Source organism: Sinohyriopsis cumingii, chromosome 19 (genome assembly GCF_028554795.1).
Source record: "Sinohyriopsis cumingii isolate HCF-2022 chromosome 19, ASM2855479v2, whole genome shotgun sequence".
In the NCBI taxonomy this organism is placed as follows: Eukaryota; Metazoa; Mollusca; class Bivalvia; order Unionida; family Unionidae; genus Sinohyriopsis; species Sinohyriopsis cumingii.
In genome coordinates, this window is record NC_142979.1 from 2536790 (window position 1) to 2825147 (window position 288358).

The 288358-nt window shown below is 36.0% G+C and overlaps 3 protein-coding genes and 1 long non-coding RNA gene across 6 annotated transcripts; 1 reads left to right on the forward strand and 3 right to left on the reverse strand.

The window, feature by feature from the left end:
- Positions 1–13841: 13841 nt before the first annotated feature.
- LOC149775060 (uncharacterized) lies at positions 13842–44807 on the reverse strand. Of its 3 annotated transcripts, none has more exons than XM_089943053.1 (5): positions 44716–44807; positions 39399–40019; positions 27226–27340; positions 20187–20332; positions 13842–16706 (listed from the first exon to the last, which is right to left on the reverse strand). In XM_089943053.1, the coding sequence occupies exons 2-5, from the start codon at positions 39980–39982 to the stop codon at positions 16589–16591; spliced, it is 963 nt and encodes a 320-aa protein (XP_089799179.1). In that variant the 5' UTR covers positions 39983–40019; positions 44716–44807; the 3' UTR covers positions 13842–16588. The 3 variants fall into 3 exon arrangements, with proteins under 3 accessions (XP_089799179.1, XP_089799181.1, XP_089799180.1); XM_089943055.1 differs by having other exon boundaries at positions 44660–44777; XM_089943054.1 differs by lacking the exon at positions 44716–44807 and adding an exon at positions 44544–44681.
- A 24835-nt stretch (positions 44808–69642) lies between these two features.
- LOC149775061 (uncharacterized) lies at positions 69643–83041 on the reverse strand. The gene is made up of 2 exons (XR_016416441.1): positions 80231–83041; positions 69643–78946 (listed from the first exon to the last, which is right to left on the reverse strand). It is a non-coding gene; the product is annotated as an uncharacterized LOC149775061 (long non-coding RNA).
- Positions 83042–83282: 241 nt separating this feature from the next.
- Positions 83283–169909, forward strand: LOC149775062 (uncharacterized). Its single transcript, XM_089944474.1, has 25 exons — positions 83283–83437; positions 88111–88571; positions 91582–91782; positions 95664–95782; positions 96455–96715; positions 98676–98957; positions 101430–101481; positions 102463–102518; positions 104144–104542; positions 109481–109756; positions 116533–116664; positions 119228–119313; positions 119678–120615; positions 123822–123937; positions 130412–130567; positions 131761–131864; positions 135228–135321; positions 140886–141056; positions 144061–144223; positions 146195–146555; positions 148412–148553; positions 150572–150712; positions 156570–156643; positions 164295–164490; positions 168491–169909. Exons 2-25 carry the CDS (start codon positions 88271–88273, stop codon positions 168617–168619), a joined length of 4950 nt encoding a protein of 1649 aa, XP_089800600.1. The 5' UTR covers positions 83283–83437; positions 88111–88270; the 3' UTR covers positions 168620–169909.
- An 11605-nt stretch (positions 169910–181514) lies between these two features.
- LOC149775063 (uncharacterized) lies at positions 181515–185946 on the reverse strand. The gene has a single exon (XM_089943176.1). The coding sequence runs from the start codon at positions 185869–185871 to the stop codon at positions 183955–183957; it is 1917 nt and encodes a 638-aa protein (XP_089799302.1). The 5' UTR covers positions 185872–185946; the 3' UTR covers positions 181515–183954.
- Positions 185947–288358: the final 102412 nt, after the last annotated feature.

Genomic DNA, 288358 nt, shown 5'->3' on the forward strand with positions numbered 1-288358 from the left:
CGTCACGGTATCCTGTTAAATATTGTTAAAGCTACGTTAAAAATCCAACTCACACATACACACACTGCAACGCTTTAGCAGCAGGGGGGGGGGGGGCGAATCCGACATTTTGTCCAATCGTCATTTTGCTTAATTATTACTTTCTGCACTCAGCGGATCCGGTGTAGTCAGCGCCTGGTAAAAAAAAAACGACGACGGTCCATCCTACACGACGGTGACGTCATTTGGTTCTGCGAGCCGATCCCAGCGTCGTCAGCGTCCGGTAAACACAGCGACGACCGCGTCGATGTCATTGCTCCCCCTGCTGCTAAGAAGTTATTTACAATGAAAATTATTTACAACTAACCGAATATTTGGTCAAGTCCGATACGATATCGTGTCCGAGGATCATGTAAATTTATCGTTACAAATCCATGTGGGGTCGACTGAGCATGACTAAAAAAGTTTCGAAAACCATTAAAGTCCATGTCACCGCCGCACCATGTCTGCCAAATATTTCGTAGCGTGTGTGTATCAACGCCGTTGAATACAGCAAGAATATTACAGTTGTCTCTGATTACTTTTGGAATCTGAGTGTATCGTTGAGTGACATATATCACGTCGGTGTTTTTATGCCTGCCTCTGGAAAATATCCTAGCTGGGTTTTTTTGATTGTCTAACATAACATCATCGTACACGACTAGATTGTTAACGTCGCCATCAATATCATCAATGCCCGGTGCATCACTGATATCTGTAATAAACTCAATAACATTTTTTTCAGCGATCGCTGATGCATTCTCGTTAAAATCTTTCAACACCTCGTAGCATCGTTGATCATCTACGCTAGGGGCGATTAAATACAACTTATCCCACTTCATCCATCTCATTATTAAATTAAGTAATAATTGCGTCTTGCCGGATCCAGATGGTCCGATGATAATCATCCGGATCGAGTTTGGTAACGCTGCAACATGCTTAACTGGTTCTCTCGTTTTAGTCGCCGAAAAATCAATTATATTCATATCTCTATACATAAATTATGGATCTATATTGTGTGAAGTGTAGAGTGAGTACTGGCGCAAATGATATGACAACCGTTACAACGAGAAATAACAGATCGGCGCTTACTGGTAAGTGTGTACAATGCGGTATAAAGAAATTTAGATTTATTTCTGCTAGACCCGGGGATGCTTTAAAAAAAAGCGAGGAGGTGATATTGCAGCCAAGTTATCAAAACTCCCCGGAACCCCGTGGGCAAAGTATCCAGGAGAAAAGCACCTCCCAGGATATAGCTACGGTGGCCCCGGAACACGATTAGATATCAGACTCGATGATCAAAATCAACCGCGACCCGGTGAGTATCCAATAAACGCTATCGACGAAGCATGTCGGATACATGATATAGCTTATCGTAGCGGTGATCTGCAACAGCGTCATATCGCGGATGTAAAATTAATTCACGCGTTAAATGCTATTCCTGATAAATCATTCAAAGAAAAATTGGCTTCATGGTTGGTAAAATCGGCTATGAAAGGTAAATTAATGATTGGAAGCGGAGCTTCTCGCGCTGGTAATTGAAAACGATAGCGTTTATAATAACAACATGGAATCCATCTATTATTCTACGATTGGATAATGGAATGGGAAGGCCGCAATTGGTAAGCTTGCAAGCGCTGCAAAAGTGAAAAAGGCCGTTGCGGCTAATTGGTTATCCAAACAGGCTATATGGCAAATTTATCTACCACCGCCTAAACAAATCAACTTTTCGCGCTTTGATGTCAGCGTACCTAATGAAGTTCATCAGGCTGACATATTATTTCTGCCGCATGACAACGGTTACAAATACGCGCTAACCGTAGTTGATGTTGCGAGTCGATACAAACAAGCGGAGCCCTTGAAAACAAAGTCAGCAACTGAAGTAGCCGATGCGTTTGAGCGGATTTACCGAAGGGGTCCTCTGCGCTGGCCAAATCTATTACAAGTTGATCCTGGCAATGAATTTCGCGGCGCTGTTTTATCAACGCTGAAACATCATAGCGTCGCGATACGACGAGGTCATACTGCGCTACATCGTGATCAGGCAATTGTTGAACGATTCAATCGGACTCTTGCTGAACGGTTATTTGGATATCAATACGCGAAAGAATTCATCCAGGAAAAACGATCTCGTGAATGGGTTAAAAGATTACCAGGCGTAATTGCAGCGTTAAATAACGAGATTACCCGAGCAATCAACATGAAGCCCAGCGACGCGATTAAAAAAAAGTATATACCCGGAAGATCAAAAATAGATAGCGTTTCCAAGCCGATTCTCGGCGATGTCACTGTTAGATATCTGTATGAACCAGGAGAGCTTGAAGGCGGTAAAAAAAAGAGCTACTGATCCTATTTGGAGTGTTACCACACATAACATATCAACGATAACACGATCAACTGGTAGATCACCGATCTATAGACTGGATTCAACTGCTCCTCAGCGCGGATTTACTCGCGAGCAACTACAAGTGATACCTGATGATACTCAATTACCCCCACGTGGCCTTAACTAGCGCCGTTGCGTCTATTGCACTCAAGACAAGTTAACCTCACATTGTTTTTGACATGACCGAGACTGTTATCGATCCTGTCCACGGTAAATTGGCGAGCGTCTTTATCCGAATAACGCCAGCGCATTACACAATTGCAACTCGCGCAGTGATTATTCTGTTGTTGTCGTAACGCAATTATTAATTCGGCATCAATATCAAAACGCCGCTGTTTTTTTTTTTATCCTGTTGGCGGTAACCCGAGAGTTTTCTATCAATGACGCTTGCATCGATGATGTCATCGTTGTCACTGGCTTCGTCAATAACAATTCTTCGAAGCTGATTTATCCTCCGTACTCTGGACACTGCAAGATAGACTAGATTTGACCATTCGATGCGATTATCAACCATCCAAACAATTGTATCCGTGATGGTTAATCCCTGCGAGGAATGTATTGTCGTTGCGTATCCTAGCGTCCACGGGGATTTATCAGCACGTAGCGCGTCCTCGACGACGCTGATATCAACGAGCACAATATCATTCAGCACAAGAATTTGTTTTTTTGTCCCTGACGCTGTCGGACCCGGGATTTCAACTTCAATGTTCTGCCGCCGTGTGTCCGCGGGTCTATAACATAACGGCACTGGGCGCGTTGGAAACTTTTCCTTATGCAACGTAAACAACTTCCGCTGAAGTGTGTCTCTGACTATCTTTCTACTCGCTACAATCAAATCGTTTGGTCTCCATGTTTCCCAGAATTCATTTAACGGTGTTTCCGGAATCACCTCGCGGATTATTTCACATTGAACTCTATCCGGCTGTAATCTGATTAATTTTTTAACCTCGCGCAGTTGTTCATCAAGTGCTCGGTAATCAGTATCGGTTTCTTCATAATAGTCCACAAAACCCTTTAACCAATCATGTGGACCCTCGCCGACAAATGGTGCTGGTTGGCCATGGTCGCCACACATGATTACCGCTGTATTCGTGCGCAACAACCACTCAAGAAACATTTGTAAAACATCTAACGAAACAGTACATATCTCATCCCAGATGATAACCTCAGGAATAAATTTTTCCCCCATTCGATCAGGAGTCCACTCACCGCCGCTGTATCGAAAAAAGCTGTGATAAGTAACGGCGTCAACATTTCGTTGTTTTATCTCTCGCGCTAGTCTATGGGTCGGTGTAAGCACGATTATACTTGCCCGCGTTCGAAATAATTCAATTGCCCGAGTCGTCTTTCCTGACCCGCAACAGCCGCTTAAATAAACTGTTTTGTGTCTACAAATTGGATCAGAACACGGTGGTGCATTAGACCATTCTGACAATTTATCACCGCGTAAGTAATTATTTTCAACGGTGACATCTGCTGACGGGGAATAATCGCGTCGTATTTCATTTTTAATTCTCCATATACCCCAACTCTCGTCCGGACTAGTAAACTCGGCTAAGTTTCCCTTGTACTTTACGTCTATATAAAATGAATCAACGGCTACTCTAACCGCGGTGTCGGGGAATCTATTTATCATCGAGAATAAATTGATAGCGGCGTAACCCAGCATAGACGCCCTCAAATGTGGATACGCGGGGCTGTCTCCATCGCTGTAGGAAACAACTGTACCCAACTTTGTTCCATTGGACAAGAAAGCTGTTTTGCAGTTCACGTATCTATTTTTTGCCACTGCGTCCTTGATTACGAAATCATATTCTGCGTCATCTATAATCAGCCGTGAGCAATATCGTTTGTAGTCGCAGTTTTTTCCACCTTGTGTGAACTTACCAATTATTCTTCTACCGAGATCTTTTGCCTCGCAGTTTCGTTGGTTGAATATCTTTTTGGACCATTCGATGATATATTCCTCGTCGGCATCAATGTGTTTTCTGGATTCGTCAATTATGCTATCTAGACGCTCTGGTTCTGGTAACCAGACTTCAGTCTGCGCCCGATATGATATAATCGCGTCACTGACAATCAACGATACAAGCATGCTATAATCAATCATATACCGTAGCAGCGCTATTGGCAACCACTTCTTTTCAGACATGTGTCTACCGATCCAAATATAACAACAGCGATGAAGTCCTGCCGCGAATTCAAATGATACTATGCGAGCGAATCCGGTTAAATCAAAATCAGGCAGTGGTCCATTAATAGCAACACGAGTCATTTCATGTCTGGGGTGTCCAAATCGTTTGAAATACTCAGCGGCGGATCCATACCCGAGAAAACTCGCTGGATAACAGGCAACCATATCAACGGAAATCATAGCGTCGCGGTTGTATTCAGTGTTCCATAGTCCACCGTGATAATATTCCAAACAACTGGATTGTACATCCGGTAGAAATTCCTTGCACGTTGGTCTCCACGCATTTTTCCTTGCTGCAACATGAGCCGCAACCGATGGAATCGTAAAACAATTTGTTAGCAGTTGTTCATCATGCTCTTCAAATTCCATGGCGGTTTTTTTCATCTTGTTGTGAAACGCTTCAGTGCGATATAATTCACCGTTTGGTCTTACAAACTGATCAAAGGTATCCACATCGTTTTCAGCGCTGCGAAGTAACCACACTGATACAGGGTCGTTTTTACACAAGCAGGCAATAGCATCAAATAGTTTCCTCTCCGCGAGAAAACTATCCTCTCCCAGGAATTCCCCCGGGATATACTTTACTGTTCTATCCCGTGGAAATATTGTGACCGCGGGCGTCCACGCGTGTTCGTTATGATCAATAATTTTGATTGAGGCTCCATTTGATTTATACTTTGATTCGTATAATACTTCACCGGTTATTGTTGTAACGGTTATTGGAAATCTCAACGACGTTTCTAATTTCGCTATGTCGCTGATGGTTGCTCCTCGCTCACGCACTGTCTCCTCCCATTGGTTTATTTTGCTACGTCGTAAATCGGTCAGTTTATTTCCTCGACACGCATTTGTAAAATGCTCTATTACTCGTTCTGCTACACAATTTATCCCCGTTGACTGTTTCATCGGCGCTAGTTTTCCGATATCAGGTTTCTTATTTAACGGGTATATTCCATAGACAACTGCTATTTCAGGATACGCTCGTTCATAGTATGGTCTGTCAATTCCGGTTAACAACCCTGGCTTGGAGTCGCGGCTAACAATGACTGTTTTCTTGTCGCTGAGAACCGGTTCAAATTTATCACGTATGATCCAATTGCCTGATTCCACCCGGACAATGAATTTTACTCTGAAGAAATACTTGCTGGAGCCAAGTTGTGATATTATCGTTGCCGCGCGTTTGTCGTTCATGGTAGCATCAACAACACCATCAATTCGAAATGTTGACCAACTATGAGATGCACCATCGCGCTTGAATTCATTGATACAGTCGCGTATTTTATTCAACAGGGTTCTATCGTTTTTTGACGCTTTTGGTGCGTCCTTGAGGGCTCTATCGAGATTGAACTTAATATTTTTCCAGGGCTTAATTGCTGCTAATCTCTCGAACTCCTCCATATAATTAAAACAAGTATTTAAATAAAAGAATATAGTATAATGAATCACTGCAAATGGTTGATGATTGGGTCGATAACCCCGTGCAATAAATCATGTAGAGGTGAATTCTGCGGGTATCATTTACAAAGCGTTCGTAATGGTTCTCTTGGCCCCCTACCGTGCTTGGTTTGCCACGTTGGTGTAAGAGGAAAATCACAATTATGTATCAATTGTGGCGGAAAACGATACAGAGAGTTAAAACGCTATTATGACAAGCGAATAAAAAACGCCGTCATTGACCCCACCGCTGACTCAGTCATCAAAACTCCTCAGGACTACATTGCAAGGTTTATAATTAAACCAAATAATGAATTAGACAAGTAGTATTATTATACAAATGAACCAAGAATTTCAGCCGCATCCCGTGCTCGTTAATTACGAGGCATCTCGCGACGGCGTTGTTAGAAATTGTAGACTGAAGAAGCCGGTTGGTACCGTAAATAATCGCGGGTATTTGATGTTTACTGCGGGAGGAAAAAGCTATTATGTTCACAGGATTGTATTTGAAGTATTTAACGGATTAATCGAGAATGGGGTTGTGATTGATCATATTGATAATAATAAGACTGATAATTCTCTTATAAACTTGCAAGCTATCTCGCAAAGTCAGAATACCAAAAAAGGCGGAACCGGTAAATACTCAAAAAAAGCAAAACCCGTAAAGTCATTTGATACAATAACGCACGAAGAAAAAACTTTTCAGTCGATGAATGAAGCCAGTAGATATTTTGATATTTGTGTGCCCGCAGTACAATTTGTTGCAGAAGGAATACAAAATTCAGCGATCTCAAAAAAGACCGGGCGCAGAATTCGATTTTCATATGTAACATCAAAGGGGAATAACTCGTGATGGTATATCACCGAGTGACAAAGTTACCGACAGTGTGAACGCTACAGTCTATTACAATTAATAAATTGTTTCTTCCGGAAGAAAACTGATGGAATAAATTGTCTTTACAAACAACTGTAATATTCTGTTTTATGTTTCATCGAATGTTAACACACCTCGGGATTGATACGCGGGGTTCATTTTGTAAAATAATTTTTTTTTTGATATTAGAAATAAGATGTTTTATAAGAATATGAATATCGAAGACATCAATAATATATTAACCGAGATTTTAAAATTAAAAAATCAAGGAATTGAATTATCTGATAAGCTTGATAACCAAAAAATATTGTCTGATTATGAAATTATTAACGAGCAATCAAAGAAAGGTCGATATACCTTGCCACGCGAGTATTCTTTTATAAAGCGATTACAATATACGATCAATGAAAACTTGTATGGCAATGACGTAAATGCATTTATTGGACTATTTACTGCCGTTGAGACAGTACGAAAAAAACTCGGACAGGCTTTTGAACGACGTCGAGAAATCTCTAATAAAATTAAAAACTTTAGAAGGATTATAGACGAAAACTCCCTGGAGCCCCTGGGACATATCCCCCCCCCGCCACACTCGGCGGGAAATTAGAAACTACGGAGCAATTGCAATAATGGTAGGCGAATCACTTACTACTCGGCTAGCCAGAGAGCGGCTAGTAGCGCTTAAAAAGTTCATACCGTTACGAGACAGGGTTCGAAAACAACTTCAAACGCGGCAACAACTACAAACTGATTTTGCTGTTGGAAGCGAACAGCTCTTTGCTCCGGTAACTAAAGCGACCAAAGATGTTACGGCGGCAACTGTGCCCGTCCTCGGTGCGCTTGAAAAGATAGCGGCTCAGACCGAGCAAACAAAAAAGTCTCTGGAAACACTCCCTGCGAAAATAGCGGTTGCTACAACACGGAGGCCGCCACCACTCGCTATAACGGACCCACAAGAACCTTATGTTACAATAGCCGATGAAGAAGAACTAGGCGCCACCGCAAGAGAACCAGAAGAAGAAATACCGGAAGAAATACCGGAAGAAATAGAGAAAGAGGGGAATATACCCCGTAATGTGCTTAAAAAGAGCACAATAGACACAATTAGAAATCTCGGCTACGAAGAATTAGTTGATTTTACTGTTACAAATTTTGCTAAGGACACACGAGATGAGCATATCAATAGCGGCTACGAGAAAAATATAAGGTCGTTAAAGGACTGGACAAGAATAGTGTATTTGGCAAATAAATATAAAAATGAATTACCACCGCGTGATAATAATTATATAATATTCCACAATAAAGTAAAAAGTGAAAGACCAAAGCACGGAAAAGGATACTCTGTTGGTAAAGACGTTACTTGTCCTGGTAATGTTCTCAGTGATATATCACGGCTAGAAATACTAATCGGAGGAAAACGAGCCGGAAATAACTCTCCGGAAATAATTAATGAGGCCGCTGATATTTGCAGGCGGTTATTTGCCGGTGGTATCATGGACATAAATGCATATCGAACGCTCATTGACGAGTTAGTGGATGATTAAAAAAATTATAAAATTATAAAATTGTCGTTTTGGTTGGTTTTTGGTCGTTTTTTGGTCGTTTTTGGTCGTTTTTTTTGTCGGTTTTTACGGGTGAAAACCCCAGGAAATCATTTAGAGAAAATCGATGTTTTTTACCAAAAACCGGCAAAAACCAACCAAAAACGACAAAAAATTGACAAAAAACGACAAAAGTTGACAAAAATTGACAAAAACCGCGGATTTTTACCGCCGATGAAAACCCCAGGAAATCATTTAGAGAAAATCGATGTTTTTGACAAAATTTATGATTCGGTGGTGGGGAGGGAGGTGATCAATCACTAATTGGAAAACACTGGTGTTTTTTATAATAAAGATGATTATACACTACAACCATGATAAACCAGTCAGCGTCTACGTGGTAAACTCACGATTGCCCGTATACCGCGCGTGGTACGGAGACGGTCTCGGTAGCACCATTGCGGGGTTATTTACAAGAATGGCTCCAAAAGTGGCGCCGTTAGCCAAACAATTAGGAATGAAGGCTATTAATGTTATTCGTGATAAGGGAATCAGCGCTATTGGAGATGTCGCCGGAAGGGCGTTTTCTGCAGCAAAGGACAAACTAATGTCGTTGGTGAGAAAAAGAAAACAGAAACCACCGGTGATGCCATCAACGACAGTGATGCCTGCAAATATCAGTAAAGTAATAAATAACGCCGTGGAAGAAAAACTAGCGTCGTTGGTAAACAATAATCAAGATGACATCGCAAACATAATAGCGGGAAGTGGTTTAAAACCACGACAAAATTCGAAGAATTTAAAACGACGACGATGATTTTAGATGCATCAGCGTATTATTAAATAAAATGTTTAAACGAACAGCTGACCCGGCGTTTGATATGGACGCACCAGTGCACAAGGATGATTCTGTCCGTAATTATCAATTTTATTCCTATCATGCAGTACAACCCAACATACGATCGCGAATTGAACTTCAAGTCCATGATACCAGTAAATATTTTTTACCGTGTGAAGCGTTTATTGAAATCGAAGGAGAACTTGTAACAGAGGTCTTTGGTAGAGATTGGTGCCCAACAGTTTCTCCTCAAAGAGCAAGAGAACAAGTCGGCTAGTTGAGGGATTGAGGTACGCAGAGGGACGATGTTGTTGATATGCACCAGTCCATGAAAACACGCCACTTTCTCTCACAAGTCTTTAGAGTGGCCGGTCTTCTTGCTATCAAGATTTTCTCCACAATCGAAGGTTTTAATTGTTTTTCTCGCAAGGCTGTTCTGGCAAGCGCCGAGAATGTAGAAGAAGAGGAAGTTCCAGGAAGGGAGGAACCACCCATGACCATGGATGCTGAAGAAGATTTGGGTTGGCCGGAATCCTCCTAAGCATATATATCGTTAGAATGAGTAGGTCGGTGACCAAGGACTTTCTCCATCTGAGTGGTGCTAGAAGAATCATCTTGCCATTGTGACCCCGTAACTTCTGGATTAATTTCGGACCCAGTACCGTGGGAGCGGAGGCAAATGACCACAACCCTTCCCAAATGATCGACAGTGCATCCACGGCCCAAGATTTTGGGTCTGAAATCGGAGAGACGAAGGTGCGTAGCTTGTGATTTCACTTTTTCCGAGTGAAAACCAATTGATTAAGAGACCATTTTGTGTAAAGCACTTGATCACTACTGCACCGAGTCTCGGCGAAGACAATGAGTCTGCCATACGTCTGATTTGTATGATGACACGGAAATTATTGCATCGACGTAGAAATTGCCAAATCAAAACACACAGGTCGGGTGATTTGGTGAGTCCATGTTTGAGGAGATAGATCACCGCCACATAGTTGTCAGATCTAATAAGAAACGTTTTTGCCTGACAGTTGATCTTTTCAGAAATGAAAGGCATTGATGACAGCCTTAATTTCTGAGTTGTTCATTTGTAAAGGCCGTTCCCCTGTTTCTCACGTGTCGCTGATGGTAGTGAAGGTAGGCAACATGTGGGCTCCCCACAGTGCGCACTGGCATCGGTTCCTACCATTTATTCCGCTTGGGGCTTCTGCAGCGGGACTCCAATGGTCAGCCGACCTGTGTTACCCAACAGACACAGGAATGAACAAATCTCAGGCGTGATCATGACTGTTTGATCAAGGGTTCTTGAAAGATGTGCCATTGAGCTGCTAAGGTCCACATAAAAAAGACAGCCATACGGGATCAAGTCCGCTGTCCCACTGAATAAACAGAGGAGTTGTAAGAACTCTCTCGCTGAAAACCAAGTCTTATTGGAAACGGACTAGACTAGTTCAATGATTCTTGTAACACGAACACAAAGAAGCCTCACCAGATTCCGCATGGTTAAGAACTCTATACCCAGATGAACAATGTTCTGGGATGGATGGAGGTCTGATTTTCTCAGTTCAGTAAAAAGCTTAGATGATCTAGAAGAGAAAAAAGATCATTCCTGCCTTGGAGAAGGATAGAACTTACCATTTGTTTCCGTTGGATATCCTCCAGGTACTCTGTCGTCGTTGTAGATGACGTCGACTAGAACAGGGAGCCGACGCAATCCATAACCCAAGTAAAAAAATGGGATGATGTTAAAGCCAAAGGGAAGAACGGTGAACTGATATACTATGTAAGCAAAAACCGGAGTAATGTTCATGATACGTGGTGAATAGGGATGTGAAAAATATGCGTCGGTCAGATCGGAACTAATGGCATACTTGCCCCATCGAAAAGAAAGACTTACTGAACTCGCGGTCTCCATCTTGAATTAGTTGAGGAGACTCCATTCGATGGTGGGTCTCAACTTGTTTGCTTTTCGGAAACGCAACATCATTGAGCAAATCTCTGGGGATTGTGGCCTTTGCACAAGCTTCACCGCTTTATTTTGATTAGCAACCATATCTCCTGTTGCAGAAAGGCACCTTGCTCCCGATTGGACGATGTATTCGTGAAGAGTGGAGAGTAGGCGGGGAGAACGGATCGTTAATGATCGAAGCCCCTCTGAGTTTCCTGAATCACCCTGTCCTGAGGCTGCTTAACATCCCTTCACATTGACGAAGACTTGGTGGTTCCAAACGCCCGTTGGGGTTAAATGGCGAAGTGGAGGGGCAGTTCCTGAGATGCCTGCCTTCGAACTTGCTCTTTTCTGCCTGTGCATGGAGAGACACGTGGATCGCTGACATGCAACACGTCATACCAAAAGCAGATTTGCCGAACCCATTAAAGTATTGGCCATAGTATGGTGAGCAGCCCTGGTCATTGATCCTGGCCTTCGCCTCTCAAGCGTGGCTATTGCCGGGTGTCTGCATTGACATCCCTAACCAGCTTTAACAGGCATGGATCAGATGTGTCTGCCCTATAAAACAGACAAGCGTACATATACACATTCTTGTCTTGTGACGGGAGATCAGCTCTGAAGGCTCTGTCACCGTAAGTCTGTCTCTTCCTTCTAATCGAGATCTACTGATTCTGTAGAGCATCGGTAAGGATGGAGGGCATTCTGAAGAAGTCAACACTCGAAAAATTTCCTTGATGGCAGCTTGAAAGTTAAATGGTCGGATCTGAGTAAGATGTGAAGGGTGGTGAATTTGAAGGAGTTCTGTCGTATTCACTATGTGTTGGGGCCCAACTGGGTCTACTTGCAGTGCTAGAGAACACATACCAGGTGTATGAAGACTCAATTACATCCCTATGAAAACGTCATTAGTTCTCTATTGTGGACAAGCAGTGAACATATGGAAGTATGGTTGTGTCCAGTGACTGGTAGGCCTGGAAGATGGCCATATAAAAGATGGTTCGGCTATCACCAGTACCAGCTGCTCCAAAGGCCTGGCTGAAATCTGTCACAGAAAGGGCATGTCACTGACAGTACAGTTGGATGGACGGATCTGTCACAATTATCCCCATATATCATAGCTGACTGGATCAATCTGACAAAAAGGTCCCAATGTTGGAATGGCTGAAAGGCCTGAGATGGTGCAGTTTTAATATGCAGGAGATCCAATGGATCCATGTGAATGGCGTGTGGTCGGCCCAGAAGCTCGTGGTATATAAGATGGTATATAAGATGGTCCGGCAATCACCAATACTGGCAATGCCAAAGGCCTGGCTAAACAAACAGGCGGCATGGCTAGATGGACGGATCTATTGCTAAGATCCCCATATAAACTATTTGGCTGGATTGCTGGTGTTGGCTGGACTGTCAGTGATGGCTGGATGGTTGCTGATGTTGGGATGGCCGGTAATGGTATGGCAGTATTTGGATCCAGCATGAACCCCATGTGCCTTGACTTACAGGCTCAAAGGCCTTGCCTGCCTCCTTGTGGGCTACCTAAAATTGGGGAATACTCCCCAATGCATCAGTGTCTCCAACAACGAACCATAGGTTGTCTTCGTTGATTTATTCTGACTTTCCTTCCCTTCAATGCCGACAGGACAATTGCTTTGACCATGTATTTCATGTGTATTGTAAACATTTCTACTGAAATGACACAAGAGAAAACAAAGCAAAGATTAGCAAATTTGTATGCGACTATCTATTAGCATAAAATGCCAATCAGTATATGACTAGTTAGCAAAAACAGAAGCCCAGACTTCCACTAACTATATATTATAGACGCTGCATATCATAAACGGTGTATACATAGAATAAACAAAAACAAGTGCCATGGTAGGCTTCCATGCTCTGAAGTTGCATATAAATCATTTAAACTGACATTCTGCTGAAGCGATACAAATAAACAAAGCAGAAAGTAGTAATGCATTGAAATTACTATGTTGTTAAAACACTCTCGTAACTAACAGAGCAGTAAAAGTGTTGTATCAGAAACTATGGCCCTCTCATGAACTTACGCATAATGCTTAGTTAAACCATAGTTCTATCAAAACAGTGTGAAATACTAATAAACTAAATGTAAATATCAAGCAGCATTTCAGAATTTTGCTAACTAGCACTCCATTTTTTAATGAGATACCCTTAGCCCACTCATATATCCTCATCATGCCCCTTGGTTATACAAATGGTCAATAAAGTCTTCACCCCTATAAGTACATATATTCCTACCAAAGATGAAATCAGATGTGATACAGGCATAGACCTTTAGATCTATCCCTTCACACAAACACACACACATGCACGCACAAAGCTTCATAAAATATTGCCAAAAGATTATATTTTGAATTAAATATATGTAGATGTAGAGGTTAATCACCTCTGTGGTTTGAATAGATGAACACTATGGTGTGAAGCAATCTGCTTAAAATCAGATGACACAGTTCTACATGGAGATCTGATAGATATGTTTTGGTGACATTTGGAATTTCTTCAAATAGTCTAGGTTTTTGTTATTTATTGGTTTGTTTTCGTGATGTAAGTTGTTTCTTCCCCTGACGAAGGCTTGAACACCTCAAAAAGTTTGGAAACTTTTTTGTATTTGCAACATTAACATGCTGAATATGTTTATAACATGTAGCTAGATATATTAATTGTATGTCTATGCCAGTATTTTAATGCAAACAAAGACGACATTGGAAAGGCATTAGAATTAAAAGATGCACAGAATTATCCTAAACTTACACTGTAAAGTTAAACTATGGTGGTGGTTAAACAATAAAACAACTGACTCATTGTTACATACAACCAGAAACATACTTGTCTCTGATAAAATTAATTTATTATGAAACTATCCTCTGTTTGAAACATCATATGTTGTATAATATGCTATAATAAATACATAATTAGTATGCATACACAGTAGTTAAACAACAAAAGTTAAACAATGAATACTTCATAAAGGAATTTTCTTTAAATTATCTATAATGAGCAAGTATCTAAATAACTATTTTCTTACAACACCAAACTCCATTAAGTAAAGCAGAATGCAAAGCACCTTAGTCAAAACAATCTCAGTTCATGAACCTGATCAGTCAGTCTGCATGTCTCAGTGATGCAGAGTGCAAAGCACCTTAGAAAAACAATCTTAATTGATACCACTGACCAGTCAGTCTGCATGTCTCAGTAATGCAGAGTGCAAAGCACCTTAGGAAAACAATCTTAATTGATACCACTGACCAGTCAGTCTGCATGACTCAGTAATGCAGAGTGCAAAGCACCTTAGGAAAACAATCTTATTTGATACCCCTGATCAGCCAGTCTGCATGGATCAGAGGCGCAAAACTTCTTTTGTGCTATTCTGTAAATGTTATCAAATGAGAACACAAAATTCACGATAACCCTTTCAACAGACTAGCTTTATCATTAGAAATAACACAGCAGTAATGCCCACCTTGAAGCTAATGTTTAATGGCTAAAACAATCCTATAATGAGCATCTACTTTAGATTATGACTACTTAGAAAAATATTAATCTGAAACATGCAGTGAAATTTAATGAAACATGCAAAATGTGAGCATGGGTTGATTGTTCTTTTTTGGGGTTTCTCGGGTTCTTCCTCCATCATTAATATTGGCCGCCATGTATAGCCTACTGTGTGCTCAAAAATGGCATTAAACCCTACAACAACAGTTTCATAAATCTGGCTGATGTACAAGCCAAGCAAAAATCCTGTTTATCCAGTTTTTGTCTTCTGATTACAAAATTACCATGTCTAGTTACTGGAATAAAATGTACTAAATTCTGAACATTGCAAACAACAGTATTAATTATGAGAATCTCTCCTATTATGGCAATCATGAAGATTGGACATATTATAAAAAAAAAGAGAATTTCATGAAGTAACTGATAACTGCATGTACTTCTGTTTAAGTCCTAAAATACCTGATAGTGATAGAATATGCCCCTCCATTTGGTACCAATATGCACATTTTTATATGGGCTTTAGGTCTATTTTTATATGGGCTTTAGGTCTATTTTTATTTGGGCTTTAGGTCTATTTTTATTTGGGCTTTAGGTCTATTTTTATATGGGCTTTAGGTCTATTTTTATTTGGGCTTTAGGTCTATTTTTATATGGGTTTAGGTCTATTTTTATATGGGCTTTAGGTCTATTTTTATATGGGCTTTAGGTCTATTTTTATTTGGGCTTTAGGTCTATTTTTATATGGGCTTTAGGTCTATTTTTATTTGGGCTTTAGGTCTATTTTTATATGGGCTTTAGGTCTATTTTTATTTGGGCTTTAGGTCTATTTTTATATGGGTTTAGGTCTATTTTGAGGAAAGAATTATGCAGAGAATAAATGGATGTAATTTCCTTGTAAATAAAAAAGATAACCTTAGGTTGAAGCCACACTAAAATACTTGTGAAATCAAGTCAGTTTCACTAAACATCTAAAAAATAATTTAATATAGAATGGTTTGGTTTGGTGTTTTATGGCACAAGAACACAAGCAAGTTAATAAGTGCCATGGCAACTGGAGTCAAGTATTTTGGTTGAGACTGGCATGCTAATTATTGAGTCAGCCCCACTTCCATTATCAGCTTCTAACGATATGCAGGCAAGTATATCAGGCCCATTGTACACCCTGAAACCTACAGGGGATCCTAAAATATAGATTTTAAAAATATCTTTCCTATTGCTTGGTTGAGCACATGGATTATTTTACAGAACCCTTAACAAACAACAGGGATTAAAATACAGTCATAAAATCTTGAATTTTGCCTTGAATATTTTTGATGATATTTTGAGGATTTCCTCAACTCTTTCTTAAAAAAAAGTTTACATCTGTTAAATTTGATCAATAACAGGGTACTCTGCATCCTTTCCTTTGTCTTTGATAAAAATGTTAATATTGTCTTACGAAACATATGCAAGATAGTGTAAAATCTCAATATGAAGAGAAATGTGGATAAATTTCTAGAACCTTGGGCTTCAAGAATTGCAGAGAAGTTCCTCTTTTGAATTCTTACTATAGCCCAAGCTATAATAAAGTTTATTTCTTCTTTTTATTAAATAATTTTATTTAAATATTTAAATTCATATTTTTATTAAATAATTTTGTTTATATTTAAAGCCAATCACAGAAGATTAAAATACAAGCATATATGTCACACAAAAAAGAAAACCAACAAAAGCTTTTCAAACAAATAAACTACATATACAAAATCTGATTGTTAATAATACTAGTGGTTTCTTCACAATATGTTATCCTGAGTTCTTGTTTATACTGGCACATGATGCAATAGATATCTGTCATCAGCTGTTCTTCTTCCTGCATGTATACAAATACCGCAGTTTACTCCATAAAGCTTGACAAATTCTGACCACTTGCTGATCACTGTTGTTATGCTGTCTGGCAAACCTGTTCTCTGACCTGCAAAACGAAATCAAAAGACAGAATCCATCACAAATATCAGTGCTTTTGTTCCTGAATTCTGACCAGCAACCAGACTCTAATGTCATCCCAGAGGATTCCTGCAGGATATTAAATCTATAATCTACACACTCTTGAATAGCAACTGACCAAATATAATTACTGACTGTTGATTTCTTTTGGATATCGTCACTCAACAAAGAGAACCGCTTGAACACCATGATGATTAAATTATATTTACAGATGTGTGAAAATAAGGTTTCGGTTCATAGATTATGATGTACAGTAATATTTGCTTATACAGTGACACATGCTTATACAATGATAGCTACCCAATACTGTGACACCTGGGTATACAGTGACACCTGCTTATAGAGCGACACCTGCATATACAATGATACCTTCCCTATGCAGTGACACTTGCTTTTACAGTGATACCTGCCAATGTAGTGACATCTGTTTACACAGCAATACCTTGATATACTAGACACCTGCTTATACAATGATAGCTACCCAATACCATGAGACCTGGGTACACAGTGACACCTGCCAATGTAGTGACACCTGTTTACACAGCAATACCTTGCTATACTAGACACCTGCCTATACAATGATAACTACCCAATACCATGAGACCTGGGTACACAGTGACACCTGCTTATACAGTGACACCTGCATATACAATGATACCTTCCCTATGCAGTGATACTTGCTTTTACAGTGATACCTGCCAATGCAGTGACACCTGTTTACACAGCAATACCTTGCTATACTAGACACCTGCCTATACAATGATAGCTACCCAATACCATGAGACCTGGGTATACAGTGACACCTGCTTATAGAGCGACACCTGCATATACAATGATACCTTCCCTATGCAGTGATACTTGCTTTTACAGTGATACCTGCCAATGCAGTGACACCTGTTTACACAGCAATACCTTGCTATACAGTGACACCTGTTTACACAGCAATACCTTGCTATACTAGACACCTGTTTACACAGCAATACCTTGCTATACTAGACACCTGCCTACAAAAGAACTGATGAGGCATAAGACAATTTTGTCTTTTTGATAAGTGTCCTGAATAAAAAGAAATCTCATGGAGGTTCCCTCTGTCTGAATTTACATAAATATATGAACAGCAAACTTGTACATTTTGTGGGATCAAGACAATGTAATGAATTGATTCAATTAGAATCTCAAAATTTATCTTTAGGAAATAAGAATTTTGTGACCATTTAGAATGTCTTTTCCAAACAGCAAAATGGAACAAAAATGGGGGTCCTTTGTCCATACTGGAAAGTAGGAGATTTTCATTTGTGAAGGTAACTTATACAACGATTTTTACTGCAAATTCTTTGAAGTGTAAATTACATGCATGAGTTGTTCAAGACAAGTTTAAAAATAAATTCAATTTATAGCAGGTGCCTACATGGCTGAGTGGTCTAAAGCACTCACCTTTACCTTTCACTGCAATCTCACCTCTGTCCCTGCAGGTTCGAGTCTTGGGTTTTGCCAATGTGGGTATGTGAGAAAGCTTTTCAGTAGCTTCCTGTGGGATCAGTGGTTCTTTCTGGATTCTTCCTTCACCAGTTATACTGGCCTTAATATTATCTTACTTTACTTGCATGACACAATCTAACAACCCCAAAAATGTGCTTTCTTTCTTTGAGAAAAATATTTAAAGGGAGACAACTGCAAAACTGGCGAAACTAAATCAATCATCTCCAGTCACACCTGCATAACTGGCTTTTTTACTCTTAAAGCCCTGAGAGAAATCATTCTACTTTTAAATTTTTTTATTCCTCAGGCAAAATTCTTCAAACATGATTGGTACCTACAAACTGATGTAAACAAGAATAAAGTAACGGTGGCAAGGAAAATCACAAACAGTACAGCTCATATGATTTTTTTAAAAAACTCTCCACTTTTTTAAATGGTGGGGGTGGAAAGAGTGGAGTGGATCATGAAAAAACCCTCCACCATCCCTTTGCATGTTCTGATAGATTTGCCATATTGAATAACTCTGCACACTATGTTTTCTCATGGAGTCATATCCGATGACCACCATGGAGTGAACATGGTCTCAATAATATATGCATGGTTAGGTTCAAAGAGAGATAGAGAGAAAGAAAGGCACAAATTTACTTTATAATTATCATATGAAAGTCAGTGATATTGTACACCCTGCAGTGAAAAGAATAATAAACACTGAACAAATTAATAACAAAATCATATTCATACCTGACTGAAGTGAAACATAATCACAAAAGTTCTGAAAGTTACCCATGCACAAGTTAACTGTAACATAATGTACAGTTTCTTCTGATATCCAATCCCAGCATTAGAGAGGTAACCAAAACTTGAAAATGCATAGTTTTGATGTTTGTTGCATGATCTTGTAAAACCAAATATTACTGCCAATAAAAGCATTACAATTATGTGTCTTTGTTTTAAATGATACTGTGATATTTTATATTATGTATGAAAGTATCATGGATTTTTTCTTATTGCTAACAGTAAAAAAAGTCCTCCTTGATACATATAGACTGACACGTAAACGTTTTGAAGAGAAATGCTCATGTGCAAACAAATAACCCAGCACAACATAAGCCATCAATGTGGTTTAGTTTCATAACACCTGACATGTTAATTTCATGTACAAAATGATAACCTAAAAGTTCAAAAGCAGCTCTTCTAAAGATTTACTTTCTTTGCCATTTAGTTGACAATAAAGAATGTACTCATGGAAAGGTGAACCATTTATAACCAGAAGCTATTCCATTGTTTGATTCTCATAAAAGAAAAATCAGTTGAGTGAAAGAAAAATTTATGAACTAATCGGTATTAAAATGGAGGGGATTAAATCCCCACCTTTCATGCTGGGTTTCAAAAAATCATGTGAGCAGTACTCTATGATAAACAGTAAATGAGTAATGGAGTTAGGAAAACAAAGCTAGAGTTACTATTTCACACAAGAGCTATTAACAATGGGTGCATCATCAAGGGCCCTGGTCACTAACTGCAGAAACTAAACTCCGAAGAATGGGAAATAAGGAGGCACAAGTCTAGTAAATGAGACAAAATTCATACAAGGTACATCTAGGTGTATGACAAAAGGTATTCATCAAATAGCATCAGAATATGTTCGACAGTTCCAATGCTACGATGTTACAATGATCTGCTGGGTGGGGATTTCAACTTGATGGAAAAGGGGCAATATTGGACCTGAGAAAATAAAATCTTTAAAAGGCATATCTACATGTAATATGCAATTCACGTACCTAATGGCATTCAATTATGTGCAGAACTACTGTGGTTATAGGAAATTGTGAATGGATGGACATATAGAAGGATGGATGGAATGGTTGATTGCTACAGTTAGGACTTTTGCATTCTGATCTGGGACTCTTAATAAGGCCAACAAGTCTTTTTTAATTTTAGGACTCAGTGCTCAGAAAAAGATGTGTACCTAATAATGATCTTGCTTTGCCTGAGTTTCCCTCTCTGCATCAGACTCTGCGCATAGAACAGACGACATCTGGAGGCCACCATGGGGTTGCCCATTTCTATAGCAACCTTCAACTGCCTCATGGAGATCTTCCCTGCCATTTCAGCCTGAAACAGCAGTGAACAGCATCTGACAAAGTTGAAAATTTACCTGACCAACTCTAAATGGCAATGGTGACTGACTACGTGAGTACTGATGTAGGAGTGGATCAGTGTTTCTATGTATTCAAAAAGATGTTATGTCTGTAATAATGCTGACTTTGTTCAACTGGAAGTCCATACTTTCTTCCAGAAGTTTGTTTTCCATTTGTATTGATCAAGTTCATACTTGCTTTCAATCTTCAATACTAACAAATGCTGACCTAATGGAGAACACATTGGTTTCAATGAAAAATTACTGACAATTGATATGACTATATAGTTATAAAACTGAATATACAATGATCCAATTAAAAATGTATCTTTGATGAACATAAACCAACATGACTTGAGAAGATACAGAATGTTCCAAAACCACTTCAAATTTAAAGAAATATTTTGTTCTCAGAATTATGTTTTCTTTAATTCACCAAGGCAGGATAGATCAATCACAGCAAACTTTAGGAGTGTGTTTTACGTCTTAGGAGGGCAGAAATAATCAGAATAGTAGATGAAAGAGCAGAGGAAAGAATCATTAAGTTTTGTGGTGCTGAAAAAATTTAAGATGAAATTCATTTCTCTGAATTCTAGCATGTATAGAAGCATATGTAGAATTATTTTATATGATAACTTCTCAGCACATTAAATTTTCAAACTTGTCATTCATTTAAAGTTTATAAATATGCTTAAGATTTTACCCAAGAAAAACCACACAATATCTTCTGAAATCTTTCTTAATCTACATAAAAATCTCTACAAAAGATAACTGATAGAGATGGGTGGAAAATATCTCATATTATATTATTCATTGTATTCAGAATACATTAACCGTATCACAATGTATTGTAAATATATTAACCATATCACATCATATTCTGAATATATTAACCCCATCAGATTTTATTCTGAACATATTAACCATATCACATCATATTCTGAATATATTAACCATATCACATCATATTCTGAATATATTAACCATATCACATCATATTCTGAATATATTAACCATATCACAGTATATTATGAATATATTAACCATATCACATCATATTCTGAATATATTAACCATATCACAGTATATTATGAATATATTAACCATATCACATCATATTATGAATATATTAACCATATCACATCATATTCTGAATATATTAACCATATCACATCATATTCTGAATATATTAACCATATCACATCATATTCTGAATATATTAACCATATCACAGTATATTATGAATATATTAACCATATCACATCATATTATGAATATATTAACCATATCACATCATATTCTGAATATATTAACCATATCACATCATATTCTGAATATATTAACCATATCACATCATATTCTGAATATATTAACCATATCACAGTATATTATGAATATATTAACCATATCACATCATATTATGAATATATTAACCATATCACAGTATATTATGAATATATTAACCATATCACATCATATTCTGAATATATTAACCATATCACAGTATATTATGAATATATTAACCATATCACAGTATATTATGAATATATTAACCATATCACATCATATTCTGAATATATTAACCATATCACATCATATTATGAATATATTAACCATATCACATCATATTCTGAATATATTAACCAAATCACATTTTATTTTGAATATATTAAACCCATCAGATTTTATTCTGAATATATTAACCACATCATACTGTATTCATAATATATTAACCATAACACACTATATTCAGAATATATTAACCACATCACATGTCTCAAGAGTATTAGTTTAGTTAGACCTTAAAGTAAATGTCAACATCATTTATAAAGGACTGATAATGTTTTATGCAAAGAACAGGCCTGAAGTCAATATCAACAAATGGAGCCACAGTGGCTCACTGGTTAGTGTGCAGGACCTGTGAAAATGACATGTTAAAAAATTGGATCAGCTAGGATTGACTGCTCCCTAGGCAATGCACTTCACTCCAATTGCCTCAGCACTAAGTAACCCACTTGTGTTGCAGTAAAATAAAATGCAAAACAAAACAAAACCAACAAAGCCTCCCAAGTCAAAGAAACTCATCATAAGCCTGAAGCTTATCTCCCTTTTCATTGTAGCAAGAGGGCGTGAGTCATGACAGCCTTGGATGATGTACCTGTCCATATAAGCTTTTAGCAAATACATTTGTTTGGACTGACTGAAACTGTCCAGGTTCTGCAGTTCAATGTCATCATGACAAATTAAAAAGAAGGAAACAAATAGCTGCTGTAGTGGGATCCAAAAGTCAATATACATGTATTCTGATCCTGAGTTAGCAGTGTTAACCACAAAGCCATCCTGCAAATTTAATTTGTTCCACCACCCACCCATGACCACCATCACACATCAGGGTGATTTTCACAATTCGAAAAACATCTGTTGTCATCTACTTACTGTAATTTAAGAAAAAACAATACATTTTTGTTTTAAACTAAAAAAACAAAAACAACTGTGTAACCAATAAACCAGTCTCAAGCTGCATGCTCTGGGAAGTAAGAAAATTGGCATTTGAATGTTGGTGTTTGTGTAATGGAGAAAATTGGCATTTGAATGTTGATGTGTGTGTAATAATGGAGAAAATTGGCATTTGAATGTTGGTGTTTGTGTAATGGAGAAAATTGGCATTTGAATGTTGATGTGTGTGTAATAATGGAGAAAATTGGCATTTGAATGTTGGTGTTTGTGTAATGGAGAAAATTGGCATTTGAATGTTGGTGTTTGTGTAATGGAGAAAATTGGCATTTGAATGTTGGTGTTTGTGTAATGGAGAAAATTGGCATTTGAATGTTGGTGTTTGTGTAATGGAGAAAATTGGCATCTGAATGTTGGTGTTTGTGTAATGGAGAAAACGCATTTGAATGTTGGTGTGTCCATAATAGAGGCTCATTTCTTCAATTAAAAAACTGGCTGCTCAAGATAGGTGACTTCTTATTACAACCAACCTTTGAAGGAGGTCTGAATGTATGATCTTCATCGTTCAACACTGTTCCACACAGAAAAAAACACTGTTCCACACAGAAAAAGCACTGTTCCACACAGAAATAAACACTGTTCCACACAGAAAAAACACTGTTCCACACAGAAAAACACTGTTCCACACAGTAAAAACACTGTTCCACACAGAAAAAAACAGTTCCACACAGAAAACACTGTTCCACACAGAAAAAAACACTGTTCCACACAGAAAAATACACTGTTCCACACAAAAAACAATGTTCCACACAGAAGAAAACAATGTTCCACACAGAAAAAATACTGTTCCACACAGAAAAACACACTCTTTCACACAGAAAATCACTGTTTCAAACAGACAAAATCACTGTACCACACATACAAATGTACTGTTCTACATAGAAAAATACACTGTTCCACACAAAAAACACTATTCAACACAGAAAAAACACTGTTCCACACAGAAAAAACACTGTTCTACATAGAAAAATACACTGTTCCACACAAAAAGCACTGTTCAACACAGAAAAAACACTGTTCCATACAGAAAAAAACACTGTTCCACACAGAAAAAACACTGTTCTACATAGAAAAATACACTGTTCCACAGAAAAAACACTGTTCCACACAGAAAAAACACTGTTCCACACAGAAAAAACACTGTTCCACACAGAAAAACACTGTTCCACACAGAAAAACACACTCTTTCACGCAGAAAATCACCGTTTCAAACAGACAAAATCACTGTACCACACATACAAATGCACTGTTCTACATAGAAAAATACACTGTTCCTCATCAAAAACACACTATTTCACACAGAAAATCACATTTCACAGCACACAAAAAACTGAAGGACAGATGCATGGTGACGACCAATCACAATCTATCACAAAAGTGAAAATATCAATAATCCAAGTGTTTGTAAATCACAGATCCCTGCACTCCCCTGCTTTGCTCCACCCACCCCAAAAATATGTACCTCATGGTCAAGTCCCAGGGGGTAAGAACTGATGCAAGAGCAAACATTGGCTGTATATCTGACTGTAAGTATATGTATGGTTATAGGGTAGGAATCAAAATAGTGTCCAAGTTATCACCCAGGGCTTAAGTCCCTGGGGGTATGGATGGTCCAGAGGGACAATGTTAGTTGCCTTTCATGCTCATTTATACGATTAATGGATGGGGATCTAAATATTTTCTTGGTCATGACCCAGAGGCAAAACCCTGATGCCCCAGTAGTATAACTGTAATCCACCACCTGTTCTTAGAAATATTGGTCTCTTCATTTGGGAGGAATATTAAAAATAAGTAAAACCACCTACCAACTTTACTAGCTCCCCAATCCACACACCCTGTTACTCTTTTGAGATTATAAACCATTCTGAATTTCTATAGACTACCATTCCCCTAATTATATCTTACGGATTGAAATCTTTATTCACAGACTATCATTCCCCTAATTATATCTTATGGATTAAAGTTTTTATTTTACAGACTACCATTCCCCTAATTATATCTTATGGATTAAAGTCTTTATTTACAGACTACCATTCCCTTAATTATATCTTATGGATTAAAGTCTTTATTTACAGACTACAATTCCCCTAATTATATCTTACGGATTGAAATCTTTATTCACAGACTACCATTCCCCTAATTATATCTTATGGATTAAAGTTTTTATTTTACAGACTACCATTCCCCTAATTATATCTTACGGATTAAAGTCTTTATTTACAGACTACCATTCCTTTAATTATATCTTATGGATTAAAGTCTTTATTTACAGACTACAATTCCCCTAATTATATCTTATGGATTAAAGTCTTTATTTACAGACTACCATTCCCCTAATTATATCTTACGGATTAAAGTCTTTATTCACAGACTACCATTCCCCTAATTATATCTTACGGATTAAAGTCTTTATTTACAGACTACCATTCCCCTAATTATATCTTGCGGATTAAAGTCTTTATTCACAGACTACCATTCCCCTAATCATATATTACAAATTAAAGTCTTTATTTAAAGACTACCATTCCCCTAATTATATCTTACGGATTAAAGTCTTTATTTACAGACTACCATTCCCCTAATTATATCTTACGGATTAAAGACTTTATTTACAGACTACCATTCCCTTAATTATATCTTATGTATTAAAGTCTTTATTCACAGACTACCATTCCCCTAATTATATATTACGGATTAAAGTCTTTATTTATAGACTACCATTCCCCTAATTATATCTTACGGATTAAAGTCTTTATTTACAGACTACAATTCCCCTAATTATATCTTATGGATTAAAGTCTTCATTTACAGACTACCATTCCCCTAATTATATCTTATGGATTAAAGTCTTTATTTATAGACTACCATTCCCCTAATTATATCTTATCCCCTAATTATATCTTACCGATTGAAGTCTTTATTTACAGACTACCATTCCCCTAATTATGTCTTACCGATTAAAGTCTTTATTTATAGACTACCATTCCCCTAATTATATCTTACCGATTAAAGTCTTTATTTACAGACTACCATTCCCCTAATTATATCTTATGGATTAAAGTCTTTATTTACAGACTACAATTCCCCTAATTATATCTTATGGATTAAAGTCTTCATTTACAGACTACCATTCCCCTAATTATATCTTATGGATTAAAGTCTTTATTTATAGACTACCATTCCCCTAATTATATCTTATCCCCTAATTATATCTTACCGATTGAAGTCTTTATTTACAGACTACCATTCCCCTAATTATGTCTTACCGATTAAAGTCTTTATTTACAGACTACCATTCCCCTAAGACTACAATTCCCCTAATTATATCTTATGGATTAAAGTCTTTATTCACAGACTACCATTCCCCTAATTATATCTTATGGATTAAAGTCTTTATTCACAGACTACAATTCCCCTAATTATATCTTACCGATTAAAGTCTTTATTTATAGACTACCATTCCCCTAATTATATCTTATGGATTAAAGTCTTTATTTACAGACTACCATTCCCCTAATTATATCTTATGGATTAAAGTCTTTATTTACAGACTACCATTCCCCTAATTATATATTACGGATTAAAGTCTTTATTTACAGACTACCACTACCATTCCCCTAATTATATATTACGGATTAAAGTCTTTATTTACAGAATACCATTCCCCTAATTATATCTTATGGATTAAAGTCTTTATTTACAGACTACCATTCCCCTAATTATATCTTACCGATTAAAGTCTTTATTCACAGACTACCATTCCCCTAATTATATCTTACCGATTAAAGTCTTTATTCACAGACTACCATTCCCCTAATTATATCTTACGGATTAAAGTCTTTATTCACAGACTACCATTCCCCTAATTATATCTTATGGATTAAAGTCTTTATTTATAGACTACCATTCCCCTAATTATATCTTACGGATTAAAGTCTTTATTTACAGACTACCATTCCCCTAATTATATCTTATGGATTAAAGTCTTTATTTATAGACTACCATTCCCCTAATTATATCTTACGGATTAAAGTCTTTATTTGCAGGCTACCATTCCCTTAATTATATAATACCGATTAAAGTCTTTATTTAAAACCAAGAAGGAAGAGTTACACAATATTATAAAGGAATATACAGATTGCAGGAATTAAATTATTCCCACCATTTCTTCACAAAAACACAAGGTGATAAAAAGGATAAAATATTATTTCTATAATTACATAAGGTAGTATATCTCATACATGTAACTAATGTCATGATAATTCAGCATTCCAACTCATGCGGATGCTTTTTGGGGATCAACTGACAGCCTTTGCAAACAGAATTAATTTGATTTCATCACATGTGTACTTACGAAATGGTCAAAGTAATCCCCCATGGAGGAGAATGCTCCCCCAAGTGTTGACAACCAAGCCATTAACTCCTCCATATAAACCCTCTTCTGAACTAGGCATTCGATTTTTTCACACCTAGATAGTAATAAAAAGAGCACAGGTAGATTGGTTTGTGGAAAACACATGCCTCACTCATCCAGGACTGGATAAATCCAAAATAGAATAGCCAACAGACAAAAATTAATATTATTTCATGAAAATGCATCAATAACCAGAGTTTTCTTGCACATTCATGAAAAAATAATCTGGGCAAGTACTGGAAAATTTAACTTGCTCCAAATAAGAAACCAGTAGCCAGGCTTAACTTTATTTGATTGCTTAGAATAAATCTTCACTTTGCCTGTGGAATGTCCATAGGTGTCATGGTTACAAAGGATTAAATAAAAATCAGTGATATTTATATGTTTTTATGACATGGTTATTCAGAGCAGCATCAAAACACATATTTTGCTAAAATATTGTTTCATTTATCGAGTTCAGCAGCTGGTTGCTCACATCAGCATGTATATAAAATAAAATCAATTAAGGTCATAAATGACAGGTAGTTAATTAAAGCAGAGTCAGCATGTATACATAATAAAATCAATGTATGCAAGATGTTTTAGGTCATAGACGACAGGTAGTTGTTGTTGTTGTAGGGTTTTCAGCACATGATAGACTATACATGGCGGCCAGTATTAATGGTGGAGGAAGAACCTGGGAAATCCCGGAAAGAACCACCGACCCTCGAGAAGCTACTGGCAAGCTTTCTCACATAACCACATTGTTCGATTCTGAGACTCGAACCCATGCAGACAGAGGTAAGATGGCAGTGAACCATTACGGAAAGCACTTTAGACCACTCGGCCACTCGGGGCCCTGATGACAGGTAGTTGATTAAAGCAGAGTCAGCATGTATATATAATAAAATCAATCTATGCAAGATGATTAAGGTCATAAATGACAGGTAGTTGATTACAGCAGTCAGCATGTATATATAATAAAATCAATCTATGCAACATGATTAAGGTCATAAATGACAGGTAGTTGATTAAAGCAGTCAGCATGTATATTTAATAAAATCAATCTATGCAACATGATTAAGGTCATGAATGACAGGCAGTTAATTAAAGCAGAGTCAGCATGTATATATAATAAAATCAATCTATGCAACATGATTAAGGTCATGAATGACAGGCAGTAATTAAAGCAGAGTCAGCATGTATATATAATAAAATCAATCTATGCACGATGATTAAGGTCATAAATGACAGGTAGTTGATTAAAGCAGAGTCAGCATGAATATATAATAAAATCAATCTATGATAAAGGTCATAAATGACAAGTAGTTGATTAAAGCAGACATTATAGTGATGTCTATATAAAATAAAATCAATCTATGCACGATGATTAAGGTCATAAATGACAAGTAGTTGATTAAAGCAGACATTATAGTGATGTCTATATAAAATAAAATCAATCTATGCAACATGATTAAGGTCATAAATGACACGTAGTTGATTAAAGCAGAGACAGCATGTATATATAATAAAATCAATCTATGCACGATGATTAAGGTCATAAATGACAGGTAGTTGATTAAAGCAGAGTCAGCATGAATATATAATAAAATCAATCTATGATAAAGGTCATAAATGACAAGTAGTTGATTAAAGCAGACATTATAGTGATGTCTATATAAAATAAAATCAATCTATGCAACATGATTAAGGTCATAAATGACACGTAGTTGATTAAAGCAGAGACAGCATGTATATATAATAAAATCAATCTATGCAAGATGATTAAGGTCATAGATGACAGGTAGTTGATTAAAGCAGTCAGCATGTATATATAATAAAATCAATCTATGCAAGATGATTAAGGTCATAAATGACAGGTAGTTGATTAAAGCAGTCAGCATGTATATATAATAAAATCAATATATGCAAGATGATTAAGGTCATAAATGACAGGTAGTTGATTAAAGCAGTCAGCATGTATATATAATAAAATCAATATATGCAAGATGATTAAGGTCATAAATGACAAGTAGTTGATTAAAGCAGTCAGCATGTATATATCATAAAATCAATATATGCAAGATGATTAAGGTCATAAATGACAGGTAGTTGATTAAAGCAGTCAGCATGTATATATAATAAAATCAATATATGCAAGATAATTAAGGTCATAAATGACAGGTAGTTAAAGCAGAGTCATCATGTATATATAATAAAATCAATATATGCAAGATGATTAAGATCATAGATGACAGGTGGTTGATTAAAGCAGAGTCAGCAGAAAAGGGACTTTACTGGACTGAGAAATATGTTCAAACAAGACTATGTTTGTGTGATTTATATTTTTAATGTAGCTTTAACAATTCTATTCATATTGATAAAATGTCAGCAGTTTGGCAGTTTATAGTGATGTCTAGCATCATGCCACAGACAAGCAACATGATGTCCTACACAGTTACATTACCCTAACACCAGGCCAACCAGACATAACACTAACATCCTAATGCCAAAAGCCAAGCGAGGCAATTGTGAGTACCATTTTTATAAATTGTCGGTATGACTGGGCCAGGGTTCAAACCTGTGACCTCCGATATCCTCTAGCAAGACTGTCACAACAAGTATAGTAATACAAAATAAGGTATGAAATGTCATGAAACGACATTATTTTTCATTCTCATTAGCCACAAACTAAAACAAACTAGAAACAATACTAGTAGCAATGAAACAACAAAATTCAACAATTTAATTGATTCATGACCATACCTGGATTGGATGGGCAACAATATACTATAGGACTGTATGGTGATGGAAAACTCTAGGATCACCAAGTTTCTACTGAATGCAGCCACTGACAAAGATATGTGACTTTCAAACATTTTAAAACTTTACAATTTTAAAAATTTACAGTTTTAAAACTTTAAATTGAAGCTGTCACCACCACTGCTCTCACCATGCTTATGCAGGCGAGACAACACCAAAATACAAAATATTTAGCAAGCATTCTCATACACCCAGCATTTTTCCTACCTTTCCTCAAATAGCATACATTCACCCCCCAGTTTTACAAAACAATAGTCACTATTTTGTGGCTCCTATTGTTTCAGTGCAGCTCTGTGACAATTATTGTATTGCACCATATATACTGCTTATAAGTCAAGTAACAAAGCACACAACAAAGATCCCGATCTGCTGTAGCGTAATGTGCCTGCAGATCAGGATCTAAGTTGTTTGTTCTACTGATTACTTGGAACAAACTGCACAGACCCAGATCTGCTGGAACATTATGTGACAGCAGATCTGGGTCTGTGCAGTTTACAACTGGATTCAGCTTATAAGTGAGTATGTATGGTATTACAGTACTCATCCATGTCAGGAGGATGTCATTCACTTCCTCTTATATCATTCAAGATATGGACATTATTCATTAGAAAATATATGGGGCAGGGCAGACTGTAGATATGCACAACAGATGCAGAATTTTGACTCATTCACCTGAGGCACAACTGGGTGGGAGTGGTTATGGGGGGAAGGTTTGAAATGCTTTTGCTGGGAGACAAGCTAAGCATTAACAGAGAAAGTCACATGAACATCAGGAGTAGAAAAATCTACTTCACCTAAAACTTGATGCTGTTTAACCATTTTTAACCAATTTATATTTTATTAAAAAATGATTGTTAGAAATTAAAATGGAATTTTATATATTTTCCAATGACAAATATTTGTCCCTCTTGAGACCTACACCCAAATTATATCCATAAAATTTCTTACTTGAGTGTTGGGTGCATGCTGTCATTAAGAGGTCATATCAATCCATGTGTGTCAACTATTCATTATCTGCTTAAGTAATCACAGTCCATACTACCAGTCCCTCACGGAGAACCCTTCAAGAAACAAGACTTATGAGTGTTCGTCTTTGGTCAAAACATAACTGCATGGTTAAAGTTTCTCTCATCTTTGGCTTGACACACTGATGGACTATGATCTAGTACATGTATTACATGTGGTACAATTATTCTGCACTGTATTAGTATATGCATTACGCATATTTCTTTTCAAGAAATGGACATCTGCTGATTAACTTTACCTAAATGAAAATGGCAAGTAAAAATAATCAAGTCAGTCACAATTTCTTTTGCAAAGTACACTGGCTTATGGGGTATAGACTAAACAAAACTTCCATGTGGAAAGTTAACTGCTTTCAGACACATGATTAACAGTAACACAAACTCTAATGATATAATCTCAGATAAACATAAAATATAGATATCCTTCAATTAATTACCATTAAAATCAAATAAATATAATTTCAAAATGTATCTGACACTTTTGTTCATCTACTGGGGAAAAAAAACAATGCAATAAATTTAATATTTATTCAAGAAAAGGGAATATGACTTGCCTTCTCTGTTCCAAGTTGTGCAGAAACCTTGACAAAAGATTTTATAAAGGAGAGTGCATACAGGACTCCCGCATTATAATGCCATAATGGACATCACAAAATATTCCATCTTCTAGTGAGACTGCTTTATAATGAAGTACAGTATACATATAATTTTACTACCACATTATAAATCCATGACTATGTCCACCTGATAACAGGACTGGTATTATAACTGGAGCTCTTATAATGAGGTAGTGTTCTCACCCTGGGGCATTTATCATCATGATCCTGATAAGCTATCATTTTATTCCATGATGCTTTTTAATTATGGATTATTCCTTCATTTATTTTTTAAATATTTATGCAATAATTAGTTGTTGTTGTTGTGTATAAAAGCGGCCAGTATTATTGGTGGAGGAAGAACCCGGGAAAACCCCAGAAAGAACCATCGATCCATGAGAAACTACTGGCAAGCTTTCTCACATACCCACATTGGCTGAATCCGAGACTCGAACCAGCGCAGACAGAGATGGCAGTGATCCGTAACGGAGAGCGCTTTAGACCACTCGGCCACTTGGGGCCCCCAATAATTAGTAGTTAGTGTTAAGTGGGTACAGGTAAATAATACACTTGAATACTTTTAACAATTCTTTAGTTCTCTGACACTGAAGGACTTAAACCAAAATAAATATATAGATATTTTCTTCTTAATGGAAGGGAATAGGTGTTAAAGTAGTTATTCTGTCATCAAATATGTTACTCACTGTTATGACTCTTGATGAATTCACTTTATTAGGAATCAGTCAGTTTTATTTTCTTACTTCCTTAAATAAACTTTGTTTCATTACTTCAGACTGTGAAAAATCCTTTTCAATTAGGTTCAACAGTGTGTTGAGGAAGAGGCTCTCACAGAGGACATTACCTTGCAACCATCGGTACAGCTGGACTTGGCCTTAAGGACTTTCACTTAAATGTGGCAGTGACAAAAATATGTGATTAAAAGAATGATCCATATTTTTCAAAGACTGTCATGAGATCTGGCATGCAAACACAATATAAGTAAAGGAAATTAAGTATATTATGTAAATTTGTATACTTTCTTTGTTATTTCAGTATTTTCAGTCTCACTATTATGATGATAATGCACATTTTTAAAAACATTTTGTGATACTATCTTGCACTTACCCAAATACTATTTTTCTAAATTCATGGGAAGATGACTGGTGAGGAAGAGATGATGAACAGATGAATGATCTTCAAAAAAATATTAAACATTATGCATTGTACTTGCATTTTATTACATGGATATAAATTCTGATGATTTCGAAAATAAGTAACTTCAGTATTTACTTATATTTGTGCCCCAGCTACCAAGTGCAGAGTTTCAATTCAAAAGTGTTCTCCATGGTATAGCAGTGTTAGGGACCAGCTTCACACTGCTAAAAGAGACCACTGTAAAGCTGAAAGGCTTTGGCTTTCAACCAGACTGACTATTCATAAGCAAATCTATGAAGCTGCTAAGAAGAATGTCACAAATATAGTCCATGCAGCGAAATCAGCCCACTACACTACTAAGATCATGGAAAGTTCCAGCTGCAAAGAGCTCTTCAAGATTACTAACAAGCTAATGTCAAGGAACAAATCTACACCACTTCCAACTACCTTCTCTCCAGTCGATCTTCCGGACATGTTTGCAAATTTCTTCCGTGACACCACAATTTCAATTGACTCATCGTCACCATACAGTTGGGATACAGAATTTGAGCGGCAACCATTAGCAGCATTTGAACCTGTCTCTATGGATTTCGTACATACAATCCTGATGAAGAGTGCACCAAATTCATGTGAACTTGATCCAATTCCATCACTGCTGCTTGAGTGCTTAGATCCAGTATTGCCTTCACTAACTGATGTTATTAATACCTCTCTCTCATCAGGGGAATTCCCATCATTTTTCAAAACTGCCATTGTAAAGCCTCTGCTGAAGAAACCAACACTAGACCATAACGATTTAAAGAACTACTGCCCAGTTTCTAATCTCCCATTCATATAAAAAAAATCATAGAAAAGATTGTTCTATCCCAGCTTGTATCTCATCTGAATTCAAACAGTTTTTTTAGCAATGTACAATCTGCATATCGCCCTTGCCACAGTACTGAAACTACTCTTCTAAAAGTAGTTAATGACATTCTCTCTGCGTTGGATAGTGGAAAGATTACAGTCCTCACCCTCTTTGATTTGTCTGCAGCATTTGACACAATAGACAATGATATATTACTTCACCATCTCCAGTATGTATTTGGCATTCATGATACAGCCTTAATGTGGTTCAAATCCTACTTGGTCAACAGGACACAAATTGTGTCTATAAATGGAATACACTCCAGCCCAGTTCGTATATGTTGTGGTGTTCCACATGGGTCTGTTCTTGGACCTGTTCTCTTCATTCTATACACTCAGCCGCTCTCAAGTGTCATAGATCATCATCCAGTGTCTCACCAATTGTATGCTGATGACACCTAAATATACAAATCTAGCCACCCAACTGAAGTTGATGCTAACATCCAAGGTGTAGAGAGGTGCATTTCTGATGTGAAATCATGGATGACATGTAACAAGCTGCAGATGAATGATGATAAAACTGAGGCCATTCTAATTACAACACAAAGACTTTCTCATTCACATCCTTTACCTCAAACAATAAATATCAGCAACACCAACATTAAATTCACACAATCGGTATGAAACCTAGATGTTACTCTGGACAGTACTCTCACATCGCACCAACATGTCATGAACATATGCAAGGCTGCATATCTTGAGCTGAGATGCATCAGCTCCATTCGCAAATATCTTTCAGTTCAATGCCACTAAAACACTTGTGTGTTCATTAGTACTTTCAAGACTGGACTGTTGTAACTCAATTCTGTCTGGTTCATCTCAATATCTACTCCAAAAACTTCAGAAAGTTCAAAACACAACTGCTCGGATCATACTTAGAGTCCCACAATCAGAGCACACCTCCCTGCTGCTCTGTGTCCTACATTGGCTATCCATTCGATCCAGAATCAAACACAAAATTTGTTCTCTGTGCTACATTTCACTGATGGACTCTAGTCCAACATACCTATCCGACCTCACTGTTGTGTACACACCAGCAAGATACTTACACTCCTCTTCTGACAATCATATACAGTCGATTCCATTTAACTGCACATCGGTTAACTGCACACTCCGGATAACTGCACGTAATCACGCTGGTCCCGTTTTCTCCCAATGCTTTTCAATAGGAACAAACTTCGGATAACTGCACTTCGCTTAAATGCACACTCCGGATAATAGCACGATAAATATTCTGCCCGTGGCACATTATTCATTACAATTTTACTCCGGTTAACTGCACAATGTATAGTCAGGATCAGTTATCGCCAGTCCACTGCTGTAGCGCTTCAAATAAGCTGACAATTAAGCCGGTAAATGCAACTTTGTAAATGATTGACATGTAAAGGATGCCATAGGTGGTAGATACATGTATATTCCTGCCCACCAGGGAGCAATATCGTGGGAACAGTCATATGTTGCAATAGATGACAGTCTTCAGACAGAAGGGGAAATCGACGACTCAGTAGAAAATGACGAAAGAAGTGATGACGACGCAGTAGATAACCAGGTTTCATCTAAAGTCGCTATTCAGTCACTCCAGAATTTACGCAGATTCATGAAACAGAGAGAATGTGAGCTGTTTGAACGTTTTACAAAATAGAGTCGGCAATTCACCAACTTATTAGTAAAACTTGTGCGCAGACATCAGTTGCCGATCTCTTTCGGAAATCGTCAATTTCATTGTGTTTGATTTAACAATATTATGTTAGTGCTGTTCATTGTAGACTCTTGTTTCATTTAAGTAAACTTTGAAAGAGTGGATTCTAATCATCTTTATACATTATGCTTCACATATATTCGTGCCGTGCTGATTTAAAGCTGTACTGTACCGTACTTTGGTTAACTGCACACTCTGTTTAACTGCACAGTCTCGTGACGGGCCCGAGGCTGTGCAGTTAACCGGAGTCGACTGTACTCATTATTCCAACTATGAAAACAAAGTCATATGGACAGCGTTCTTTTGCATACCAGGGCCCAGCAATTTGGAATGAATTGCCCACTGAACTTAGACACAAAGACACAGTGCTCACATTCAAGAGTGCTCTCAAAACTCACTTATTTTGACTGCAAGAACAAACTTAAAGACCTAATAATGTTTCCTACCTTAAATATTCTCAGCATGTTTTTTTTATGTTTTCTAATTTCATGGTGTTTGTTTTCGTAATCATATCATTATATATGTTTTTTATCTTATAGGTGTTGTCTAATGTTGTAAAGAGCTTAGAGCTTCTAAAGATTAGGCGCTATACAAAGTCCTCATTATTATTATTATTATTATTTGGGTAGGAAGTAATCTTTTTTTCCACAGGATGATCAAAATTCATTGATATTTTACAATTTGTGGTTTATTGCAACCATAAAATCCACAAAAATTAGAACCAATCAAAATTCATAGCATCTGAGAAAATATATCTGCATATATAAAAGTTTCAAACAAAAAGGTGATACTTAATACTAACCATCCCTTTACTCTAACGGAATATAAGGTACTGTACTACAATATCACACTATACTTACCATCCGACACTCAGGTGTAGTTTGGGTCTCTTTACTCTAATGGAATATAAGGCACTGTACATACAATATCACACTATACTTACTATCCAACACTCAGGTGTAGTTTGGGTCCCTTTACTCTAACGGAATATAAGGCACTGTACATACAATATCACACTATACTTACCATCCGACACTCAGGTGTAGTTTGGGTCCCTTTACTCTAACGGAATATAAGGCACTGTACATACAGTATCACACTATACTTACCATCCGACACTCAGGTGTAGTTTGGGTCCCTTTACTCTAACGGAATATAAGGCACTGTACATACAGTATCACACTATACTTACCATCCAACACTCAGGTGTAGTTTGGGTCCCTTTACTCTAATGGAATATAAGGCACTGTACATACAATATCACACTATACTTACCATCCAACACTCAGGTGTAGTTTGGGTCCCTTTATTCTAATGGAATATAAGGTACTGTACATACAATATCACACTATACTTACTATCCAACACTCAGGTGTAGTTTGGGTCTCTTTACTCTAATGGAATATAAGGTACTGTACATACAATATCACACTATACTTACCATCCGACACTCAGGTGTAGTTTGGGTCCCTTTACTCTAATGGAATATAAGGTACTGTACATACAATATCACATTATACTTACCATCCAACACTCAGGTGTAGTTTGGGTCTCTTTACTCCAATGGAATATAAGGTACTGTACATACAATATTACACTATACTTACTATCCAACACTCAGGTGTAGTTTGGGTCCCTTTACTCTAATGGAATATAAGGCACTGTACATACAATATCACACTATACTTACCATCCAACACTCAGGTGTAGTTTGGGTCCCTTTATTCTAATGGAATATAAGGTACTGTACATACAATATCACACTATACTTACTATCCAACACTCAGGTGTAGTTTGGGTCTCTTTACTCTAATGGAATATAAGGTACTGTACATACAATATCACACTATACTTACCATCCGACACTCAGGTGTAGTTTGGGTCCCTTTACTCTAATGGAATATAAGGCACTGTACATACAATATCACATTATACTTACCATCCAACACTCAGGTGTAGTTTGGGTCTCTTTACTCCAATGGAATATAAGGTACTGTACATACAATATTACACTATACTTACTATCCAACACTCAGGTGTAGTTTGGGTCCCTTTACTCTAATGGAATATAAGGCACTGTACATACAATATCACACTATACTTACCATCTGACACTCAGGTGTAGTTTGGGTCCCTTTACTCTAATGGAATATAAGGCACTGTACATACAATATCACATTATACTTACCATCCAACACTCAGGTGTAGTTTGGGTCCCTTTATTCTAATGGAATATAAGGTACTGTACATACAATATCTCACTATACTTACTATCCAACACTCAGGTGTAGTTTGGGTCTCTTTACTCTAATGGAATATAAGGTACTGTACATACAATATCACACTATACTTACCATCCGACACTCAGGTGTAGTTTGGGTCCCTTTACTCTAATGGAATATAAGGTACTGTACATACAATATTACACTATACTTACTATCCAACACTCAGGTGTAGTTTGGGTCCCTTTATTCTAATGGAATATAAGGCACTGTACATACAATATCACACTATACTTACCATCCGACACTCAGGTGTAGTTTGGGTCCCTTTACTCTAATGGAATATAAGGCACTGTACATACAATATCACATTATACTTACCATCCAACACTCAGGTGTAGTTTGGGTCCCTTTATTCTAATGGAATATAAGGTACTGTACATACAATATCACACTATACTTACTATCCAACACTCAGGTGTAGTTTGGGTCTCTTTACTCTAATGGAATATAAGGTACTGTACATACAATATCACACTATACTTACCATCCGACACTCAGGTGTAGTTTGGGTCCCTTTACTCTAATGGAATATAAGGCACTGTACATACAATATTACACTATACTTACTATCCAACACTCAGGTGTAGTTTGGGTCCCTTTATTCTAATGGAATATAAGGTACTGTACATACAATATCACACTATACTTACCATCCAACACTCAGGTGTAGTTTGGGTCCCTTTATTCTAATGGAATATAAGGTACTGTACATACAATATCACACTATACTTACTATCCAACACTCAGGTGTAGTTTGGGTCTCTTTACTCTAATGGAATATAAGGTACTGTACATACAATATCACACTATACTTACCATCCGACACTCAGGTGTAGTTTGGGTCCCTTTACTCTAATGGAATATAAGGCACTGTACATACAATATCACATTATACTTACCATCCAACACTCAGGTGTAGTTTGAGTCCCTTTACTCTAATGGAATATAAGGTACTGTACATACAATATCACACTATACTTACCATCCAACACTCAGGTGTAGTTTGAGTCTCTTTACTCTAATGGAATATAAGGTACTGTACATACAATATCACACTAAACCTATCATCCAACACTCAGGTGTAGTTTGAGTCTCTTTACTCTAATGGAATATAAGGCACTGTACATACAATATCACAATATACTTACCATCCAACACTCAGGTGTAGTTTGAGTCCCTTTACTCCAATGGAATATAAGGTACTGTACATACAATATCACACTATACTTACCATCCAACACTCAGGTGTAGTTTGAGTCTCTTTACTCTAATGGAATATAAGGTACTGTACATACAATATCACACTAAACCTATCATCCAACACTCAGGTGTAGTTTGAGTCTCTTTACTCTAATGGAATATAAGGCACTGTACATACAATATCACAATATACTTACCATCCAACACTCAGGTGTAGTTTGAGTCCCTTTACTCCAATGGAATATAAGGTACTGTACATACAATATCACACTATACCTATCATCCAACACTCATGTGTAGTTTGGATCCCTTTACTCCAATGAAGTATAAGGTACTGTAATACAATATCACACTATACCTATCATCCAACACTCAGGTGTAGTTTGGATCCCTTTACTCCAATGAAATATAAGGTATGGCATATACACTATCACTCCATACTTACCATGCAACACTCAGGTGTAGTTTGGGTCCCTTTACTCTAATGTCAATAAGGTATGGCACATAAAATATCACACTATAAATATTCTTAATTTTAGTCACTAGGTCCATATCCAGGGCAGTTTCAAACTGAAGCCATTGTTTTATGAGCTTTATAAATCTATGTTGGAAGACTGCTGAAGTCATAAAATGCTTAAATATCAGAGCTGCCAAATGACCATCTATATCCACTATACACCGAAGAGATGGAAGAACAGGAATAAGGGACACCCTGAATAAAATGTCAAACACCTTTCTCTGACAGCATTCCAGTGCAGCTTCATCAAAAATGTCGATAGATGATCGCCGTACATACAAGACATTCTTTTTGTTACTGTTTGGTTGTTGTATTGTCTGATTATTGTAGATTATGCTAACAGGTTCATGTTGGACAAAGAAGAACATGTCCTGTTGTACATCATGATCATAAATTCGGGCCAAAACATCTGTGTATTCTATACAGGTAGGAGCCAGACCATGACCGAAGATATGAAAATCAAGAATTGTATCCTCCACTCTGGTGCAAAGCAACAGATGAGCCATCACCATACTGAACTCATGCTAATAGTTATGCCTCCAAGATAACCTGCCAAAAAAAAAAGATTATTAAATGTACAACTAAGTTGTAAATGTGTTAATTAAACATGAATGCCCCACCACGATCGCTGACATACTACAGTGTCCCTTTACTCATTGCAAGCTGTCTCAGTCTAATGCAGTTTAGGTAGATCCCTGCTTTTGAGAATGTATTACAGGTATATTGATAAATCCCAGCGTTTGATCATATAAAGCATGTAAATTCATTGATCACATCATTTGGTCATATAATACAAATGTATTCATAAATCCCATGTTTAATCATATAATGCAGGTATGTTCAAAGATCTCATCTTTTTATGATATAACACTGTTATATTCATAAATCCCATCTTTCGATCACATAACACAGCATCTTTTGATCATATAACACAGGTATATTCATAGATCTCATCTTATGATCATATGACATGGGTATATTCATAAATCACATCGTTTGATCATATAACACAGGTATATTCATGAATCCCATTGTTTAATCATATAACACAGGTATATTCATAAAATATTTTGCATACTAATTTAACTTTAATATTGAATCTATCTCAGTCAAAGATGACTTATAAGGCAGCACAGTTTTATGGCTCCCTGTACATCATTATACAGTAGAGTTGTATGGTTCCCCTGTACATCATTATACAGTACAGATTAATAGCTCTCCTGTTCAGCATTATACACTACAGTTTTATGGCTTCCCTGTACAGCATTATAGTGACAGAACACTGTACCAATATAAATGCCCAATTTAACTAGACAGACATGAATGGATGGGAGGATGGACAAAGGTATTATGTCTATGATCCTACAACAATCACGAACAGTCATATTATATTCTATCTCAGGAAAAAAGTATGTGTAAAACCTGAAGACTTTATCCTGTTTTACAGCTAATCAGATCACTAATTCATTACCTACAACATCTGTTGTGTTTAGGCTCTTACAAAACATAACAAGAAAAAAGTGAAGACAAAAAGTTTTGTAAAATTTAACAAATAATTTATTTCCCTAGAAAAACAAGGTAAAAATAAGAAAAAGAACTTACGGTTTTGTGAATCAAATCCAAAATTAATCCAAGAATTAAAAAATAGAAGTCCTAGTAATAAAAAGTCCTAATGAAGCAGAGTCTGAATCCCGATGAAATGCAAAATGGAAGATGTATGCTGTGGTCAGCGTCATACTGATGTGTCAACAGTTATTTGTTGAATCACAGAAAATAATATTCAAATTTTTGAATTCCATGTAAATTTCGAGTAATGTCTATGTCCAAGAATTAATTTAGAGCACTAATATTTCCAGGGAAAACAATCTTGAAATCCAAATAATTTGAAGAAAATAAAATAATTAGCCCCAAAACTGGTCACAACATAATACACTTTAACTTCTCAAGTGTTATGGCAAGAATAAGAATAACTTCTCAAAACATCAGTAATAAGTCTAGCTACAATGCAAAACAGATGCCCCATGTGGGTCAATCCTCTGGAAAAACCTAACTGATACATCTTATTTGTCACATACTCCAAGTATGACCTCGATTCCACTTGATAAACCTTACTCTGAGAAAGAATTAAAATAATAAAAAAATTGTTTACCACAAACTATCACTGATTCTGAATCAAGGTCAGAAACTAGGTCATCATTAGATACAATATCTATAAAGTTGTTTACGTCAAAAATATTTTTAAAAATCAGTCAGAACTGAACTCTATTCCAGTAAAGAAAGCAATAGCATCTAATAGAATTTTAAAAAATAAATAAAACTAACAAATAATTAAATTAAATCAAATATACATAACAAATCCCACTAGTCTACTCAATAGTAATTCAATCTGGCATTATCTCCAACATCCCACTAACCCATGCCATAGTAATTTAGTCTGGCATTACCTCCAATATTCCATCAGTCTACTCAATAGTAATTCAATCTGGCATTACCTCCAACATCCCACTAGTCTGCTCCACAGTAATTCAGTCTGGGCATTACCTCCAACATCCCAGTAGTCTACTCCATAATAATTCAATCTGGCATTACCTCCAAGATCCCACTAGTCTACTCAATAGTAATTAAATCTGGCATTACCTCCAACATCCCACTAGTCTACTCCATAGTAATAGTGATCATAAAATATCAATGAATTTAGAGTAGATAACAAGTTTTACTTAAATTGTGCTCACAATAAAAATTTTAATAAAAACATTCATATATGTAACATATGGGAATACTGTATAAATGCCAAGTTCAAAACAGACAGATGGTTCAGGAACTTTATAAGCAGGGTTAAATTTAGCAGCTGCCATTTCATGACTCCCATGTTACACTGAGGATGTCAAATAAGTGAGGACATGAATGCCATGTTACACTGAGGATGTCAAATGAGTGAGGACATGAATGCCATGTTACAGTGAGAATGTCAAATGAGTGAGGACATGAATGCCATGTTACAGTGAGAATGTCAAGTGAGTGAGGACATGAATGCCATGTTACAGTGAGAATGTCAAGTGAGTGAGGACATGAATGCCATGTTACACTGAGGATGTCAAATAAGTGAGGACATGAATGCCATGTTACACTGAGGATGTCAAATGAGTGAGGACATGAATGCCATGTTACACTGAGGATGTCAAATGAGTGAGGACATGAATGCCATGTTACAGTGAGAATGTCAAATGAGTGAGGACATGAATGCCATGTTACAGTGAGAATGTCAAGTGAGTGAGGACATGAATGCCATGTTTCAGTGAGAATGTCAAGTGAGTGAGGACATGAATGCCATGTTACACTGAGGATGTCAAATGAGTGAGGACATGGATCTGTGATTATCATGTAACATCCAGTACTGAAGACAACTTTGCACTACATGCCTAAAATGGCTTTTTTGTAATTAGAATGCATTAATAACTCTCTTCAATATCTTTACTCAATCTGTTTGCATAAAATACAGTACTATGACTAATGTATTTAATTTTTTTAGCTTTAAGCATTCAGTTTAACAAGGTTTAGCAGATTTCTAAGTGCATATGTGACAAAAGAGAGACAGAGACAAAAGGTTACTTTGTTTTGAGAGTACACAAAATTAAGAAAGCTGCTGTTTTTAATTTGTTTTTAATGCTGTAAAACTGACAAAAATCAGATTGAACATCCTTAATGAGCAATGTCATATGAGCCAGTATAACAATGTTTTGCAAAAAAAAACTGATGAATGCAAATAAGGTTATTTTTGTGAGTTCTTTTTTATTTTCCACTTTGAAATGCAATGAGAAAAAAGATTAAATTTTTCAAACTTATCTGAATCTTCACACAAGCTACTCTTACTTTTGAATATACATGTAAAAATTGGGAAAATGTACATATTTTTAGGATTGGGAATGGGGTAGTCCTACAATGTATGATGTATCCCATATTATTTATGTTTTGGTAGCACCAAAAAAAAATATCATGCGATATGTCTTATGTTGTAACCGCTCCGGTGGCCTAGTGGTTAGGGCGTCCGCCTCGGATGCGGAGGTCGTGGGTTCAATCCCCGACCGAGTCATACCAAAGACTTACAAAAATGGTACTAACAGCTGCCTTGCTTGGCGCTCAGCATTAAGAGGTTAGTGTTAGGACTGGTCGGCCTGGTGTCAGAATAATGTGACTGGGTGGGACATCATGCTACATGTCGGCCGCATGATGCCTCATTGCTAGACATCACTATAAACTGCCACACTGCAGACATCATAGCAATATGACTGAAAAATTGTTAAAGTTACGTTAAAAATCCAAATCACAACACATCACATCTTATGTTGTAGGACTAGGAATGGGGCTGAAATACAGCCCCAAAAAAGACCATTAAAAAATCCTTGATTAATTTTGTGTTCCTAATGCTTCACAAAAAATTGTCAAATTTTAAAGCTATTTTGAAATAATGTGATATGTCAAAGGAATGGGATAGCTAAATGGGTAGAGTGTCTGGGTCAAAAGTCTGAACCTGTGTCGATGGGCTGTGTTCAGTACACTGAGCAAAGTACCTTGCCTCAGCCCAGCTTATTATCAGCAAAAATATGTGATAAGAGATAGTGTTACTTGTTCAAAGTTTTTAAAATGCCACGCTAAATAAAGATTCATATTACTTTTTACCTACATAAATGTAATTGAAGGCGAATGCACAAATATCTTCATTCCATCAAACGTAGTGAAGGGTCCAAACAGTTGTTTTCTGCTTGTCATGTGACTCTGAACTTTTATTTGTCCTGCACTACATTTTATCATCCTACTAATAAATGAATCTGCATGAAATGACAATCGGACGAGCAAATTCTTCAGCCACCACTCGTAAATGCGAATCGACGAAGGTAACTTTCAAACCCTGATAGTGGTAATGTATTTACTTATCGTAATAACCACAATTCATTGTAGATGCCAATATCAGGTAGAATTTAATACAGTTATAGCTTCTGTTGTGCTCATCTTGAGCCCTATTAACAAAATACAAACGTGTAATGGCCAAAGAATTAACAACAAGTGGAACCTTACGATTTATCCCGAAATTAGGTGACCCTGTTTTTCTGAGCTCTTTACTGTAGATTTTCTACGGAACTTTTCAACACTGTGAAGGAAACATAATATTTTATTATTGGTATAATGCTCACCTACACATTATCATTGTAAGGTAACTTATTTGTACATTCTACGCCAAAGTTCCTACCTATCTAAATGAAATATCTTTCAACAGGGACGAAATGTCAACGAAATATGTGACGGTGGCTGGTCAATTGTAACTTAGGCACCAATTCCGAACCGGATTCACGGGTAATATGACATCACCCTCGGACCACAGGAGTCGGACGTTTTATCAATCAAGTACGATGAATTATCTGACAAAACGAATCACGTTATCCGTACAGTACCGTTAAGGTGATTTCGTGTTGTCAGAGATTTCATCGTACTTTATTGATACATTTTAAAACATCAGACACCTATGCAGGTCCGACCCGGGGGGGGGGGGGTCCGGGGATATATCCCCCGGGGCCCGGGCCGAACAGCGCTATTTAATTTGATAAAAGAAAAAGTTTGTTTGAACAAGAACTAGGAGAGGCCTGGATGTTTTTTACCCCAGGGCCTATGGTCGCTCTCTATGGCCCTGCTCGTATGCAATGACTCGCGATACAAATTCAGGTCCCATAGTAAACATATGGCTTCATCATCATATTTTGTACTTTAATTAATTATGCCTATTTTAATTAATTAATTATGCCAACTTTACTTAAGTTATAAATTATGTGTTCTGGAGGAATTTGATGCAATTTCTGTCATCTAAATTTCCTTTTCTGAAGTAATACAAGACTGATAAATGAGGCCCACACCAGTGATATCGTCCACCAGTAAATATAATGGCCGATTTGGGGTGTTGATTTTTCGGACTAAAGAAATACAGGCACATTGGCCTTTTATTCGTTTATTGCTGATAATATATTTGAATCTTAACTTAAAGGGAGATAAATGGTGATTTCGTTTTATTTGGTGTTTTACGACACAGCAGCACAAGTTGGCCATTCAGTGTGGTGGCTAATGAAGTCAAGTGCATTGCCCAATGACACGCCATGGTAGCTGACCCATGCTGGAACGAGGGTAAGATTAAAACCCGCAACCATTCGGTCCTTAGTTTGACGTGTGATATTTTATCGAACAATATCAAAAATTGTACAGCACCTCACTTTCTCATTTAAGATATAAGTTTTATGTAGTACTATTAGTATATAGCAAATATACAGTATAAATAAATTCTACATAAATCTAGCAAAGGCATAAACCTACCCAGACCTGTATGTGTGGACACAAATAATGTAAACTCAGATCAATATGTATGAATAAATGTTGCTGCATGGACACTGTTTTAGCGAGTTTTGTCCCCAACAATCTGCATACAATTTAATGATCGATTCCTTAAATGCAATTTAATGATCGATTCCTTAAATGCATATTTGAACTGCTTAACGTACCTGGGAAATAATGAGAAATATCGTGTCTTAAACAAATGTAAATGTCACATTGAAATCTCAGACGAAAGTTATTGATATTTCACATGGTCCGAATCAGCCAAAAATCTGGTCCGAATCAGCCATAAATCTGATCCGAATCAGCCCGTAATTTGGACCGAATAAGCCTGGTCCGAATCAGCCGTGGTCCCAATCAGTCTGTTACCAAGCTAAGATGGTAGCATACTGATTGGGACAAGGCTTATTTGGTCTAGAGTATGGGCTGATTCGGACCAAATGCCAGAAGTTACATAAATGATTTAGTTTCTCTTTTTTTGGGTGTGTGTGTGTGTGTGTGTGAATTTACATATCTGACAAGACATATCTGCTAACAAATAATCGGATATAGATTTGAAATTAGATTAGAACAATATTAACAAGCCACATTTCATAATCAAAGAGTTAATTAGCTGTAAATTATTCCGAAAGAAATTAATTTCACAAAATACATACTGATACATATAAAATAAAAGATCACACTAACCTGCTAGGCGGATTCTAGTAGCTGCGACTGCAGAAACCTTTTTCAAGAATTGGGCCTATAGTTATAAAGGCATGGACTTTCATAAGGGAGTTACTACTTAATCACTCTATGTACTGATTGGGTCTATAGTTATAAAGGCACGGAAGAAGTGAAAGGGGTGAGATTAGCGTCAACGGGAATTAGCATTAAAAACACCCCCTGGGCGAGATTAGCGTCAATGGAAATTTAACATTAACCACCCTGGGCGAGATTAGCGTCAATGGAAATTTAACATGGGCAAAAAACCCTGGGTAAGATTAGCGTCAATGGAATTTAACATTGGAGAAAGGAAAAAAAAGGAAATCTTGAGATTAGCGTCAAAGGCATTCGAACAATGGAAAAAAAAATCGATTCTAGGGACAAAGGCAATTGAACATGGGGAATAGAGTTTGGGTCTGTCTAGGGACAAGGGGAATTGAACATGGGAATAGAGTTTGGGTTTGTCTAGGGACAAAGGGGAATTGAACATGTTAGAAAAAAAAAACTACTTTAGGAACAAGGGGAATTGAACATGGGATTTTAAAAAAAAAAAAAAAAATTATAAAGGGGTAGGCAATCAAAAGGCTATCTCTTTTCGAGAAATGTGGGTGGCCCTGAAAAGGGCCTTTGGGTTTATGTTAATATTAATATTAACATAGACGGCATCTGTCACATCTTCTTCTTCTTCTTAAACTCCTTCTAACTGCAGGTCCATACACAAGTACCCTCTTGAGGCATCCTTGTCTTTCTATGTAAACTCTTCTCATCCATAGACTAGTATCTGTCCTATCAACAACAGTCCACTTGGACCGGACATACATGAGCATGTCCGTCCTAAACATCATGGAAGACACAAGGGTGGATGATTCAACTGTGGTCCACATCGTGAGGCGACGAGAACAGGTGAATCAATGCAGTGAACTGCGCTTATTTATAGATAGAGGAAGGATTGAAACGGATTGAGTTCATTCACCAATCCGAACACGCGTTACAAAATTCAGTCAGTCCGCATCCAATCCGAAGAGAGCAGTCTGTGACGTCATGTGGTCTATATAGATTCGCTAGCGCCTGTGTGCTGTCAATCTATGCGACAGTGATTCAACGTGACGGAAACTCAGAAAACGATCCATTGGGGTGCACCAGCACTGGAGACCGCCCAAGGGAACCCGGACTTACTTTCAGAAGAGGTACATTGGGATTTTGTGGATTTTCTTACCTCGCAAGAATTTGTTCCGGAACCTTCGTCTCATTCTTCATTACCGCAAGTGGAGAATTTTAGACAGAGACAGAAAGAAGAATTGGAGAAATTTATGCAACGACAAAAGGAAGCGGAACAAGCTTTTCTCCTGCAGCAACAGCAACAGCAACAAGAAGAGGTAAGAAAAAAACAACAACAAGAAGAAGTAGCAGCAAAGAAACAAGAGGGTGAAAATCAAACGGCTACGGTACTGTTGGACATTTTAGCGGAGTTAAGAAGTCTGAAACAAATGTATCAGACTTCTTTATCACGACCGAAGAGAATACGACCTTCCCGAGCTAAACACGCCAACCCTGTGACTAAGCCTATCGTACCACCCTTAGTGATTTCAACCCAATCATCAGAATTAGGCCTCGGCCGTGGCAAAGGCTTAAGGCAGTTAAAGTTGATTGCTTAAACTCACCCCTACACCAAAAAAGGCCCTTTTCAGGGCCACCCACTTCTCTTGAAAAGAGATAGCCTTTCAATTTGCCAATAACTCAAAAATCAACAAAAAAAACCCCATTTTACCCTTATAGTACATGTCTGTGTATGAGTGCGTGAGTGTAGCTTCTTATTTTAAAATCAAAACTCAAAGACACTTACCTTATATAAATAATGTATTCTTTTCTCCATAGTTACAATCCAATTCACAATTCACAACAAAACACTTTATAAATTACATTCACTTCTTCTGTTTCTTTTTTTTACTCTCTTTTTTTTCAATTTCTTCACCGTCACAGTCTTTTCCTCCTCTTCCTCCTCACTTTCTTCCCTTCCTCTTTTCTTCTCCTGTTTCTTTTTAATCACCTGACTGCTTTCTTCCTCTGAAGAATCTCTCTCTTCTTCTGAAGAATCCCTCTTTTCTTCCGACTCCTCTTGTTTCTTTTTTGGGCAATCTGGAGACCAATGTCCTTTTTCTTGACAATAATAACAGATATCTTGACTTTTGTCTTTTCTAGCCCCGGTTTTTGTTCTTTTTTGACGGTCTGGACACTCTGAAGACCAATGCCCTTTCTTCTGACAGATATAGCAAGTATCTTGACTTTTATCTCGAAAGAAAGGAGAGAATAGTCCGTCGGCTGGTCTGAAGAGAATTTTCTAATGACCCCTCGCAAAGCTCTGATGAAACGTTCCATCTGGGTAGTCTCTTCCATCGTTGTGCTCGGCTTGAGAGTGAAATGAATAGTGAAAGGACAAGACACACACCCTTTTTATATACGCTGGTTTGTCATGACTATAAATTAGTCTATGGTGTTTAAACTTGAGTCATTTGACGTTTTGCACTCAAGATGAAACGATCCTATTCATTCGAGAAGAAAGAAGAAGAAGAAAGTAAGAGGCAGAAACGTGATCTATCGCCTCGTACCAGAGCTGAAGTCTTGGCACAAATTCATGCCAGTGATTTTGAAGAGGACATGAGTGAACCAGAATCCGAACCCTCTAAACAAAGTTCACCACCCTTAGTTAACCCTGAAAAGTACTATTCCAGTCGAGAGACGGAAAAGCGCTCCTCTAGATAATTTAGAACCACGGCTTACACCTACACAGTGAAGTTTAAAGATTTCAAGTCCGACGTACCATTGGAGAAAGCAGAAGGGTTTATTACCGTGATGTGGGATTCTTTGCTCACCGCACTCAAGCGACAATGTCAACCCAAAGAAGACGATCGCTTGACACTATCCATACAACACGACAGCTTGAAATCCCCTGTTTGGATCGAGTTTAGCAGACCCGCAGAACTAACCCCTTCCAAAGTCATGGACAAGATTCAACACGTACAACAATCTAATGACCAGTTTGACATCACCGATGGTAAAGCCACACTGAAAATGGCCCACGTCTCTCTTCCTCAAGGGACCGGACAACGCAATAAGGTGTTATTGGTGAACGACCTTCGCAGCACCAAAAAGAGTCTCGTCCAAATTAACAACCCTCAAGACCAGATGTGCTTAGCCCGAGCCATCGTGGTGGGACGAACCTATGCCAACAAGAACGACACGGCAGAATGGAAAAGAACCTGGAAAACTATTCAACAATCGGACCGAGCCAAACAACGAAACGAAGCAGAACTCCTGTTGAAACAAGCTGGCCTGTCCAAAGACACACCCTGTGGCATTCCTGAAATGCAAAAATTGCAAGATGTCCTAGCTCCACGCTACACCTTGAAAGTGCACCCTCAAGAAGTGCGTGGGCCTCTGTTGTTTCGAGGGAAAGACTTTAAGGACGGAAAATACATTCATGTCTATTATCACGATGACCATTTCGATACCATTACCACTATCACTGGATTCCTGGGATACAGTTATTACTGTGAGAAATGTGACTATGGCTATAACAATCGAGAGCAACACAAACATTGCGGATGGAAATGCCCAGGATGTTTGGCCTCTCCACCCTGTCTGAGCGAAGGACAAGAAAGAGTACATTGTCCTGCTTGTCTGCGCACGTTTGTCAGCCCTGCCTGTTACCAACAACATCTGAAGACGCAAGGTTCACAGCAGAAATGTGCTTGTCAACTGCTGAGACTGTGCCCTACGTGTCGACAAGGCCTACGTACCAATAATGCCAAGGCACACGTATGTTCAGGAAAGAAAAAATGTCACATTTGTCACCACATCGTGCAAAAATACCAACCCCACCAGACAAAGAGGACGGTCACAAGAAGAAAGGCAATTTCATCTTTTTCGATTTTGAATGCATGCAAGAGACTGGCATTCACATTCCTAATTTCTGCGTGGCTCATCGAGCGTGCGAGAAGTGCGTTCAAGAACCTATCTTCAGTCATTGCCCTCACTGCAGCAAGATTCCCGGAGGGCGTGAAAAAATCTTTCGAGGACCGAACACGTTAGCCGATTTTGCCCAATGGGTCTTAGATCTCATCGACAAGACGTGGAGCCAAGAGGACATCGAACGTTACGGAGATTGTCATCGTCATGCCACAGTGATGGCTCACAATTTCTCCGGATACGATGGACAGTTTCTTCTCAGATACTATACGGAACAAGGCACCGAACGTCCTAAAGTCACTTTGAACGGAGCCAAAATCATTTTCATGCAAGTGGGACAAGTGCAGTTTAAAGATTCGATGAGCTATTTGGCCATGCCTTTGAGTCGAATGCCTAAAACGTTTGGAATGACAGAAATGGCTAAAGGGTACTTTCCACACTTTTTCAATACGGAAGCCAATCAACACGCTGTTCTACCCCATTTGCCTGAGGCTCACTATTACGACCCCGACAACATGCATACCGAACAACGAGAAGCTTTCTACGCTTGGTACCAGACTCACGCCTCCGACCCTTTCGACTTTCAGGAAGAAATGCTAAAGTATTGTCGTTCCGACGTGGACATTTTACGGCGTTGCTGTGGAAAACTTCGAGAACTGTTCATGGAACACGGAGGGGTCGATCCTTTGAAAGAAGCTTGCACCATTGCCAAAGCGTGTTCCTTAGTGTATCGACAACGATTCATGCCTGAAAACACCGTGGCTGTCATCAGTCCTCAAACGACCCACTATGTCAAACGTCAATACTCGGTCAAAGCCCTACGTTGGTTACATTACTTGTGCGACAAGGAAGACAAATGGATTCAGCATGCCCGCAACGGAGGGGGCGAAAAGACCATCGGAACGTATTCGGTCGATGGCTGGGACTTAGAAAACCCCAAGATCGTGTACGAGTTTAACGGTTGCTTTTTTCACGGATGTCCCGTCTGTTACCCTGATCGTAGCACTAAAAATCAGTTTTTACAACGATCCATGGAAGACTTGTACCAGGACACTTGTCAGCGACGCCTAAAGTTAGAACAGCAAGGATACCAAGTGGTGGAAATGTGGGAACACGAGTACGATCACCGTATGAAAACCGATCCCGAGTTTAAACGTGCCGTGGACAGTTTCAAGCTGATCGACCCCCTAAACCCGAGGGATAGTTTGTACGGAGGAAGGACTAATGCCACCTGTTTGCTGTACCAAGCCGACGAAGAGAAAGGAGAAGAAATCAAATACTTGGACGTGTGTTCGCTGTATCCATACGTGTGCAAATATTGTCCCTTTCCTGCAGGGCACCCACAATTGTTCACGGAACACATCGACCTGAAAAACATTCGACAATGCGAAGGCTTGATCAAGTGTAAAGTTTTGCCTCCCACGAACCTATACCATCCCGTCTTACCTCACCATTGTCAAGGCAAACTGATGTTTCCATTGTGCCGTACTTGTGCCGAAACGTGCAACCAAGACCAACCTTGTCAGCACAGCCAGGAAGAACGTGCCTTGACGGGAACCTGGGTCAGCGTAGAATTGTTCAAAGCTCTGGACATGGGATACCAACTGTTAGAAGTGTACGAAATTTGCCACTTTCCCAAGACACAACAATACCACAAGGGTGACCCCAGTCAGAAAGGCATTTTCGCCGACTACGTGGATGCCTTTTTGAAACTGAAGCAAGAAGCCAGCGGCTATCCTTCCTGGTGTCACACTTCCGAAGACGAAAAGACATTCAAAGAGAAATACTATGAACAGGAAGGCATCTCTTTAGACCACATCGAGAAAAACGAAGGCAGGCGGTCGTTTGCCAAAGTGATGTTAAATTGCTTGTGGGGTAAAATGGCACAACGACCGTGTTTACCCAAGACGGAATATTTGACAGAACCTTCCCGCTACTTTCAGATGATTCACGACAAAACCAAATACATGAAACACGTGGACGTCCTTCGAGAGGATTTGATCTTGGTCAATTACGAAGAAGATCTGGACTTTGTACAAGATGACCCCTTTGGAAATGTCATCATTGCGGCTTACGTGACAGCTCATGCTCGCTTAAAATTGTACGAAGCTTTAGAACTGTTAGGGGAACGTGTCCTGTACTTTGACACGGACAGTTGCATTTACATCCATCACCCGAGTCAACAGCACCCTGACATCGAAGGAGACCGTTTAGGAGCCTGGACAGACGAACATCCCGACGACAAGATTCTAAGTTTCGTCAGTGGTGGTCCCAAAAATTACGGCTACGAATACCGGGACCCACAAGGAGAATTGCACACGACGTGTAAAGTGAAAGGATTGACTCTGAATTATCGTACCAGTCGTGTGGTGAACTTTGGGGTATTGAAAGAAGCCTTGGAATCGGGAGAGGATGCAAACTTTAAAGTGACCACCTATCAACCGAACAAAATTGTACGTTTACCCACTCACCACATCGTCAGTCGACCCTTGGAAAAAGTCTATCAAATCGTGTACCAGAAGCGAGTGCGACTTCCCAATCATTTCACCTTACCGTATGGACACGTCGGTATTGGTCTGTATATAAAAAGGAACCCTAGGCAAGATCGATAGTTCATTGTGACTACCAAGACCGAGCGAACAAGATGAATACTTTCAGAGAAACACAAAACAAGTTTAGACAGGCACAATTCAAGTGTGGGGCTTCTGAAGTGGAATGCGATTGTGAGCCTTGCGACCTTTCAACCTGTGTTAGTGACGGTGCCAGAAGAACCCGTCACCCAGGACGGGACTGTCGTGGACAGGCCTGAAAGACCCTTTCGGGAGGACACTTGTGTGACCTTACCCCCTACTATAGAACTGGTTAGAACATTACCCAAAACATGTTGTACAGACACTTGTGTTTATTCCACGTTGATGGTTATCATGTGCCTCTTATCCTTATACTTAAGCCTTTGGCTTTTATGTATTTTTGTCTTTCGTATTCATGTTTGAAACATTCAATAAACGTGTTCTGAAAAAAAGTATATAAACTCTTGTCTTGTTTGTTTTCGTGTCACAAGTGACATTTCTCACACTATGGCTACCTCTGCTGTCTCTGCTCCCTCTTCCTCTACTGTCAAAGTCATCGACGAACACTTAGATCGTGCCAGTTGGGAGGCTTTGTATCTTCGCCATCCCTTTAACATGCTCATTGCTGGACCTAGCGGTTCAGGCAAAACCGAATTCGTCAAACGTTTGATCGAACATAAACATCATTTGATCGATCGGCCACCTCAACGGATCGTGTGGTGTTACAAAGAGTGGCAATCGGCGTACAGCCTCTTGCGAGAAAGTCAAGGTGATTCCATCGTGTTTGTGGAAGGCATTCCTAAAGAAGACGACGGCATCGTCTCTGACTCCCGTCTAACCCATTTGGTCATTTTTGACGACATGTTAGGAGAAGACGAAGAAGAAATTAAAATGTGGTTCACGCGCAAAGGGCATCACCGTAATGCCAGTGTCGTTTACATCACCCAAAATTTGTTTCAACAAAGTAAAGCCCATCGCACCATCAGTCTCAATGCGCATTACGTGGTCTTGTTTAAAAGCCCTCGAGATAAATCGCAAGTGCAAGTCTTAGCCAAACAGTTAGGAACGCCTTGGCTGACTCAGGCGTACGACGATGCCACTCAAACTCCACACGCCTATTTACTCGTCGATTTGAAACCTACGACCCCCGAGGATTTGCGATTTCGTACCCACTTGTTTCACCACTGGTGCCAAGACGGAGGGCCTGTCCTGTACACGTCTCCGTCCTCGACTTAATTTCACTCCACAAAAAAATTCTATAAAAACATCAGACCCTTTTCGTCTGTCTCACACACATTTTGAACATGACGTCCCTTCAATCGCATCTTCCCGTCAAATTGATTCGTGCCTTGTATGGCATCAGTCGAGAAAAAAATCCACAAACACGATCTCGTGTCTTAGAAGCTAGTCTCAAAGAAGTCTTACGATGGTTCACGGTGACGGCATGTCAATTACTCCAAGGAATCATTCAGATTCCTCATCAAGCCAAACGCTTTTTTGATCGAAACAAAGTCGCTTTGACCCAACTGGCCGATCCCCGCATCGACACTCAAACCAAAAAACAAATCATTTTGAAACCTGGAGGAAGCGGTACTCTAGGAGGGGTCATCATTCGCTCTCTCTTAAGATGGGATCCTAATGCCCCCAAACTTCTCCCTAAGAAAAAAGTCAAACGAAGCTCCAAGAAGAAGACAAAGACCAGGTCCCCAAGGAGAACTTCTCCAGTGGCGGGACCCTCCTCTTACCAGACGCCACCCCGGAAAAAGAAAAGAAGCCCCCAGAAAAAGAAAAGTCCACAGAAGAAAACTAGTCGCAAGAGAGGCACTTCGGCCAGGACGCAACTTTACACTCGCAAACCACGACCTGCCACGGCGGCGACTGTGTCTTCGGCATCCTCAAGTTCATCCACTTCTCCGTTGATGAGATCAAGAACTGAAGAGTACTTGGAGACGTTGATCACACCAAGAACATCTCCGTTGATGACCCCAAGAAGAACTTCCCCAGTGGTAGGACCCTCCAATTTAGTGGCAGTGGCAGCTGCTCACAAAGAACCTTCTCCCAAAATCAAAGTCCAAGAAAGATCGGGCATGTTACAAAGTTTACTGGATTTGTCCAAGCAAGAACTGGCTCGATTTAGTCCGTTACGTACCCCTGCACGACGTGTCATGCCTGTCCTCAAACTGATACGACGTAAAGACAACCAGTGGCGACGCGTTCTAGTAGAAAAAAGGTGTGTGACCAAGTAGGGGTATCAGTGTTTTTGGTGCTGAAGACTCAAAGATGTCACCCTCCAGAAAACATCCCTCTGCTAAACAGCCCCAAGGAAAGAAAAGAAAAGGTCTGCCTCCTCGTTTAGTTAAACATGGGGACATGTTATCTGTCCTGTCCAAAGCTTCTCCACCCCTACGAAGAAAACTCATTCAATCAGCTTCCAAAGAGGTCATCGATACCGTGTGCGAATGCTGTTTGAACGTCTTGAAAGGCACGATCCCTTTGTCCAAACACCAGAAACAATGCTTAGGTAAACATCGTCACGTTCTTCGCCAAATGGTGCAAAAGAAAATTCCCATTCGTCAAAAGAAGAAGATATTGCTCCAACGTGGAGGCAGTTTACCCCTCTTGCTAGGTCCCTTACTGAAAGGAGTCTTGGGAACCATGTTGGGAGGACTGGTGGGAGCAAGATAAAAAGGCCCTCGGAAGTCCCAAGATCTCAGAATTGACCCCTGACAACCCCATGGAAGGACGAAAACTAGCTTTAGTGCCTTACAAACGATGGATGGAATACCATCGTTATCAAGAACAACGCACCCCGCATTTTCCTCCCAATCCCCATTTGAGCGAGATGTCCCAGTTGCAACACGAATTGCAGTCTTTGATGGATCGCCAAGATTTGTCCGAAACAGAAAAATCGCAAAAGTACGGTCAACTCTTGCAACGACTGCAACTCTTTCACCAGAAAGCTTTAGACGAAACAGCTCTACCCACTCTGAAAGATTTTAAGACCTTGATGAAAAGTCCAGCACCATCACCAGTACCAGTACCAGTACCACCACTACCAGTGACCAAGACAGAAAAAGGAGAAGAAGAAGAAGAAGGGTTTCAAACTCCACCAGAAAAAGTACGCAAGTTAACAACACCACCTACCTCCAGAATTGGATGGATTAAAAAGATGATGGCCACCCCTTCTTCATCACAAGAGAAAAATAAAGTGAAGACAGAAGTGAAGACAGAAGTGAAACAAGAACCGATATCCCCCGCTCAGACATCCTCCTCTTCAACACCTATTGCCGGTCGCACACGCAAAGCAGTGCAATCCAAGAAAGTACCCCAAGAGAAAAAGAGTAGCATCCTCCAAGAGTGGGTGTCTTATTAACACACAAACACAAAAAAATGGAAAAAGTCTTAGCTAGCATTTACTACGATCCCTCTCATCCTGCAGGTTACGCAGGAGTTCAAAAATTGTATCGTGCTGCCAAAACTCGATTGAAAAGTCTCCGTTTACCTCAAGTGCAACGATGGTTACAAGAACAAGTTACCTACACTTTACACAAACCCATTCGACGCAAGTTTGCCAGAAGTCGCACCCGAGTGGAAGGCATCGATCATCAATGGCAAGCCGATTTAGCCGATGTCTCTCATTTGGCCAGCTACAATCGTGGCTACAAATATTTGTTTTGTGTCATCGACGTCTTTTCCAAATTTGCCTGGGTCGTGCCCTTGACTTCCAAATCGAGCAGCGAGTTAGTGCGAGCCCTGCAACGAGTGTTGAAACAAAATGGTCGTCACCCTCTTCGATGGCAAACGGACAAAGGTACCGAATTTCTGAACCAAGCTTTCCAAAAAGAATTAAAGAAACGTGACATTCATTTTTTTACCACCGAGAATCCCGAAACCAAAGCCAGCATCGTGGAACGTTTTCAACGCACTTTGAAAGAACGCATGTGGAAATATTTTACGCATCACCACACTCTGAAGTACATCGACATCTTACCGCACCTGGTGCAAGCGTACAACCAATCTTACCATCGAAGCATCGGACGTGCCCCGCAAGAAGTGACTCCCGACAACGAAGTGCTGGTGTTTGAGCGCCTGTTTGGTACGTCCCCGACGAGGGCTGTCCCCAAGAAAAGTGGAGAGTTGACCGTAGGAGATTGGGTGCGCACTGGCAAAACCAAACGCACTTTCGAGAAAGGTTACTTACCTAACTGGACGACCGAATTGTTTCGTGTCACTGGACGAGTGCATGGCCGTCATCCTGCCGTCTATAAATTGGAAGACATGAACGGAGAAGTGCTCAAAGGAACGTTTTATTTGCCCGAGTTACAACGTGTCACCAAAAAAGAAGACGACGTGTACGACATCGAACGCATTCTCGAACGCAGAACCCGTAAAGTGGGCAAACGACGTGTCAAAGAAGTCAAAGTACGTTGGAAAGGATATCCACCCAGTTTTGATTCTTGGATCGACGCTTCGCAAGTCATGGACTATAAAAAGAAGTGACCATCATGCCCTTTCACACAGACGCAGCTACGTCGACCACTCCTTCACCCAGTTCTTCTCTGCAAGATTTGCAAAAACAATCCTTGTGGGTGTGGTGCGGAGTGCCTAAAACGCAAATCGTCTTTTTCTGCCAAATCTTCGTGGTGTATTGTGTCATCGGGGCAGCCATTGCCAATTTGAGTTTGCAACAAGGAGACAAACAATTGTGGACCATTTTATTGAGCAGTTGCATTGGTTACCTGCTTCCTAATCCCTGCCTGAAATTCTCTTCGAACGGGAACCACGGGAACCTTGTGTCCAGTGCCAGTGCCAGTCACCACTCAAACAACAACCACAACCAGAACCCCATTTTGGTCGGAGACACGCCTCTGACGTCCAGTAACCCCTCGGACAGCCACAGAACTCTGGAATTATGAGTCACCAAAACCAATTTTACTTAACCTTACCCAGTGACAGTTCCATGGAGGTGTTTCCCAAGAACACGTTGTGCTGTTACACGGCCAAATTACCTCAGACCATCCCCTTAGATCACGAAGCCCATTGGGAAGTGGCTTTAGTAGAAATCATTCACCCGACCCAAGTCCTCAATGTCCTTCCCAATCAAAATTTTTTTGATGTAGAAGTTCATGACGAACAATTGCAACAGTACTTGGATACCTATGGCAAATATGACAAGAAAACCCCTGGCACAAAAAATCAAAAGTACACCACCTATCACTTGTTCATTCCTCCAGGCTATTATTTTAGTGGTCAACATTTGGTGAGCACCATAACCTCCAGATTTAATGTCGTGTTTCTGAAAGCTTTGGAGAGTGTCCAAAAAAGTGTCACCATGGAATACCACAAAGCAGCTCGTCGCTTCTTGATGAAATTTGACGGGAGTAAAATCCTGTCCATTTTATTTTGTCCTGAATTGTTTGACATGTTGGGCGGAGACATGGACATGAGAATGGCCATGCTCAAGAAAAACGAATTACCAATCGTTTACGACAACGAGTCTTTTAGCAAGTTATTTCGTGCCCCGGTAGAACTGAACCAAGGACTGAATTTGATGTTTGTGTACTCCGATGTGGTGGAGTACAACGTGGTGGGACACACCTCCGCACCGTTACTGCGTGTCATTCCTTTCAAAGTGGATTCTGCCACGGTCACTGACGAGGAAGGTGGAAACACTTATCAAGTTCACCGCGAATTTGTCCATCCTCACTATTTGCCTGTCAGCAAGTCGTATTTGGACACGGTCAACATTGCTATAAAAGGAGATTTGGACAAAATATTTCATTCACCAAAGGAAAAGTCACGGTGAAACTCCATTTTCGAAAACGGTTCTCTCACGACTCGTAAGTCATGTATCCAGTGTACCGAGGGGTTGCTCGACAGCGAGGACACGGTTTAGGAGATATGTTAAAATTGGCCTTTCGTTCGGTGGCCCCGGTGTTGAATCCGATGGTGACACGCGGATTGCACGCCTTGAAAGATGCGGCACTGACGCAAGGCAAAGAATTTCTCCAAAATGTCATCATCGACAAACAAAACCCTAAAGAAGCCTTCATGAGGGCAGGCAAAAATGTCTTGCTGCAAACGGGCAAAGACCTTTTGGACCGACGCGAAACACCTATAAATGCCCTGCACGCTACCGAGTCAAGCATTCAGCAAGGACAAGGCAGAAAGAGACGACGAAGAAAACACCCTTTCACCAGACTTCACACGTCTAAAGCGAGAAAGACAAAGAAAAGAAGAACCGTTCGAGACTTAGACGTTTTCGATTATTGAGACACAGAACAAAATGTTGCACCGAGAGTCTTGTGCTTGTTCCAAGTCGGAACTGGATCTCTTTGCCATGCCCCCTACCATGATGACGATGCAAGAATCCCAATGGGTGGAATTTCATCCCGTCTCCTCTTTGACGGATTCCGCTCCCGTCGATCAAAGTGATCAAAACGGACAACACCAATCCAGGAGGCGATGCTAGAGTAGCTCCTGTCAACAATTTCATGCATTCCATGTTCAGCGAAGTGGACTTGTACTTGAATAACAAACTGGTCAGCAGCAGCATGGATACTTACCCATATCGTGCTTACTTGGAAAATCTCTTGACGTACGGAAAAGAAGCCAAGAATACTCATCTGGATGCTTGCGTGGTATGGAAACCTGACACGGCAGGTGTAGGCACGTTTAGCGACACAGTCCTGACAGAAGATGACAATCCTCACAATGTGGGGTTTAACGACCGTCGTAAGAAAATTCTGCAAGGGCGAAGTTTAGAACTGATGGATCGTTTGCATTTGGACATGTGGTTACAAGAAAAGTATTTGCTGAACGGGGTGGATATCCGTCTGAGACTGAATCGTAGCAGTGCCGCTTTCCATTTGATGGCTCATGCCAACGAATACAAAACTATCATTCAAGAAGCCCGACTTTACGTGCGTCGTGTGGAAGTGTTACCTAAAGTGGGAAACGACGTCAGTCAGACGTTGAGCAGAACGACCACCAAGTATCCGATACGACGCGTAGAAGTGAAAACGTTCACCATTCCCGCTGGACAGCGATCTATGATCGAAGATCATCTGTTCCAAGGACAGTTACCCAAGCGTTCGATTATTGGTATCGTCAGGAATTCAGCCTTCAACGGAACCCACGATCAAAATCCTTTTGAGTTTCAACATTACAATGTGTCCAAGATCGAAGTCAGTCGCGACGGCAAGACCTTGTGTACCCGACCCTTTGAGCCCAACTTTGGTGTCGCAAAGAATTGTTTGAGATCGTACTTGTCCCTGTACGAAGCCACGGGACAGTTAGGAACCAACACCAGTCACGGTTTTTCGTACGACGATTATGCAGGAGGCTATGCTTTGTGGGGTTATGATTTCACTCCAGACCAAGGCAGCGACGAGGGACATTTCCACCCTATAAAATCGGGCCAGATTCGTGTGGAACTTCAGTTTGCAAATCCACCTCCAGATCACACAGTGAACGTCCTCCTGTATGCAGAATTCGACAATACCATAGAAATCAACAGTTTGAGAGAAGTCATTCTAGACTATTAGAAGCCATGGAAGACTGTTATCCCTCTTTGCCTAGTGGAGAAACTTTAGACATGAAATGTGAGGAGACCGTGGAAGGAGAATCCCAAGACACAGACGAAAAGGACATCATGATCATGTCGAGATGTCCAGAACAAGAACAGCAATTGGTCTCCGACTGTGCTACATACCTGGCAGACACAGTTACGATATGGATGAAGCATGATTACTATGAATGTCAAAACATCAGTCAAGAAGAAAAATTCAAAGAATATTTGGACGAAGCTTGGAGTCTGTTTAAAAAAGACGTGTTACGTTGGTGGTATAAAGACTTGCGTGAACATTTCTGTCCTCCATTAACGACTCAAGAAATCCATTACATCAAAGCCCTCTTTGACAAATTCAAAGAGAAAGTCGAGATCGAAATTGATCACTTATTATCAGCAAAAGAACATTTAGTGACTTATTTTGATCATGGTTTTTCTAGAAACGATGAGAAAGTAAATCGTTGATTTTGTGACTAGTATGCTTATTTTGTTGTCTTCAGCTAGGAAACGTAGTGTCCATCCATAACTCAATGACTTGCAACAGTGGAAATCACAATTTCATTCACAACGTTGCCAACCCTGTTTAAAGTAGAGTGTAAATTGAAAAAAATGCTTGTCATTTGAAAAAATGTTTGATGTTATATTGTTGGATTATTGTTAAAAATGTTAGAGTTGTTGGTTAATGTTAAGTGATTTTGAATAAAAAATGTTGTGTTTTGAAAAAAAATGCCTTTGTGGTTTGTTTGGCTATAAGAATGTTGATTTATGCTCTTTGACTTCTTACTATCCCTCTCATGACACTCATTGAACGTTGCGGCTCGAAAACCGTGTGGGGGATGTTTTCCTTCACGTCCGCGCCTTGACTTTAAGAACCGGGTTGTTTCCAGTCTAACCATCCATTGTCGACTCATCCTCCTACGAAGATGTGCTCCAAACTAGCTAAGCTAAACGAAGCCTACGTGAATTTGCATAGGGTCAGACACAGTCTGATACCGAAGTCAGAAGAGATAGAGAATGTGAGAATGCTAAAAGTCACTGAAGACTTGATAGAAGAACTCTTCAGAGAAGAAGTGAACAGGGAGAAAGAAGAATGGACAGAGAAGTACAGACTTCAGAGACAGCAGCAACAACAACAACAACAGCAGCAGCAACAGCAGCAGGAACCTGAACCTGAGAGAGGCTTTGTCGATTGTCGTATCGACACCAAAGAGTTCTTCTTCTCTTTCCGAAGAAGCAGACCTATCGCCAGAAAGTCTATCCTCAGAGGACATCGCATTCTTAGAAACTAAAAGATTGCCATAGCAAACAAAAAAAAAAAACAAAAAAAAAAAAACAAAAAAAAAAACAGCCCTTTTCAGGGCTACCCAATACTCTAGAAAAGAAATAACCATCAATTTGCCAATGTGTGTAGGTAGAGTAGTGTGAATATAAACACTAACTCTTTTTTATAGTGGGAGGGTATGTGTTTGTGTGTTTGTGTTTGTAACACCTCACGTACGTTGGTGTGGATAGTAGATTAAGATCATGTTGTTTTTGGCTGTTTGAGGTGTGGGGAGAGTAGATTGGGGGGGGGGTTGATTGGATTGCTTTGCGTATGTGAATAGTATATTGGAGTGATTAATGAAAAAAATTTTTAGAATAGGAATGGGCAGTATAAAAAAGTGAGTGAGTGTTTCTTTTAGGTCCGCGCGTTGTTTTTTGGTCATGATCTAGGTAAGATCAATTTTATGTTTTTTAGGGGGATGTTTTCCTTCACGTCCGCAGTTTTAGTATAAATTGAAACTCGTTCGGCAGTCCAGCTACCCTTGTTGATTGATCAACACCAGAATGAACACGAGACTGGCGAAACTGTTGGAACTTCATGTGCATCTGGAATATGCCAGGCGCCTGTTGAACGAACTGGCCGCGGAGGCCATTGTGGAAGAAGGAAGGATGAGAGAGGAGGAGGAAAGAAGAAATAAAGAAGAGGAGGAGAGAAGATACAAAGAAGAGGAGGAAAGAAGATACAAAGAAGAGGAGAGAAGATATAAAGAAGAGGAGGAGAGAAGATACAAAGAAGAGGAGGAGGAAAAGGAGAAAAGAAGAAGAAATTTCAGAATCCCAGAAACCGAAAATTGGGATTCTGAAGCCACATATCCTGCCTCTGCTCTCTCCCCCAAAAAAGTAAAAAGCAACTGGGGAACAAGATGTGTATGTGGCGCCAGGCCTCAAAGGTGCCACCATTAACCAGGTGTCCATGAAGTTCCAAAAAACAGCCCTTTTCAGGGCTACCCAATACTCTAGAAAAGAAATAACCATCCATTTGCCAATGTGTGTGTGTGTGTGTGTGTGTGTGTGTGTGTGTGTGTGTGTGTGTGTGTGTAGGTAGAGTAGTGTGAATATAAACACTAACTCTTTTTTCATAGTGCGAGTGTATGTGTTTGTGTGTTTGTGTTTGTAACTGCTCACGTAAGTTTGTGTGAATGGTAGATTATGGGTTTCTTTATTGTTTCTTAGCGTATGTGGAGAGTATAGTTTGGGTTTTGTAACCGCTCACGTACGATTGTGTGGATAGTAGATTATGGATTTTGTTTATTGTTTCTTAGCGTATGTGGAAAGTATAGTTTGGGTTTTGTAACCGCTCACGTAGGATTGTGTGGATAGTAGATTATGGATTTTGTTTATTGTTTCTTAGCGTATGTGGAGAGTATAGTTTGGGTTTTGTAACAGCTCACGTACGATTGTGTGGATAGTAGATTTTGGTTTGTTTTAATGATTTGCGTGTGTAAATACTAGATTTGGGGTTAGTGTATTGTTGCTTCACTTATGTGGATAGTATATTACATAGTTAGTTAGTTAGTTAGTTGGATTATAGTGGTTTTCGTTCTTTTGAACATGTACCACTTTTTTATTCACGCACTGCGTGATTTTTAATTACTCCTGGGGGAAGGAAAAGGAGCCTCATCCCCCAGGCTTTTATGTACTCAAAGAGTACTTTTTAATTTAGCCACTCAGGTGTAGGACTAACTAGTCCTTAACAACCTGACTGAAAGGCTAATAGACATGAGTGGGAATAGTCACACCACACACTCGTGTTTCTTAGTTGGATTGAAATGCCCCAGGTGTCAAACCAAGCAGTATGTGACTCCCGCCACGATTGGTCGGCAGCGATGAGGTCACATTAGGACACCCGGTCTTGTGGCATTGACGAAGTGGCCCGCTTTTTTGATATCATCAATTGCCTTTCCCAGTCCGATATTCCGGTAGACAGAGCCTTCCTTTTTTCCACTCTGTTTAGGTGGTGCAGGTTCATCAGCTTCATCGCCGCTGGATGATGATACTTCCAGGGCCGCTGCCAGCGTGGAAGTTTCAAATTCTTCAGTGTCGTCTGCCAACATTGCCTGGATTTGGCTGAGTATGTTAGTAGAAATAGCTGTGGAAGCTTGATTTAAAAGTTCAGCCAGATGTTGTTTAAGAGACAAGGAGACAGTTATTTTTTTTTTTTTTTTTTATTCATCAATTCCTTATTTATTTTGATTCCCTATCTTATTGGTTTGGAATGAAAACTTGTTTTTATGGTTGTTTGTATGTTATTATGGAGTCCTGTTTTAATTAATTCCTATTTTCCTATTTTAATTTTTTGTGGCCTTAATTGGTTTTTATTATTCGGGGTTGTTGTTGTTGTGGGGTTTAACGCCATTTTTCAGCACGATAGGCTATACATGGCGGCCAGTATTAATGGTGGAGGAAGAACCCGGAAAACCCCGGAAAGAACCACCGACCCACGAGAAGCTACTGGCAGGCTTTCTAACATGCCCACATTGGCTGAATCTTAGACTCGAACCGCCGCAGACAGAGGTGAGATGGCAGTGATCCGTAACGAAGAGCGCTTTAGACCACTCGGCCACTCGGGGCCCCATTATTCGGGGTATGAACGGCTGTGTCAGTTTGTGAACCTACGAGACCTAGCAGGCCGTCATAATTCCCAAACAGTGATTTTGTAATATTCGTCCTTAACTGGTTTTTATTATTCGGGCTATGAACGGCTGTGTCAGTCTGTGAACCCACGAGACCGAGCCGGCCGTCATAATTCCCAAACAGTGATTTGTTATATTTTTAACTGGTCTTTGATTTACTTTCTTAGATTTTTTTGAGTAGATTGGATTCGTGTATAAAACTTATGATATTTTTGAATGTTAGATTAATATTGGGGTTTGTGTTCATCAAGAATTCTGGGTATGTTGTAGGGGATCCAATTTTATGCTGTTTAACTTTAAACTTAGCCCTTTCTTTTTCAAGTGTATGGCAGTTGTTAAAAATATGCTCTATGTCTTCTGGGACCCTGCAGTGGTAGCAGTTAGGGTTATGTGGTTGTGGTCCTATGTACTGTCCGAAGCTGTTAGCCAGCTTGGTTTTGCCCGTGAGTATTCTATTTATGAATTTTTGTTCACTGCCTTTTGTTTTGGGTGGTTTCCTATTTCTACATACTTCTTTAATGATGGTTTTTAGTTTCCTGCCTTGAGTGCTTGTGTTCCATAATTCCTGCCATTTATTATCAATGAGGGTTTTAGATATGCTATTGAGTTCGCATATGCTATAATCTAGGTTGATGTGAGTGGTTTCGTTTAGTTTTTGTTTAGCTGTTATATCTGCCATATCGTTACCTGGTATGTTAATATGGGATGGTATCCACATAAATTCTACTTGTAAGTTATTATTGTTCAGTATTTTTAACAATAAATTGGTTTGCCTAAGATAGTTTTCTCTTGATTTGGTGTTGTTATTAAGTATTGAGTTTATGACGCTTAGCGAGTCACTTATTATTACCGCTTGGGGTATTTTGTTCTCTTTGATCCATTTGAGTGCTTCAAGTATGGCCCAGAATTCAGCTGTGTATATAGAACAGAGGTTAAGTAGTCTTCTTCCTACTTTAATGTTAAGTTCGGGGATTACGTAAGCTGCTGCTGTTCTGGGTGGTTCTGTAATTTTGGATCCATCAGTGTAAATCTTAATGTAGTTGCAATATTTTGAGTTGATTTCTTCTGTACAGATTGTGTTTAGTTTGAGTTCCTGTTCGTTTTTATTGCCATATTTCGTAATGAGGGTGTTAACTGTGGGGTTGATATTTATCCATGGTTCTTTGTCATAGTGATTTGCAATTTCTGCTTGGAGTTTGTCTATAGGAAGTTGTTCAACTAATTGATGGACAAATTTCCCTGCTGGTATGTTTTGTGATAATTTAGTTCTAAAAGGTATGTTGCATTTATTTATAGCTAGCCGGGTGGGGTGTGTGTCGGGGTGTGTTGTTAGCCTGGCTGCATATCTGAGGGTGAGTTCTTGTCTTCTAAGGTGGAGCGGCAGTTCTCCAGTTAAGATTTGAAGTTCCACTAGTGATGTGGATGGTAGTGCACCAGTGCAAATAATTAGGGCCTTTCTTTGTATGCTATCTAGTTTTTTGAGGTTATTTTGCGGTGCCGAGTTGTAAATTTGGCATCCGTAATCTAGTTTAGATCTAATTAACGATTTATATAAAGCTAGTAAGGTTTCTTGATTGGATCCCCAGGTGGTTCCTTTAAGGGTTGTAAGGAGGTTAAGGTCTTTATTACACCTTTTGACTAGTTCGTTTATGTGGTGTCCCCAGTTTAGCTTGGAGTCATAATGCATTCCTAAAAATCGTGCTACATTTACGAATTTAATTTCTTGATTTTGGATGGTGAGTTTGGGAAACTGATTTTGTAATTTACGTTTGGTGGTGAATAATACTGCTATGGTTTTTTCATGGGATATTTTGAAACCCCATTTATCAGCCCATTTCCCTATTTTGTTTAAACTTGTTTGAATATCGCTGATTACTTTGTGGTTGGAAGGGTTTCCTGCTCTCCATAATCCACTATCATCAGCAAATTGTGAGAGTTCAATTAGTTTTGATGTTAAGTTGGTGTCCAAGTCATTAATCATGATGTTGAAAAGGGTTGGGCTGAGTACGCTCCCTTGTGGTGTACCGTTTTCAAGTGTGTGTGGTTCAGAGTAGGTGTCGCCGACTCTGGTTGATATTTTACGGTCAGCGAGGAAGTTTTCAATGAATTTAAACATTCGACCTGTGATGGCGTAGTGGTTGAGTTTGGCTAATAAGCCTTTGGTCCATACAAGGTCGAATGCCTTTTCGAGGTCAATAAATACTGCAATTAAATTTCTATCAGCTTTGCGTTTGGAGTTGAACGCCAATTTAATTGCGGTTTCTAATCGTATTAGTTGATCCGTGGTGGATCTTTTGTTTCTAAATCCGCATTGATTATCGGAGATTAAATTATTGCTCTCTAGGTGGTGTTTGAGTCGGTTGGTGACTATGGTTTCCATGATCTTACAAATGTTGTTTGTTAGGGAAATGGGTCTGTAGGAGCTAATATCGTTAGGGTATTTTCCTTGCTTGGGTATTGGAATGAAATGAGAAAAGTAGGGGATGGTTTCTTTCACGTCCGCACGATGTTAGGTCATGATCTAGGTAATATCAATTTTATGTTTTGGGGGATGTTTTCCTTCACGTCCACGCTTTTCGTATAAGAACCCACAGTATTCGTCGTTCAAACCATTCTACAGAGAAGATGGCTTCGAACCACCTCGATAAATTTCAAACATTGCAAGACGTCCTTGACAATTTGGGCATGATAGAACAAATGCTAGTACGACTCAATGAAGACCACTATTCTTATAGTGCGCATAGAGTAAAAATGGAGATTAACAACTTAAGAAAAGCAAAGGACATGATAAGTGGTGTGATGAAGGAAATAAACGAGGAGAAGGAGGATGAAGAGGAAAGGATAAGAATAAGAAAATGGAATGAAAAAATTGAAAAAGAAGAAGAAAATGAGAAGAGGAAGAAAGAAGAGGAGGAGGAAGAGAAGAAAGAAGAGGAGGAGAAAAAAAAGAAGAAAAAGAGTGTAGGTGAGAAAATAAGAAGTTGGTGGAGAAAAAGAAGAAATTAGAAGCAGAAGAAGAAGAAGAAACCAAAGGCCCTTTTCAGGGCCAGCCATATTTCTCGAAAAGAGAATGACTTTTCAATTGCCTACCCCTTTATAAAAATTTTAAAAAAAAAAATCCCATGTTCAATTCCCCTTGTCCCTAAAGTAGTTTTTTTTCTAACATGTTCAATTCACCTTTGTCCCTAGACAAACCCACACTTTATTCCCATGTTCAATTCCCCTTGTCCCTAGACAGACCCAAACTCTATTCCCCATGTTCAATTGCCTTTGTCCCTAGAATCGATATTTTTTTTTCCATTGTTCGAATGCCTTTGACGCTAATCTCAATATTTCCTTTTTTTTTCCTTTCTCCAATGTTAAATTCCATTGACGCTAATCTTACCCAGGGTTTTTTGCCCATGTTAAATTTCCATTGACGCTAATCTCGCCCAGGGTGGTTAATGTTAAATTTCCATTGACGCTAATCTCGCCCAGGGGGTGTTTTTAATGCTAATTCCCATTGACGCTAATCTCACCCCTTTCACTACTCACGGACTTTCATAAGGGAGTTACTACTTAATCACTCTATGTACTGATTGCACACAAGTGCAAAAAATGAGCAACCATGCATATGGTCCAGCTAGAGATTTACCGTATGTATCCGAAAAGAGTCAAACCATATTTTGATATATGATATGTGGTATACATACACATACGAGTGACAGTGAGAATTGGTTTTATTTAGAACTATTAATATATGTGACAATGTTAATACCTTTTTAAAACAAAAAAGATTTATGCAGAAATTATCTTTATGCTAAATGAACTTTATTTACAATACCAACAATAAGTTATTTTAATTAGCGTATTAGTTAAATTTACGTTTTATTTAATTGTATATACATTATTATTATTAAAAATGTTTACTAAACAAGTGCAAAGATAAAACGAAGCATATTATTTTTTTAAAAAGAAGTGTAATTGCAAACAATAATACTGAGAGTATCTGCCAAATCTGTATGATTAATGCCGTTATAATGAAACATCATGTCATCACCATTTCCTTTCGTAATTTGCTTGATCAGTGCTCCCTTAATTAATTTGATTGCAAACGTTAATAAAGGAATCGTCTGACCATGAACTGGCAGAACCTGTTTTATCGATACCATTATAATTAAAGCATTTTGGATGTCATTTACCAATTTACGGACATGATAAAACATATATGTACTACATTCAATATTGGAACCGTATTTCAACCACTTTTCAATATATTAAATATTGGAACATTATTTCAACCTCTTTTCCAGCAGGCAAAAAAATAATTCCGGTACAGGTATATTAATACTCAAACTGTATAACCTTTTAGCTCATACATATTCCGGGTTTCTTAGCAACGAAATATTAAATATCCATAATGTTTTTCTTTTAATTTGTTTTTGGGAAAACTATTTTTTTTTACAGGAGATTTATCTGGTTCAACATTTACATTTCCAAAAATTGTAAAAAAGTAAGATTAACGAGATCCGAGATCTAATAATCCTCAATCAACAAAAAATTGCGACACAAGAAAAGTCGAGTCTGGTTTGTTTTATGCGAGTACTTTCTACCAAGTAATTCCGTGGATCCCGTAGTATGTTCTCTCAGTACATGTACAGCTACTAAATTATGTTCCATAAATACAGTTAAGACAACTTCTTTTGTTCTTGTATTATTTACATTATTCTAGTTAAAAATATCCATCACAAGATTGAATTCTCCTCTGTAACATGATAATTTTTAAAATGCAGTAGATCTGTTTTAATCTCAAAGTGAAAATTTGGGCTGTTTTAGCTTTGATCCGTAAATATTAATAAGTGTAGATATATGGTTTCCACGTTTATTGCGCAGGGTTATCCTTCCTTATTTCATTGAAATCTAACTGAAATTCTTGTTCAATAATATAGCTACTACTCTTGTATTGCCAGAGTAAAAACTAAACAAACCCGCATTCATATCCCCAGGTAGTGTGTGTAATTTAAAATAAAAAAAAAAAATTGTATATCTTGAAGAAAGTGTATTTAATATGTTTTATTCTTAACAAATTTAAATACATCTCGACATTTCTTGTGATCATCCAACCCCTGATGATTCAAGTCTGCACCATTTATTGACTCATACATAAAAATATTAAATTATGTTTTGTGTGCAGAAACCATACAGAAAATTATATGTGGCTGATAACATGCAACAATAATGGCGTATATTGTATAATACAAGCATACTGCTGTTAAAGTTGGTATCATAACAGTTACTCAAAGACTAGACCAATAAAGGACATCATTAAATTAAAAAATGCAACAGAGAAATAAAAAAAAAGTGAAAGAAAAACGAAAAACAAACTAAACAAAACACAATTGGAATTGTAGTTATTCTGACAGTCTAACTACAGCCAATGTAAATGGCAGGCATAAGTCTACAAGCATATATATGATAATATTACGAAGTACGTGTCTAATGTGCTTCCAAATGCAAAATGTCACACATTGTATCAAGCCAAGATGTATAAAAAGAGAGTCTTTATTATATGATCAACATGACGCTTCTCCTTTGTGGTAAATAATTCATATTTCTTATAATATTTTGCCACATTAAGAAGAAAAAGAAAAGAATAAATGAACATGAAGATAAGGAAGAGAATGAGATAATAAAGAAAGTGGGTGAAGAAAAGATGTTGAACAGAAGGAGAGAAAAATAAATTAGTGTTCCTTACATTGGTTATCACAATATTCGAGAGACAAGACAATCTGCTGTGTTTTTTTCTTCTTCTAGTACCTAACAAATGTTATATAAAAATAAACGAATTTAAACTTGTTCGTCTTTTCATCTTTTCGTTTATTCTTCTGACGCTTTCTTTCATGCCTCATCTTTTGTTTGATAACGCGTGTGCTCATCTGTAAAAAAAAAAAGTAAGACTAAGGGGATCCGAGATCTAATAATCCTCAATCGACAACTGTTTTAAATATCCAGTTTTAAAACAGCGTAATATTTATTCAGTAACTTGGAGCTGGTGCACTTACAATGCTAAAATTTGTAAAACTCGCCTTATGCTTGAGAAGGACCCAGTAGCTTTCAGAGAGGAGCCATACCATTTTAATGAGTTTGAATATCGGGTGATAATGCCTATTTATTTACATATCTGGACGGGATAAAATCGTACTCAAAGCTAGTTCTGTTGAAGAAAAACATTCAAGAGAATACACGTGTTCATTTATTATAGTAAACATAAAACAGATATACTGGAAAAGATACGGATTGAAATGATAACTTGAAAATAAGTAGTATATATTCTGATAGCAAGAGGGTTATAAGAGCGCTGTAAGGGGAAGGAATATATTACGTATGTAGTGTTAGTAAATACATACAATTGTCACAGGATAAATTCACCGTGCAATTCAGTAGGTCTCGTAAACTTTAAGTTTGAAAGAATTAAACAAACTTCGCAAATTGATGAAATAAACAAAAAAGTAGGTTTGTTAATACAAGCATAAAGCATCCACTGGATATTTTTAAAACCGTTTTGAAGAAACGCGTTGAGGACGTCATAACCTCACCAAATGTACTTTTTGCAAAGTAAAGACCAGTATTTAGCACCAGTTTACTGCGATCATCAATGTCTAGTTGCGTATACAAATATTAATCAGTTGCAGGGAAAAAGTTAAATCTGAAAAAAAGATGTTAAAAATATTAGCTGAATGTAATGGTTAACTGAACAGTTCATCTAAACATTACACAAGCAAGACAGAGAATATTATCGAGACAAAGAATTTAAGCAAATCACTTGACTGACTAGTGGCAAGCAGACGTTATTAAACATGCAAGCACATTAAAAGTAAGATAAGATTTAACTACAATTTGACAGTTATATGTATATTCTTAAACTACGCATGGGCTAAAAATCCAAAGCGAAAAAGAAAGATAGCATATACGATTCCTTTAGGAAAATCATAAAAGTGCGCAAACTTGAAAAGATACAATTTGAAGAGTGAAACGAATTTGACAACAGTTAAGATAAGGATCTGCTGGTAAAGAAACCATAAAATTTGTTTAGCTATTCAGAGAAATTAGTTGTGAATAATTTAAAAATTAACAGAGCACTAAATATAAGAATTGGGAAATACTTCACTCAAAATAAGACAGAAAATTGGCTAATGTTTCACGAAAAACTGTTTGAAAGATACAGCAGTAAAACTTATCATAGATCAATCTGATTGAAGCAGGCAAGGAAGAAAACAGATCAAACGTTTGTAACAAACTTTCGCTTCTTTGGCAACTGATATATTTGGAACGTATGCCTGTAAAATCGGCAAGACAGTCAGAATTTTGAAATAAAAAACAATCTTTGAAAAGTACTACATTTCTAACTTACCGTATAAGTGTTTAAAATAACCAAGCAATTTTCGGGGATGATATTTTTTTTTTCAAAAATGGAACACACGAAAGAAGTTGGATATTTAGTACAGATTTTAAATACGAGAGTTATCTCTGTACAACAAGCACGGTGACACACATAAAGTTCACAAGATTTATAACATTAACTGTATGAGCAGTAAAACTGCATATTTGTGAAATATAAAGTATATGAACCGGGTTTAAAATATATAATTAAAACAAGGACACCCCTACCCCTTCCGGAGATCACTGAAAATAGTATGCAAATGGAGGTATCATGGTGAATGATAATGTGTAAATTAGAATGTGACAGGCTTAAATAAAGTACCGCATTTGAATATGAGCTAGCAAGAGCATTTGTGTTCATCAGGATACCAGCAAAAAATGCTATCACGAGTAAATAACAAAATCCTAGACAGCGTAACAAGAAGGCTACTACCTAGATAATGCTATTGCATGGTCAGTTAAGGAAGAAGTAAAAAGAGGCAACATTATAAAATGAGGTTGGTTCAACCAACGTCTCAAACAGTTTAAAAACTACAGTGTTAAAACTTTCAACACTTATTCCTCATCCACTTGCTAGACCTATTACAAAATTTGCAACAGACAAAGGAACAATTGGTGGAGTCGTAAATATTGCAGTGACTGTTACACTGTTTTCTTTAAGCACCTGCTTCAATCTATTTTGCTTCAACCTTTCAATAGATTGCTTAAGTGTTTTTCCTCCTGAAATCTCTATCCAGCTGTGTTAGATGCCAACATAATTGCACTTTGTGGTTTCATCTAGCTGTACTTGCGATGCAGGTTGTTTTATTATTTGGGGTGTGTTTTAACTTACTGTATCTGCTTATGATACACTTTAACATTATACATCAAGGATTAGATATCCGACATGACAGCTTCTAAATGTTTGAGTTTTGTTACTTTCAAGTTTTCAGTGGAAGTCCTCAATTGTTGTCGTGGTCTATCTTGTCTCATTACTGTCTATTATTAGTATCTCCTTGAGCAGCTTTATTTGTTAACTTTCTAAACAAGGTATTATCTAACGGATAATTAGGGTCTATCACATTGCCATTCTTGCTGTGTTCTGATGGAACATTCTCAATAGGTAACACCCATTTATCGGCTTGTTTTTTTTTTCTTCTTCTCTAAACTAATTTAATCAACTATTCCTTTCAGGCCCGACTGATATATTGCCGCTAGCAATAATGTTATGTCACAAACCTCGAAATTGGAATATGTTTCATTATAGAGTACTTTTTTTATTGAAAAAAGTATTTCTTTCCAATTCATATTCTAATTCTTTTTTTTTTCTAGGGCCTTTATCTATGTCTTTCTTGTATAAATAGTGAATTTGGGGTGAAACACTAACATATTTACAAAGAGTAAGATTTTCAAAGAGCCTTGGACATTATTCAGAAACAAATGTCTAGCAAGATTTACAACACCTTCAACATAAAATCAGTTTTGTGCATATATTAAATTATCATTACACAAATGGGTTTCAACTAATTTATCTCTACAAACACGTAAAGCTGTAAACATGAGCTGAATATAGCAAATATAACATACAAAGAGATAGGTTACTGCATTTTTATGGGAAAATATGAACAAGTTTTTCGGAAAATACTGCAAGATCCTGCGTAGTACATTATTGTTCAGAAAAAAAGAATTCATATTTTCCTATTCGAATGCAGTAACCTTTTTAGGATATGCTCATTTTATTTAACTACCTAAGGCTTAATAATAAAAACATTACAAGAAATAACATAATTGAATTTATACTTTATTCCAAAATAAATTCACAACCGTAGATTCATCAATACACAGTAACAGTATTCATGCGCTCTACATCAGCTTAAAAAAGAAATGACGTTTTGGTCTACTTAAAATTGATATTTATAGTCATATTCTGAATGAATGCTCATGGATTTTGTTTCTGTGTTGATAAATATGTGTATAAATGTAAGTATATGTATTACCATTCTTGTTATCAGCTAAAGAAAACATGCCTATACCCTGTCACTTGTATCTCGCTGTTGAAGGACCCCAACTAGTCCTGTATCATAGAGTGTGTCTTCTATCGCTAGTCTAACATTGTATCAAAATAGTTACTAGGAGAAAATCGAAAAGCAGCTATTGCACGACACTCCATTTACCCAGCGGAAATAATATTTTTAGTCGTCTTGGCATATTGGCTCTGAGGCTTTGAGTTTCCTACCAAAACCTTCAGTTTCATTTTCTTCTTCTAGAATATGGTATTTTGACAGACTTCTAAAACGGTACATCTCTGATAGATATGCAATATGCCTTGGCCTCAATATGCTTTTCTATACTGTTTTATTTTAGACCCTAGAGAGCACTCGTCATAGCCTTAACCATTCTATTTGCGAAAAGATATGAATATTCTCCTGATAACTGTTTCAGTGATCAGAACGGTATTTTAAATTACTGTGTCTCTCACGTTTGTTGTTGACATTGCGAATATCACGTTGCGAATATCACATTCGTTCGTTTGTTTGTTTGAAAGTTTCGTTTCTTACTCAGTGAACTCATCCACATCGTTAACTTTATCATCTATACTTTCAAATGGACCAAACAGCTGCTTTATTTCATTCACCAACAAATTTAATCAACCAAAACTTAAAGTGTCTACTACAAAAGTGTACATTATTTGTTTACAAAGTAGTTCCTACTTTACTATATTATATTTAGGAACACGTGTCGCGAACGTGCGTGCAATATAAAGCTGTTCAGTATAATTCTGAGAATGTAAACTTAATGGAAACAAAAATGAGCATATACTATATGGTAATTATTTAACGGAAAAATAGTTGGAAAAGTTGGACGCAAAATCAATAAGATCTATTAAACATTTGCTAGATGCTATACTTTACACTGTGAATTCACTGGTCAGCATGATTCCTTCCAAATGACAACATAGTCAGTTTACAGATGGAAGTTAAAGATGACCGCTTGATGTTTAATGGTAACAGGCACTTCGTTGAATATTTGCCATTGTGATTATCTGTGATTGCAAAGGGTGCAAGTTTCATAACTTTGAAACATATTAATTTTGAAATTAAGGAAATATGAAAAAGGTTTGATAAATAAGATGTGTGTTGGGGCTTTGTAGTTGATGCACTTCCACAATGAAACACAATTATTACAGTAGTTGTCATTTCAAATGTTTCCGCTTATCGCATGTTATCTTACAGGGCACATAGATTAAGCAATGCTAATTAAGACCAAGTCTTTTCAGTAACGATGTTAGCAATCAAATTGTAGGATTCAAATTGCAGGATTAATATTTGTTGATATGGTTTGTTACTTCGTTTTTGGAAGACACTTTTCACCGATCTTTTTATGTTTTCATTGGTTTTCATATGTACACTCTGTGGCCGGTGGGAATGTTTATCTGTTGAATTGGATCAAAAAGGTTGATCTAGATATATTGTTATGACATGGTTTATATCATAACAAGGGTGTCACTAATAATAGTGAAGATACGACTACATGTTTGGGGAATGAGGTACGGACCCGCTGTAAGGAAAAGACAGAGCTGTTCTGACTGGAACAACGAATTCTTATATATATATATATATATATATATATATATATATATATATATATATATATATATATATATATATATAAAATACTAAATTCTGAAGATACATTTATAAAGCCTTTATATTTAAAATACAAGAAATACATATAAACTTACACTTTCCCATCGTGCTTACCAACTTCACTGTATATATTGATTGGTAACGTTTAGAATGTAATATAGATAGTTAAATCTCACAAAAATGATGGAAAATATGAACTTTACCGTTAAAGTCTCAAATATTAAAAAGTACATATTCTTTAAAGAAGTTTGCGAATGCAGACGATTCTTACCTGTAAGGAAAACACAGAGCTGTTCTGACTGGAGCAACGAATTAATTCTTCGTAAGCCTGATTCGCTATTTATACAGTTTTTCGTTTGCTCAATGGTAGTGAGAACATGCCCTTTGAACTTTTCCATGGCGATCGTGTGTACCATCTGCGCAACGCATTCAATATTGATATATTAATAATTTGCATGTTCTGCAGCTTCCCTCCAAATCTAAACTGATGACATTTAGATACGAGCGAAATGTATTTTGTGTTGACAATTGTTGATTTTTAGTTACGAGCAAAATGTACTTTGTGCTGATAAATGTTGACATTTAGTTACGAGCGAAATGTATTGTATATTTTGTGCTGACAATTTGTTGATATTTAGTTACGAGCGAAATGTATTGTATTATTGTATGGGTTTATGCACCTGCTTGTGAAGTGCGATCTTTATAAAATAGCATACAGTTATATTTCACAGATATATAAATTTTATTTCCATATATTTTAGTGAAATATTAATTAATGAAAAATTACTTTTAATACAATTTAGAATAAATTTCAATCCTAATACTTTTACTTAAAGTTCTGTCCTAATAATACCCTCCGGGTCATTTGAGCCGAGTCCTCGAGGCTCGACAGAGGAAAAAATAAATTACATTCAAAAAGGTGAAAGATCAAAAATACAATAATATTTGAAACAGTCGGTAAAATTCACAATATACAATGAAAAAAAAACATTGCCAGACATTTAGTGAAGTTCAAAAATACAATGAGAAAACTGCAAAATACTCAGTAAAATGCAACCAAAAAAAGAAGAAAAAAAAGATACATTGAAAATTACATTGCAAAGTATTTAGTAAAATTCAAATAAAAATAGAATGAAAAGGACACTTCACGACATTCGATAAAAGTCAAAATTACAAGCAAAAAATCATGGCACGACACCAAATAACAACTGAAAAGGTAAACTGACAAAAAAAGTTTTAAAATATTACAATAAAATTCTACGTTATTTACATTTACGACTAGTCTTTTTAAATAATTATAGCACTAATATTAGTATGCAGTTCTTGTTTTCTTTATTTTTCTTTTTTTTATATTAGTTTGCTCCTTTTTTTTGTTATTATCCTTTTTTTACTTGTGTAACATCAGCAGAACATATTTATGGGTGACTGATGTAATTAATTTTGCTTCAGCCACGTGTGGTGAAATGAATTCTCATTCTTCTGGATATTACAAGTGAAACGATATTGAATTTATCTTCCTAATGCATACATACTATCAGCAGTGAGATACCAGCGACATTGAAGTAAAAATGTTTGCGAAGAGAATGGCGTAATAATTTGTTATTAACCAAGAGTAATGAAAGTGAAAATTTGAGTGCTGTGTTAGTCCTACCCTAATAACAATGACCTCTGTTCACTTGCAATCAAACCTGGACCTGCGCGTGTATGGAATAGAAATCGCATTTAAACCAACCGAAGAGTAATAAGTGACAATATCATTATAATCGTAACACTGGTTCGGTGAGTTCCAGTGCAACTTTGAAATGGGGCTGTATTACCGACGTTACCTGTAACGCATGAAAGAGAATGTATCGCCGTTTTCGTTTCAAACAAATTTGACTTAGAAGTTGGCCGTATGTAGGCCAATAGCTCCTCGTGTCTTATGAGAGCTATGCAACGCGGAAAACTGGTTTCGAGAAATCGCTTCGACACTTTGACTAATTTAGCATTTTAGCACACATATAAACATATATAATGAACAACACGACAACATCATTTGATGTTGCCAAGCCAGGGCAGGAAGCTCCTCTTCCGACTGGTTTGAAGGCATTCGAACCGTTTCAATGGCGTTATCGCCAAGACACAATACCATAAGGTACACATTCATACGAGTCGTATGAAAACATGAGAGAGAAACCTCAATAACATTATCGAACCCCATTGGGCCGACAAGATAAACATCTGCATCAATATGTTTGAGACGGCTAGACGGAAATTACAATTCTCCATAAGATAGGCAATTACGGTAAGACCTTGTCATGTGTTTATGCAGCGAAATATGTATACACTGGTTTTAAATTTAAGTACGAACAGATTTGATGTAAAAACTTAGTCCATGGAATGCATGTTAAAACAGTAGGTTCATATACACTCTCTGTAGTAGAAACCTTAGCAAACGCGATAAATGTTACTGAAGAAGGTATATAAAAAGTTATTGTTACTATATAAGAAATCAAATACAGCATATATTAGATACGCTTTTGGAAATATTTTGAAATTAACGCACTAACCTTGTAATTTTGCATTTTAAGAAACAAAATATGGTAATACAAAAACATATCTATGTGGGAATTACCACAGTCCAGAAATATTCTTTTTAAGCAACTAATTATATGTTAATGAATAGTAAACAATACACGTATTTTCTGTAATACAGAAAGAGTACAATTGGTAAAAGTTAAAGTCACTATCACTGGAGAGAAAATTGTCAATGCGGCCGTCGTTGACGTGGGGCCTGGCGTAGATGTCGCTGTTGGACCCATGGAAATCTCTGTTTATGGCATGGATATATGTATTTCAGCCTGGGTTGTAGGTAGCTCGTCGAATTCGTGGTTGGACTAGGAATGCATTCGATATGTCGGGAATTTCAGGTGTTACCGCAAGAAGAAATATCACCGGCGATGTATATATTTTATGCTGGAAATCGTCTAAGTAATTGTGATATACCTGCAGCTGATGTTTCAGAACAGACCCTTCTTGTGGCAAACAGTACGCAAATCACAGAAGAATCGTCCAGTCGTTCCGGAGTTGATATATCACAGCTGTGTGGCGTGAAGTCTGATGGTTGCAACAGTTTCGGTGCGAGTCTGTTCCGTAGATAATAATTATGCAGAGTGACACCCTTATTCGTGATATTCTCCACTAATCCATTATTCTCCATCAGCTGTTATGACATGCTTTTTCTTCATAACAAGGGTGTCACTAATAATAGTGAAGATACGACTACATCTTTGGGAAATGAGGTACAGAACCGCTGTAAGGAAAAGACAGAGCCGTTCTGACTGGAGCAACGAATATATATATATATATATATATATATATATATATATATATATATATATATATATATATATATATATAGCTAAATTCTAAAGATACATTTATAAAGCCTTTATATTTAAAATACAAGAAATACATATAAACTTACACTTTCCCATCGTGCTTACCAACTTCATTGTATATATTGATTGGTAACTTTTAGAATGTAATATAGATAGTTAAATCTAAATTAACTTTATGATATCCAACGAGTATAAAATTCAATAGTTGCGAATAATGCAACGATCACTTTGAAGAAACGTATCGTGCTAAAATAGGATACTAATTTGGAATAGGTTACTAAGCATTACTCAAGTGTACTTAAATAATCTATTATTTGCAAATTGAATCTAAACATGAAGTTGGTAGCGAATTCTTCTATTCCAATAATACATACCACAAATACAATTAAACATTCCATTATATTATAATATAAAATATAAGAACTCACAAAAATGTTGGAAAATATGAACTTTACCGTTAAAGTCTCAAATATTAAAAAGTACATATTCTTTAAAGAAGTTTGCGAACGCAGACGATTCTTACCTGTAAGGAAAAGACAGAGCTGTTCTGACTGGAGCAACGAATTAATTCTTCGTAAGCCTGATTCGCTATTTATACAGTTTTTCGTTTGCTCAATGTTAGTGAGAACATGCCCTTTGAACTTTTCCATGCGATCGTGTGTACCATCTGCGCAACGCATACAATATTGATATATTAATAATTTGCATGTTCTGCAGCTTCCCTCTGATGAAATATAGATACGAGCGAAATGTATTTTGTGCTGACAATTGTTGATTTTTAGTTATGAGCAAAATGTACTTTGTACTGATAAATGTTGACATTTAGTTACGAGCGAAATGTATTGTATATTTTGTGCTGACAATTTGTTGATATTTAGTTACGAGCGAAATGTATTGTATTATTGTATGGGTTTCTGCACCTGCTTGTAAAGTGCGATCTTTATAAAACAGCATACAGTTATATTTCACAGATATATAAATTTTATCTCCATATATTTTAGTGGAAAAGTATTTTCAATATTATTTAATGAAAAATTACTTTTAATACAATTTAGAATAAATTTCAATCCTAATACTTTTACTTAAAGTTCTGTCCTAATAATATTAATGAAATGATCAGCATTAAGTTCGTTTTGATTAATGATGTCAGAAAAATGCAGGCATATTCGGTATAAATAAAATAATAGAACAATTACCAGTTTTGACTTCGCATGCAATTCATCTTTCTGCTTTACTGAAAAGGAAATTATATTTCCTGTATTTTCAATGAATCTGAAAGTTCATATTTTGGTATTTTTGTTTAATACTTTTATTCATTTATTTGTGTTCTTGTTATTTCATATTCTGCATTATTTTCTGAAGTATGCTTTTGACAAGGCTTATATAAGCGCTGCTTCTGTAACACTCATTTATATCTTTCTTTCGTTTTCATTTGGGTCATGCCTTGAAATCCGTTGTTTCATTAATGTAACTGCTTTTTAAATTATTTTTTTTAACTCCACGTAAATAATGTTGTATCATGTAACTAAAATCTGTACCGCATTTAAACAATGTTCATTTACGTTTATGACTTTTAATTTTCAATAAAATGGAGATAGGACAAGACAAAAATAAATAAGAAACAAAGGTAGCAAAGATCATTCTTCAAATTCCAAAGATACAGGAAGAGTTGAATTTGGTTCTAGGACAAATTGAAAGTTATATTACAATATATCTTTTGACAACTACAACGGTAAAGCATGCATTTAATCAAAGATAATAGAGTTGGTTGCTGGTTACTATGACGTTTCTGAGATATTTTCAAGAAATTCGTATAACCCAAACAACCCCCACCCACATTAGGTTAAGTATATATAAACGACAAGAACGAAACACGGAATGTTTAAATTTCTGTTGAATTTTGCACATTTGAGGTGTGCACGAACCAAGTGAAAGATCAAATGATTGCAAATGATGAAGAAAGTTTTGATTCAGAACATTGCATCACTCCAGGTAACAGTTACAGGATCACAAACTACGCGCCTAGGTTGCCAGAAATCAGTAGTCAAAGACGTATACAGACATCTATGGAATCTGAAATCTAAGTATACATTAATACAAAATCTATAAAACAAATTACAAAGCTGTTTTAATGATACCTATTCTACGTTTGTAGAGTATTTGCCCTTCAATAATGTTTGTTTCATGCAAGGTTAATAACCATTGCAAGCAATTGCAGATGGGCTCAGAAATAAAGACTGGAGATCAGTGAAGAAGCGTATGTGTCATTGAATATTCTAAGTTCCAAATTACACTTCAAACACGAACAATTATGGGTTTAATTATGCTTCAACATGTTACACACAAAATATTATGTACAGAATTATGTCATTGAAATAGCTTATATGCATCTTATTCATCTTCTGTGACACAAATAGCAATGTTGGAAAATATTGAAAGAAAGAATAAATGATTATGTATATATTATGTTTGCATGCACATGATGTGTGCATGGTGCTAACACAAACTAAGGCATTTATCTCAAGAAACTAGAGTTTTCGTTACAGATATCAAATACATAACTACATACTTGATGAAGTCATCATTAATTAGCATAACAATCAGTTCATTTCTTGCGAAATCAGTCATATTTTTTCAGAACTCTTTCCTATTTTGTCTGAAAAGTTCTGCACCCACGTCTGAGTACATTAGCTTGTTGTAATATTGACAAAGAGTGCTTAATTTAAATTAAAAACAAATAGGTATCTGACATATCATATATAACAAAATGTTTAACATCAGCATACCGTCCATTTTCATTGACAGCAATCAGCTTTCCCATCTGCTCACCAAAATAATATGTCCAGCGAATGGTATTAGATCTGAGTTGTTTATGTTCCTTGTCAATTAATATTTTGCTTTCAATAAAATTATGTTTTCTCTGTCTTTGATTTTATATATCCCCATTGGACAAATGTTAGTCTTTTGCCATTTTTCTTTATTTAGTCATCCTCTTCCTTACCATTAGTCATATACCTTTGAAGTATTTGTTTTAGATTTCCACATAAATGTCAAAAGTCAATTGATATTCCTTTGGTAGCCTTATTGCCCAATCAGTATCAACACTCTTGTATGTAAAATGTATGTGCGTCTGTAATTATTTTAAAAAGGCCTCATAAAACTAAAACATATATACATTGTAGTCATCCTGTGAATATCATTATTTAAACAATATCATAGCTTGGATTACTCAAATACACATGTGAGCGAACATGACAAACCTAATCCCTTATGCCGTCTTTTTCAACATACCCTAGGAATTTAATGTATATCAACAATTACTTCCTTGTGCTCATGTTATATTCAAAATGAAAAGTCTGTGGTTACTTCAAAAATGGGATATTTGTCAGAAAAATGGAATATACATTTCCTTGGTTACGATATCATTACACCGATAAAATAAAGAGTTATCTCTCCATTAAGACACATATTTTAGCAGGCTATACAACTTACCTTCACCGCTTAGTACTTGGATCTATCATTAAGTATGTGCTATCTCTGTTTTGACACAGATGGTAATAGGCCATACGACTTACCTTCGCTACTAAGTACTTGGACCTATTGGTCCAGTGACAAAATTGTTAGACCACAAAAATACTGGATAAAGTTCACCCCACCTCTTCTTTTCAAAAATGAAGTCAAATAAAAAGTAACCAAACAATGAAATCAACAAATCTGAAACAATCTGTTTTCCTCCTCCAATACCCCATCGCCCCCGCCACAAAAAATAAAGAAAAGAAACCAGTACGAGCTTTTTTTAAGAACCAAACTTTGCGAGTACTCATACCACCCTAGTCTCGATTGTAATAAACCGCGCACCACGCCATGCTGTAGTATCTCGTGTATCTACGAAAGTGCATATAATAGGTAGAATTGCAAGAAAACTATCATATACAAGGTATAAAAAAAACTTATTTGTTATTCTTCACAGTCATTTATCAGTGTCAGAAGAGGTAAACTTGCTTAAACTATCCGTAACGGATGTTAGTCCTAATGTTAATATCTATATATATTAAAAAAAATTGTTGGTATCTGACTGGTTTTCAAGCATTTTTTCATTCTAAGATAATCCCTATGTATATTAATTATATTATTAAATAGTTTGGTGAAAGAGGTAAAGATAAATTTATTAATAATTCCATACAATTTAGAATGTTCTTTCGAAAGAAGTTTGTGTTCATTTCGTATGAAGTCTCGCACGAGCGAGTGAAATAAACGAGAATAACAACAAAAATGGCGGATTTTTGTAAACATTCCACTGGAAACCAGTATTGTGTGAAATAATTATGCGAAAAACATGATATTTTGAGATTGCTGGAAATAGTTGTGAATTTGTTCACACACTATAAATCATATAAATAAGGGTGCGTAATCTTTATTTGTGAATTTAGCTTGTTATCGATCGCATATTTCACAGGAAGTAACATGTCCAGTCCCATGGCGCTGAATACGATTATCGTTCCAATGAATCATAAACACAGGCAAGGGAATAACCATCGTTAGAGTTTGTATTGATAGCCACTACTGTTAAATGTATCATTAAGAAGAACAGTGGGTCCGTGTAATGTGCCAATAGTTGTTAGTTCAACACAGTTTACAAAATCATATGTAAAAAAAAAATAACAAGAAAAAGACCACTTATAAATCATACACTTTATGAAAGTTTACGTCTTGAGGAGTCAAAATCAGAAATCCTTTTTAAAATATCAGAATGTTTCAATTATTAGTAAATTGTTAAAAGTTTGATCACGATGAAAAGTAGTCCTACAAGTAAGACCTCGACGATGATACTTATGTTTTGGGTGTCTGTGTCTTACTGCCTAATTAACGGCGCTGTGTAGCGTGTTTTGATGTGGAATAACGTAGTAACGAAAGTAAAATTTTCAGGAATATCTCACACAACTGGCAACCAATAACGATGCTTTTCTACAAAGTAAAGTCATAATGTTTTAGTCAGACTTCACTTACTCTGATATCTTTTCTCTAATAAATTCAGATTCTCGCAAAAGAAATGGACCTGTTTTAAGTTGGCCTACATTTCATTGGCAGGAAAGCGATGAAAGCCAGGAATGTTGAAACTGGGTTAAGTTGAAATACTATTCTTTAACGAAATGAATAAAAATATATTATGCCTATTGGAACTTTAAGCAACGTTTCATTTTGTTAAAGAAACACATCCTCTACTTCAACATAATTTGGCATACCTCAGCTACCATTGTATTTCAGCAAATTCAATTGTATGTCAACAGAACATGAAAATACATCAATTTGCTAGTGTCAGATTTTGATTCCACCAGGATAAAAGCAGCACAGTAAGTATATTAATTACATATCAATTTGTGGAAGGATGTCAATATATGTGAGATATTCTTAAAACTTTGACTACTCGTTCCGATGTCAACAGACAATGGAACACGCTATATTAGGCCATTATTTTGGGTAGTAATACTTAGCAAGTAAACGTATATAACTTGTTATATTCCTTACATTGTAGGACTTGATGAAAAGTGGCTGCCAAAATGTAGACTCAGTGGTGCATTGGATATAAATTTAATTTCTGTGCATGAAAATTTCAAAGGAAACCAATGCAACTGCAAATAAACTTCGAAACTAATATATCTATATATATATATATATATATATGAAAAACCCCATGTCAGTTAGATCACAGTTGAGTGATAAATGAGATTCATACATATCAATCATGGGATTAGCTAAGCTTGTCATTCTAGCAACTACATTTCTGATTCATGAAACTTCTGAAATATATTACCAAGGTGTTTTAATTATGAGTAAGATCTGTGCATATTAATGAGGTGATCTTGTATTTAATGGCTGAGCTTGTTTATCACTCTGGAGAATGGATAACCTTGGTAAATAAATTGATATCATTGTCTTAGATCAGGCACATGCAATTTCCTCCAAGGCATGTGCCAAGTAAGCGATTTTTAAAGCAACACCATTGATGTAAATAAGAGATAAAACTAGGTTGCTGACTGAATTCAGCCTGTGGGATGCAGGTTGCACATGCTGTATATAATAACGAGATTATCTTGCATCTCATTTCCTCTTTGTAGCTTTGGACTATTTCTTTCTAATCATATTTTGATAAAACTTCATAAATTGTGAAGTTTTTGGATTACTTCAGTTTTGAGCAAGAGAATCTAATCGCAGTACATATTAATTTTGCCATTGTCTTTGAAAAGTATTTGTTTGACACTGTTGTAAAACAAGTACATTTTTTGTGTTCTTACAGTATTATATGAAGCCGCTTAATAAATGATCAGCCGTTAAATTAGCCAGATGAGTGACATTGGACCTATTGTTGACAAGAGTCACCTGTTTTCAGAATCAAAGAATATTGACAATTTGCTGTATAATTTCTTACACAAAATACATGCTGCTTGCCTAGGAGGGCTTCTAGACCTTGTAATTGCAAGATATTATGCCATTTTTATAGATAATTCATCAAAATTAAAACTTTATAACAAAAATAATTTTTGTTGGAAACTTAGTTACCTCTTTTGGGGCTTGCACATATAATGCAGATTCCCAAAATAGCAACCTGGAATGTAGGCATGGAGGAAATAAAATGAAACATATTGTTTACTATGTAACTTTCACATTGGATACTTTATTGCAACAAAAGTTGTATTTATTAAAAGGTTGACAAATATGTATTATCATATCACATCAAAACATCAAAATGTTACTCAGATTTTTTTCGCTTATATTGAATTGAATAATACTGTAATGTGTTGCAAGTTGAATGAAAAAGTGTACATAAAGGATGGATTGAGACAAGTCATCAGCTATACAACATAGTGTTTGCATTTATTACTGGTATTACCATTGTAATTAGATAAATTAACTCACTTATGGCAAACATTCAGTTTGCTCTTGGCTCACGGCTGTAGATGAGGTCCAATTAAGGGCATTTATTTGGGAGCCATGATGGCTGAGTGATTAGTATACCTGACTTGCGAATGAAAGTTTGCAGGTTTGAATCCTGTGATTGGATCAGCTTGGGTTGACTACTATGGCGTGTTCTTAAGCAATGCGCTTTAATCCTATTGCATCAGCAACTCAATTGCAGTACAGCTGAATAAGAGTGTATATATTGATAGCTTTAGTAGTATGAGTTTTATAGCTGGGATGCCAACTATTTCCAGGTTGGAAGACCTGGACTCCAACTTCTGAAATTCTACTGCATTTAGAATTGGAATTGTAATAAAACTTTGAAACATTAGCTGTTATTTGTTTTGTAGAATCCTGTATTTTTATCCATGCTGTTTTTTGTTCATAGCAACTTTCAGTTTATGTTACTGTCATGCAGAATTGAAATTATCCAGTAGTTCTTGCATTTAGTTAGAAATTAGTTACTTCCAGAATTATAAATATTGAAATAGAATATTTCTCCCTTGATAAGATCAGGGAGTCAAAAAGTATTGTGCAAGCGTGTTATCAGAGATATCCCTAGTGCATTATGCTGTCAGTTCTGGGTCTGTGTAGTTAGCATTTGGGCTTGACTCATACATGAGGATATATGTAAACATGGGGAGTGGGCCTATCATCAGATAAATATGTTAAGTTGATTATTGAATCTTAGTACATAAGTCCAAGAGTAAAAAGTGTTGGTGGACCGTCAAACTAATTTTTACAGTATAAGCACTACTGTAATATTGTTAGGGAGTTCCACAGCTGGGCTAGCCCAGGCAACCAAAAAATAATTTGTTGGGAAAATACAATTTGATGAGATTGTTCCATTTTATGTATTTAAAAATAGTACAATGAGACAAATTCAAGTTCATGATACCCATTTCCCAGTAATTGCCTTTTTGCCTGGCTAGTGGGTCAATATCAGATTCATCACCCTCTGTATTTATGTCACTGTGCTTGATATGGTGATAAACCTGCAGCAACCATTTCTTACAGATTTTGATTTAATGTATTATACAAAAAATAACAGGATCACCCAAAATTAGACTGAAATATATTTTACAAGGTCTGACTAATTCAAGAATCATATAGTACCATTGTAAACTACCAATATCAAAACCTGGAAGCCCAGTATAAGTGAAGTAGCCCATAAATGCAAGAAGGCACCTGAATTTGAAGCATTAGCTTCAAGCCTATTCTTTTGTATTCTTATTTTGTCATTAACAGCACATTATCCTTAAAAAAGTTTCCTCTGGGGATAGGTTTTGAAAAACACAGAACAGTTTATGCTATCATAAAGTAGTCAGCATATTGGGAGTCATTTGGGCTTCATAACTTGAACAGATGGAAGCCCAGTTATAGCATACTGCCAGTCATTTGGGCTTCGTAACTTGAACAGATGGAAGCCCAGTTGCAGCATACTGGCAGTCATTTGGGCTTCCTGGCTTGAACAGATGGAAGCCCAGTTGTAGCATACTGGGAGTCAGTTGGGCTTCCTGACTTGAACAGATGGAAGTCCAGTTGCAGCATACTGGCAGTCATTTGAGCTTCCTGACTTGAATAGATGGTAGCCCAGTTGCAGCATACTGATAGTTCCCTTGGTCTCGCTCAAGACTTGTCAGATTCATTTAATTTGCCTGACAAGTATTTAATTTGGAAAGTATTTATCCTCTATGATTCATTTTATTGATGTCATTAAACATGATGTAAACTGGTAATCTAGTCATGAATATCCTTTTCAAATAAGAAATTGGTAAAATAGTAAAGTGAATAAATAAAAGGAATTTAAGGATGAAAATTCAACACACATCTGTAATCACAAGGATTTATTTTGCATGACTAAATTGCTCTTGTCCATACATTAAGATCGGTGGCAATTTAGCAAAATATTTATGACAGTTATATTTATTACCTTATATTTGTCTTTATCGTATTATTGTATAAAGCCATCATTTTGTAAAATTAAATATATATATATTGCAAGTCTTATTTTTTGCACAAGATCAGGTCATGTCATTTATTTTACTGGTTTGGTAATTTATTGGCTTTGAGCTGTTAGTTAATGGAAAGAGTAACCAACTTGTTTGTGTTATTTCAGATCAGTATCCAATTCACTGAAGAAGAGCTAATCAAACTAATGAGTTTGTTAAAAGAAAAAAAAACTTCTCAGCACAAGTTTCCATTATGTAACAGAAAACTCATTGGTTCTTGGCTGACTTAGCCATCTGGAATACATTTTGCCAGGCATCTCAGCCAAGATGGAGAAGGTTGATTCACCAGTTTCCCAGGGCAACAGTCTGGTATCCAGTCCAAACTCCAGTAGTTTTGTTGGTGGCCCAGTAATGGATGCTGACATACCCAGTCAAATGTTCATGCACACCATCAACTTTGAGAGGATGAAAAGACAATTTGGGAGTGATGAGGGTTCCGCTGCAGGAGATCTGTGTAATTCTGAGGCTGGGTCAATCACAGGGGAGCTTAGTCAGAGGCAGTCAATTCTCAGTCAGCAGAATTCCATGCTCAGTCAGAGAGAGTCACAGCATAACAAAAGTCAGCTTGGTAAGACTGTTTTGAAAATATTCTTTCTAGTTTTAAATGTTGGGTAAGATTATACTTGGAACTGTGACATATTTCCATCTGTCTTATTCCATCTGTAATAACAGTTGAACAGTCTGTTTTCATGCTTTACGGACATATATTGCATTTAGTGAATTATTGCTTTAACATGAAAAAAATGATTAAAAATAGAGGGAAACATTTGTCTGTAGTACAGTTTTTAAACAGTTGATGTTTTCAAAGAAAATGTTTATTTCTCTTCATGGCTGATCAAATATATTTTTGACCACTTGTCTATGGCAAGTGCAGGGTTGGCACTGGCTTTCAAAAAGATTTTGGCAAAAAAAATTGCCAACCTCAATATTTTATCGCCACTTCAAAAAAAAAATGTTGCCATTTTCATAATACAGTTGTATCCATTTATCTCAGCATCCTCAGTACCAAGGTAATATTGTCGATGTAAGTGGATGTTTAGATAAGGAAGTGTGGGGATACTGAATATTAATTGAATTAAGCAGTCGAGTGAAACTTTTAAGAAGTGATCTGTTGTCACTGACTAGGATTTGCATAGAAAGAGAGGAAAGAAAAAACAATAGAAATTAAAAGAAGACAAGTGTTAAATAATGTATGTGTATATTAAAAAAATACATGAATTCGAGTATTAGATCATATGTTAGAAAATTCATGTATCAGTCAAATCCTGTTAGGAAACACAACAAAAAAAAATAGTGTTCCTTTTTTGATCTATATCCCATTATCAACAAACTAACAATTCATTTTGATATTCATTATCCTAGTAGCACATGGCCGTATAGTTGCTTATATGCTACATGTACATGTGCTTAAAGTGGCCCAGATTTTGGTCAGCCAGTGACAGCTACCATGATGTCGAGGCTACCGAGGGGATGAGGTTATTCATAGGAAATGAAAATGTGAAAAAATGAAAAAGTTTAACAAAAACTTTTGTGAGATGTCCACCTTCATTTAACTTGATGGCCAGATATCTATTGTTTTACAATATTGGAACTATAATTTTTCTTTTTTTTTTACAACTCCATTGGTAGTGATTGTAAAGCATGAACTGTTTTGTTGCAAACAGGAAAGTTACACGGCATAATAAATATGTTCCAATCACTATTAAAGATGAAACAATGCTTTCATTTAAGTTTGATGGTGACTTCCTTTGATCAAAGGTCTATGGCATGCTTTGATGGTGACTTCCTTTGATCAAAGGTCTATGGCATGCTTTGATGGTGACTTCCTTTGATCAAAGGTCTATGGCATGCTTTGATGGTGACTTCCTTTGATCAAAGGTCTATGGCTTGCTTTGATGGTGACTTCCTTTGATCAAAGGTCTATGGCATGCTTTGACGGTGACTTCCTTTGATCAAAGGTCTATGGCTTGCTTTGATGAAGGTACATGTGTTATTGAATGCATCGCTATAGGTCCTCTTTGAAGGACCAAACAAAATGTCCGTTTATTATGCTGCGGCAACATCAGATAATTGTAGAACCTTGACTGAGACATAATTTTTGTTTCATTTGCTTAGTATATATACAGATCGATCGGTGCAGTAAAGGTGATCGGTTTTCTTTCAAGTTTCAGCAAACTATTTTTTCTGGTACATTTTTCAAAAAGATAAAAATATTGCCATCATTTGGTCAATTGTAGTTGTTCAGAGGTGGTGGATTATAGGTAGTCAGGTAGCATGACTATTTTGGTTACAATACGGTAAACAGTAGTACAAAGGCCAGACACCAGCATAAGCAGATTATGATATAACAATGCCATGTAAGGGGGGTTTGTCACTATGAACTAAGGATTTGTTTATATAACAATAGTTCCACTGCAAATTTATATCCAAGTTTGCAGCTTCCTGTCATGGTGCCTTTGAATTTCTCCACTCAGAATGCAAGACTGTATATAAAAATTTTAACAGACAAAAATGTTGTTGCCAAATGGTAGTCAGATGGTATATTTTGTCGCCAATAAGGGAAAAAATAGCAGTTTGCAACATTGGTGAAGCCCAACGCAATCTCTGCAAGTGGTTTCTGAAAATTCACTTGCCCCACCTTCATTTTCAGTTTTTCCGAAATGTCAGTCTCATGACTATGTTCAACAACATGTACACATTTTAATCCATGTTAAAAACAAATGAAACAATATACAATATATTCATTTCTTCAAAGGGTGTAAATTTTGTAGTGGTATCTTGTATAATCTATTCTTGCTCCAATAATTATGCTAGCATAAGTACTTCCATAAGAGGAATTGACTGGAATTCAGACTTTTCCTAACATTCTCTCTCAAGATTTGATCAATATCATTAGCACAAAGTTTAAGACTGTATTTATCATGGAGCATTCACAGCATATTAGAAAATGGTTTTCCATGTATGTTCAAGTATGAACATTGGCAGTAGCCTGTCTTGCTTTAAAATAGTATAGCACTTTGGAAAATTGTACTTGTTCAACTTCAAAGTACATAGTCTGGCTTCATCGAGCCATGGGAGTTGATCAGCCCTGCTCTTTAGTGTCAGAGGTGTAAGAAGCTTTTGCATTTGAAGGTTCTCACTGTTCATCTTTACCTCATTAAGCTTTGCTCTAGTTTGCTTACAGCATATTCTATTTAATTGCAGAATGCTAGATTTTCAGTTCATCAAGATTGTTATTGACTGTGAGGTAAGAAAGAACACCCAATGTCCTGATTTCACATAACAGGTAGGGAAAGTAAATACTACTGTCCCTACCTGTTATGTGAAATCGTTTGTAACATACCCACTCCCAATTTGTAGCACAGAATACATGTGAATTTCGTTGAAAAAATTTGAGTGCATGATTAAAAAATATCAGTAACATTGCTTGCATAGGTGGATTGTTTACAGAAATTTCATGCAATTTCATAGAATGACATTGAATCGAAGAGTTCAGAAATAAGTAATATAGTTTAAAAGGTCAAAGGTTAATATTATTCTGTAAGTTTAGACAGTGTATTTCTTGCTTTTTGTTCCAGAGAGCAGCATGGACCTTTTAGAACAGCATCAGTCCATTGAGCAAGCTCGATTGCTACAGAGATTCAAGGAACTGCGACAGTGGCAGCTTCAGCAACAGGAAGTTCTGATGAGGCAGCAGCAGCAACAGCTGGAGATGCTGAAACTGGAACAGCAGAGGGTTCAGAGCCTCATTTCACATCAGAGAAAAGATCATTGGGGAGGTAAAGTCTTTTTCAGAGACATTTTGTGCTAGGACTGATTTACTTTTATTTAATTATCCCCTTGCCAACAAAGTTTGTAGGGGATATACAGTTCACACATGGATTACAGATTGCCCACTGGTGGATGTGGACACATGGGGTAAGGATTAAGTGTCCACTACCAGTAGTAGATGACCAGTCACTCTGGTGGATTTCTGCTTCTAACACATTACATCAGGATAACTTTCTTTGCTACTCCCAGATCCAGCCCTCATGGAAAGGCTGAAAAATGTCTTTCTGTCTATATATATTGTATATAGAAAGGGAAGAATCTGAAGGCTAATCTTTCTAGCCACTAATTGGTTACTGTTAATACCTGCCATGTGTTTTAGAACTTGAATTTACCTGTTTACATTTTTTCTCTCATTGGAACAGTAAGTCAAAATGTTTTAAATGGTGCTTACATTATTTATGTAAAAATCGGTTGAATTTATATATATATATATATATATATATATATATATATATATATATATATATATATATATATATATATATTTGTGAAATTATTGTTCTGTTTGTTTGCATTACAATTGACTAACTTGAGTGTCTGCGTGTGTATATCTCTCTCTCTCTGTCTGTCTCTCACTGTTTATGTATATATTTGTTGTATGCACTTGTTTGTTTATTCTTATCTTCATTATATAGATTATGACATAATGCAACAAATGCAGGAATACCCATCAAAAACACACAACTGGAAATAACAATTAGTACAGATAGGGAGTACACTTGATACTGGACTTTACGACATAAGTCCCATCATTCCGGGAAGCCATTGGAGTGTGGCATAAGTCCCATCATTTCAGGAAGCCATTGGAGTGTGGCATAAGTCCCATCATTCTGGGAAGCCATTGGAGTGTGGCATAAGTCCTATCATTTCGGGAAGCCATTGGAGTGTGGCATAAGTCCCATCATTCCAGGAAGCCACTCGAGTGTGGCATAAGTCCCATCATTTCAGGAAGCCATTGGAGTATGGTATAAGTCCCATCATTTCAGGAAGCCATTGGAGTGTGGCAAAAGTCCCATTATTCCAGGAAGCCACTCGAGTGTGGCATGAGTCCCATCATTCCAGGAAGCCATTCGAGTGTGGCATAAGTCCTATCATTTCAGGAAGCCATTGGAGTGTGGCAAAGTCCCATCATTTCAGGAAGCCATTGGAGTGTTGCATAAGTCCCATCATTCCAGGAAGCCATTGGAGTGTGGCATAAGTCCCATCATTTCAGGAAGCCATTGGAGTGTGGCATAAGTCCCATCATTCCAGGAAGCCATTGGAGTGTGGCATAAGTCCCGTCATTTCAGGAAGCCATTGGAGTGTGGCATAAGTCCCATCATTCCAGGAAGCCTTTTGGAGTGTGGTCTCTCAGGATCATCATTTACATAACAATATACTTGAGATGAAACCGATTTCATGAGCTGTTAATTTGTGAAATTGAAGGGAATTCTCATTCTGTGCAACAACTTCAATGTGGTGACTTACCTCAAATGGAAAGGTAAAACCAAGTCCACAGACTTTTGTGTTCTTGTTTGGAAAATCCTTATGTGGCATCTTCAACAACTAATGCATGTTCAAAGTTCATCATATTCCAGGCAGACTAAATGTATTAGTGGACTCATTGTACTGGAAGAATAAAGTTATATAAAGGGAATGGTCTTTTCAACCCTCACTTTTTACTCAAATATGTGTTCGATGGGACTGACCAATGGTTGACCTATTAGTGACAAGTTGGAATGTTAGACTTTAACATTTGTCTCACCAGTTCCTGATTCAAAAGGCATGCTGAATTGATCCTTTTTCTGTAGATTGGAAGTGTACATTTACCACTCAAATGGGAAAACTTGCACATCAATGACTTCATCAATCTTGTAACAGAAATCTGCAGTAAAATGGAGATATTGATTCCCTCATCTGCTCAAGCCGGCAAGATAACAGGTGTTTTATCACAACCCAGATCATATGAAACAATTCCTCAAACAGTTATCATGACCAGTGGTGGAGAAATCAGTCCAGGGAGATAGCCCTCCACTTTAAAAGCTTATATAGGGGTGTGCCCAATTAAACATTATACCAATACATGCATCACAGCTAACTTCCTACTATGGTTCTTTGACAAGAAACAGTTAACACCAATTACAATCAAAGTCTACTTTTCATGATCACTGACCTCCTGTTTAATCATGGAATAGAGGATATGAGACAAAACGACTTATACAGTCACCTGTCCAATTTTGATTAGACATGTCCAAAGACATTGGGTCTTTGTCCAAAGTAGAATCCATCATGGGTACTAACCTGGCAGAACAAGACACCATTTGAACCGCTCTCAAGAGCCTCACTGGTTAACCTTTCATATAAGACCTGCATTCTCACTGCATTATTGAATGGCAGGCAGACTCAGTGAAATACATGCTTTATCAATGGGCGTGAACTTAATGCAGTTCCAACAAGATGGGTAAGTATCACTCACTGCCAAGAACAAAGTCCTGTTAATTTTAGAATCAAACTTTTGTAATGAAATTCCTGTTTGCTCTGGAAGTCCATCTCAGTGCAAACTCCTAATTGGTACTTTAAAGCAGTGCATTAAGGGAGATTACCCCTCACAGTGGGAAAGAATGATATAGCAGCACAGACATGTTCATCCTTAATAAAACAGGTTATTAGTTTCACATTTTGGAAAATAATCCTAAATCAAATGAATTTGCTACACATTTTGGCTCACAAAGTTTGGGCAGTTGCCAGAAGCATTGCATTTGAGCAAAACTGTTACCTAACTGAAATCTGAAAATTACTTCTTGTTCAGAATTATGGGTTAATTTCACAACATTTTACTTGGCCAGTAAAATGTTCAGTCCACCCAGGGCCACTAGACAGTTGGTTTGTCTTGCCCTATATGTGAATGCTTAGAGGCACGTAGTCATTGTTAAACAAGAAAGTCTTTGGGTATATTTGAAACTTGATAAGCCAGAACCTGAGGAAAGGTGGAGAGTTAGGGTTAGGGTTAGAGAAGACCCCAGAACACTGTTAAGATGGTTCATTTGACCTTGTAAAATCCTGGAAAGTTGGTTTTATTCTTGAAAAGTCTTTGAATTTGTTGAAAAGCTTGTTGAATTCTGTCAAAACCTCTTTGGATTTACCCAAGGGATATAACACTATTAAAACTGAATGCAATATATCACTTGTTAAATTTAGAATTTTGTTTATGTACATATTGTTCAACAATAATGCATAAATAAATAAAGATAAAATTTGTTGGATCAAATGACACACAACACCAAGAAAGTAACAAATGGAGAAGGATTAGTTTCCATAAGACAAAATAGTCCTGAAAACTTTTTCAAGTCCTTGAAAATTCCTTGAAGAAACCCTATCCAGTTCTCTATGAACCATGTGTGAAGTAATTCAGTATTCATTGCATGTTATATTTTCTAAGGTTGATAAAGTGGATGTTAGCTTCCCATTAGATTAATTGAGACTGCATTTGCATACTGACTTCCTCCTTCAGGAATTCTTTACCATATATAGTTGCTGATAAGAGGAGTCCGACTGCAAACTGCACAAACCCATATCTGCCAGTGCATTATATCCAAATTTGCATTGTAGTGGGGCACGTTATAGCGGGGTTGCACTGTATGACAAGTAACATAGACCGTGATCTGCAGGCACATTATGCTACAGCAGATCATGATCTTTGTTGTTTGCAGTTTGACTTGACTTATAAGTGTGCATATATGGTATGTATCATCTGACATGGTGCATTTTTTTGTTTGATGTGAATCCCTTTTTGATAGATGTTTTATTCTATGTATACTGTGACTGTGCATGAAATGTACCGCTGTTACAGGTGGAAAGCAGACATTGGCGAACCCAGACCCTGCCATGTCTACGCCTCCACGTCGGCAGCTGCCTGTTGGAATGAATTGGAGTCAGCTGCTTGCCAATAGCTTGATTTCAACCTCACAGGTTAGTTTCATATACAGTGAAACTTGTATTTGAAGGACTCTCAAAGAACATGACAGAATTGTCCTTTATTGAGAGGTGTTCTTGATATGCAGTCATTATTCTGTTTGCTTTATAGTTGTGCAGTTATAACGTTTTAGTGTTGTATAAAATACAGAAATGTAGAGTTCTTAGGGATAATATGATTCCTTCCAAGCAGAAATTACTGCAGTACTGTTACATTGGTGAAGAATGAAAATTGAGAAATGAAAATGTCAGAAGCTATTATCAGTAAAAGTGAACAATGAAATGCACAGTAAGTGAAACAGTTAAACAAGAAATATATTACAGCTTTGGGTATATGAAAATTGGAGTCCTGGCTTCTGTAATTTCAGTCAGGGCTTGTGATTTTTTTAGTTACCAGCCCTGGCCGGTGTGTTAAAAACCTTTTCTTTGAGCACTGATGGTACAGTTGTTGGAATAGGTATGATTGAGAACTTGATGTATTGGGCTAAATGAAAGTCGTTGTGAACAATTCATTACTAAGTTATTAGGAACAAGTATATAGTTAAGTAATTATTTATTAAATTTGAGCAACCTCTTTTTAGTCATTTGAAGTAAATAAAAACAAATAACTAATTATTCAGAAAGGGCAATTGATAGTAGTACCATACATTTCGTGGCTTTTGTTTTCAGCCCAAAGGAGATCTTCCCAAGCCAGTGATATACACACCTGTTGGTAATGAAGATGCTGATGAATATAATACAAATCCTGACTTGTTCAGTGACACAAACTCTCAGACTGGGAGTCAAGTGACCACAGATGAGGGAGTCTACCCTATCCCAGAGTCAGCTTCTGAAGCCAGTGGGGAAGTAAGAGGCTCTCAGAATTACAGGAGACCAGAGATTAAGGCCAAAGCTCCAGTCAAGAAAGGCAGAGAAATGTCTTTTCACCTGGTAGATTATTTATATTAAGCCCATTTATAAAAACCTAATTGTTGAACAGCTAGAAGTAGTAATTTTGATCAAAATGTACACATAAATAGTTTTTGATGTATAAATCGATCTTGGTTATTTTTATATGCCTTCCATAAAGGTAGACTGTATTAAGTTATGATGTTGTCTCCCACACATCCATCATCCTATTACCAGTTTCTTTTCCACACAATGCCTCCAGTTATTTACTGTCCACAGCTAACAAAGTTTGTGGATGACATACACTAGGGGTAAGAAAAACCCCAGTCTATTTATAAATAAAAAGGTAAAAGGTCATTATCAGTGTGGCTAAAAGAGAAAAAGGATTTTGCATGATCACTTTTGTTGAAGAAAAATGCCTCTTTTATGGCGAGTAGACAACAAAAACAAGTGACTCTTGCATTGCAGACATCATTTGTATTATAACAGTACTAAAGGAAGTGATTCTTGCATTGCAGACATCATTTGTATTATAACAGTACTGAAAGAAGTGACTCTTGTATTGCAGACTCTTGTCATTTGTATTATAACAGTACTGAATGAAGTGACTCTTGTATTGCAGACTCTTGTCATTTGTATTCTAACAGTACTGAAAGAAGTGACTCATGCATTGCAGACTCTTGTCATTTGTATTATAACAGTACTGAATTAAGTGACTCTTGTATTGCAGACTCTTGTCATATGTTTTATAACTACTGAAGGAAGCGACTCTTGTATTGCAGACTCTTTTCATTTGTATTATAACAGTACTGAATTAAGTGACTCTTGCGTTGCAGACTCTTGTCATTTGTATTATAACAGTTCTGAAAGAAGTGACTCTTGCATTGCAGACTCTTGTCATTTGTATTATAACAGTACTGAAGGAAGTGACTCTTGCATTGCAGACTCTTGTCATTTGTATTATAACAGTGCTGAATGAAGTGGGGGCCCCAAGTGGCTCAGTGGTCTAAAGCGCTTTCCATTACAGATCACTGCCATCTGACCTCTGTCTGCGTGGGTTCAAGTCTCGGATTCAGCAAATGTGGGTATGTGAGAAAGCTTTCCAGTAGCTTCTCATGGGTCGGTGGTTCTTCCCGGGTTTTTTCCGGGTTCTTTCTCCACCATTAATACTGGCCGCCATGTATAGCCAATTGTGTGCTAAAAAATGGCATTAAACCCTGCAACAACTACAACTACAACTGAATGAAGTGACTCGTGCATTGCAGACATCATTTGTATTATAACAGTACTGAATTAAGTGATTCTTGCATTGCAGACATCATTTGTATTATAACGGTACTGAATTAAGTGACTTGTGCATTGCAGACATCATTTGTATTATAACAGTACTGAAGGAAGTGACTCTTGCATTGCAGACATCATTTGTATTATAACAGTACTGAAGGAAGTGACTCTTGCATTGCAGATGTCATTTGTATTATAACAGTACTGAAAGAAGTGACTCTAGTATTGCAGACTTGTCATTTATATTATGACAGTACTGAATAAAGTGAAAAACCCATTTTTAATGACAATTATTGTCCATTGCCCACAAGTAAAATAGACCACCATCTTATGTACATGTGTACTGCAGAACATAATATATACACATAATATATACATCAATATTTAAGGACAAAATTTTGATGTAAGTGAAAAGAAAACAACCCTTTTGCATTGCTAAATTTGGATACAAGTTAAAATGTGATACTGCTATGGAGTTTTCCCTAAAAGTGCAAGAAGTCACTGTCGTACCCCATGCAAGGTCACAATAAGTCATTGACCATTTTCCTTATCACTTTTTAACTCTTAAGATATTTTTATGAAAACTTTACCCAAGTACACGCCTTTTACAGTAGTCAAGCCTCTATATCAAATGTTATTGTCACCAGATGGGAATAACTTAAGAGACTGACATAATGTGTAGTTTGTGATACCAGTCTTCTTTGGGCACATTTTACAGAATGATTCCAAGATGTTAATTCAGGTGTCTGGAGACACTGAAACAGATGAGGGAATAGGGACCCAGTCATTTCAATCCACACAGATTCTGAATCATAGGGGCCAGTGGGATGAGGATGATGAAGAGTATCAGGAGGAGGAAGAGGAGATGGGTGAGGAAGAGGAAGATGAGGAAGATGGACAAGAGTTTGAAGATGAGAATGATGTAGAGGAGGCTGAAAATGAGGAGGGAGATGAGTCAGTAGAAGAAGAGGAAGAGTTGACTCAAATTGAAAATAAATTGGTAATTAATGAACTTATAAAATTTGGATTACAGATTGATTAACATGTTCTGTCAGCCCTTGATTGTAATACAGAGTTTTATATGAACTCTTGATTTATTTGCCACCACAGCTTATTATGCCTCCACTGCTGGCATCATGGGCATCTTGATTTGGTCCTGTATGTCTTCCCAGTTCTCTATCCAGTGTAACAATGTTAGCATGACAGCACACAAACTGTTTCACTTAGACAAATTTAATTGTGGCAGTCATATTTGTGTGCAGATGTAGATGACCAGATTAGATTATCAGACGATTACAGAAATTTTTTCTTTTTCTTTTACACATCTTGCATTTCTTGTGCATTAATTTTGTCATATCCATGTTTCCATACATCAGTACATCCATCGGTAGGTCTGTATGTCCAACCAGTAAGCTTGTTAGCAAGATGGTACTAAAACTAAGCAGTGTAGGCAAATGAAATTTTACTGGCATATCTGTATGCATATGTAAAGGTTCTAATTAGATCTTTTGACCAGTACATTTTATTTCCAGTTTTTGACACCCTTTGAACTTTTGGACCCTTCTGGACAAAATATTCGTTTACATAATTAACCAAAGACCACTTCAGGCAGACAGTGAAGTTTTGTATGTTTGTTTGTATGCATGTGCAGATAGTCAGATTAAGTTTCATGTAGTAATATTTCATGCTGAGGCATAACCATGCTGTATTAGTATTTATAAACTTGTAAGATTTCTGTTAAATATCATACCATTAAGTACAGCAGGCTTTATGCAGGGCGCAACAAATAGTGTGGTACCAGAATTCTGGGCCTGTACTATCATATGTTGAAGTTGGGTATCCCACTGGGCTACTACATGATGGCATAACTTAATTTTTACAGAAATATTCACAAGGGAAAATAATTATTCAAATGAATCCAAGATATATTCTTAATGATGTTCCTCAGAACCACTTCGATGGTCTAGTGGTTACAGCATCGACCTCGGATGCCGGAGTTTGCAGGTTGTAACCCTGGCCGAGTCTTAACAAAATTGTACTAACAGCTGCCTTGTTAGGCATGCAGCATTAAGAGGTTAGTGTTAGGACTGGTTGTCCACAGACACACACAGACACACACACACACACACACACAGACACACACACACACACACACATCAGTGTGTACATCATTATGTCTGTCATGTTTCTTGCTAACACAAAACATTTTTAACATCTTCGAAACACCATTCAGCTTTGGCACTATTTCTAAACCCAGTGGTTCCAGGACAGGGTTGAAGGTAGAAAATACAGATAATGCTTTTCATTTTCATTTCAGTAAAGTTCTTAAATTACCTAAGATAGATTATACATATAACATGTATACTTTTGGCCTTTGGGAGATGTGCGCTGGGGTGAGTGGTCAGTTGGGTCCAAGATAACCAAGATGTGTTATTATGGGCATCAGATCAAAGGTCTTTGTGATTATTTAAGCATGGAATGCATTTTAATCCTCTCACTGACCAAGGGGCCCAAGAATATTAGTCTAAATACAAAAAAGAAATAACTGTCAGATCTCTTAAATCATTGTGAAAGGCCAGGGGAATCATTTGATATTGTAGATGATACGAAGAGTGACATATCATATATATATAATAAAGAATGAACATATCTTGTTGAATTTATATTTGATTTTTAAAAATCCAAAGGTTATTTAGATAGAGTCATAACAGGATGGCACATTGGATATATAACAGATTTTGTGTTCTGGGTATCTGTGTAGGGATTGGCTGGGTAGATGGTTCTGAAAGTTTTGTTAGGCAGGTGGGATTGTTATTGTTTGTTTTTCTGACAGTGCTTTATTTGCCTTTATAATGCAGAAGAAATGGGATCTAAGTGCGTTTCCCAAGGACACACTGAAGCAGCCAAACTTGGCTGGCTAGTGCAAGTATTGAACCACTGACCTTTGAATTATGAGTCTGAGACTTTATCAGTTATGCTACCTTGTCTCCCAGGGTGAGGAATGGATATGGGGATTGGCAGTGGTGAGTCTATTGACTTGAGATTACTCTCTATCAGAAACATAGACCAGTTTCAAAAGAGATGTTCAAAAGCCAACATTTTCTTATTCAGGTACATTCCTTGGACTACACGATTCTTTTCTTGGGCTGCCATCTCGTTCATAAAGTTCTCTTGAGGCAGTCAGCAATATACTTGATCATATCATTCCCACTTCACCGATAAAGTCAGACTTGAAATTTGTCAAAGGCTTGCCAATTTTATATTTCTTTGAATGAAATGATAATGTGGAAAGAAATGTGAATCATTTGTCAGGATATTACATTACATAACTTTAAATCAGCAAAGCCAGAGAGACATTTAACTGCGTGTGCTGTCTTCATAAAGTAAATCATTTACAAAGAAAAAAAAAGGAGAGAAAGGATAATTGTTTTTCTTTTAGTTAAACTAATGGAATGATTTTGTTTTTGCATAGATAGAAGAAGATAAACCACTAGATGAGAGACCAATCATGTCCGGGCTAACTGGTAAGGACAATGAATATAAGATGGATACAAAAAATAAGTGATCACATTTCAATGGCATTCTCTTCGACCAAATGAGGGAGGTACAAGTTATATATTTTACCAAGTTTGCTCTTTCAATAACATTTGTGGGCACCATCTTTCATCAGTTGAATTCATACTTACTGTAGATCACATTTGTGTTCAGAATAATTTGAAGTAATACAGGTTTGTTGGAGATAGGGACATCAATTACAAATGTGGCTTCAGAAAGGAATAATGTCAACTCAAATACGTTTGGTGTACAAAATGTCATCTAATAAAAAGTGACGTGTCCTTTAATTACAGTACAGTTTATGTGATTTTTTTATTCTCTTTGCTTCTTGGTGGAGGTGGCGTTAACATTTAAGTGTGTTTTTGCAAGTCAAATATCATGAATTCAGGTGAGATAGTGTGTTCTGTGGATTCAAGTCAAATATCATGAATTCAGGTGAGATAGTGTGTTCTGTGGATGCAAGTCAAATAGTATGAATTCAGATGAAATAGTGTGTTCTGTGGAACACTTGTCAAGCAGCATGAATTAGATGAGAAAGTGTTTTCTTTGTAACATTGTCAAATAAATAGCATGAATTCAGATGAAATAGTGCATTCTGTAGAACAATTGAATCAGGGAAGACAGTGAATTGTTGGTTGGATAGTGAAGCAATTCTGGCTTATAGATTAATGATGTCTGTTAAAGAGTCCATTTGTCCATCCATCTTTCAATAAGGCATTACAGCGCATATCATGGTTTGCATTTGGGCCATTTTCTCATTCTCCTGACTTAATATCTAATGTTTTATGAGGAGTATGACAGCTGTCAATGAAAATTTGGTCACTTTGACTTGTATTTGATAATTTGGCCATACTGTCATCAGCTGTTTTCTTGTTTGTAATTGTGCAGATGTTTTTCTTCACCATTTTGTAGTTATACTTGCACTGAACCAATATTCTTTGTATTTCAAGGCCAAAAGACATTTGAAGAGTTGTTGGAAGAAGAGATGAAAGCAGAAGAGGAAAGGGTAAAGGGAATCAATATATGTTGTATAAATTTGGGTTGAAAAGTTTTGAAATTTTCATAAGTAATTCAAAGGTTTTGGAAAAGTCGTGGAATTTGGTTATTTTGCATTATCCGGTCATATTTTCTTTTGGTGATGCAAAAGTTTTACCAACCTACTTAACTTCGACATTGGATTTGTTAGAGTAGGATCCCCTGAAACTTCATAGTCAGACTACATCCAGGGATCTTACTGCCATTCAGAATCTTTGTACTCATGGTACTCATCAGAGAGAATGACCTATCCGATTGGATGAAGTATGCCGAAAGCCAGCATTAAAATATGTTTTTGTGTTAAATTTAAATGTTAGGTAATTATTAGAGGTTGTAAATTTATGTAGAAGGTACTCTTTAAATTGGTAAAAAGGACTGCAGGAACCCTGAAAACACTTTCTCGCAGTAAGTTCCATTATTATTATGTTTTTGGATAATTTCTTTGAAAAATACAAATTTCTTGAAAGTTAGGAAAGTGGCCGAGTGGTCTAAAGCGCTCTCCGTTACAGATCACTGCCATCTCACCTCTGTCTGCGTGGGTTCGAGTCTAGGATTCGGCCAATGTGGGTATGTGAGAAAGCTTGCCAGTAGCTTCTCGTGGGTCGGTGGTTCTTCCCGGGGTTTTCCCGGGTTCTTCCTCCACCATTAATACCGGCCGCCATACATAGCCTATCATGTGCTGAAAATGGCGTTAAACCCCACAACAACAACAACAACAACAACAACAAAGTTAGGAAATAAAATCTGTGCAAAAGAGTTAAATCTGTGTTTACATAAAGAGGGCTTCGGTTTGGTTCTGAACATGTTTGAAAGTTCCTGCTTTACAAAAAATCAGGATGTAAAGATTTTACCATTAAGTATTAGAATATCAAATTGACCAAGTCTCTTCTAAAATTGACTGAACATCTCTTGAAATCGACCATGAAAACTGTTTATTTAAGAAACATTTAAATATCATGCAAAAGCAAGATACACTTTGATCATATAATTCATTCAGAAAACTTCATAACTTGGACAAATGAAATGATCATAGTAAAGTGCAAATTTTATACTTTGTTCTTTCAAAACCAACCAGAAACTTTAGTTTATTTGTTAATTGACTTTATTAACTAATGTGTGGTTACGGTCTATTTCATTAAAATATACTTGGAACCCAAAGAAGGTCATTTAATGTGGATTTGTCACCCATAGGTGCAATTTAGAATTTTGTATCATTTCATATGAACTCTTTGAGTCGGCAAAGTAACTGGCGTATATTTTTAAACAAATCTATTTCTTTTATACCCTATATATTTAAATGGAAAAGCCCTAAGCTTCATCATTCACACTTGAACAGACATTGAATTCTCTGTTAGTAATAGTGTAATGGTGCAGATCAAAATGTTCAAGTTGAATATTCATGACACCTATAGAAATGAGTTATGTCCATATAAAAGCTGATGAGAATCTTTCCTGCATTTCAAACATTAATGAATAAGAATAGAGAATAAATCTTTTCATTGATAATTATTTTATTGTGGCTTCCTCAAGGAATATGATCAAAAACCTGTAGTACTATAAAAGTAATTTTTGCAGATAATTATTCTGTATTTTCAGCTGAAGCAGTTTGGGGCCAATAATAAATCTCCAAGCCAACAGAAAAGGCCATTCCTTAAAAAAGGGGAAGGTTTATCAAGATTTTCACTGAAGGGAGAATCAAGAACACATACACACCCTGGCAAGAAGTCTTCATCTAATCAGAAAACAACATTAACATCCAAACCAGCTGCCAAACCTGGTACTAGTCAAACTTCACAAGGCAAGTCTTTAGGGAATCAAACACAGTCATCCAAAAGTATAAGCACACAAGCAAGCAGTGAGGGCAAACCCCAAACACAAGCTGGTGGTCAGGGTAAAATGCAAATTCAAGCTGGCAATCAGGGAAAATCTCAAACCCAGGCAGGTGCTTCAGGGAAAACTCAGACACAGTCAAAACCTCTTAAGGTTGATCAAAAGGTAAGAAGTTTATACCCAAGTTAAATGTCTCATTTTCCCCCATTCATTTTTCAACAGGAGAAAAAAAATTAATTGTTGTCCAAGATTTCTAGACTTTAGCTCAGCTTATAGAATGTTCCTTCTAAAAAAAATGCTGTGGTTGAAATCTGGTAAGAATTTATTTGTAAGAATCTGAAGTTTTCTTGTTGAGCTTAGTCTCTTTTTTTTCTTCTATATTTTAATTTCATAGTTTTTATTTACCTTTTGCAGAGTTTTAACATCTTTACCACTTATCTTCTGTTTTGTTTTACTCTGTGATTACATTTATTTTGAAGGCTTTATCTTTTATCTTCCTGAAGTCTCTTTTTTGGTATTTATCGCTACATTTATAGAACTTAACTTGTAATTGGGGCACCATTATTGTGCTGATGTGCCATTAAACACACACACAGACACACACACACACACACACACACACATGCACACCATATATACTCATGAATAAGCTGAATAATTAGGGGAAAAAAAGGCCTGGAAAAGGGGGGGGGGGTCAGCTTATCTGTGGGCCAATGTGTTTACTTGACACTTTTTTGGTCTTTTTGTTGACTACAGTAATGGCTGTATATCTTGGGACATGAAACAATAATTTGTTCCATGTCCTAAGACATAGGCATGTAAAATAAAGTAACTTTCGATGAAACGACAATTATTAAACTGTTATAAAGTACTATGATTGATTTTGTTATTATTTTTGCATGTGCATATTTTCTGATTTCTCCAACATGAAGTTAAATAAAGGTAAATATAGACTTCATAATTCACAGGCCGGTTGAGTTTTCCAGGGAGTCCATGCTGAACTATAATGTACAGTACTTAAACAGTGCAAAGCGTGCATAGCATCACTTAAATCCTTACTTATTCCCAAACATAGATGCAGATTTTGCTTTATTCATTGTTTCAACCAAATTGCATTCTTCCAGATAACATTTCAGCTAGTCCTTAATAGCTATTTCGTTTATTTTGGAACACACACTTACGAGCTACTCATTTTCAGTGATATAAGTGATCCTACAAATTGAGGTAATATATTTAAAAAGGTACACATGTTTATTTGTACAAGGCACATAACCAGCATAATTTACATGTTCACGAAGTGTGGTAATAATAAAGGCTAAATTTCTCATAGAGATCAACTAAGATCAACATCAGTCAATTTTAGTTTTGTGTTTTAGCTGAACAAACATAACTCTCCACACAATGGAAAGCTTGATGTTTCGGTGTCTCCTGTGTTGATAGTCATCAAATTTGTCTTTTGTTTTGCAACAGCAGTACAGGCCAGTTAATCATTACAACCCTAAAACTGGCTTGTGATAAGAGGGAATTTTGACCACTAACTATACCAGTTTAACTTTGGTATATACAGTATAAAATGCCAGGCGTTCACTTTGTGTAAGTTTCTTTTGTGGGAATAGAGTTATAGCATATGGAGTTACAGCACTCATAGTGATCATTCTTGGGATTAAAATTAATTGTGGACGATTTTACTGAGATTTATTTTTTTTGTTCTGGTTTATTTTTTTATATTGTAGAGGTAAAACAAAATCATTAATTTACATAAATAATGTTTAAACGTCAATAATTCACAGGTGATACAACAGAACATGTAGGAGTTTTCTTGTTTAGAAGAAATGAAAATTGAAGATATGAAATCGGGAGTTAGGCATTTAGCTACCCAAAAATCGGGAGTTTTTTTCCCTCCTGGTGTGAAAGTTGACAGGTATGGTGTGAGGTCACTTATAGCAAAGCAAACTACAACTCAGCTTTTACAGTATTATCATAATTTTTGAGGCATTATTTCCGAAACTTTATAAGAAAACAGAAAATTAAATATATTACTTTTCAAACAAGTTTATACCATTTCTTTTTAATAATCATGCACACCAACCTTGAGATAAGTATACATGTAATTTTTTTAAAATACAAGTTTGCCTAAATAAATGCATTTAGAACTTACCTTGTGAACTTGAGATGCCTCGGAGTTGTAAGTCGGCTTATACGCTGGTCATGCACTTGTCAGTGTTTATGCCTGTTCAGCTTGGGGGTCAGCTTATACACGAACAGGCTTATACGCGAGTATATACGGTAAATACACACACACACACACACACACACATAAACATGCACACACATACATACATACACACATACATACATACATACATATATATATATATATATATATATATATATATATATATATATATATATATATATATATATATATATATACATACATACATACACACATACATACACACACACATACATACACACATACAGACAGACAGACATATATACATGGATGGGGCCGCAAGTGGCTGGGTGGTCTAAAGCGCTCTCCATTACGGATCACTGCCATCTCACCTCTGTCTGCGTGGGTTTGAGTCTCAGATTCAGCCAATGTGGGTATGTGAGAAAGCTTGCCAGTAGCTTCTCATGGGTTGATGGTTCTTTCCGGGGGTTGTCCCGGGTTCTTCCTCCACCATTATTACTGGCCACCATGTATAGCCTGTCGTGTGCTTAAAAAATGGTCTTGAGCCCTACAACAACATACATACATACATACATACATACATACGTACATACGTACATACATACATACATAGCATGATTGCATTATGAATAATGATCATTAGAGAACATCCATGAAAACAAATTAAATATAATTTGGCTGATAGTAAATAGAGTATTTGTAACTGCACAGAAATCTTTCACTTTGATGACTTATTAATCTTGATGATGATATAAAACATAATGTCATGACTTTATTTCTCTGAACATTTAACACAGCATAAGCGAGGTCGTGAGATAGTAAAAGAGACATAATCTTTGGTTGACACTAATGGTTGTGGATGAGAAGAGAGCAGTGCTATCAAATTTCACTGATACATGAGAATTATAATATTCTTTGCCCTGCACAAATATTTATATAATGGATTTTAATAATAATGGATATTAGAGCTTAAGAAGTCATTTAAAATCAGTGAACTGATGATAGATTTTTTTATGTAAACCAAGTTGACATGCAGTATTCACAAATTTTGTGTCAGAGAAGTTGGAGTTGCTTCCCCCTCAGTATCAAAGCATGTATCCATCATAAGCATGTATCCATCAAAGCATGTATCCATCAAAACATGTATTCATCAAAGCATGTATCCATCATAAGCATGTATCCATCAAAGCATGTATCCATCATAAGCATGTATCCCTCATAAGAATGTATCCATCAAAGCATGTATCCATCAAAACATGTATCCATCATAAGCCTGTATCCATCAAAGCATGTATCCATCAAAACATGTATCCACATCATAAGCATGTATCCATCAAAACATGTATCCATCATAAGCATGTATCCATCATAAGCATGTATCCATCAAAGCATGTATCCATCATAAGCATGTATCCATCAAAGCATGTATCCATCATAAGCATGTTTCCATCAAAGCATGTATCCATCATAAGCATGTCTCCATCATAAGCATGTATCCATCATAAGCATGTATCCATCAAAACATGTATCCATCATAAGCATGTATCCATCAAAGCATGTATCCATCAAAACATGTATCCGTCATAAGCATGTATCCATTAAGGCATGTATCCATCATAAGCATGTATCCATCAGAACATGTATCCATCAAAACATGTATCCATCAAAACATGTATCCATCATAAGCATGTATCCATCAAAACATGTATCCATCATAAGCAAACACAAATAAACTAAACTTCATAACCAGAATTACACCAGCAGAGCCAAGCACATGAATATGTTTGAAGTGGTTAATTCCTCAAGATAGCAGTTTTAAATGGTACACTATACGTTTTCATTGGTAATAAATGGCAGTAACTAAGTACAACTTCATATCATTTGTACTAATAAAAACAGTTGCCACATAGTAGATGCATGGCCCTGAAAAACTATTTTAAAAAAATTTAATGACTGAAAAGAACAAATTTGTTTGTTTATAACTTGCAAGTTATTTTTGGACATATCACTGTAAATTTTGATATGCAGTTCACACATTTGCCAGAAGAAATACTTCGAATTTGTCTGTGGTGTGTAGTTGTAAGAAAAAATTAGGCTAAGGCATCACGTGGATCTTGTCATGTATTATAGTCACCTGGAGACAATTAATTAGCTGTTAATTAGCTTGATTCATCACCTGACAGGATCATTGGGTTCCCAACAGTTGTCATGATAAATCCATCTTTACTGCAGAGTTAATCAGGTTCTTATGGAAGTGCATGATTGCATGGTCATGATGGTCGATTTACTCTTTTCACATTTGAATAGAAGAGGGCATATCACATTTATGATGATAATATCAAAACCAAATTGTGAGACACAATTTAAACAAATACAAGACTCCTGTGATTGGTATTTATTATACATAGTGTTGCCACCAGTAATCATTTACTAGAATTTTCATTGGATGATTTCATCCTTTATTATCAGTTCCAAATTTATGCACATTAACCTGTTTTGAATCGTAAAATGAGTGAAATAACAATTGTAAAATGAGTGAAATAACAATAGTAAAATGAGTGAAATAAGAAGGTTTTATTTCTCAATTTCATTCATAATTTTTCATGTGAAACAAATAGGCACCTATTTTTTGGTATTTTCTAAAAGAATAATATGGAATTCACACATGTGTTTACATTATAAGAAGGGATTTGTGAGCTAAGTAGGTTTTCTACAATGAGGGAGCAGTATATGTGTATTCATCTTACTAATGGAAGAATGCAAAATGGAGGGTAAAACAAAAGAATCATAAAAGCATAAATTCAGTAATTTATTTGCCTAGTTTAACATTTTTCAAAACCCTTTATGCATAAGAAGTCTCTACTTTTCATTTTCTGCTTATTATGTTTATTCAATTCTTTTCACAGCTGTCTCTTAAAAAAGGCACCCCAAAGTCCCCAGTTAGTGCCCAGATAGCTGCCTCATCAGCTAAAACCAAGGAGAAACAGAATGCACCTAATGCTGACACAAGTGGGAAAGAGGGTAGAAGATCAGGGCAACAAACCAATGCAGTGTCCACTCAGTCAGAAGCTGTTAGTCAAGGCAAGGAGGGAAATAGATCTGGAAGGCCAGTGTCACCTGGATCAATACCTGATGATGCCTCATTTATTGCCAGTTTAAAGGAACATGATAAAGCAGCAGAGGTATATGACTACTATTACTACAGTAATGACAATGGCTACTACTGCAATGACAACAATGACTCCTACTATGACAATGATAATGCCTACTACTACAACAACTACTATTACTGCTACTACTATTACTGCAACCACTAATACTACTAATACGATGACGACTGTATAACTGTGTCTGTCTTTACTACTACTACTTCAGTGACTACTATTGCTGCTGCATCTAATGTTGCTATTGCTGCTGCTACTGTTAGTACTACTACTAATGCTATTATTAACTGTGACTACTACTAATATTGCTATGACAATGACTATGACTACTACAACTACTGTGACAATGACAATGACTACTACTACTGCTATGACAATGACTACGACTACTATGATAATGACTACAACTGCTACTACTATGCAGTGACTATGACTACTACTACTACTACCATGACAATGACTATGACTACTACTACTGCTATGACAATGACTATTACTACTACTACTACTGTGACAATGACTACTACTATTGCTATGACAATGACTATGACTACTACTAAACTACTATGACAATGACTACAACTACTATGACTATGACTACTTCTACTATGACAGTGACTACTACTACTGTGACAAGGACTACTAATCCTATTGCTACGACAATGACTATGACTACTACAACTACTATGACAATGACTATGACTACTGTTGCTACTATGAAAATGACTACTACTACTACTGCTATGACATTGACCATGGCTATTACTACTGCTATGACAATGATGATGACTACTACTTTGACAATGACTACTACTACTACTACTATTGTAACAATGACTTCTACTACCACTACTATGACAATATCTATGACTACTGCTATGACTCCAACTATTACTACTATGACAGTGACTACTACTACTACTACTATGGCAATGCCTACAACCACTTCTGCTAATAATAATATGATGAATTCTACTATTATGACTACTACTACAACTTCTACTACTACTATGATGATGACTACGATTACCACTACTACTACTGATACAATGAATTCTACTACTTCTGTGACTACTACTATTACTGCTATGACAGCTGCTACTACTACAGTTACTACTACTACTGCATTTAATGTTGCCATTGCTGCTGCTACTACTAGTACTACTACTAATACTATTATTATTATGATTACAACGGTGACAATGGCTGCTACTATGACAACTACTACTACAACAATGACTGCTACTACTACGACTGCTAATATACCTATGACTATTAGTATGACTGCTACTAATGTTGTCATTGCAGCGACACTACTACTAGTACTACTACTACTGTTGATGCAGCAGTTCCTGTTGCTAGTACTGCTACTGTTGTTGCTGTTCCTACTAGAACTATTACTATTACTACTTTTTCTGCAACTACTACAAAAGTTACTTTTCTGTTAATATGAATATTAATTTTATTTTATGCTCAACTTTACCCTGAGTCTTGATCTTTTTTGCTGGAAATAACTATGAAATGTTCATAAATGGAATTAGAAACGTGAGTTCATTTTATCTAAATATTGATATTTCATAATTGCTTGCATGGTTGTACTCTGAATACCTCCAGTTCAAGACTAAATGTGACATTTTTCTGTTTGTGTCAGCTATCACCTTTTGAGTCATATATGCAACATGCATAGCTAAATATTGTACATTTCTCCTTCAGATATGATCCCTGATCACATTAACATTAGGAATATAATCCCTACTAACTCTCAAACCCAACCCTCCCAAAGATAAAAAAAAATTCATTTGTACTGTCTATATTATATGGACAAAGGGCAATAACTCTTGCATATTACCCCCTCTTGCCACCAGCAGTTGGTGATACTTTTAAGCTTTTTGCTCATGAACTGATAATATTGTTCACTTTGCCTCTTGAAATTTAATAGAAATGTATACTACTTTTCATCCCATCCATTGTTATTTTCATATATGTTAAGAATTAATCATTATTTTTTAAAATTTTGACCTTAATCATGTAATTATTTCAAATATGCTGCCTTAGTTTTTGCGTTCTCTGATTGCATGGCTCTACACTGTCTGTTTATTTATCACCCCTGTTATAGAGGGTGTCTTGGTCATTCTTAATGCAGTTGACTATTCCTTTTTTTTCTTGCTTACTTTCTTTTTTCAGAATCGATTTTAACTATGTATGCTAAATGCAACAATTTATAGTCAGTGAGAAATGTCATGCCTCATGTCTTGCATGTGCAGTAAATGCATAATCTACATGTAGCATTTGTGCCCAAATACTTGGATGATAGTTCTAAGGAAAACTGCAACTGGGAGCGATGTGCAAATCAAATGACCAAGAGTACTGTTGTTTTGAAAATTCACCTTATATTGAGTCTTTGGTAGGGAATGCTATTTCATCTGGGGGAATGGAGGAAGCTGCAACTTCTCCTCCCACCACCATCTACAGTGACTCTGGAGTTACAGTTGCATCGTTTGGTACAACAAGTAAGGACAAGTTGATTATTTCTGGCAATTTTTGCCTTTCCTTCAATCTTCTTTTGTTTTAGTCAAGAATTTAGACACTGGAGGAACTCAGTTCTAGGCAACCCAGGTGGTGTATGTTCCCACACATGCCAAAGCATGGCCTTCAAGCCAGTGAGTCTGGGCATATGTTTTTTTTTTATCATTGACTTGAATGCACCATGCTGTCTAGCCACACCTCAGTTTTGATGCTTGCCATACTGTTCTACTGTCCAGCTCTAGATTCATACTGTGTAATTGGCCTATAGTTTTGATGCTGTCTCAGCTGTCAAAGATACCTTCCAGCCATCAGGCATTTGGTCAGTACAGTTTATTGACCATAGTTTTGGTGCTGTCTCAGCTGTCAAAGATACCTTCCAGCCATCAGGCATTTGGTCAGTACAGTTTATTGACCGTATGGCTTCTGTTACAAATTATCGTATGCCTTGTCAAGTAGAGCCATGGAACATTCATATCACCAAGGATCTTACTGATAGATCCGTCTGTCTGCCTAACATTGCCATTACTGTGGCAGTACAGCAGTATACATGGCCCTCTGTATTTCTGACACCCATACTGGCTGATTTGTCAAGCCATCTGTACTGATTTGATGACATATTGCAGATACAGCTAACTATTTACTCATGGCTTTTCCTCATGGATGGTATTGTGATCTATGCCTCCCATGGAATATATAGTCTGCATTTCACTTGTGCCTCAACCAGGATGACCTGCATACTGAATGTGTGGATAATCCTGGTGATGATTTATACTCAGATCCCACCATGGAGTGGACTGCGTTTAGCTTTCAGACAGTAGTTGAGGAGTTTATGGGATTTTGCTGACCTCAGAATGTTTGCCACCACTCTTTTCTAGACTGGCATACAGGGTCAAAGCCTCAGTTGACTTTGACAATGGGGAAGTAATCCCTTCCTTCCATGTCCCCCCTCAGCTGAGTAAAACTATAGGAACTTGCCAAGAATCTGTCTGCCAAGGACAGTGACCTAGGCAGTTCCAAAACCATTTCATTCTGAGAGTCAGCTGCCAGCATCTTTTGCCTCTTGCAGTTGTCAGACCAGTTCTGATGCCTTCTTTACAGATCTCCTGATGTTGGACAAGAACTAAGCTGTGGTCAATCTGACTTCACCTGCTTCCTTTATGATCAATAAAAGTGCCATACAGACCACTTCAGAGCTCATTTGTGATAGAATGGTCAAGTCTTCATTGTTGGACTTGGCGTCTCAGGCGATTTCAGGATTTCAGACATGGCTGACATTATACATGCATGGGGTTCAGTTGCCAGAATATCAGAGATAATTCACAGTGTAGCACACCATGCAGTGGTGCATGCTTTGATGGCTTCTGCTGGTCTTGGTCTTATGTGATGGAATGCTTGTTACACTTAACCGTACTCAAGCCATATCATGCCCTGACCCTGCTAACCTCTCCTTTCTGATCATCTTTACTGTTGATGGCAAGATAGTGGAGGCAAGTGTGGAGGCAGGAAGCCCATGAGCTGCCTCTCCATCTCTCTCTGTGCAGCAACCATTGCCTTATACATCATATCCGACTTGCACTGAAAGATGTGATGACCAGAGACAAGGTGATATGGGTTTGTTCACTGCATGACTCAAAAACCAGCTGTGATACCAATCCTTAACCTGGAGACAATCTGCTAATAAGTCTTGGAGGCAGTCATGTTGATATAATAGGATACGTAAGTTCTCTTCCCCTCATTTCCCACTTTCTCGCCATTGCCTGCTGTCCATGACTGCCTGCAGACAACTATCTGTTGGTGCCTGACTCTTGTTTTTGAAACAGCATCAGATCAATCACTTCCACTAGACAAGTGGGCGATTCAGATTGTCTGAGGGGCTTTGGTTCTCATTTTGCCAACCCCTTGCCTTTTGTCTTCCCGATGAAAGTATCATCTGATTTAATAAAAGACATACTTTTATAGCAAATATCTGGGCAGGCAGTGGATATTGATCAGAATACCAGAATCTCCAAAGATTTCCTGCAAGGTTTTTTCTTGTTAGGATGGCCAGTGGCAGGTTCAGACCAATCTTTGACCTCAGACATCTAAATCTGTTCATACTTCACTGAAATTCAAGATGAAGATGGCAAGATTAGCTTGCCTGTCCATTCGATATAACCAAATTCTTGTGTTTGCATACTGCATGAATTGTAGTCCATTTTGCAGGGTCTCTTCTAGCTTGAACACTAGTCCATGGGCCTTTACAAAACTTATCCACTGTGTCATCTCCCTGTTCCATATTACTTCATTTGCTTCTATTTCCAACAAGAAATGGGGCAACAGCCAAGGAGTTTCTGCATCTACTTGGATTGTTTTATGCTGCAGCCGATCTTATCCCCCAGGGTTACCTGTACATGCAGTCCTTGCAGATGACCTTGCCCTCTCAGTGGCTCTCCCATTTCCATGCCTCTCATTTATGGGACCAGCAACCAATTTTGTTGCCAGGACTTGGTTGCCGTCAGTGGGCAATCAAGGAGTCATCATATTACCTTGCTCTTGTACTGACACTCCCCAAGTGGCTTTCAAACAGACAAGGGCCATACACTCAGACTTTATCTGATGTGGATTGAACCAATTCATGGAGCTTGTAGATGGCTCTGTCTCCATTTAAATCTGGGAATGAGGACATAACCCCTCAAGTCCAGTCATCATGGTTGAAGTTGTTAATACATACCATAACAGAGTTGCCTCATGAAGATCTGTGCTCACAAAACAAGAGCAATCTCTGAGAGCCTTGCTTTTGACCATAATGTTTCTTTCAAAGATGTAATGGAGGTCATCCATTTGCATGCACAGTCAACATTCTTGAGCTTTATCTAAGAGATTTGGTTCTGCATCGGCACACTCTGGATCTGATAGGCCTGTCTCAGTCGCACAGGTGGCTACCAGACTCATTGACATCATCACAAGCTTTGGATGGGTACCCTGTGCAGCTTTTTGCTGGATTTGCCCAGAAATTATTATGGGGAATAAAGATCTCCTTATTTCTTCTTTGCAGACATAACCACATCACCTAGGGTTGTGCTGCTAACAAGTTAGGAGAGTGGGTTAACTTTCATGTGGGAATCCAATCTTCTTCCCACCGAGGTTAACCAAGGTATAGGTAGGATACTGAACATTTCCACTGCCTATGACTTTTTCTTCTAATGTTAATTAGATCTGTGAATGTATTCGAAGGAAAAAGCAAAGTTTACAGTAAATTAGTCAAATTATGTTTTTCCTAGAATACTTATCCGATCCCATTACTTTAATACCTTCCTATCCTTCCTGCAGTGCAAGCATACTAAAACATGATGGTCATCTCAACTTAAAAGTACCACCACCAGTAGGTTTCAAGGGAAGTAATTGGCAAGAGTTATATTGCCCTCTATCTATATGATAAAGACAGGAAAGACAAATTTTTGTCTTTGTGGAGGGCTCGGTTTGGGATTTAGTAGGGCTTTTATTCCTAACATTAATGTGATATGGTAAGTATTCTAGGAGAAACATAGCTTAATGAAAAATTTGATTTCTTTTTTGCCTTTTTTTAATAGGCATATCATGGCATCATTGTCACTAAAGATTTTGAGTGAGGATTTTGGCCTTGGCAGCATTGTATTGACATTATATAGGAATCACTTTTCTGATGGCATTGTTATAATTTTTGTTTCTTTTGTTTTGTTGGCATATGTTTCAGTGTTAAGCTTTTGCATTGAGCATATTTTCTCTTACACTGTTGTATACAGTCATGAAACTTGATGGGTGTATTCATCTTGGAGGGCGTTATTCACCAGGGACAAATGTAGGTCTTAGAGACTTATTTTTATGCTTCAATTATTATGTTAAGGTTTTGCATTAGCAATTTTTTCTCAAACTCTGTTGTACATGGTTATGAAGCTTTTGATGGGTATATTCATCTTGGAGGGTATTACTTGCTATGGTTAAAAGTAGGTCACATTGATCTACCTTTAATACCTTGCAACTTGGCAAGCTTTTTGGATTGTGCCAGGAAGGAGCAAGTGAGATTGGCAATTTTCAAAATTCTTGTTATGAAGGTTTTTGAAAGACATGTTCAGGTATAGTAAATCATAGAATTGTACCAAGGCGAGATTTATTACTCAGGGACAGTACATGAAAGAATTGTTCCCAGTTGGAAATACTCAAGGTTAATACTTCCATCCAATGATATGACTACATTGCTTTGCTGCATTTTATATTCGTTTTGTAATTGTTACATATCTCATTTGTTTTAGCTGGATAAGGTTGATTTAGAGGAGTTTGAGATCCTTGAGCACTTTGCAGACAACATGTCCTTTTGCAGTAACTCCTCCCTAGTGGTCAGGGTTGCTGACAAAGATGCATTCAGAGCCAGGCTGGGCCTAAAGGTAGGTATGGTGAACACATTTCATTGTTCATCCAAATGGATGAAACTGTTCATTAAGATTCAATGTGTGCTTTTTGGTTTAAACCTTTTCCTGAGTGTTCCAGCAATCTCCTGATCATAGAAAACTAAGTTTCATCCAGTTATGTCATCATTCTATGGATGCTTGTTTTGGCTCATCAATATAATACATGGCTTGAACCTTAAATAATAATAATAATAAAATAATAATAATAATTAATAAATAATAATAATAATAATAATAACAACAACTTTTAAATGAAAATTGTTAATTTGCTGCTATGGCTTTGTTACTGTTATATGTAGCCTAATTTAAAACATTCAGTTTAGACTCTACTTCTATCTATCCCCATATGTAAAGGTTACTAGTAAGAGACAAAATTTAAAGGTATGCATCACCATACCCACTTGATACTGATTTATGACCATAGCCATTTTATACTGATTTATGACCATACAAACTTTATACTGATTCATGACCATATCAATTCATGACCATGCCCATTTTATACTGATTTATGACCAGACAAACTTTATACTGATTGACCATACCCACTTGATACTGATTTATGACCATAACCATTTTATACTGATTTATGACCATACAAACTTTATACTGATTGACCATACCCACTTTATATTGATTCTAGACCATACTAATTCATGAGCATGCCCATTTTTTCCTGATTCATGACCATGCCCATTTTATACTAATTCATAACCATACCCACTTTATGCTAATTCATGACCATGCCCACTTTATGCTGATTCATAACCATACCCACTTTATGCTAATTCATAACCATACCCACTTTATGCTAATTAGTGACCATACCCACTTTATACTGATTCATTACCATACCCATTGTATTGTCATTCATGACCATACCCATTTTATGCTGATTCATGACCATACCCATTTTTTACTGATTCATGACCATACCCACTTTATCCTGATTCGTTACCATACCCACTTTATACTGATTCGTTACCATACCCACTTTATACTGATTCGTTACCATACCCACTTTATACTGATTCGTTACCATACCCACTTTATTCTGATTCATGACCATACCCACTTTATACTGATTCATTAACAGACCTGCTTTATAGTTTCATGACCAGCCCCACTTTATACTGATTCATGACCATACCCATTTTATACTGATTCATGACCATACCCATTTTATACTGATTCATGACCAGACCCATTTTATACTGATTCATGACCAGACCCACTTTATACTGATTCGTTACTATACCCACTTTATACTGATTTGTTACTATACCCACTTTATACTGATTTGTTACCATACCCGCTGTATCCTGATTCGTTACCAGACCTACTTTACACTGATGTTGTTGTTGTTGTAGTGTTTAACGCCATTTTTCAGCACAAGATAGGCTATACATGTCGGCCAGTATTAATGGTGGAGGAAGAACTCGGGGGAAAACCCCTGGAAAGAACCACCGACCCACAAAAAGCTACTGGCAAGCTTTCTTACATACCCACACTGGCTGAATCCGAGACCTTTATACTGGTTCATGACCAGACCCACTTTATACTGATTCATAACCAGACCCACTTTATACTGATGCATGCCCATGACTTTTTATACTGATTCATGAGCATATCAACTTTATACTGATTTATGACAATACCCACTTTACACTGATTCATTACCAAATCCTTTTTATATGGATTCATTACCCACTGTATCCTAATTCATGACTATACCCACTTTATACTGATACATCACCATGCCCATTTATCCTGATTTATGACCATAAAAACATTATTCTGATTTATGACCATAACCACTTTATACTTATTCATGACCATACTAATTCATGACCATGCCCACTTTATACTGATTTATGACCATACCTACTTTATACTGATTCATGACCATATCCATTTTATCCTGATTTATGACCATACCCATTTTATACTGATTCATGACCATACCCACTTTATACTGATTTATGACCATACCTACTTTATACTGATTCATGACCATACCCTACTGATTCATGACCATATCAATTCATGACCATGCCCATTTTATAGTGATTAATGCCCTGGCCCATTTTATACTGATTCATCACCCATTTTATACTGATTCATCACCCATTTTGTACTGATTCATCACCCATTTTATACTGATTCATAACACATTTTGTACTGATTCATCACCCATTTTATACTGATTCATCACACATTTTATACTGATTCATCACCATACCTACTTTATAGGGACAATTTCCTGATAATAGTAAAGTAATTGACATTTGTATAGAATACCTTTTGAAACGCTAGTACCCCACTGGAAGAAGCCAGAAATAATACCCTTGTATATTCTCATGGTTTGTAGAGGAAAACATATACTATGTGAAGCATATTTTCACTGAAAGTAATGGATAAACCACAAGTGGGTATCACAATACACACAGAGCTTTTTGATATTGAGTCTTGGAGCAAACATACTTTGCCTTGTCATGAATTACTTGTGCAGTATGATTCTTATTTTCTTTGTCTTTAGGTTCCAGTGGAGGCCCAGTCTACTCATAACAAACATACAGGCTCTGCCAATGCAAAGTCTGAGAAAAACACAACGGAAATTGCAAGGTAGGCCCATTTCTATTAACAGCATAAAAGTTGAAGTTAAATCAATTCAAGCTGATGTCACTGTGAAACACACAAATGGGTGAGCACTGTAGCCCAGAGGAAATGATTGAATAAAAATATAATTTTATTATCTCAGTGACAGGATATGTTTTAAATTCAGTCTATTAAATTACAGCTAATTAAATCCCAAACGATTACCAACAACTTTCAATCACTGAAAAAGAAACAAAACAGGATTCAGTTAAAGATCAACTAATTTACTGTCATGATATCAGTTTACCTTGGACTGAAGTTTTCATATGTGTTGTTGAATTGCATTCCTTTTAGAAGATTGTGATAGTGTCTTTTTTTAAATCTCTTCTAGTGTCTTCATTACCTCTACTACAAAATCCTCAGTTGAAACACCATCAGAGGCTTTTCCTCAAAAATTGTCTAGTTTGACAGAGAAGGTGTTGACATCTGTGAATGAATCATTTGACTCGGATGATGTGAGTCACAGTGATTCGGAAAGAAGACATGAAGATTGGCAGCAGGAGGATGTGGAGGAGAAGGAGAAAGAGGCAAATGAGGGGGAGGAAGATGAGGAGTGGGAGTCAGAAAATTCCTCTGATGAAAACAGTGATAGTGACACTGATATAATAGCTGATCTTAAAAATAATTCTGCTGTCAGATCACCTATGAAGATAATGACAAGAAAAGTGGCAGGGAGAGATATTAGGACTAGTATAGGACAACCTTTGGACACAAATTACTTGTTACAAAAATTTTCAGGTTCCTCCAACACTGCGGATAATTCCGATATTCTTGGTGCTACTTTGGACACAAGTGCATTTGCTCCTAATGCAAAGTCTCCAATTGTGATATCGAAGGATATGTCAACACAAAAATTGAAAGCTTCTAGCGGTTCAAGGACAGAAAGTAAAAAAGAGGTTACATTGCAGAACAAGAAGTATAGTTACATTAATTCAGACGAGGAAAGAGAGGAAAGTGGTTCTGAGAAAGGAAGAAGTAAAAGCGACAATGTTAATTTCAGTAATGGCATTCTTGATTCAGATAATGATGATGATGATGATAATGATGATAATTATGATGATAATGATAATCACAAAGATCTGAAAAGGCAGTCTGGAGATACCAAAAAAGAAGGTGTAAAAACCACACAAGATTTTGATGATAATGAAGCATGGGATGAGATCGTTCCCACTGTAAAAATGTCAAGGGCAAAGTGGAACAAAACAAAGGAGACAAGCATCATGGAAGATGCAGGTGAAGAGAGTAAAGCACAAATTACTGGCAGAACAGGTTTGTTGATTCCTTTATTTCACTGATGTTTCTTTTATTATTGCCAAAATGACAATTATTGGTAAAAAGAAAATGGAAAATTTGTAATTTCTACCTAACTACCATTATCATGTTAACCTGGTGTGGACAGTGATAAGAATATCACTGAATCCAAGAGTTGTTATTGATTGAGGCATATCTCATCAAACTTTTAGTGAGCAGTTTGGCTGACTGACCTCTGCACTTTTCTTGCCAAAAGATCATACATTAGGCCTTGCAGCTGAATATGGCAGTCATCAGGTACTAAGTGCTGATAATTTAAGATCTGTATTTCTAAATCTTACTAAGTATAAGACCTGCCACATCGTCTGAGTCAGGCACCGTTCATCCTGATTGAAAACTTATGTAACCATTTAGGAGAGCATTGCCAATTTGAACAAGTACAAATCTCAGTTATACAGATTACCACAGAGACATATGATGATGAAAACTAAAACATATCTTGGATATTTATCCAGAAACTAGCATTTGATAATGTTCATCGGAGCATTTTGGATCGCCTAGAGTAATAACAAACTTTATTTGGTATCCTGTTTATGGTCTTGAATTTTCAGATTTATCAATTGTATAAGTCTTTCGGTCATCAAAAAATACTTTGACTCCATTTATATCCATTACGTGTATATGATCCAAGTGCTATAAACATTAATAAAAGAAAAAGGATACAGATTGTAAATGCTGTATGTTCAGTTCATATTTGTTTGGGTGTATGTATTGTTAAGAATAAGAGTTATTTCCATAAGCTTTCTGAATTCTTAAAGCACAATAAATAAATATAGTGGCTGTTAGAAACATCGTTTTTTCTTTACATTTTAATAAACTTTTTTTTACACATAATTTGGTTAATTTTGATAGTTTTATGAAGCTTTCTCCCAGCAAGAGCTCATACAGGTTTGATGAAGATTGCATTATGCACATGTTTCTTTGAGTTGTGTGCCCTTGATCATCTTGGCACTGGCTTTGCTAATCTGAACCTTGTGGTCATCAAGCATTGATACATTTCATGTTTTTGATTTAAACATTGAAGCTTCATGTCAGTGGAATCTTTGATCAGTTTAATGTCATGATGAGCTGTATATTGGATTTCTTGATCAGCTTAGTATATGCGTCCCAAAAGCTTGTGAGGATTCCTGTCTTCATACTTTTTGTTTGATTTGAACACAAAATTTAGCTTAAAAAGATCTCTCTTCGATGATGGCCAGAGTTTGGCCATATTTTTGAACAGGTTTAGCCCTTGATTCACTTTAGATTGGCAAATTCTGTGGTTTGTGAGCATATACATTTTTTGATTCCAATCAGATTTTCTCAGAAACTTCATGTCAACAATGTGTCAGATGAACGTGATATGTAAATTTGTACAATTTCTTACACAGTTATGGCCCTTGATGAACTGCTTTCTTATGGCTTGTGAACACTCAAGCATTGACACTTTTTCTTTAATTACAATCAGACTTTTAGTGAAACAAGATTTTGCATATAATTGAAAATGAGAAGATTTGACAGTTAAGGCGATGTGCAGTTGAAGACCATATGGTCATAATAGTGATTGGGGGCTCTTCCAGGATCTGAATTTCTTTAAAATATTTTAGAGATAGTAAAAATCATCTATAAAATTTAAATTGACTTTGTGTCAGAATTGTTGTTACCCTTGGTAAAGATTTTAATATTTCATGTATTTGAGAACTCTTGAGTGGAACCAACGAGCATTCATAATGTCATCTTAAGTTGCAAATTTTGTTTCAAATACTACCCAGGAAGGGTTGGTGTCTGTGAAAAGGACGTGTTGCTTGAGCTTGCTAGGCATTTTGATATTTTGGATATAAAAGAATTTTTAATAAGAAAAAAAAATATTTTGGTCCAATGTTTGGTGGGAAATGAAATTTGGGATGTTAGGCTTTGGGTTTGATTAGTATGTCTGTCTCTGGTTTTGATCAGAAACTAAACTTAATAAAGGGATAACAGTTAATAACCAGATTGAATTAGAATTATCAAAACTTAAGCTTCAGAAAGAACCAATGGAATTGCAAATTAATTCGGAAAGAGGAAAAGGAGAGACAAATGCAGAGAGGAGAAAGAGAAAAAGAAAGGCAGATAGAAAGAAATAAAAGAGAGAGAGATGCAAATTCAGAGAGAAAAAGGAGAGTGAGAGGCAGATGCAGATAGAGGGGGAGAAAGAAGAAAGGGAAATGCATTTGAAATTAAAAGAATTTGAACTGGCAGGCAGAGCACATTCCCCCTCTTTACATGCAAGTTCAGGTTTTGATATTACCAGAAATATTTGTATAGAATCCCCTTTTTTAAAAAAGAAGTAGATAAATCCTTTCCTCATTTTCAGAAAATTGCTGAAAACTTGAAATGGTCAAGAGAGAATTCGATTTTATTATTACAAATTGTACTTGGCAAACCTCATGAAGTCTGCACTTTACATTGGTACAACAAAGCTCATGAAGTCTGCACTTTACATTGGTACAACAAAGCGTTGATCAGTATGTGGTTAAGAAATGTATATTGAATGTTTCTGAGTTGGTAGATGAGGAATATCGACCGGGAATTAGGAATTGTAGAAAAGAAACTAGACAATTAAACTGATTTGAAACTGAGCCTTTCCTCTGATTGGCATGACTTACAACTGACGGCTATTTATATGCAAGTCATTGACGATGTGCATGCCAATCCTTGCAGAGCTTGTAATTGTTTCATTTGCCACATGTACTTCATATTATGACAAGATTCAGTTTGTAAGTTGAATATATTTGACAATTTTGGCATTGGCTAACACTCTTTGTTTACATAGTTTCTGATTTTGTCAGTAAACTGAACTAAGAGCTTTTTTTCTGATTCTCCAGTTATTAATTGGAGAAGGGAATATTAGTCTTGGAATGGGGACTGGCATCCTGGAAAGAGACAGCACTGCAATTATTAAATTTTAGTAGCTGGTAAGCATTACATAATTAAAACTAGTTTACCCCCACCCCCACTTTCACGCCCCCCTTACCCCCCTACATATTCACTGTGTTCAGATTTTATGTATAGTATGGTTGTTACAAGTGTTTCATTCTAGTATGAGTACTGGCAGTTTTAATCTTGATGCTGGTTCAGGGTTTTAATTTCTTTTGTCAGTCTTTGCAAAGAAGGCAAACGTTGTACAGTGTACATTTTGTTTTCAGAAGAGAAACTAAAAGTGTCATCGCTTGCTGCTCCAGACAACACTCCACCCACCTCCAAGCTTGTAGAAAGACTCTTTCCCAAACTTAAATCCCAGCAAGAAAAAAAGCAACAGAAGGTAATTAGATACACTATTTAATATAGTGTTGTTGTATTTTTAAATTATGGATTTTATCCTTTTATATATTGTGGCATCGTGTGTTTCTAGCTGATAAGTATTTTATAAATTCAGTTATATACATTTATGATGTCATGTTGATTTTTTTCCAGCTTTGTTAATAGTACTTAGTTTTGATTTTAATTAGAAAGATAGCTAAAATTCATAGATTACATTGCATAGATGGACAATTTAGATCTTGGCAAATATTTTTCATATGGAGCTAAACATAGCTTCTCATCAGTACACATCTGTATAATGTATGCTTGTTAAATTACTATAGTTCATTAGGATTCTGTATCAAGACATTGGAGCCTTCAGTAATCACATTCTGTGTCTGTCCACTTGTCTGTCCCTTCAAACTTCTTGTAACCACCAAAAGCTCTGCAACTGTTACACATATTAATTAGATGTAATATGGATGTACCTTTTAAAGCTTTTTCTTTTCAGGTCTAGTTTGACACAGTTATTTGCCTTTTTTCATCAGTTTTAAATCTCCACTACAGATCTTTGTAACCAACAATGCTCAGGAAACAGTCATCATTCTGATACAATTCAATGTTTGCATTTTCTGTTAGAACTAGAGGTGCCTTTTGTTAGGGCCCTATCTCCAGATGTGGTGGCCCTATTGTAAAACATTTTCCATCCACCCATATGTCCCTCTGTTGAGTATTAGATAGGGCAGTATTACACCTCATCCTCAATGAAGCTAGGGTGCAAGTTACTGAGTGACCTTAAAAACAATTAAGAAGGGGATGCCATCCCAGTTGGACATTGTGAAAATGGGAGGGAGGCTGATGGTGCTGTTTACAGTCTGATTTCTTGTTTATAATCGCATTGGGATTAATTATAATGAAGAGTTTTTTCTAATGAAGTTGTTCACTTTTCTGTATAAATTAGCTTTATTTTCAATCTTCAAGATACCCATCCTCTGAAAGATTGTTAACACCATTACTCTATGTTATTAAACAACCACCATGTGTAACATTGGTATTATGTCACTGCATTTTATTGTTGTTGGTTCACAACAAAACAAGATTCCTATTTTTCTCTCAAAACTTAGGACATTTATTTCATGAAACAACTGTCAGTGTAAAAATAGTAAAATATTGAGACCATGATTTCATTGCTAGTAATAATGAAACTTCTTGAGGAAATTGGTGAGTGCCAATTCAGGATTTTTAAGTACAACACAAAATCTGGAACATGATTCTCTATAATAAACCATATCTGTGAAATGAAGCCTTTAATCCACAAAGTACTCATTTTGCTTTGGATGCCTTGTTATCTTTGATTACATTTGTGAATGGAGTAGGCTAATTAAGGCAGTTTAATTATATTACTTGCATAATAATATTTATAACATTGTTCAAGTGATCAAATTGAAATATGTTGACCTGGCACATGAATGCTAATTCTTATGCATGTAGGATTTGCATGCATTTTAACTTTTTTCCAAAAATTCCAAACAATCTGAAACAAAAGACATAATTACCATGATAATAAAAAGAATGTCTGCTTTCAAATGAGTGTAACAATGCAACAAGTCAGAGATGAAAACATGGTCAGCACTTAATTAGGTTTTCACAGAAATGCTGGTGAAAATACAGAAATGCTGGTGAAAATACTTGTGATGGTAGAATGAGAGTTTTCATATTTGGATACAAGAGGTCATATTGTATTTATGATGATTACACTGAAACCGAAAGTAAATGATACCACTATAATGCAAATTTCACTTCACAAAATTTTTTTAAATTGGTATTTATTTATTTATTAATTTAAATCTCTCCTTCAGCATGCATCACTGACATTTTCATTTTATGGAATATTGTTACTTATAGTGTACTGAGAAATTTTTGTTTGGAAAGAAACTTTATCAGAATATATCACTTGTTATTCAGAATTGTGAATTTCATGATGTAGATTTAAATTTTCAGGTACTAACGACCATTTCCAATGATAAAACAAGCAATCTCTCAAGGTTTGATTAACCAGTTTGATTGTGATTATTTTACTTTCAACAAATAGGGGTCAATTTTTGTATTTTCCAGTTTAAAAAATGAGATCCAAATGTATTTAAGAAATGAACACTCCAGATTCATTTACTTTCACTTTCTCTCTGATTGTAAACATGTTCGCATGTTGTAGCTGACATTTTTGTATTGATCACTTGAGTCTAAAATGATGATGTCATGTTTGACCTGTGTCTTCACGTAAGTAAACCATAACAAACATGATGTTTATATGGATAATGAAAAATAGATCACTTTTGAGAGCTATAACTTACCAGTATTTTCGATTTTTGTTGGTCATTGGTTTTATTGTATGACATGCACCAAATCTGCATGGGAGCAAAGTATACATAAATGTTACGGGGATATCATAAGTTGCTGTAAAAAGAACAGATCAGTGGTTCCCAAACCTTTTCAGGCCAGGGCCCCCTTGATTATCCTCGGTGCCCCCCACCATACCCGTAAAAAGCTATTATTCAGCATTAGCATCCCCCCTCGGTAATTCAACCGCCCACCAGAGAGTGGTACCACCCACTCTGGAGACCACTGGAATAGATCAAAACATAACAAACTGTCATTAAATCTTTATTTTGTAGAAAATAGAATATTAGGAAGAATGGAATTCGCATATTTCACCCGCATGTCAAAAGTCACAGTTTTCATAATAGAAAGAAAGGTAAAAACCACTGTAGTTTGCACCTTCAGATTTAGAACTCTCAAAAATGCACCTATGACAAGTGCCCTCAAAATTGAAATTGGCTGAAAAATGCACCTGTTACAAGTTTGAAAAAGAAACCCCTGATGCCTTCTGCTGTACCTGACAGAGTTATTATAAAATCCAGCAACAATAACAACAACAACAACAGATATATAACAAAAAGAAATGCACTCATAAAGCAACCTAAGGTCTCTCCAACTTTGATAACACCATACAAGATATTTTGACACACAGACACACACACACACACACATGTTAAGCTATTTGATAGAGCTCCAGACACACAGGCATTACACATCACTGGCCACACAAAACCAAACTCTCTCAAGTGCCATGGCAAAGCCAGCAAAAACCAGAAATGTGTTATGTCAAACTGGTTTCTTCTTTGTCAAACATCCACACTCCACCCCAGTTGAATCAAATATAATAATGTGATTGTAAATGTAAATTCCTGTACTTATCAACCAGAGTAGCACATTCATCAGTCCACATGTTATTCCACAAAAAGATTTCCATGTAGCGTATCATTGCACTAGTGATTCAACGCTTGCCATATATCCAGGACAGAAAATATAAATTTCCAAGAAAGTCATGAATTAGAAATTTCCTGATGTCACTACACACTCTTTTAGAACTGTACCCAGTAGGCACAGCATTGTACCATTGCCTACCATAGAACATTTTCCAAATTAGAACTGATGAAAGTCATTAACGTATTTGTCTTAATGCACAGTATTGGAAAAACAAAAGCACTTGGCTTGACATGCTCATTGTGCAATACTTCCAACACAACAATTAAAACATTTTTTAAAAAAATTTGATTCCTTTTTGGAGAGTTTCTAATAGAGCTAGATTCTACTTAGATAATTATTAAAATTTTCATAAAAGAGTACAATACCTGATGATCTTTCTACAGAGTGAGGAGCATTTATAGTACATGATGAATACTGTGTTTTTAATCTGCTAACTGAATTGCATAGTTGCAGGGTTATTTTAATTTAGTTGGAAAAAAATTGGGTGAGAAAAATTATCTGTGTCAGTGTTTGTACCAAGACAAAGAAGTCCCAGTCTTGGGATGACATTGTTTGTCACCCCACGAGGCTATGCTGAGTGGGGAGATCAATAATATAATCCCTTGCATGGGATTTCCTTGTCTCGGTCCAAACCACAATATAGATCATATTAATCTCCACCGATGTCTGTTTCTCCAATGTCTGGTTTGCAGTACTGAAAGAAGTGTTGGCTAAAGTACATTATAACATGTACCACCAGTACTAATCTTCATATACTGTATGAAGGTTTACTTGTACAGTGGAACCCTGCTATAATGCGCCCCAATTTAATGTGAATTTGGATATAACGCGGTCATGGTGTGGCTCCCGAAATTTCGTATATTCGCACATGAAAAAAATATGTTCTTCAAAGTACATGAAATAGTGTATATATAAATTAGTATCATTATGGAGAGGAGATCACATATGGATTCCAGTTTAATATGATCGTGGCGTGGTTCCTGAAATAGGGTGTAAAACGTTTATTATCATTTTGGGGGAGGAGTTTGCGTTTACATTTTAATATAATGCGATCTTGGCGTAGCTTCTGAAATTTAAAAATATCACCAGGTTCTTAAAGTGTTATGCCAAGAATAAACATTATCAGAAATGTTACTTATTACTGATCCAGTAAAAAAAAAAGCCGCCAGCATGTTTGCTGGGCTTGGTGGTGTTATTAGATGCAATCAGTTGACCAGTAAATAATGTCCGCTTTATTAGCGGGAAATTGAAAGGGTATGAAATTGTACATGCGTTCAGCTTTAAAAAAAATATATAAAAGTAACTTGTGACGTTTGCAGGCCTACTGCACTTAGTTCTCGGGTTTTACATGTGCATGGGGTTGGCTTATGAACTCGTTATTAATTTCCTATTTTTTTAATAAAAATATTTTACCATTATGGAAAGGCAATTTCGTAAATGCAATTTGTTCTCTGCACTTTGCGCAAAACAAAATTGATTATCATTTTGGGGAAGAGTTCGTGTATGAAATTGAATACAATACAATATATAATACGATTGTGGCATGGTTCCTGAAATTTTAAATACATGTACGTGTATTTTTCTCGTACCCGTAAAAATACTTTTTTTTTTAAGTAAGAGAAATAGTGTGTAAAATGTTTACTATCATTTTGTGGAAGAATTCGCTAATGAATTTGAATATAATACAATCGTGGCTTGGCTTCTGAAATGTAACAATTTCACCAGGTTTCTGAAGTCTTATGCCAAAATAAACATTATCGGAAATGTTACTTACTACTGGTCCATGAGTAAAGCCAGTAAGTCGTCTTTGTGATTGTCTTCAATTAATTCTGTATAGAATCATTGCTCAAACAATAGCCGACATGTGTTTCTTCTTTAACTGCATACATAACCAATCAGCAGACAATGCAGTGGTTGATAAAAGATTCTCACAATTTCATAAACGTCAAAAAATGAAAGCCGCCAACATGTTTTCTGGGCTTGGCGGTGTTATTAGACGCAATTAGTTGACCAGTAAATAATTTCCGCTTTATTAGCTGGAAATTGAAAGGGTATGAAATAGTACATGCGTTCAGCTTTACGTTTTTCTTTAAAAAGTGACTCGTGATCAATGCAGCCCTACAGCACTTAGTTCTCAGGTTTTACATGGGTATGGTGTTTGTTTATGAACTCATTATTAATTTCCAATTTTTTATAAAAATATTTTATCGTTATGGAAAAGCAAGTTCACAAATGCAAACCGTTCTCTGCACTTTGCGCCATGATTAGTATAGTAGTTTTCACACGTTTCTTTCGATAGTCACAAAATCTGAAGTAAAAGTTACACGTACGCTGAAAGCATGTGTTGATTTGTAATTATTCTGTTGTAGTCGTTCAAACGAATAGGCATACAAGCGTTAATTATTGGAAATTTGCAATGGATAAATGTACACAGAAATGCATATGAGAAAATTTTAGCAGTATGAATTTTGTACACACACCGTTCATATATCCTGTAACGTAATGAACCGTACACGTGCTTCGTCTTTCTTAACCTAATTTTGCTGTTAATTTTTTCCATTGAATTCAGACACATAATGATGTGTGATAAAAGTATTGAATATTTTAAATATGTATGCAATTTTTGCAATGGAATTACATATTTTATGGATTAATTTCAAGCCCCGACGGTACGATATCAGATGGCAAGTAAACGGTGTTGATACTATGTTTATGCTATATATTAGACATTGAATTCAGATACAATGATTAGGGGAAAAAATATTGAATATTGTAAATCTGTGTGCAATTTTTCAGTAGAATTACATGCATTATAGTTGAACTGAATGCCACGACGGCACGATAGTAAACGGTGTTGATACCCTATTCATCATATACCGTAGTATAAAGTAAAATACTGCAAAACCCCGTATTAACGCTACCCCGATATTAACACGATCCAATTTTGTGGACCCCAATTATCACGTTATAGCGGGGTTCCACTGTATATTCATGACAATAAAAGAAAGATATCAGTGATCAACTTTGAAGATCACTTTGATCATCAAAAGGATGTTAAGTGTGAAATTTTTAAAGTTGTAAAGTCAGTCCTTTCTTTGCAAGGGTGATTATCAGACTTGATTATGTTTATTGATTTCTTTAAAGTCTAGAAATTAGTAATATTTTTAAGGATCAACAGAAACTGCAGCTTGTATCTCAGGCAGGGGTTGGGGATGGAGTTCAGTCTAAACTCTTCAGGGATAAACTGGTTGAGTTGGAGAAAGAAATTGAAAGATTTAGAGAAGAGAATGCCAACCTCGAAAAACTGAGAAAAGAAAGAGATGAGGTAAATTCTTGTTTTGGTAATAAATTACATTCTTTTTCAGTATTATTCAAATGAAATTATGCTTCTTTATCAGTGAAATTGTTTTCTTTTAGGAGACATGAATAAATAATTTTTGTGAATATAATTTGAAGTGTTTGAAATAAAATTAAAACTGTTTCAGAATGTTTGTGGTGAAATTACATCACCAGGATTATCTAAAAATAGTAATATATTATTATTATTATTATTTTTCTTTAAACATTAACTTAGTGAAGTTCTTTAGAATAGTTTATGAAGATCAGATTTTTTAACATACACTTCGAAAATTATCTTAAAAAAGCTATAAACAAAATACTTGGCAAACATTTATCCTTGGCACTAGCCACTAGATCACTTCAGGAGACATTTTGCATATTAAATGTTTTATAGTTATTAGAAAGTGCGAAAACTGTGCATCTTGAATGTTTTATTGATCAGAAAGTTCAAAAATTGCATCTGAAAAGCTTTTTATAGTGATTAGGAAGTGCAAAAACTGCATTTTAAATGTTTATAGTGATCAGAAAGTGAAAAATCTGTGCAGCTTAAATCTTTATAGTGATTTTGAAAGTGCAAAGATTATACATCTGAAATGCTTTTTGTAGTGATCAGGAAGTGCAGTGAATTTATTCCTTCTGTAACTTAAGCAATGTTTTCATTTTTCATATGAACGAATGAGAACTTGATATTCTCTTTGTACCATTTCATATAAATCTACCTGGGAAATGAGAATGCCACTTTTTTTAAGTGCAAATACCAATAGAAAAGAATTAATATGGTACAGAAAAAGAACAAATCTAGCGCAACCCTAAGAAAAAGAGTAGAGTTGATTAGCTAGTCACTGTTTCCAAAAACATGACTATAAAGGAACAGGTTTTGACAGATAAAATGCATAAAATACATGCACATTACTAAAATTTGCATTAGCATGTCATTCAGTAATATATATATATATATATATATACATATATTTTTTTTTTGTGTGTGGCAGGTTTAAACGTGGCACCATACATTTACAATTTTACAATTCCATAATTGAGATAAGCAGAGAGGAATGTTTTTATCTTGATAGAGAATGTATAATACCCACATCCTAAATAGTCAGAGTAAAACTGATGAACGTATTCTTTTCTTGTTGTTCAGATGGACATGTTTTACATTAATGCACTCTCTTTCAGGGTCTAACTAAATTAAAAAAAGAAATTACAGATTTTGAAAAAGAAAAATCAGAGGAGTTACAAAGGCTTCAAGAATTCAAAGCAGAAGAAATGAGAAAATTGAAGTATGTATTCATAGGCATGCAGTGTGTGTATGTGGTAAATTTCAACTTCTTTACAGTATTGGGTTAATGGTGCTCGAGAAAAATAAAGTTTGAAAAATGGAAAGTTGAAGAATTGTATGTGGTTGAATCCTTTGAAATCAATATATGTATGAATTACTAAAAAATAAAATATAAAGGGTAATGATGTTAAGATTGTGTAAAAGGTGTATATTGTAATATTGTAAGTACTGTATTGTGATAAAGGTGTATATTGTAATATTGTAAGTACTGTATTGTGTAAAAGGTGTATATTGTAATATTGTAAGTACTGTATTGTGATAAAGGTGTATATTATAATATTGTAAGTACTGTATTGTGTAAAAGGTGTATATTGTAATATTGTAAGTACTGTATTGTGATAAAGGTGTATATTGTAATATTGTAAGTACTGTATTGTGATAAAGGTGTATATTGTAATATTGTAAGTACTGTATTGTGATAAAGGTGTATATTGTAATATTGTAAGTACTGTATTGTGTAAAAGGTGTATATTGTAATATTGTAAGTACTGTATTGTGATAAAGGTGTATATTGTAATACTGTGAATACTATGCACTCATTCAAAGTCAGGTTGAACTGCAAAAACAACACAGGAGACTGATCTGCCCCTGCATAATGCAACAAAAAAATTTAATTAGCGTCAAATTTTAATTTTAACTTTTTAACTTTTCCGCCATTCCATTTATATCCATTACATGTGTTACTAGATTGTAACCATAACTTTACCTTTATCTCTGCCAGAAATCATCTTGATCATAAAAAAACTTTGCATTGCATATAAGTGCATTTAATAATAATAACTCGGGGGTCCATGATCACTGATACCCAGCATCATCTTGCAAGAGAGGATATCGGACAAAAAGACCTATCCGATCTTCTGTCCAGTTTTGATTATACAAATCCAAAGATATTGGCTAACTTCCTACTGTGGCTCTTTGATAAGAAACAGTTAACACCAATTACAATCAAAGGCTACTTTTCATGATCACTGACTCCAAGAAGATATGAGACAAAACGACTTATACAGTCACCTGTCCAATTTTGATTAGACATGTCCAAAGACATTGGGTCTTTGTCCAAAGTAGAATCCATCATGGGTACTAACCTGGCTGAACAAGACACCATTTAAACCGCTCTCAAGAGCCTCATTGGTTCACCTCTCATATAAGACCTGCATTCTCATTGCATTATTGAATGGCAGGCAGACTCAGTGAAATACATCATTGGTTCTGAACTATTCTTCATTTTGGTCTTAAAGCTGTCTCATATGCTGTAGGGAACTGGAGATGATCTCTCTGAGATAAGAGGATGTATCTCTCTCCACCTCTTACCTGCTCTCATAAAGTATTATGATTGGTCAATGTATTTGAGGATGAAACCAATTTTTTATAGTAAAATATGTTTCTTTAACAATACTTACCTGATCATAATACAGATGAACCCACCCAGTCTACCTGCAGTTATATCCATATAGAGACTATGCATCCCAATCCAGTTGGAACTTAGGTTTTCATGGGACTTTATTCCAATCCTTGGGGGCCCCGAGTGGCCGAGTGGTCTAAAGCGCTCTCCATTACAGATCACTGCCATCTCACCTCTGCCTGCATGGGTTCGAGTCTCAGATTCGGCTAATGTGGGTATGTGAGAAAGCTTGCCAGTAGCTTCTCGTGGGTCCGTGGTTCTTTCCGGGGTTTTCTCGGGTTCTTCCTCCACCATTAATGCTGGCTGCCATGTGTAGCCTTTCGTGTGCTGAAAAATGGCGTTAAACCCTACAACAACAACAACAACTCCAATCCTTGTATCAAGGAAAGATCACTCTATCTGACTGCCACCTATTTGGGCAGATAACTTTTAGTTCTTTAGCTAAAATGTTTTTGTTTGGGAGGACTAGATTTACAAGGTAGTAGTAGTTCTCCTATGGTATTATGATCGGGTAAGTAATATTGATCGGAACATATTTTACTAGAACAAATTGGGTTCTTAGATCATTTCTAGATTAAATAGGTGGCATTCCTTGTTGATCTTAACACTTAGGTGATGATGTAGCATTACTGGATTCAGATTTGTGAGATGATGTTTGGCTATAAGGTTGGCAAATAGTGTCTAAGTCAAACTTTATGCACATTTGATGCAGATTCTGCCGACATGTAATTCTGTGATGGCATACTTGTTGTTGTGATTATTATGCTTGTATGAGATCAAGTTTCTGCATGATGTGAGATGTTATCCATGCCACTGTAATAGACTTTAAAAAGCTTTACATTTAGAACAGAATACATATTCATGACCTTTTGAGTGTGTTTGCAATAGCTGAAATTCCCATTTCCAACCATCATTGGCTTTTATGATATTCTGGTTGCTTGGATTTTGGTGTTTTGGCATTTGCATGCCTAGATATCTCAACAGACTTTAAATATTGGAGTGAAACCATCCCAGTTTTATGCCTTGTAAGTTTTTGAGTATTCCAACCATAATCAAGTAACATCTGTGATCTTGTCCAAATTACTTTTGATTATGCATAGTATAGACTCTAATCCATCTTGACAGTTCAAAGTACCAAACAGAACATACCTTCTGAGAGAGTCAAATGAATGTTTATTGTTTTATACTGATTGGACACTTCAGTAACCCAACCATAATCAATTAACATCTTTAGTCCAGTCCAAATTACTTTTCATCATACATAGTTGTAGACTGTAATGCACGTCTACAACTTGAAGCAGTGAAGTAGAGCATACCTTTAATGTAATGTTTATTGTTTATTACTAATTGGGCTCTTTAGTAACCTGATCATAATCAATTAACATGTTTGATCCTTTCCAAATTTCTTCAGCTCATGCATAGTATAATCCATCTTGGCAAACTTTAAACAATGAAACCAGCTGACCATGCTGACAGGATCAAAGAGAAATTAACAATACATTGTCTTGCCCTGCTTGACCTAGTTGAGTCATGTGATCAAAGTTGGTGTTACCATAAATATATGACATGAGAACCAGAATGTGAAAAAAATGAAAAATAAATAAATAAAGTTTTTACTAATAATTTTGAGTATGCAGGAGGTTTCAGTGACAGTAGGAACAATGGACACCCCTGAACTCGGGTGAACAACCTTCCATGTTGGAATTTTAACAAGAACGATAAACTTGACCATGTCAGGTAATTTAGGATTAAAAAATTATGTTTTTCGTATGGCATGTTGTGAGCTGTCAGGTATGATACAATTACAGGTTAAAAATGTATTTTAACTATAATTAATTGCTGTACAAACAGTGTCTATTTACATTTTTTCATCAAATACTTGCATGTCCTTCATTTTCTCAGACATGAGAGGAAGCTTTTTGACCAGTACCAGAAGCAGGTGAGGTCCATGCCAGACAAAAAGGAAAGAGAAGAGATCGAAATGCTTAAAACTCAGGTATGGCTAACTGCTAGAAATATTGCTTGATAATAAAACTCAGGTATGGCTAACTGGCTAGAAATATTGCTTAAAACATGGGTATGGCTAACTGCTAGAGATATTGCTTAAAACTCAGGTATGGCTAACTGCTAGAAATATTGCTTGATAATAAAACTCTGGTATAGCTACTGGCTAGAAATATTGCTTAAAACTCTGGTATAGCTACTGGCTAGAAATATTGCTTGATAATAAAATTCAGGTATGGCTACCTGCTAGAAATATTGCTTAAAACTCGGGTATGGCTAACTGCTAGAAATATTGCTTGATAATAAAACTCAGGTATGGCTAACTGGCTAGAAATATTGCTTAAAACATGGGTATGGCTAACTGCTAGAGATATTGCTTAAAACTCAGGTATGGCTAACTGCTAGAAATATTGCTTGATAATAAAACTCTGGTATAGCTACTGGCTAGAAATATTGCTTAAAACTCTGGTATAGCTACTGGCTAGAAATATTGCTTGATAATAAAATTCAGGTATGGCTACCTGCTAGAAATATTGCTTAAAACTCGGGTATGGCTAACTGCTAGAAATATTGCTTGATAATAAAACTCAGGTATGGCTAACTGGCTAGAAATATTGCTTAAAACATGGGTATGGCTAACTGCTAGAGATATTGCTTAAAACTCAGGTATGGCTAACTGCTAGAAATATTGCTTGATAATAAAACTCTGGTATAGCTACTGGCTAGAAATATTGCTTAAAACTCTGGTATAGCTACTGGCTAGAAATATTGCTTGATAATAAAATTCAGGTATGGCTACCTGCTAGAAATATTGCTTAAAACTCGGGTATGGCTAACTGCTAGAAATATTGCTTGATAATAAAACTCAGGTATGGCTAACTGGCTAGAAATATTGCTTAAAACATGGGTATGGCTAACTGCTAGAGATATTGCTTAAAACTCAGGTATGGCTAACTGCTAGAAATATTGCTTGATAATAAAACTCTGGTATAGCTACTGGCTAGAAATATTGCTTAAAACTCTGGTATAGCTACTGGCTAGAAATATTGCTTGATAATAAAATTCAGGTATGGCTACCTGCTAGAAATATTGCTAAAAACTCGGGTATGGCTATCTGCTAGAAATATTGCTTAAAATTCGGGTATGGCTAACTGCTAGAAATATTGCTTGATAATAAAACTCAGGTATGGCTACCTGCCAGAAATATTGCTTGATCATGAAACTCGGGTATGGCTAACTGCTAGAAATATTGCTTGATAATAAAACTCAGGTATGGCTACCTGCCAGAAATATTGCTTGATCATGAAACTCGGGTATGGCTAACTGCTAGAAATATTGCTTGATAATAAAACTCCGGTATAGCTACTGGCTAGAAATATTGCTTAAAACTCAGGTATGGTTAACTGCTAGAAATATTGCTTAAAACTCGGGTATAGCTAACTGCTAGAAATATTGCTTGATAATAAAACTCAGGTATGGCTACCTGCTAGAAATATTGCTTAAAACTCGGGTATGGCTAACTGCTAGAAATATTGCTTGGTAATAAAACTCAGGTATGGCTACCTGCTAGAAATATTGCTTGATCATGAAACTCAGGTATGGCTAACTGCTAGAAACATTGCTTGATAATAAAACTCAGGTATAGCTACTGGCTAGAAATATTGCTTAAAACTCAGGTATGACTAACTGCTAGAAATATTGCTTGATAATAAAACTCAGGTATGGCTACCTGCTAGAAATATTGCATAAAACTCAGGTATGGCTGTCTGCTAGAAATATTGCTTAAAACTCAGGTATGGCTAACTGCTAGAAATATTGCTTAAAACTCAGGTATGGCTAACTGCTAGAAATATTGCTTAAAACTCAGGTATGGCTAACTGCTAGAAATATTGCTTAAAACTCGGGTATGGCTGTCTGTAGAAATATTGCTTGATAATAAAACTCAGGTATGGCTAACTGCTAGAAATATTGCTTAAAACTCAGGTATGGCTAACTGCTAGAAATATTGCTTAAAACTCAGGTATGGCTAAATGCTAGAAAAATTGCTTAAAACTCAGGTAAGGCTACCTGCTAGAAATATTGCTTGATAATAAAACTCAGGTATGGCTAACTGCTAGAAATATTGCTTGATAATAAAACTCAGGTATGGCTAACTGCTAGAAATATTGCTTGATAATAAAACTCAGGTATGGCTAACTGCTTGAAATATTGCTTGATAATAAAACTCAGGTATGGCTAACTGCTAGAAATATAGCTTGATAATAAAACTCAGGTATGGCTAACTGCTAGAAATATTGCTTGATAATAAAACTCGGGTATGGCTAACTGCTAGAAATATTGCTTGATAATAAAACTCAGGTATGGCTGTCTGCTAGAAATATTGCTTAAAACTCAGGTATGGCTAACTGCTAGAAATATTGCTTGATAATAAAACTCAGGTATGGCTAACTGCTAGAAATATTGCTTGATAATAAAACTCAGGTATGGCTAACTGCTAGAAATATTGCTTGATAATAAAACTCAGGTATGGCTAACTGCTAGAAATATTGCTTAAAACTCAGGTATGGCTAACTGCTAGAAATATAGTTTGATAATAAAACTCAGGTATGGCTAACTGCTAGAAATATTGCTTGATAATAAAACTCAGGTATGGCTAACTGCTAGAAATATTGCTTGATAAGAAAACTCAGGTATGGCTGTCTGCTAGAAATATTGCTTAAAACTCAGGTATGGCTGTCTGCTAGAAATATTGCTTAAAACTCAGGTATGGCTAACTGCTAGAAATATTGCTTAAAACTCAGTTATGGCTAACTGCTAGAAATATTGCTTAAAACTCGGGTATGGCTATCTGCTAGAAATATTGCTTAAAACTCGTGTATGGCTAACTGCTAGAAATATTGCTTAAAACTCGGGTATGGCTAACTGCTAGAAATATTGCTTAAAACTCAGGTATGGCTGTCTGCTAGAAATATTGCTTAAAACTCAGGTATGGCTACCTGCTAGAAATATTGCTTAAAACTTGGGTATGGCTAACTGCTAGAAATATTGCTTAAAACTCGGGTATGGCTAACTGCTAGAAATATTGCTTAAAACTCGGGTATGGCTATCTGCTAGAAATATTGCTTGATAATAAAACTCAGGTACGGCTAACTGCTAGAAATATTGCTTGATAAAAAAACTCAGGTATGGCTGTCTGCTAGAAATATTGCTTAAAACTCAGGTATGGCTAACTGCTAGAAATATAGCTTGATCATAAAACTCAGGTATGGCTAACTGCTAGAAATATTGCTTGATAATAAAACTCAGGTATGGCTAACTGCTAGAAATATTGCTTGATAATAAAACTCAGGTGTGGCTAACTGCTAGAAATATAGCTTGATAATAAAACTCAGGTATGGCTAACTGCTAGAAATATAGTTTGATAATAAAACTCAGGTATGGCTAACTGCTAGAAATATTGCTTGATAATAAAACTCAGGTATGGCTAACTGCTAGAAATATAGCTTGATAATAAAACTCAGGTATGGCTAACTGCTAGAAATATTGCTTGATAATAAAACTCAGGTATGGCTAACTGCTAGAAATATTGCTTGATAATAAAACTCAGGTGTGGCTAACTGCTAGAAATATAGTTTGATAATAAAACTCAGGTATGGCTAACTGCTAGAAATATTGCTTGATAATAAAACTCAGGTATGGCTAACTGCTAGAAATATTGCTTGATAATAAAACTCAGGTATGGCTAACTGCTAGAAATATTGCTTGATAATAAAACTCAGGTATGGCTAACTGCTAGAAATATTGCTTGATAATAAAACTCAGGTATGGCTGTGTGCTAGAAATATTGCTTAAAACTCAGGTATGGCTGTCTGCTAGAAATATTGCTTAAAACTCAGGTATGGCTTACTGCTAGAAATATTGCTTGATAATAAAACTCTGGTATAGCTACTGGCTAGAAATATTGCTTAAAACTCAGGTATGGCTAACTGCTAGAAATATTGCTTAAAACTCAGGTATGGCTAGCTGCTAGAAATATTGCTTAAAACTCAGGTATGGCTAACTGCTAGAAATATTGCTTGATAATAAAACTCAGGTATGGCTGTCTGCTAGAAATATTGCTTAAAACTCAGGTATGGCTAAATGCTAGAAATATTGCTTAAAACTCAGTTATGGCTAACTGCTAGAAATATTGCTTAAAACTCGGGTATGGCTAACTGCTAGAAATATTGCTTAAAACTCAGGTATGGCTAGCTGCTAGAAATATTGCTTAAAACTCAGGTATGGCTAACTGCTAGAAATATTGCTTGATAATAAAACTCAGGTATGGCTGTCTGCTAGAAATATTGCTTAAAACTCAGGTATGGCTAAATGCTAGAAATATTGCTTAAAACTCAGTTATGGCTAACTGCTAGAAATATTGCTTAAAACTCGGGTATGGCTATCTGCTAGAAATATTGCTTGAAACTCGGGTATGGCTAACTGCTAGAAATATTGCTTAAAACTCGGGTATGGCTAACTGCTAGAAATATTGCTTAAAACTCGGGTATTGCTAACTGCTAGAAATATTGCTTGATAATTTGATTAAGGATTAAATAACAGACGTCATTTAGTGTGCAGTATCCTGAAGTATTCACTAAATATCAAGTATGTATTCCTAATATTAAAAAAGTAAGAATGTCAGAGTTAAAGTTAATGATGAACAAGCCTTTATCACCACATGGTACTGCTATTACCACTAGTTAGAGCCAAAATGTTGAATATAGATATTGTTGTCTGCTATTACCACTAGTTAGAGCCAAAATTTTGAATATAGATATTGTTGTGTGCTATTACCACTAGTTAGAGCCAAAATGTTGAATATAGATATTGTTGTGTGCTATTACCACTAGTTAGAGCCAAAATGTTGAATTTAGATATTGTTGTCTGCTATTACCACTAGTTAGAGCCAAAATGTTGAATATAGATATTGTTGTGTGCTATTACCACTAGTTAGAGCCAAAATGTTGAATATAGATATTGTTGTGTGCTATTACCACTAGTTAGAGCCAAAATGTTGAATATAGATATTGTTGTGTGCTATTACCACTAGTTAGAGCCAAAATGTTGAATATAGATATTGTTGTGTGCTATTACCACTAGTTAGAGCCAAAATGTTGAATATAGATATTGTTGTGTGCTATTACCACTAGTTAGAGCCAAAATGTTGAATATAGATATTGTTGTGTGCTATTACCACTAGTTAGAGCCAAAATGTTGAATATAGATATTGTTGTCTGCTATTGCCACTAGTTAGAGCCAAAATTTTGAATATAGATATTGTTGTGTGCCTCTGTGTGTTTGAGAGAGAAATGCAGTGACATAGGTGTGAGTCTTGAAACACTATAACATGTGAAAATAAATACAAACAGTTAAAAGAAACTTAAGCTGAAAGCATATCTTTTGTTCTTTTATCAGTACATAAATTACCTTATGTCTTGATCGTTTTATTTACATATGACTTACTCATTACATACAGTCTTTTATATATAGAAATAAGATTTCGGTTTACTGTTTCAGCTTTCAGAACTGCAGGAAGAGATGAAGAGAAAGGAAAACCGTTGGACATCAAACAATTCACGGTTACGTGCCAGAATTGAACAGTTGGAACAGGAAAATAATGAACTGAAGGAAGAAATTAAACTGCTGGAGAGAAAGCGGCTTGAGTGGCTGCAGAAAGATCAGATGAAGGTAAATATCAGGCATCTGGCTTGGTATCAGCGTGAAATATTGGTGTAATTTTGTCCTTGGACAGAGTTACAGTCCACGCTGATTAATTTCATGGCACAAAGAAAGATATTTCCAAGGGATTCCGTACTACAAGGAATCAAATTTCATGCATTTTGCTTCATCATTTAGGGGAGTCATATCATGTGAAGGTCATTCACCTAACATTGGTTTCCCCACACCAGTTCCTCTGAATCATTTGGTCCAGATGTCCTGAACTTTCATCCCAAAACAGTTGGTTGCTAGTAACGTAGTCCATCCCCTGTCCTTGATTCCCCAGATCTTTCTGACCTCTACAGTTACTTCTGGACAACTGGAAGAATAAGAAGTAGATCCATTCCAGTTCCTCCCACTCCCCTTTCATCTTCTCTTCTCTGATGGAGGCCCTGGCTGGCCCTAAGAAAGCACAAAATTTAGATGAGGGGATTTATAATTTGATCAAGAAGCAGAGATTGGAGATTGTTTGGAAACTGGACTTGCTGGATTTTTATTTATGACTCTTCCTGATGCTGAAAGCAAATGGAAAGCTCCAGCCAGTAATCAGTTTGAACCTGCAGAACAGGTTTATAGCAATGCCCAAGTTCACTACAGAAATGGTCTCATCAGTAAGGTATTCTGTAAGGAAGAATGAGTTCAATGCTAGCTTCTGTTTATGAAGATGCCTACTTTCACTTTCCAGTTCACCCTTTGGATCGCTTTCTGAGGAATCATGTATTAGTTTTGTGCAAGCCTATTTCGACTCAACCTGAGTGCATTCGCCTTCACCAGGTCAGTTGACTGCATCATTACCCACTTCATAGCAGCCTCAGTGATGGCAACAGCAGTTTACCTAGACAATATCATATAGTAAGATCAACTCTAGTGCAAGGCATGAAGCTGTTGCATTTTCATCTTCCACAGCTGGGTTTTCTTGTGGACCTGGAGAAGATAGATCTGTTCCCTATGAGCATTTTTATACATCAATGCATAGAGGTTTCTCACTCAATGCAATTTAGTATGTCTTCCCTTTAAACACATTGCATGGATTATCACTCACCTTGGACTATTCACTTCTGATGCCTTCATAAATTGTGGTAGTCATTTACCTTTGCAGACATGGGAAAGCACATTTTCAGATCTTTGTGTTCTGGTCTAGTGGATTCCTCATTGGTGCTCACTGCATTGAATCACCATCCAGATAAGGCACATCCCAGATAGGCTTATTGTGCTAGATTACCCTGTGTAAAGGGGAGGTCATACACTGTACAAGTCAGTTTTCCATCAGATTTGTGCTATTTGGGGTCATCTGATGGTTGAAATATAGGTGGAGTCACACATTACCCAAATCTGTGTCTCCATTAGGACATATAAGTTGGGGCAGTGGGTCGTCTGTTGTTCAGATGGAATAGGATTTTAAGGCGTGTCTTCCCACCCACAAGACTTATTCCAGAAGATTCAGAAAAAAGGGTTTGTAACTACAAGATGATTATGGTTGCCCCTCTCAAAAATGGGCCATTTGGGCCATTGAGATAGACATTGCCATCAGGTTATCTCCAAACCTCTCAGTAGTCAGATTTACAGGTCTTCCTTCCCTGCACAGGCAGATGTCTTCATGCTGGGCAATTGTTAGGAAAGAGGAAAGTTGTGCTCAGAATGGAGTTTAATCCTTCAGTTTTGGTGTCCATTTTGATGGCGTATGAGAGAAAGTTGTATTTTTCTTTGCTGTAGTGCAAGAACATACCCTTTGTTCCCTTCTGGGCATCCATCACTGAGCTGATTAATTTATTTCCCATGCTCTTTTAGGTGAAGAAATAAGCACTCATTACTATTAAAAATGATTGCTCCATGATTTATGACATGCTCAGACATGTCAAAGGTCTATCTGACTTGCTGAGCAGTTTTATTCTGGGTTTACCCAAGACAATCACGTTGTTTCTCAAATTGAATTTCTTGTGAGTTCTCACCCAGATCAATTTCTATATGTTTGAAAGTTTTTCCAAGACCTTACCAAAGCTGGTGTCATACAAAACATGCTTCCTGACAGCTTTGGCTTTGGCTTGTAGGGTAAGTGAGGTGCAAACTGTTCAGTCGACCAAAACTGTCTGCATTTCCACTCAGATGTTTTTTTTTTAATGATGCAGCCAGGATTCATATGTAAGAACTGGATGTTATCTATGAGTTATCAGAAGGTTGTCATTCATTTTCTCACTTTACTAGATCATTCTCGACTAAGAACCGGTCTGAGCTTTGAAGTGATATTCAGAATGCTCTGAAAACATTTGTTGAAGCCATTAGAGACTTTTCCTCCCAGTAAAGGAGGAAAAGCAGTATATCACCTGGTAAGTTTTGGAATCTTGATTCTAGTGGATGATTCATTAGCATATTCAGTGGATGATTCATTAGCATATTCAATGGGTGATTCATTAGCATATTCAGTGGATGATTCATTAGCATATTCAGTGGATGATTCGTTAGCATATTCATTGGATGATTCATTAGCATATTCAGTGACTTCATAGGATCACATGCCTCTTGAAAATCTAAACACATGAAAGATGAGACATCTCTGTGAGTTTTGCATTCAATCACAAGTTTTCAATTTGTGACATTATTGAAACTGATTGTGTGATGTATTTAACAGAGATAGGAAATGTTTACCATAAATTTTGTTTCTCTGAAAATATTTTCTAGATCTCATTATGAATAAGCTCCCCCCCCACCTCCCTCAAATAAATGGTAATTTTAATTATATCTTAGAAGAGTTTCTTCCCATAGATACTACAGCTATAGACTGTATGGTATATAATTTGAAAGATGAATTCATTTTGTGTTTCTGGGAGGACTGGATTTGGGAGGCAGCAGAAGTTATCTTCCAACATTTATGCTAATATGATCAGGTACTCTCAGAGGATCCTAATTTACCATAAAAACTTTTTTTACCAATAATTAATGTGTGAATTTTTGTGTAATTTACTTAACTTAAAACCAGGTCCCAGCTACTCAACAGGAGAAAGGAAAGGCTATTCCAAATCAGGTGCTAAGGAGCAGCACTCCCACTGGCAGTAATTTCAACGGTCAATTGGATGAACAGTACAGTAGTCAGACTTCAGCCCCAGTACAAAATGGAGGAATTTCCAAAACCTCTACAAGAGGTAAGGATCCCATTAGAGGTACCTTTAAATTTTTAGAGGGCCTGAACCTAATCCAAACATGAAATTATTAGAAATCATGCAGAATTCCCTATTTTTACATTTTGTAACAAAAAGTAGTCAAAGAATTGTATTCCCATTTGAAGAGTTTTTCCTTTCTTTTTCCCATATAGTGTTACCCTTGCCATTCCTCTTTCCATTTTCTGCCCATATTTCTGTACATCTTTCCAGCTTAATTTTGCATCTGGGCCAATTTTCAGGTACTGTGGTGTGGCATTTGTAATCTATGAACACAATTCTAATGTATCAAAGTAATGGGCCTAAATTGTATTTCCAGCCATGCACCCACCTATTTAAAATCCATGTGGAATATGGTTCCTTACTGTGTTTCCTATATTTCATGTAATATGATTCCTTCCTGTGTTTCTTATATTTGATGAGTTATAATAAAAATTGGATATAATCCTGATTTATAGGACCCTCATTGTAACCTGGGTTTTCTGTATTTACAAAAATGATATACTTAATTATGCCAAGCACTTTTCCAGTATATGTTATCAAAGAAATAGTTGTCAAGGAAACAGTGATCATCTTCATTTGACTTTCAGTCAATTGTGTGAAAAATCTTAATGTTCAGTTCTAGATTTCTGCATCTTAGAAGAATAATTCTGCATGAGAATTACGGGTGCATGGGTTATTATACATTTAGTCCAATCGCCCACCCGACCCCTACACTCCATTAACCTAAATTTCAATAACAATATCCTTTTCAAATACATCATACTTTCAACAAAAGATTTGATAAAAATACAGAGTATACAACTTTGGAGATCCTTTGAAACATGGTTTGGTAGTTTGGACCCTCGGATTTGACTGATATGTTGGGGTATTTAGGTTTGCATTCAGAATGTGTAGGAATTTTCAGTAGTTTTACATGCGAGTTTCAGTCAACATAATTAGAAACAAGATATTATTGTGATGACTCATCTTGGTTGCTTTGATTTTAATCTGTGGAGGCATTATCATGGAAACTTAAGCTAACAAGATAATGTACACAATGGAATGATTTTCCATCTCTTAGACAAAGTAATGTACCTTAGTGAAACATGTATTATGTCATCTCTGTTACTTCCTTTTCTACAGACCTTGAAATACTAAATCCATATATTTGTTTGATGTCATTTGTATTCTGTGTGTGTTTCGTTTGTATTCAGTTCACATTTGTATTTCATCTTCTGTCTCCTCATTGTTTGTTTTGGTGTGAGAAATGCATTTACATTTTATGTTTATCACTTAAGTTCTTCGTTTCCTTTCAATTTTGTTCATTTAAAACAAAATGCATTTACTAAAGTTGATACAAAGTTGTATATAACTGCAGTGTAAAAATGTAAATTTTATTTCTGATTTCATTTTGTTTAATTGAAGATAGTACAGTACAACCACATGTGGTGATATCAATACATTCTCTCTTGGGTTATTATGCAAAAGGGCTTCTGAGAATGGAAATTAAATAACAGTTGAAATGATTGGTTCTTAAATAAATTCCTTTAATGCATTTGTGTTTATCATTCATCATTTTGACTTTTGCATCTGTGCTCTCTGTTTTCCTAAACTGCATTGATCATTTTGTTTGATTTCATTCTGCATTTTATTTGCATTCATTCTGAATTTCATTTCCATTCATTCTGCATTTCATTGACTTTCATTCTGCATTCAGTTTGCATTTCACTAGCAAAATTACCCATTTCAGGGTCTGCAGAGCATACAACTCTTTGAAGTTAGTCAGAGTTGCCAAGAGTTTAAAAGGACTGCAGAATGTGTTAAATTGTACACTGCAAATAAATTAAAAGAAGAAAGAGAGATAAGTGGATAAATTGTGCTGATATCCTTGTTTGAATTGCCATCAAGGTATTATCTTTAGAATGAAGATAGTATAAGATATAAGATAATAATTAATATTTTCTATTTAATTAGAAACGTCGAGTTCAGCTTCAAGTGTCAAGTCGTCAGTGATGGGTCTTAAGCAATCTCAGCAGGCAACAAAAGTGAATGTGAAGGCATCTTTTCCTTCTGGTCCACAGAGTGGCAAGGGAACTAGTCAAGTTACACAAAATTCCCACAGCAAAAAAGACACCACGAACCAGTCCAAAGGAAATAAATATCAGAATGCTAGTCAAAAGACACAGAATGATCAGACTGGTTCTTTGTTGGGTATAAATAATTTGTACCCAGCTACATCGAAAATAACAGAGCAGTCAACAAGGACTAATGTGATAAATTCTCTCACTGAGGACACTCCAAGAAATCTAGATTCTATGTCAGCATTTGCTCAAGAGTAAGTGCAATAGTAATATTAGTGCATGCATCTGTGCATGATACAGTATAATATTGGAGCTGTAGTTATCTAAATATTCTGTCTGTTGGAACAAACTTAATATTCGTTTAACATTGTCTGTGTATAATAATTCAGGTTCAGTTAATTCATATTTTGTTACTATTAAATTTGATCAAACTTGGAACAACTGCTGAAATCATCAAGGTGTTGGATGATTTTTATTATGATCTATAATGATTACTTATTTAATTTATTTTTATGATTATTTTCTTGTGTCTGTAATAAATGATACCAATGAATATTTTATGAGGTGTTCTTGCATCTGTCAGATGTGGACAGTTTTGAAGAACTCCAGAAATTGCATATTTGTTACTATTTTTTTTAAAGTTGGTAAATGGGCATGTCTTCAAGATTGTGGCTTGGTGTGATTAAGAGTAAAACTCAAGCATTTGACCTTTGTCTGATTGACTGAGCTTGTCAACAATCTAGTAACAATATTTCTGATCAGATTGTGAAAAAAAACTTTTTTCAAATATTCTTTATCAAGATGTTGGCTGGGTTTATTCAGGATCAAGGTCTGCACATATAAATTGGGTTGCTGTTGTTGTTGTTTTGGGTTTAACACCATTTTTCAGCACAGGATAGGCTTTACATGGCAGCCAGTATAACTGGTTGAGGAAGAACCACGACCCATGGGAATCGGCTGGTAAGCTTTCTCACATACCCACATTGGCTGAGCCATAGACTTGAACCCACATAATTGACTTAGTCTGTATTGACTGTATTGACTGTATTCCATTCAGACTATGTTCCACCATTTATGAGTACTCGGATGTTACTAATGAATTTACAATTTGAACAGGGATGGAACATATCAGGTTCATGGAGTTCAAAGGGTAAAGTCTTTGCTTATTTTTCTAACACTAGCATATAGAAGACAGAAAATCTGCATAGTCATCATTTTGTCCCTTAATTTGATTATGAATGAATGAGAGGAAACATTTTCATTATATTTTTCTGTCACTTAATGCAGCAGTTTTAATATTTAAGTTGACTTCACTCCTGTGTTCTAAGATGTCTGATTTGCCTATAATTGTGGTCATTGCACAGCCAATACTTCCATAAGGCATATTGTGCAAGCAGGAACAAATTGTGCATAATTAGCTTATTTTCATGTGTAACAGCAAAGTTAATGTACCTTTTTTGTTGTTTTTGCACAACTTCCATGTTTATATACTGTTTTGCTTTATTTTTTATTGTATTTTCTGTTTTTCAAGCACTGTTACCTGCAGTGATGAAATTAATGGCAAGCATTACAATCTGAAGATCTAAATCAAGATCAAAATAGAAAAAAAATAACAATCAAAATTTTGCCTCAGGGATTTATGTTAACTGTATGGAAGGATGTTTATGTAATGAAATGGTTTAAAAAAATCAGTGACTGAAAGTTGGATTTTATAGTCAAAGGTCAGTATATGACTTTAATCATTGCCTAAAATTTTCTGTAAGTGGCAGCTAAGACAGCATTATGATATATTTTCTACAAGTCTGGGTTGTCTCCCCATTATGAAAGAAGTATCACAGTATAATCGATATTGTTAACAGTGGAAAATGTTCATGATTCAGCAATCTTTGTGTGAAATTGGAAAAATAAATGCTGTCAGAATTTATGATCTTATATATTAAAACTTCCCAAGATCTACAGTCACTAAAATAAAACTAGTACATTTTTTAAAACATATTTTTGGACATAATCACATAATTTCATGTCTTTGAAGATAAATATAAATCTGTTTTATTCTTTCTTATTTTATGCATAAAAAGCCAATCTGATTTTTCTCTCATTATTACTAAAGCACCAGCCTGTACTCTGAGACTGATGTAAGTGTCATGGGTGGCAACATTCCACGGAAGTGTGTCAGTCGAATAAGCCTGGACAAGTCAGCAATTGACAAAGGAGATGGCAGCTATGAGGAGACACAGCATCCTGATGGCAAGGCAAGTCACGATTTTTTTATCACAAGCAAGCTTTGGATGGGCTTTAATTTCTGATTTAACAGTACCTTTGATTTCATGGATGTACCATTATTTAAGTGTAGAAGGGGGTATTTAGTGTTAACCATTGTCACTTCCCATCTATCCATTTGTTTAATGATTCCATTATCAAAGCTCCAGCACAAGTGTAGAAGAGGGCATTTAGTTTTAACCATTGTCGCTTCCCATCTATCCATTTGTTTAATGATTCCATTATTTAAGCCCCAATACAAGTGTAGAAGAGGGCATTTAGTGTTAACCATTGTCACTTCCCATCTATCCATTTGTATAATGATTCCATTAAGGTCACTATAGCAGTTTAGTGAACCCATTTCCTGTCTTCTTCAGCTCACCAGTTAACTTACTGTATTGCATTGTATCTGTCATGTGTCATTTGCTGTCTGTCATGCAACATCCATTCATTTACAAGTACTTACCATTCTTTCAGATTCTTCACTCAGTTTAAATGAAACTTGGAAGGTGGGTTTATATATTATCAGAATCTTGGATGAGTTTGTTAATTAGGTGGTTTCGTACTTGACTGCTGAACCCTGTTACCACTCTCAAGATATTTGTAATCCAGTTTTGATTAGACTTAGAATACATGCTGGGAAAATTCAGTATGATACTAATGAGGTGATCTTGCATCTGATTCACTTTCAAGGCTGTATTTCTGATGTGATTTTGGATGCATACTGAGGCTACATCTTAATTTCTGGGCTTGTTGCCACTCAGGAAACTATATTTCTGATGTGATTTTTTGAGAGGTAAAATATGGGCTTATATCATTAACATCTTGGATGGGTTTGAAAATGAGCCAGATCCACACATATTATTCATGTACAGTAAAACCTGTTATGAGAGAGGTGTGTGAAAATGGACTGGTTTCCAGGGTCAGTAGTTAGCATTCTTGAAGAAGAAAAAATACCAATGCTCACTGTACATGTACCATATCTTTTATTCATAAATCGTGTTAAATATTGCATGTATTCCTCTCAAAATAACTTTATATAATAAAGATATACATCTCTCAAACAACATGAATCAAATTTTTATTTGAACATCACATGAATATGTACATATATTAGTACATGTACATGTATATGATTTATGAAAAGAACAAAGGTAATATTTATTATATCCATAAGGTAACTTCAGATGGCCATAAATTTTAGAGTTGTTTCAAATGTAACAAAAACTGCACAGTTAGCTATGACGTATATATCTTATTCAATGCACTTAATCACTTTTCTTTAAGAAATCCTTTATACTCTTTGTTGACATTATTTCTTTCTTCCAGTGTTAGAATTTTTCTTTTTTTCATTGAAGGTTCTGCCATTGTTATTAGTGTTGATGAAATAACAACTAGATGTATTTCAGGTTTTCATCAGGTTTTGGGGAAATGTGGAATAAATATATATTATGTACAAATGAATGAAACCAAAAGACATAATTAACTCATCAAGAAACAATACATTTATTTTGAGACAGAGTTTAAATCATCAGCGTTAAAGCTTGATAAACAAAGGTTGCAACCATCTGCTCCCAGATAAACAGATGGTGGTTTGGTGAAACACTCTAATGAAATAAATGAAAACAATCTGGAAATAATTCTGACTTACTAGTATTAAAGACAAAGAGCACATTCACCACCAAGGCATTACGGATTAACTGGAAAGACAAACAATGTACTCAACCCTACACTGAAGCCCTTTCTAAAGATTTCTCACTGGGATATTAGAACTACTGGCATTGTGTGGGTTTTCACAAAGATAAAGAAAAAATACTAACCTCTAAATTGACTGCATATGTCCATCATTACTCCCTTTGATGAAAAAGTGGTTAATCTTACTGGCTATTCACATGACTTTGGCACTACAATGGTGGTTAGTGACATGTACTTTAGTCTGGTTTACTACAGTTTACAAATGACACCATACGCTGGACTTGTAAATTTATCTCATTTTTTTTTCTCTCAATAGATTGAGCGACTGTACAATACAGGGGCCCGTGAGATTTTGTTTTCCAATGGCACAAGGAAGGAAATTTCAGCAGATGGGATGGCCATTATTGTGTCTTTCTTCAATGGTGACTTCAAGCAGATCTACCCAGACCAGAGAGTGGTAAGGGCTACAGGCCACTTAATAACTTTCTCTCTCTCTGGTTTATTTTGGTCCATTTCTAGGAATGTGTGTGGGTGACTTTTATGAGCAGCGCAGTACAATATCGGAGTAAAAAATGCCAATCAGCAATTAATCATTCACTCAATTCATTCGATGTGGTCAAGATCCCTGCTGCCTAAACTATAGATCTCATCCTCACAGTTGTGTATATTTTCATAATCAGCATCCACATCACTGCCATCACATGCTACTTGAGTACTGTCTGCCATTTTAAATATTCGCACATTAAAATTCAATTTTGAAATAACATTTTCTACTAACCAGTTATCATCATCTCTGTTCATTTCATTGATTGATGGTCTTTTGTCCATGGTTTGTCTGTCTGTCCGTGGTTTGTCTGTCTGTCCGTTAGCATAAGTTTGTGTTATTGCTACTTTTCCTAAACTACCATGTGTGCTTGCTTCGATCCCCCCACTTTTTAGGACCACAGAAAGCTAATTTCTCTTTGATCCTCCTAAACTACCATGTGTGCTTGCTTCGATCCCCCCACTTTTTAGGACCACAGAAAGCTAATTTCTCTTTGATCCTCCTAAAAGGTGGGGTTTATTTTGCAAGAGAAATTTGTCTGACGGGGTGACTTGCCAGTGAGTCAGAGTTGCACTTTGGAAAAATAAACGATACAAACTGGATAGATATGTACATACGTACATACATGCATAGATACACACACACACACACACACACACTTAAAATACCAGGGTTCCCATGCTACCGGGAAATCAGGAAAAAGTTGGGAGAAATGGTAATTTTTTTTCCCGACCATGAAAAGTCCTTGAATTTTGTAAATATTGACGAAAGTCTGGAAAAACCTGGGAATTTTTCTCTACAACCTGACGCCCGAAACAATTACGTAATTGAGTCATAACTGAACTGATCGTGAGTTAAATTTATCGAATTCTATATAAATGATATATTTGCTATTTTTGAGAAAATAAATCATATTTCTATCGTTTTCATGCAGGTATATCTCGGTGAAAGTTCGTTAAAGTTTGCTAGACCGGCTAGCAAGTGGCTACCCTATGCCGACACCAAATGGTGTTGGCGAATTCCAACTTTTCGATAGGGAATTGACTCTGACCCTACACCCCAACATAAATGTCCAAATATCAAAAAAGGGGTGGCAAGGGTCAGATGAAACTTGGACTACACGTTGACATGTGCTCTCACACGCAGGGAGCATACGAAGCAGGGAACCAGACTGGCCATATTTCTTGTAGTTGTTCTTGAAATAAAAATGTTGAGAATTATATGTTCTTTCTGGTTTTTACAAAAGATATCAAACTTTCATTTAATATAATTGAAATTTTGTACAACAACATTGAAAAGGAATTTGTTGTTGATATCACGTGACTATTGGACTTCCGATGTCACTGTCTGAGATTTGTGAAGTCATGTGACTATTAATGCAAATGGCGAGTACCGGGTCAGGTTTCATCAATGCTGAGTTTCGTCCTGTCTGTCGGCGGAGTAAAGACATAACTATTATAATACTTGACATTTTTGAGAAAATAAATAATTTTCTCATCGATTTCATGCAGGTATAAGTCGATATAATATAGTTTAAATTTGCTAGGCCCGCTGGTAAGCTATCTTAAGGTGGCAGCAGATTCCAGTTTGTTTTATATATGTAATTGCTCTGAACCCACACTCCATCCTAAATGTCCATATGTGAAAAATGGGGTTGGAATATTCAGAGGATACCTAGATTAGAAAAATGTTGAATCTCCAAGCTGATCTTTGGTGCGAAATTATTACACAGTGACTTGTGCCTTGAAGCATTGGTTTCAGATCTTAAATGGACCGCAGGAGAAATGGGAAATTGTCGTCCCTTTTTAAGTTTTATTATATATTAAGAAATGATAAGAGACCATGTATCAATACATGTTTGGAGACTGGTTTATTGAACTATAAGAAGACAAGTTGATTTCACAGAAAATTCAGCCCTTATTTATACACCAATATATAATTATGAAGGTCTTTTGTCAAAATTTACAATAACCCTTTTGTAAATGTCTTTAAATTAATGATATATTTTTAACCAAATTGTCTTAAGAAGTTTAGGTTGGTTGAAAAATCTTGTTTGAGATTTTATTGGCACACACAAATTCAGGGTTAAACTTTTTTCGTTACAAGATAAGATTCTAATACTTTGCATGTATTGGTTTTTTTTTATACTGTGATAGGAAATGTTTACTTTATATAACATGCACATACACTGCTCTAGAATTCTTTAGAATTAAAGGTTTGAAAGGAAACAAAACAATGTATGCTCATTATGTTGTTTCCATGTAGCAACAAAATGTAGGTCAGCAAAGTAAAGTTAGAATTTGTATTCTGTACATTGAAATGGCTTTAAATACCAATTTATAAGAACATAGTCAGATTTGTTTCGTTTGACTAATTTTGTGGTTTTGTACATGATCAGTTCTTTTCTGACATATCTGTTTTGGAGAGTCTTGAAAGAGAAACATCTTCAGATTTGGAAAATGCATGTTTTATAATCCAAAATGTTCTTTAATTCCACTCAGTAATGGTCATATGTTAACCTTGAAAAAACATAATTTCATCATGGAAAAGACCTGGAAATTTATATTTAGAAAAGCGTGGGAATCATGACATACATACATACATACATACATACATACATATGTACACACACACACATACACACACACACTTATGTACGTACACACACATACACACACACACACACACACACTTATGCACAGAGGGAAAATTACAACAAAAGCAGTGTAAAATACATTTATATATTATTGAGTGGTATTTTTCACATAGATTAAAGGTTACAATTTGTTCTAGTTTATCTATTAAAATCCATAATTCTTGATATTTTAAATCCATGGATAAATCTTTGAATTCAGTTATAGGTCACATACCAGTATAAAAATAGTTCAAAATGATCCAGTTCACAATATCCCGTAATATGTGAATTCCACACATTTTACAAATAAACAATGAAAGTTATGTCCACATTTTTGTGATTCTCAGTATTCTGTAAATGTCACTCCAACTCAGTTACCTTGGCTTCACTGTCATGTGCAGGTGCTTATGTAGAGACTGAGCTTGGGCTCTTTAACTCATTCGGCCCCAGAGATTTTTGTTCTTTTCGCCTGAAATGTGAGTAGGAAAGACATTTTAGGGGTTATTTCTAAATATATTGTAATACATCAGCTTTCAACAGATTTCCCATGAGACTAATGCCTAGTTGTATTAGAAACATCGTTTTCTATTGGTTATTTTGCTTGAACATGAGCAGAAGGGTAAAAATTGGATTTTTTAAAAAATATTTTTTTTTTTTTTTGCTTAATGGACCCATCATTTTCATATGGAGACCACTCTTTATTCCAAAAGGTTCACCAGTCTGTGTGCAGTTCAGACCAGTCTGCCTTAGATCTGATGCCAAAAGGTTTAAAATCTGGACACAAAATTGCATCCCGACCACAAGCAAATGCTTGGTTGAAGAAAAAAAACGGGTCCAAAAAATTAGGTTTTTCCCTCTGTATTTTGTAGGGCAACTAGAACTTCCAGATTTTTTGGTATCATTGTAGAGCTATATCTGTCTGCTTTTTTTTAATACCACCCACTTTGGTGTATCTTAAATGAACTTGATGTTGCAGAGCTCAGAAAGAGGGTAAGCCTCATCACGCCTACAGGTGGGATTGGGGCTGAATGAGTTAAGGGTTGCATCATAGAGTGTATGAAATCTGTTAAAGGCTGCAACTGAAGATGTGTCAGTTGTGTGGCAAGATCACAGGGTGTTTAAACAACCACCCTCTCTTACTTGGTACCTAGGAAGTAACAAACATGTGGTTCAATCAAAGTGTTGTCATGTGGGAAAACAAAGAGGGTGTTTCCTTTACAAGCTAAGGGATTAAGGTCTAACATTCACTGGAATATGCGGAACTCTGCTTGGCACTGAACAAGTACAAGTGTGGTGGTCATCTTGAAAATCTTATCGCTACTACTTCTGAAAGGAATGTCATATTTTTTTTTTTTACATGTGATTTCAGGAACAATATTTGGGCTTTGTTCATTGAACATATGATTTCAGGCACTATGGTTGGGCATTGTTCATTGTACATGCGATTTCAGGCACTATGGTTTAGCACCGTTCATTGTACATATGATTTCAGGCACTATGGTTGGGCGTTCATTGTACATATGATTTCAGGCACTATGCTTGGGCGTTGTTCATTGTACATACAATTTCAGGCACTATGGTTTAGCACCGTTCATTGTACATACGATTTCAGGCACTATGGTTGGGCATTGTTCATTGTACATACAATTTCAGGCACTGTGGATGGGCATTGTTCATTGTACATACAATTTCAGGCACTATGGATGGGCATTGTTCATTGTACATACAATTTCAGGCAACAACATAAACCCAAGCCCCATATTCTTAAAACATTTTGAACAAGAAACTCAAAATCAAGTTCAAAACCTCAAAATCAGGTGACCAAATCATCCAAGGCATTGTTCTCCACATATTACTCATATCTCACCTCTGTCCATGTGGGGTTGGAGTGATTTTTCATAGGGTCCTCCTGGATTCTTCCTTCATCAAATATACTGGCTGCCATGTATAACCTTTAATGTGCTGAAAAATGTCATTAAACCACAGAATCAAACCAAACTCAAATATTAAGCTTAGGGTACTCCTATGTCACAAAAATTTGGGAATCTTACAGAGGGATATACAAAAGTATTAATGTTCTGTGATTCAGTTCTAATTAAAGATCTATACTGTCCAAACTGGGGGACTGTGAACTTGACTTCTTGCTCATAAAGCTTCAAGAATATCAGACCTGATCTGTCAGTCTGTGCAGTTTGAGTTAGAATGTATGTTGTATATAAGCCAGTGCAGACCTGATCTGTCAGTCTATGCAGTTTGAATTAGAATGTGTGTTGTATATAAGCCAATGCAGACCTGATCTGTCAGTCTGTGCAGTTTGAATTAGAATGTATGTTGTACATAAGCCAATGCAGACCTAATCTGTCAGTCTGTGCAGTTTGAGTTAGATTGCATGTTTTACATAAGCCAATGCAGACCTGATCTGTCAGTCTGTGCAGTTTGAGTTAGAATGTATGTTGTATATAAGCCAATGCGGACCTGATCTGTCAGTCTGTGCAGTTTGAGTTAGAATGTATGTTGTACATAAACCAGTGCGGACCTGATCTGTCAGTCTGTGCAGTTTGAGTTAGAATGTATGTTGTACATAAACCAATGCAGACCTGATCTGCCAGTCTGTGCAGTTTGAGTTAAAATGTATGTTGTATATAAGCCAATGCAGTATTTATATTCCATGACCCAATTTTGCAGGTGAAAGTAAAATAATGTTATTCTGATTCACTTATATCTGAAACCCATTTCATTTAATTTACTGCACATTAATATAAAAGCATTTCTTTATCCTTATTGTATGGTCAGAGGGTCATTAGTAGGCAAACAACAACAACAATAATGATGATGACGATGATGACTCAGTCACAAATGAGAAACTAATTTACCTTGAGGCCCTTTGTTATGTATATACAAGATACAAGCTAATACTACTGTTTACACACTCACACATATATACATGCATGCATGCATGCACACACATGCATGCACACACACACATGCACATACAAGTAATTACACAGTATATAAACAATTATTCACACAAATGTTATATTGCTGCAGAAATGAAAATGAAGCAGGGAGGTAGGTGGTAGTTACTGTAATAAATACACCATTGTAAAAATTATTTTTAAATTCTCTTTTTTCCAGACCTATTATTATGCTGAAACCCAGACATCTCACACCACTTATCCAGATGGGTTGGAAGTGCTTCATTTTCCCAAGTGAGTTAGCCTGTATTTGTTCGAAAAATGTTGGTATAAAATTTGGGTAATACTGTGGATTTTTATGGCATGATCGTTTGTGTCCTCATTTGTGCATCTGCCATTGTGTATCATCCATTCACAGTTTTTGTATACAGCTGCTTCTCAAAAACTGTTGTGATTAAATTGCATATGTTTCTACAGGCAGCATCCTGGTATCAAGGCCTGTAAGATTTGTTTTGTGGATTCTGATCCATCATCCAGTGTGGAGACCATTGCTGACAGTTGTTAAGCCTACAGACAGCTTCTTATAAAACACTCAGCAGAATTCAACCAAATTTAAGAGAAAACGTCATGGTTTGAAAGTCTTTTATTTTTATACAGCTATGAAAGTTTTTATTTTTGGTAATGGTCATTCTGATAGCAGATTGGCATATACCACTGGAGTGGCATAATCCACTGGATTGGCATAATCCATTTTCAAATGGCCATTACTACAACTGCAAATACTTTTAAATTTCTTCTTCTCAAAACTTGCTGAACACATTTGAACTAATTTAACTATAGTATCTTGGTATTTAGTTTTGTACAAAGTGATACCGATCCACCATCAAATATGGTTGCCATTACTACAGGAACTTCTTGAAAACTGCTAATGCGTTTTGACTATTTGACAGAATGCATTGTGGCATGAAGGGTTTTCACTTATGTACAGTTGATTACAATCTGCCATAAAAACAGCCACAATTATTTATTCTCAAAAATCTGTACTTAATTTGAACAAATTTGACACCATCCTGGTATAACTGACTTTTCATTTTGAACAATGATGCTAATTCCACCATCAAATATGGCTGCAGTTACTATAAAAAACTTGTTTAAAACTTTTCTCAACAGTCTGTTTAAAATCAGATCTCCTTTGTCCTACATGAAGATCTGACAGTGACTGCTTCCGGTTCATAATCCAGTGACCTTTGAATTAGCCAATGGATATGCAGCTTTCAGATGTCTGAAAGTGGATCAAATCATTTGAAAGACATTTATGCCTTTTAGTCACATTGCTTAGTCTTCCAAATGTGCAGATATAAGACTTCATCTGATTGTCTGATAAAATTAGCAATTATGGTAATAACACAGATCACCAGAACATGACTCCTAAGCAGTAGCTGTCAGATTTGTATGTAAGGCAGTGGAGGACTGATTTTAATCCGACTGGTTTTCTCTGAAAATTTTACAGATAGAATCCTAGCATGAATTGCATTCATGTTTTGTACAGATGATATCAGTTCATTATGAAGCATGGGCATTGTTGCTAAAAAGAGACCTATGAATGGGGAATGGTACTGTTTGTCTTCTCCATATTTTGTTGATTACCTTCCTTAGTGCTCACTTGTCCTGCGTGAATAGTAATGAGCTGTTCATTGCTCACATTGTCTTGGTAATGTGTCATTGGTTAAATATATTGAGCACTACCTTCTCAGTTATTTTAAAAGTAATCTAAGCTAGAGAATTAACAACTTTTAAAATCCCTAGTATTATGATTTTAACTTGGAAGGAACTGAGATGATTCCATTATATTTTTAATTAGTTTAAACATTTGCGTGTGTGTGTATGTGATATGGATTTTTAACATAGCTTTAAAAAATTTTCAGTAATATCGCTAAAATGTCTGCAGTGTGGCATTTTTTAGTGATGTCTAGCACTGGGGCATCATGCTGCAGACATGTAGCATGATGTCCCACCCAGTCATGTTATCTTGACACCAGGTGACCAGTCCTAACGTGAACCTCTTAATGCTGAGTGCCAAGCGAGGCAGCTGTTAGTATATTTTTATGGCTTTGTTATGACTCGGCTGGAGTTCAAACCTGTGACCTCCCGCATTGGGAGGGGATGCTCTAACCACTAGGCCACTGGAGCAGTGTAAACATTTGGTAATAGGTGATTCTATTGATATGATGTGTTTTTTGTGATTGTGATACATCCCATTACTATCACACAAACTAATTACAAAGCTTGAAGCTACTGTTTTTACTGATTAATTGAAATGAAAATAAAATAAAATCCATTTTATGTTTTTAACTTTGTGAAACATGGAGATATTTGCAGCATTCTGAAAATGATACTTCCCACGCCCCCATATACTTATCCCTACAGATTGTGATACGATGGACTGTACATGAACCTGAAGGCCCTCAAATACAGATCCCTACAGATTGTGATACGATGGACTGTACATGAACCTGAAGGCCTCCAAATACAGATCCCTACAGATTGTGATACGATGGACTGTACATGAACCTGAAGGCCCTCAAATACAGATCCCTACAGATTGTGATATGATAGCCTGTACATGAACCTGAAGGCCCCTAAATACAGATCCCTACAGATTGTGATAAGATGGACTGTACATGAACCTGAAGGCCCTCAAATACAGATCCCTACAGATTGTGATAAGATAGACTGTACATGAACCTGAAGGCCTCCAAATACAGATCCCTACAGATTGTGATACGATGGACTGTACACGAACCTGAAGGCCTCCAAATACAGATCCCTACAGATTGTGATAAGATAGACTGTACATGAACCTGAAGGCCTCCAAATACAGATCCCTACAGATTGTGATACGATGGACTGTACACGAACCTGAAGGCCTCCAAATACAGATCCCTACAGATTGTGATAAGATAGACTGTACATGAACCTGAAGGCCTCCAAATACAGATCCCTACAGATTGTGATACGATGGACTGTACACGAACCTGAAGGCCTCCAAATACAGATCCCTACAGATTGTGATAAGATAGACTGTACATGAACCTGAAGGCCTCCAAATACAGATCCCTACAGATTGTGATAAGATAGACTGTACATGAACCTGAAGGCCTCCAAATACAGATCCCTACAGATTGTGATAAGATGGACTGTACATGAACCTGAAGGCCTCCAAATACAGATCCCTACAGATTGTGATATGATAGCCTGTACATGAACCTGAAGGCCTCCAAATACAGATCCCTACAGATTGTGATATGATAGCCTGTACATGAACCTGAAGGCCTCCAAATACAGATCCCTACAGATTGTGATATGATAGCCTGTACATGAACCTGAAGGCCTCCAAATACAGATCCCTACAGATTGTGATATGATAGCCTGTACATGAACCTGAAGGCCTCCAAATACAGATCCCTACAGATTGTGATATGATAGCCTGTACATGAACCTGAAGGCCCCTAAATACAGATCCCTACAGATTGTGATATGATAGCCTGTACATGAACCTGAAGGCCCCTAAATACAGATCCCTACAGATTGTGATAAGATGGACTGTACATGAACCTGAAGGCCCCTAAATACAGATCCCTACAGATTGTGATATGATAGCCTGTACATGAACCTGAAGGCCCCTAAATACAGATCCCTACAGATTGTGATATGATAGCCTGTACATGAACCTGAAGGCCCCTAAATACAGATCCCTGCAGATTGTGATAAGATGGACTGTACATGAACCTGAAGGCCCCTAAATACAGATCCCTACAGATTGTGATACGATAGCCTGTACATGAACCTGAAGGCCCCTAAATACAGATCCCTGCAGATTGTGATAAGATAGACTGTACATGAACCTGAAGGCCCCCAAATACAGATCCCTACAGATTGTGATAAGATAGACTGTACATAAACCTGAAGGCCCTCAAATACAGATCTCTACAGATTGTGATAAGATAGACTGTACATGAACCTGAAGGCCCCTAAATACAGATCCCTGCAGATTGTGATAAGATAGACTGTACATGAACCTGAAGGCCCCCAAATACAGATCCCTACAGATTGTGATAAGATAGACTGTACATAAACCTGAAGGCCCTCAAATACAGATCTCTACAGATTGTGATACGATAGCCTGTACATGAACCTGAAGGCCCCTAAATACAGATCCCTGCAGATTGTGATAAGATAGACTGTACATGAACCTGAAGGCCCCCAAATACAGATCCCTACAGATTGTGATAAGATAGACTGTACATAAACCTGAAGGCCCTCAAATACAGATCTCTACAGATTGTGATACGATAGCCTGTACATGAACCTGAAGGCCCCTAAATACAGATCCCTGCAGATTGTGATAAGATAGACTGTACATGAACCTGAAGGCCCCCAAATACAGATCCCTACAGATTGTGATAAGATAGACTGTACATAAACCTGAAGGCCCTCAAATACAGATCTCTACAGATTGTGATAAGATAGACTGTACATGAACCTGAAGGCCCCCAAATACAGATCACTTCAGATTGTGATAAGATAGACTGTACATGAACCTGAAGGCCCCCAAATACAGATCCCTTCAGATTGTGATAAGATAGACTGTACATGAACCTGAAGGCCCCCAAATACAGATCCCTTCAGATTGTGATAAGAGGGACTGTACATGAACCTGAAGGCCCCCAAATACAGATCCGTACAGATTGTGATAAGATGGTACATCAACCTGAAGGCCCCTAAATACAGATCCCTATTGTGATAAGATGGACTGTACATGAACCTGAAGGCCCCTAAATACAGATCCCTACAGACTGTGAAAAGATAGACTGTACATGAACCTGAAGGCCCCTAAATACAGATCCCTACTGACTGTGATAAGATAGACTGTACATTGACCTGATGGCAGTGCTATTAGAGTTTGAAAAATATGTATGCCACAATTATTCAGAATTTCACTTCTAAGGATGAAGAAATCATGAATTTGTCAGAAGTCACATTTGTTGTCAGCCTGATGTGAATAAAATCACAATTTCCTAATTTTTTGGGAACGGCTGGGTTTGTCAGAAGAAATATGGCATTGATGGGCTGGTGGATTTTAAGTTAGAGCAAAAGATTTTTTTAAAGTTAATTGCCCTGGGCTTGTGTCTGAAAAAAGTGTCATTGAGCGCTGAATTATACCTACAAATGAAAATTATATTTAGTTCACTTCTCTCAAAATTCTTCCTTGGTTTCTCTCACATGCTCCTTTTTTTTCTGAAGGGTGAAGTAACTTCTCCCAATTTTCAGTCTAGTTTGAGCCCTGTTGTGTGGAATTGTTTTGTTTTTAAGTATTGATGTTTGAACTTTATACTTTGTAGCAAGGGGTAAGATTGGGAAGGGGGGGGGTACCACTTTATTTTACGTCACCAGCCTGAATGTGCTTCCCTAGCTTTACATTTCCCCATATATTGCTGTTGTTGTTATTGTAGGGTTTAATGCCATTTTTCATCGCAAGATAGGCTGTACATGGTGGCCAGTTGTAATGGTGGAGGAAGAACCTGGAAAAACCCAGGAAAGAACCACCGATCCATGAGAAACTACTGGCATCGGGGTATTTTAGTCAGGAGCAGTGTTTTAACAAATGTATACCTTTGTGTTTAGATAAGTTTCTCAAACTTTATTTGTGAGATTGCACCACCATACTAAACATAGGTCATTATGACCTACTAGAACACTCCAGTGGTCATGTACACTTCATTTATTAGATCACTTTCTGGGATACCATTACTTGTACAGTTGTTAAAATAGGTTTGTGCATACATCTTGTATAGCATTGCACTGCTTTACTTAGGTCAATGGCTACTTTTTACACTATAGTGCTCTGAAACAGATTTAATTTTTTTCCATTTTTTTGGACATTTTTGTTTGTACAGTCATGAAACCATGATATGAAAGTAGGTCACAATGACCTACATTTTATGCTCTAGTGATCTTGTGCATTTTATAAGTTTAGGTCAGTTTCTGCAACACTGATACTCGTACATTGATGAACATATATGTCTTCATGCATCCTGAGGGGTTATATACCCATAACCTTAATGTCTTCTGACTTGATGCATTTCACAACCTTGATGTCTTCTGACTTGATGCATTTCACAGCCTTGATGTCCTCTGACTGTTCCATTTCACAACCTTGCTGTCTTCTGAATGTTCCATTTCACAGTCTTGCTGTCTTCTGACTGTTCCATTTCGCAGTCTTGCTGTCTTCTGACTGTTCCATTTCACAGCCTTTCTGTCTTCTGACTGTTCCATTTCACAGCCTTGCTGTCTTCTGACTGTTCCATTTCATAGTCTTGCTCTCTTCTGACTGTTCCATTTCAGTCTTGCTGTCTTTTGACTGTTCCATTTCACAGTCTTGCTGTCTTCTGACTGTTCCATTTCAGTCTTGCTGTCTTCTGACTTCCATTTCAGTCTTGCTGTCTTCTGACTGTTCCATTTCACAGTCTTGCTGTCTTCTGACTGTTCCATTTCACAGCCTTGCTCTCTTCTGACTGTTCCATTTCACAGCCTTGCTGTCTTCTGACTGTTCCATTTCACAGTCTTGCTGTCTTCTGACTGCTTTATTAAATGTTTTTGAGTACAGAACAATGAAAAAGAATTTAAATAATACAGGAAAAAAAAGGCAGCTTCAGCTCCCACCTCATCCAAACACCCTAAAAAAATTAATAAATTGCATTCACCCTCCTCAAGATTGATTTAAATGCAATAGCACTGAAAATGTTGATACAGTCTGATTAAAATCAGACCTCCTCTATCCTACACGAAGATCTGACAGCAGCTGCTTTGGGGTCATGTTCTGGTGACCTTTGAATTAGCCATTGGAAATACGGCTTTCAGAAATCTGAATGTGAATCAAATTGTTTGGCACACTTTGTTGCCCCGAGTGGCCGAGTGGTCTAAAGCGCTCTTCGTTACGGATCACTGCCATCTCACCTCTGTCTGCGGCGGTTCGAGTCTAAGATTCAGCCAATGTGGGCATGTGAGAAAGCTTGTCAGTAGCTTCTCGTGGGTCGGTGGTTCTTTCCAGGGTTTTCCGGGTTCTTCCTCCACCATTAATACTGGCCGCCATGTATAGCCTATCGTGCTGAAAAATGGCGTTAAACCCCACAACAACAACAACAACAATCATTTATATTGCTCAGTCTCCCATATGTCAAGATATAAGTCTTTATCTGATTGGTTGATAACATTAGGGAATAACATAGGTCACCAGAACATGACCCCTAAGTGGTCCCTGTCAGATCTTCATGTAGGACACTGGAGATCTGATTTTAATCAGATTGGCTGTTGATATTTTATGTTATATCTACCTTTAATCTTCAAATTTGGTATGAATAAAACAACAAATATGAAATGGTTCATCAGATAGGTTCATGTTTTTAACACTATACAACAACTGCTCCAGTGGCCTAGTGGTTAGAGTGTTCGCCTCGGATGTGGGAGGTCATGGGTTTGATCCCCGGCCGAGTCATACCAAAGACTTACAAAAATGGTACTAACAGCTGCCTCACTTGGCGCTCAGCATTAAGAGGTTAGTGTTAGGACTGGTCGGCCTGGTGTCAGGATAATGTGACCGGGTGGGACAACATTCTACATGTCTGCGGTATGATGCCCCAGTGCTAGACATCACTATAAACTGCCACATTGCAGAAATCATAGCGATATGACTGAAATTTTTTTAAAGTTACATTAAAAATCCAAATCACATCACATCACAACTCTATACAGCAGTGAAATTCTCATGGGCATTGGGTCTTCAGGGAAGGTAACTCTTTGTCTTCATAATTATCTAGTCTCAGCTTTGCTGTTTCATAATAATTATTTCACATATTTCTAATTGTGACCTTTTTATCTCTTATAGTAGCCAAGTGGAGAAGCATTATCCAGATGGGACCAAGGAGATCACTTTTCCAGACCAGACCATGAAGTACCTGTTTCCTAATGGCTCCGAGGAGAGCATCTTCCCAGATGGAACCATCATTAGGGTTGACAAGAATGGGGACAAAATGATGGAGTTCCCTAATGGACAGAGGGAAATACATACACAGGACTACAAGGTTTTGCTTATTTCTATCAAATGCTGTTATTTTCATACTGTAATGGAGGTTAGTTAGTGCTGTCGATTGTCTTGACATGAAACTAGTAGGCATTGTCAGTTATGCAATAGATATGAAACTTATCAGTGTTGTGATTTAGACCCTTGACATGAAACTAGGCAATGTTAATTAGTCTGTTGACATAAAATTTGTGAGCGTTGTCAGTTATTCAGTTGGCAATAAACTAGTCACTGTTTTCAGTTAGTCGGTTGACATAAAACTAGTCACTATTGTTGGTTAGTCTCTTGATGTGAAACTAGTCTAAGCTATCATTTGGTCTGTTGATATGAAACCACTGGATATTTGTAGGAAATCAAAAAAGAAGTTACAATAACAATGCAGTTTTAAAAGAAATTCATACGTCTTTTGAAATATCAGAACAGCATAAGTTGAAACACATATAAAATGAAATATTTCTAAATGTTTGAGCAGTAATCACAGAGGTTAAAAATATAGTAGAAAGCAAAGATTCCAAAATAACCATTTTTTCCTAGCACGAGTAGAAAATTGCCTCAGATACCCATTCCATGTGTCAGACATGGGACATATGTTACCCATAATTATTGGATGCAGTTATTCAGTCATCATGTTTTTCCAAAGTTTTCATACATTTGATAGCTAGAAAGCATCAGTCCATCCTATTGTGTAATTTTTGTCACAGTTTTGTGGCAGCATGGCATACATAGTATACAACTTTCAGCAGCAAATAGGTGATTAAAAGAAAAGAAAAGATAAAAGCAACATGACTAATCCTTATTGTCATCCTGAGATACTTGTCTGCAGGCCTGATTAAATGAAACTTTACTATCATACTTGAGATAGTTGTCTGCAGGTCTGGTTAAAGAAAACATTACTGTCATACTTGAGATACTTGTCTGCAGGCCTGATTAAATGAAACTTTATTGTCATACTTGAGATACTTGTCTGCAGGTCTGGCTAAAGAAAACTTTACTGTCATACTTGAGATACTTGTCTGCAGGCCTGGTTAAAGAAAACTTTACTGTCATACTTGAGATACTTGTCTGCAGGCCTGGTTAAAGAAAACTTTACTGTCATACTTGAGATACTTGTCTGCAGGTCTGGTTAAATGAAACTTTATTGTCATACTTGAGATACTTGTCATCAGGTCTGGTTAAAGAAAACTTTACTGTCATCCTTGAGATACTTGTCTGCAGGCCTGGTTAAAGAAAACTTTACTGTCATACTTGAGGTACTTGTCTGCAGGTCTGGTTAAATGAAACTTTATTGTCATACTTGAGATACTTGTCATCAGGTCTGGTTAAAGAAAACTTTACTGTCATACTTGAGATACTTGTCTGCAGGCCTGGTTAAAGAAAACTTTACTGTCATACTTGAGATACTTGTCTGCAGGTCTGGTTAAAGAAAACTTTACTGTCATATTTGAGATACTTGTCTGCAGGCCTGGTTAAAGAAAACTTTACTGTCTGACTTGAGATAGTTGTCTGCAGGTCTGGTTAAAGAAAACTTTACCGTCATACTTGAGATACTTGTCTGCAGGTCTGGTTAAAGAAAACTTTACTGTCATATTTGAGATACTTGTCTGCAGGCCTGGTTAAAGAAAACTTTACTGTCTGACTTGAGATACTTGTCATCAGGTCTGGTTAAAGAAAACTTTACTGTCATACTTGAGATACTTGTCTTCAGGTCTGGTTAAAGAAAACTTTACTGTCTGACTTGAGATACTTGTCTGCAGGTCTGGTTAAAGAAAACTTTACTGTCATACTTGAGATACTTGTCTGCAGGTCTGGTTAAAGAAAACTTTACTGTCATATTTGAGATACTTGTCTGCAGGCCTGGTTAAAGAAAACTTTACTGTCTGACTTGAGATACTTGTCTGCAGGTCTGGTTAAAGAAAACTTTACTGTCATACTTGAGATACTTGTCTTCAGGTCTGGTTAAAGAAAACTTTACTGTCTGACTTGAGATACTTGTCTGCAGGCCTGGTTAAAGAAGACTTTACTGTCATACTTGAGATACTTGTCTGCAGGTCTGGTTAAAGAAAACTTTACTGTCATACTTGAGATACTTGTCTTCAGGTCTGGTTAAAGAAAACTTTACTGTCTGACTTGAGATACTTGTCTGCAGGCCTGGTTAAAGAAAACTTTACTGCCATACTTGAGATACTTGTATGCAGGCCTCGTTAAAGAAAACTTTACTGCCATACTTGAGATACTTGTCTGCAGGCCTGGTTAAAGAAAACTTTACTGTCAGACTTGAACAGAAATATCAGACAATTATGTGTTGATGTAATTTCAATATCATATGCCTGACTGTTTTCAGTATCGTATGCCTGACTGTGTTTTTAGTATCATATGCCTGATTGTATTTTCAGTATCATATGCCTGACTGTGTTTTCAATATCATATGCCTGACTGTGTTTTCAGTATCGTATGCCTGATTGTGTTTTCAATATCATATGCCTGACTGTGTTTTTAGTATCATATGCCTGATTGTATTTTCAGTATCATATGCCTGACTGTGTTTTCAATATCATATGCCTGACTGTGTTTTCAGTATCTTATGCCTGACTGTGTTTTCAGTATCATATGCCTGATTGTGTTTTCAATATCATATGCCTGACTGTGTTTTCAGTATCATATGCCTGTGTTTTCAGTATCATATGCCTGATTGTAGTTTCAGTATCATATGCCTGACTGTGTTTTCAGTATCATATGCCTGACTGTGTTTTCAGTATCATATGCCTGATTGTGTTTTCAGTATCATATGCCTGACTGTGTTTTCAGTATCATATGCCTGATTGTGTCTTCAATATCATATGCCTGTTGATTGACAGAAGAATAAGTTATTTTTTAAATTATTAGAGTGGTGGAAAATTAAGAGAGTTTCATCTGAGTTTGTTACTACAATTCCAGCATGAATATTGTTTGGGTTGGGGGAACTGTAGAAACATCACAACAGCAGTCACATTCAAGAGATTTCAGAGTGTAAAATATTTACACAAAAGATTCTAATTATTGTGCATTTACTTGTGTATGATTGGGTTTTTATTTTGTTTGTTTCTGCATTCAGACATGATTGTTGGGGTTGTGCAAGCTTGCAGTCTAGTTTGGTAACAGATGCTGCACCTATATCTTGATTGTCACTTAGTTTCAGTTTGCAATCCACACTCATCAATGTTTGATTTTTCCATCATTTCAAATATGGTTATGATTGTGTTGAGAAGTGAAAATGATACTTAAACAATTTTATTACTAAATCCAGAGTTATTCCAAAAATTGTGTTGATTGTTGTACAGTGCAAAATGTATACAATACTGTATTGGTGATACAGAATGTTGAATAACAATAGGTCATGTAAGCTCAGTCACTAATACTTGGCATAATTCTTGTGGAAAACTGATTTTGAAAGAGTAATACTTTAAACCTATTTTTTGTTCATTGGAGTGTGATTTAGGCATTTTTTTTATGGACACCAACTGATTGATTTTATAAATGTATTGTAGAGGATCTACAGTCATGACACACTTTATGATCTGTTCATCTTGATGGAAAGAGAGAAGAACAAAAAAATGAAATATGTCGAATTATGGAAATACAGATTTGAATAGCATATATAAGGGCAGACATATTTCCTGAATGGGAAAGAAAGTAGTTCCAGAAGTGATAAATTCCACTGTGGCAATAAAAATGGTATTACCACTGTGGCAATATAATTTTGCTTCCATTGAAATATTTATCTCATTTTTAAGTATATAATAATATTAAGTGAAGTGTGGAGTTTCTTAGGAAAATGCAAGCACAAGAAATGATAGAGCCATACTTGGCATGAAAAATGGTTGAGTCAATAATTGGATAAAGTCTGGGATTTTCAAGAAGCCAAAAGCAAGTATGATCGTTTGGCAGATATTAAAATACTATTTATTTGTGTCATAAACATGCAGCCATATAATTGTTTTATTTGGGATTTTGCTTCTTTCCAGAGGAGGGAGTACCCTGATGGCACAGTGAAAACTGTGTACCCAGATGGCAGACAGGAGACAAGGTACTCTAATGGACGATTACGAATCAAGGACAGGGATGGCCATATTATTGTCGACAGACATTGCTGACAGCATTGGTGGGCAAACCAAATTGGGCTGTGTTCTTCAGATCAAATGCATTGTGTAATATAAGTACAGAATTTGCAATGGCTCTCATAGGACATTGCAAAATGCCACAGGGCAAGATACTCAATGCAATGGATCTAGGCAAGGCAGTTATTTCCGAGGAATCAAATGTATTTATCAATTAGGACTAAATCAGCAGAGACTTGCATGTATTTATGTCGAGAAATAGCTTAAAATGTGTTATCATAGAGCTCAGAAGTTCTGTGTTAGACTGTATCAAAGAACCAATAGAAAGCAAGAGAGAAAATGTAGCCATCTGATACAGGGAAGTTGTAAAATAGTTCTAAAGGATTAATATAGGAAGACAAATAGAAAGGAACAGATGTAGATAAAACTATAGGAAGCATCGAATATGAAAGAAACCAGATTTGCTACAGTAAATTCAATACATTTAAATTGTATTAGAAAACTAGTCATAGTAGAGTAGCAGTCTGTCACTGTTTGTAGACTTTGTATGTAGTTGATATCAATAAATATCAGAAATGAAAAAGATGCTTTAGGTGCTGGATGGAACAGAGAATAGGAGTGAGGTTGCATAGTGAACCTTGTCTTGCAGATGTGTTTTCAGTTTAAGTGACAAGTGTCAATTACTTTGTTTAAAGATTTATTGGATTTTAATTCATAATGTACAGTATTGTATATATATATCTGTATGTAAGACTAATCTGCTATGGATAAAATTAAAAATGGTTGATTAACAACCAGAAGCCGAGATACAAGGACAAAGCATGGCTGTGATATTAGGGGGAACTGCATTGTTCCATTTCTTGGCATTAATTTTATTTTAGCCACCTTATCCACCATGCATATTCCATTTCAACTTGCACATTTTCCACGGTAACTTGCACCTGGATAACTTGTGAACCCACTTTATAATGTGGGGTCAGGCCTAGAGATTTTTTTTTTATCTTCTAGAAAATACCTTAAGAATTGCTACATGTTTGTTGAATGTGGAGAAAACCACAATAAAAACTGGTAAACTGGTATTCAAACTTTGATATATTGCTCACATTATGATCAAAAAAGGAAGTTAGTGCCCAAAAATTTGAACCAAGATGAAATTCACAACTTTTAATAGGATGCCATATATTTCAATTTTCTTTAGAAAAATTATCAGTACACCATACATGATCATATTCGATGGAATTTTGATCCATGAAAATGTCAGTAATGTCATCTGTTGGTAACACTTTTAGAAATAAATACCAATTAAATAACTTTTGTAAAGTTAAATTTGTGTTTTTGTTTGGTCTTTTAATTCAGTTTCATTATAATCATCATAAATGCGATATACCCTCTTGTATCATCACAATTACGTCTGCAAGCATTTATGTGAGAACATAAACTTAAAAGTGGTGTTTCAGGGTCTGGAACCTGCAGTTTTTCTCATTTTACCCAAGAGTTAAACTTGTCAGAACTCCAATGTACCTCCCACTTTTCCAAAGAATGGAAATTGAAAGTATTCGCTGCAGTCTATAAGTTCTTAAAGTGTAAAATGTCAAGAAAAAATATAGGAAAAATCAGACATATGGTTGCACATGCCTACAGTCAGTGATCTTACTGATGGATCTGTCAGTTTAACCAGGGTTATGGTTACACATCTGTCAGTGTCACCATGCATATGGTTACACATACCTGCAATCATTGATTTTACTGATGGATCTGTCAGTGTAATCATGCATATGGTTACACATATCTACAATTATAGTTATCTTACTGATTTATCTGTCAGTGTCACCATGCATATGGTTACACACACCTACAATCAGTGATCTTACTGATGGATTTGTCAGTGTCACCATGCATATGGTTACACACACCTACAATCAGTGATCGTACTGATGGATCTGTCAGTGTCACCAGGGATATGGTTACACATGCCTACAATTATAGTGATCTTACTGATAGATCTGTCGGTGTCACCAGTCATATGGTTACACACACATACAATCAGTGATCTTACTGATCAGTCTGTCAGTGTCACCAGTCATATGGTTACACATACCTACAATTATAGTGATCTTACTGATGGATTTGTCAGTGTCACCATGCATATGGTTACACACACCTACAATCAGTGATCTTACTGATGGATCTGTCAGTGTCACCAGTCATAAGGTTACACATGCCTACAGTCAGTGATCTTACTGATGGATCTGTCAGTGTCACCAGGGTTATGGTTACACATCTGTCAGTGTCACCAGTCATATGGTTACACATACCTGTAATCATTAATTTTACTGATGGATCTGTCAGTGTCATCAGTCATATGGTTACAATTATAGTGATCTTACTAATATATTTGTTAGTGTCACCATGCATATGGTTACACACACATACAATTATAGTGATCTTACAGATCCATCCAGCCCACATTCCCATGTCATGGTTGTTAGAGGTATTTAGGATGACAAAGTTTTGTACCAGGGTATACTGTGGTATTTTTTAACATACTGTGATACATACCACATTATACCACAATTATATTAGGGACCAACAATTTAATATTATTTGTTTAAAACCATTCCATCTGTCAGTAGCTGTGACAAATAGCTTGGGCTGATTTTTAGCAAAACTACACATATATCCGTTACATTATTTGAAAATTTATTCATTATCTTGAAATAAAATAAAATAGTTCGGCTCAAAAGAACATTGCAACCCTCCTCCCAGTAGTAGATGAACCTGCTGTGTGTATATTCATAATCATATTTGTTGTAATCTTGAAACTGTAACTAAAATGGGATGATTAAGCTTACACTATAGATGACACCCAGCCTACAATTTACTAGGTGCATTATTGATATAGTATACAGGAAGACTATCCCATTTGGCCACAATGTTTTCATATATGACATTTGTCAAGCATGTGAATAAAGGATTTTAACTATAATTATATTTATAATATTTAAAATGTGAATAAAGGATTTTAACTATAAATATATTTATAATATTTAAAATGTGACATAAAGGATTTTAACTATAATTATATTTATAATATTTAAAATGTGAATAAAGGATTTTAACTATAATTATATTTATAATATTTAAAATGTGAATAAAGGATTTTAACTATAAATATATTTATAATATTTAAAATGTGACATAAAGGATTTTAACTATAATTATATTTACAATATTTAAAATGTGAATAAAGGATTTTAACTATAATTATATTTATAATATTTAAAATGTGACATAAAGGATTTTAACTATAATTATATTTATAATATTTAAAATGTGAATAAAGGATTTTAACTATAATTATATTTATAATATTTAAAATGTGACATAGAGGATTTTAACTATAAAAATATTTATAACATTTAAAATGTGAATAAAGGATTTTAACTATAATTATATTTATAATATTTAAAATGTGAATAAAGGATTTTAACTATAATTATATTTATAATATTTAAAATGTGAATAAAGGATTTTTAACTATAATTATATTTATAATATTTAAAATGTGACAAATACAACTGTTCTGTAAGAAAAGTAATTTTTTAATTATTTTATCATAAAATAATGAAAACATGCTGTTAATAATATTAAATTTGTGGCAAGTTTATTTAGGAGTTTCCATACATAGCAGAAACTGCCGACATTCCAGTACAGTGAAAAAATGCAGTGGTACATACCACCAGAAAAATTATCACAATATACTGGTAATACCACACACTTTTAATGGCCAGTACTAGAGTCATCTGTACCACTTTCATGTCCCAATCCTCATGTTGTTGCAGAAATTGATTTTGTGTACTGCAAAAATGTTTACCAGTTTCAGATTCTTTCATTTGGTCTACACGTCAACTCCTGTGCCTTTATCAGAATCAAGGATTTGTGTCATCACCCTGTTCTGGTTGACTTCATTTAAAGCAACAGCATTGTATTTGGAAATCACCCAGAAACAAGTTGTAAGTTCTATTATTGCCAAAGTCATAAATGATGTCCTATCCTTTTGAATCATCTCAGTTTTCTAGTGCACAGGGAAAAGTCTGATCTCCTTCCATCACAGTTTTGTCGATCTGGGTATGGAATTTATCACAAATTTTTATATCATATTTCTTCTCCATGTTTGAATAGTAAGGATCGTCAAACTCATTGAGTCCATTTCCAACAGGACTGGATTTCAGTGAGAAAGTTCAGTAAACTCCTCCGATTATTTAATGCTTTAGTCAGTTTGATCCTGTTGCGCCTTTATTATGTGCCCCTTACAGATGACATTAATGGCTCAATGGCACCCATTTTCTAGTTCACTAAAGCAAAGAGTAAGGCGGTTGGGTGCGAGGCCTGGGCCTGACATCCCGCTTGCCAAAGGAAAGTGAAGTGTCTCTCATAGTCTCTCCTTCCTAGGTGTAGTGATTGCCGCAGGACCACTATCTCACTCTGCCGGGCAGGAGGTTACTTGCATATGGCCTCTCCTACACTATTGTGTCCACAGCAGCACCTTCACGCGGGGCCCCCTGTTTTCACAGAGCCTGCTGTGTGGCGCGACCGAGTGCCCGGCGGTATAACTGGGTGGGCAGACTGGGCTTGTTAGCCTTGGCAGGCATCCAGTCTAAGAGAAGGGAAACTCTGACTCCAAACCTGGGCAGATGAAGCTTGTTAGCCTTGTCAGGCAGTTCATCTAGGAGAAGGAAACTCTGATTCAAAACCCACCAAGTCCCATCCAATGGATGATGGCTTCACTGCCTTGTGGATATCTTCGGGAGAAGGAAAGGCTACGGGAGTAAATCCAGACAGAAAACCCGGAGTGGAGCCCCCAAGGTGTCTGGGTGTCGACTACGACTTCCTTCCGGCAGCTCCTGCATCCAAACTGGTACCAAATGTCATGCTCAGCATTCCTTTGGACCCCACCAGCAAGGACAAGAGGGGGATCCTGACGTCTGGGCAGCCCAGGATCTCCATACTCCACGCCCTGGCTTGCGCCCTGGAGAGGACACTCCAGTCTCGCTACTGAGTGAGGAAACAACACGGAAGATGACAGTTTACGGGTTATAAGTCCCACCCAATTGGCGTAGGGAAGGGGCGCCACGGGTCAGCTTTGACGGTGGGAGGGATCATCGTGTCCCACTGGCCGACTATCGCCCGCCTCAAGCCGGGCAGCCCCTGGTCAATAAGGTGTCGACCCGCCATCGTCTGCCTGCTCCAGTGGGTGTCGGGAGCTCAGTGTATTGTTCAGCATTACAAGCAGACGGTAATTCCACACCAGACAAAAGAAACAAGAAGCCAATAAAGAAGACTCCAGTTCTTCGATTTGCAAGATGAAATGTACGTACCATGTGTACAGGCATCTCCGACGACCTCGGAGAAGTGGACGACACCAGAAAGACGGCCATCATCGATAGAGAACTCACCAGACTAAATATCAGCATAGCTGCCCTCCAGGAAACCAGGCTCGCCTCTAGTGGCTCCCTCAGAGAGGTAAACTACACCTTCTTCTGGAAGGGTCGAGAACCTGAGGAGCCCCGCCAGCACGGAGTGGGCTTCGCCATCAGAAACATTCACTTGGCCTCGGTTGAACCTCCCACAGGGGGAACTGAGCGTCTCTTGTCCATCCGCATCACCACTGCTGCAGGTCCTGTCAACATCATCAGTGTCTACGCCCCCACCCTCACGTCGTCAGAAGACGCAAAGGATCAGTTCTATGGGCAGCTGGACGAACAGATCAAAGGATGCCCCCAAAACGAACCACTGTTCTTTCTCGGCGACTTTAATGCCAGAGTAGGTGCGGACCACGAGTCATGGCCTACCTGCCTTGGATACCATGGCACTGGAAAGACCAACGAAAACGGTCAGAGACTGCTGAAGCTATGCACCTACCATGGCCTGTGCGTCACAAACACCTTCTTCAAGTGTAAGCCACAACACAAAGTGTCATGGAAACACCCCTGGTCTCCTCGCTGGCACCAACGCGCTCTGCCCTTAACAGCGTCCTCTCCACCAGAACCTACCACAGTGCAAACTGCGACTCCGACCATGCCCTCGTGAGCAGCAGAGTGCGACTTCAGCCACACACACTACACCGCTCAAAACCAAAAGGACGCCCTCGCATAAACACTGCGCAGATGTCAGTCCCCGCCAAGATGGAGGAGTATGTGTCCACCCTGGACAAGGCTCTCCAGGACCTGCCTGAGCACGACGCTACAGCCAAGTGGAACGCCATGAAGGGTGCCATCTACAGTACAGCTATGTCCACGTTTGGTAAGAAGGAACGACCCAGCCAGGACTGGTTTAACGCACACCTATCAAGGATGGAACCACAAATCGAGGAGAAACGAAAAACCTTCATAGCTTACAAAAAATGCCCTAATGAACGGACGCTTGCTGCTCTCAGAGGTGCCCGAAGTAACACCCAACGCATCGCTAGACAGTGTGCGAACGAGTACTGGCAACAACTGTGTGAAGGGATCCAGGGCAGTGCCGAGTCCGGACACATCCAAGGTATGTACAGTGGCATCAAGAAGGCTCTAGGCCCTACAGTGAAAGGGGTCGCTCCCCTGAAATCTCTGATGGGAGAGAAGATCACATACCGTGGGCAACAGATGGCCAGATGGGTGGAGTACTACTCAGAGCTATACTCCCGAGAAATGTCAATTGCAGATCCATCCCTCAGCAGCATAAAGAATCTGCCCACCATGGAAGAGCTCGACAAAGTGCCAACCTTAGAGGAGCTCAGCAAAGCAATCGACTACCTCCCAAAGGACAAAGCACCAGGTAGTGACAGCATCCCGCCCGAAGCTATCAAACGTGGAAAACCAACATTGATTAAACCACTGCATTAGCTACTTTGCCTCTGCTGGGAGGAAGGAGCAGTCCCCAAAGACATGCGCGATGCCACAATTGTGACCCTTTACAAAAATAAGGGCGACCGCAGTGACTGTAATAAATGCAGAGGGATCTCGCTCTTGAGTAGCCTTGGTAAAGTGTACGCCCGCATCATACTCAACAGGCTGCAGTTGCTGGTGGACTGTGTGTACCCGCAATCCCAGTACGGCTTCAGAGCAGGCAGGTCGACGACATACGTGATCTTTTCCCTACGACAACTCTAAGAGAAGAGCAGAGAACAAGGTCAACCACTCTAAATGATGTTCATCGACCTCACCAAGGCCTTTGACTTGGTCAGCAGGAAGGGCCTTTTTGAACTTCTCAGTAAGATCGGTTGCCCCCCAAAACACCTCAGCATAATAATCTCTTTCCATGCAGATATGAAGGGAACAGTCCTGTATGATGGATCCTCCTCAACCTCCTTCCCAATTAACAGCGGCGTGAAGCAGAGTTGCATGTTGGCACCAACACGTTTTGGGATCTTCTTCTCCCTGCTCCTGTCCTACGCCTTTGACTCGTCCACGGTAGGCATATATCTACACACCAGGTCCGATGGGAGGCTGTTCAACCTGGCACGACTGCGCTCAAAGACCAAAGTGAGAGCTGTGCTCATCAGGGAGATGCTTTTTGCAGATGACGCAGCTCTTGTGACCCACACCGAGGAAGCCCTCCAGAGACTGGGAGACCGTTTTGCTGATGCCTGCATGCAGTTTGGTCTCACCATCAGCTTGGAAAAAAACAAATGTCAGCGTGCAAGATACCACCATTGCCCCTGCCATCAAAATCAACTGTGTCACCCTGGAAGCAGTCAACAACTTTACCTACCTGGGGTCAACCATCAGCAACACTCTCTCGCTTGATATGGAACTGGACAGAAGGTTTGGAAAGGCAAACACCATCATGGCACGACTAACGAAGAGGGTGTGGGAAAACAACGCGCTGACAGAGCACACCAAGGTCAGAGTCTACCAGGCCTGTGTTCTTAGCACCTTCTATATGGAAGTGAGACCTGGAGAACCTACATGAGGCAAGAACACCGGCTCAACTCCTTCCATATACGGTGCCTAAAACGCATCCTGAAAATCAGCTGGCAAGACCGTGTTCCACACAGCGAGATCCTGCAGCGTGCAAGTACCCACAGCATGTACTCCCTGCTGAGCAAACACCGCCTTCAATGGCTGGGACACGTCCGACGCATGGAGGATGGAAAGCTGCCAAAGGACATCCTATATGGACAGCTGGCCACTGGCATGAGAAGAGTCGGCCGCCCCTCACTCCGTTTCAAGGATGTATGCAAGAGGGACATGAAGGCATGCAACATTTCACCCGATGGCTGGGAAGAGCTGGCCGAGGACCGAGGCACCTGGAGACTGACGGTAAACAATGGCATATCAGTCGCTGATGCGAGGAGAGGCCAGTTGGCGGCGGAGAAACGTTTGAGAAAGAAGAACGCGGGAGCAACCACAGTAACGCAGACTTCCCAGTATGTCTGCACCAACTGCAATAGGGACTGTCACTCACGTATAAGCCTGCACAGCCACAGCAGACGATGCCAACAGAGACAGACAACACCCCAAGGGCGCTATTCTCATGGTCTTTCGAGACTGAGTCGCCAATGATGATGAAAGCAAAAAGTAAGGATCACAAACAAGGGTCAGGAGCATAACCATGGTTGTGACTCATACCAGGAATCCCTCTGGAGAAACCCCAACTGGAAACGACAGTACCGGTATATACAGATGCAAGTATGTATGGTTCAGGAGCCCATCTTTTGCCTGGCTTTAATGTGGTCAGCGGCAAGTGGGGGTCAGAGGAAATGCCTCTCCATATCGACCATCTTCATCAACATCTCGCTTTTCTTAAAGGACCACCTTGGCAGGAAAACAGTCCTAATTATTTCACACAGTTGTGGTGACCTACTTCTCAACAGGGACCCATCTGTTCTGTTTTTTTTTTTCTGCATTGGTGCTCGCAACTCAGTATCAGTGTACAGATCATACATATTCCTCGCAGATACAGTGACCTGGCTGATTCTCTTGAGAAAAGGGTCAAGTTATTCATACGGAACAGTCCCGCCATGAATCGGTCATTTATCAGATTTGCGAACTTTAGGGTGTCTCATGATCGACCTGTTTTTGATAAGGCGGAATCACAAATTGCCCACGTACATCTCCAAAACTTTTGGACCCAGACGCTTGGGTTGTGGATGCAGTGTCCATCAGTTGGGAAGGGCTGTGGGCCTTGCATACCCACCCATAGTCTTGATGCTGAAAATATACACATGTCGAGGAATCAGAGCAGGACAAGGCCTGGGTCAACGATCTACTCTGTCTGGAGATAGATCTACCCAAATCTCAGATAACCACAGTCACAGGTGCTCCACTCCATCCAGACTGTCTTGTTCACACCTGGCTCCTGTCAGGAGAGAAATGCAAAGGAACGTAGAATTTAAACCTTCATTTGTTAAGAGGAACTAGACAAATAGGCTTATGGAGGAAAGTGGTGTGATTTCATGGACTAGTTAGCTCCTATTATTATCGAAGACTAACATTCCATGATAATTGACAAATTATGTCATCATGATAGAAGGGATTTCGGTCATGAAAAATATCTAACAGATCTATTGGCCAATTTTGACTTGACAAAAATCCCTGACCCTGTTTTCAAAATGGAATTTGTCATGAGTTATAATATGTCTCAATTCAGATAAATTCAAGCCTTTAAAAAGAACCTCGTTGAAACTTCTATCATACAATCAATTTTTCCTGATAACTTTAGCTTCCCCATGAGAGCGTGTTTCATACCGATTAAGTTGACCCAAGCTATCTCAGTTAAGATTAGATGGTTCTACGGTCCTCGTGAAACAACCAGACTTTTTAGCCAAGAATAGGTTGCCATCAGTGGGCAATCAGAGAGTCGTTGTATGCTATCTCTCTTCAATAGTCGAGTCAAGAAAAGTGGCCACACAAGATCCTGTCCACTTCCGAAAGACTGCTTAAAGTATACGGAGAAACGTCGTGACACACGAAAATGATTCTTTGTCCTGGTGAAGGCCGGAAAAGAGGCTATCATTCCTCACACCATATTTTTGTACTGAAGTAAGTTAAATGCTTAGTGTACTCTGAAGTCTCAGATCAGAATTGCCTCATGAGGATTTCAGCTCACGAAATTAGAGTGATCTCTGCGAGCCTCGTATTAGAATATAATGTTTGATCTTAGACATAATATAAGAGCCCATGGAGTTATTTAAACAATCTGTGGTCGACATGTACAAAAAATTTTAGGCACGGTGGGTGGGTCTCTTCATGCCGAAAATCCTGGCTCTTCTCCCCACCCCCGGTCACAGGTGGTTACAGCTGTATTTCTGTAATTCTCCTAGATAAGATTCTGTAATACTCAAATATGATCTTGTTAAAAGCCAAATAGAAATAAACCCATGGGATCACCCCGATGTACCAATACCAACCCGAGGCCAGCTTGGAATCCTCATAAATGTTAACGCCCAATCATTGACTGCTTCAGCAGATGAGAAGACATATAGTGATTGTTTCTACAACGAGGAAGTTGAATTCACCGGATACACCCCGGTTACATTTCCCAACGAATATATAAAACCTATAGTAACTGAACAACAAAGAGCAAAGTATCGACTGTTATTTCAACAAGGACGTATTTATACATGTAACATTTCTTGGAAGAAGACGAGAACGATCGTTTCGGCATTATTTAATGGTGTAATCTGTATGGCTTTATATAAACATAATCCCAGACCTCAAGAATGCACAGTTGCCAGAAATTCAAATATTCCCAAAGTAGGTATATTCTACTATTGTATGACCATTGTAGCAGTCAAAGGGTAATTAGGTAGAAGTGTGTGAACGTATTGCATCTAATCAAGGCCGGTCTGTCGAGGAATTACCCGATCCCATTATTAATAGAAGACCTATGATAGACCTTCAGTGCTACCGACGCGAGCGAATAACCAAAGCTGAACAGCAATGGCTTAAATTAAATCACGAATAGAACCGCGTTGATTGTGAAATAAAAACTCGTTTTTGTGGTTGTAGAAGCTATTTGTGGTCTTGCTGTGGCAGCAACTGTTAGTCTGAGTATGGCGGGAACCACAGCCACAAGTATCATCATCGGTGCACCAGTCAGGTTTATTGTTAGGGTTATATCTATAGCAACTGGTGTCTCTGATGGTGCTAGCAAAATAATTTCGATACGATTATATTCACGAATACGTTTTTTCTGAACTTCTAGTGGCGGCATAAAAGGTATCAATACAATTAGTAAACTATACTCAGTGACTATCGAGGATGAAATAATTAGCATGGCCTAGTTCAGGACTTGTGTTGTAGGAGATGGAAAATCACCGACAAATCCGAGCACAGATAAGAAACATACAGTAATAGTCGAGTAAAACAAAACATATATGAAAACTAAAACAAGCAGTGTATTTCTCACGTCACAATCTCAAAGACATGACTTCCATAATAATGTGAAATGTCGGTATTGTTGGTTACATTTAAGGGTCACAGCCTTCTTTATCCCATGACGTTGTCCTCTTGTATGATCACATCTTGGTCACTTTTATAGATTACAATCCGCGGCACATGCATATGTGTATGATTTACCGCAATATAAAGTCACGAGGAATAGAATGCCGTGACCTATATCACTAACCATATTCTAAATCGGCCGTTTTCAATCCACTCTTATCTACCCTGTTTTCGAGTCATATGATGAAATCTTAAAAAATGTATAAAATAAATAATTCGGGAATTCTGAACGTCCTGATGGGTGCGATATCGTTGTAATGGAATAAACTGCAACTAAAAATGAAACGTTGTCTTCTGACTGAATTTTTTATGTTTCTTCGTTTATCGTCGAAAATATTACAACAACAATATGAGCCAGGCACATTACTCCAACTGCATTGGCACTAAAAAACCTACTTGTATTCTTGTGCCGTAAAGCACCAAATCAAACCATAATAGCATCACCAACAACAATTACAGAACTACTAAAATGACTACTAGTATTACTACTACTTTATTTCATGCATTAATAATTGGGTTAACTGATACTGCTATAAATACAGTTGCTAATGCTGGAAATATAGCAGTTGTAGTTGTAGCGGCAGTATTAACAGGAGTAGGCATCTAATTATTCACGAGTAGTACTGTGAAGTAGGTGACACAAGTAGTGACACAAGTATTTTTTCGGTAATGTCTTCAAATTACAGAAAATCTGTAATAACAGTAGTTGTATTAGTAGGAATTGGAGGAGGTGGTTACAAGACTAGTAGTTATGTTGGTAAGAATTGGAGGACGAGCTGAACAAGACTAGTAATTGTTGTATTCGTTGCTATGGGAGGAGGAGGTTTACAAGACTAGTAGTTGTTGCATGGTATAGATGGGAGGAGGAAGTTTACAAGGCTCGTAGTTGTTGCATTGATAGCAGTAGGATGATGAGCTGAACAAGACTATTGATTGTATTGGTAGGAATGGGAGGAGGCAGTTTAAAAGTTCGTAGTTGTTCTATTGATAGGGATGGGAGTAGGAGGTTTACAAGACTAGTAGTTGTTGTATTGGTGGGGAGGAAGGAGTAAGTTTACAAGACTCGTAGTTGTTGTATTGGTAGGGATGGAGGAGGTTTACAAGACTAGTAGTTGTTGCATTGATATGAATAGGAGGAGGAGGAGGAGCTGAACAAGACTAGTACTTGTTTTAATGGTAGGGATAGGAGGAGGAGGAGGAGGTTACAAGACTAGTACTTTTATTGGTAGGGATGACAGGAGGAGATCAACAAGACTAATACTTGTTGTATCTATATCGGTTGGATGAGGAGGTTAAAATACTAGTAGTTGCATTGGTAGGTATGGCAGGAGAAGGTTACCAGACTAGTAGTTTTATTTGTAGGGATTGGAGGAGGAGGTTACAAGATCAGTAGTTTTATTGGTAGGGATGGGAGGAGGTGGTTACAAGACTATTGCTAGAGATTCTAACACAGGTCTCTTTAATTATTTTTTAAAACAATTTTCATTGTTGTAACAGTTCATGTTGCGGTAATATCTTCAAATTACAGAAAATCTGTAATAACGTTCAAATTAGAAGTAAGTCCAAATGTAAACAGGATTCCCTGAACAAGTCATATAGTTTACAATTAAAACAATAAAGTAATTACGACAAAAATTACATTAAACTCTGAAAATGATGCATTGTCTCATAATATGCTGGTGTATACTGTAAACAATGTGTAATCAATACAATAATGTGATAATATGTAGTCAATACAATAATGTAATATTATATATTCAATACAATAACGTAATAATATGTAATCAATACAATAATGTATTATTATGTAATCAATACAATAATGCAAAAACATGTAATGATCAATCAATACAACAATGTTAGTATGTTCCCTTAACACGTGTCACGTCAAGAGAATGCGAAACGTTGATTATTATTCATTATTCTTAATCACCACTGATTCTTTACTTTGGATACAAATTTCCGGTGTTTGTTCGACATAAATGATTTCTGTGGAACTCAAAACCTTCTTAAAAGTTCTTTTGTTGTATAATCTACTTTCTGAAATTTGTCAAATAATTCATCTTGAATACAGAAGTGTGCTATTCGATTCAGGAAATCAATGAACCCATATATTATGGTCGGTTATTTTTAATCTTTAAATCTTGTGTTTTGGAGCACTAAAGACTATTTTCTAAGAATTAAATGAAATGAAAGTTAGTTACATTTCATATGCAAGTTTAGCATAAAGAAAATACCGTATTTATTCTAATAGTGTATGCTTACATTTAATACAGCCTTCGGTCTGTGATGAAATATTTTTCAGCAGTTAATTGTAGTCTTTGTGGCTTTCATACAGACAACCAATGAGCAATAAAATGCATATAAATATTCACGACTATATATACTACTATATACACGACTCAAACTTTAGTATATTGCAGACGATGTAAATCATAAAATATATATCTACATCTATATTGTGACTATATATGACTAACAATTAAACATTGTTCAGTCTACAGATATTTCATTCATACACCCTCCAACAGGGCAAGACGAGGAATCACCTCCAGCTACAGAAAGCTATAACTAGGAATAACCCCAACTTCATAATCCTGTAACGAGTTTAATTATCTATCGTACCCTATGAACATCCAGATCCTTACATTAACAACTTCAACAGACATACTTTGGAGTACTAAATAATGAATATTTGGTACTTATATCCACAAAATTGCCCCTCAATAGATGAAGGACAAAACGTGTACAATTTTTTGTTTCGATGTCACAGAGCAGTCTTCGATTAAAATGAATCATTTGATTCGTTTCTGTGCGGATAATACAATTCGAGTATTCTGTATTAAATTTGATATTTTCTTCTTTTTCGTTTGTACCAGTACAATATAATATTCCTTGATGGACATGGAGTAAGTGCGTGTTATATAATTACATTATATATGCATAATTTCGTTCTTGCAAGTCACATACGAAAACCCGCTACGCTCCTTTATCATCCATGACTGCCTTTACGTAGATTCCTAGTTTCTCCTGTATATGCATAAACCAATCATTGCGAGCGAGAGTAAAGTTTTCTCACCACTGTGACCCAAAATAGCTTTTCAGGCTGCTCGGATGAGCCTGCTAAAGTTTATCCCCCATGCACAGTCACTTATCGGTAGATAAAACAGCACTTTCATTGATGTTTAGAAGCTTTTTAGACTGAGTTGTTGACATATCTTGTATGCGTGTTCATGAAAAACGAGGAAATCTCCGCACAGTCAATCACGGATGATAAAGGAGGACTATGTGGATTGATTCTGACCCTACTCACTTCAACCTTTAGATTAAAGACTCACATGGAATTCCTTCATTTTTGTATTTCCGATAGAAAGGTCAATTGTTTGACACGTATGCATGAAGCTGCATTAGATATATTACTTGTTCATTACTGCATTTTTGTATCTTATTTGTATATCGTGCTGTCGTGAATTTCTCTGCCGGCATACGGACCATTAAGAATGTTACTTTCTGTTTTGAAAGTCAGGCAGAAACTAAGTTTTATGGCACTCGCCATGATTTTATTTGTTTCGAGATTGCATCCTCCAAAATGCTGTCTTTCAGGAAAATAATCACTGATCGGCAAAAGGTCCATAAAATAAGAATCCCTTAATATTAAACAGAACGTTAAAAAATCAATACTCCCAATATCGTGGTAACGGATAAATTCTAGCAAAGTAGTTAAGTGTCTAAAAATCAATTACTCTTGGAGAGCTTTTTTCCCCACATGGCAACCTGTTTACCGTTCACATGGCAACCTGTTTCTGGAGACAACGATGTGTTTTAGTCAGCATGCTTGTTTTTATACTTTTCTAAACTTGTATCATGAATAATGGATGTATTTTACATTTCGAACGTTAATCGCCGTATGAATTTCAGAATTATCAGAAATACTATATGTATAACAACTGGCATCATTTTTGGTGAGGAATTATTCACCGATGGAGACGAAGCTGTATTGGAGGGTCTTAACGCTCTCTTTCTGTCACTTTCGACAAAAAGTGTCTGCAATATAGTCGCCTTTGCCGAGGAACACCACGTCACATTCTCCGACTTAATAATCATAGCAAGTGGGGTCTCATAAAATGTCTGTCTGCTCGGGCCGTCCAGAAACCCATTACCTTCGTGTAGATAAATTATGACTTTACTTTGATCATCCAGTAGAAATGTCCATCGGATATAATCCCCAGAAAGTTCATTCTTAGTTATCAGAACATCGTCTTCTTCAATGAACTTGAGAGATGCAAGGCACTGAAACGTGTTATAACGGGAGACAACCCCGTGCTGTAGGTAAGACATTTGAAGTATATGAGACGGAGCAAACACACCGCTAAGCATACATCCTTTCTCAATTGCCTTCCCCAAGCGATCGAACATTTCAAACGGCATCGTTTTAGGAATGTACCAGGGTAAGGCGCACGAAACGAACGTTGGATTTTCCCGCACGAAGTATAGCCAAGGTCGACTCGCCGGGACTTCAAGTTCGTGGTTTGAGTCGATTGGTCTAAATTCAAATTGTCGATCTTGACATACTTCGTCAAGCGAATCTATTGGCCATATGAGTTGAGTTCCAGTTCTATAACGCAATACTGATATGGATGGAAGCTGCAAATCTAGACAAATATATCTTGGATAGCAGCCATTCTCAAACTTTAACTTTAGTACCCGTTTTCTCATGCTTTCAGAATTTTTTGTTTGTACACATGTCCAATTCATTTTATCTAACTCTGTGTTAAATGAGGTATTACCAATAAAAAGAAATTTATTTTTAGAGGAATCAAAACTTTCCCATTTTCCATGAAACGTTGTAGGAAAGGTACATGGTTTATCCTCATCTTCTGGTCTGCATAGGCTACAGGTTAATTTGCACTTGTGTCGTGCACTAGTCGAACAAAACTTCCTTTCATATCGACACAACGGAGCCTCATCTGCACATACACCTTCTACGTAATGTCTTTTGAAATCTTGAAGGATCAGTGTTTTCCCACTGTGTCTATGTTTAGAACTGCTACAACCTCCAGAAAAGGAAATCACTACCTCTAAAGGATTGTTATCCTTCATTCTGGCCTTGATACACCATGTCTCGAACTTGCCATCTCTCCGTACAATAGAGAAAATCTGATCATCCTGTTCCCACATAGCCATACACTGTAACTTTATAACACTATCAAAGTCAATGTCAGTATATGACTCTATGCAATGACCTCTACGAAAATAGAAATATAATCCCTCGTTATCCAGGCAGTCACTCTCGACACGCAGAGGAAGCAGGATATCATCGCATATCGGGGACGACGGATTGTCGGGTTCATACAACTGAAAGTCGTAACCCCCACTGAATGGACAAGATGTCTTCTCATGAAATAGCTCCTTGGATATCATAGGATATTGGTCGAGTAAAAGAAAAGTGTCTTGACATAAAGAAGAGCTTATGAAGCTTTGTAACTTGGATATTTTTAACTGAACCACGTTTCGACTTCGGGGCAAGAATTGCATACACTGGTATGTATAATCACCATACGTGTAAATCTGAGACTTGATGACCTGTTTAACCAGATATGTTCCGTTGCCATACTTTCGGTAACAAGTACGTTCATAGTCGGTGCATGCCTTGTTGTTCTTGTCGCACTCCGTGTACAACATGATACCGTCTTTAAAGTGCGCTGCGATAGTTTGCTCGGGGTAGATGATATGCCAAGACGGTTCGGTGCCTATCGTCTGCATGTATGATGGAAACTGACAACCCAGCACTTGTGCCATGATAGCGGCGAGTAGCAGGATCAATACGACAGACTGGTAGACATGACAAACTTTAGAGACTTCAAACGGCGGGAAAGTGAGCCACATTAACACCATTGCATAGCCTTACATCACCTGAAAAGGCGTTATAAGTATTTCATTTTGAAAATATCAGAGATGAAGTTAACGATGTTTTAGTGTTTTGAACAAAGTTTAATATAATATATCATGACATTTTTCAGTGGTAAAAGTTTAAACATTTGTAACCAATGCTAAAAGAGTATATATGATGTGATAATCCGTGCACGGTAATTTGTCTAACAGACTAATTATTGAATGAACGAAAAGAATTAAGTATTCAATTAGAGAATCTATCTCTCGATCGATCGATCGATCGATCGACAGTATATTAAACAATGACTGGTAAAATAATTTGCTTAAATATTTTTACCGCATCAAGATAAAAGATGAAAAAATGCTGAAGACTCACCAATCAGTTTCATTGATCTGAATTGAGTTAACGTCAGTGTGTGTAAAAATATGAACATTTTGAAAGTATGGTAATTTGAAGTAATCTGAGCACAACTCCATTTAAACCTAGTTTAGATTTATAACTTTTCAGTGCCTGTTATATTTCGTATTGTTAGGTTTCTTGACATGAAAACAAAGGTCATATTTCACTTGAAAACCATTAAGCTAACTTTTAGACTGGGGGAAATCTATCGTCTTGTGAATCACTCCATGTCGTTTAATGAAAAACGAAGACATGTGCCGAGTCTTGATTTAATTCCCCAACGACCTGAAACACAAAAAGAAGTGGTCAATAAATTACTAACTGGTCACGAAGGTAAATAGATTGATACCTGTCAGTCTTAGAGTCTGATCAGTTCTTGAATATAAAAAATACTAAGCAAACACACAAACTGCACGTGGACACTAGAAAAACATCTAACAACGAAATTTTTTGTTCATATACATATATCTCAGTCGCGTGTTCACTCACACACACACACACACACACACACTTTTAATTAAAAGGAAACGAAGCCTGCATTTTCAACGCAGTTAAAACTGACTACAAGCAACTGTGTATTGACGGAACGAATGCACTCTGTACAACCATGACCAGTGTGTCCACTACAAAATGTAGTTCTTAACCTTTTCAAATGAGCGCAGTCGCATTTGCAAATTGACAAGCTGCTTCTTTTAGTTTTGAACTTCTATTTTCATTCATATTGGTTAAATAAATATAAGACACACTTATGATTTAAAAAAGTGTTTCAATGAAGAAAGCTGGTGTTGTTGTTTTTAATGAAGAAAGTTGAGCACTACAAACACAACATCATCAACTACTTTAACATTGAACGTTGGCTTTCACACACCGGCTATCATATTGAAACGAGTTGGAAATATAAACTAAGCGAAATGAGGAACTAGCAAGAGGTAATTCAAACATTTAAGTGAATTTGCAGTCCATCTTAGTTATTATTATGATTTAATTAACATTACTACCAACCATACAACTGTTTTTATCTTCCTTTACTAACGTTTCCATTTCCCTTACTGTGTGTGACTATATTTTGCCACCATTCATAAGTCCATCGACATCAGCGCATGACATAGGTGAAACTATGCAACCATAGTGTTTTTAAGGGGGGGGGGGGGTAAAACAAACGGACAGACAGTACAAGAGAGAGACTGAGAGACAGACATATGTTTTGGTGGGACTGGGGAGACTTACCACAAAGGCATTTTATTAATTGCCCATCCATATGTTTCTTTATAGTCGGTAAGTCTGCTGCCTTAGCAACCCACACAGAGATAAAGGTTGACGTAGGGTGTGTCTGTGATGTGGATTTTAACGCAGATTGAAAAAATTTTCAGTCATATCGCTACAATGTCTGCAGTGTGGCAGTTTATAGTGATGTCTAGCACAAGGACATCATGCCGCAGACATGCATATCTTGGCTGTCAGCATCAAGAGGTTACTGTTATGACTGGTCGGCCTGGTGTCACGATAATGTGACTGGGTGGGACATCATGCTGCATGATGCCCAAGTGCTAGACATCACTATAATCTGCCACACTGCAGACATCATAGTGATTTGACTGAATTTTTTTTTAAGCTACTTCAAAAATCCAAATCACACACACACACACTCTCTCTCAAAAATATGTTAATGTGCGTTATTGCAAAACTTCAAATTGCCGATGCTTATTGGAGCACTTACGTTGTCAAATCTTCATTTTCGGAGATGCGTAGTTTTGCACGTTATAAAGCTCTTCACTTTCTTTGTAACAAAATATCATAGTTACTGGTTTCAAAGAGACTTTAAAAATTGCTATTTGATTTAGAGTTTAAGTCCAATGTTAAATTACGGAAAACGAAGGGATTTAAAAACGAAAAACAACATAATACAACAACAACAAACTAAAACAAAAAAAAAAACAACAACAACACCAAAAACGTCAACACAACATAATAATCGTACAGAAAAAAGATGAAATTCAAGCATGTTGAACGATTCATGTCGATCATATTTTCCTTTTTTTACAATATCCAATAAATCAAGCTTCTATTTAACACACAGATGCGTATGGGCAAACAAAATACCATTAAAAGTGTATTAAACCTTAAAACAAAAAGGTAATAAAAGATGAATGACGTGGCAATTAATAAAGCATCATTAATGAAATAGTGTGTTTCTTTGTTCTTTTACTATTTTATATTTCTGAAGCTGGATTAGTTACTTTTAATCATGGCGTATATGGACAGTTATTATTTAAATGATTTCATGTACAAGTATCCATCTGGATTTCTTCCAGGCCATTCAAAACCTCGCGAATTAATTGAACTTTATCACAAATGACTTTTTTTTCTTTCTTGATTCGAACGATATGACTTGTTTAACGTTCCTTGATATCAGTAAAGATTTTGATCGAGTATGGAATAAATGGTTACTTTAGAAGTTTCAAAATAATATAATTACTGGATAGCTTCAGTCATGGCTCAAAAGATGTTCACCAAACCGCTACCAGAAAGGTTTCTATCGGACTTAGTATCATTAACTGTTGGTTTTCTCAAAGGTTCCGTGCTAGGTCCTTTGTTATTACTGTTTTATGTCAGCAGTATAGCAGATACAATCAACACGCGTACGATGCTATTTGCTAATGATACTTCTCTTGCGACGCCTTCCACAGGTCCTTCACAAGTACAAACCATTATAAACAATGATCTTGAAAACATGGACAAACGATATGCGTACTTCTTTTAGCACATTGAAAATAGGCATTGTATTAATCGCATTCAGACAGACCAAATTTCCTATCCGAAGTACTTTTTTGATAATATGCATTTTCTTTCCATTAAAAATCACGGATACTTTTGAGTAACAATTTCCTCTGATGCTATGTGGACTGATCATATTAGCATGATTATTCAGAACGCATGTAAAAATATATATATTTCGCGCGACTGAAAACTCTTATCGGAGGGCAGGTTTAGCCAAGCTATATATACTATTCATACGTCCAATTTTAGAATACGTTTCTAAAGTCTGAAATAATTGTTTGATTGAAGATTGGGACAGATTAGAGTAATAAACTCAGTTTAAAAGTTGTACCCATTTACCATCTGATTAAAATCAGATCTCCACTGTCCTACGTGAAGATCTGAGAGCGACCGCTTATGGGCCATGTTCTGGTGACCTTTGAATTAGCCAATGGAAGCGCAGCTTTCAGAAAATTGAAAGTAAATCAAATTGTTCAGCACAAATTGATGCTCTTCAACCAAACTGCTCAGTCTCCTCATTCTGCGCCATAGTCACTAAATAAGCGACTCTGCTATCTGGTGATTTATTACCCAAGTTTGGACATTATCCCTACCCCGACCAACTCCCAGGGCACGTGTGTATTTTAAAAGTACCAATATAGTCCCAAACACCTGGCCCCACTATCTTGTTTATTTATATGAGTTGCTAAAGTCATACTAAGATAATGCCTTGACTATAATTTGAACTAAGTAAAATTCTTTGTAAAAATGTGTTAATCAGTGTTTCTTTGCAAAATCTACTGTTGCTCATGTTTTTTGGAGCACTTTCGTTGTCAAATCTTTAGTTTTGGAGGTGCATATATTTGCGTGTTGTCAAGCCCTTCAATTTCAGAGGCAAGTATATCTTGCATGCAGACCGCAATCCCATAATGCAGAAATAGAAGAGTTCGGTATTGTAAACTTGTAAAATATAGGACTGGATCCAGAAATATGCTGTACATATTGTTAGTAGGACCCATCAGCTGGCTATAACACAAGAGCGGTCAAACGTGTCTGCACTAAATTTCACATTTTAAAGAATAGGCAAGATCAATCCTTTCAACGTCAGTCACTATCAGTACAGGTTTGAGGCTGACTTATTGGACTGTGATCAGGGATGATAAAATAGCTTACGAAATGTCAACAATGTTGTGTGACAGGCTAGGCCGTAAGTCACTGATTCTTATATAATCAGCCTGCACGTGTGGTTGCTGTGAAAACGTGCTAAGTCCGAGCTTAATCTTGTAAGCTTCAATTCTGGAATAAGCTGGGTATATAACAGAACCAGATTTTAAAACCAAACAATTTTTAAATATATCCGGTATTAAATATATCCGGTATTAACGTATTTAATTATTTTTGAATTATAATACCGTAGGATTTACGATTTAAGTACAAATGATATAAAAATCTTTGAGCTGTAAAATGCATCAGTGTTTTGAGCTTTTCTTCGGACAATTTGCATCCAAAAGAAGCGATGATTGAATCTGAAGGAGCAATTTAGACAGAGAAAATATGCTTTCTCTCGACTAAGTTTATGAATAATAGAAAAAAATCTCATGCACTGGTTTTAGCTCTGCTGAACTTTTGCCTTCAAATTCTGATCCAAAATAAGCGCGTACATAATGAATTATGTTTCTGTCATTTGCCTTCAGGAAACAGCCGGAAAACAGATGGTCTTCATCGGTACGATATATATATATATTTTCTATTTTTTACGTTATTAGAAAGAACATACAAAAGTTTGGTTTGCTAAAAAATAAAAAAGGGGTTCATATTTATAACACACACACACACACACACACACACACACACACACACGTAAAAGTTATGATCGTTGTATTGTACCAAGGAGTCTCTTGCCACGAGATTTTATTTTGTAAACTCAGTACATTAATACGAACATGTTATTGACGGCTGCAACGTGACTACTTGATACAATGTACACTAATTCTACGCGTAAGAAAATAACAACATAATAATATTTAATAGTATTGAGGCATTAACATATGTAATGAATGTATGAAAATAATAATGCACAATTAATATTTTTTAAATAGAAAATTTTAATTTTCATTAGTTCTAATTTGAAAAGTTTTGTTGTTGCCAATATTCGGTATACAGCTCCAACAAAAAGCAAAATGATTAACTATGGATTATATTATCATTCGTTAATAATTAGAGATCTGTCGCCATCATATATGACTCTCCTTTTCTTTGAAAGAAGTTAGACATTGAAGACAAACTTATGTTGCAATGAATATTGCCTGTAAAATTACTCCTATGTGTGAAAGACTCTGCACAAAGCACCCAGCAAATAAATATCTGAGGAGCTTTCTACTCCATGGTTTCGTTTGAAATTGATAAGTTCAGTCCTGGAAATATGGCGGTTTTGCTATTACTAGTGCAAGTATATGCCACCAGTAAATCTGATTATGGAATAATTTGTGAAGGAATACATTAACTTCTATGAATAGTAAATGCATGATTTTTCATATCTGATTGCATGCTCATGTTTGATTCAACTACGACAAAATGTTTGTGTTTGGCAAAGTTCTAATAAAAAAGGTTTGACATGACATATTTCCTTTGGTACTAAATATATGGTAGTTGTTGAGTAGGTGTTATATTTTTTGTGTATAGATGGTATCTGTAGAACATTGTTTTTTATCGTTGTTGACATCATTTTTGTAAAAAGAGGTATCCAGTTTGTTTGAATCTGAGACAGCTCTGTCAGGCACAGCATATGGCAACAAGGGTTGTTTCTCTCGCTAAAGGAAATGCCAGGTACGTGGACAACTTGTCAGCAGGACCAAGATAAGAAAAATCAGGATAGCAAAAAATTGGTAGATTTCTCAATGTTATGGTGATAAACCATTTCCCACATTCGTACATGTGTATTATCGGTTTTTCCAGCGTAACATACCGATAGGCAATAGCTTTCATCTCGTGACCATTGTTTTTCATCATATAACATTCTACTGTTATGAAACCATTTGCTTGCTGTGTGTCAGAAATTTGGGGATATGAATTTGGTATAGATATTAAAATCGTGCAATTCAACTTTTGCAAACAGTATTTAGGTGTTCTTAAAGCTACCATTAATGTGATCGTGCTAGGGGAGTACGGTAGATACCAATAATGTGATCGTGCTAGGGGAGTGCGGAAGATATCAATAATGTGATCGTGCTAGGGGAGTGCGGAAGATACAAATAATGGGATCGTGCTAGGGAAATACGGAAGATGCCAATAATGTGATGGTGCTAGGGGAGTGCGGAAGATACCAATAATGTGATCGTGTTAGGGGAGTGCGGAAGATACCAATAATGTGATCGTGTTAGGGGAGTGCTGAAGATACCAATAATATGATCGTGCTAGGGGAGTACGGAAAGTATCAATAATGTGATCGGGCTAGGGGAGTGCGGAAGATACTCACTTTGTACCTCGTCTTTGTTTGTTTTTTTGCGATGTATTAAATACTGGCTGAAGGTTGTAAGAATGCTTTCACTCGCTACTCACACCCATGCTGTTTAATGTTCAGAAGATTAGATGAAACCAACCGTGTCACCTGGGCTACCAAAGTTAAATACATATTTCAATTCTGCTTTGGTATATCTGGTTAAGTCAAGATGATGGAGACGAAAAACTATTTTTCTCACTATTTTCGCAAAGAATTCAAGATACAGCATTCCAAAAACTGGCCAAGTAATATTAACAATTAACATAAATGTATAAAATATAGCATATATAAAACTGAATTAGAACTGGAAACATAGCTATAATGTGCATTATCATACTTTAAAAAAAATACATACGATATTTAGATGCTCACGTATATGCTGAATACTGAAACAGGTAGGCATAACAGGATTGAGAGAAACAATAGGTACGGTGAATTAGGCCAAAAAGTATCGAAAAATATCATTTGTTTTGCTAGAGGATGAATTCCATTTGGTTTCCGTATGTCATCTCGTGACCATTTAAGAAAGAAATATTTTAATGACGTTTATTATCTCTATCCATCTGTAGAAAAAATTGTAGCCATGTTGATAATCCTCTCTTTCGTGTTCTAAGTTATTCTTCTTATATTTCTGAGGCATTTATTATCAAAAGAATTCAGCTTTCTGATCCATACATCAATACCGAGTTCAGCTTTCCGATCCATACATCAATACTGCGTTCAGCTTTCTGATCCATACATCAATACTGAGTTCAGCTTTCTGATCCATACATCAATACTGCGTTCAGCTTTCTGATCCATACATCAATACTGAGTTCACCTTTCTGATCCATACATCAATACTGAGTTCAGCTTTCTGATCCATACATCAATACTGAGTTCAGCTTTCTGATCCATACATAAATACTGAGTTAAACATCCCCATTTTCAATGACAAGCTCATAACTTTTGATTTCCATACGAAACTCAATTTGTGAAAGGAAGCTGCTACAGTGACAATCCGGGTTCTTAGCTCTACCATCCTATATCCTCTTCTTTTCGGAATATTGATAGAGTGGATCATGAAAAAGTGCACATCAGGTATACTACTATCTGGACACTATTGGATAGACAACAAGAAACTTGAGGACCTGTACTTTGCAGATGATATAGCATTATCAAATATTAAATAAGTAGTTTAAAAAAACAAATATGAACGTCCCCCCCCCCCCCGACAACCTGAATTATTGAGCAAACTGGGCTGAAGATCACTTCAAACAAAGACGAAGGTACTGAAAACACAAAACTGATTCTTGGAGGGCAATTCAGTAGAAAAGGGCAACAACTCCTCCTACCTGGGCGAGTTGATGACAAGAGATATGGATCTTATGGCTTAGATAAGAACCATGATTGCCAAGGCAACATCTTCTTTAAGCAAATTGAACATGGTATGGAAATCACAAGTTCTCATGCTGCCATTGAAAATGAAGCTCTTTAACCCAACGTATTTACAGCACAGATAATTAAAAATAAATAGCATATTTATACAATTTACTATAAAACTATGCAGACCTAATGTACACTACACTCACAAACACACAACACACATACACATAGCGAGGCATCCAATGGAAGAACACAAAACACAATGCATAGACAGAAACAGAAAACAAAATACACGTACAATCATGACCAATATGTACAAATTAGCAGAACAGTAAGTATAAACAATTTTGAAAGGATAATAATATTTTGGATGTACAGGGCCACAATATTGTATAGATTATAACACAAACTATGGTCAATCAATGCAAGTTTAATACACGGTTTATATGAGTACAAACATGTTGAATGTTGTTGTTGTTGTGGGTTTAACGCTATTTTTCAGCACACGATAGGCTATACATGACGGCCAGTATTAATGGTGTAGGAAGTACCTGGGAAAACCCCTGAAAGAACCACCGACTCACGAGAAGTTACTGGCAAGCTTTCTCACATACCCACATTGGCTGAATCCGAGACTCGACCCCACGCAGACAGAGGTGAGATGGCAATGATCCGTAACGGACAGCGCTTTAGACCATTCGGTCACTCGGGGCCCCTCATGTTGAATGTCGGACTGCGGAAGGTGTTGTGATGTGATGTGATTTAGATTTTTTAACGTAGCTTTAACAATTTTTCAGTCATATCGCTACGATGTCTGCAATGTGGCAGTTTATAGTGATGTCTAGCACTAGGGCATCATGCCGCAGACATGTAGCATGATGTCTCATCCAGACACATTATCCTGACACCAGACCAACCAGTCCTAACACTAACCTCTTGATGCTGAGCACCAAGCTAGGCAGCTGTTAGTACCATTTTTGTAAGTCTTTTGGATGACCTGGCCGTGGATCGAACCCACGACTCCCGCATCCGAGGCGGACGCTCTAACCACTAGGCCACCAGAGCGGTGACTGCGGAAGGAACTATATTTCTAAGAGTGGTCCCCAAATAAGGCTTTTCATATTTAGCTAGTGTTGAACAAGTTTTAGTTACAGAAAGAGGACCTTCAATTATGGATCGTAAAGAGCGACCATGAATGCAGCAAATAAAGATATATATTAGACGTAAAGTTACTTTAGACTTTACATGCTAAGACAGACTTGTGGTCTTTGATACTATCATGAACGCACATACGATTCATTTTGCTGAACAGTTCACTAGAAAGGGTCACCATTACGTCAGTCTGGCTCCTCGTTTTTGGAGTTTGCGTGATTGTTCAATGTCAGATTTATTTTATCACGTGATTAGATTTGCACCAATCAGAAACGGAAACCATGTCGTTCTTCAGTTTGGTTTCAATACCATCTTTATTTATCAGAGGTGTGAATAGTTGTGTAGTCAACAAAAATAGGTCAGTGGTACATCGAGAAGCATGGAATGGAAGACCATTTGCATACATTATAAACAGAATAGGACCTAAATTACACCACAGTGGGCCTTTCTGAAATTAGAACTACAGTTATTGACTGAAAGAATTGCGTAACTACTACCAAGATATCATCTTAACCAAGAGGGAATCTAGCGGGAGCATTTGTACAAGGAAAGCTTTTGAAGTAAAATAGTGATTTCCAAGAAGATCAAACGTTTTATCGATTTATACTGCTCAAACATTGTACAGAAGATTTATTTTTTAAGTATTGTATCTAGATTTGTAGAAACAGCAAGTTCGGCTTCAAATAAATCGATCCAAGAGAAAGGAAGCCTGTATGAGGCCAGTATATTATACATGAAATATGTAGTGTTGTGTAGATATATATTATACATGAAATATGTACAGTGTTGTGTAGATATTTCAGTCTTTATAGTTTCGATATCCCTGATATAGTGGGTGCATCTATGTATCTGATATGATCAGTAAAATACACAGCAGTACACCCGCTGCTTTGGTTAGATTGTAACCCTCAATTCCAGTTGAATCATCCCAATATTTTCGTTAAGAAACCTTTCACAGAGTCTTAACACGTCAACTTTGTTAGCGGTCGGGCAAGCTGTAATTGCATTAAGGTGTAAAACAAAATGTCTGACACTCAAGTTCATCCAGTGCAAGCAATTTTTCCATAAACTTCCAAACTGTATTTAACTGTATTTTAGAGTACCTTTCACTAATATCTGGGACTGAGTCTGGTATAGGTTGTGGAAAGTTTATACCAGCAGATGAAGGTGAGATTTTAGTTAGCACATATATGACTTTATTATTACGGTCTGTGAGATTTTTACAAGTATGAGGGCTCGTGCAATCGTCGGTATAGTACGCCAGGTGGAAGAAGCCTGTGCGAGATATTCCCAAAACTAAATGTTGAAGTGTTTAAGGAATGATTTGAGGGACGATTTAAAGCGTTTCTTTTGATCCTGCTGAGATCGTTTTTCTTCTTTCAGCTTAGAATATCTTCTTTGGTAGTCGCTCGTCATACATTATGGTACCGTTTCCTGCTTTTCTCATTTATGATTGTATCAGCAGAGAACCATAACGTCGGCAAATGAGACATTTTCCTGCCATATAATCCGTATCAATTTTCTCATGCAGCCCATATGAAAACCGCTCAACTTCGTGGCTTTAATCTAAACACGATTCAGCTTTTGTATGAATACACCAGGGTTGACAACACAATTGATTTTTTGAACTTTAGCTTTGCTCGCAGACTGATTCCTCTGCCTTCTCACACAGTTGCTCCTAGTCTGCCAAATTGCACACTTGCTTTGTCAATAATATACATTACAATGTTGGAAAATGTATCCACTTCGCAGAGACTTTGGGTTTTAACTGTGATGGTAGGCACTACGTAGGGCTTTCCTGGGTCATGTTGGTGAATAATCTATCTCTTTGATACTGGATGTGAGGCCGTAAATTCGAGATGTGGAAGAGAAATGGTCTATATTCTGTTGCTCGTCAGATGCAGTTTATTTATCCAGGCAACATTCATCAGCAAATAGTAGAACAGTAACTTCCAGTAAGTTCGTCTTTACCCGCAGTCTCCTCGTTTGCCATCAGTCTGGTATCTGAGGTAGATATATGTGCCATAGTCACTGAACGCATCTGTAAACATTGCAGAGTTCATCATGCTGAAGACATTCCTGATTATGGTGAATGGGTATTGTTCAGATGGCTCATTGTCGTCCAGTACACGTACAAACATGCCATCGTAGAATTGCCGAAACATTACAATGGATTTATCTGGGCAGCCAACTTTTGCCAAGATAGTCCAGTCCCACAGGAATGCATGTGTCAAAGGATTTTTTCAGCTGAACGAATGTAGCCCAAGGGTTGCAGTTCTATTTGTGGCACATTTCTTGGAAATGGCGAGCTACAAACACCTTGTGTGTCGTCCCTTGTCCTTTCTAGAAGCCACAGTAGCCTTTGATCGATGATGCACGAGACGATTAAACAGAATTCTGGTTACAATTTTGCCGACGTTGACAGCAACGAAATGCAATGATGGTTGTCGCATGATTGTTTGTTGCTTTTCTACTGGTAGAAGTGGACGATAGATGCATTCTTGTATTCCCGTGATACAGCTCTTTGACTTCACATTGGCTGGAGGAATTCAGTCAGTTTTTGTGCCATGTGCGAGCCATCGACTTCGCAGACTTGTATTGGCATAATATCTGATCCAGGTCTTTGACGGCAGCTCAATTGCTCCCTTAGTTTCAGTCATAGTTGTAAGATCAACTAGAGTTAAATGGATTTCAGCTTCGGGTAGTCGATCAAATTATACTCTCATTGATATGTGAGTATTGATAGAGGACGTTGCGGAAACGTTCTACCAATCTTATATAAATATTGTTTAGAGAGCACTCAGTATTGGAGATGTTACGGCTGAGTATGACCCTCATAGCATCTTTAACGTTCTTTTTGTCATTCCTATCAGTGTAAGATGGAATCTCATCTGTCTTTCTGTACAGTAATAATTCTTGCAACTACCTGAGTGTGCACTGGACAGTATTCTTCATGTTATTGAATTAGATTATTAAGAGCTGTCTTCTCAACAGGCCTCTTGTTTCTCGTTCAGTAGTCTCCGTATCGTTCACATCAAACCAAATTTGACGTATGGGGGAATTGATGGTTTTGGATGCATGTGAGTATACCGAGTCTCTGAAGGATGCTCAGTTTTGCTCGACGTTCTCCGAATTCACATCAATTTTGTTTAGATGTTTACACCTTTTTTATTTCACATTTCACATTCTCCTGGTTCAGATTGGAGACTGAGCCTTAATGGCGTAGTTTTGCCTTATAGTTAGCTGCTGGTCAGAATCCGGATATTGAGCTTTGAAACTGTGAGCCTTATGGGTAATCTATTATTCTGCACTTCTCATGGCTTTCGTCACTTGGACATCCTTCCCGTCTCTTCTCCTGATGAAAAAGACGTTTACGAGATGTCAATACTTGAAGCGTGTGTCCATTCACGACGCCCTGTTGCGGTTTGGCAGACGGAAGACTGTCTTGTTGATAACAAGGTCGCATCTGGCACATTCTTGCACCAACATTCATTACAGTCATGCCAAATAGTCAAACTTTTCTCGGATACCGCTTTTATTTTATGTTTCATCCCAACACCATCACCATGGATTCAGAGTTTTAATGTTTACTTAGAAGCGAAGAAATCACAAGCATACCGCATACTTAAAATTATGGGGAATGTTTTATCTTGAAGCTCGAATTTTGCGGTTTTATCAGCCATTACAAAATTAGTAGACTTAGGCGTAAACTAATTGATAAATATTCATTAAGACGCAATGTTAGTCTGGTAATGGTATATGACCGAAAGTGACAAGTTTGACTTGTCCTTTTTTGTTGCGACAAGTATTCTCAACAAAAATCGGAAATATAAAGGATGACTATTTTACAATGCATTTACATCTACGCTAAGTAATTTAATAATTTAAGCATTACTAGAAAATATATTCTGGTTAAGAATTATCCTGAAATTAACATTGTCTTCTGTGATTAGGGCTATGTTAAGTTATTGAGAATTCAAAACATGAACAAAAAATTCACTGAAGTTCTTCTCGTCGATGTGTTATGCTCTTTTCTCTTCAAAAGTTTAAAAGACACCATAAATATTAGATGAACATCAAATGCAAAATTTATTTATTATTTAAAATCGCAAGAGTCGCAAAGGATCGATATTGAACTTTACACGTAAATTATACGTCGATTACTAACAATATGTCAAACAATTTCTGCATCTGTAAAAAGTTTCCATAAGTTCTGATCCATTTCGAAAATAGCCAAGCGGCCTATTTAACTGTCGCATTAAATTATGATATTGTTTTATCTCTTACTGACTTAAGAGCGGAAATTATTTTACTTTTTTGTAAACTGAGATACGGCTCTAAAATACGTTGTCTAATGAGCGACATGAAAAGTTCTTTCGTCTCTAATCTTTTTTTCAGACACGACTGATCTTCATCAAATTTTTTACATGTTATTCGATTAAAGGCACATATTGATTTGCATATAATCAGAGATTTCAACGACTGCCTATCATCTATTGAAAATATATTATGTGATAAAATGTTTATTTAAATATCAATGAAATATATTTGTTTCTTTTTAGTAAAGTTAAGTTGGAATTAAATTGCATTTTGCACCTGATTTTAAATGACCTGTAAATGATAGCCAAGAACTCAAAAATGTCTTCTCCACTACAAATTGTCGCATCTAGATTGCACAATTTCTGCGAGTCTGTCTGTCCACTTGTATAAAATGTGTCTATTTCAAAATTAGGCATACCTGAAACACACACCATGACTGTAGTCTCATGGACCATGAATGCCATATGATGATTGCCGGGTAATAGATATTAAAGGCAAGAAATTAGTTCATGCGCGGGCGATGGAGGGCAATTAGCGTCACATTGTTTTCTAAAAAAGTATCGATTGCATATGATAAGCTGGAGTTCACGGTGATTTTATTAGATGGTGCTCCCGCAATGTGGTTTATGCCCAATCCTAACCCAGGAGATATACACAGAATAATTATACAGCAGCACATGCATCGATTAATAATCCGAAATGCATTTTGTGCCCGTATGGTGTGTTACAATGATGCTATCGCACCTGCGCAAAAGGCAATTTACGAATATTTGCAAAAATTATAATATCCTTGGGCTTTAACCCTGCAGTTATTGATGAAAGCATGTATTCAACAGTACGTGATTTCAGTTCTGGAGCGGATTAAAATAAAAGTGTGAGAAAAGGTTTGTGAGTGCTAGTAAAATATAAAAGTATCCTTTTGTTTTGCCGTCAGCTAAATTGTTCTGATCTGAGTGTCCTAGGAGTTTTATATCACTCGGACATTCATCGACAATATCTGCCTATTTTTATAAGCTTATCAAATTAGATAAACAAAAACCATGTTTCCATGGCATTTTATTTGCATTAAAGACCTGCCGTTTTGTTACAAGTGCAATAATTTATGCCTCAAAACACACAAGTGTGTGTGTGTGTGTGTGTGTGTGTGTGTGTGTGTGTGTGTGTGATGGGTTTTTAACGTAGCTTTAATAAATTTTCAGTCATATCGATACAATGTATGCAGTGTGGCAGTTTACAGTAATGTCTAGTACTGGGGCATCATATGGTGTGTCCTTTGGCAAGGCTCTTTACTCCAATTGCCTTTGACACTAAATGACCTAACTGTGTTGCTTTGATGTAATCAAATCAAACTATTGCAGAAATTTAAATATGTTATGAATATTAAGCACACTTGCATAAATATGAATTAATATCATAAGATAATTGAATGGATTACAAACTATTAGACTCAAATTATTTATCCATATGTTCCATTGCTGATTACTGAAACCGATAAAACAAGCTGATATATCCTTCACCAAATAATCGAATGATTAAGGAAAACGAAAAATTAGCTTTTGACATAAATTGTGTAATTTAGGACTGACAAAAATTTACAGCGAGCAGTCTGTACGGATTTGTATATAGTGGATCTTAAATGGGTAACGATGTAATATTGAATTTATTAAACGAGTTAAATGATGTCCAACTTTTGCGAGCCTTGGCGAGCAAAAGCTGGATATTATTCAACGAGTTTCAAAAATTGAATATTATATCATAACCAATTTGAGATTCTTTTTATCACATAGTTTTTATTTCAGTGGAAATTATTTAGATAGAAAGAAGAACGAATAATTTCGTTCATTCTGACATACGGTGCATCTTTCATTTGTTGTGCATAAAATATAGTCTAAAAAAAGTTGAACTAGTAAAAGTAGATTGTACTTTTTTACAAGCTATAAATCAAAGAAAAAGCTTCCATCCTAATAAATAGAACATTTTATAACGGCAAAATCATTTTTCAAAACAGAATGATCAATGAGATGTGATGCCACATTGTTAGATACGGTACACAGTAGGCCTAGAGTACATTGTTAGATACGGTACACAGTAGGCCTAGAGTACATTGTTAGATACGGTACACAGTAGGCCTAGAGTACATTGTTAGATACGGTACACAGTAGGCCTAGAGTACATTGTTAGATACGGTACACAGTAGGCCTAAAGTACATTGTTAGATACGGTACACAGTAGGCCTAGAGTACATTGTTAGATACGGTACACAGCAGGCCTAAAGTACATTGTTAGATACGGTACACAGTAGGCCTAGAGTACATTGTTAGATACGGTACACAGTAGGCCTAGAGTACATTGTTAGATACGGTACACAGCAGCCCTAAAGTACATTGTTAGATACGGTACACAGTAGGCCTAGAGTACATTGTTAGATACGGTACACAGTAGGCCTAGAGACATTGTTAGATACGGTACACAGTAGGCCTAGAGTACATTGTTAGATACGGTACACAGTAGGCCTAGAGTACATTGTTAGATACGGTACGCAGTAGGCCTAGAGTACATGTTTACCCTAAAATGTCCCTTTCAGAACAAAACATTACATTGTCGCAATGCGAAATATGATTACTGGATGCAGAAATTCCCACATCTACTGCAATGCATTTGTGACCGGATATTTGCAGTATTTGACTGGAATAATAGACTGCACAGAAGACGTAAACAAATTTATTTTTGAGTCGGATTTGCATCCCATATACACTGCGTAAAGAACAGCTGTGGTTGGATAAAGTTCTGTCAGTTAAGAGACCCATTTATGTCCAAATTCTTCTGTGAACATAGTTGAGTTTATTTACTTCTGTAAGTTGACATTTAAACCGCGCTTGTATATACGGTGGATTCTACATCTATGTTACAGATATACCGTCCCTCCCCCAATCGCCATCAAATAAGCAATACCCTTAGTTTTATTTCTTATTGTTGTTCTTGTTTTGTAGATTTACGCCATTTTTCTCATTATGATATAGTTATACATGACAGAACAAACCCCTGTTGGGGTAACATATCCATATTCAGACAGCCGAAATAATTTTTCCTCAATTTCCTTTCGCGAGTCGAGTTCAAAAATGGCCGCCAAAAATGTTCATTCAAAACAAAATATTCCAGAAGGCGGGGTTAAAAATGTTTTCCTACGATCCAAGCCAATCATAATAATAATTTCATTGGCTTTTTTGGACCAATCAGAATCACATAAAGTGATATTTTAACGTGTGGTAATATCAAAAATATGAAACTGCACATACTATAGGAAAACTATACCTACTATGTGATAAAAACGGAATAGTAACCTGATATGAACCTTTGTGCAATTAAAAGTTATTGAACGCTTGCAATAACAGTCGTTCGATGAATCCGTTTGTAAAGAAATGATTTTCTAGTCTCGTGCCAAACAATTGAAAATGTGGGACACAAGGTTAATCCCGATCGCGAGCTATTGTTATTCGCTAAATGTTTTCTTATATTTCTCTTTCATCAACCGGTACATTTCTGTTTATTTAGCGAAATTTATTTCACACACTTACGCGTAGTTTGAAAATTTACAACGGTCTTTGGAGACCTTTTTTTATCTTCAGTCTTCCGGACATCTATGTATGTAGATTCAAGGATAGGAAGGAAGAAAGAAAAAGATAAACAACTTGAATAAAATCCACCATGCCACCGCAATGGAAAATGTGATGCTAAAATAGAACACATGTTTTACGTCGAAATTAGGTTAGTTTTCCTTGTAAATTTCTATCAACCGATGACGTGTTTGTCTCGAGATGCTTTAAGTGTACACAGGTCAAACATACCTCTATTACTAATTTGGCATGTTTCAAAATACTAAATGAGTGCGATCAAAATATGCTATGCAGTCAAGATGGATATATTTAACTTAACTGTACGTTGATGATACTATACAAAATTGTTTTACTAAATGCTAACTGTTTTTGGTCAACTCAGAATAAGCAATCCGGTGTTATTTTATAAACCATCCATGACAAGAAAATTAGATTTTTACTTCATAATAATAAGTAGGGAAGACTATCTATCTATCTATTTTTCTATTTAAATACAAATTGTTACTATGGCAACTTTACAGAACAATTATTAAATAAGGACGTTGGATATATATTGCATAGAGATTTCAACAGATACAAACTGTTGGAGCTTCGAATAATTAGGATTTTTTTTTAAAAAACGTAGGAAAAAATGAAATGATCAAGTGACGAAGATAGAAATTAATCGTATCAATTCGAAAATTTCAATACATAACTGTGACATCAGCAGACCATTGGTAGATAGGTAACTGTTACAAGCGATTCTTGGTTTCTCTATTTTCAACCGTACACTAGATCTATACGCAATTTTTACACAAAATGAAAAAAAAGAAGACCAACCAAAGGTAGTTCTGTTGAGGTTTTAATCTTCTTTATTATGGAGAAAATATCGTACCATGCAAGGCTGCATTTAAATTAATTTTACATTTGTCACCCCGCACCTATTATTCTGAATGTTGAAGAGTGTGTGTATGATTTGGATTTTTTTAACGTAGCTTTAACAATGTTTCAGTCATATAGCTACGAGTGTGGCAGTTCATAGTGATGTCTAACAGTGGGGCACCATGCCGCATAATCGCTCCGGTGGCCTAGTGGTTAGAGCGTCCGCCTTGGATGCGGGAGGTCGTGGGTTCGATCCCCGGCCGAGTCATACCAAAGACTTACAAAAATGGTACTAACAGCTGCCTCGCTTGGCGCTCAGCATTAAGAGGTTAGTGTTAGGACTGGTCGGCCCGGTGTCAGGATAATGTGACTGGGTGGGACATAATGCTACATGTCTGCGGCATGATGCCCTAGTGCTAGACATCACTATAAACTGCCACATTGCAGACATCGTAGCGATATGACTGAAAAATTGTTAAAGCTACGTTAAAAATCAAAATCACATCACAAAATCACACCATGCCGCAGATATGTAGCATGATGTCCCACCCAATCACATTATCCTGACACCAGACCGACCATTCCTAACACTAACCTCTTAATGCTGAACGAAAAGCGAGGCAGCTGTCAGTACCATATTTGTAAGTCTTTTGTCTGACTCAGCCGGGGATAGCACCCAAGGCCTCCCGCATCCAAAGCGGACGCTCTAACTACTAGGCCACCGGAGCGGTCGAATGTTGAGGAAGATTTTTGTGCAGCTGAGAGGGACGTAAAAGTAATTTTATGCTCGGCACAGTTCCCTACCTTCAACTTACTTCCGGAATGTTTTACATTAAATGACATGGCTGACTTGAATGCTGAGCCAACTGAATGATTTAAAAAGTTTTGCTGGTGCACGATCTAAATTTGGAAGGTAATATCAAAAGCCGTTAGCTAGTAAAAGTCACCATTTTCAGATTGCATTGTTGGTAAAATTATTCGAACAATAGTGAAGATATTCTCCTAATTACTAGTCTCGAATCTGCCTCCCCCTCCCCCGTAAACTGTAGTGATTAATTTGCTTGCCGTTTTATGGACGCATTGCACAATAAGTGACATGTAAGAAGATTGTGTATCATTCTCAGATATGGCGGTTCATAGCTACAGTATATTCGGTCTCACAAAGGTCGGAAGTGTGACGCAGTAGTGAGCTAACATAGCCTGATTTAGAGCATTTCCGGGTCGATGAAATCCAAAGATCTGTATGAAGTGTATACAGGGAAATTTTACGGTGCAGCATCAATACATTGATTCGTAGGCACATTATGCAGGAAGCTTTCTCGTCATAAATTTAACGAAATAACGAAACAAATTTTAGAACAGCTTAGTGACGATAAGATTGTACATGACCTCTCCATCGATTTGATCATTTATTCGAGAGGTAAGTGGCGTTAGACAATAGTGTCTGCTACTACGTTACCGAAAGCACTGAAAACGTGCTGGCGTAAACGCTGTCTTTAAAATTAAACTACCTTGCTTCATTTAAAACTGTTATATTGCGTCCTGCAATCTCAGTATAATCATAGACAACATTATATTTTACAAATCACAAATGTTTAGTTTTTAGCTAATAATGCAGCATTGCTTGAACTGCCATATCATGAAACAATGAATGCAGAGTTGCTCGTTTTAGGAATAATTCTTCATCTCCAAATAAGTAAGACAGATGCAGCAATAGATTCGGGGATTTAGTTGCCAAAGGTTTTGATGCAAATGAGACAGGGTTAGCTGATTTGAGTAGGTCGATATAAACTTCAGGAAAAGGGGTTTTACACTCTTCTTCAGTTAGGCGAGACAAAATTCCCTGATTTCCCAATAATGCGTTAAGTCAGTCATAGATGACACTTTCTACATTGATAAATGGCGATGTGCATGGTTTGATAAACATTAAATTTTCATAAGTTTGGAACGAGTCTTATTATTGCTTTATAAATAACACATTATTTTGCCATTCATATTCTCTCGAGTTATTGGTCATACGGCGATGTTCTTTTCTTATCCTGCTAGTGCTAGATCTAGCTGTGCCATTCGACTATTCAAACAGCTTTTACAAGAAACGGTTGGGGTATTTTTTAAAAGCCAAATAAATATTTAATTAATAATGATATTACCACTAAATATTGAGATTGAGTTTGAAAATGAATACTTAAATAACATTGCATAACGAATCACCTTTTAATTGAGAGGTTGATTAAATGATTGTTACTCTGAATCAGTTCTTAATCGAAATGTGTGATTTGTGATATTGACGGCAAAAAAAAGCGCATGAATGATTACCTTTCCGATTTTAAGGTTTCAGTTGAATACTACAATAAACAACAACCATATGACTGATAAAGTGTGGCCGTACATAACCAGGCCATATTAGCTGTGAGATCTCCACCATGTGAGGGTCAGATGTCTGTGCAAATTAGATTCTGTCTCCAATGGGGGTATCCAAAGCAGCAGTGTCCAGCCAAGTTTAATAATTTAATAGCAGTAAGAAAAGTTAATAAATTGTTTAAAAATATAGGACATTTTACTTCAGCAGTTCAAGCACAAAACAATTAACGAAGGAAATGCTCCTTACAAGTATGTAATTTAATGATGAAACCAAACAGATGAATCGATTAAAAAAACGAAGCACACACACACACACACACACACACTAAAAAAAAAAACAAACAACAAAACAGACAAGTAACAAAATTGTTAAAATGTGTCCTCTGAATATTTTTTGTGTATTTCCCTTTATAGATACCCAAAAGATATTAAACATCTATTGGAAATAAATTATACTGACCTTGGTGACATTTCTTTAATCCGCACTAATGCTATAATGTATGTAATCCAGTAACTGTCAAGATTACGAAATCGTAACTAGTGAATTATGTGAAGTGTCCACGTGTTGCGACTCTAATTAAATCCTATCATGCAGGATACCAATCACTATCAAAATAAATTACTTAGGGACATCAGCTCCCTTGAAAGCCTATCGTATCCTTTAACAAAATGTAAGTGCAGGGAACTGTCTCCTGACCTTGCATACTATGTCGCAAAGGAAACATTTGTACGGTCCATACTCAACATTTAAAATTGTCCAAACAGGACACGTTACTGTCTAGAGCCCGCCCTATCGAAAATGGTGCATTCGGCGTAAGAATGTGTTTTTAAAATAGCAGAACGGGTCGATATGCGAGAGAGGATGAATGTCTTTCGCGAGGAATATTCTGTTCGAACTTCCCCCAAATTACCATGCAACCAGCCTCCCCATACATTTTATTATTATTAGTTAGAGTTTAGATACAGTTTATGATTCTGATTTTGGAAATAGTGAGATAGTGAGAATACGTTCTGCTGCTTTGTCCAAATTAAATATCGCGGTATATATCAACAACCTTGCCAAGAATGCAGATCAGTCGTTTTACATCAGAGGCAAATTAAACGAATAATAGAACCAAATTGCCATTCACGTAGTTGATATTTGCGTCAAGAAAGTATCTTGGGAAAGAAAGTGACTTCCACTTACACCAGGAGATAATCGAAATTAGTCTGTAAACTTAGTGGCGTTAAAAAAGAGGAGGGAATGGTCTTCAGAGAATCGTTCACACAGATAGTCGGTTTATTAAAAAAATTATGTGCCGCACGCACATTTAGCATCACATAGACCTATAATTATGATATTCGGTTTATCTGCATGCGTTTCGTGTCAAAGAAGCCGTTTTTAGATAGACCGGATTTCTGAATCCATTTTTCATGAATTAAAAAAGGAGATTGTTCACCAGCCCACCTGGTGAACGTTTATATATCACACAGTATGTTAAAAGTTTATAAAGGTCTCTTGTCTAAAAATATTCGTTTCCTAGGAGTTTTCTCTACTAATGAGTTTGACATATTTTATTGGTATATTCACACAAATTTGCATTATTTGTGGACACAAATTTTAGGAGAAACCATAAACAAATGTTTAATATTCGTTTATGATAAAGCGAATTTTAGAGCAAATCTTGTTTCACCAGTGATAGTCAGTTATACTGCATGTGAATGTGTTCAGGCTTAGATAGAAAGTAAAATCATAACTGACTCGAAAATATTTTTTAAAGAGAGAGAGAGAGAGGGTTTCCACAATAGCTGCGTCACCTTTGTTCACGACCAGCCGTCAACTGAATCGATTTTTGGGTTCTTCATTCATCGCCTACCGAAGTCTTCACAACTTTTTCCGTCTTAGTATATAATTCTGGTAACTAAATTTCATAAATATGAATGGGAACCAATTAAGGGACGGCTGGATAATATTCGATGGTTTTAGTTTTTTTAAATGTATTCCATGGGTGTACTGGTATATGTAATCAAGAATGGCAGATGTAAGTCTCGTTATCAGGTGAAAGATCAATATGCGAGTTTGTAAGAGCGAAAGCAGTTGGCATCAATCGAATGCCGGTTTTAAAATGGATCGTGTTGAAAAACTGCCGTCATTTCACATGACATGCATACATTTTCTCGTTTCTTCAAGATTTCTTTAGAAACAATAACATTCATTACGCCATTTTATACTTTCACATTTGTGTTTTTTTTATTTATTTTTTTATTTTTTGTGATTTATATTTTCTTGTTATATTTTGCCCCTATATGCAGTTTACAGTTGGGCCAGCTTTTAAGCGAATATAGACAGTATTCAAATCGATATAGACAGGATTCAAATCGATATAGACATTATTCAAATCGTTATCACAAAAGTTTTATTAATTAGTTGATTCATTTTGTCAATTTAACAATCATTACTCCTTTTTGGGACCATCTGACCAAAACTCGAGCACTAGATTTTCGTGTAATTGGCGGTACCTATGATGCAGATCAACTCAGATGTTTCTAGATGTGCCAAATGGGCTTTGCTTATGAACACGTCATAAAAAAGGCGCTAGAGAATTAATGGACATTCAGTGTTTGGATTTTCTAGTAATCTACTTATCGTTATTTCATTCAAGACCAACTCGGTTTAGATTAGCTGGGTTTTTTTCTGCACATATTGATTACAATTAAAATGTCTTTTTCACGATTGAACAGGCTTGACAGTAATTCTTAGTAATATGTAGGGAGGCCTGCATTGGTAATATACATCATTTCAAGGTGAAGAAAATGCTCACTTGTAAATGTATTTTGGTAAGAATAATAATGAAACAATTTTCAGTCCCAAACATGACGATGATCCCCAGAATTAACAGTCTGGAATATGTTCATATTCTCAGCTGATATCGCTTTCAATACACGCTATAATATATCTATTAAGTTCAATCTTCTACATAACAATTGATAATTTGGTTGTTATGACTTTACTAATGAACAAGTGTTGGGGTTTAAATCTATTACAAAATATTCTCGTATTCTTGCAAAAGGTTCAATGCAATTGTACAAAAGGAAAGTGTGTGATCTAAAGTTTTCCCTTTATGTTTTTTTCGTGTAAGAAGGAATTTGAAAACCGTCCTTGAAACACTGAATGTCTGTGATGGACATTAACTGAAACTAAAACACGGTGGGAAAATAAATGTGGCCTGGATTACGAGTAGGCATAATAAACTTGATGAAATGACACGTTAGGAACAAAATTCTTGATGACTTTTAACAGTGAACCATCAGTGCTATGTATACACATTAAAATGCGCAACAACCACTTTGCAATGTCTTAAATCCTAACCTTTGCGTCTTGCAGCTTACAATACAATATGTGAATAATTTAGATGACCACTTTCAATCTATGTATACAGTGAGTGACCCGGATAACACCAGGTGAACCTGAGTTATAGCTGCCCTTGTCGTGTATCGGTATCTCAACCCATTCCTTGGGATAATTTATAATTAGGAAACTATTGTATTCCAGCCCATCCCTGGGACATAGCCAATTTCATCATTTGGAAACTATTGTATTCCAGCCCATCCCTGGGATATAGCCAATTTCATCATTTGGAAACTATTGTATTTCAGCCCTTCCCTGGGACATAGCTAATTTCATCATTTGGAAACTATTGTATTGCAGCCCTTCCCTGGGACATAGCCAATTTCATCATTTGGAAACTATTGTATTGCAGCCTTTCCCTGGGACATAGCCAATTTCATCATTTGGAAACTATTGTAGTCCAACGTTTCCCTGGGACATAGCCCAGTTGATGCTGTAATTTGGAAACTGTATCTCAGCCCTTCCTTGCCACATAGCGCACTTCATAATTTGGAAACCATTGCAATGCCATCTTTTTATCGAATTTGTTGCGTCAAATGTGGCACTAAGCCAAATTACATGTATATTAGATTGTTAACGACAACAGTCTTTAATATTAATGTGTATAAATATATTTTCAGGCCAGAATGGTATAGCAGTAACACACGGACTTCATATCTTTGTGCTCGTAGGTCCAGTTCAAGTATCCACACAGGGGGTGAGTGCAGTGGGGACCATTCTTGATCTGTTAATTTCCACTGTTACCATAGTTTCTTTCTACCGAAATGACCACACTAAGACAACATAAATGCTTTTGAAGGTACTTGATATATGCAGCAGATGAAAATTACGAAGCCCAAAAATCTCTGATCTGTATAAATCTCTGTTAGTCATATGATATTTAATATAATAACGATAACGACTCATATAAACATAAATACTATTCTAGTTTCTGTGTCATTTGATGCACGCCATTTTTAACATATTGGTAGGTCAATATTTCAAATGGTAGCCAGCGTATACCCTCAGCTACATTAAATCGCCTCTTTATATAGTGCTGTCTAAAGAAATGTCACATGCAAAACAATGCCATTAACTATTTGTCACAAATACCAAAGAAAAATTTCACTAAATTGCCATAATAGATCCAACAGAACTGAACTAAGTACTTTCTTATAAGTAAGCCGCGAGTATAGTCTTTTTTGCAACATTTATGGCAAGTTGGGAGTCACAGCCAACACAAATAATTGTTCATGTTCGTAACTTTATGGCGCTGGTATTTTATACGTTGGACAGTTATAAAATAATAATAATAATAATAATAATAATAATAATAATAATAATAATAACAACAATAATAATAACAATAATAGCAATAATAATAATAATAATAATAATAATAATAATAATAATAGTAATAGTAATAATAATAATAATAAAACAACAACAAAAACAATAATAATAATAATAATAACAATACATTACAAAAGAATTCATGTTTGTTATCTACCTTTGCTTCCTAAAGAATATCCAAAACATAATAGGTTTAGTGAAAAGATATGATGTACCAGAGTAACTTGTCACCCTGAGTGTCTTCATCAGAGTCATTTCGACCCAAAATCTTGACGGCATTCAACAATGCCCCTTGCACAGACAATAGAGTAGTAGAAGGGTTGGAAAATATACATCAGTAAAAACATCAACTATTAGAAGATAACATTCTTATTATATGGATCACTTTTATCATCGTATCATTGATCACACTGCATCAATGAACCGATAAACAAATTCAACAGTTTTTAGAAAAAAATATTTTAGCTTCACAGATGACAACATAAGTTATCGATCTGATCATAACCTATTGAAGACTTTAAAGGACAAAAAGGACAAAAAGGAGAAAGTTATTCTGATGTGAAATTTCTATGTGACATGTTATGTATATCTTTGTTATGTGCTTAATATTTGTCCGTGATTGAGTGTTGTGCCTACCTGACATTTGTCATGATACTAAGAAGTAAACAAGACCTGACCTTGTTTACGAGTTGGTTTTTCAGCAGGAAATCTATTCTGTCGCAGGTCAAGTGGTTTTTGTATATAAAGGAATTTGGTATATAATTATTCATTCTTGTTTCATATCAGTCTTTGGGAATCTGTGATCAGATGTGTATAGATATCATTTGACAGGAATTATTTATTTAAATTATTCATTGGAATTACAAAGTGCTGATTTACTTTTAGGACTAAATTACTACTTTAGGATTATTGAGAATTCATTCAGGCATTCTGGATTATATCATTGTAGTACATCAGGGTATTCGAGACTCCTGGAATTCATTCGGAACACTCTTTACTTTTTGACATGTATTACGACATTTAGGATTATTTGGAAATTAGTTCACAAGACTGTAAGTGTCTTTTGCATTTTCACTTCTTTTCTGTTACATATATTAAAACCAGACACATTTCAAGTATCGTGTTTTATCTGGAGGCAAAAAGTGTGGTACAACCTATCAGACGAATTTATTGCAGACACATAAATCCTTTTGAAGGTTTACTTTTTTATTCTTGAAAGTCTATCCCAATAATTGCAGCGAATTTCTCTCACGACATTGCTTAACAAATCGCAACGTAAACTTTTATTGTACGATATACGTACCATATAAAAATGATCCAGACAACAGGTTGGCTTGTCCACTCCTGATGCTGTCGAGCAACTTATATCACGCTTAATGATCACAATAGATCGATAGGGAAGGAGAGTCTTGTATGGCAAATATTCAACTCGAACCCAATATGTTTCTTGATAAATCAGCATTAAGTGACCATCTTCGCGTATTTGTTATTGTTATTAGTTGAACTTGACAGAAATGAATTGATTTATTCTGGAAAATAGTGAGAATGAGGGTTCCGGGAGATATCTAGGGTAAGCAGGTTAGACATGTCTGCCGATATATATAGAATAAACAGATTAGACATGTCTGCAAAGGTATCCCGAGTAAGCACGTTAGACATGTAAACTGAGGTATCTAAAAGAAAACAGTTAAACGTATGTGCTTGCACTGCTGAGGTATCTGAAGTAAGCAGGTTAGGCATGTCGGTTGAGGTATCCGGATTATGCAGGTTATATATGTCGGTTGAGGTATCTGGAGTAAGCGGGTTAGACATGTCGGTTGAGGTATCCGGATTATGCATGTTATATATATCGGTTGAGGTATCCGGATTATGCAGGTTAGATATGTCTGTTGAGGTATCTGGAGTAAGCAGGTTAAATATGTCTGCTGAGGTATCGAGATTAAACAATTTCTACTTACAAATTTAAACTTGCAAATAATGACAGAATCCTTTTGCATTGGTGGGACGTTAATGCAAAATAGTAAACAAATTGTTCATCAAACGGTTGTAATATTGGTCGCAGAAGATACCTACGGAAAGGATGTGACTCATCCATTTATATTACATGACGATTTAGATCGATATTTGTCTTAAACTTAGTGGTTGGTGTTAGGGGCTGATCATGCAGCAGAGTTCAATTATCTGTGAGTATTCCACACAAATTAACGACGCTACTCTTTGGGTATCTGTGAGCATTCCACACAAATTATCGACGCTACTCCTTCGGGTATCCGTGAGTATTCCACACAAATTAACGATGTTACTCTTCGATTATCCGTGCGTATTCCACACAAATTAACGATGTTACTCTTCGATTATCCGTGAGTATTCCACACAAATTAGCGATGTTACTCACCGATTATCCGTGAGCATTACATACAAATTAACGACGCTACTCTTCTAGTATCCATGTGCATTCCACACAAATTAACGACGTTATTCCTCGATTATCCATGAGCATTTCACACAAATTAACGATGTCAGCAAATATATGCATCCATTTTCTCCACTACCCACATTATCCCTACCGAAAGTTCATAGTATCACACAACATTTGTTCGTTCAAACTTCCGTTTATCCGAATATTTTTCTGAGAGTCCTACCTGTCATTTTCGAGTTTACTTGAATTAATATATCGTTGTGAATATACATTTTTGTAGTTTTACATAATGACATTTTCGTTGGTACTAATATTATTGGACTGGGGGAACAGGTCCTATTTTTTTAAAAAGGGCCACTTTTGGTCAACACTTTAAATTTGTTGCTTGTAGCGCCCACGAAATACATGACAAATGGTATTTCACGACACCATACTGAATTCCATGGTAGGATTATCCAGCGATCCTCGCCAATACCGTGAAGTTTACTTTGATGATGCCCTGCAGTGGGTTCACTATCGCATTATTTTGCAGTTTTATACCGGATTTTGATGAAGTTCAAAAATTCTGTGAACGTTGAAGGTTGTTCTTAACAAGTTAAGCGCAAAATAGGCAATACAATATTGCCTAAACGTAGTCCTCAGTGAAATATTTTCCAGTCAAAGTTAATCATAATGTATTAATGAGCGTTTGCCCAGGCATACAAAAATCAAATTTAAAAGACTCAAGACTATTTATTAAATGAGAGAGAGAGAGAGAGAGAGAGAGAGAGAGAGATGACATTATATTTATTTTGATTTATTCCTTTCATCACTTAAATGGATAATATCGTATACTAAGATTACAAACTATTAGGTTCCTCTGATTATTAGAATTCATATGCAGCACTGAATAAAACGAATCCATTGCACGTAATTTTTACTTGTTTAAGGAGTATATTCGCTTAAATGCAACAAGAAAAGGTATTCTGCATATATTTTCGACTACATCGCATCAGAACATTTTCATTTCGTGTCTAAAGTTTATAGCATCTTCTAAAAGTAGAAATAGAAATGCGTAGATTTCTTCATACAGAAGTTCACACAGGTTATACTGATGTAGCCGTTTATTTCCTGTTTAATTCCCGTACAATGTATGCGTTTATTTTATCGTATCTCCCTTCATTTTGTTCATTGTTTAAATTGCTTATCAGTTGAAACAAGCAGATCTGCATCGGGGAAAAAAATAATCTAAAAATTTGCTGATCTTTCCCTTTACTTGTGAATTCTGCATAAAACTGCATAGGAAACCTGAATATTTAATCCAAAGGTGCCCGGAAATTATGGTTACTAAAATCATCAGACTGGTGTATGCATCTAACAAGAAAATGATCAGCGTCTGCAAATGTTTCTGCTACTCCTGGGATTTAAATATTCAGAACCCTATCACTAGCATTCAATCCATTTGTAATGAAACGCATTTCATTTAGTGATCAGTATGTAATAATTCAATGGAACCTTTAGACCGTTGTTAAATGCTATCAATTAGTTTCTTGTCAACCATAAATTCTCTTTCTCTCTGTTTTTAAATCGTTCACGGTTGGACAACTGAAGAAAAAAAATACCCAAACAAAACAAAAACAAAACAACCCAACTCCACCCAAACAAGAGAAAAACGACAACAAAAAACAAAAAACAAAAACAACAACAACCAAAAATAACCTTCCCCTCCCAAAGAGTCAATCTGAAAACAACAAGAGATGGTCCGTGTCTTGGTCATAATTACCTGTATAATTAATCGGAAAATTTATTTGTTTTCTATTTTTCTTTCCTATGTAAGTCACGTCAATTATAAAATTATAAAAAGAACATCTGATAATTTTATTTCGGTCAGAAGTGAAATAATCTTTATGAGATAAAGCACCTTTTTCAGACAAATGAGTTGCTATCATGGAAAATATTATTTAAACATGATCGTTGTAAAGGAAGATAAAAAAACCATGATTGTTCAAATGGAAATCAGTAAATTTGGTTGAATTGTGGAACCCCTATGCGAAGGAGAAACAGCACAAGTAGGTTGAAATAGGAAAGCCTTATACAAATGGGAAACAATTCGTGTGGGTGGAACTGAGAAAGTCTTTTCTGAATGGGAATCATTAAAATTGGATGCAATTCAGGAAGCCTTGTGCCAAACATGCATTATGATGCCATAAATCGATTCTTCGATTTCAATTACAAACGGAAGACGGAGAAAATTCAGAATGAATAAAGCTGTAATGTCTGTACGTTTTCTAAGAAATAGCTGAAATTTAAACATTCTATCAAAGTCGATCATTTGAGTCTTTTAGCAAATTTTCAGTATCGCAGTTTAGCAAATAAGTGAATTTCAGGCTGAATTATTAACGGAATTGTAAGAGTTTTCAGTTATTTCATTCTATACTGAGATTTTCGGAATATGCACGTAGACAAACCAAATGGTGCTGACAAACGAGCGTAAATATGTTGGCAGCAACAATTAATTATTTATGTCAATAAAGTCATGACTTTACCTAAGAATGGTTGTTTCAAGGCTCGACTTGCTTTCTAGACAGAGTTCTTAGTGATGCACATATACGAAAGCATCTAATTATGTGAAAACAAACAACAGCTTCGCTAATTGGGCGGACTCCGCCTCGTAAGTACCAATCCGCCCGAACCAATACAGTTTGCAGGTAATTACTGAAAAATTTGTGAAAGACTCTTTTATGGAATTCAGTTAGATTTTGTAAATAACAGGAAGAAATAAAAAAGTAAAAAATAAATACATTGCAGTTTGAATTTGCTCACACAATATATCGTCTTGCATGAGTTAAACCAAGCATACATTTTTTCATTAGTATATATTTGACCAAATGCTGTCAAATTTGTATTGGCCACTAGTACTTCTAACGAACAATACAGTAAATTTTTAATACAAGATACAGACGAAAATAAAACATCTGCATAGATCAAATCCATGTGATTAATGTTCTTAGTGTATATTTTTCTTTCTCGCTTAAAATACCGCCATTGAAAACACAATAATTCTGATGAATATAAACTATTTTTAATTACAATTATAAATGTTTGAAGTATTTGAAGCCCACAAGATAAGAAACAAATCTAATCTGAGTTTTATTAAATAAACCCTAATGGGACATAAATAATTAAACTGACACATTTTCAATTTTAGACAATTGACATACCCGGTAAAATCTTTAAATTTATATAAATTGAACGAAAACCATAAAGCTAAACGATGATATGAAGTGGAAAAATATCTGACCACGTAAATTAATGTAAAAGATAAAAGGAATTGCTACAGTTTCAAAGAATATTGTAAACTCATTTTGATATTTTTAAAGTGTAATAAAGTTTAATTACAGTCATACAAAACGAAATTTGGCTTTTTAGTATTTATTGTAAAACAAGTTTTTATTTTTCATACAAGATATTAGAATAGCTATCTCGAGGAAATTTAATTTGTTAAATGAATTTTGTTTTTGTTGAAATTTTGTTGATAACATCTATGGTTGTATTTTCGAAATTTGATCAGATTTATGACTATTCTATGAAGAGGAACCATGCGTATTTTAGAGAATCCATTTCAATCTACAGATAACAAATTACTAGTATATATTTTAACTGTATGTAGTCTAACTCAGCTTTTATGGTGTTTCTTGTATCTTTTAACCTATTTGTGTTTTTAACAGCATTTTGATATATGCTTTATAATGGGTATGGTACAATGGATATTTGACCTGTTCGATATGCTTTTGGTTGGTTCATAAATTTGAATGCTATACTAGATTAGCAAATGAAGTGGTTAAGTTACGAAATCTTTCATGTTTCTATATTATTTCCTTAAAATTAAGGTGGCCTAGTGGTTAGAGCGTCCGCCTCGGATGCGGGAGTTCTATCCCCGGCCGAGTCATACCAGAGACTTAAAAAATGGTAATAACAGCTGCCTCGCTTCAGCATTAAGAGGTTAGTGTTAGGACTGGTCGGCCTGGTGTCAGGATAATGTGACTGGGTGGGACATCATGCTACATGTCTGCGGCATGATGCCCCAGTGCTAGACATCACTATAAACTGCCACATTGCAGACATCGTAGCGATATGACTGAAACATTGTTAAAGCTACGTTAAAAATCAAAATGACATCACATCACATCTAAATACCTTAAAATTATAATATGTCTCAATTTGTTTTAGAAACTATCATCTCGAGCACAATATTTTCATTTGTTTGACACTGACATTAATATACACACTAACATAAAAATTGTCATTTAGATAAACATTGATATTGACATTGACATCGACATCGACAGAGACATAGATATATACATCGACATTGACATTGACATTGACGTATGCATTGACATTGACATCGACATCGATATATACATCGATATTGATATTGACATTTATATTGACATTGACATTAATATACACATTAACATAAAAATTGTCATTTAGATAGACATTGACATTGACGTATGCATTGACATTGACATCGACATAAACATCAACATAGACATAGACATCGACATCGACATTGATATTGACATTTATATTGACATTGTCATTGGTGTAGACATTGACAGTGATACTGACATAGGCATTGATATTGACAGGTACATTGACATAGACATCGACATAAACATTGACATTATCATAGACATTGACAAATGTTTAGTCAGAATTGCATTTACATAATAAGAAACATTAGCTTGTTTGATCTATTTACTGACTATGGAGTATTCTTTGATGTTTTCCATAATGTAGATAATCAATTTCAATGATTTAGGCACTAACAAAGCATACTCTTTTTGTGGAAACAAATCCACAGTGAAGCTGGATAATATAAGTCCATTCCATACCTGAAATTTCTTACTTTAGCATCACTCCGCTGTATCATATCATTATTTACCGTAAGACCAGTTCAGACTCAGGTCAGAATATGCTTGGGGGATTAGTGAGGATTACCGAGGAAGGTAAGAACCATGTACTTCTTTTCCTTCCAGAAGGTCAAAATGTCACCTGCAGCTTTTTGCACCATTAATAAAAGCACAATGTTTTATCATGGGCAAATTAAATCAGTGCACACTTTTAAAACCTACTTGTAGTTGCTTTCCATGTTAAAGTGTATCTCCTATAATTTTCTTAATTGCAGCTAAAGTTATTCAAAGACAGTGAAAGATAAACGGCAATTAGCGAAAGCGTTACTTTGAAATTGTACTAGAACGCAAGTACATTGAGATAATAAGACATGTAACGAACTCATCAAAAATTCAAATAAGATAAAACTTGAGTATAACCACAGGTACAAATATGTTTAGGATATTTAAGTTTTAAATAAACATTTGTATATTAGCTTTTCTAAAACCATATACTACACACCACATTCCCAAAACTTCATCAAAGATACACATACAGTGCCTGGTTTGAATGAACTCAGCTTGCCTTAAGGTATTTGGCCTAAAAGACACAGCAGAGCTAAATTTATTCCCAATATGTACAAAGGGATAGCATGGGCAACATTAACGATATGCTTCTAAATGATGGTTTTATGAAATAATATCAAGGGCATATTATCACAGGCAGTTAATGCTTTATAAGCTACGGAACCAGCCAATGACTGATGGTACCGTATTTAGAAAAATGAAGGTCAACGATTGGCTGGAATTAATTATCGTTGAAGAGAACATCACCACCCACCCCACCCCGTCCTGTAATTTACCAGAAGAAGTCTGCGTATTGCTAAATTATCTGTAATGGTAAGCTTAACCTGCAACCATGGCTATTTTATCTCTGTCGGTAATGAATGTAAAGAATGTGATGTCACCGGGCCGGGAAAATTTTGTCAAAGACGGGACAATTTCATCATTTTAAAATTTTCCACTTGGATAGATAATTCATAACATGTAAAGGTAATTTGTCGATCTTACTATAAAAAAGTATGAAAATTTGGCACTTAATCAAGTTACGGTCTACATTAATTGAATTAGTTTTATAATCCCATCTGTTAGTTTTGATGGTTACAAAATCAGTAGCATGTTTTGGGAAACGTCTTGAAACTAATACGTTTTGAAATGTAGTGACTATAAACTTTCATGGAACGAACCTTTATTAATTATAAATAATTTATGTTTTTTGTGTTATTTTATTAGTTTGACTTTTATTTTATCAACGTTGGCCAACAGCCAATCACGTAGAACCTAATTCTGGATCCAAAACTATGATTAAAATAAGTAGTATGATCGAGACTCTTTGTAGGAAAGGATATTTCGTATTGTCGAGTACATGCAATGCGAACTCTATTTCCTATTCGATTATTTAGCTTTTTCTTGTTACTACAGTGTGCATCATTCAAGGTCAAGAGAGTGGATGTGTATAGACCTTGTCATAGCAGATATATAAACGTATATACAGATATGAAGGTTTTAAGCCCAAAAGAGATCATCCTAACTGAGAAAATGAACTGTATAACAATTTAAAGAGACTTTTATGCTACTTCATGTTTTGAATTTCTTGAAACCAAACGTTTAAACTAATTTCAACATTTTATACTCAAGTATATTAACGCATTTATTTTCAAATATTTGCAATTACAGACCTATATAGAAAGTAGTGAACCGTGTCAGGGATTTTTAATTTATGGCTAGATTAGAATTAGAAAGCTTTAAAATTAAATGGCAAATATTTTTAATACAAAATGTTGCATGTAACACTTTTAGCATTCCTGACAGTGTTAAGTAGATTATATGTCAGGTTATTTTGTCTCAAGTTCACTAGAATATGTCAGGTTATTTATTCACAAATTCGCTAGAATACGTGTCGGGCTATGTTACTCCCAAGATTACCAGAATATGTGTCAGGTTATAGGTTCACTAGAATACACGTCAGGCTATTTCGTCACGAGATAGTATTAGATGACAAAGAAAACTTTGTTAGCCGCCTCTTACAACTCTTATGTTACGTAAGATTAAACAAAATGACAACCTTACAGCATTTTATTTGGAAAATTTCATGGAATTCCCATTTTGTCTGGAAAGAAGCTTAGGGTCGGACTTGAAATATGCTTTTTATGGTGGAGTTTATATCCTTTGGAAGGATGCGTGTAAAAGAAGAGTGATAATAGGAAAATATGTAATACATATTTTATTACCACATGAATTTAGTCGGAACGAAACCGTAAAGGTTTAATGTTGACCAGTAATACCTGAAGGAAAAACTAACCTGGTTTTCGTGTATAATGTTCGTGTAAATTTTGCCCTCTTGAGGATAGCGTGCAAAAGTGAATTGCATAACCCACGTTCTATAAAAGACATTTCGTTTATACGAGTCTTCGGTATCAATCGATCAATGTTGTTTAAAAACACACATTACATTAAAATTTAAACTATTTATAAAATATCATACAACTGTGCAACCCTGTCCGTTTACAAATCATTCTTGTTCATTTGGGTATTGTGAATCATTTTTACATCATTGTCAAAAGAAAGGTTCCTGTTTAAAAGTGGTTTCATTAGTAAAAATATACACATGGAAACCTTTTTGTCATGTTTTTTGTTTGAAGTTTTGTATCTGAAGACTTTCTGTTGTTTAAGATAGGGAAGATGAGAAAGCTATATAATCCGGCGCAACCACTTTCCTGCCAACTAACTGTATAGGAAAACAACTCAGTAGATCTAGTAGCCATGTATATAAATTTCGACAGATGATTTTTTTGTCTATAGCATATGATATGGCTAAGCATAAAATAAATCAAGTTAGCATTCAGTTCACAGGAAACTATGTACAAGAGGACTAAACACATTTAGAAGTCAAGCAAAAGTACAGGACAGGATAATCGTGGAGAGGATACCGACCAGTACTCAATGATCTTTCAGGAGAGGACACCGACCAGTACTCAGTGATCTTTCAGGAGAGGACACCGACCAGTACTCAATGATCTTTCAGGAGAGAAGAAACTTCAGAGGAAGTAATTCAGACAGACCGTGCTAATAATGACGTACTTAAGCTTGCTTAGCATGAAATATTCCAGACATTTCAAAAGAAGATAACATTGATCTTGATAAATGACTAAGGCATAAATACTTTGATATTAGCTTAGGTTCCATTCTGAAATGTCGGATGTGGGAGGTCGTGGGTTCGATCATCGGCCGAGTCATACAAAAGATTTACAAAAATGGTACTAACAGCTGCCTCGCTTGGCGCTCTGCATTAAGAGGTTAGTGTTAGGACGGGTCGGTCTGGTGTCAGGATAATGTGACTGGGTGGGACATCATGTTACATGTCTGCGGCATGATGCCCCAGTGCTAGACGTCACTATAAACTGTTACACTGCAGACATCGTAGCGATATGATTGAAAAATTGTTAAAAATGCAAATCACACACACACACACACACACACACACACACACACACACACACACGCCATTCTGAAATGCCATTTTCAAGAGGCCTGGCAATGAATTTGCATTTATGCCATGTTTACGTACGCTAATTCACTTTTACTAATACTCAAGTAAATTAAATTCTCTTTCAATATTCAACAATATGACATATTGTATTAATTACGTACTTGTGAAATATTGTTGTTGTAGGGTTTAAGGCCATTTTCAGCACACGATAGGCTATACATGACGGCCAGTATTAATGGTGGAAGAAGAACACGGGAAAACCCCGGAAAGAACCACCGACCCACGAGAAGCTACTGCCAAGCTTTCTCACGTAACCACACTATCCGAATCCGAGCCTCGAACCCACGCGAACAGAGGTGAGATGGCAGTGATTCGTAAAGGAGAGCGCCTTAGGCCACTCGGACACGCGGGGTCCCCAGATTTATGAAATATAGAATATTATTCAATAAATAATGCATATTTTGTCATTCCTATATTTTCACATCTGAAAAATATATCCTTGTATTTTCACATGTAAAAGTACAAGATTCCCCATCATTTCACGCAATCTTTAATTGTTTGTCCCTTCAGAAGTTATACCTACCGCAATAGAGCGACGGCTTTGTGATTTAGAACAAATAAATGGATACTGCATTACCTTTTGGACACAGAAATTATTTTTTTGCTGAAGAAATTTAACTCTACGCATCTGGCTTCTCTATGAAGTTATTTCCCATTACCACCTTGACAACAATGATAAACCAATTGAGAAGCATTGCTGAATCGGACCTGTTTTCCGTTAGATAGAGTATACATTTGTACTAAATGTCCAACATGTAATTTAATGCAAGAGATTAGGTCATCATAAAGTCATCCGATGTCTTAAGTCCCAGATATTTATAAAATCAAGCAATGAATGTGAAGTGAATTTACGAAAAGGGGGTCGGATGGTGTACCGAAAGGTGAGTTCAACCTTCAATAATTCGATTCAGGAGCACGTTAGGTATATAACAATACAAAGTTTCTTTTCCTGCGTAAATACCGGATACATTCCATCTTACGGTACAAAAAAATCCACACGATATATTTTAACTCGTGGCATCCCGTACGATGGCATATATCCGGTATTTACATAATGAAAGAATATGTAATCTATTTATTCTAACATACATGGATTGTAGGCTATATGGAAAAGATATTTTTCTTATAATTTAGACTAAATATCAGACCATTTCATTGTTTCTGACATTAACAAATGCACATATTGGTCTAGCACAAAGATTCCCTTACCGTCTATTCTGATCAAAATTAGTTAACTTTCTGCATTATTGTAAACGACAACGTTCATCATCGAGCGCTTATATTATTTTCATACAGAACTGATAGAAGAAATGACTTGCGAAAATAATTTGGACAATATAATATTTATGAAGCACAGCGATTTCAAATTCCCGTCAGAAAGAGAAGAAAAAAAAAAGAAGCAGATGTTCATCTTCTCTGCTACATAACAGAGTTAGTCGTCAGATATAAATTTCGAAACGTTTAATTGAGCAGTGTTCTAATGTGAAAGGAGATATCTAATGATGAGAAGAAAATATGAAATACGTTGCTCACTCACTATTGATTAGAGCAATTAAAAATTCTTACCTATTAGCATAGTTTTTATTTACACTGTATATTTCTTGTAATTCTTGTAACAAACGACAAGAGTCAGAGTCGAGAAAAGCAGGTAGTAGCAAGTGGAGAAATCCTAATACACATTATCACCGTGTACGCACAGCGTAACAATAGGCATCAAATAGACCCTACGTGAGAAATCCTAATCACATTATCACCGTGTACGCACAGCGTAACAATAGTCATAAAATAGACCCTACGTGAGAAATCCTAATCGCATTATCACCGTGTACGCACAGCGTAACAATAGTCATAAAATAGACCCTACGTGAGAAATCCTAATCGCATTATCACCGTGTACGCACAGCGTAACAATAGTCATAAAATAGACCCTACGTGAGAAATCCTAATACACATTATCACCGTGTACGCACAGCGTAACAATAGTCATAAAATAGACCCTACGTGAGAAATCCTAATCACATTATCACCGTGTACGCACAGCGTAACAATAGGCATCAAATAGACCCTACGTGAGAAATCCTAATACACATTATCACCGTGTACGCACAGCGTAACAATAGTCATAAAATAGACCCTATACCAAGTTTAAGTGTACGAAAAATAACCAAACCAAAAATATTCCTAATGGCTTCAGAAGAGACAATTGTTCAGTTTAGTGCATGGAATTACCCTCTGAAGAAAACTAAAAAATTATTTTTGCTTTCACATGAATTTTTGTTTTAAATTTAATTTTTTATTTTTTGCTAAGGGTTCTCGGCATGCGTTCGAAATTGATTAAAAGGAGAAAAAATGATTTTGTACAAAATAGGCACTTTGCACAGAAGATATAGTTAAATGTCCTTAGTTTAACACTTTTGCTTGATCCGACTGAAATAATCTGTATAATTATTCTATTAATGTGGTGGGAGGTGATAAAAATATTATTGAATAGCTTCGATAGTACTTGACTAATCAACCCTTGTTGCCAATTGGAGCATTATATAATCGAGTAAGACTGAAATAAACGCAAGAAAATGTTACTTAAATTTAAGGAATGTTTAGTAAAACGTACGAAAAAGATCCTGAGGAAAACTTTATGACAGGGATCGAAAGCTAGGTGGAAAAGTAGTGTTATTTTATTATTCTGACATAGTTAAAACTAATCATTGACTTTGTGTCGAAGCTACGCTCTGATGCTGAAAATATCTTTTTTTATTGTGGTTACCTACATTTATATCGATCGATGGACGAGAGAGAGAGAGAGAGAGAGCGTACCCACACATAATGTAACAATCTTTTGTTACATTAGCCCATGGAACTCAATAAATTTTTGTATGAGCAGTTACTTGTGGTCTTTATGCTTATATAAGCACGATAGACAATAGTGGAAGTCACTGTCAAACTTCATTAGAATCGGTCTCATCTTTCTATTTACTAGCTGCCCTATACTTTCCTTTTCGTCTAATGTCATAATAAATCAAATAATTCAATCGATTTCCTATGCAGCACAAATTCAATATTTACAAGTCTCGGTTAAGTATATCAGCATGTATGATAGGGAAAATCGATAGCCCAAGAAGCGTCTGAGTGTCTCAGAGTGGCATCTGTTAACTTTCCTGTGGGTTTGAGTGAAGCAAGCTTCTGATCAAGAAGAATTCAGTGCAAGTTTTGGTTTAATATGAAGAAAAGTTATGGGGTTGATGCTTTGTTTGCCTTAAAGCCGACAATTTCGCTTAAACAATACTTGTGTAGCCTATAAGCTTTCAGAATCGAATATATGCATTTTTATTTCATTCTTGAAGACAGACTTTACTTGAAGATTGAATACAGAGGAGTTAATGAACATTGCAAGCAATATGATATCACAACATTTCAATTTCTTCGCCATTAAAGAGAACATAGATATACTAAACTATGTAAAAATGCCATTCAGGAATATATTAATTTACTGGGGATTGTATGAATATATGCATGCTTCTTTCTGACCTTTTTCAACGATACAGTTTAACAAAAGTCCATATTTAAATCTCCATTCTTTTCGGTACATTGTCTGGCTATGTAGTGAAACACTTAAAATGTGGGCGAACGCTTGAGAGTGATGTTTCTAAAAAATAAATATCCTTTTTGTTCCAAAAAGACACAATATATATGATTAGATTTTTAAAACTATACTTAATTATTCGGTCTCCACACTGTGTCACGTGACAAAGAGAAGTACTCTGCCTTGTTGGATTCTAATGAACATATTCATAGTATAATTCTTAGAAAATAGAATCACTGGTAATAAGTGACACCACGCATGGAGACATTTAGAGAAACAAGTATACATCGCTAGCATATACGTGACACATAAACGTATAAACGTAAGATAACATAGATATAGTACATCATGAATTAATCAGAAAGACACGATTTTGCACCCCTTGATTTCGTTAAACTTTGTTTTGATACCAAGGGGTAGAAGGCAGATTACTTTTTAGTGACCGAAGATAACCAATGCTACTCAATCGTCATCTGGTAGACTGTTTTAATGTTGTGCACATGTTATCCTGAAGACTTGATCAACATGGAAATTTAGTCAACAAGGGACTGAAACCAATCTGTCCCAAAATCGTTAGTCAAGAAGAAATCTAATTAGAGCCCCAATCACGCAGAAAATTATTTTATTTCCTGCTGTTGTTCATGCGATAAATATAATTAATATTATTTAAGTGCAAATATTATAATTCGTTGCAATAGATATCAATATTTCATCAGGTATAATTTGTTCTCTACGCGAGGGTTGAAGCCCTTGAGACACTTTCATCAATATCACGTAGGAAAATACGAGCCTTCACCAATTAATCTATTTTGATGAGTGTTTAATATCCTGTCGTTTAAATATATTTAACATTATTAGTTTGGAAGCTAGTTAATTTGGGCGCACCGTGATTGGTCCAGTAAGCTTATATTGCTGGAGGTGATATCGTCAATCATTTTCTCATTATCATTATCTAATGCTTTGTGAAAAGACTGGTCACGGCATGAGTTATCTACCGTGAGCTAGATATCATCTCAACGTCATTCACAGCACCAGTCTTGCCGTGATAAGCGGCGAAGTTTTAATCTATGCAACCACATGACAATGCCACTTGTGTAATAATTTACATCAAGATTATTTCTTCATTAGAACTATATGACGAAGTCACTTCTTTGTTGCAGCTGGTTTATCTGAAAAATCGTCTAGTCTTTTGAATAAAGGAGGGCACTATCTTGAGTAAAATATGAACGATATGTAGGAATGCAAGGAGTCGTTATATATATTGATCAGGGCCACATATATCATTAGTGCAATTTAGTTAGTGTCAGTCACATTCAGGAACACCGTACAGCTAGACAAAAGCCACATTGCACGAAGTGAAAGCAATCCATTTTAAATTATACCGTTGCCATTGCAGATGTTGTTACTGCTAATAATAAAGCTACGTTACTATACTAAAAACAATAATGTTACTAAAAGAACTATATTTTTTATGAAAAAAGCCCTGAGCTACTGCGCATGTAACGGAACTCAGTAATACAGCTTTTGTAATGGTGACATCAGTCGCTATCGTCCCTTTTTCTTTCTTACGTACTATTTTTTTTTTACAATCTTCTCGCATGTGTTCACTTATGCCGATATAAATGATCGAAAACATAAACCTTCTTCACAGTTTGAAGTCGGATGGGTGTCACGTGCATTCAATCTCTAATTACCCAATCCATCAATAATTAAACGAAAACTCGTTCACTTTTAAATCTTCAAGTCCTGTTTTATCAGTACCAATGATGCGATCTAAGCTAAACTGTGTAATAAAAAACTTGCTATTTTGATGATATCCAGACTGTGTACATAATTTTAAGTCATAGGACATTAAATAATCGACAGCAGCTACATTCTAGATTTGTGTATTGCAGTATTTAGAGATGATAAATGTAATCTAATTTTTATTCCCTTTATTCTCATGTTCTCTAAGATGATCATAATTCCTATGAGGCGAAAGTTATGTCAAATATCAATTTAAATTATTATCACATTAAAATGAAAATCCAGTTGCTTAGGCGCCACCTTGAGTACATATTTCAAGGTTGTGGCATAACTTATAAATTGACTGGGTAAACTGATTTCTAAAAACAATATTATTTGCAATGCCTATTTTGACATTCAAATTTGAGAAACTGTTGACTTAATCCAGGATTTAGCATTTGATTTTTGTAATGTCCGATTCAAGTCGATGCAAGATACTGAAAAGGCAAACTAATCTAATAAATTCTCTTTCGAAAGAAAATATGCATTCAAATAAAATAGACACGCGGATCAAGTGATATTAAACACTTTACTCATTCAACGACACGTGAGCACAATACCTGCTACATGGTGACGACTGAAAATTCAACCCTCACTTTGTCATATAAAACTTCACAATAAGCTTTGGGAAGTTAAACCTTTTTACATCAATGTAAACATGAGTTACTTCAACATGAAAGACAAACTTTTGTTAAATGTGCATAAAAGAAACGATTAAGGTAACAATCGCAAAATCCTTAAAATATAGGGTTAGAAAATACATTGCATATTTTCTTATTACTTTCTCCAGTTCCTTTACTAAATGAGTATTCCTAAGTTGACTAATTTATTTGTGGATGGCATATTGAAACCGTTTGGCGCCGTGTTTATTTATTATAAAGCACGACGGTCGTAAGATTGCATTTCAGTTCAATTATCATAGACATCAAACTATTGATCCTCTATTTGCTCAGCGTGGCACCCTTATGTATTGTTACTGATACTGAAACAGGGGCTTGATAAATACGAATTGTTGAATATACATTGCCTCTTCGTTCACATGGTCATTACCAGATTGATTTCATTGTGAACCACTAGTAAAACAATATTTCTGTATATCAAATACTGAAGAAGGTAATGCATCTGAAATATTAAAATTAATTTAGGTGCATAATGAGAAAGAATGGCAAGGAACTGTGATAAGTTTGGATTTAACATTACTGTCTTCGCTAGTACATCATGCAGTCAACGGCGAAATGCGACTTGAAATGTTTCCATGTTAAAACTGTCGTACATTCCTACCACATATGATGAAACATAATGTTGTAACAAGTTTAACAATGTCTGACTGTGCACTTTCGCCATAACACACTTGTTGCCATGAACAAGACCCATTTTAAAAGTGATGCTTATATGTTTGTCAGGTGGTACCCCACAGCAAAATTATATAAAATATTTGGGTCGTTATGTTTATGATTTTGTAGGTGGGGGTGGGGATCTTGTTTATGATGGTTTGTTTTTGTTTTTGCTTGTGTGTCATTCCGGTTATTCTAAATGTTATCGTGACCGATCTGTAGTACATACCACGAAACAAAAACTTTGAAGAAAAGATATCCTTGAAAACCGATTGCTACCAAACTGTTTGGTACTTATCATGCCAATATATTACTTTCCTATTCTTAAAATTATCTACATAATGTAGAGTATTTTGATTTTAGTTAGATATTGATATACATCTAAACGAGATACATTATTTTTTAAATTAAATACCAAAGCTTTATATTAAACATTAAGCTACATAGCTATTTGAAACAACCATTGTACCAATACATCTTTGACCGGCTCTTTATTTCTTTTATGTGACTGATAATTTTTTTAACTATCCTCTGAGTCTTTAGGCAATAACAAAGCTGCTATTCATATGCTGATTAGAGTATGTACTGATAAACAAATATTGAATAGAGTATGTACTGATCAACAAATATTGAATAGAGTATGTGCTGATCAACAAATATTGAATAGAGTATGTACTTATCAAACAAATATTAAACAGAGTATGTACTGATCAGAAAATATTAAATAGAGTATGTACTTATCAACAAATATTAAATAGAGTATGTACTTGTCAACAAATATTGAATAGAGTATGTACTTATCAACAAATATTAAACAGAGTTTGTACTTATCAAACTAATTTTAAATGCAGTATGTACTGATCAAACAAATATTAAACAGAGTATGTACTTATCAACAAATATTGAATAGAGTATGTACTTATCAACAAATATTAAATAGAGTATGCACTGATCAACAAATATTACATAGAGTATGTACTGATCAGCAAATATTACATAGAGTATGTACTGATCAACAAATATTAAATAGAGTGTGTACTGATCAACAAATATTGAATAGAGTATGTACTTATCAAATAAATATTAAATAAAGTATGTACTGATCAACAAATATTGAATAGAGTATGTAATTATCAAACAGATATTAAATAGAGTATGTAATGATCAGAAAATATTTAATAGAGTATTTACTGATCAACAAATATTAAATAGAGTATGTACTCATCAACAAATATTAAATAGAGTGTTTAATGATCAACAAATATTAAATCTGACAACTGATTAAACCTCCACATGAATGGTTAGATATTCCCGTCATAAAAAGTCACGTGACTATTTTCAAAATAAAGAATTTCGAACCTGTATGGTATAAGAACTTTAGCTGATGATTTTTTTGAATGCAGAATTAACATATTGCAATCTGTGGAATTTTGTTACACCAATCAACACCGGAGTATGTTCCGAAACAAGCAACCAATAAACAAAAAAAAAAAAAAAACAAACCCCCCAAAACACAAATGTGTTACATATACAAAAATACGTAAAATCTGCGAGAAGTGTATTGTCGAATAGTAACAAGTAATAAACTCAACAGAAAAGTGCTACGCGTATAGTTGGAAATATCAGAAGGAAGTCATAACATTTAACTACATGTACAACATCCAGATAAATATAAAATTTCCGATTGGCATAGTAAAAATACATTATCATTGCAGAATTATGGAGTAACTTTTATTGCAATATTTGTAAATATAGGATAGAATGACCTCAACAGTTTTATAGGATGCCAGTTTTGCACACAAAATTGACAGAATCCTTTAATTAATCCATCAATAACAGGATTTATTTATTTCAACAATTAATTTACAGTTTTCAATTAACTGAAATAAGCTAAGCGGAAGACAATGTAATAGAAACTATATCTCTGTATATAAAGATGAAAAATACATTTCCGCTGTGACCATAATTTACTATCACAAGGCAGGCATGAACTAAAAGTTTATCTCGCCATAGTTTATTAATCGAATACTATAATAATGCAAGTTGTGGCAAGTGTGGATGTCATTTCGCTAACACAGTACTAGTGGTTTGATGAATCACATGGAAAGTACTGAACGTTCCAGTATTTAGCCAACCCAGATCCAGTTTTCGTACATATGCCAATGTATGGCCAACTGAAATCCTCTTTTAATATACATCACAAACACAAATAGCAAATATACCGGTTTTCGCATATATTTCTTACCTTTCTTGTTCAACGCATACTGAAGGTAGGTTGTGATCTATACCGCAATTATACTCTTTTTGAAATATACTCAAATATACTCGTTTTGAAAATGTTTTTGATGTGCTTCTGTTTGATTGTATATATCACGTATTTGATACAAAATGTTATCTAATTAAAACAAAAAGTTTTGCAAACCCTTTTCTCTCCATTATCTCATGCGAGGGTTAAACATTACACAGATTACCCCTGAAGTTCGGGAGCTGTTTCTTTTCTTTCTATCTAAATGATCTATATTATTTACGATGAAAGTTCATACTTTCTGTGTAGACTTGCATCTAATCTGCCAACAAGAAGATAAAATACTTGTATTGGACATTGATGCTATTGAGATCAATGACAACAACGAAGGGTGTAAGGTATGCACATATGCAAACTATGTTGCAACAATGTTGTTCTACGCCAGGACAACATCTTTCGATTTTACCTGAATGATCAAAGAAGTATGAACAATTCTTTTTATTGTTGCACGTGTCTTATTATATGCACTTTGCACAACCGGATCCCCGTAGTCACGTGACATTTTGAGCATACAAATTGAACAGACTCATCATTTCAAAGTCAATCCATGAATACTATGCAAATTACAGGTGTGGAATACTCAGTTTACTCTCTCTTTTCATCAAAGCTGTCTCAAAACTTCTCTTACCAGCTTTCAATAGGATTTTAGGCATTTTGTTTCCAATGAATATTGCAATTTAGCAATTTAGCAAAGCAATTTAGGCATTTTGTTTTCAATGAATATCGTCATTTATTCTCTTTGGGTCTGTCAGATATTAGCCTTTCATATGCATCAGAAAAAATGTAAAATTAAAGATAAATTAAATTAAATTAAATTAATGTGAAACACTCTGTATTAAACACAATAAATATTTCATTACACGAAATAAAGCAAAGTGACATTTTCTTTGCACGTTCCTCTGTTCGATGAAGAACACAATTGTCGCTGCAATAATTTTTCAAAGGCATGGCCATAATGCAATTGAATGCGGGTCTTTCCTGGAGACTATAAGTGGTGATTTGTTTTCATCAAAGATATATGTTTAAATAGACACACATAAATATGACAGATAGCAACAAAAGAAATGATCACAACGAAATTTTGTATACAACGCATATTAGACCACTCCCTAAAATATATACAGATAAAGTTGATTGTTTTAAATTGATGTGAGTGCAACTATATACACTAGTAAAAATGTTTTTCAAAATGCAACCGAAAATTGAATTTTTCTTTATTTGATTCTCTTTCCCCAGATACTCCAAAAGCTCAGAAACCATGCCTCCCTCGTAGATGGTTATCGCATAGGCAGCCGTACACAGTTCGATTAAACTTTAGCCACGGTTTTGGAAATAAAAGATTTATGGATAGACGGACGGACAGACGGACAGAGAGAAAGAATATTACATTATTTCCACGCTGAAGCGTGTGGATAAAAGCTAGAAATATCTGTTTACTGATACAGACGAAATTTGAATCCCTAACTTCAATGGAAACCCCTTTCCATTCAATTCCCTTTAAGGCAGTAAAGTTCAGAGATTTATGATTTAATTAGAATGGATACAGTTTGTCCAGTGCCGACTCGTATCATAGTGTCAAAATGTATCTTACATATTGGCTAAAGTTACTAATTATGATTCAACCATCGATTTTACTCCTTCTGTTATAAAATATATCTTATATTATCGATGCGATCCATATACAAACAAACAAAATCACTCAGTCAAGAAGCATGTATTTCCAGTGCCCATTCCATCGGAAAACATGAATCTAATATAACTTTGTGCCATTTGAATAGAAGAATAAATCGATATACGGTAGGTGTAAGAGACTTCACTTCCGTTAAGAACGTCGCGTTCAAAGTCATCAAACGACTACTTAATTGGCCTCAAGTTATGTACCTGCACTCAGAAAGCTTTCATGTTTCAACCATGTTACTCTTTATATCTGATAACTGTGGAAACCTTTGGTCTGTTGACATATCACAGACAACAACTGAAACCTATTACAGCATACTCGAAATGAGATGAGAGCTTATTTTTTCAAAGTAGTTTGCGTCATAAAAGTACCCTTGAAGAATATCAGCATTCACCTTTATTCGTTTACTGATATTGTATGACAAGTAAATATTTATTTAGGTCTTGGACCTGAGATATTTATCAAGAACAAGAACGAGATTGATTTTTGGTATTGTCAGAACAAAAAATGGGGCAAAAAATAGAGGAATCAAATAAGATGACGAGTACGAAACATATTTGTTTTTAAAATATCCTGATGCTTGAATTTTTCCTTTAAAGACCTGGATGGTTTTTCTACTCGAGTTTCATACAGTCAGTAAATTCCCTGTATTATGCAGCAAAACGATAAGTCAGTCTGTACCGTATCGCAAATCATGCTATTAATAACGTTTATCCAGGACTTATAATCTGGAAAGATTTGCCATTGTTGATTTTGTAAAAACAATGACACTGATTCCAACCGATTTTTTGCGAATAAGAGGTAATTTTACTTTTCTGATCCATTAGAAAAAGATCGATTGAAATAGGTTATATTAAACAAATGTTGTCCAAGGTTCCCACTTCCGTTTATAGCCTTACTAAATCTTCTTTGTATAACATAGACCATTGCTTTGAGTGTCGTTTAAGTATTGGAAATTATCAATCACGAAGGAACATTTATTTAATAAATATAATACATGACTAGTCCTTTAGAGTATACAGATAAAGAACGTTTTTCTAACTATTTGTGGTTACAACACTGCATACAAAACTTTTTTCATGCACAAGTTTCTCATTCGATTAATACCCAAAGTTCAGTGAGTAATCAACATTGCCACTGACATAAAAATGGACTGTATCCTAGCACTAGACGTCATTATGTTAATAAACAAAGGGAACTGGACAAGGAGTTTTACAGATTAGTATGTCCATTTCGTACAAGATTTATCAGCTATAGAGTATTATACGATTTTGGACATCCACTCCCTACAGGATGCATAGCATACAGGTTATAACACATTGTATTGTCGATGTCCTTCCTCTAGAAGACATATCAAATACAGGTTATAACACATTGTATTGTCGATGTCCTTCCTCTAGAAGACATATCAAATACAGGTTATAACACATTGTATTGTCGATGTCCTTTCTCTAGAAGACATATCAAATATAGATTATAGCACATGGTATTGTGGTTGTCTTTTCCTTTCAAGACATATCACGTAGAGACTTTAATACACTGTTTTGTGGATCGCATACAGACTATAATACATGGTTTTGTGGATGTCCTTTCCCTACAAGACATGTCACATACAGACTATAATACATGGTTTTGTGGATGTCCTTTCCCTACAAGACATGTCACATGCAGACTCTAATACATGGTTTTGTGGATGTCCTTTCCCTACAAGACACGTCACATGCAAACTCTAATACATGGTTTTGTGGATGTCCTTTCCCTACAAGACATGTCACATACAGACTATAATACATGGTTTGGTGGATGTCCTTTTCCTACAAGACATGTCACATGCAGACTCTAATACATGGTTTTGTGGATGTCCTTTTCTTACAAGGCATGTCACATGCAGACTATAATATATGGTTTGGTGGATGTCCTTTTCCTACAAGACATGTCACATACAGACTCTAATACATGGTTTTGTGGATGTCCTTTCCCTACAAGACATGTTACATACAGACTATAATACATGGTTTAGTGGATGTCATTTCCCTACAAGATATGTCACATACAGACTATAATGATGGTATATTGCAAAGCTATTATACACGACATGTCACATACGAAGTGTCATATATGGTATTTCGGATAGCCTCGTCCTCACACATGGTATTTTGGATATCTTCTCTCTACAAGACTTGTCACATATAAAGTAGCATACATGGTATTATGAATGTTTTTCCCTATCAGATGTATCACATGCAGAATATTATACTTGAATGTCATCTCCCTACTGGACATATTCCATACAGTGTATCAAGCCTTTTAATTTGAATGTTCTTTTCAGACAAAACACTTCACATACAGAATATAATACATGTAATGTTGTATGTTTTCTCTCAACAAGGCACATTACAAACATAATGGCATTTACGGTATTTAGGTGGCATCTCCATGCAAGAAATATCACAAATAGAGTATCATAGAGGAGGAATTTCGGTAAATTGTACATAATTAGTTAGGCAAAACGCGAGTATAAGCTCAAGGAAATCATTCCCCGGTGTCTTTTACAGCATTTACAGACAGTACAGTGACCAACTGTTTGTTTTGTTGCCTTGAATATATATTTGGCAGGCATAATAGCTTGTGTTGCAAACACTTTCTGTGTATAAAACAACTGGCTGTTTATTGCGGGTTTCCATGCAACCGCATGAGATGGGCTAAACAAACCTGGATTTTCTTTTCCTGCAAATGACAATAAACGACTTTACTACAGGACGTCCATTATTTGTTTGAGAGTGTGTTTCGTCATGACAAGCAATCATGGCAGGCAGAACGAAGCTGTCATTATACTTTCGTTTACACTACATTTGCTTCGAAACCAGCTTGTGATCGTCTAAAACTAGAACAGCGTTAAATTTTAGTAAGATGTCTAAGGGTTTGCATTTATAAACGTTATCTGATAACAAAAATATAATAAAAACCTGTGGTATCCATTTGTTGAATCTGTGATGAGTTATAACCATAACCACGCTGTGTACTATAAATTTATTTCTTGATTGTATCGCACGGTGGCACGCCAAGAGAGTCAATTTATTCTATAGCATCACTATTTTGCTTGCTGGCAATCGCAACCCAATGTGTTCAAACACAGTCAAAATAGTTGCAATGTTTAAGACGCAGTATTCCTCATTCCTAATATTTTTGGCAGCCTATCGTTTGAAAAGAGAACACAAAATGAATTTATCTTATTCAGTTTCAAATTGCTTCGTGGTGCGATGTTTCAGGATATTGTAGTGCTCGCAAGTCTAATGGTGGATGGACGGTCCATGTGCCTTCGACATCTGCCATATAGTCGTTTGTACATTATCTGTTATTAGAAACATTTAAGTGATAAATAGTGAACAGGTTTCAAAAGTACTCAGATATATGTATTCCTCTCTCAACCTCCTGGTGTTGTTGCTAATGAAGTATAAAGTGGATAATTTATATTGGCCTTATCAAAGTTGCATTCAAGTGAATACTGCGTGCTATTTGCTCTAAAATGAATGCGAGTCAGCCACGTGATGTCATATACATGTCTGCTTTTTAATTGGCTTCCTGAAAGGCTACAAATATGTGTCCAGATAGCTAGCTGCCAGGCAAGATGGCTATTCTCTATGTGACCGATAATTACGCTCCTAAGTACGTGACACTTTTGATGGCAAGTATCTGTTCAAAAACACCTGGACACAATGTTGTCAAGTTTCTAGCGCATGAAAAATAGATGTTGTTATTTTTTGCATCCAAAGTGATAACTTTGTACAACTAAATTGTCCATCAGCAACTGATGCATATATGCAACGGCATCAGCTTGTTTCAGAACCTGCATATTCTATAGCAGGTTTCTTTAGCACATGCACGGCGGATCCCTTTATTGTGTTTGCAGTTTGTTGTGCTATAGCTGTTCCAGATGTTGCAGCGTTTTTGGTGTCGTCAATGACAAGTGAAACAATGATATTTGGCTATGCCAGCGCTGTCTAAAAACATTTGAGAACAGTGTTTATATTGCAAGTCGTGTTGCATTCATTTACACAACTCAGTGACATAGTTTTGCCTGGCGCCCGCATTTATTGACATACTGACCTCTTTCATGTTATAAACATTCTTGACCGGATAGTAAATGAGCAGCGATGATTGTATTGTCATGAGTGACCTTAGTGTCATATTTACGTGTTTGTGGCCTCCTTGTGGATCATATGACTCTTCGGCTTATGAAAAAGTTTATTATCAAGTTGTTTACCTAACTAATGTTGAAAGGAAAGTCCCTTTGTGAACGCCATCTCCCTGCAGGACTCATAATTTATAACCTAATAAGTTTCTCATGCTTTTTTTCATTAATCTTTTAATCTCATCACCAATGTCAACTGCGTTATAGCTCCAGGAGGTAATGTTGTTCCAGTGCCATTAGCAATAATAAATAAAAACTTGTTATCGCTAGTTATAACATTATAAAATGAGTTCCATATTTCTACAGAAATCAGATCAATTTCATAACGAGTCTCGTGTGATAACTCGTGGTGTGTTGTATTTGAAGGCAAAATGATGCAACTTCATAATGCCAACTTGGAGTCATAAGGAAGAGTCTTAGGCATTTTACCTATACAATATATATGCAAAATGGTGTATTCTAATTTACTAAGCACGTTTTATCGAGCGTGTGATTTCGTTTTTATGTGATCTCGTTGTCGAATTAAATTTATGAGTATTACAAATTTGAAGCCACTGTAATTTTTAATTTCTTGGTAATTTAAAACCATTATCGTATAAATCAGGCCATATATCCATATCCAAACTGAAACTTTCATTCCATTTTATTTTACTAGTTAGTTTAACATCCTTTTTAAAAGTGATTCATAATAGTCTTTACATTTTTTATTATTACAATTAAAATTTCTAAATGAAAATGGATAAATGTCTGACCAGTGTCGTTATATCTAACTGTAACTTTTTACATAAGAACGTAAAACATTGAATTATACAGTAAAAGACAAGGACATTTGAATTGAGACCATATATAGCTTTAAAACTATAAAAGGCAATACTAGTTCCCTGATCTATTAGCATATCACGATCATAGATTACACTGGGTTTAAACCATTTCCTAAAGAAAATGGGTACCTTGTTCACCCTTGTAAAGGAGTTCACCCATACACACATTTTCATTGCATCTTCTCCTTTTCGGATTCTCTATTAACAGTTTCCAAGTCATTAAAACATCATGCCAAAAAGCGTTGTTTTGCCCGTTTCGGATAAGGTCACCACATTTTCTTCTCCTAATATAAACAGGCACGTAATCTCACATATTTTATATTCAAATACATTGGCCAATTTTCTTTGAGGTAGAAGAACTTTTAGATTCCACGTTATGTTCAAAGCTAAAATAAATATATCAAGATCTATCATCGCCAAGCCACTTAAAAAAATGTTTGGATCATGACCTCTCTCGTAACTTTGTTCACTTGTGATTACCATATAAAGGTGACAAATAAAACATAATTCTAATTCCCTGATAAAAGGTTGTATAGGATTTGGTAATTTAATGAACAAATGATTAAGCTTTAAAATAATTAAGGTTTCCAAACTGTTTTTATTTTTACCAATTGTTGTTAAGAATCACTTTTTCCAATGTTTTAAACATGTTTTAAAAACTTCTGTTTAATTTTCAAGAGTCATTTTTACGATATACAAATCCACTGAAAACTATATGACCGATGATGTAAATCCAGCCAGAATGAATTACAAATCAGACTGGCTTACCTGTTATTGCGTCTACACAAGAAAAACAAGTTTAGCTGCTAATGTACATACAGAAATAGCGTGATACGTAGAGGAGGAATTGATGCTGGTATTCGGTGTTCTTTTTTGAGAATTTTGTAATAGGGCTTTTTTATTCTACCAAGTAGCTTTCACTCATCTCCATTTATTATATTGTACAATTTCTGTCTCCTCCAGACCAACTAGTCTAGTTATTTTTAATCTGTCTGTCTCCTCCAGACCAACTAGTCTAGTTATTTTTAATCTGTGGAAAAAAATATACTCCAGTCTGACGGATCTAGTCATTTACTGCAATTTTGTATTTTTAGTGCGACCGTACCTCTTTCTGTAGGAGATGATAGCACAAACGAGTGGTCAATAGGGCAAGTCACACGGGTTATGTAGGCATTCAACACCGACTATTTCATTAATTGGTGTCATTTTTCAGAATTTGATTCTACATACATTTAAGTGCCAAGTATTCACTTCATTTGGATTCGTATACATCCATATTACTTTGGAAGGTCATTATTTACACACCCCGAGAGATGCATACAGCAAAATCAGGATTCAATCAGCATGGGTTAAAGAAAATTAGTGTTGCATTTTAAAAGAATAATTTATATTTTGTTTAAAATAAGTAAATGTGCATACATGACTCGTGTAACTTGTTTTATAGTGATGTCTAAATCTGATTATTGTTCTCGTATCCGTTTATATAGAACTTAAAAACAAAATAAACAAAACTCTGAGTAGTCCAGAACTGTCAAATAAAATCTCTATGTTGCGTATGGATATGACTTGTAAAGTCTAAGTAAATAGTAGAGCTCTGAACTAAGTTGCTACTTAATTTCTCTTGTCGAACAAATATAAGAAAAAAATGCTCGTAGACGTTTATAATATTCGTAAGAACAGTCCCGTGAGAATGGATGAAACCGTCAACGACAATTATACTCTACCATGGGGAATCCTTGACGACTATATTTTGGACTGTGTGGACAATAAAGCACATTTTTATGTCAGCTCTCCATGATAATTACTCCACAATGTTTGATTGCTATCGTCTTGATGGGTTTCGGTGCCACAGAGGCTGGAATTCGTTCGAATAAACGTGTCATGTAAATCTAAGTCTAAATAGCTCCAGTCACTTCCTCTGTATGATAACGATATTTACGTTACACCTTGTAAACAAGATTATTCCCTGAATAGTATATAATATACTATAATATATAATATACTAAAGGTAATCACTTGTACATTGCATGGCACTTAAGAGGTATATGCGAACGTTTAAGCGATAATGCCTCCGAGATGGAAAACGAAAATAACTTCAACATTTGTGATTGTAAAAACTTCGTAGAGAAGGACACATTTTCCCCATCAAACAGAAAAAGTCTTCATTCAAGACAAACATGTTTGCGAAGAGTGCCTATTTAAAAACTCATTTTAACTCAATCCAGGATTACTTTTATAATTATATTGTGTACAGCATGTTTTGTACCGTTTAGAAGAATTTATAATAATCCTTTAATAAAATGTTTGATCAGTTAAGGATTAGACCCTTAATTGTTTATTGAGCTTTGTACGCAGGCAGTGAGATAAAGAACATATACAGGGGTTGTTTGAAAAGTTACGAAGGAAATGTAATTTCTTCTAAACAAAACAACCCAATGTCTTACAAATTGTCTCTGATTCGAAACGTCCCAATGTCGTATAAATTGTCACTGATTCCAAACGTCTCAATGTCGTACATATTGTCACTGATTCCAAACCAAATGTCGTACAAATTGTCACTGATTCCAAACCAAATGTCGTACAAATTGTCACTGATTCCAAAACCCAATGTCGTACAAATTGTCACTGATTCCAAACCAAATGTGGTACAAATTGTCACCGATTCCAAACGCCCCAATGTCGTACAAATTGTCACTGATTCCAAACCAAATGTTGTACAAATTGTCATTGATTCCAAACCCAGTGTTGTACAAATTGTCATTGATTCCAAACCCAATGTCGTACAAATTATCACTGATTCCAAACGTCCAAATGTTGTACAAATTGTCACTGATTCCAAATGTCCCAATGTCGTACAAATTGTGACTGATTCCAAACCAGATGTTGCACAAATTGTCATTGATTCCAAAAAACGTCTTAATTTAGAGCATGACGTGTTTTTTAAGCTGATGACATCACAAGCTCAGTTACGTATTATTTTTCTGTGTAATTATTGATTTGGAAGAATGCTGTTGATGAATAATATTATGTCAGCTGAGAAGTCGGCATTTGCCTACTCCTACAGGATGACGTTTACTTGCTTTTCACTGGGGTGTTGTTCCAATAACAGGGATGGACACCCTCTTCCTCTATCCACTGACAAATACTCGTAATTACAGTTCACTAGCTATATTCCGGAAGACAACATTTTTTCCAATGCACCTTGGGCAATGGATTGGAAACATGGCCGCCACAATGTTGATAGTAATTCTTAAAAAAAAAGATCCAGGAGGAGAGGCAAAGAAAATTCCCACATTCGCAACAAAAATGTGCAGTAATGAGAATATTGCACAAGAATTTTTCATTGGCTTACATATAAACATTTTTAAACTGTACACACTGTATTTAAAGTGTACCAATTATGAGATATATCTGTACCAATATACTACGTCAGTGCTACTTGAAATTAACCTTTCCAGTTCATTATGGATCCAAATGTAATGTTTAAAAATTCGCCATGTGAAAAAGAAAAACCCCTACAGAAATTACCTCTGTTTAGACTAAGAATATGTAGAGCAGAAGTCAAATGTAGAAACGTTCTCGAATCCAAAGATATCTCGCGAGCTTTGAAAAGAAACTTCAGCGTGAAATAAATGAACTGCCCTTAATCAGTACGATTCATTTGTTATGAATATTTGATTTAATTATATCTGATTTATATTTCAATTTAATTGTTTGTCAGTTTTAATTTTTTTAATATTTTTCATTACATGATATTATAATGTAAAAGTATTCAGTAGAGATAATACTTTTTCAGAAAATAGTTTACCTTGACTGTTCATTTTATAAAAACCTGGTCTAAATCATGACCCTGTTTCAAAATGTTTAGCAACCACGTAAACAAGTTCTATTTTTATTTCAAAATGATTGGTTGTTGTCGAGGTCATTATGGGATTTTGTGTTTAAGATGCAAACAAACGATATAACTTCTGTTTTGGAGACTTATTCTCAGTTGCAGCTGGGCGTTCTCTTACACTGGAAGTTGTATGTTGTGCTGTTTGGAGTTATTTCAAATTACTTGGATTCAAAAGGATTAATTCTGTTGTTTTTTCTTCTTCTGGAAAATACGTGTTCTCATGTGAAATTGTTGAACAAGGACAGTTTTTTATTATATAAAAATGTATTCAAATTGCCGAAATCGGAGTGATAATTCTTGTTTCTACAAGGAACTGTAGACTTCAAGACTACAAATTTCAGCATACGTCATCGTCTTCCATCTTGGATTCTTCGTCGAGACTCGAACTTTAAATCATTAGAACATTTTGTTATTAGGACTAATAAAATTGTATTCGTGGATTATTCTTGGAATATTTTTGGATTTGATTCTATAAAACCGTAGGTTCATATTTTTTTTCATTTTTACAGAATTTTTCCAGGGAAATAAATTATTGTATTTTTCAAAGCTTGTCGTTTTCACTCTTTCTTGTGTTACTGTTTATTCGAGCCTAAACAGGTGTCATAAGACATTATGCTTGCCAGTTGTTCACATATTGTGCTGATCAATGTTTTATTAAGGCACGGCTTAGTGATCTAATAGATGTCACTACCAGTGATAGCAATGATAATGATGTTCCCCTTCCTGTGGTGTGTGACTCTTTGCTTGGTGTGATACCAACAGCCGAAAAGTAAAAGTGTTGTTCTGCGAGCAGGATTCGCAAGCAGCACCAATGCTCCATATTCATTGTCTATTTTATGTTGCTCCCGCATGGCTTATCAATGCTATTGGTTTGAACTACGTTAGTTCTAATTGTAGCTAAAGAAGAATGCCAAGACTGTCAGAGTGGTTGCGAATTCCCTTAATTGTGCGACGATTTTAAGACCCTCATAACCAACAAGCGAAACGTATTATTATCAAGCGCAGCCGAAATGATGAACTATCTGGTAGGTGCGAAATCTCCAGGAACAAAATATTCGAGCGCAAGTGTGTGGGGTGACTGGGCTGAACAAACATTTAATACACTGGTGGGTGCTTGGAATGCCTGCCTATGTGAGTAGTTCAGTGTCTGGAACCCTGTCCTGTCATCCTATCTGCATCATTATCCGCAGGAAAACAAGGTGCAAATGGTTTAGGTTATTGGTATGCAGTCTGTACACCATTCAGGTTTCACAAGCATAAAGCTGGGTCAGTTATACAAAAGCTTTTGTTGGTAGAATGATGCCTCTGTGCTCTCACACATTTGCAATTAATCTACCACGCTTGCTTTATCAATTCTGGCGTTGTTGTCATCATCGATGTGGACTGCATGTGCCAGTGTACTGCGATAGGTCAACGTATCCACTGCCAGGAGGATTTGAGCATTTACTGTGACGGTAAACTCTGTGTAAGGGTTTCCTGTGCAGATTGCAGTGTCACCATTGCCTTCTTGATACCGATTGTAAGACCGAAATTATCACAAGTGGAAGAGAAACGGTCGATACTCTGTTGCACATCAGATTCAGATTTAGCCTTCAGGGAACAGTCGTCAGGAAATATGAGATCATGAACAATCACTTCCTGCAGCATTTGCTTCACGTGCAGGTCTCCTCGGATTGAAGAGATTGCTGTCAGTCCGGAACTATATGTCTATGCCAGTGTCATAGTGACGGAAGACGGCAGAAAACATTGCAGAAAACATCATACTGAAGAGGGTTGGAGCCAACACACAGCCCAACTCGACCCAATTGGTGACTGGGAATAGTTTAGATGATACGCCCTCATCCACGACACGTGCGAGCATGACATCATTGAATTTCATAAACATCACGATGCATTTATCTGGGCAACCAAATTTTGCCATGATCTACCAAAGGCCTCCACGGCTGACTGTGTCAAAAACATTTGTCCGTTCCTTGGAGTTGACGAGCTGCAAGCAGATTTACGCTCTTCTTCGTCCTTTCCCAAAGCCTCATTTACTCTAAGGCAGTAACACGTGATCGATTTAATGCCCAACGCAATTGAGCAAACGTTTTTTTGGCTGTTGAAAGCATGGTAATTCCCCGATGGATGTCGCTAGATTGTCTTTTAATTTTCTGCATGTATAAGTGGACATGGCGGGTGCATGATAGCTGCATGGATATTTCCAGACAGTGAGCGTTTCGTCTGCATTATTCTGTCATTCAAGCACATTTGTAAACTTTTGAGTTTGTTAACTAGCTATGATCTGATGTGGAAACCAGCATAAGCTTTATTTCGCTCTTCTATTTTACTTCTGCAACTCCAGAAGTTGTAGGAGTCTTCTTCATCAAGGCCGCTATCTGGATAGCGAAAATGGCGAATTCTCTACCAACTAGAGTTGTTTTTGTACTGTTAATTAGATCCCCGGAATGCTGAAAATGGTTAAGTGAACCAATCAATGTTTATGGCACCTTTAATCTAGACGTAGTGACTCTTTTGAATTTCGAATTCGGTAGATCTGGGCAGCAATAGGTCCACGGCATGGCTGATTCATAGCTAGTAGAGGCCCGTGAAAGACGCTAACTAAGATTTCCGGGCTGCGGCGGTCAAATTTTTAAATGTCGTTTCGCTGGAATGTTAGTGCCAGCAAAGTCGAGTTTACGTAACTGCTGACCGTATTTTTCCAGGCACAACAAAATATTGATCGTTTGCTGGATATATTGTCAATAGAATGTCTTACTTTAATAACAGAATAAACATTGGCGTTCGAATGTACTCCTGGAATTGAAATGGGCGGAAAAGCGGCAAAATGAAGATGCAGCTCGAAAGTCCATCCATGCCCTTCGCACATGTATTTTTTGAGGTGATGTTGCACTGCATCAGTTGGTATGGCCGCCGGAGTGCATGTCCGGAAATTGGACGTGACTTTAGAGTTATTTTTTGGCTTAGCTTTTTCACCTGATATGTTGTATAGGCGTGGAGCCGATTTAAAACTGCGCCTTGAACACTAGCGTAAGTGTGCAAGGGAAAGTTTATATGCACAAATGTAATGTTGCGTACACCTGCCTAATACAAAATTCATTAAAAAAACACACAAGCGAGGTCAATATGTCCATATTTTTGGATAGATATAATCAAGCAAAACATAATAATATCATTCACTTGACCTGACAAGTCAGTGGAAATTCATAGAGCTGAAATTTTTATATGCATTGTTCCTGTCCGAAGGCCAATTTTGAGAACTAGCGATGCTCACAGTGCAAACAGAAACCCTTCTCCTAGTGATACCTTTGAAAAGCTTGATGCAATACAAAATAGTTGTCATCCAGTCAGGTTTTGAAATAATATACTTGCCTTGAACCAACGTGTCCACTGCTGTAGGTGATTAGCTCTGCTTCCTAGCTGACTGTTGGTATTTTACTGGCTACATGCTATGCAGTGATTACATAAGGTGTACATGCCTTACATGCGTTTCAAGAACAACACAAGCCGGAAAGACCAAATTTACAAACATATCCATATCTTTAATTAATACACAATAATAGCTCAAAAATTCACACCAGAGCCTTAAGTTAAGTAATTTGCCAGGGGCCAATTTTCGAAACTGTTCCCTGCCACCTTAACTACAGGCTGCAATGTTCCATGCGCTCCTTTCAGAAGACGAAATGTGCACGAGGTGCCATGGCAGTAAGAAACACTAAAGTTTTCCTCTTCTCGCCTATGCTCTTTGGATATATGGGTTTAGGGATGGTTTTTTTTGTTTGTTTTTTGTTTGGTATTTTTGTACAATCGCACCTGCTCAAACTAGATTCCGTTAATCGGCCTTGCTAACCTAAAACGCAGCCTCATTCTCTCTCGTTCTCAGCGATCAACTCGGAAGCGACCCTCACAATCTCTCTAGAGCAGACATCGTTTATTATGTATCCTACAGCATAGATAATCCTTGAAAATACATTTTTATTTGACAGCATCTCACAAAGAAGCTTGACAAACAGACATTTCCATCATTTTGGGCTCTTCGCGGCATGAGCATGGCAGTAGATGCCGATGCAGTTTTCCACACAGGGAAACAATAATACTTCCTATCCTCATTTTTATTTGGTTTTATTTAATTTTTCTATTTGCTTTTTCGGGGTTTTATTGTACTGACCGTAAATGCTTTACTCTTATGTTCTTGGCAGGTCTTATCGATTTTACGAGAAACGTCTCAACCATTTCCATCATAATAAAACATCAACTCTCTGCACGTCACTTAGGAATAATAAAAAAAAAATAAACTTGTGGAAAATATATGTAAGCGGATCCTTGATGAAGCGGATCAATATGCAAACCCAGTGAGAGATTGTTTCATTCGTTTAATTAATCATCAATGCTTCTGTAAACAGTATTTACTTTACAAAAACCCGCTATCTCTTTATATAAGTATATTTTTCTGTGTAATCACACAAACACCCCCATATATATTGTGAACAAAGGTATATATATATGTATATATATATATATATATATATATATATATATATATATATATATATATATATATTCCTTTGTTCGCAACTTCGCTATGTGATAGACTCAACAACCCGCACGTCTATGATTTTTTTGACAACTTTGTATTATATCTCTTATTGTAAATTACCGCTGGTGATTCTAACACGTAGAAGTTCAGAATGTTTCGGAGATTTCTTGGTAAATAATTGTTTTGTATATGTAAGCTGTTTTTCTTCCTTTGACGAAGAGATTGTTTAGTCCGAAACAATGAGAAAACGTTTTTGAATTTGCTCCGTTGTCTTATATATGTGTGTGTGTGTGTGTGTGTGTGTGTGTGTTTTGTTTGGGTGCAGTAGAATACATACATACATATATATACATGTATACATATCACATACAAATACAAATACACTTACTAACTGTTTGCATCGTCGAAAGAGTTAAGATCGACTACATGCAACCGTGTATTCAGGGAGTGAATTAACTCTTCACGTAACTACCCAGCGTGTCCTCTATAAAATTTAGTTCTGTAATTTCTGCGGCTATTCTCAAACTTTTTTACTAATTGATAAGTTGCTTCATTTTTTCGTTTCTATTTTCATTCATATTGATTTAATAAATATAAGACACGCTTTTGACTTAAATATGAAAGTTGGTTTAAATGAAGAACACAGAGCAATGCAAATACAACATGGTTAGCTTCATGAACACTGAATGCGAACCGTTAACTTATCGGTGAGTATCTTGGAGCAATTTGGAATATACACTAAGCTAAATTTGATGATCTAAGAACAGGGAATTCAGACATTTAAATGTATTTATAGTTGATTTAAGTCTCCGTTATTCTTTAATTAAGATTGTAATCGACAATAAGTTTTTTTTTTTCATCCTTCATCTCTATTTTCGCTTTACTTCGGTCGGTTTGTCTGTAAATTCTAGCATTATTCATTATTTATTGTTAATAGAGATCGTCGCATGAAACATTCGGTTCTGGTAGCTAAAGTGCGCTCACACTCTACCACTGGTAACCATGAAACAGAGTCACACTGGGGTAGGGGTACCATCCTCTTGCTCATTTCACTTACTTAAGTTGAGAGAAGGACACATTTTTATGGCACAGAATCATGGCAAGTTTTTAACATTACATTTAAAATTGACATAAATGACCTTGTCAAACATTTATTTTATTTTCTGTTCCACAAAAATCAGGCAAAGATGTGTTTGTCCGATTGCCATATTCCGAGGAGCAGCACATTGTTGTAATCTCAGACACATGAGTCTTATTTTCAAGATGTTTTCTAAACTCTGCTTTATGTTCTTTGAAATACACCTTTGTAGACATAGAACTGTTTTCTTTCCGAGAGTGACACTTACTCAATCAGTTGCCACATAACAAGCTTTTAGAAATGCTGATTCCCAGCTTACTGAGGCAATAATGAATCCGACACCTACTACAATGGTGTGAGTGCAACCATCTGTTATGCAAGTATTTGCTAAGAAAGTGGCACAGGCTGTCCATCTTCGATATATCGTTTGCATTATGACAGTCACTTGTCAATAGCGATATCGGCATTTTCATTTAACATTAAAGAAAACAATTATGAGTTGGTAATGTTATGTACAAAAAATCGTTATAAAACTTATCAAGTGCACACCTGGATCTCGTTAATGGTTGCCCAACTTACATTTATCTACTTTACATCAGCCTTGCTTAACTCCTGTAACACATCTTGATCATTCACTTTTTCAGATGTAATTTCGTTCTCGGGACACCAATATATATTTTTGCTATGTACAATCAATTTATTTCCCAAAGAGATTCTTCACTTTCTGGGTGTAGTGCTGTGGGAAAGCATGGGAACAGCGTCCCTTACCATTGTACCCCCACATCGGAGTAACACGAGTTCCCTCACTTTATTGCGTTCTCTCACTTCTTTTTTATTTAATAACTTGTCAGGAAAGTAAAGAAAACTAAGAAGTGAAACCCAAAGTTGACAAAAGGAACCACTATTTCTTAAATTCATCAGTTCTCTTATTCAATTTGACGACATTTTTTTCCAGCCTTTTGCACGATAAAAGGTGAGATTTGTGACTTTTGATGCACAACATGATCTATATATAGCATATATTGTAAACAAAATTAGAAATCTTACAAGATCATCAAATATATTCCTATAAAGACATCTTTTCGGGACATTTTAAAATTTGGGTCCTAAGTTTGGATCCATTCCAAAAAATATGTTCCAGATATGTTCAGTAACTGAATAGTCATAGAATAAGTGCTCAGTTTGTTCTGTTCCCTCCTTACATTTACCATTATTACTGAAATTCATCTTTTTCAAAACCTGCTTTGTTGCAAAAGTTCTATGTAGAAGTCTAAAATTAAGCTAATCCGTTTTGTGTCTTTTGTACAGTTTAGCCAAAACAAATGAGTTGCACCACTCATTTACGTCAATTGCACACTCTAGATGCCTGGAACAAGTTTCATATTTACCATTTGGCTCTTGTACCTGGGTTTTTTTTAGAACTTTATAAATAAATTTATTCTTTGCTCTTTCCCTAAGGAGTGAAGCTTTGTCGAGTATTACATATAAAATATTTCCACTTGCAAAAGAGGTTTTAATTTTCTTTTTCCACTTCACAGATATCTTTGAGATGAAAGTAAAGTACTGTATAAAATAATTAGTTTGTGTTATTTGTATTATTTCATCAAAACTTAATATAGATCATTGTGCATGAAATTGAATTTTAATAATACAACTGTTTGTTCTCCACCTTTTGTATGATTTAAAATTTTCTGTAGCTACGAACTTAAGAATATCTTGAGACAAGTATTCCTGAAAAGTTGATGGTTAATTTTCCATTGAGATAAATCATAAATAACATCACATCAAAATATATTTTTTTATTTCTTTTAGAAATTTCTTTCAATTTAGTTTTTCCTAATTTTATTAACAGTATACTTTCACATTTTCCAAATACTTGTTCGGAAATTTTATTTTGCCGTAGACCATCTTCGTTCAGTTTAAGGAGCCTAATCCAAGAAAGATTTATATAACACATAAATGAGTGCACTTGAGGCATATTTAATCTTCCTTCCTTAATGGAAACTATAAGAGTATCTCTTTTTACCCACTCGCTTTTGCCACTCCAAATGAAACTGAAAATTAATGTATTCAGTTCATTCTCTATGCTGGGTGGAGGACGGACTTGGTAGATTAGCAAAAAGATTAATAAACTGTGGCGAAATCAAGGATTTTATTAAAGTATTTTTTCGAATAAGGGACAAATTTAATTTGTTTCACCAGCAGAGCAATATCTTTACTTCCTTCAACTTCGTCAAGCACTTAAGTTAAACCATATTCTCCCAATTCAAAGAGAAATCTACTCCCAGTCATCTAAAATTGGCACCTGACCAGTTAATATCAATTTCAGGACAAATATTTTCATTTGAATTTTTTTTAAATTTCCAGTTCAAATAGTGCAGACCTGATGCCGACGCAAAGTGGTTTAAAATCTGCATGGTTGTGTTCAAGGACAAAGATAACCGTCTAATAATAAAAAGCGTAATCAGCGTCCTGCCCTAATTTGGACTCCATTTCATTATAGAAAATTCCTGCAATATTTGTATTCTTTTTAGTTCTATTGTAAGAAGTTCAATTCCTATTATAAACAAGTCTCCATGGCGACAGCTTCTCTCTAATAATAAACATGGGGACACATGTCCATTATTAATGACACAACTTTTAGACGTATTGCAGAAGACTCTAAACTACTGACAAGTATATTCCCCAAAGTTAAAAGATTACAGGGCTTTCTCCAGAAAGTCTCATTCGACCGAGTCAAAAGCTTTCTCGAAATCTATCAGTAAGATAAGATCTCATTCGACAAAGTCACAAGCTTTCTCGAAGTCTATCATTAGGATTTCATTTGACCGAGTCAAAAGCTTTCTCGAAATCTATCAGTAAGTTTTCATTCGACCAAGTCACAAGCTTTCTCGAAGTCTTTCAGTATGATCTCATTCGACCGAGTCAAAAACTTTCTCGAAGTCTGTCACTAAGATCTCATTCAACCGAGTCAAAGGCTTTCTCGAAGTCTATCAGTAGGATCTCATTGGACCGAGTCAAAAGATTTTTCGAAGTCTATCAGTAGGATCTCATTGGACCGAGTCAAAAGCTTTCTCGAAGTCTATCAGTAGGATCTCATTCGACCGAGTCAAAAGATTTCTCGAAGTCTGTCAGTAAGATCTCATTCGACCGAGTCAAAAGCTTTCTCGAAGTCTATCAGTAGGATCTCATTCGACCGAGTCAAAAGATTTCTCGAAGTCTGTCAGTAGGATTTCATTCGACCGAGTCACAAGCTTTCTCGAAGTCTATCAGTAAGATAGGACCAGGTTCATTTTTTCCTCAAGATCCCGCATAGGATCATATAAAATTATTTAGTGTTTTCACCAACGAGTCTCCCTTTCATAAAACCCTTTTCACTGTCACTAATAATAAAAGGGAGGACTTTCTTGACCCTAGAAGTTATTGATGCGAAACAATCATAAATTGACCAAAAATGAAGAGACTCATACTTCAAGATGCAAGTGGTACTGTGAATTGGGTGAAACAGACTATAATAATTTGCAACAATTTTTCTCTCCTTTAACAGCGTCCGCAGATAACATATATAATAAATATTGTACACCGAATTATCCAAAAAAATGGATTTTTATTTTAAAATAGTATGATAGATAGTAAGATGTATTCTTTTTGCAGGCTGTTTTTTGATTCAGATAGCATCTCTTTCGGAAATATAATATAGTTGAGAGGTTTTGTGTCGTTTATTAGAAACAAATGTACTTGCAATCAGATTTGAAATTTTTCTAAATTAAAAGTGTTCTTTTGTATATATACATGTAACATGAAGGAGGCTGATGATAGATTGAATTCTAAGTTATTGTACATATTGAAGACTGGCAATTCTAGTCTTCATATATATTTTAAACAAGCTTTCAAGGGCAGGTTATTTATGATCTAATGTAGAAAAGCTATAGGTGGGAAAATTCACTACATAAATTATTTAAGGTAAATTATTATTTTGTAATTAATTAGTATTTCTTAGGAACATATTGTGATGAAGACTGTAAATACGATTCAAACTATTATGTGATTTTAGCTCAGCAACTACTGCTTTTCAATATATATATATATATATATATATATATATATATATATATATATATATATATATATATATATATATATAATAATAATAAAATAAATTATCTCTCTGTTTGCTCATAATCCTTCAGTGGATAAAATCTTTAAGATTATTTTCTCTGTCTGTCTGACTGTCTCTATGTCTGTCTCTCTGTTTGTCTGTCTGACTGTCTGTCTGTCTGTCTGTCTCTCTCTCAGCCATGTCGCTGTCATTTGCAGTGTTTCCATGGATCAGATTTATTTCCTTTTACTACTTGCTATTTTTCCGTGTGTGGAGAAAACTTAAACTTGCAAAACTGCGTTTCTGCTGTCGATTATTTTATGTTGTTTCACTTTTTTTACTCTTATGCTTGTACTAAAATCAACTGGTTTGGAAATAAAATAAATGTACAATTCGGTTCTATCAGATTCAATTATAAATTTATATTATCAATTCATTTTAAAATTTTACACACACACACACACACACACACACATGTTGTGATATTGATGGCCGTGGTAGGCTTCATCAAAATGTTCTCCATTCATTTATTTTATTTGTCTAATGCTTTATTAAAGCGACACAGAAGGGAAACAAAGTGAGGTATTGTATACTCATTTACCTGACCAATAAACTTTCCGTGTCAAAATAATGAACCTTATATATACTAGAATGGCGCAGTAATTCGGTGGATTCAATTATTTTTGACAAGCAAAACTGAGTTCAATGTTTCATTCTTGGAATACAAATTTACTTAAGACTGAAGGTAAAAGGTATCAAGGATGTCATAATTCTATGAAATGGATTTAAAATTAGTTTCCACTGTGCATGTTTCCCAATGCAGATAAATGTTATAAAGATTTCATCTTGCCTTAATTTCATAAATTGAATTACCTGATAGCATGATTTCTGTTTCGAATGAATACAGTTGTATAAACACTATAGACTGTTGTTGCAAAATATGAAGAAAAAATAAACCAAACATATCCTGTGCTTTCTAGGAAATGTTCTAGTTCCAAATACCAATTAATCCTCTCTGGAAAACTGAGAGAAGGTGATCGGAATACATTGAGGAATAATTTGTTTGAAAGTGTCTCAAATCATAAGGATATAATCCATAATTCGCATTGTAGGTTATTTCACTGACGTCAGTGTTAGAAGCAACAGCTACAAAATTTAAATTGGTGCATCGTTACTGCATTAATACATGTTATTTGACGTAAAGAAAACAAAAATCTTTGGGCATGTGCGTTGAAATAAGAAATTAGATTGTCTTGGTTCTATCGTGATCTGAGTAGATAAATATAGAAACTGTTTTGTCATTTCTATTTCATACTTAGGAACTCTGTCATTTTATTATAACACACGAAAATAACGATTAAAATTATTCATAACTGCTGCGTCTTATCTATATGCTGCTAATTTAAAGTAAAACCAATCATAACCTCAGTAAACAACCAAGGCGTCTGGCATGTAATGGGGCCCAAAGTACTAATGAGTTTCAATCGATATAATTTCGAATTGACATCCTGCATAGCTTCCCATTGTTGCACGCTAAATAATCTCGGTTTGAGAATACTAATAAACGTTAGAAAACAACAACAACAACAACAACAACAACAACAATAAACAACAACAACAAACAACAACAACAACAATAATAATAATAATAATAATAATAATAACAACAAGAAGAAGAATATAACCACTCATATGAAGCCACATATAAAAATATTGATATGAAAGGAAGGTAATAATAATGATAATAATAATAATAATAATAATAATAATAAGATTATTATTATTATTATTAACAAGGATAGTGATAACAGGCTGGGTCTAAATCGCTACATAGCAAAGTCTTCAGCAGGAATATACATTCAAAAGGACACAAAGAAAATCACTGGTCTACATTTTGTAAATTTGATTTGCTTTCAGAAAAAAAAACGAAGTATGCAAACATGTTTATCTGGAGAGTGGGCAAAAGGGAACTATGTGGTCTATTTGTCACTTAGCGTAACTATGTGGTCTATTTGTCACTTAGCGTAACTATGTGGTCTATTTGTCACTTAGCGTAACTATGTGGTCTATTTGTCACTTAGCGTAACTATGTGGTCTATTTGTCACTTAGCGTAATCAGACATGAGAGTGTTTTCTTTACTAAAATCTCTAAAACAGATTTATAATAATTGTCGTATTTAGTGATAAGCTTAACAATACTAAGACGAAATGGCTAATAGTATTATGAGAAAAAATTTCATGAATAGAAAATTAAAGAAGCTTCCGTTGTTGTGAGAGATCTTTAGGTACATTACTTCAAAAGTCGGATAAAGAATAAATTCTACTCCCATGCATGCATTCTTATGACTTTGATTGACTCATATTAAAGAAGGTCTATCTATTGTTGCCAAATTCTTTTTGATATATAAACAAATATTTTTAGGTTATTCTTATCAATTGTGGAGTCTTCAAGTTTAGGATTAAAGAATAGAACCCAATATACTGGGTTTAATAGACTCTTAAGACTTGTTATTTGAATAACACTCCCTTAATTCCATTACTGACATAAAATCGTAGTTTTCTCTTTTAAATAAAGACGTCACAAGTCACATAAATGACTTTTATGGTTATCAACATTGACTTCCTGACCAAGTAATCAAATAGGTCAATACGTTTTCCTCACGATATTGTATCACCTATAGTATAAGAAGCATAAAAGACTGGAAGAATATTTCGATAGCTATAGACTATTGTTGAATTAGCCTCTTGTGGTCACGTTTTCATCTCCATAAACCCGTACTGGTCGGATATCAGTGAAATTTATTTTGAAAATTTGAGGATATTGTCTGTTGATGTATCAAGGATGAAGATTTGAATTATGTCATCACACTTTCACGAAAAATACATGTCTAACGTCGTATTTAGTAGCAAAATACTAAACAGGTAATAAAATAGGAACATATGAGCTTCAAACGAGCTGATATTGCATGAATGCTTAATATTGAATTTCCTTTTCAAGTTTTGCAACATTTACACCATCAAATACTGCAATTGTCTCTGCCAAATAAACGAATGCTTTCCACTTGTGTGCCTCCACACAAAAGTGGAAATGAATATAGCTTTTTACTTTCTCTTGCCTATGTCATTATGTCAACCGTTTCGTACGTTTTTCGTTAGAATTAGCCGGTAGAAAAGTCATGCAATTTTGTGTTTTGGTACATCTTTGTAAGTGATACACTAGCATAGTAAAAAAAACCCCACTCTATTCCATCTTTCACGCCGCAGAAGGTTTATGATTCAACCAGTGTCATATATATTGTTGACTGTAGGGCCGTGAAGCTTTGTGCCTTGACTAGTTTTAGACCCATTGTATATGTGATATCATTTTGGCGGCAAGTCTGTTTCTTTGGAATGTCTCGCTGCAGAGGTAGGCAAGTTTGTTTATTGATAAACCCTGATGAGTAAAACCCTTCCCCTCAAAAAATAGGCTGATGTCGTATGACATTCATGTTGTCTCAAAATTGACTTTAAAGTCAGATGGACAGCAACCCAAAACTAGCTCAAGGAACTAAAAAGTCATTAAAGAAATAATAATAATAATAATAATAATAATAATAATAATAATAATAAAAGAAGTTTTATGATATGGAAATCTCTACGTAGCAAAACTGATGTAATATGCAGGAAAACATTAGTGGGATGCTAAGAACGAAAGCAAGATGTTTATCGGAGCGAGACAGCAAACATAAAACGCACAGACTGAACAAATGAGAAAATATTTAGTGGACTTCAGAACCGGCGTAAAATTCAAACATAAAAAAAATTGTTCTCCTAAACATCATAGGATGGGTTTTTGTCTTACAAAGGAATGCATGTCTTGAACACATTCACATTAACAACTAAAACATTACCTTTTTAAGAAAATCCTAAATGGTTCCAAAACAATTGGATTGGGAACTCAACTTCACAACTTCGTTTGTCCATCACGTTGACACGTGACACGTGTTAGTGTGATTAAATGATAAATATAATTATTGTAATATTCAAAATTAATTTATACGAAATACCACTGATTAGTAAAGAATAATTTTGTGGAGTTAATTGCGTAATGTTGAAACGAAATCATGCTGTGAATAGCATTACATTCGAAAAAAGATTACTCGTGGATTTCCGTCCATTCCTTACTGACGGAAACTACCGAAGAACAGGTTAAGGGAAAAAAGTACCATGATACTTATCACCGGAAAACATACCATTTTAAACTGGTAAACTATCTTCATCATGTAGAAAATAGACTGAAAGTTTAAAAGGAGAGACTATTGATTGAAAATTGTATGAAGATGAATTATCAACGAGCTGATACGTTCATGGTCAGGATAATTTTTGAAAACTAAACTATTACTGATAAAAGTATGTTACATGAAATTGGAAAGGATATGACGACTCTTTGAATAGTTGGAAACCAATATAAAATATTGTGTCATTGATTAAGGGTCATGTTTAAGAGGGCTGGCATCCTGGTTAAAGTACTGGAATTACATCCTCATCTCCCAGTACAGCACCGAATATTCATAATGTAAAATATTTATTTTATATAAGCGGAACCAGACATGTCAGGAGCGTAAGCTTATTGATCAAATGAAGAATCGAAATGCACACTATAAACGATGGAAAAATCAAATGTAAGGAAATTTAATTTGTATTCGAGTAGAGGAAATGATAAAATCAAAGACAACAAATATATAGATATTACTTGCAAATGTGGAAAACCTGTAAAAAGTCATGCAATGTTCGTTCGTTAAAGTAGATTTCACACTGATTTTAAAACTTGAAATAGGATTATAAAAGTGTAATATTTTGCAGGAAATTTGTAACTGAGGATAGTAATATTACACTAAATGACACAGCATTTCCTCGATACTAAACTATCAAAATCTGAAAGTAGGTAACTATATTCTTCGTTAATTCAAGAATTGTAAAGAATTATTGATCAAACTAAGAAGTTTTGCAATAAAACTTCGGTTCTCGTTTAATAGACATTTAAATTAAGAAAGAATTATACCTGAAAAAGTAGAAATTCAGAGTATTATTTGTTTATGTTCACTGAATTTTTGCAAACACTTTTGAGCATACTTATACAGAATAACCGGTAGACATGTTAGGGATTTAAAGGTTCAGTAAATAATTGATTAAACTTGGAATAATAGATAATACTGATAGATCCTATCAAATACTTTTTTAAAAATTGGTATCACATATACCAGGACATATAGAATAAAGGAAAATTAAAAGGAATGGAAATTGATAACGTGTTTGCTGAACTGCATACAAAAATTAAACAGGAAATAGCTGAAGGTAGAAACTGGTTTTAGGTTTTAAAAAATACAGATACATTGAATCAAGGCAAAGGAAATTTAAACATAGATTTTCCTGACTGGATAAAAGATGAAAAGCTGGCATTAATGTAAAACCTAATAACAATAAATATTTTTCTTGCAATATAATATATTATAAACCCAACTAGTGATGATCGGTATTGGTCATAAAATATAATCTTGATAAATATAAATACTGGTTTAATAAATATCCCATAAATATAAAAGATATTAAAACTATGCAATTAAATTTGATATTTCTTTTGATGTTTAAAAAATAGTAGAAATACTTAAAAAGCCAGTTAGAATAACATAAAAGGAAAAGTGAAATCACGTAAATACCTGAATAATATTGGAAGAAAACTAAAAAAGTATCATTATTGTAGAATTAAGGGTTTATAAACTTGGTCTCATCTCAAATAAATAGAGAAACAAAAAGTAATGTTTGAAATGTTCCTGGCTTTGTTTTTTTATCCTGGATGAAAATTACAAGAACACATAATATTGTATAACCAAAATGTTAATACAATATAATTAATGAAAGAAAAGGGTTATACTGTTAAATTTAAAAAATACCAAGACAAACTAAAGGACCATTTGTTCTGTATTGAAAATTAAAATTATCGTTGAATCCATACATAATTATAAACAAAACTAAAATACATCGTGCACAAAAACAGCAAAACTAGCAGAATTAAGCCTCACATGAACTTAGTTTGTAAGAAATATGACCCTCTGTTTGACAGAGGAGCAGACTGCATAAATAAACTTTGCTAAAATTTGCAATCAAACACAGAAACTCCTTTTAAAGAACTTAGGCCAAGAAAAGCTAGTGAAGTGATATTTACTTCTAAAGATAAAAAACATTATAATTTTACCAATATACGTCATTTAGTGGAAATAAATTTACAGATAACGTTGGAAAAGCTATAACTACCACCAACTGCACAGTTTTGCAGTGGTAGAAGGTGTCAAAATCAAATACGGTGCTAAAACAAACCGTTAATGACTGATAGAGATTCGTTGTGTAGTAACAATAAAACATACAGCCTGTCACAATGATATCAAAGAATACATTCATTTTTGCAACTCAAGTGACTTCAAAACAATAATGTTCCATTACTTAAACGAATAGCACCATTGCAGCACAATTTAGAAATGAATTAAACGGCTTTAAAGACAGGAACTGTGTGGATATAGAAGTTAGCTTTGAACTTTTAGGACTGACACAGGTGATAAGAAACTATGCAACCGTAATAAAACTATGTAATAAAAAGAAACATAAATGTAGACAGATACAAATATTATTTATTAAATCAAACTATAGATCATCACAAGACGAATTAAATTAAATCATATGTTCACAATATATACACGATTAATTAATTAGATCATACCTTCGCAAGATATACACAATTAATTAATTAGATCCTACCTTCACAAGATATATACGATTAATTAATTAGATCATACCTTCACAAGATACAACAATTACGATAAATAACAAGGCCTTCTTTTTGACACCAAGCATGAAATAAACTATTACAAAATCTCAAATAATATGGAGTGGTCGGTTTTGCGCAAGGAATGTTTGAGTGGCTTCGTCATGAGCACAATTCAGTCAAGATGTTCCGAACTGTATAGCTCAAGGGTGAACAACCTTTCTCGGCCAAGGACCATATTGCATTTTATAAGACTACTCGAGGGTCACCAAAACTAATTTCTTTATTATAATTACTGTTCACGGGCCAGATTTCTGTGTTGTTTTAATTTGTCCTGAGGGCCTGACAGAACACGTTCTCGGGCCAGGTCCGGCCCGCGGGCAGGAGGTTATGCACCCCTGGTATAGCTGAAATTCGGCTTAGTCTGAACCACTCAGTCCAGCAATCGACCATTATAAAGGGATGCCAAAGGTACAATGCCGCATAACTTTTACGATCAAACATTTCGTAAAAACCTTTGAGGATAGAACAGGATACAACCATAACCGTTGTTTTTAGAATTCGGAGACTACCATCAAAGACACGATTCATGTTATACAGTTGATATAAGTTTAATATTTTTCAGAACATGTGAAAACAATATGCACAAAAATATTCTTACATTTCCGTGTAAAAGAATTAAAGCAAACAGTGACATAAGGCATAAATGGTTCCTTACATCAATATGGCAAATAATAAAATCACTGCAGATGTATATCACAACATTTGTTATCTATTTGTGTTACATTAAAGTTATGTACATGCTCTGAAGTTTCTCTAATCTCTGGAATTTATTGTCTTTAATTTTCGGGAAATGTCATTTCCTCATTTTTATGTGAGTAATCCTCTATGCCTCCATCCTCTGGAGGAATTTTTTGTAGTAAAGAGCAACTGACGATTTTGTGGTTTTGTAAAAATAACTTTTGCGTGAATCCAAAGTTTTCAAGCGAATGTCTTGATCTTGCCAGGACTGTAAAGATTCTTTCAAGACGTCAAAGTTGACTAGTTGACTCAATCGATAGATGAATGTCAGTCCTTTGTATTTGCATTTCTATACACTTGTCCACGTCGGTCTTTGCATTTATATCACTTGCCCATGTCGGTTTCTGTATGGGCATGCGTTGAGTTTGGGGCTATTGCTAGCGAAACTCAAAATAGTCTCTTCTGGGTGTTCGTCAGTCCATGTGCCTAAGCGGTCGTCTTCGTTGTCTCAGTAATGGCTATGAGGGAGATGAATGAACATACAGCTGTTGGTGTCCAAATAAAGGACTAGATCTCATAAAAGTTTCAAAGGCATCATACAATTTTAAAATCATCAAATTTTAAACGGGCATTGGGTTCACGTATGACACACATCAATGCATTTCATTTCTTATACTTGAGATTCGTCCAAGACGTACAGCAAGCACATTGCAATGGGTCGTCTTCCAAACAAACTGGCACATGGATTCACTGATTCCACGTCGTAACTTTCGGTAATGTTTCTACATTCTGGATCGGTTTTGAATCATCGATCGTAAACGTGCTCCACATTTCTATCATTCCATATATTTTAATGGTAGACTCGGAGAAAGGAGTTTTTAGGTTTCGATGAGGAAAATACGCAAGGCATCCATCATATAAACATCACTCGAAATAATATACAATTTGGGGACTTTTTAAATTGCAGCCATCCACAGAAAGACATACAATTTTATTCTCCCCCCAACTCTAGCATGTTGTATCAATCTGTCTTCACTTTCACACAGGTAATGCAACACCTAAGATTTACGATTGAACGGGTTTGATAAAAATGTTGTTTGCAGGCATGAATTTCTTTCATAGACTTAATCCACACTCTTTAGTGATGGTAGACGCTTCCTTTAAATGGATGATACATCTATTAAACTATAAACAATTGTCCAAATTTTCCTCAAAAAACGGCATAAAATGTCACCACCAAATTGGCAATATTTCACCATTTCTTCTGGAAAGTCAAGGGGATTTGAACAGTTAGTTTGGTACAAATCGTATAATGCTTCTCGCTGTTCTATGGTGCATACCATCAATGTCGTAAGAGAAAACGTCAGGCAAATTCAGGAGTACGAGGTGTTGATTAACTTCGGTATTGAAAATTGGGTGGAAATTAGCATTGGCCATTTCTCTTATTCCAAATGTTTCAGGAATTCTTCTCAAAGGCAAGGCCAAATAACTGATACAATCTTTCGACTGTACGTTTCTCACGTTATATAGGTGAGTTTAACTCTGTTGATGGTGACTGTGGGACACTCGGTGAAATTGTGGGTCGTATCCAGAAAAAGTGTAAGCCCATGGCTTGTGGCATAGCGATAGCAGTTTCCGTAATGGTGAATGTTCTCTTCACTAAAAACATCGTTGGTAGGGTCAAAAATCCAATCGACAAAATCGAAAAGGATGTGGGCTCCCTGAACGAGTGTTTCTCGTCCAACTGGAATATTACTGTAATTTGGACAGAGAAAGATTTATGATCTTGAATACGTTTATCACAATGAGATGCTAAAAAGTTAGGGCTGTTAAAAAATTAACATCCACTTGTTTCTCTTTGTTCCTGTTTTGATCGCCTTTAAGTCTTCCTCAAGTTCATTTTTTATATTGTTAAACGTAACATTGATGCTTGAAATTCACTATTTAGTCACAAACACAACAGGGGTATACTAATCATTTTGATACATGTTTGGTGTATGTTTTGTGTATATATTGTGCATGTCTACGTTGTGTAAAACTCAAACATGAATCCCGTTAACGAATCTCTCTTCTGTGTTTATATGTGCGAGAGGATATAATAGTGTGTCTATAAACACTTCATACCCTTGTTTCATAGTGTGTTTGTTTGTTTGTATCAAAGTATATTCATCCTGCTTCTTTTGGTCCTACCTCTTTTTGAGCACGATAGTATGTTTCTATGTATGTAAGTATATCATGTGTGTATAAACACTCATACCCTTTTCCCTGGATAGTTGGGGACTATGTTTAAATTTCAGAAGTGTGTGTTGGATTGCAATGAAAATAAAGTTGTTAGATAGTGTGGATGAGTGTGTGCTGGATAGTAATTAAAAAGGGGTTAGTGGATAGTATATGTGGTGTGTTTGATAGTAAAGGTGTGTGATTGTAGGTAAAACTGGAACATTACCATTCCCGTTTGATCTCATCAACACTTTTGCTTCGATAAACAATTTTAACCCCATAATATTATCACTATGCTTGATAATTGTAACATATTATTTACTATTTTTACCATAGCGCAAACCATTGTAATTCTATGGACAATTTTAACATAGGATTATCCATCGAATCCATATCACTCCATCGCCAATCGACACGCATAATAACTCATAACTTATCAGCCATAGGTCAATTTTCATTTACTTAATGATTACCGTAGGTTCTGTTTTAATTAAAATTTTGTGTATACCGATTAGAAAAGACTTTTGTTACAAGGTCTAGTCCTTATATTGAAGTTAGAGAAGTGGTCTTCATAGACACACTTCCAATAAGGTATCCATCAGACGCACGTGAATAAGTACGGAACCTGTGCTATGATACAATAAAACCTTTAGGACACGTGCTTTGATTAAATGGGCAGAGATAAATAAGTTTTTGGCTAACCTCTCCATCAACTAAAATTCTGCAAGCGAATTCGTTATTTTAGTACTTTGATAGATTGATATGTCAGAAATAACGTCTTGTTTCCTAACGAACGCATGTTCGAATTGCTGTTTTATGACTCTCAAGGGTTTAACATTACGAATTGAATCTTAATATACGGGTTGGGCTTATATAGAGGGGTTTGAAACCACGTAGGTCGTCTACGAACATGCTTTTTTATAAACTGAAAACAGTTTTGTTTGAAAGTTATATTTCATTTGTTTTGAATTAACTCTCAGACCAAAATCCAAGACATACAGTTCCTTGAAAAGATGTGGTATAACTAGATGGAGAACATGAAATTTTGCAGTTAACTTTTGAACCTTGTTAATCGATGTCAGTCTCCAAATTCGAAAAAGTTGGTAAATTCACACTGGGTGTCGGTATTTAATTTGCAAATATCCGATGAACAGTAATATGTATTCAGGGCTGTGAGGGACAAATACAAATAGTCTTTCAATATTTTCATTATAATTTCGAGTTTTCAAGACGAATGACAAAATTTTGTAGATGGAGAGCTACGTTTTTCTCATCATGTTACAGAAGTTTATATTTGTAGATGGAGAGCTACGTTTTTCTCATTATGTTACAAAAGTTTATACATTTTAAGAACATCGTCATAAAATAAAACATATTTGTATATTGTATGATTGTCTGTTGCAAATATCCCCCAAATGTGTAATCTTCGGACGTTTTTTATTGGTGGGACGAAGATGTCTCTAGACAAATCAGCATTTCTTGAAAATTGAAGAAAATATGATGTTTTAGTCTGGCGAGTCGATGACCTACTCTGGATGGATATTGTTTGCTGTTTTCAAACATTAGCAGCGATTTAAAACGAGGTCTAACTTAGAGCTATGATTACATGAGTATCTGGACCTAATCTATATTTTATGTCAAGATTGCAGCTTTATCGATAAATGTAGAGATTTGCCATTACATACTGGCCCCATTTTAAATTTTATGGGTTTTATTTGTGCGGTTATATACGGTGACCTCATTCAGATAACACGAAATGTTAGTTTTACTTTTTATAGTAACAATTAATGCCTTTCTTAGAGCAATTTATTTTCGGCCACTTCCATCTTTGCTGCCATTTGAAAAACAGAGACAATGAACGATTGGTATAATTCAATGTTACTTTATACAGAAATCATGCGAGTTGAATTGTGAAGTAATTATACTACAGGGAATTGCGATAGATTGCTAAAGGTTGTTCCACTCATTGGAAATAGGGAAATCATAAACAGTTCGAGTTACAATATTCATTGAATTGAATATGGGAAATAATAAACAAGAGAAGAATATTAACTCAAGCATGTACACAGACCAGGAATACTAACCCCAGCATATACATAGACCAAGAACATTAACCTAATCATGTACAAGGACCAAGACTATTAACCCCAGCATATACATAGACCAAGAACACTAACGTAATCATGTACATAGACCTAGAATATTTGCCTGATCTTGTACATAGACCAAGACTATTAACCCCAGCATGTACATAGACCAAGAACACTAAAGTAATCATGTACATAGACCAAGAATATTAACCCCAGCATATATACAAAAAACATTAACGTAATCATGTACATAGACCTAGAACATTCACGTAATCATGTATATAGACCAATAATATTAACCCCAGCATGTACATAGACCAAGAACATTAACGTAATCATGTACATAGACCTAGAACATTCACGTAATCATGTACATAGACCTAGAATATTAGCCTATATAGACTAAGAATATTAACCCAAATATATACATAGACTAGATACTGCTGGCTTGTCCGCGAAGAGGCACTTATTCAAAACAATGTCTGAATAATAGCTGTTTATATTATCCTCACAACTATTCCACATAGTTCCACAGTATATTCTATCCTTACTGGAAGTTTATTATTGGTGTTTGTTATATTTCAGCCGTACTTTTATTGAATTTATCAAGCTGAGGAAATGGGAGCCATGTGACTTTCCCAAAGAATATCCAGCTTGGCCAGCTTGAGCATACATGGAATCCATAACACTTCGGTTACGAGCCTTATTATATCAATGGAGGTGCCGCGGCTCCCGAGGTTTATATATGATGGTTGGAATTTGTATTTGGAACAAATTATTTCCGAGGAATCACACTTGGAATAGACATAAAGTTGGAGAATTGTTTTCATCCAGCTTAATATACTATTGGATATATAGCACAGGTATTGGATATATAGCACATCTGTTGGATATATAGCACATCTAATGGATATACAGCACATCTATTGGATATATAGCACAGCTATTGGATATATAGCACAGCTATTGGATATATAGCACATTTATTGGATATATAACACATATATTGGATATATAACACATCTATTGGATATACAGCACATCTATTGGATATATAGCACATCTAATGGATATATAGCACAGCTATTGGATATATAGCACAGGTATTGGATATATAGCACAGGTATTGGATATATAGCACAGGTATTGGATATATAGCACATCTGTTGGATATATAGCACATCTATTAGATATACAGCACATCTATTGGATATATAGCACAGCTATTGGATATATAGCACAGCTATTGGATATATAACACATATATTGGATATATAACACATCTATTGGATATAGAACACATCTATTAGATATACAGCACATCTATTGGATATATAGCACAGCTATTGGATATATAGCACAGCTATTGGATATATAGCACATTTATTGGATATATAACACATATATTGGATATATAACACATCTATTGGATATAGAACACATCTATTGGATATATAGCACATTTACCTTCACTGAATACTTTCATCTTCAATCCTTTTTGGTGTTTTTATGATTTAAAATATCGTGAATAATTATAAAATTTAACAAATATTTAGCTGTCTTTAAAGGATTGTTTTAATCCATGGAATTCTAGAAAAATGACAGATTCATTAGGTTGTATGTGGTTAAAACAGGAATTGTAAATCGGACTCGCATCTTTTTCAGAAAAACTCTCTTCGACCATATATTCACATTTACGTTAATTGACTTTGTTTATAAAATGATGTAATATAAATTCAGTGTTTGATAGGGTAAAACCCTAATGTGCATTTTTGCCATGTTATCGTCAAGATTAACTCGTAAACGCAAGCACAAAGATGAATGACACAGTTGTATAAACTATTTGATGTAAGAAAGCACTTTGTAGTTATTGCGTATAGTCTGTAGGAAGATATATTAGGATGCAGTCTGTATGTAGGACAGCACGAGTAGTCAATATTAGTACAACTCTTTTTTGCTGAGTTGATATGAGTAGCATTTTGTTATACGTCATGGTCAAGTTGAAATAATAAAGTGACTATCTAGTGCAAATGCTGCAGAATGGGAAGTTTATTTGCAATGCATACAAAGGTGGCGCTGTAGCTGAGATGTTAGAACGCTGGGTGCGAGTTCGAATCCTACCATCGGGTCAACGTGTGTTGGCTGCCGTTGTGTGTTCATGGGCAAAGCACTTTAGTCCATTTGCCAACTTACTAACTAACGTACTTTTTTGTATTGCTGAACCGTAAAATCCAAAATCAACTTTGATTCGGATGGACATCAATGCGTTGCGGATTTATGAGCATCACTAAGGGGCATCATACAACATTGAAAATAACACAATAGCAACTGAAATGTTTTGATTCATTATGGCATAAATGAGTTATGTCGCAGAGAATATAAAATATGACTATAAACAAACAACTAAACCATTAAGTCAATCACGGTTTGACAACCAATATACCCTCTCTATACGTTTGTAGTCATAATAGTTCCAAGACAGACCAGTGACTTGATGTGTTAAATGACAAAACATTAACTTCTTTTGTGCAAGCAGTGTTATTGAAATTAATAGTCACTTATAGGAAAAATTCTCTCAAATGAAACCTCACCATCGTTTTATGTGGATGATTGTTTCATACTGTGATCCGGTTTCCTCGTAAATGAACATTTTACATCCTTGCTGATGGTACTAAAAAACTGGTAGCAGAGAAGCAATGGAACATTAATTATTTCGTCTTTTACAGGCACTAGAACGTAAATGTTAATGACGGAACTGATGAAAATGCGTTCTGTCAGATTGAAAGATTCGTTATCATTCTGCTTTTTTTATGTCACTACTGGTTCACTAAATGCAGCCAGTGAAAGCCACGATTAAATCTGATAGTGAGCGTTTTGATAGAATAAATCAATTTGGCTCGGGTCAGTCAGAGCAATATAGAACAGGCAAATATAAAAACAAAAGAACATACTCTCTAGCTCTGTGTGTGTGTGTGTGTGTGTGAGAGAGAGAGAGAGAGAGAGAGAGAGAGAGCATTTATTTTTAATGCAGCATGTTACTGCTTTTTCAAATGTTTCTTTCATTGTTCATGTACTGGAAGAAACCATGACATACTCCTGTCGCATGGACTCAACACTTCTTGTGCAAGTATCTGTTGGGAAGAAAAGCCAAGCAATTCGTCAAAAGGAAAATGCAAATGTACGAATGGAAGTAATAACAAGAATAAATAATAATTAGATCCTTGACGATGTTTTTGGTTTCATTGTAGAATATTATTTAAAGTAATTGGGTAAAATTATCTTACTGAACCATATCATGTCATATCGCCTAGTTAATTGAACACACCCTGAAAATAAACCATGTGTGTCGATTTGCCACTTTGACACTCAGTCCTATCTGTTGAGTGCAGAGACCTGGACTTTCAACCAAAAAGTCGCAGGTTTCAGTTCCTTTAGACTTGCCCGTGTCGGGGACATCGATGTGTCCTTGAGAAAGGTAACTGAAATGTTATAACCAATAATGTCTTAAAAGTGCTGTTGAACCAATGAACAAATCAACCAAGCTATTGATCTGTAAGCAACTAAATAGGCTGCTCAGAATATTAATTTCGATTTATCAGGGATAAACTATGGATATATTCATTGACCAACGCATTTGGTGAGTCAAGTCAATACGCATTCAGTTCAGATATTATTCTAGAAAGATGTAGAGGCTATTACCTGGAATTCTAGAGGCAAATGTTAACATTGTGTGAAATAACAGCTTGACATTTTCTACTGGTTTTCTGTTCTGCAAATATCTGGTGAGCAGATAGAAACCTTCAGTTGAGAAAGATCCGAGTAGTAGCTTAAAACGAGCGTTATTCTCTCTCTCTCTCTCTCTCTCTCTCTCTCTCTCTCTCTCTCTCTCTCTCTCTCTATATATATATATATATATATATATATATATATATATATATATATATATATATATATATAATGAGGACTTTGTATAGCGCCCAATCTTTAGAAGCTCTAAGCGCTTTACAACATTAGACAGCACATATAATATAAAAAACATATAATAATATTATTACAAAAACAAATACCATGAAATTAGAAAAACATTAAAAACATGCTGAGAATATTTAAGGTAGGAAACATTATTAGGTCTTTAAGTTTGTTCTTGCAGTCGAAATAAGTGAGTTTTGAGAGCACTCTTGAATGGGATCACTGTGTCTTTGTGTCTAAGTTCAATGGGCAATTCATTCCACGTTGCTGGGCCCTGGTATGCAAAAGAATGCTGTCCATATGACTTTCTTGTCATAGTGGGAATAATGAGTATACGATTGTCAGAAGAGGAGCGTAAGTATCTTGCTGGTGTGTACACGTAGGTGAGGTCGGATAGGTATGTTGGACTAGAGTCCGACAGTGAAACGTAGCACAGAGAACAAATTTTGTGTTTGATTCTGGATCGAATGGATAGCCAGTGTAGGGTACAGAGCAGCGGGGAGGAGTGCTCTGATCGTGGTACTCTAAGTATGATCCGAGCAGCTGTGTTTTGAACTTTTTGAAGTTTCTGGAGTAGATATTGAGATGAACCAGACATAATTGAATTACTATAGTCCAGTCTTGAAAGTACTAATGAACACACAAGTGTTTTAGTGGCATCAACTGAAAGATATTTGCGAATGGAGCTGATGCATCTCAGCTGAAGATATACATCCTTGCATATGTTCATGACATGTTGGTGCAATGTGAGAGTACTGTCCAGAGTAACACCTAGGTTTCGTACGGATTGTGTGAATTTAATGTTGGGGTTGCTGATATATATTGTTTGAGGTAAAGGATGTGAATGAGAAAGTCTTTGTGTTGTAATCAGAATGGCCTCAGTTTTATCACCATTCATCTGCAGCTTGTTACATGACATCCATGATTTCACATCAGAAATGCACCTCTCTACACCTTGGAAGGTAGCATCTACTTCAGTTGGGTGGCTAGATTTGCATATTTAGGTGTCATCAGCGTACAGTTGGTGAGGCACTGGATGATGATCTATGACACTTGAGAGCGGCTGAGTATACAGAATGAAGAGAACAGGTCCAAGAACAGACCCCTGTGCAACACCACAACACACATCAACTGGGCTGGAGTGTATTCCATTTGCAGACACAATTTGTGTCCTGTCGACCAAGTAGGACTTGAACCACAGTAAGGCTGTATCATGAATGCCAAATACATGCTGGAGACGGTGAAGTAATATGTCATGGTCTGTTGTGTCAAATGCTGCAGACAAATCAAGGAGGGTGAGGACTGTAATCTTTCCGCTATCCAAAGCAGAGAGAATGTCATTAACTACTTTTAGAAGAGTAGTTTCAGTACTGTGGCAAGGGCGATATGCAGATTGTACATTGCTAAAGAGACTGTTTGAATTTAGATGATATACAAGCTGGGATAGAACAACTTTTCTAAGATATTTTATATGAATGGGAAATTAGAAACTGGGCGGTAGTTCTTTAAATCGTTATGGTCTAGTGTTGGTTTCTTCAGCAGAGGCTTTACAATGGCAGTTTTGAAAAATGACGGGAATTCCCCTGATGAGAGAGAGGTATTAATAACATCAGTTAGTGAAGGCAATACTGGATCTAAGCACTCAAGTAGCAGTGATGTTGGAATTGGATCAAGTTCACATGACTTTGGTGCACTCTTCATCAGGATTGTACGTACGAAATCCATAGAGACAGGTTCAAATGCTGCTAATGGTTGCCGCTCAAATTCTGTATCCCAACTGTATGTGACGACGAGTCAATTGAAATTGTGGTGTCAAGCTTATCTCTAATGGTTTGTACTTTGTCACGGAAGAAATTTGCAAACATGTCCGGAAGGTCAACTGGAGAGAAGGTAGTTGGAAGTGGTGTAGACTTGTTTCTTGACATTAGCTTGTTAGCAATCTCGAAGAGCTCTTTGCAGCTGGAACTTTCCATGATCTTAGTAGTGTAGTTTGGTGTATATATATATATATATATATATATATATATATATATATATATATATATATATATATATATACTCGCGTATAAGCCATTTTGAGTATAAGTCGACCCTTAAACTAAACTGGTATAAACACTAAAAAGTGCATGACCCGCGTATAAGCCGACCTACAACACCGACATATCTCAAGACGCACAAGGTAAGTTTTAAATACATTTATTTAGGCAAAGTTATATTTAAAAATTACATGTATAATTATCCCGAGGTTAGCGTGCATGATTATTAAAAAGAAATGGTATAAACTTGTTTGAAAAGTAATTTATTTAATTTTCTGTTTTCTTATTGTTTCTGACTAATTTAGATTTGTGGATAATTTGATCGAACGATGACAAGAATTTAGCATTCGCGATTTGCTGTAACACTACCTCACTCTTTTGACTCGATTATTGTTTGTTTATGCAATAATGCATTGGACATTTTATATCAGTGCACCGGTAATTACGTTTTTACTTTGCTTCGAAATTGTAAATACCTAACTCATTAAAATGTATTCCCAGTATGACAACACAACGAACAAAAACAATACGGTTCGATTCTAATACCGTAACAGCTGAGTTGTAGTTTGTTTTGATGTAAGGGACCTTACACCATACCTGTCAACCTTCAAGCCGGGAGGGAAAAAAGCTCCCGATTTTTGGGGTCACTCCACGCTTACCTCCCGATTTCATAATATCTCCCGATTGTTGCAGAGAACTCCCGATTATTACATTATGTCTTCAATTTTCATTTCTTCTAGGCAAGAAAAGTCCTACATGTTCTGTTGTATCACCTGTGAATTATTGTCGTAACGAAATAATAACTTTACTATAAAGAATTCGCTTCTTCACTAAATAGAATGTTAAGTTTAAACATAATTCACATAAATTAATGATTTTGTTTTTATCCATACAAGAACACAAAAATAAAAATAAAAAAAATAAACCGGAACAAAAAAGTAAACCACAACAATAAAATTGTCCACAATTAATTTAAATCCCAAGAATGATCACGACGGATGCTGTAACTCCATCTGCTATAGCGCCATTCCCACGAAAGAAACTTACGCGAGTGAACACCTGGCATTTTTATATCGTATATACCAATGATAATTACTATCGTTGAATTAAAAGAAGGAATTAAAATACATACCACACAGCAAATGTGTCCTCAAAAAACTAAATCAAAATACAAGTTTTATAATAAACAATACTAACTGCTTTACGAGTTGACAAAAAGGGAATATGGTCGGTTATACAAAGAGGGGAAAATATTTGCCACATGTACGGTACTACGAGGCTGGCTAGTTTGGTACTTTTAGTCCAACAAAACTTGGTAATCCTTTATTTGCCAATCAATTTCTGGTGCTTGCGTAACACACAATAGTGTAGAACATGGTTTCTTTGAATTACGGCGGAGGGACAATCGTTTTCACAAAATAGTTGCATGGATAAGGATTAACTTTTAATTAGTCGCGCTGGCTTTCTTGCTTGTTTATTTAAGACTAATCTTTAGCTATTGTGCAGTTCGACCACAGCTGACCAGAATATGAAAATAGGGCACGTCCTAGGGAGAAACGGTGAGTCTTTTTGCGAATTTCACGCATAATGGACCAGGAAGATCGATCACTATTTAGTGAAAACAAGACTTTAAAATGCCACGAAAAGCCTCCCGATTTTAGGTCCCAATCTCTATTTTTTAAACTCAGTCTCTGATATGTATGCCCTACACCCCGTGTTACAAAACTACGGTAATTGTGCTAATGTTATGGAATAAAAGGCAATTGCACATCAGTGTACTGGTATAATTACCAGTCAGAATTCCCAGTTTCAGGGTTTTAATGATTAACTGGCCTGTACTGCTGTCACAAAATGAAAGACAAATTCGCCGACTATCAACATAGGAGACGCCGAAACATCAAGCTTTCCCATGTGTGGAAAGTTATGATGTTTGTTCAGTTAAAACACAAAACTAAAATTGATGTTGATCTTAGTTGATCTATATGCGAATTTTAGCCTTTATTATTACCACTCTTCGTGAACATGTAAATTATGCTGGTTTTGTGCCTTGTACAATTAAACGTGTGTACCTTTTTAAAAATATTACCTCAATTTGTAGGATCGCTTATATCATTGAAAATGAGTAACTCGTGAGCACGTGATGCAACGTAAATGAAACATCTATTAAGGACTAGCTGAAATATTATCTGGAAGAATGCAATTTGGTCGAAACAATAAATAAAGAAAAATCTGCATCGAATATGTTTGGGAATAAGTAAGGATTTAAGTAAAAAAAAAAAAAAAATAATAATAATAATAATAATAATAATAATAATAATAATAATAATAATAATAATAAACTATCTTTAACGAGGATAAAACATTTGGTCATGGCTGACCCATCTACCATGTGGTCTTCAGTTTTTTTAATAAAAAAATAAAAATAGAAGATCATGCACATAACCATGTATCGTCGCACACTCATTCGTACATATTTGACATGAATGACTATGTGTGACTATACTGGGAAACATACAAATATATATCAATTATGGATATGATTTTAAAGTTTTCTATTCAGAGCTTTTAATATGTCATTCCAGCTGGTCTAGAAGGAATTTCTTTAATGATATTTTAAAAGAAGCAAGGGCTATGCACGCTTTGCACTGTGTAAGTACTGTACATAATAGTTCAGCATGGTCTCCCTCGTAAACTCAACCGGTCCGCGAATTATGAAGTCTGTATTTCTATTTATTTAACTTCGTGTTGGAGAAATTAGAAAATATGCACATGCAAAATAATATCAAAATCAATCATAGTACTGTGTAAAAATTTAATAATTGTAGGGTCACCGAAAGTTACTCTTTTTTATATGCCTATGTCTTAGGACACAGAAAAAATTATTGTTTTGTTTCGAGTCCCAAGATTTACAGCCATTACAGTAGTCAACAAAAAGACCTAAAAAAAAGTTTAGACATTGCCCGCGGATAACCCGACACACCCCTTCTTTCAGGTTTTTATTGTTCCTTTATTATTCGGCATATACTCGAGTATATATATATATATATATATATATATATATATATATATATATATATATATATATATAGAGAGAGAGAGAGAGAGAGAGAGAGAGAGAGAGAGTTGTTGTTGTTGTTGTTGTTGTTGTACGGTCTAACGTCATTTTTCAGCACACGATAGGCTATACATGGCGGCAGATATTAATGGTGGAGGTAGAACCTGGGAAATCCCCGGAAAGAACTATCGATCCTCGAGAAGCTACTGGCAGATCGATCGATCGATCGATCGAGAGTGAGTCACTTTAGATAGTGGACTTAACAGACAATCTGCAAGACTTAGCAAAACTGTTACTGCAAGTTCCATATTAGCTTTTGAAACACATACAGTTGTATTATATATATATATATATATATATATATATATATATATATATATATATATATATATATATATATATATATATATATATATATATATATATATATATATATATATATATGTGTGTGTGTGTGTGTATATATATATATGTATATATTGTTAGGTTTTATCTCTGTCCTACCTTAAGGCACGCTTTTAACAATTAGATCAAACATTTGAGGACGATTCATCTTTCTTTACTACTAGAAATCTTTTAATTTGCGAAGGCTTTTAAAACGACAAGCATTCTTTGACATTTCTGAAATACCAGATGTTGATTTGAATAGTGCAAACCGGTCATATCAGCCCCGGTCGGCTGCCTGAGTGTGCCCTTGGGAAAGGCCCATGCCAGCCCTGGTCGGCTGCCTCATTGTTTCCTTGGGAAAGGCTCATATCAGCCCTGGATTGATCAGCTAACATACTGTCCGGACTATATAGATGTAGAGAAAATCACTATGCCGTTTTCCTATTTTCTGGACTTGCTGATTAGACAAAGCCTTCAGAATTTTCTCATACATGTATTGCTCCCAAGTGCACTGTAAAAACAACATTATCTGAATTCGTTATCAGAAATCATTACAGTTAGAGCGTAGGAGAATTTTTTGTTGGTATGGATTGGCTATGCATGGTAGATACCGTGCATATGCCCCGTGCTCTTGTCATTTAAGCTTGATGGTTTGCAGATACTTCATACTTGAATCACTGCCAAATGACACCGTTTATGAGCTTTTAGCATCAAAAGAAGACGCTTATTTCGATATTAAAAAATAATCATCCTTCAGACCGAAATCGGAAAAATAAAAATAATCGAAAGTGTCTCAAGAGAAACATTGACTATCAAACCGTAGATTTGTAAGAATTAAAATTGCAACGCATGCATATTCAGATTATTGCTTTGCTTTCTGGAGACAATCTTATTACTTTTGTCAAACACAAAAACTATACATGCATTGCATATGGCCTAACGTTGCCTTTTACAGAGATCCATTCATGGCTTGATATAGAGCCCTATACAGGGCTTTGTTTAGAGCCCTTTACGGGGATTAATACACAGCCCTACACACAGGAATGTGCAGTATTAATGTTGCAAAGGGTGCAAGTTTGGGCCAAGTGCTTAAACTAAATTTGCTAGGTTTTCCTTAATTATAGAAAATTTTAAATGCAGTAAACACTTAATTGTAAAACAATATAAGTTCTATCTGACAATGTATTTTAAATATAACATTGATAAATTACTTTCAATAGAATTTTTAATAACCATTTAAATATAGAAAGCTACATTTTAAGTAAAATTCAATTTTTTATGCAAATTTTAAAATTCAGACTGCCTATTTTAGACAGCAAAAAGACTAATGAATTGTATTTAAAACAAGTGGTGCCAGCATGGGTTAGTATAACGTATAACATTTTGTCCAGGGGTAGTGAAAGAAGGTAACTCACAGTGATTTTTATAGCAAATTGCAATATGCCCATTCCAATGTATACACACTAAGAAACAATGAAAAATGCTATGTTCCACATTTCTTGTGTAAGGCACTTAGCCGACTGTTAGTATATTTAATAGCGCACTCCAATTTCACATATTTTTTTACTGCTCCGGTGGCCTAGTGGTTAGATCGTCCGTCTCGGAAGCGGGAGGTCGTGGGTTCGAACCCCGGCCGAGTCATACTAAAGACTAACAAAAATGGTACTAACATCTACCTTGCTTAGCGCTCAGCATTAAAAGGTTAGTGTTAGGACTGATCGGCCTGGTGTCAGGATAATGTGACTGGGTGGGACATAATGCTACATATCTGCGGCATGATGCCCCAGTGCTAGACATCAATATAAACTGCCACAATGCAGACATAGTAGCGATATGACTGAAATATTGTTAAAGCTACGTTAAAAATCCTAATCACACACACACACACACACACACACACACAGGGATTTTTTAAAATAGCAAATTGCAGTATGTCCATTCAAATATGTATACACACTAAGAAACAATGAAAAATGCTATGTTCCATATTTTTTTGTGTAAGGCACTTAGCCAACTGTTATTATACTTAATGCGCACTCCAATTTCACATTTAATGAGACCAGTACCACGCTGAATAGCGCAAAATGTAATGCGTTTCAGTATCAGTAACTACAAAAGGCGACAGTGTAATAGGAAAATACAGACCAGTGAAGCTCTGCCTTACTGAACAATGGTGCTGATCTCTCTCATGAAGACCTAAGACTTGTCTTTGAAGAGCTATACATCTGTGTGGTAGTTTGACCCAAACGTGGTATGACCTAAGCCAACTTTGTGCCTCACATATCAGCTATAGGTACCAGTGTATCCTATATCATCAACTAAATTTGAAAATCTGAACACCAAAATTTGGAAACAAGACCTTTGGACATGTGGGGCATTGACCTTTTACTAATTACGACCAACATGTGCAAACATGATTCAAATGAACTGTTTGAATATGTCGGTTAACATTTATTAAATTTATTGGAATGTGATATCAACTGATGTTACACTACCTCACTCTGTCAAAGTACTAAATTAAAATGTATTACCATAGAGAAGCAAATTTATTATGGAAATACCATATTTGTTTTAAGTACATAAAGTCAAAAATGTGCCTAACAGATCAGTTATGGCAACAATGAGATCCTATATGATGTATTGAATATGAAATGCTTATCGCGAACATTCTAAACATATATGGACATTCGCGGGATATGTAACGATGTTAACCAGTAATACAAACTGTTAACACATTACTTGCGTAATTTAATAGTTATTATTAGTAATTAACAAAGCAGAAAGCTAAACGGTTCATTAGAATGGAATATCAGCTTACGCCACATTGCTGTGCTTTGTCAATCAATGTATTAACCAAAACGAACAACAAAAAGGAATGCATTTTGATTTTGAATTACTTCATTTTGTTGTTTTATTGAATCCCAGGCAAATAGACTTAGATAAATAGATTTATGGACGTTGTTATTTTTCCCTTTAACCAATATTTATTTTGAGATTTTTCATTATCTGACAGTTTAAATGACATAGTACACAACCTGAACAGGCACTGTTACAGAGTTCCCATCTCCATCCTCTCATTAAGCACTATATAATTATGTTTATAAACAATTACTGAAAGTCATACAAGCATATTGTGTTATTCATATAATCACCCCGTTATAAATAAGCACATTTAAAGCTTGGACCCATAACAAATAGTATAAATGTCCAAAAGCCACAATATAATTTAGAAAAATATCTTCGTGTGTTCTGATTAAAGACCTTCTTCTGACTTTGAAAGAGATTTTCTCCGAGAGTATTTAAAAAATATCCAACATTGCAATTGACATAAGGTGTAGGAATAGTTACAAGCTGATAATAGCGAGTATCAACCACACAGGAGACTCTATACATGTGCATTTTTAAATTAACATTTTAATGTTAATTTTAAAAAAAAATCATTTAATTTTGTTTAAAACAATGAAATTTCTTAAATTTAATTTTAAAGCTCCTTTTTTTTAAAAAAAGAAGCAATAGACACAACGTATCAAAATTTCAGGCGTCTATTATCAGTGATATGTTATATGCTAATAATTATGTGCTAACTTATATTGTTAAGTGCATTCGAGCTCCTAAAAATTAGGCGATGTACCAAGTCCACATTTATTATTATTATTATTATTATTATTACTAACTTAGCAACAAAATAAACACATGTAAATAAACTTGATAAACGTAACAAATGTATACAATTTGTACGATAAATTATTGTTTCAGACAGATTAAAATATCTAAATAAATTTTGATGACTTGACTGTTTAAATTATTGCTAATCTCTTGAGAATCCATGTAAAATTCTGTTCGGCAGTTTTCAACACTTTAGTTTTTAAATCTCACAATAAAGCCAGAATTATAAAACTTAAAAAAAATAAATATGCAAACCAATCTACAAACAAACAATTAATTATATATAATGAGCCGAAACGTTTAGCAATTAGAACGAGTCCCAGACACATGGGAAGTTCATCCCTCCACTCCATTTCGTATAAGCATGATGCTGGTTTTACGTCTTACTTTTTTAGGCAAAATAAGGTCATATCCATACAGATTCATGGTGCAAATGTTAATTTTAGTATATATAGATGGATAGTGAATTAATGAATGGCTAGATGGAGTGTGTGTGTGTGTGTGTGTGTGTGATTTGGATTTTTAGCGTAGCTTCAACAATTTTTCAGTCATATCGCTACGCTGTCTGCAATGTGACAGTTTATAGTGTTGTCTAGCTCTGGGCATCATGCAGCAGACATGTAGCATGATGTCCCACCCAGTTACATTATCCTGACACCAGGCCAACCAGTCCTAGCACTAACCTCTTAATGCTGAGCACCAATCGAGGCAGATGGTGGGAGTTAGGGAAGTAAGAAGAGAATGGTTAATGATGTAACAAATGACTATATAAAGTAGAGAATGAAGAAATGAAGGAAGTAAACAAGAAGAAATTGGTTTATAGACAAAGGTAGTTTGATATACTGGTGGTGGGTCTTATTACTTGACAAAAAAATTACAAATATTACAAAACTTATAAACTGTTTATATTTCAATTAATAGTTTTCATCTCGATATTTAAATTTTTTCATGTCAAACAGTAAATTATCAACTATAATTCACTCTAATGATGACTGAAGTTAAACGCGATCGTGTGACAGATACTGAAATTATGTATTAGTTGTATTTTAGTACTCTTTTGTCTCCAAACGAATGAAACATACTTGGAATGAAAATCTAATTGCCAAAAAGCAATGCAACACACCATGACGAATTTAACACTCTTTCAAGGTAATGGAATTTTCTGGTAAAAACAAATGTAAGTTACCCGATTAACGTATCCAACACATGATATTAGTAGTCATACAACGACATTTTTTTACAGCCTTACGCGCTGATCTGATTGAAATATTTAATCCATTTGACATAATCTATAACTTACATGTTCATCGACCAATCGAATACCATTTCTACAGTCATATTGTTGTCAACATACTATGTAAAAGGTTCTATAATTTTTATGCTCTCTGTAATTAATGAATGATTTAAACATAACTCAATTTTTAACGATGAATATCCATATTAATAGTAAAGTGAAACTTGGCACAAATGGTCTTCCTGCAAACGCTGCATGTAATTGTTGCTGGAGTTCCTATATAACCATTCAATAATTGTTTCTCATATTTCTCCATGCGCGTGTGGTATAACACTTGACTTGATGTGAATTTAATTCAAATAAGTATTGGAAAGCGGAAGAGCTAGATAAAATACTAACAGCATACATTTAGTGGGTTTCAGATAAAATCCATTTTAAATTGAAGAATTTTAAAGCTGAAAAGATGAATGGATTGATGGGTGAGCGTATTGACACAATAAATGGATTGATGAGTAAGCGTATTGACACGATGAATGGATTGATGGGTGAGCGTATTGTCTCGATAAGGTACATGGCAGTAAATAACAGTGCTGTTTTAATGGAATGGCTATAATTTACTGATGGGAAAAAAAAAAAGATTTCTCAATTTTGCCAACAGGTTCATAGGTAATCATCGACAGCAAACTTAATTAAACTGCCTATCTGAAAATGTATTTCGAATCAAAACAAAGAAAAAACTATTTTGCCATTGAAGGACTGCGGTAATTACAAAATGTTACGTATTGTACTTACTCGCTTGTAAGTCAAGTCCAACTTCAAATACGATAGACCGCATTATGCAACAGCAGATCAGGGTCTATTTTCTTTAATGTACTGATTACTCATAACAAACTGTATATACCCTGATTTACTCGCACATTAAATCTGGGTGTGTTTTGTTTGCAGTTGGACTCGACCTACAAGCTAGTATATACGTTATTCCATTGCTACTTCTGTTTAAAAGGCAAATATTGGTTATTGTGATAGCTTGCAGCCCATTTTAATTTTGAAAGCTGCAAAATTACACCTGTTAATCTTTCGCAACTTACGGGATATTGTGCTGAACCTCAATTTCAAAAATGAGCATGATAATTCAAAACGAGGATCGCGTGTATGATTCTTTTGGGAATCGAACCAGAATTTGAACAATGACGTTAGTCTCACGGGAAACATTATATCAGCCAATAGATTGTTTCTTTTGCTGGAATAAGACAGGAACGGACGCCTGCTCAGTGTCATTAGTAGAGACGTTCAAGGAAATTAGGATTAATATATATTAGGCTTTTTTAATATATATTAGGATTTCGTTTCTCTTGAGAAAAGAAACGGTTTCAACAACGTGTATGTGTAACGAACGCTGCCAGGAACCCTATTGGTACTGTGATGATTAGAAATATTGAAATGAGGTCAGTGAAGTAATTAGGCGGGAAACTGTGGATGGAAAGACAAGTCTGTCTTTAGAAGTGTAGTGCATGAAACAGTCGAGTAATTTGGATCTATCTGATTAATTGGAAACGGTTCCTTCAACGTTAGCACAATAAGATCAGCAACATTTTCACGGTTTCCAAATCTAAAATATTTTCATGTTTTCGCTTAAGACTAAACTTGTTGGTATTTATCGCTGATAATCGTGCAAAAAGTCTGATAATTAGACATAAACTATGCACTTCCCGCCAGTAGTGAATGGAGACGATATAGGGACAATGGGAGTTTAGCATGGGAAATTTTGACATGGGTGGGACTATAGAGGGACAAAAAAGTATTGGGACTGTATATGGACAATAAGAATGGACAGGTAAGGTGACGTCATGATACTGACGATTAGTAACAATGTAGGAAGGGGCTGACCTCAATTCGAGCAAACTACGGGGGAAAAGAAATTTACAACGCTTGGCGCAAATGAGACTGGCGGAACAAACAACTATACAACTAACTAAACAAATTTGTAGGCAAGAAAGCAAATCTTCTTTATTTCTTTATCCGAATATGGTTCTCTACATGCTCCTGCAAAACAAGAAATCTCTCTCTGCAGCAAGCACACAACCGCACGTCTCTGTGTATCGATAGTCGTGCTTATAATGCTTATAAAGTACCGAGCTTTATAAGAAAAATGGATTGAAATTTTTAAAGGCGCGGAAGTGATTGAAAACATGTTCAGTCACGCGCCTTTTTCTTATTCTTATTATAAAGAATTTTTGAGGAAAAGTTTTCTTTTGTTGTGTTTCGGATTTTGTGTTGTATTTGTTGGATCTAATAATTTCAAAATCTTGTATTCTTTACATCAAGGAAAAGGATTTATTGGTATAGTTTCGGCAAATTGAAAGCTACGCCACAAGTTATATTATATTGTTTTTGGTTTAAGTGTTCTAGTGTTATAGCATCATAATGCTTATAAAATACCGAGCATGATAAGAAAAACGGATTGAAATTTGTAAATTATTCAATACCAAGTACATATAACAACATAGACAGGGGACAACCCTGTCTTACTGATCTGCTTATTGAGAAGGGGGGCTTTGTTCTAGCCCCATTTGTTTTGTACAATAGATTCAATATTGTAATACAGTGTTGGAACCCACTTTATGAAAACTGGTCCAAATCTATATTTTTTAAGTATGTGTATTATAAAATTGATCTCTATCCTGTCAAATACTTTCTCTTGATCAAAGAGAATTAATGCACCTGAAAAGATCATTTGACTATTATGGCTTTAATAGACAAAATATTTTTTTGAATATTCCTACCTTTTTCTCCACGTTTGATTTGTATTAACAAGTTCTTCTAGAGGTGCTTTTAATCTATTTGCTAATATTTTACTTAAAGTTTTGTAATCAAGGTATAAAAAGGATATTGGCCGTCAGTTTTTAAAGTCTGTTATTTCACCCTTGTTTTTATATATTATGGCTATTATCCCAGTTTTCATACTTTTTGTCATTTCTTTTTTCATAATTATGTTATTATACAACGATTTTAGTAGTGATGTTATTGAATTGAATTTCTTTTAAAATCCAGCTGTTAGACCATCAAGACCAGGAGATTTATCTTTGTTAAGTTCATCAATTGCTTTTTTTTAATTTCATTCTCTTATATATATATATATATATATATATATATATATATATATATATATATATATATATATATATATATATATATATATATATATATACATATATATATATATATATACATATATATATATATATATATATATATATATATATATATATATATATATATATATATATATATATATATATATATATATATATATATATATATATATATATTGAAAGAGACCTGCTCTTATTTTTCCTCCTTTAGTTCTTATTTAATTTATTTCTTCAAGTGTTTATTTTTTGCTTTGTCTTTTTTTCCTGTTCTGTTATGTTATCATTTATTATATTTATATAGTCTGTCTCAATAATTTTATAATTTTCTGCTTGCATTCTTGAGTATTTTTGACTAATTATTTTGTATTCTTGTTTGATCTGTTCCCACAGTTCATAAATATTATATCCTTTTAAATTGTTAGAAATGTTATATATTTCTACTTGATATTCTGTTAAACTTATTACTGAGTTGTTTAATTTCCAGTCATTCTTTCCCCCATTTGGTTGAGGATAATATTTTAATTTCAAGAGTTATGGCTTTATGATCAGATATTTTTTCTTCTAAAATTTTACTTTTTATAATACAATTTTGTAGATTTTTTGTTACATATGAGTGGTCTATTCTTGAAGCTGTACATTCTGTCACATGTGTGTATTCTAGTTTAGTTCGGTGCAAAAATCTATAAGTGTCTATTAAATTGTGATTTTGTATAATACCTTTCATTATTAGTGTAAATCTTTTTTACCGTCTGGTGATACCTTGCTTTCTATCAAGAGTACTGGTTTTTGTGTTAAAGTCTCCAATTATTATTAAGTTATCTAGATTAAATGTATGTATGTAATTAGACAATCTGTAAAGAAATGTTTTTTTTTGTATTTGGGGGTGGGGACATAAACATTAATGTTTGTTTTATTTGTGTAGATATGTATGACTCTACCTTTGCATTCAGTTGGTACTTGCATTAATTTCCAATTGTTTTGTAGTGTTTTGTTATTAATAATTATTCCAACTCTTGAAAACTGGTTATTTGAATCTTTTTCTATAATAAATATTGCATTGGTTGTTCTTCTATGTGTTGTATTATTTTTTGTTTTATGTTTTGTATTTCCTTTATACAAATGATAATTTGGAGAGAAATATCTCGGTGAATTTCTTCTTCACCAATCTTGTGATTGAGGGTGGTGGTGATGACACCTTTTCCACATTGTCTCCTATCATAATGTTTCCTTTTTTGATAGGAGTTCTTTCCTTTTGGGGTAGAGGATATAGATTCCCCTCCCTATGTTGTAAAATGTTACCGGATTTAATTCATATAGCAGCCAAAGCCGCTAAAATTGCCACGTCACGGAGTCTTTCCATTGCTGGAACTTCCGAGAGATCAATGGTTTGAGACCACTGGTCTCTATAGGCTTTAAATAATTTGCCTTGTTCTATTTCCTCTTCTTCATTCCTAAAAAAGTTTTTCAGGAGGTTTTCTCCTCTGATAAATTTGGAGGGCGCTGTTGCCATTTTTGGAATTTGTTTCCAAATTTCTATTTTTAAAACTAAACACCCTACTGTTTTAAATTTGTAAAGATTATTATTGATAAGATTTATCCAACAATTACGTGTGTGTGTGTGTGTGTGTGTGTGTGTGTGTGTGTGTTTGTAAAGAGAGAGGTTTAGAAGTTACCCTCCTTTGTTTCTTATCCCTATTCACACAGGTACTTCTTTTCCTCTATTGTCTTCACAAATAGTCACTGCAGTTCAAGACAGAAGAGGTGAAAAAACTGCGAAAATTCAAAATTCCCTTTGAGGATGTGCTGTCTACGCCTGATTACAATAACTATTGGCGGGGGGGGGGGGGGGGGGCACCAGACAGATGTTTTTACTATATTGTGTGTATGTTATGGATTTCTTTGTTGGGACGGCAAACGTATTCCAATTATCTTCCATTTATCTTATCATATAGTTATAGTTATAGTTATTTTGATTTTTTATCCAAGTTATTGAGGTCCGATTTTATTTTGAAAAAAATGAAAGTTTGAATTTTGTAGAGAAAACGGTGTAATATATGATTTAAAAAGAAACTCATTGTTTTAGTTGAGTGATCATTGTGTATCGTTTTCTCGTTATATCTTTACTTCAGACTGATACGTTATATCCGAGTTAGGATCCGCATTTTTCTTTATCAATGTTTCTCTTTCTGCAGAATTTAGCCTTCTCCTTTATTTATAATAGAATGTAAAATTTCCAACAAAAATGTTTTCTCATCATATTTTTTGGGGTGTTAGTCCCTAAGGTTAGTGTGGGTATTTTTTTTATTATATAAATTTTTAAAATATTTCTTAAAATTTTATTATGTCTTAATTCCCCTTGTGACATAGCCTTGCGACGTCTGTGCATCTTACTTCACATATATGGAGGTTTCCTGTTACCCTTAGATCTGTTAACTAGTGAGGAAAACAAATTTTTAGAAAGGGAATTATTTTATATAGAACATCTTGTTCTAAAATGTATTTCTTATAATATTCAAATATAAATTTCCTTAAAATTATAAAAGCAATCTTCTTTCTTTCTTTTTGGTTGTCGTTTGTTTGACAGTCCCCATGAGATGAGAGATGAGACCGAGGTTCGAGCCCATTTAAGGTACACACCCCTACGCGGGCGGTATACCGGAGCCTCTTTCCCATCTCCCCCTCCCCTGGTATACTGTCACACTATGTCATGTTGGGTAATTTCTCCGTGGGTAATTTTCGCCGTAGTCTTGCAAGAATGACGTATTGGTTTATATTTTAATAGGGATTCAGCGTAATTTGTGTAATACCATATATTATTTAATAATTTTTATCACTTGGCCACAGGAAAGCACAGTTGTTGTTAAGTAGTCAATTATTTTTAAAACCACTTTATTTTCATAGACCACATTTATATATAATATATTGTTTCTATGATATTTATATTTTTTATATATACAAATTTCCATAATTAGCAGTATCCTATTATTGTTTGTTTTATCACATTGGGCAATCGTATGTAGTTTGGTGAAATTCGCTGTTTTACATAGAGGGCATTTCGGTATTATCCTAACCATACGACGTCTGACAGCTTCTTCGCCTGTAAGCCAGGCGTTGTGTAAATATTAAAAAATTATACTTTGTGTTTTTACAGATCTTATTTTCTCCCAATTTTTTCAAGTTCTTTCTCAATTTATCACCCAGTTGTCTTGTTCCACTCTACATCTTACTCTCTTTGTCACATACTCTCTAATCCAATCATAAATATTACCTATATCTAATTGTCTTAGCTCTGTATCATCCATATATTTTAAAAGTATATCTTTATATATCTAAATTTACGTGGCACTTCAAGTTTTTTCGTGATTTTATTATTTCTGTATATCTCTGGACGGCCTATCATAGTGAAACCGAACCAATAGACGTACAGTTCCTCCCACGCTGTAACAGGTTCGGGTTGCACTTTTTTTTCAATATATTTATTATATTAGTTAGTTTTAGTAGTAGGGGGGCTTGGCAAACCCAATTCTCCTCTACATTTTGCTCTATATAGAGTATCTATTTTAATGTAGTGCGTTTTGTAGTTCCATACGTAATCTATGATTTCCTTGTCCAGCTGATTTAGAATTTTATTATCCATATCAATATATTTAATTATATAGTTAATGTTTGAATACAAATATGTTTTGGCCATTTGGGCCCGCTCCATGATGCATAGTGGCGTTATGGCCCAGAGTTTCTCATTTTCTCTTATTTTGTTGATTATGTGCTTGTAGTTTTCTATAGTTTGTTGTTTTCCCTTCCAAAATAAACCCCTAGAGCTTTCACCGTATCTCTCACTAGGTGAGGAGGGTAACCAGGAAGGTTACCTCTCCAGTTGCCTCTTTTAAGAATTTCAGTCTTGTCGTGGTTTATTTTTAACCCGACGCTTTCCCAAATGTTTCAAATTCTTCTTCTTGATGTTTATAGGATTTTCCCTCTCTTATAAAATTTGTGCAATCATCTGCATGTTGGATCATTTTAAATTCTTCTTTTAAGTTTGTTATTTGTATGCCTTTTATATCTGTTTTTTTCTGATCTTATGACTTAGAATTTCAATTGCCATTACGTATAATAGCATTGACAGTGGGCAGCATTGTCTCAGCGATCGTTGTATATCATATTCTTTCGTGCATTTTCCATTTATCTGTACACATGAGGTTATTCCTGTATATAGGATTTCAGTCCATTTTCGGAAGTTCGGTCCGAAGCCAAAATTTTCAAGTACGTTCTGTATATTGTTTTGTTCTAATCGGTCGAATGCTTTTTCCTGGTCGAAGAGTACCATAACATCCTTCTTACCTGTTTCATTAATGTAGTCTATTATGGTTTTAATATTTAAAATATTGCTTTGAATAGACCTTCCTTTTCCCCCACAAGTTTGATTTGCATTAATTTTTTTACTTAATCCCTCCCTTTACCCTATTTGTTAATATGTTGCTTAAAATTTTATATTCCGTACTCAGAAGTGACATCGGTCTCCAGTTTTTTGTCTTCCCTATCCCCTTTTCCTTTAAATATAATGGTAATAACCCTTTCCCTCATAGATTTTGATATTTGTTTCTTGCTTAAAAAGATATTATAAAGAGCATTCAAGATCGGCATTAATTCAATAACCGGCACTTCGTCCACATCTTGTGACGAGAACAGGTGAAGGGAATGCAGTGAACTACGGTATTTATAAGGGAAGTGCGGATCGAAACGGATTATGTTTATTCACCAATCCAAACACGCGTTACAAAATTCAGTCACAACACGGAGTCAGTCTTCCAATCCGAAGAGAGCTGTATTTTGCTGAAAGCTTACTTTTGACTTATGCGTGTTTGCAGGTTTTGCAGGTAACAAATATCAGTCAGTGTTTTGTAACGTTTTTTTCAAATATAAAAATACCAATTTGTTTCACAACAGCTTGGTGTCTTAAAAGATTTTTATTTAGTATTGACTTATTATGCGTTCCTTTCATCTTAGTTGATCTATTCGTTTATGATTATCTTTTCACAAATATTCTAGAATATTGATCTCTCCTTCTCTTTCTCTTTGCAAATACAAATTAATTACATCAGGCGGATTATTTTCGTTGTGGCAAGTGCTTGAAAGTAAAACTTATACTTTTACAATTTATAGCTGAGATGTACCTATCTTGGTATCAGGGTTTTCATGCACAGTTCTTACCATCGAAAACTCTAATGCATTTGAAATGTTCGAATTCGGAACGAGAATTGAATTGGTACTTCAGTCTGAACGTATTAATATGTATGTCAGCAACTGAATTCCGTTTTCTTGCATCATAAAACACAATATAATTATTTAAATAGATACTCAATACCCATTTGGGACTATGCCTTTAGATATTTAAAACGTTTTAGTCACATCAACGCAGTTGATTCCATTGAGGTATCGATCAGTCTCTAATGGTGGAGTCTTTAATAATTGCAGGAAATACTAAAAATGAACAGACCACATTGACCCCGTTCCAAACGGTTACTTGTATCTGAATATAAATCTTGTATCTGAATATAAATCTTGTATGTGAATATAAATCTTGTATCTTAATATAAATCTTGTATCATATTAGATACATAGCAGATAAATATGCCCAAGGGGATGATTGTTTTTGGTGGTGGTGATGGTGGTGGTGGTGTGGGAGATATTCTCCATAAAATGATCACAATCCTTGCAAGTTACCGCCTCCGTCCCTTGCCCTATTAAATTTGTCTCTCATTTTAAATATGAGAAAAATATTGGAAGTTACGATTGCGTCTGATTATATTGAAAACAAAGCACAATGATATTTAAAGGTTACATAGTAAAATGGCGTGAAGTCAGTTTGGAATAAGGAAACAACTCTGAGTTTGTCGTACCTGCGATAATTTCTCACTATGTACTAAAAAATGTCCCCCTAAAAGTGGCCATATGAGATCGGTGAGAATACTGTCTATACAGTAATTGATCACTTGGGCGTTGCTCTACCATCTCGAGATGATTGAACACAATATATGTAAATCGAAAGTGATTTTATTTTATAAATTCAGTTTCTTCTGCATTTCTAATTTATATCTTTTTTCTTCTTCAAATATGCTATTGTTACATAAAAATCCGATTTGAAACATAATTAGATTTTTCATTTAGTTCATTGCATTCCGCGGTGGTTTTCATTTCATACAATTATATATTAACCTAAATGAAGAAAGGCATTGCAAAGAAAATTGGAACTATTTAAGTTTCGCTTGTGGAAGTCTCTAGATGGTCGACTCGTTACAATTGTCAGTAGGTTGTATCGATGACCAACATACATATATGGTATTTGTCTCGAAAACTGCAGTAAAGTTATCTCAGATTTTTTGTAGATGTTGGAAAGTGTATTGTTGATTCATCCGTTTCAGGCGTCAATTTCATGTTGCTCATTTCAAATGAAAAGTATACAAAAGCGTATGATAATTCAACTATATAATTCTCTGTTTAATATTAAGTAAAATTACCCTCAGAATATTTATCTAAATAAGCAATAGAATCGGTCTGATTGACAGAACTGGATCTTTCATATGGGTTATAAATAACCCGCCATTTATTGAGAAATCACTCCTCGAAGGAAATCGTTGCGTAGCTACGATATGATTCCTCAGAACAAAATATGAAAAAAAAGGATAAAGTTTAATAAGATTCATCAAGAGAAGACGTACAGGCCAGGTTGTATATAGGAAATACATTTTGTTGTCACACATTTTCTGTCGGATCTATAATCTCTAAATCCTACATTAAATAAATTAGTTTTATGATTTAGAGGTTTAAAATAAAGCCAGTCTTTTAAAGCTTTAGGGACTATTTGGCGACTGCTATGTATTGCAATCACTCGACTCACGCGATTCAAGGACATTTTCAGACCAAAGGCAATGTATGACTCTTAGTGAAATCAAATCCATTAAAATCGTCTTTGTCAGTTAGAAATTAGAAGACAATTGCATACCTGGTTTATTTGTTTTTAAATAATTCATAACAACTGTGAATCTTTAAGTTATACATGCATCTATCAAATAATTTGGAGTAGGTCATCCATAACACGATAATGCAGATCATATCCTGATGCACACATTTATGGCGTGGAGTGGGGTGGGGGTGGCGGTGGACGGACATCAATTAATTACCGATGCCATGGGATGGCCTTCAATAAATATTTTCTTGTATGTACGCTATTGGATGTAGGCAGTACTGACAATCGCCCGAGTGGAAACTTCATTAAAACATGTTGCAAGGATAACTCTATCAGCTTCTGAAATTCAGGAAATAAACTGGGATGCAACTGAAGAAAGTTTTCAATATTCTTTCTCAATTCTTTTGAAACTGGGTATCAGAAAGTGATAATGTCCAAGACTTCGGATTGTCGAGCAGAAACTCTTTAATGTGTATGACCAATCTGAAGAAAGGACACATTTATATCTAGTCATTCCATGAAAAATCAGAAAAGCCAAATTTTACCTCATTATTATTGGAAAACTCTGTAAAACGTGCAAAATTTTCACCATAATACTTTGCCCTGCACTGAGGGATTAGATATAATCCAGATTCTCAGCTTCGGATTAACAACCTTCGGAGTAACATCGTTACACCTATTCTGTTGCAATAATTAACTGTTTCGTTTTGTTCGAAACTTCATTTTTATGGGCATTAAATAAAACAGCAACAAAATAAACTACACTGCATATTATTATAAACACGATTTGAATATTTATTACTATATCTACTTCTAGATGTATTA

What these genes read in the sequence shown, in the direction of transcription:
- LOC149775060 (XM_089943053.1), bottom strand. Translation starts at nt 39,982, where the DNA reads ATGGTGATGGCTCATCTGTTGCTTTGCACCAGAGTGGAGGATACAATT. An exon ending in CTACACCTGAGTGTTGCATG is followed by an intron (nt 27,341 to 39,398) that starts GTAAGTATGGAG and finishes ATTACTATCTAG; the next exon opens with GTGTGAAAAAATCGAATGCC. An exon ending in CAAAGCAAGATCATTATTAG is followed by an intron (nt 16,707 to 20,186) that starts GTACACATCTTT and finishes TTCGTTTTGCAG; the next exon opens with GTCAGAGAACAGGTTTGCCA.
- LOC149775062 (XM_089944474.1), top strand. Translation starts at nt 88,271, where the DNA reads ATGGAGAAGGTTGATTCACCAGTTTCCCAGGGCAACAGTCTGGTATCC. An exon ending in GAGAAATGTCTTTTCACCTG is followed by an intron (nt 96,716 to 98,675) that starts GTAGATTATTTA and finishes CACATTTTACAG; the next exon opens with AATGATTCCAAGATGTTAAT. An exon ending in GAGCCAGGCTGGGCCTAAAG is followed by an intron (nt 116,665 to 119,227) that starts GTAGGTATGGTG and finishes CTTTGTCTTTAG; the next exon opens with GTTCCAGTGGAGGCCCAGTC.
- LOC149775063 (XM_089943176.1), bottom strand. Translation starts at nt 185,871, where the DNA reads ATGGCACAAGTGCTGGGTTGTCAGTTTCCATCATACATGCAGACGATA.